The sequence below is a fragment of the Rhinolophus sinicus genome, chromosome 1 (genome assembly GCF_057876585.1).
Source record: "Rhinolophus sinicus isolate RSI-liver-muscle chromosome 1, RSI-T2T, whole genome shotgun sequence".
NCBI classification, from domain to species: domain Eukaryota; kingdom Metazoa; phylum Chordata; class Mammalia; order Chiroptera; family Rhinolophidae; genus Rhinolophus; species Rhinolophus sinicus.
Window position 1 is genome coordinate 88,472,588 of NC_142501.1, and position 248,275 is coordinate 88,720,862.

A 248,275-nucleotide genomic window follows, 5' to 3' on the forward strand; every position below is an offset into this window, starting at 1 on the left:
GGAAGGAGAACTGACTCTCGGTGGTGAACACAATGGGATTTATAAATGATGTAACACAGAATTGTACACCTGAAATCTATGTAATTTTACTAACAATTGTCACCCCAATAAGTTCAAAAAGAAAAGAAAAAGACAATGGAAAAATTTTGAAAACACTGAGAGGGAAAAAATAGCTCACCTGTAGGGGAGAAAAAAGCTATTTGAATGACAGCAGCTTTCTGATCAGAAATAACAGAAACTAGAAGGAAGTACCACAACGTTTTCAAGCGCTGAAAGAAAAGAGTGGTCAATCCAGAATCATATATTCGACAAAAATATCCCTCAGGAATGAAGGAAATCAAGCCATTCTCAGAAAATTAAGAGAATTTGCAAATCTACTCTAAAATAAAGCCCACAGAAAATTTTCAAAATGAACAAATGAGAAAAGAAGGCATCTTGGAACACCCAGAAGAAAGAAAGAACAACAGAAAAAGTAAACATCTTACTAAATACAGACTTCCCTTCTCCTTTTGAGTTTCTAAATTGTTTGACAATTGTCACAAAAAGTATAGCCTTGTCTGACGTGGTTCTCAAAGTATGTAAAAGAGATATTTAAAGATAATTGCATTATAATAGGAGAGGATAACGGGAGTTAAAAGCAGATGAGGTTTCTACCTTCCCCTGAACGAGTGAGATGACGACACAGGAGACTGTAACACGTTGCATAGTATAATGGTGATGGAGTCGCGCGCAGGGATTTTGACTGTAGCCGTGGCTACACGAATCCGCATGTGTGACAAAATGGCACAGAACTATGCACACACAGTATCGATGGCAAATTTCTGGCTTTGCTATTGCGCTCTAGCTGTATAAAATGCATCCACTGGGGGAAGTGGATAAAGGCACACAGACGTGCTCTGTACTAGTTTTGCAAAATTAAATGTTTAAAAAAAGAGCTATCCCTACCCTAAACAAACTTACTGCTGACGTAGGTTACATTCTGAAATTATAAACCTTTTATTAAAAACACACGAAAGTTAACTGTGGGGATGATGAGGGCTGGGAAACAGAGAGATAGAGGTAGGAAGTAGACTGACTTTCAACTGTACAATTTATATGTATTTTAAATTTATATCATATTACATGGATTGTCTATTTAAAATAAATAGAATAATTTAATAACAATTTGCATCACAATCTCAGAAGTTCAGTCAGCTAGAGAGAGCAACTATTTCTTTCCCTGTAGTCTTCCTTGCTCCAAAGGGGCCATGTGAATGTTTATGGGACTACTAGGTTCCCTCAGGTATCCAATCACTGCTCAGAACACTGGGACAGTGGTCCTCAAATGTTCAAGTTCATAAAAATCACCTGGGTAGCTTGATCAAAATGCAGATGTCCAGGTCCCAAGCCTATGGATTCTAATTCTATAGGTCTCATGGGACCTGGGCATCTGCATTTTAACAAATGTTTCATATGAATAACCTTACATCGCTGCCCCAGCAAGCTCATAAATCCATGGAAGAGATGGACTGATTTGCAATTAGAGTGACTGTGATTAGAACCCTGTAGGAGGCACCAACATGGGCCAAGGGCCACAATAGGGCAAGTGGCTGTTCAGCCTGGGTATGTGGCATCTTGAAAAGGATGTAAGTTTCAGTCCCTCCAACAGATGGGGTAAGTGTAAGGAATGGAATAGCACAAATACTTGAATTGGGACAAATAGTTCAGGGTGGTCAGAATGTAGAGGTGAAAACTGGCATGCAAATACTACAATCTGTTGACTTCATTTTTGTTTATAATAGTAAAAAATAATCATAATAAGTAGATCTAAGTGTCCAACCACAGGGGAATAATTTATGATATGGTAATGGCTAAGCAAATTATGGTACCTCCACTCCATAGAATATTAGAGTATTATGGACAGCAAGGAAAAGCTGTTGGAGAAAGTACGGATGTTATAGTAAGACAGTGATTCTGTTACACACTAGCCAGGTAAACTCAGGAAAGTTATTTCACCTCTCTCAACCTAATTTCCCTTATCTGCAAAGGAATCTGTAACACTCCTTTGCAGAGTTGTTGTGAAGTTTAAATGAGGTATGCTTTGTAAGGGGCCTGGCATATTCAATAAACATTATATATTATCATTGCTGTTGTTTTTGGTAAAAAGGTATTGAAAGCCATATCACAACATGAAAAACTGCTTATAACAAAATGCTAAGTGAAAAAAAAAAAAAAAACAGGCTAGAAAATTGTTTGGGTGGCCCAAGCTTCCTATATGGGTCTTATAAGAGTCCTAAATAGTGACACAGTGCCACTGACAGCCCAAATTTATTTGCCCCTTACCATGTCTGCTGTTACAAGATTCCAGCTCTCTTCAAAGACTCCTTGCATATTTCTGAAAGGCCCCTGTGGAGTCTCAGCAGCAGTACAGCAAGCCTCCATGTAGCATCTTATACTTTTCCTCCCTAACCCCATCAGCAGGTGGTCTCTCCACCAAACACAGCAAACTCTTACAGCCCACCCTGCTCCTTCTGTAGAATACCCAGGCCCTTACTGCTTCAGAAGTTGTACTCACAGTCCCCTTAGAGGTGCCCCAAACTAGGAGACACCCTGTGCTGGAAGGAAAGAGTTGGGGGTAGGGAGCCTCAAAGCCAATCTATCTTATATACCATTGCCTTATGAAGTTTGTAGTGAAAATAAAATTCTTTCCATTTTTACCCATAGACAGCACTTTTTTCTACCTAGGGTACAGCTATGATAAGGATTGGGAGGGACGCTGAGTCAGAGATAATCCAAATGTCACCTACCACACCTAACCAGAATCACTTCTCACTGATTCTGATGAGGAGGACTTTACATCTGTCCACATTTGTCTGCCTGACTCCTTTCCTCAGCGTGAGTTCTTCCCCAGGAGGTACCTGGTCCTTACAGACTCCTGGTTGCCTCCCCCACCACTTTGCGAGATGTGCCCAGCAATGGCTAAACCCAAGCAATGAGCATGCTTAGAATCCACATGGGAACTGCCCCGCTGCCCCAGCACATGACCATGACTACAGCAATATTGGAAAGAAGACCAATATGCAATGTCCAGATTCCCCATTACAAGGAACCAGTGTACCTTAGAGAAATAGTTGATTCTGGGGCAGGAAAAATGTAAGATGAACCTGAAGCATCTTGTAATACCAGAAGTAAGGAAGCTCAAAAAGAAGAAGAAGAAGAAGAAGAAGAAGAAGAAGAAGAAGAAGAAGAAGAAGAAGAAGAAGAAGAAGAAGAAGAGGAAGAGGAAGAGGAAGAGGAAGAGGAAGAGGAAGAGGAAGAGGAAGAGGAAGAGGAAGAGGAAGAAGAAGAAGAAGAAGAAGAAGAAGAAGAAGAAGAAGAAGAAGGAAACTGAAACAAGAAAACCAAACAGAAGCACAAGGAGAAAGACTAGAAGAAAATATGCTGAAACAATAAGAATGGTTGTATTAGTACCAGTATAGGCAATTAATTTACTTTTTCTATTTTTAATTATTCTGTGATTTAATTATTCTGTAATATATTGTCTTACCAGCTTCATACTGGGAAACATTTATAAATTAATGATATTCTAAAATAAAATTACTGGCTACCAGATGGTAGCCCTCTGAAAACAGAAGATAAGGGGAGAGAAGTCATAAAGAGGACTCTGAAGTTTATAGCTTTAGCAAATGAGTGCTTGGTAGTGCCCATAATCCAGGGAGAGAATAAAGAGGAAATAATTAGGTTAACTAAGGATATGTTTCATTTGAAAGGTCTCTGCAAGATCACATATGAGGTCTGACAATTATGTTCGCAAACTCATCCTAGGAAAAGTGCTACATACCTCATTACTGAATATCACTAGGGTCACCTTTGAAGTACTCCCCTTTGGAAGCTATACACCAACACCAGTGCCTAGTCCACACTTCAAAGCAATTTTGGAACTCTTTTTCTGAAATGGCCATCAGAGCTGTCATCGTATTACCCTTGATGTCCTGAATATCATCAAAATGTCTTCCTTTCAATATTTCCTTTATCTTTGGTAAGTAGGGAGGGTGTTCCAATACAGTTATTTGTTTACTGGCTAAAGACTCCCTCACAGACAGTGCCATGTGAGCTGGTGCATTGTCGTGATGCAAGAACCACGAATTGTTGGCGAAAAGTTCAGATAGTCTAACTTTTTCACGTAGTCTTGTCAGCATTTCCAAATAGTAAACTTGGTTAACTGTTTGTCCAGTTAGTACAAATTCATAATGAATAATCCCTCTGATATCAAAAAAGGTTAGAAACATGATTGAAACAAGTTCGTAAACTTAATTGTCAGACCTTGGTGTGTCCAGTAAGAAAAGTGGAAATTTGGCTCCGAAGCTTTGGGGAGAGATCAAGGGCAGAAAATTTTCTTGGAGGAAACGAGTAAAGTTTTTGAGAGTAAAAGCGTGTTGTAATTAAACATAGCAATGTAATATTCAAGTATGGACAATTTCCGTTTATAATGTCTTAAATCATATCGGTGGAAAATGGTGATTCAATCATTCACAATGTCTGTCTTTCCTTTCCCTTAGTATAAAACCTCCAGCCAGACAGTAAATATTTCATAATGGATTTCTTTTATTTATCATAATGCGGACCCTTTTGGAGGAAAACTTCTGCCTTTATATTTTATCACTAAAATTTCTGCTCATTCTATGCTCACTTGGAGGTAAAATATTCTCAAGAGATTAAACTAGCCTTACTAAATCAGTTATAAATATATGTGTAATTGCAAAAGATTCATTCATTTGACCAGAAATAGGGTTGATAGTAATGACTGAGAAAACATATTTGTAGATTATGAGCACGAGTTGGAGGGAAAAATGGAAATAAATATTTTGTAAGCACCTTCTATGAACCAGCCAGTGTTAGGCATTGTATATATGTGATTTCTTTGGTCTTCATAACCACCCTGTGATGCTTTTATCATCACCCCATTTCACAGATAAGGAAACTGAGGGTCAGAAGGTTAAGTGGTATTTACTCTGAATCAGGATGTAGTCTTTTCTTTTCAGTGTTTTAATCACAGTTCTTTATGCTATAGTTTTAGAGGTTAGTACAGATAACCTATAAATAGTTTTCTTATTGCATATATATATATATATATATATATATATATATCACCTAGTGTCCTTTTTGATCTCCTGGATTGGTTGCCTCTATATTTATCATTGTTCTGAAGTTTATACATGACAAAGATACAAGTGTTCCAAGGCAGTAATGTTTCACTCTTGGTGCTCAGCCAGGAATGGGAATATAAAATGGGATGACCCAGAAAGAAATCATAACGTAAGATTGCTGAGTAAGAAAACTTTCAGGTATAACTCACTTTAAAGATTATTAGTCTTTCACATCAATAATCAAGAGACTTAAACCTCTCCCACCATAGGAACAGAAGAGAAAGAATCATACTGCAGAATTAGAAAGCATCATAAAACCTCATGCATAATTAAGAGTATAAATTAGGAAGAGCCAATGGTGTAGTCAATACAACAGATAAAGAGTTAACTTTGGGAAACACCAGAGTAATAAAATTATTTGCAATTTATCCATCAGCCCTAAGTACCTATAAAAGAAAGGAATTGGAAAATAGATGAATATAGATTGCAGAACAGGGCAACAAAAGAAGAGGAGAGCTGAGACCAGAACCAAAACACTGTTTGCTTGTTTTTTAACCACATCTGGTTATGAGTTTCATCAGTGACCTAGCAAGGAAGTCTTGGCCATTATCATCAGAACTAGAATAGACACAATTTTTATACAGCCCACACTTATCCATGTAACTGAATTTTATAAGACTTTAAACTCAATTCTTCAAGTATTATCTGACAGATGATGATTTAAAGCACTACCTTATTTACCATCTGTCACCTGCCAGCCAACAGGTCAGTTTCCATTTCATTTAAGCATTCCAGTGAGACTTTAAATAATTCAACGTGGAACTATCAGTTTGAAGGAAAATTGTAAAAAGCACTTAGGAAAAGATACTCTTCACTTGCAGGCAACTAAAGGTTAGTTTAATAGCTTTGAGAGAAGGATACTTGTCTTATATAAAATTTGTTGAAAAAAATCAGTTTATAACAGATGAAAAAGCACCACAATATTTTTAAATTTTTCTGGAATCAACTTCTGCTTCCAGCTATGATAGAACCAGGATTGGATTTGCTTTCCTACCAAAAACAGCTGTAAAACTGAAAAAAAATATGTGAGACAACTATTTTCAGGCAATGGGAAGCAAAAGACTGTGATCCCTGAGAGAAGAGAAACATAAAGTGAGTGCTACATGTATGCCATCACTTTACTGGGGGACAATTTCACAATCATGGCATAAGATGGTGAACCCCAAGCAGAGCATGATAGTCCCACTGTGCTGGGGAGTCAGAGAGCAGAGTTTGGGAGTTATTAAAGCACCTGGAAATTTCAGTGCAGGGCATCAAAGTTGAAGGAGCTTCATAGAAAGAAGGATCACAGAAGTTTTTCTGGGGATTCACTCCAGATTCTCAGACAAGGGATAGGATGAAAGGGCTCAGGGAGAAACTCCACGAAGTCTAGCTTAGAGCTACTGTTACAGGTTTGAGGACATAACAGAGACATTAGAGGTCACACAGTCTTGGGGGACACAGGAGTGCCAGTTGAATCATAATTCAGAAATTTACACTGAGCATTCAGAAATTTATTCTGCTAAGACACCAGGAAGATTACTACTTAAGAGTAACAAACATGCCCTAGGATAAGGGCCCCTTTAAAACTACTCTAGTGAAACCTCAAAGCAACTTTCAATAGCACCAAAATGAGTTGCCAGTATATTAACATCCAGAGCAAAACTCAGCACTCTTTAAAGACAACATAAGCCAGCTGTTTTACAAGGATTCATTCACAGTGTTAAGGATATAACCACAAATTACTGGACATGTGAAGAGGCAGAAAAATGTGACCCATAAACAAGAAAATTGGTCAATAGAAACTGACCAGAAAATGACCCACATGTGGTAATTAAAAAACAACAACCTTAAAGTGGCTGTTATAAAAATGTCCAAGCAGAAGGTCCAGTCAAGATGGTAAGGCAGGTAATTGCTGTGCTCATCTCCTCCCATGATCACATCAAAATTAAAGCTACATTACAGAGAAATCAACCTGGAGAACCATCTGAAGACTAGCTGAACAGAACTTCTATAACTAAGGATATAAAGAAGAAGCCATACCAAAACTGGCAGGAGGGGTGGAGACGCAAATAGACTACTGTCGCTCCCATGTATGATGGTTAAAAATCAAGAGGGAATATCTCAGTTGCAGAGGTCCCCACTGTGGAACAAGGAGCCCCAGACTCACACAGGGCTCTTGAGCCCAGGGATCCAGTACCAAGAAGAGTAGTTCCCACAACAGCTGGCTGTGAAAACCAGAGGCAATTCTATCCCTTCCGTATGAGACGGAGGGCTGCTGGAAATACAGACATCCTCTTAAAGGGCTTGTACACAGATTCACTCATTCACAGGCACTCACACTGAGTTTCAGCAAAGGGACAGAAGCTCAAAAGACACCAGAGACACACAGGGAAAAAACTGAATTGTGTGGCTCCAGGGTGAGGGCCGCCATTGTCCCTGTGTTGAACCCTCCCCCGCCAAGCTGGCAGAGGAAGGCGAGCACCAGAACTGAATATGCATTCACCTGGTGACTCCCAGAGAGCCCTCTTCACCCAACTCTTACAATGCCCTTGTGTCTTTCAGTGGTTATGCTTCACAGGCAGACTCAGCCCACACTGCAAGATTTTCTAAAACCCCTCCAAGGTCCGCAGGCCCCAGACAAGTGATGACTGGCCTCAGTGTGCCCTGTTCCTTCCACCAGGCCCAGTGCAGGTGGAAGCCAGGCTCAAGTGGCAATGTGGCCTCTACCAATGAGCCTCTGGGCCCAGCACAGACAGCTGCCAACTGCAGATTGCATAGCTCCTACCAGGTGACTCCAGGCTAGAGACAGACAGCAGTTGAACTGGGCCTGTACCTGAACCCCTTCCAAGAGACTTCAGAACCAACACACCAGTTGGCCAGTGCCAGACCACTACAGAGCCACACCCAACTAGCTCCATGAACTGCACACCCAAAGGATGGTCTTGGGAGATACCAGAGCCAACAGAGGCAAATACTGCTCCATGGGGTCAGCTCCCACTGTGGTTGTGGGCAATCCTCACAGCCAGTCAGCCTGAGGATCAACCCCAACAACTGACAAGCAAACAGCAATCAAGGCTTAACTACAACAGGAAGGTACACACAGTCCACACAAGGGACACTCCTGGAGCACCTGGCTCAGGTGACCATGGAGACTGTGCCACTGGGCTCCACAGAACACCAACTACTTAAGTCCACCCTGCCAAGACTAGGCGATGTAGCAGATCTATCTAATATGTAAAACAAACACAGAGAGGTAGCCAAAATGAGGAGACAAAGAAACATGTCCCAAATGAAAGAACAGGAGAAAACTCCAGAAAAAGAACTAAATGAAATGGAAGCAATCTACGAGATACAGAGTTCAAAACACTGGTTGTTAATATGCTCAATGAATTTAGCGGAAGAATAGATTAACTCAATAAGAACTTAAACAAAGAAATTGTAAACATTTTTAAAAGGACATAAAAACCATACCAAAAAAAGTCAGAAATTAAGAATACAATAGCTGAAATGAAGAATACATCAAATGAAATCACCAGCAGATTAAATGAAGCAGAGGATTGAATTAGTGATTTGGAAGAAAAAATAGCAGAAAACACCCAATTGGAACAGCAAAAACATCCAAAAAATGAGGATAGTTTAAGAGACCTCTGGGACAACATCAAGTATAACAACATTTGCATTGTAGGGGTACCAAAAGAGAAAAGAGAGAGCAAGGGATGGAAAATGTACCAGATGAAATAATGACTGAGAAGATTCTTAACTTGGTGAAAGAAATAGACACACGAGTTGAGAAAGCACAGAGAGTTCCAAACAAGAGGAACCCAAAGAGGCCCACACCAAGACATGTCATAATGAAAATGCCAAAGGTTAAAGACAAAGAGAGAATCTTAAAAGCAGCAAGAGAAAAGCAATTAGTTACCTACAAGGGAGCTCCCATAAGACTGTCAGCTGATTTCTCAACAGAAACTGTACAGGCCAAAAGGTATTAGCAGAAAACATTCAAAGTGATGAAAAGCAAGGACCTACAACCAAGACTACTCTACCCAGCAAGGCTATCCTTTAAAATTGAAGGCAAGATCAAGAGCTTCCCAGACAAGAAAGAGGTAAAGGAGTTCATCACCACCAAACCAACATTATAAGAAATGTTAAAGGGACTTCTTTAAGAAGAAGGGGGGAAAACAAGAATATAAATGTTTATAATAAAATGGCAGTAACTACAAACCTACTAATAATCACTTTAAATGTAAATGGGTTAAATGCTCCAATCAAAACATATAGGGTGGCTGAATGGATAAGAAAACAATAAAACAAGACCCACGCACATTGTGTCTACACAAGAATTATTTCAAATTGAAATACACATGCAGACTGAAAGTAAAGAGATAGAAAAAGATATTTCATGCAAAGGAAAATTAAAAAAAAAAAAAAAAACTGGGGTAGTGACACTTATACCAGACCACATAGACTTTAAAATAAAGGCTATAACAAGAGACAAAGAAGGATACTATATAATGATAAAGGGATCAATACAGCAAGAGATTATAACCCTTGTAAACATTTACACTCTCAATGTAAGAGCATCTAAATTCATAGAGCAAATGTTGATGGACATAAAGGGAGAGATCGACAGTAATACAGTTACAGTAGGGGACTCTAACACCCCATTGACATCAATGGATAGATCATCCAGACAAAAATCAACAAGGAAACAGCATACTTAAATGACACATTAGACCAGATGGACTTAATTGATATTTTTAGAGCATTTCACCCCAAAGCAGCAGAATATATATATATTCTTCCCAAACAGACACAGAACATTTTCCAGGATAGAACACATGTTAGGTCACAAAATAAGTCTCCATAAATTTAAGATTGAAATCATATCAAGCATTTTTTTCCAATCACAATAGTGTGAAACTAGAAATCAATTCCAAGAAGAAAAGGAAAACACTCAAATACATGGAGGCTAAGTAACATGCTACTAAACAATGAATGGGTTAACAACAGATCAAGAAAGAAATCAAAAGATACCTTAAGACACATGAAAATGAAAACACTACTCAAAATCCATGGGACACAGCGAAGGCAGTTCTGAGAAGGAAATTCATAGCAATGCAGGCCTACCTCAAGAAGCAACAAAAATCTCTAAGACCAAGGTCAATAAGTTTAGTACCTCTGTTTTCTTCTGTGTATTTTATTGTTTTAAGTCTTGCATTTAGGTCTTTGATCCATTTTGAGTCAGTTTCTGTGTATGATGACAAATAGCAGTCTAGTTTCATTCCTTCATGTGGCTTTCCAATTTTCCCAGCACCATTTATCAAAGAGGCTTTCTTTTCTCCATTGTATGTTTTTGGTTCCTTTGTGGAAAATTATTTGGCCATGGCTATATGGGTTTATTTCTGGGCTCTCAATCCTTGTACAATTGGTCTGTGTGTCTGTTTTTTCTGCCAACACAATGCTGTGTTAATTATTGTTGCTTTGTAGCATAATTTGAAGTCAGGAAGTGTGATACCTCTGACTTTGTTCTTTTTTTCTCAGGATTTCTCAGGATCTGGGGTCTTTTGTTGTTCCATACAAATCTGATAATTTTGTTGTTGTTCTATTTGTTTTAAAAAATGCCATTGGGATTTTGATGGGGATTGCCTTAAATCTGCATATTTCTTTGAGTAATATGGCTATTTTTAATAATATTGATTCTTCCAGTCCATGAATATAGAATATCCATTTCTTTTTGTCTTCTTTAAATTCTTTTAATAATGTTTTGTAGTTTTCAGTATAAAGGTCCTTAGAGAGGATTTTATAAATTTGACCTCAAAGGCAAGATAGATAAAAGCAAATATAAATGAGTGGACTGTATCAAACTAAGAAGCTTTTGCACAGAAAAAAACAAAACAAAACAAAACAAAATATCAGCAAAATGGCAAACAATTGACTGGGAAAAGATATTTGCAAACAAAATGTCTTGTAAGGAGTTAATATCTAAAATATATAAAGTACTCATGCAACTCATCTAGGTAAATAAATAAATAAATAAATAAATAAATAAATAAATAAACAAACAATCCAGTTTAAGTGTTGGAGAGTTTGTGGAGAAAAAGGAACCCTCATACACTGCTGATGGGAATGTATGTTGGTACAGCACTATGGAAAACAGTACAGAGGTCTCTCAAAAAATTAAGAATAGAAGTACTATATGACCAAGCAATCCTTCTTTTGGGTATCTACCCCAAAATTTTGAAGATATGTATTCATAAGATATATATAAACCCATATGTTCATTGCAGTATTATTCATGATGGCTGAGAAATGGAAACAACCTGAATCCTTCAACAGATGATTGGATAAAGAAAAGGTGGTACATATATACAGTGGAATGCTACTCAGCTCTAAGAAAAGATGGAATACTGTCCCTTGTGATAACATGGATAGATCTTGAGAATTTCATGCTAAGCAAAAAAAATTAGATAGAAAATTTCAAGAACCATATGGTTTCACTCATATGTGGGATATAAAACTGAAAGCAACAAATGAACAAACAAGACAAACAAACAAACAAAAACTCATAGACACAGACAACAGTATGGTGCTTACCAGAGGGAAAGAGGGATGGGGGAGGAAGAAATGGGTAAAGAAGGTCAAATATATGGAAACAGAAGTTAGATTTGATGTTGGGTGGTAAACACACAATGCAGTGTACAGATGGTGTATTATAGAATTGTACACATGTAGCCCATATAATTTTATTAACCAATGTTACACCACACCAATAAATTTAATAAAATTATTTTAAAAAAACAGAATAGTTTTATATAAACAATCTAACCTTACACCTAAAAGAACTAGAAAGACAACAAAATAAGCCCAAAGAGAGTAAAAAGATAATAAAGATCCAAGAGAAAATAAACAAAATAGAATCTTAAAAAAAATACAAAAATTATAGAAACCAAGAGCTGCTTATTTGAAAAGATACAGAAAATTGACAAACCTTTAACCAAACACATCGAGGAAAAAAGAGAGAGGACCCAAATAAATAAAATCAGAAATGGAAGAGAAGTGAAAACTAACACCATGGAAATACAAAGGATTTTAAGAAAATACTATGAACAAATATCATTAAAATGTCCATTCTACCCAAAACAGTCTATAGATTTAATGCAATTCCTATCAAAACACCAATGGCATTTTTTACAAAACTAGAAAAAATAACCCTAACATCTATATGGAACCACAAATGATCATGAGTAGCCAAAACAATCTTGAGAAAGAAGAACAAAGTTGGAGGTTTCACACTTCCTGATATCAAACTATGCTACAAAGCTATAATATTTAAAACAGCGTGGTGCTAGCATCAAAACAGACACCTAGATCAATGGAACAGGATAGAGACCAGAAATAAACCCATGCCTATGTGGGCAATTAATCTATCACAAATGAGGCAAGAATAATGGGGTACAGAGAGTCCATTCAATGAATAGTGTTGGGAAAACTGAACAGATACATAAAAAAAAAAATAAAACTAGACCACCTTTTTGCACCATATACAAGAATAAACTCAAAATGTATTAAAGACTTTAATGTAAGACCCGAAACCATAAAACTCCTAGAAGAAAACATAGGCAATAAATTGTCTGACATTACCCTTAGTAATACTTTTGTTGATACACCTTTTCAGACAAGGGAAAATAACAAAGAAAATATAAACAAATGGGACTACATCAAGGTAAAAAGTTTTTGTACCACAAAGGAAACCATCAACAAAACAAAAAGACAACTGACCAGTTGGGAGAAGATATTTGCCAATGATATATCCAATTAAGGGTTAATATCCAAAAATTTATAGAGAAATCATACAACCCAACAAAAACAACAACAACAAAAACAAAATCCAATTAAAAAATGGGCAGAGGACCTGAATAGACATTTCTCCAAAGAGGACATGCAGATGGCCAATAGACACATGAAAAGATGGTCAACATCACTAGTCATCAGAGAAATGTAAATTAAAACCAAAATGACATATCACCTCACTCCTGTCAAAATGGCTATCATCAATAAATTAACAAACAAGTGTTGGCAAGAATGTGGAGAAACGGAAACTTTGATACATAGTTGGCTGGATTGCAAATTAGAATAGGCACCATGGAGAGCATTCCTCAAAAAATTAAAGATAGAACTACCTATAACTCAGTAATTCCACTCTGGGTATTTATGCAAAGAAATACAAAATACTAATTTGAAAAGATATATGCACCCCAATGTTCATCACATCAATATTTACAATAGCCAAGATATGGAAGCAACCTAAGTGCCCATCAATAAATGATTGGATAAAGAAGTGGTATATATATATATATATATATATATATATATATATATATATATATGCCCACCAGTGGTATATAGTCTAATGCCCACCAGGTATTATATATGCCCACCAGGTATATATATGTCCACCAGTGGTATATATAGTCTAGTGCCTGGTGGGCATTAGACTTACTGGGGATCACTTTGTAAACTGTATAATTGTCTAACCACTATGCTGTACACCTGAAACATATAATAATCTTGAATGTCAAAAAATAAAAATGAAAAAATAAATAAATAAAATACAAAAATTAAGGTTTGCTATCCAAAAAAAAAGTCCAAGAATGGACATAATGAGTGCAGAGAGTGAGAAATCTCAAGGAAAAAGTAGAAACTCTAAAATTAAAGAACAAAATGGGAATTCTGGAACTGAAATTTACAGTGAAAGTAAAGATTCATTGGATAGACTTAGCAGTAGATTGGCAACTTTAGACAAAAAGGTCATAAATTTAAAGATATATCAATAGAAATTATTTAATATGAAGGAAAAAGAGGAGAAAAATGATATTTAGAAATAGGTTCATGAGGGAAGGAAATCCAAGATGGTTGAACAGATACTCGTAAACACTGTGCCTGCTTCCTTCTGTGAATAAATTAAAATTATAACTAAATTATAGAACAATCAGGCTGGAGAACCATCTGAAGTCTGGCTGAAGAGAAGTTGTATAAGGATATAAAGAAGAAATTATATTGAGGGAGACCCGGTGGCTCAGGTGGTTGGAGCACCATGCTCCTAATGCTGAAGGCTGCCGATTGGATTCCCACATGGGCCAGTGAGCTGTGCCCTCTACAGCTAAGATTGTGAACGACAGCTCTCCCTGGAGCTGGGCTGCCATGAGCAGCCAGAGGTCGGTGTGAGCTGCAATAGGCTGCCATGGACTGCTGTGAGCTGCCATGGCTGCTGTGTGCTACCATGAGAGGCTGGTGGCTGTGCTGGCCAGCAGCCAGCATGAGTGGCTGGCAGCCATCATGAGCAGTCGGCAGCCGATGAGAGCTGTCATGAGCTGCTGTGAGGGGCCGACCAACAAGTGGCGACCAACTACCTCAGCCAGATGGAGTACAAGGCTCATAATACCAGCATAGGCCAGGGAGCTGCACCCTACAACTAGACTGAGAAACAATGGCTTAAAAACCAGGGTAGGGGGGCAAAAGGAAAAAAAAAGAAAGAAACCATATTAAGACAGGTAGGAAGGGCAGAGACACAGAACTGGCTAATCCCAAACATTCATGTGGTGGTTGAGAACCAGGAGGGATATCTCAGCTGTGGATGTTGCCCCCAGAGGAGTGAGGGGCCCAGCTCCACACTGTCCTCCCCATCCCAGAGTACTGGTGCCAGGAAGAGGAGCCCCCACAACATCTGGCGGTGAAAAACGGTGGGGATTCTGACTATCTGAGTGGGATGGAAGGCCGTGGGAAACCTAGGCATCCTCTTACAGGACCCACGCACAGACTCTCTCACTCCCGGTCACTCACCTTGTACTCGAGCAGAGGGACAGTAATTTGGGGGGTGTTGAAGACATACAGGGGGCAGACTGAATCATGTGACTTCCAAACCAAGGCTGGAGAACAGTCGGCATTTTTCCTATGAGGGGTTCTGCTCCCGTGCAGCCAGCAGTTGGGCTTCATCTATCCTCTGTTGAGCGTGCCCCCTACACTTATGGCCAAATCTAAATCTGATTGGTCTGGTGAGCTCCACAGCTTTGACCTGCTGTCTCACTGGTACCCCACCCCACCCAACTCCCCCAATGCCAAAGGCACTTTCTCCGAGAGCAGCCATCCCCACCCACATTGCACTCTTTCTTGGAAAGCTATCAGAGTCCTACAGACCCCAGGTGGGCAGTGACTGACCATGGTGTGCTCTGAGACTTGTGCTGAGTAGTTTCAGGCTCAGCACTGGCACCAAACCAGAATTTACATTAACCTGGTGACTACAACTCTTCCCACTTTAGTGACTCCCTGAGACTCTTTCTCACTCAACTTGCACAAGAGGCTTTATAAGTGGCTGATCCGTAAGGAAGCTGTCAGGTGGCAGCAGGCCTCTGGGTGTCCTGGCTCTTTGCAGAGCTACCCCAGACCCAGTACTGGTGGCAGACATTCTCAATTTGCAGCCTCTCCCATGTGCCTCCAGGGTTAGCACAGGCAGCAAAAAACCATGAATCACTTTGTAGCTCTTACCAGGTAGTCCCTGGCAGGTCACAGGCAGTGAGGGGCCTGCAGCAGAGCCCCTCACAATGGGCGCCAGAATTAAAATACTTGGAGGTCGGTTCCAGACCACAGCAGAGCACAGTCCAATTAACCCCATAAGTGGCACACCCAAAGAGTGGTTTCAACAAGCACCAGAGCCTGCTGGGGCAAATCCCACTCAGTGGAGTAAGCCCCCCAACCCTGCCCTGCACAGCAGCCTGCAAACTGTAGGCATGCATGGCCAAACCCCACTTCCTAAGGGTCAATCCCACCCACTAATGTGTCAACAGCAGCCAAGGCTCAACTGTAACAGGAGGGCACACACAAGCCACACAAAGGACACTCTTGGAGCACCCGGTGCAGGTAACCAGGGAAAATGTGCCCCTGGGCCCCCTAGGACACCTACCTCATAAGGCCATCTGGTCAAGACTGGGGATGTAGCAGGTCTACCTAAAATACAGAAACAAATAGTGAGGCAGCCAAAATGAGGAAAGAAAGAAATACATCCCAAATGAAAGAACAGGAGAAAACCCCAGAAAAAGAACTAAGCAAAGTGGATACAAGCAACCTACCAGAGACAGAGTTCAAAACATGGTTATAAGTATGCTCAAGGAACTTAGTGAGAACTTCAACAGAGAGATACCAAGCATGAAAAAGGACATAGACACCATAAAAAATAATAATAACCAGACAAAAATGAAGAATACAATAGCTGAAATGAAGAATGCACAAGAAGGAATCACCAGCAGTCTACATAAAGCAGATGATTGAATCAACAATTTGGAAGACAAGATAGCATAAAACACCCAATCGGAACAGCGAAAAGAAAAAAGAATCCAAAAAAAATGAAGATAGTTTAAGAGACCTCTGGGACAACATCAAGCATAACAACAGTTGCATCATAGTGGGTACCAGAAGAAGATGAGAGAAAACAAGGGATTGAGAACATATTTGAATAAATAATGACTGAAAACCTTCCTAAACTGGTGAAGGAAAAAGACATACAAGTCCAGGAAGCCCAGAGAGTCCCAAACAAGATGAACCCAAACAGGCCCACACCAGCAACAAGTTATAATTAGAATGACAAAGGTTAAAGACAAAGAGAGAATCCTAAAAGCAGCAAGAGAAAGGCAACTAGTAACTTATAATGGAACTCCCAGAAGATTGTCAGCTAATTTCTCAACAAAAGCTTTGCAGGCCAGAAGGGATTGGCACAAAATTTTCAATGTGATGAAAAGCAGGGACCGGCAACCAAGATTATTCTACCCAGCAAAGCTATCGTTTAGAATCAAAGGACAGATAAAGAGCTTTCCAGACAAGAAAAAACCTAAAGGAATTCATCATCATCAAACCAGTATTACAAGGAATGTTAGAGGGACTTCTTTAAGATGGGAGGGAGGAGGGGGGAAAGGAGGAATCAAAATTATGAATAATAAAAAGGCAATAGCTACATATCTATCAATAATTACTTTCAATGTAAATGGATTAAATGTTCCACTCAAAACACATAGGAGGGCTGAATGGATAAGAAAAGACCCTTACATATGCTGCCTATAAGAGACTCACTTCAGATTCCAAGACACACAGAGACTGAAAGTAAAAGGATGGAAAAAAATATTTCATGAAAATGGAAATTTAAAAAAAAAGAAAAGAAATCTGAGATAGCAATACTTATACCAGACAAAATAGACTTTAAAACAAAGGCTATAACAAGAGGTAATGAAGGACCCAGTAATCTCACTTTAGACTATTTATCTGAAGAAATCCAAACATTACTTCGAAGAGACATGGGCATCCATATGTTCATTGCAACATTGTTTACAATGGCCAAGATGTGGAGGCAGCCTGGGTGTCTGTTGATGGAAGAATGGATAAAGAAGAGGTGGTACGTCTATACAATGGAATATTGATCTATGTGTAATTTAGAACTGTGTTGTCTAATCTCTGTGTATTTTGAGATATTCTAGCTAGCTTTCTATTTTAACTCCATATGATACAAGAGCATATGTTATATGATTTCTAGTCTATTAAATTTGTGAAGGTGAATTTTATGGCCCAAAATGTGGTCTACCTGGTGAATGTTCCACGTGAGCTTGAAAAGAATATGTATTCTGCTGTTGTTGGATGAAGTATTGTGTAGATGTCAATTATATCCAGTTGATTGATGGTGCTGTTGAGTTCAACTATGTTTTGACTGATTGTCTCCTGTATCTGTTCAGTATACATAATGGAGAGCTGAAGTTTCCAAGTATAATAGTGGATTCATTTATTTCTACTTGCAGTTCTATCAGTATTTGCCTCATATGGTTCGACACTCTGTTTCAGGTATATACACCTTAAGCGTTGTTATGTCTCCTTGGAGTATTGACCCTTTTATCATTTTGTAAAGCCTGTCATTATCCCTGATAATTTTTCTTGCTCTTAAGTCTGCTCTGTCTGAAATTAATATAGCTACTCCAGCTTTCTTTTCTTTAGTATTAGCATGGTATATTTTTCTCCAACCCTGTACTTTTAACCTATGTGTTTTTATAATTAAAGTGGATTCCTTGTAGACAACAAATGGTTGGGTCTAGTTTTTTATCCACACTGATATGTGTCTTTCCACTGGTATATTTAGACCACTGATTTTTAAGGTGATTATTTATATAGTTGGATTAATATCTCCCATATTTGCTAATATTTTCTGTTTCCCTTGTTCTTTGTTTTTGTTTTGTATTCCACTCTTTTTATGCCTTTTATGGCTTTAATTGAACATTTTCCATGCTTCCATTTTCTTTCTTTTCTTAACATATCAGTTGTACTGCTTTTTTTTCCTTCTTATTTCAGTGTTTGCAATCTACATTTGCAGTCCTAGAGTTTGCAATCTACATTTACAACTAATTGAAGTCCACTTTCAAATAATGCTTCACAGATCCTGCAAATACTTTATAATAACAAATTCCTGCCTCTTATCCTTTGTCATTCATTTAACGTGTACATCAAATGCCATTATATTTTACGAACTTTTATCTATTAGATGATTAACAATAAGAAAAATAAGTTTTTATTTTACCTTCACTTATGCTTTCTCTAATGCTCTTCCATTTTCATGTCAATCTCAGTTTCTAACCTCTATCATTTTCCTTCTCTCTGAAGAACCTCTTGTAAGGCAGATCTACTTGTTTCTTGTAAGGCAGATCTACTAGCAACAAATTCCTCAATTTTCATTTGTCTGAGAATGTCTGTATTTTCCCATTACTTTTGAAGGGTTGTTTTGCAAGATACTGAATTCTAGGTTGGCAGGGGATTTTTCTCAGCATTTAAAATATTTCACTCCCTTCTCTTCTTGCTTGCATGGTTTCTGAGGAAAAATTAGATGTAATCTTTGTTTTCTTCTATAGGTAAGGTGTTTCTTTTCTCTTGCTTCTTTGAATAATTTTTCTTTATGTTTGATTTTCTAAAGTTTAACTATAAGATACCTAAATGTAGTTTTGGATTTGTTGTTTGTTTGTTTTGGTTTGGTTTGTTTTTTTTTGTTTGTTTTTGCATTTATTCTTCTTGTGTTCTGAATCAGTGGTTTGATGTTTAACATTAATTTGAGAAAGTTCTAAGTCATTGTTGTTTCAAATATTACATCTGTTCTTTTCTCTCTTCTTCTGGTATTCTCACTATGCATATATTACACCTTTTGTAGTGTCCGTTTTTTTAATATTCTTCTCCATTTTTTTTTTTTTTTGCCTTTTTTCTTTTTGCTTTAGTTCTAAAAGTTTCTATTGACATATCTCAAGCTCAGAGCTTCTTTCCTTAGCTGAGTCCAGTCTACTAATTAACCCATCAAAGGCATTTTTCATTTATGTTATAGTGGTTTGATCTCTAGCATTTATTTTTTATTGTTTCTTAGAATGTCCATCTTTCTGCTAATACTACACAATCTGTTCTTGGTTTTGTGTGTGTGTGTGTGTGTGTGTGTGTGTGTGTGTGTGTGTGTGTGTGTGTATTTTGTCTATTTTGTCCATTATTGAACTTACCATATTACTCATAGTTATTCTAAATTCCTGGCTTAATGATTCCAACATCACTGACATATCTGAGTCTAGGTATCGTGTTTGCTCTGTCTCTTCAAACTGTATTTTTACCTTTTAGTATGCCTCGTAATTTTCTATTGAAAATTGCACATAATGTGTAAAAGGAAGCATGGTAAATAGGCCTTCAATGAAGTGGTGGTTAGGTGGTATGTGGAGAGTGAAAGTGTTACATGGTCCTAGGATTAGGTCTCAGTCTTTTGGTGAACCTGTAACCCTGGGTTCTGAACTTCACAATTGTTTCTCAGTTTCTTCCTCCTACTCAGGTGGGACAAGATGACCAGAGGGGGCTGGAGTTGGACATTTCTCTCTTCCCCCAGGTAAGTTAGGCTCTGATAAAGCCCCAGCAGGTTAGGCTGTAGTAAAATAGTTTCTCTTGAGGGCAGGTCTTGTTAAAAAGAACAGATGGCCCTTGCATATTTCATAATTATTACTTTTATCTCCCCCTGTCAAAAGCACAAAAATATTTTGCTCCAATGTTCACTATGAGAATTCGGTCAAGATCTGGAGATAAAACTCACAGAAGTGCGGACGCCCTCCTAAAACTAGACCCCTCCAGGAATTTTTAATCTCAGACTTGTTCACACTGAGCCTCCAGTAATTCATATATTACAGCTTAGGTTTTCCTACCCCAGTACTAGTTTTTAAGGCAGTTCCTGCCCCCTCAGTTTCTGCTCCAGTAAGTAGTGATTCTCTGTATCTGCCAGTCTGTTTCTTCAACTTGGGGGGCAGTGATTTGCTTTGTAACCTCAGTTCTCAGAAGGATCTAAGAAGAGCTGTTCATTCTCAGTTTATTTAGCTTTTTACTTGTTCTTAGGACAAAGTGACAACTTCCAAGTTCTTTACATGTTTGACAGGAAACCGGGAATCCCACCTATTTTTGTAAATAAAATTTTGGTGGAACACATAAATGGACTGTCAGTGTCTGTTTTTGTGTTACAACAGAACAATGAGTAGTGTGACAGAGACCATATGGCCTGCCAAGTCTAAAATTCTTACCACCTGGTCCCATACAGGAAAGTTTGCTGACCCCTGGACTATACTAGATAAAAAGGCAAGACTCGACTATATTCTGTCTCCAAGAGACACATTTTAAATATAAAGACACAAATGATTGACAGTAAAAGATTGGAAAAAGAAATGCCATGCAGCAAGAAGTATAAGAAAATTGGTGTGGCTATACTAACATCAGACAAGAAAGACTTTCAAACAAGTAGTATTACCAAAAATATAGAAGACATTTTTATAATAATAAAAGGGTCAATTTTATCTTAAATATATATGAATCTTATAACGGAGCATCAAAACATGCAGCAAAACTGACAGAAATAAAGATAAATAGGCAAATGTACAATCCTGGAGAGAATAAGTGATAAAACAATTAGAACAAAAAGTTAGTAAGTGTACTAGTTTTCTCTTGCTACATAACAAATTGTCACAAAGTTTGTGGCTTAAAACACCACAGTTTTGTAGGTCAGAATCCAGGGCGATCTTAAATGGGCCCAAATTAGAATATCAGCTAATCTGGGGTCTGGGGAAGAATTCACTTCTAGAGTCATTCAGGTTGTTGGCAGAATTGAGTTCCTTGCTGGTGTAGGCCTTAGGTCGTTTCCTTGCTGGCTGTTAGGCAGGGCCACTCAGCTCCCAGAAGCTACCTGCCTTCCTTGCCACCTGGTCCCCTCCATCTTCAAAGCCAGCAATAGTGCATCCATCTTCCTCATGTTTGAAACCTCTCTGACTTCCTCTTCTGCTACCAGCCAGAGAAAACTCTCTGCTTTTAAAGAATTTATATCAATGAAGAAAGTCTACTAGAATAACCTTCCTATCTTCATGTCAACTGACTCATAATTTTAATTGAGTAGGGAAGGAAAAAATATCTCCCCTCTACTCTTCTAAGTTCTGGAATTCCTATAATAAAATACAGATTAACAAAAGAAAACCAAACAGAAGTTTATTAACACCTACAGAGCTTGGGAAGATACTCAGGGAAATGAATAACACTCTAAGAGACGGCTTAAAATTCAGGCTTAAATATCATCTTCAGCTGAAAACAAAGAAAGAAGGGTATGGAAAGGCCAATTATTAGAGGGATCAGGAAAAGTATGATAAATAAAAGCAAGATTTGCTCTGTAGATTTAAGTTGGTGCTTTCTCCATTGATGAGTCTCTTGTGATATAGTCATCTTCTCTTCCAGAGAGGGAGATACCCTTAGAAATGCAGCTTTCCTTTATAAATGTAAATTTCACTTATAAAAGAAAGGGTAACTTCTACTCTATTTTCAGAGCTTCTTCCTGTGTCTGCTGTTTCTCAAAATAATCTTTACACCAAAGAGGCATATTTTTGGGTGAAGTATTCTGGTCTCCTGCAATTGCATCTGTAAACCCTCTTTTGCCATGTAACATAATTTAACGACAGCAGTAACATCAGGAAGTGGAGATCATAGGGCCCATCTTAGAATTCTCCTAATCATAACAATGACGCAGAAGATTTGAACAACACAATCAAAGTGGCCTAATTGGCATTTACAGAACTCTCACTGACAAACTTAAACATAGACCTATACTATGATCCAGCTATTCCATTTCTAGGAACTGAGCCAAGTGAAAACTTATGTCCATGAAAAGACTTTTATATGAATATTCATCATCTTGTATAATTACCAAAATAGAAGATTTTAATAATACAATTAAAGCATATGCCTCCTTGTAATTAAGAAAAAAAGCCATTAGAAACTCCAGGAAATTTGTCTTTTTCTGAAATCACTGAAGAAATGTGAGAGGCCAGAGAGGTTGTTAAATAAACATTTGAAATGATGTCCCAGTATTTTCTTTCTTTTCTTTCTTCCTTGGGAGCTCTTAGCTACAGACTGGTGTGGCAGGAGCCAGGCAGGTCTCCTGTTTCCTCCAAAGTTGGGATGGTGCACAACGTCCTCCAAGCAGGAAAGAGATGGTGCGAGAAGCATCCACAGGTGATGGAGGGACTCCACACATGAGTGGCGGTGGGGGCGGGGGCGTGTGTTTCTGTGTGATGGGGTGGGTGGGAATTGCTATATCCATAAGGGTTAGAGGCAGGCTGAATTATGGAATGCTTCTGGGACAGGTATTACGACTGCTGTGACTTCTCTTAGCCATTTTTAATGTCGCCACAGTGCGACCATTTAGGGAGTTGAGGGGTAAAGGGAGGGTGGAAAACATTCGCAAAAACTTAATTAGGGATTTTGTCATATTTCTAGCTCTCTGGGAACAGACTTCTTCTCCATCCCTCTAGAACAAAAACATATGTATTTTCTCACACCTCTTTAAGGGGGCAGTGTGAACCAAAGCAGGAGACAGCCTATTATGTGTATGGTGTGTGTGTGTGTGTGTGTGTGTGCGTGCGCGCGCGCGCTTGGTGTCTCAGCTTGATTCTAAATCTAGCTGGTTGATTCAGGCAAGTAATGGCATAACTTTCAAACTGGTCCAGTGGCTCTGCTAAAGGCTTCAGGGCTGTGGTGCATCCTGGAAAAGAACCCAGCGTTCCTTCACTGTGTTCCTGCTCACACTCCCGCTGCTGGACAGGAAGCCTTTCTGGCCCATTCCTCCCTAGCCTGGTCTGTTTGCCATCAGAACACTCTCCTTTATAAATGATACTAAGGTTAAGCATCTTTCCAAGGAGCTGAGCTTTTCACCCCTACTGCTCTAAGCCAGGGGTTTTTCCAGCTGTCCTCTGAGAAGCTTAGGAACTCCAGACAGACACAGGTGGGCTGATATAAAGACAGAAGGTAGACAACAGGCTAGCAGAGCCCCAGACCTTCTGTCCTCTTCACTGCTTCCTGCTTCCACAGAGGACCTTGCTTCCATCTGTATCATATGCAAATTACCAGAGAAGGATGTTTTCAACTGAAGTATTAGGTTGCTCAAAAAAAAAAAAAAAAAAAATGATAACAGTATTCTTCTAATGTTTGAAGATGGTCTACCTAGAAGCCTTGTGAAGAGAACTGTATTTCCAGAAGCTTCTGCACCACAGCTTATCGCTGAAACTATAGGTGTTTCTTTCCTTATTTAAATAATCTTCACCTACTCTTCGATAAAAATACTCAATTCTTATCTGAGTAGAGGTTTGTCACAGAAAATACATAAGTGCATATGCATGCATGTAAAACTGTTTATAGTGTCAGTGGATTGATGGACCCCTGTCCTTATATTTGAGGCTCGTCCTTCCTTCTCAACTTACCAGGCCCACACTGGCAATGGTGTTTTAACACCATCATACTCTGGCAACAATCTCTAAAAATCACTATTACTGTTCTGTAAATTTTAATTTATTTGTTATTATTTATTAGTTTTATTATTATAAAAGTAAAACATGTTCATTATAGAAAGTTTATAAAATAGAGAAACAAAACCAAACATTTAAAACAGCTAGGAAGAACCTGAGATGACATTTTGATTCTGTCCTTCCAGTCACCTCTTAAAACATTTTTTTTTTACAATAAAAATGGGATCATGTGAAGTTTTAACTTGCTTTTTAAAATTTAGTGATATATTTAAATATCTTTCCATGTCATTGAGTATTCTTCAAAAATGTTATTTTACCACAATCATTCATCCAAGCCTTAATTGTTGGCAGCTATTTCCAATCTATTACCAGTATGAGCAATGCAACAATAAATACCTTTGAATAAAAATTTAATTATTCACCTAAATTCAGATGATTTCCCTAAGGTAAATTCCTTGAAGTGTTATTTTTATACATATTCCCAAGTTGCTCTTCATTTCATTTTATATCCCACCATCCCTCTCTCCCAGCAGTATAGAGGATTACCCATATCACCAATCTTTGCAAACTCTGTATGATTATGATTATTATTATTATTATTCACTAGTATGATAGATGGGAAATATCTTATTGTCATTTACATTTGCATTTCTTTGGTTAATAATTGTATTGACCTTTTTTCATAGGTATATTAGTCAAAATCATTCTGCTTCTTGGACATTTCCACTTAGGTGTTCCACAGGCACTTCCGATTAGATATATACAAAAATTAACTCATCTTCTTCCCCTTGTAAACCTGCTCCTCTTCCAATGCTCCAGGCCTTGGCCAATGGTGCCACCCACCACTAGCTTCCCCAGCCAAAAAGCTTGGACGCATCCTTGATTCTTCACCTTCATCTTCCACACCCAGTTCATCACCAAGAGGTGCCGATTGAACTTCCTAAATATCTTTCAAACTGGTCGACTTCTGTTTCTCCAGGCTTTCCAGCTCTCATCATGTCTTGCTTAGATGACTTCCCCAGAGCCAGCTGATCTCCCTGCTTCCAGTTCTGTCCCCATCTGATCCCCTCTACACGGTATAGTCAGAGGGATCTTTCCAAAACAAAACCTGGTATTGCTGTTTTGCTTCAAGCCCTTCGGTGGCTCCTGTTTCTAGTCAGATGAGGTCCAAATGTCTGAACCTGCTGTGCAAGGTCTGCATGATGAGCTTTGCTGCTGGTCCAGCCCAGTTTCTTTGTAGCACTGTGTGTTTGTCTGCTTCCTCTGCCTGGCATGTCCTCTCCCGTTTCTCTCACTTCAGGTGTGGCAAACTTCTACTCATCCTGGGAAGTCCACCTGAAACACCCTCTTCCATGAGGATGTTTTTCCTAACTCCATTCAGCCACTGACGTGCTCCCGTGTTCCCATGGTGCTTTGCTTGTATCTCTGAAACAGCAATACCTGGTTGTATTTTAACTGGTCTGTTTATGTGTGTCTCTTCCCAACAAGACTTTAGTTCCCTAGAGACAGAAAACATCTCCTTTGTGTCTGATTTACATAGCCTAGCATAGAGTGGGGTCATAGCAGGGTCTCAATAACTGTCAAATAAGATAATTAATAAATAAATGAAACAATACAGTGAACTGATGAGTCTCCAAAATATTTTCTTAAAGAAAATGTGTTCTTCCTTCTTTTTTTCTTTCAACAAAGATTTATTGAGCTCTAATGCACCAAATAGAGGTGCCGGGCATACAATAAAAAATAAGACAAGTCCCTGCCTTTGAGGGGTTTAATTATGGACATTATTTTTCCTTCAAAAAAAAAATCAAAGTGCAGAAAATGTGTCTATTTTTGACAGCAACAACAGAACTTCCCATTGTCGGCTCATGGAAAAAAACAAAAACCCAATTCACAGATTCTCATATTTGGACACCTGTGGCCATGTAAATAACATTTTACTGTCGATTTTACTACCACATAAAACAATATGGTTATTATAATGAAAACAAGAGAAGTTATTCTAATTATCTAATTTTCTTTTCAACTCTCAATTTTTAAGGCCCGAGAAGAGAGTGAAAGAGAAGAACATGAGGACTGAACTAGGAAGCGTATAATCTGGTCTAGGACCTTATCCTCTCCAGGACTTTCAGAAAGTGATGCACTCCCACGACTTCACTTTTACACACTCACAAATGGGGGACATGTACCACATCTGCATCAATAGCTTCAGACTCAGAAGACGACAATCAGTTTTATTCTTATTCAGCACCCATGTCCAATATGTTGTACAAATCACAAGAAAACATCATTTTCTCCCTAAGAGTTTACGTATAGTCTATGAAGATAAGAAATAATATAAGAAATCAGTACTCTTCATTTCTTTTAAACCTAGGTAGCTTAGAGAACAGTCATAGCTCATTTATGCTCAAGTTTGTGATGGGCTTCTCACACATTGGGAACCTATCTAAGAGAAAAAAACGGAATTTTGATAATAATTTATTACATCCCCATCACTCCACTAGTTCTTTGTTAGGTACCACCCCAATGTCCTCTGCTATTGATTGCCTTCTCTTTCCTGGTCTTTCAAATCCTTTGACCTTGCCCTGCGCAATGCCAAAACTGAAATTTAAAAGAAGTCAACAACCAGCTTTTTTAATGTAGTAATCACTTATCTTGTCAATTTGGGGTAAGCTCTCTCAAGGCAGATACTTAATCATGAAATATTTGTTGTGGCACTACTAGTTATAGCTGAAGATAGACCAATTGAGAAAATGAGTGCCTGCTCTAAATCTAAGAAGATACATAGTCAAAACTTCTAAAAACTGTTTTGCAATGAGATAATTTTCTAAGCATTTTCCCTCAGATATTGATTTTATCATATTTGTAGCACCCAGGATACCTGCTTCAGAAACACTAACTTATCTAGCAAATTATCCACATTTTATCCCCACAATAAATATTTATTGAATACTTATAGTATATGAAACATTGTCCAAAGATACTAAAAAGTTTGCTCAGTGGACCTAAATGACAAACCTAAATCAGGGAAGTAATCTCAGATGGAAAGAGATCATTGTGGTCCCCTCATTTTATTATGTTTTCTATCTGGGTTTTAATGGTTTTTCTAACTTAGATTTAAATCCCCACAATGAATATTTTGTTCTTTGCTAGTACCCAGTGTGTACTTAGTAATAAAAGTTATTAAAATTAACACCTGTATATTGAGCTTGTCATTTTCAATGTCCATTAACCAACCACAATCCAAAGTAAAAGCAAAAGGCATAAAGTAGGTACATTCCTTGATGTAATCTTCACAGGAACACCATTAAATCCTACGAGTCACAGTTTCTTCTTTGTTTAGGAGTGTTTTTACATAAAACGCAAGATTTTCTTAAAAGGTCCAAATTTTGGCTTTGCCATCTAACCTATCGAAAGCTGCATGCCTGTCCTGTATCCCTATATGCCTGCTGGATTTACGTTAATGATGACGTGGCTCTGCTCTCCTAACTGGTCAAAGGACGTAAATACTTACTGGCTCATCAATCACCTTTGGGACTGAATCCTGAGTCTTCCGGTTCTGTATGTCACCTATCCTAACAGTCACCACACAATGTCGTCGCTGACATTGACACTCCGTGGGGTTTTTAGTTGTGAATCTCTAAGAGTTCATCTGCTTCAAGGTCAGTCTCACAGCTCTAGCCTATTCTACCAGGAAGTATAGATCTGTGATTAGGATGAGTTAGGTGTAAGAGCAGCAGGTGGATTTATCCTTAAAGTCGTCAGTTACTTTCATAAGCAAAATGCTTCCCAACAACTATTAGGGCTTTACAACAGGTCTCCAAAGCCATCAATATGAGAAGTGAGTCCACGGTACCAGGCAGGGTGCAGGAGGATTGTCTTTACAGCAGATCTACTTCTCAGGAGCTGGGCAGAGGGAGGGACATTTGACCAGGGCCAATTCTTTGCCCAAGGGAATCGGTGTCCTCTCTGAGTTCTTAAGTTAATGTTAACCTAGCCCGAGAAGTTTCTTTGGCCAAGACACATATACAAGCCACTCTCCACATAGTTTTCTATTTGCCTCTAGTGTAACGATGACAATCACCGAAAACTAAGCACAAATATTATTCAGGATCTTCACGCAGTCTCAGTTTGGGAAGCACAGTGAGGCCGTGAATCAGGGTGTCAAGGGCCTTTCTCCCCCAATCTCCCTGTGGCGGGAAGCGGTGTCAAGTTCCCAGGTCCTCATTGGTCTCTCATAGGAACCCCCTGGTCGGCCCTGAGTCAGCTCTGCTGGGCTCCTTTTGCACCCCCTGCCCTGGGGAAAGCCGTTCCAGGCCCGCACCATGGGGGACTGAGGTCTAGGCCTACTCACGTCTCCTGGCAGTCCCATCTCTTTTTGAGTAGCAAGAACCCTGGACATGCATTTGAGATTGCCCCGAGAGCACCTGCTATGGCTTCAAAAGAGCTATGTCCTTTCTTTCTGAACTCAGTTCTGTTGCTTCTCATTTCATCCAAGGTCCTGGTCCACCGGATACCAAGGTGGATTTTAGGTGGACTTCATTGGATATTAAAAGTGCATTAAAAAGAAAGTCCATTCAGCTACAATAATTAAAACAGAATCCAATTTGGCACGAAATATGATATATCACCAAAACAGTAGAGCTCCAAAACAGACCCTTAATAGTGACAGAATTTGGTATATAAGAGCCAACATCTACATAGTATTTAATCATGTGTCAGGCACTCTTCTAATGGCTCTACATACGTTAGTTCATTTAATTCTCACAATCATCATATGAGTAGACATTATTATAACTATTTTTACAGATAAGCAAACTGAGACACAGAGGAGTTAAGAAATGTGCCTAAGATCACCAAGCTAGCAATTACTGCAGTTGGGATTTGAAAGTAGACTGGATGGTTCCAGAATCCATGCATTTAACTTCTAACCTATGACAAAGATGGTATCACAAATTATTGGCTAAGGAAAACATTATTTAGTAAACAGTAAAAAAGGGAAAGGAAATTATAGCTCTACTATATACTGGGCCCTGAAATAAATTCAGCTGTTTTAGAGTTAAACATTAAGCAAATAGAGTGAAATATTGACTTGATATTGGAAAAGGAAAGAACAATGGAAGAATCCACACATGAAAACATGCAATAGATTTGACCAAATAAAAATGTAGCTTTTGTATATTAAAAGTCAAGTAATCAGCTGGAAAAATATTTGCAACATATAATATATAGTTAACAGCTTTACTATATAAAATGTTGGTACATGTTGGCAAGAAAAAGAGATGTTTATCTCAATGACAAAAATATGTAAATTGCATTCGCAAAATGACCAACAAACGTATGGAAAATGATTGAAGAAATGCATATGAATACACGGTAAGATATCCTTGGTACCCTATCAAATATACAAAGGTTTTAAAAAAAAGGAACATGAGTATTCAGCATTAGCAATATATAAACCATTGGTGGGTTATATAAATTCTCTAGTCTTTTTTGAGGCCAATTTCTCAGTGGTTATCAAGAATCTTAAAAATGTTCACTCCCTTTAGCTCAGTAATTCCATTTCCTGAGGAAATCATCAGAAGTGTGGACAACGTGTATAAGAATGTTCTTTGCAGAATTACTTGTGTTGAGGCTATTTACGAGATAACATCTTTTGTGACACCATGCTGGACTTTCACCTCCAAACTGGGCACATGTAATTTGAAGATTTATATTATGATAAACTTCCTGCATTTGTAGAACAAATTTCCTAGAAGCAGGATAACTTACACCTCAACTTGTGTTCTGGAATTTGAATCCTGGGAAACTGATTATAATACATTTTCATCAAGAGCAAAGGAACCAAGTGGCTTCATGCAGAAAAGACTTGAAGTGGCCATGCCGAGACCTCAGTGCTCTGAAAATTTCTCTGTGGAGTAGTCTCCTTACCACATCTCCTCATTCTATCCTGTTTCAAGGGCTCTTGTCTCTCCCTTGGCTTTCCCTAGGCACTGATGTCTCCCAAATCTATACCTTCTAGTACTGACTTTAGCCAAAATGCCAGCAATGAGCTTTGAAAACCCTCCTGTCTGATAATCCGTAATCACAGCAGAGTCTACATACCGTACCTAAAAAGAATATCATTATCATTATCAAACTAGATTCCCTTTCTGACTCTCTCATCCTGGTCCAGGTCTTGCTCAGTTTTGTCTTTATTATGGGGCAACCATTTAGCATTTTTAAGCAAGGGAATAAAAATTAAAACTTCTATTTAAGGGGAAAACTCTGACAATGGTGAAATTTGGAATGAATAGAGAGGTAAAAAGACCAATAAGGTAAAAATTTAAATAAATAAAAAAGGTAAAAGACCAATCAGGAGATGTTCTTTAGTGTAGTGACAATTTCTTTCTTTTTTCTTTTTTCTTAATTAAAGTTTATTGGGGTGACAACTGCTAATAAAGTTACATAGATTTCAGGTGTACAATTCTGTAATACATCATTTATGTATCACATTGTGTATTTACTACCCAGAGTCAGTTCTCCTTTCATCACCATATATTTGATCCCATTTACCCTCATCTACTACACCCCGCCCCTCCTTACCCTTTGGTCACCACTAAACTATTGTCTGTGTCTATGAGTCTTTGTTTATTTGTTTGTCTTATTCCTTTGTTGCTTTCATTTATGCCACATATCACCGAAATCACATGGTTCTTGACTTTTTCTGCCTGACTTATTTCGCTCAGCATAATAATCTTAAGATCCATCCATGTTGTCACAGATCACACTATTTCATCTTTTCTTATGGCTGAATAGTATTCCATTGTGTATATATACCCCAACTTCTTTATCTAATCATCTATTGAAGGACACTTTGGTTGTTTCCATGTCTTGGCCACTGCAAATAAAGCTGCAATGAACATCGAGGTACATATATATTTACGGATAAATGTTTTCAGATTTTTTTGAGTATATACCCAGGAGAGGGATTGCTGGGTCATATGGTAATTCTATTCGTAATTTTTTGAGGAACCTCCACACTGCCAACCATAGCAGCTGCACCAATCTGCATTCCCACCAACAGTGTATGAGGGTTCCTTTTTCTCCACAGCCTCTCCAACACTTGTTATTATTTGTCTTGTGGATGATAGCCATTCTAACTGGTAATAAACCCACATAAATATGGACAGATAATTTTTGACAAAGGAGCTGAAAACATACAAAGGAGAAAAGACATCCTCTTCAATAAATGGTGCTGGAAGAATTGGAAAGCCACATGCAAAAGAATGAAACTAGACTCCTATCTGTCACCATGTACCAAAATTAACTCAAAATGGATCAAAGACAAAAGCATAAAACCTAAAACAATGAACTGCATAGAAGAAAACATAGGTACTAAACTTATGGACCTTGGGTTCAGAGAGGATTTTATGATTATGACCTCAAAGGCAACGGAAGTAAAAGCGAAAATAAATGAATGAGACTATATTAAACTAAAAGTCTTCTGCACAGCAAAAGAAACCATCGACAAAATAAACAGGCAACCAATCAAATGGGAGAAGATTTTTGCAAACAATGCCTGTGATAAGGGGCTAATGTCCAAAATATATAAGGAACTCATACAAGTCAACAACTAAAAAACAAACAATCCAATTTAAAAATGGGCAGAGGACCTGAATAGACATTTCTCCAAAGTGGACATACAAATGGCTAATAGACATATGAAAATATGCTCAATGTCACTAATCATCAGGGAAATGCAAACAATTTCTTATCTTTGAATCCCCAGTACCTAACAAAATGTCTAAACTATCATGAGAGTCCATGAATAGAAAATTTTGCAATATTCAATGAAGGCAATTGAAACAGGGTCATGGAAAGGTTTGTTATAATCAGTGATTAGCAGTTAATAGATTCTTTTTAATTCTTTTTCAAAGTACCTGATTATAAGCCCCACAAAGCTGATGTAATCCAATACTCGAGCTCCGGACTTAGAATAAGATGTTTTGCCACTTACCAGCTGTGCAATTTTGGGTAAATCTACCTTCTTTCTCCTTATCTGTAAAATGGAGATATTTTCCCTCTCAGGGTTGTTTGAGCCTAAGTTAGTGTCTTGCTTGTCACATTTACATATGAATGAAATGAATAAGGACAGAGACAGCTTCATGTAATTGATATGCCAAGTAGACTCTGGTACAGTGACAGGCATATTGGTAGGAGGTCAGTAATTTTTTGAATGAATGAATGAATGTTTTATGTACTCTGGTTATAAAACTTATTAAAGCCACTCAAAAATGCAGAGGCTTTTTTTCTTTACCCTGTGATCTTTCTAGTTTTCCTAGTAACTCATCCATGGTTTTGCTTCCATTTTGATTTGCAATCATTAGATTGGGTGTGTCTTTGAGAAAAAGCTAAGTAGTGGGCTTAAAGAGTCTAGGAATATATCTTTAGTTGCCACTGGGGAGGAAAACAATCATTTGGAGAAGGTAGTGGGTTATGAAAGCTTCTTTGAAAATCCCCCCATCTCGTTCTGTTAAAAGAGCTCCCAGCTGATTTCTTGTGAACCTGATGATCTCCCATGACTTGCCCTGGCCCCAAGCAAACCTGTAAAGCCTGACCACCTTTCCTTACCTCCTCCAACTCCCAGTGTTCCCGGTTATAGGGAAAACAGCACTGGGCAGAAAAGCTGGGTCTGGTCCTGCTGCTGCCATGACTTTCTGACACCTGGCTTCTTTGCGGCCATCTCGTAAAATGGAGCGATGTCCAATTGACAGGTTTGTGGTGAGGATGAGAAAACAGGTCAGCATCTGGTCCTCTTGGATCCAGGTTTCCCCGCTTTCCTGACTGACAACATGACTGACCGATGGGCTGGATCAGTCCACCAATGAGTTTTCTTGAGCACACACAAATTTTGTTTGCTTTTTAAAAAATTTAGTTGTCAATAATTAAAAATAAAAGGTTTTCACACATTTGTGAAAATTAGACTTTCAGCTTCCCTTGAAACATGGGGGACCTGGCAACACTGACCAACATCCCTCAGTGGAAATAAATCATCTGGAGGGAGCAGGCGCAGATGCCCCAGTCCACCACTCTCCCTTGTGTTAAAGGATTATCTTGAAACAAAGGTAACAGTCCTAACTCTCATACAGGTATAAAACGAATATGTGTGAAAGATTGTATTTAACTCATTAATGCGGAAAGTGATGAGGCGTCACAATCAGTCAAGAGAGAATCCAAAGAGCCAGTGACTCCAGTGAAATAAATGTGTCACTGGAGGCAAAACTTGGGGAGGAAGCTCAGCTGAACCTCCACGGACAGAACGGACATGTCTATGGACAAGAAATATTCTGCATTGCTGTCAGTTATCTCCAGCTTCCGTACGAGGTTGTAAAATAACTTCCATAGAATCAAATCAGAGAGCCCAAAAGGTTTGCTCTCATTTAGAGTCTAGACTCCAGACAATGCGTCATTTCCCCTGAAGTACAAATTTTCCCCTACACTTCTATTTCCGACCGTCCCACTTATGGACTGCCTGGCCCCAGAAGCGTGTGTCCACCCAGATCTTACAGAGCTGTCATTTCTCGTTTTTATTCGTTTCTTCAATGATGAAATGTGGCGACTGGACCAGATAATCTCTAAATTCCCTTCCAACTCCTTAATTCGAATTTCTTAGTACTGCTTTCACCCACCATCCCCACCCCACCCCCAACACACACATCGCCTTCATAAATCATTTATCATTATTCAGCATCCAGGTCCTTATCAGTGAAGTGTAGCTACTTTAATTTGTGCTGAGGTGTGAATGGGTGATGTTTTATTAATATGATACTTTATCCTCTGCAACATCTCCTTCTACAGCTTCAATTACTGTCATCACTTTCATGAAAGCACCCCATAGGATTCTGCTTTAAGCATCCAATGCCAAGAAGGCCCAGACATCTACCTGTCATGGAAAAACCCTCCCTCTCCTCGTAAGACAGTTTTTTTCCCAAGTCCCTCCTCACACTTGGCCGAGTTCAGCAGACAGGACAACCTCTGTTGGTAAACTGGGGATAAAGCTAAGTGAAGGCTGAGGAAAGCAGCCCATCATTCGGTCTTCCTTGACCTCAGCTGGGGGACAAAGAAGAGGATTGTGATTATTACATGAGACTGGCATTCTAATAACCAAATTGAGCCGAATATAACTTGAGATTTTATTACAGAATGGAAACTGTTATTACCTGAACGAGACCAAAACGATTTGAAGTCAGATGGAGTTTTCACCTAAGAGTAAGGAAAAAAATCTCCCTATCTCATACATTCATTCATTCAGCAAATAGTTATCAAGTGCTAAGTAGGTTCCTAGCACTGTTTTAGGTGTTTGGGGATATAACAGTGACTATGACAAATAAAAAGTCCTCCCTTCATGGGCTTACATTCTAGTGTAGAGATTTTAAAGAAAAGTTGAGAGACAGAAATTGAAGTTGCGCTTTAAATACATAGTGAATAAGTGTTGTTTAATATATTAATATATAGTTTTATTAATTAATACAAACTATGATATATTACTATCAACCTACACTATCCTGGTGCTTGAGACTAATCCCCCATCTGTGCTCTGATTTCTGTCCCTTCCACTTCCCCCGGGACCAGGCACCACCGATTATGGCAGCATCACCCCAGCGCACACCAAGGTACTTAAATCTTTGCATCCCTGACCACGCGGGCCTTCCTGTTCCCTCAGCCTGACTGAACTTTAGAGGCTTCTTCCCGACTCTAGGACACTGACATCCCTAAGAGCATTTTCTTTAGAAAACTTATAATTGTTAAGTCTTTCTCTGCCCCTTGGAAATGTATATAAATCTTTTTAAAAGTCTCTTGCCAATTTTACAACCCAAGAGTGTCTTTCTCCAGGACCTGAAAGCCATCCCTTTGAAGTGTAATCTTCGGGGAAATAGCACCCCATCTCCCTCCGTCTGTGGGAAGGCAGGAGGCTAACTGCAGTGGGTGGTGGGGTCCTGCTCCAAACTGTAGAACTATCTCCCGTCATACACACACGAGCAGTTTGTTTTTCCTTTGAATAAAGCCACTTCACAAACACACATGGCCTCTGACCTCCCTTCATCCTCTTACCGAATCCAGATGGCCTCACGTCCTCCAGTGCTTTTCCACCAGCTCCCTCCAGCCCTGAGCACCCCTCACCCTCTGCCTCCGCAGAGCTGAGCTCAGACTTTGTTCTGTTTCTCTCTTTGGTTGTAATAGTCCCTTTCCCTCCCTTGCAATAATCTTCTCAAATAAAAGCCTCTCCTTACTGAGTCTGAATGCTTTTTATTTGACACTCCTGCTCTGGTTTCAGTCCTGCTCTGGCTCTCATTCGCTCAGGTCTTTCCTTCACTGGAAAGGTTTCTTCAAATGAGTCTTCACTCCCTGCACCTCCCGTTCACTCCATAGCCTTCTGGAATGTAAATCTGATGTCTTTCTCCTGAGCATCCTTAGATCGCTTCTGGAACAAGGCGTCAGTTTTGTAGCCAGATAGACCCAGGTCAGAAAAGCAGCTCAGCTGCTTATTAATGGGGCCATTTACTTTCTTTAAGCCCGTTTCCATCATTTAGAAAATAGGAACCACCCCCTCCTTCAAGAAAGGCAGCTATTACTTCAGTCAGGAAGCAAACGCATGGACTCAGGCAGTGATGGTTTTCCCTAAAAGGTAACAGCTAACATCTGCTTACTAGGTGCCGGGCTCAGCACTTTGGATGCATTAGCTCACTTAATTCCTCACTGCAATCCTACGATATAAGTATTTGTGCATTTTATCATCATCAGCCTCTCCATTTTACAGACAAGGAAATCGATGCTGAGAAAGAGATGAGGTGATTTGTCCAAATCTCACAGCTAAGATGTGGTAGTGTTTATTATACTTGAACCCAAGTCTGTACAGAGCTTACCTGCTAAACCACTCTCCATCACCTCCAAGTTAAAGGTTAAACTTCTCGCTCCTCTCCCTCTCCCGAGACAGTGACTCTGTCTCCTACAGATCAACAGCTACTCTCTCATGCCCCAGTGCCTTTGTTCATGCTGTTCTCTTCACACTGCTTCCTCCTCTCTCACCTCTCTCTCTCCCTTTCCCCACCCCCTACACACACACACACACACACACACACACACACACACACACACACTCATGCGCAGTCACACATTTCACCTGGTTATCCTCCAGACAGCTTTATAAACCCATTTTCCTACGGAGGTGTCCCAAAGCTTTTCAGAGCTGGCCTCTTCTTCATACTCTCAGAGCTCTTTGCATATATGTTCCGTATCGAGGGCCTTGCGTCCAAGCTGGACCCCGAGGAGAAGAAACGGCAGATGCGCGAAGATGTGATCTCCTCCTTATCTACGTGGGCCTGCTGCGAGTCACTCCTTTTAGCTTAAAGAAATTGGACAGCATATAAACATTGGACATCACATGTGAATGCGTGATATGAAGAACCTGGTTTCAGCTTCTAGTTTGCACATGAACCTGCAGGTGAATAGGCCCAGAAAGATGTAAGAGACTCTTTGACTGAATGGACATAAAACTTCTACTTGTTAAGAACAAGTTTGGCTCTGGTAACTGACCTTCGTAGCTAAAATATAAACTATTTGGGAAGTATGAAAGATGTTTTATGGCCGTAGTATGCCCTTAATACCTGTGATATTCAGCCTCCATGAATGTTGGTGTAATTGTAAATAATGCCAAACTCCATTTTCTAGCAAATATTAATTATCCACGGGAATTATGTCGGCAAAAAAAAAGAGTAGGATCAGAAGGTAAATAGATGTGTTGAATTATAGAGGGGTAATGATAAATGTAGGTAAATTATAAGTGACACTGCAATGATAAATGGGGTGGAGTTACAGTCTTGCAGGCCGAAGTCCGCTCTGTTGAACAGCTAAAGAGCAACTGGAATCCTGAGGACAGGGCGACAAGCACACCTCCCGCAGGGCATGATTTGACATCCCTCCCGGAAAAGCTGCTGTACATGGATGCTCAGCTCGTCCGTCTGTCATGAAAAGAATCAGCCTGGACGTGGGTGCCCAGATCTTGCACCCGGGCCACAGTCCCTGGTCACATGCAATCTCCACATACTCAGAAGAGAATTCCAAAATGCTTGGGATGGTACAATTGTTTCCTTAGTTGGTAAAGACAATATGCGGGTGCTAGAGACATGGATGGAAACCTCTAAAAGACAAAATTAAATATGTGGAATGAAGCAATTCAAACCTTGAAAATTTTTATGCTAAATTTGGGAATAATGTGCATATTTGGTATTAAAAATACTTGTAATATTGAAGAATTTAGCATTTTGGAGTCAATAGATTCATCTTATGATTCCAATTTCAAATGTGTACTTTACTGGTTCAGACTTGATTTTTAAGTTGACAATTTTGCTTAGTTTGTAAATAGAATCATGATTACCAGACAGGTTTAAAGAATAATATCTATATAATGATTAACTTTACTAGAATTGTTCAAGTATGTGGGAAGAGTTTGTGTATTAGACAGTTGCAAAACTTAGAAAAAAGAACTTATTACATTTAAAAATGTGTTTAATTATCTAAGGAAATTTAAGTAACTAAATTGTAAAAACCCCTTAAAACCAATCGCTACATTCACTAGATTTATAAATAATTAGAATTGTTGGTTGAATTTAAAAGCTTAAAAATTAGCTTTGTTACTTCAACAAATAATTTGAAAATTTCTGTACTAATAAACCGCCTTCTGGGAAACATAAAGATCCACATTGAGGCACAATAATCACTGTTTATGTGTCTGTTTCCCGCCACTAAACTAGGAATTTATTTAGGAAGTGTCTTTTCTTCCTTATATCCCCATCACCTAGCACAATGGCCAGAAGAGGCCATTCATAGTAAGAATACCAGCAGCTAATATTTATTACTTACCATATGCCAGGACTGTGTGTGATATGTGCTTTATCCATATAATAGATAGGAATCCTCACCACAACCTATTGACGTGGTTGATGGAGGGAACAGCAACAACCCAGAAAACTTAGATAACTCTCAAGTTCCACAGTGAGAGAAAGTTGGAACCCAGGTGAAATCCAGGCTCTCTGACTTCAGGGGCTGCATTTCCCTTAACTTTTATGTTAGTAGTTGAATGGATGAAATTCTTTAATGGTGAGACTTTCAAAAGTATTATTTGAGCTGAGGAGACAATGTGCATGTGCTAGAGACATGAATGTGAATTGTCCTACATGGACAAGTAAGCAGGACAGAGATATAGGATCCAAGTGGTGCTTTCTGGGAACAATTTGAGAAAAGTGAAAAGGCTGTATTCCTTAAAAGACAGAAAACATGAAGATTCTGAAGGGAAGGACGTAAGTGACGGTGAAGAAAGCCATTTGGCTTCATTTAGAAGGATCAGGGCAAGTGCTGGCTGGTTCATGATTCATTTGGTGGAGGCCCAGGGAACATTTCCTTCATGGTCGGGTTAGCTGTTGTGGCATTTTGATATGGAGCAGAGGTAACTGCTGGTAACTCAGATTAAGCAAAACAGGTTTCCTCAGGAGCCAAGAAAAATGAAAGAGAAACCTTTGGCATTGGTCTAAGGAAGAAGTATGAAACGACAAGAGGAATAGTATTACGGGGTTAACTAAACCACCCACTAATTTGTGGCAAACAATGAGTCTATACTTTTAATTTACAAACTAAAGTTAGCACCCAGAGATATACGTATTTTATAGTACCTTTTTGCATTTTCGTACTCAAATGTGTACTCTCCTAGAGAATATACTGTGGGGGAAGAGAATCAGAAGTAGGAAGGCTGGACCAGGGATGCCTTGGGCCTACTCAAAGGTGAAAATCTAAAGGCCTTTACTCAAGGATGCCTAGTCTCCCCACTTTTAATCAACATAGTATTGGAAGTCCAAGACACAGCAATTAGGTAAGAAAATGAAATAAAAGTCATCCAAATCAGAAAGGAAGAAGTAAAACTATCACTATTTGCAGATGACATGATACTATGTGTAAAAAAAAAAACCCTAAAGACTCAAAAAAACCCAAAACAACAACAACAAAGAAAACAAAGCAAAACAGAATAAATGAATTCAGTAAAGTTGTAGGATACAAAAATGGTCAGGCATGTAATTTCCCATAGTTGGTAGCATTCACGTGCTAGTACCTGTGAATATCCCCGTTCTACTCTGTATAGTTCTTTGGTGCATCCCAAGTGGTATAGGGATCCATTTGTCTTGCAGCTGCCCAAGACATGCCTCCTATGTAAGCTTCCCTTAATAAACTCTATTAATTACCAAAAAAAAAAAAAAAAAATCTGTTGTTTCTTTACACTAATAACAAACTATCAGAAAGAGAAGTCAAGAAAATAATCCCATTTACAATTGCATCAAAAAGAATAAAATACCTAGGAATAAATGTAACCAAGGAGGTGAAAGACCTATACACTGAAAACTATAAGCCACTGATGAAAGAAATTGAAGACACAAATAAATGGAAAGATATCCCATGCTCATGGATTGAAAGAATTTTGTTAAAATGTATATACTACTCAAAGCAAACTACAGATTCAATGCAATCCCTATCGAAATTCCAACGGCATTTTTCACAGAAAACAACTCTAAAATTTCTATGAAACAACAAAGGACCCCGAATAGCCAAAGCAATCTTGAGAAAGAAGAACAAAGCAGAGGTATCATGCTCCCTGATTTCAAACTATGCTGCATATGTAATCAAACCTGTATGATATTGGCGCACACACACACACACACACACACACACACAGAGAGAGATCAATGGAACAGAATAGAGAGCCCAGAAATAAACCCATGCTTATGCTGTCAATTAACTTACAACAGAGGAGGCAAGAATATACAGTAGGGTAAAGACACTCTTCAATAAAGTGTTGGGAAACTGGACAGCTGCATGCAAAAGAATGAAACTGGACAACCACATACAAAAATTAACTCAAAATGGATTAAAGATTTGAATGTAAGTCCTGAAACTATAAATCTCCTAACAGAAAACATAGGCAGTAAGCTCCCAGCAATGTTTTTGTCCTGATCTGACTCCAATGGCAAGGCAAATAAAAGCAAAAAATAAAATGGGATTACATCAAACTAAAAACTTCTACACAAAAAAAGAAACCATCAACAAAACAAAAAGGCAACCTACTGAATGGGAGATATTAGTTGTAAATTGTTTATCCAATAAGGAATTACTATCTAAAATATATAAAGAACTCATATAATTTAATAACAATGATCTGATTGAAAAGTAGGCAGAGGACCTGAATAAGCATTTGTCCAAAGAGGACATACAGATGGCCAATAGACAGATGAAAATATGCTCAACATCACTAATCATCAGGGAAATGCAAATCAAACATCACTAATCATCAGGGAAATGCAAATCACACCTGTCAGAATGGCTATTATAAAAAAAAAACAATAAATAATAAGCAAGGACGTGGAGAAAAGGGAACCCTTGTGCTTTGTTGATGGAAATGTAAATTGAGGCAGCTACTGTGGAAAACAATATGGAAGTTCCCCAAAAAATTTAAAAAGAAACCAACATACTCGTAGGATCCAGCAATTGCACTTGCTGGTTATCCATTCAAAGAAAATGAAAACACTAATCAGAAAAGATATACGAGCATGTACCCTTATGTTCAAAGCATTATTTACAATAACCAAGATATAGAAATAACCTAAGTGTCTATCGATGGATGAATGGATAAAGGAACTGTGGGATATATAAGCAACAGAAGACTACTCAGCCATAAAAAAGAATGAAATCTTCCCGTTTGCAACTTGGGTGGACCTTGAATGTATTATGCTAAGTAAAATAAGTCAGACAAAGACAAATACCATATGATTTCACTTAAACGTGGGATCTAAAAAACAAAACAAACAAAACAAAACACAACCCAGACTCATACAGAAAACAGATTGGTGATTACCAGAGGGAAGGGGTGGGTAGAGGTATGGAAATGGCAAAGAGGATCAAGAGGTCTAAACTTCCAATTATAAAAGAACTCGTGAGGATGTAATGTACAGCGTGGGGAATACGGTCAACAATATTGTACTAACTTTATATACGACAGATGGTACCTGAACTTATTGCAGTGATCACTTCGCAACACATACAACCTTGAATCAGTATGTCTTACACAGGAAACTGAGTAATTATACTTCAATTATACTTCAATAGATAGAAGAGCTGTTTGCTAATTCAGAAGCTAGCATCTTGAATAGCAATGGCGCTCAGAGTATTTGCATGACCAGTAAAAGCCCTCCCTCCCTTATCAGGCCCATTTAAGTCGGTGTCCTTTGTGACTGTCAATATGGTTGCAGGCAGTTGGCGCCTTCCTTATGGCTTGTGTGGTTGTGCTCACACATCAATATACTGGAGTGTGTGCTATTTTATTATGTATTACTTTCCTTAATTTCTTGTTTTATAACGTTAGATAAGTTATATAGCAGCTACAACTTTCATTTCTGGATAATAAATGAGGTATTACTAAAAGGGTGTGTGACAAGGAAGAGAAACTATCCTGGTTGAATTATGGTTTCAGAGGAAGCAAGTATGCAGCGTCATGAGTTATGACGAGATGAGAAACCACATTGCCAGAACATACCGACACTGTAAGATGCTGCACATTATAGAATTATTATTTCAAGTCAAATCCACTCATCTGTGTGCCTACTGGCTGGCTTAGGACCAGCAGGAGTTATTATCTGAAATAACGAGAGATAACTGAAGAAAAAAAATGCAGCTTAAGTTGGGCTCCTTTCTCTAGAACACTGCATCTCACATTAGTGTGCACGAGAAGAAACTAGCATGTTTAACAAAAATAAAAGTCCTCGGCCCTTTCTCTAGAGACTGGGATTCAGTAGTTCAGGGACTCGGCCACCTGAATTAGCAACAGAAATTGCTCTCCTCTGACAGACACTTGTGTACATCGGTGCTTTTCACACCACAGTGCATACAAGTCTCTAGGGACCTATTTAAAATGCAGATCCTGGTTCCACAGGCCTGGGGCGGGGCCTGGTTTTCTGCATTCCCGACAAGCTCCCAGGTGCTGCTGCGGCTGGCCCCCACTTTTAATAGCACACTTTCATCCGTTTGGGGACCAAAGACTCCGGAGCACGCAGAAAAAGGAAGGTAGAGAACTCACCTCCTACGTCCGTGTTCCTTACTTACTCTGTCACAACAAGACGGGCATTACTGAATCTGAGCAGGGTTCTCACTGACATTCCCATCCTACAGATCAAGGGGCTGAATCACGGTGGAATGCAGTGACCAACCTTGGGTCACTAGGATGGTGCTGTGTTGGCCTTGCCTCAAATTATGGGAGTTTTTCCTCATACTATACTGAGGAATTTGCTGACATGAAACCAACTGTTCACCTGGATCTTGGCAACAATATTAACAACTTACACAGAAGTCCTAATTTCTAAGTACCGGCCATTACTGCAGAGAAGCTGGGGCACGTCCTCTGCATGGGAGAGAATCTTTCTACACTAGGTGTTGTCCTAACAGCGCATAGAGGCCTCAGGTAGTCCAGATCCAAGCAGAGGACCATGGAATTAATGCAAGTAGGCTGAGAATGCATGTCCATAGACCATGTCTTAGACGGATGTACTATTTCTTCTTTGTATGTAGATGTCATTAAGATACATTAAAAAAAATAAATTCATATTAGTTATGGAACATTGTATATTTTCTCAATTAACAGATAGTATAAAACAATGTATCTCTCTTGTGGTCATCACAATATTCTGACATTAAAAAGGGGTCCCTGTCTTCCAGAACATTAGCTACAAGTGGCTTGACAGAGGAAGTTCAAATGCTGCAGTATTTCAGAGGATCAATGATCTATATGTCACTATTAAACATACATATTTAAAGAAAATTATGCTCAAATTCTAAATGGCTGAATTTCTCATTTTATAAATTGAGAAGGAAAACACTGCTGCAGAATATAACCTCAGATGCTTTAATACAGAGATCTTATTTACTCTTTATAGGATACTCTGGTGAAAGTGGGCTGGTCGCTAGCCAGGTGACCCAAATGACACCCAAACCAGCAGCAGCTCAGGGTCCACTAAACATTAACAGTCTTGGCTGGCTTCACGTCTTCAATTTCGGAGGCCAGCCAGCGGTAAGTGCGATGACGCCGTAGCACCTCGATGGCCTTCAGCTCCAGGGGTACAGCCTGAATGCCAAGGTCTTCCAAGCCAGGCAGGTGAGGCAAGGTCATGTCTGTGATGTGAACCTTTGAATAAACAAAGAACCACAGAAAGTGCTGAAAACTGGCCGAGAACACCAAGTAAGCCCTTCACCACTCAAGCTGGCCTGAGTCCCATGAGTGAGACTACACTGCTTTCAAAGGATATATGTATGTGGCAGCATTTGATTCCTGGAACTCACTCGAAGTAGAGCACAGGAAAAGGGTTTTGGAAAAAAAAAGGCAGGTCTACAAAATATCAGCTCCAAGGTCCCCAGCACTACCCAGGAACACGGGACACTGGCTCTAAGTGAGTCGTCCTACAGATTTAAAGGGAAACAAACATAGAGTGGAGAAGCACAAGTCATCACATTTGTCAGCCGTGGCTTGGTAGGAGGGATGAAGAACAAAGTCGGGGCTACAGCAGAGCTACCCCATTCCTCAATTCCTGCCTCAGTTTTACTGTTGAATTAAGGGGATAATTAGCATTTGTCCTTGCTCATTAAAAGATAATCCATTAACCTGTGTGCCTCAGCTATACAAACCTACCCTGTTTTTAGGGAAGGAGAATGAACTGTAAGACTTCCACAGATCCCACGTCGAAAAGCACATGGAGATAATCGTTTGCACACAGAGCAGCGTCACTCCTTTAACCTCCCATCCTGCAAAGTCTGCAGTTTTATCACCAGAGTGCGGCAAAGCAGCCCCCAAATCAAATCTAAAACCCATTCAGCCTACTGTACCAACACTTTTCCAATTATAAATGTAAGAGGTCTCCCAACATTTAGAGATCGGGAAGAGGGTGAACCAGGAAGCAGACCGAAAGCAGGGTCTATAGGAGGAGGAAAAGCAAGGCAATGGCCATAAAGAGATTCAGGGTTGTAAAGCAGAGAGCACCTCATAGATGGAGGGAGATGAGGTCAGAGAACTGACTATTGGAATTGGCAGAATGGAGATCACAGGTGACCCTGAAAAGAGCAGTTTTAGGGGAGAAATGGAAATAAAAGCCAGAATGGAGTGAGTTAAAGAAAGAATGACATAAGAAACTGTCAAGAGCTCTTTTGAGGAGTTGTGATACAAAGGGACACAAACAGGGTGGGACCAGAGGACTTTGCCTTTAAAAAAAAGTGGAGCTCTGAAGGCACATTTGTCCACGATAAGAAATCTCTAACAGCTAAAGAAACATTGATAATGCCAGATAGAAGGTAATGGGGCTACCACACCCTGGGTAAGTTCACAAGGGGAGGGGCTGACCTGATGTAGATGAGAACAGACAAGCGCATGAAACTAACCAAGGAAGCAAGCAAACAAAAACGAAGTCTAACTTATCCGTCTCTACACTCTGGTTTCTCTTCAGACCGTACACATCTCTCGCCTTTCACTAACTCAACCGTCTCTGCAGCATCGGCCCGGCAGGGGTTCACCACACTCATACTCACCCGCTCCACTTTATCCCTCGTGGTCCAGGGCTCAAACGGACTTGTTTCAAAGAGTCGTGCTATCAATCTGGACAAAGGAAGAAACATGGCACATGTGGTAAGTGTCTCTATGCCCAATATGCAAGCTGGCCTATGAGAATCACAGGAAGAGAGGCTGCCGCAGAGGCGGGAATTCACTGAATTTGTTTTTAAAGGCAATAACCAACATCCTGGGACCGCAAAGTGTGGTTACCTTCCTTTCAAGCTAACCCAGCCTGACCACTGTTAACTACTGGCACTCCTTGACAACCCATCTTAAAAACTAAAATAAAGTAAAGCTACCGCCAGCAACAAAACAAACATAAAAGATCCAACATTCAATGAAGTCTGAAATTCAATCTAATTTAAGCTTCCGACATTCAAATACCCTCCTGGTAAGGATGCAGGGCAAGCCGAGTAGTGTGCAAGATACAAATTATAATCCTTAAAAGCAGGAGCCCCAAGGGAACCAAGACATCGAAAAGTAAGGAGAAGCCTAAGATCTACGATTCAAATCAGGAAGCCAATACAAAAACCAGGACAGGAGGGGCTACCACCGTGGCTGACGCCATCTTGACTCTAATAAAAACTGAGGGCTTTGCTTGTCTGTCATCGGTTCCGTCTGTAGTACCCTCGGGGCAGCGGGTGTTAAGCTAGCCTACAAGGTACCCTAGGAATTCCTTATGGTCCCCAAAGAGGACTGTGACAAGGGTTTAAGGGTATATGCTCTGAGTATCACTCATCACTACAGCCAGACCAGCTCTGCTTTTATCTGATTACCTAGTGGGCCTTTATGTAAAAAGTCATTGAACACAAGATTCCACAGCTTTTTAAAAACTTAAAAAATATCATTCCAACATGTGGCAGAAAAAAAATAAAAAAGGAGGGGCCAGCCCGGTGGCTCAGGCGGTTAGAGCTCCATGCTCCTAACTCTGAAGGCTGCCGGTTCAATTCCCACATGGGCCAGTGGGCTCTCAACCACAAGGTTGCTGGTTCAGTCCCACAAGGGATGATGGGCAGTACCCCCTGCAACTAAGATTGTACATGGCACCACGTGGCACCTTGAGCTGAGCTGCCTCCCGAATGGCTCAGTTGGTTGGAGCACGGGCTCTCAACCACAAGGTTGCCAGTTCAATTCCTCAAGTCCCACAAGGGATGGTGGGCTGTGCCCCCTGCAACTAAGATTAAACATAGCACCTTGAGCTGAGCTGCCGCTGAGCTCCCAGATGGCTCAGTTGGTTGGACAGCACATCCTCTCAACCACAAGGTTGCCGGTTCGACTCCTGCAAGGGATGGTGGGCTGCACCCCCTACAACTAGTAACGGCGACTGGACCTGGAGCTGAGCTGCGCCCTCCACAACTAAGATTGAAAGGACAACAACTTGACTTGGACAAAAGGCCTGGAAGTACACACTGTTCCCCAATAAAGTCCTGTTCCCCTTCCCCAATTAAAAAAAAAAAAAGAAAGAAAAGAAAAAAGAAAAAGGAAGCTGAAGATTGGTCAGAATTTCTCCAGGAACACAGAAAGCCTCACATTCCAGACAAGCTGCTCCCATGGCAGGAAAAGCATGTGATTTGGGCTAACAGAGCTAAGTGAAAACACTCCTTACAAACCTTTAACTCTCTGTGCTCTGGTTCTACGCTAACAGGTCACCGGTGGTGTCTTTTTTTTAATGTCCACACTGGGCCCTGCCACGTGCACATGCCAACTCCATGAGAACCCTGTTTTATGCACAACCGAGAAAGTGGGTCCCAGCAATCCGGCTTTCACCCCCGTCCCCTGCAGTGAAGACAAACGACCTCACTACTAACTCCAGTGGACACTTTTCAGTCCTTTACCTTACTTGACTTTTCCGCAGCTTTTCATTCCACAAATATTAAGAGTGCCTACTGCGTGCCCAGTATTGCTCTAGGTCTTGGAGACACAGATGTGAACAACTAGCAATGCTCCCCTTCTTAAAACAGCCCCTTTCCTTTGGTGTCTAGGCTTCCAAACTTGCTTCATTTTTTCACTCAAACATTTGATTACTCATTTTCAGCCTCCCTGGTAAATTTCTTACTCTGCTGGTCCTTCAAATGGAGGGATTCCTTACTCTGACTTCAGCCTTCGTCTTTCACTCACACTATACCCTTTCCTACCTCCTTTAAAGTCACCATGAGTATAAATGAGGAGGCAGACAGCCTGAAAATAGAACACTCTCCGTAAACATCATCACCCTGCATTCTAATGGTCTGTTTTTATGATACCTGTTAGAGGGTTTACTGAAACATCTTGACTCCCTAGTGCACTGACACAGTAGGCATTCGAGAAATGTTTATTGAACGAATAAATGAACAAATGAATGAGGAGTGAACTGCCATGCTGGTTTACAAATTAATCTCTGGCAAACTGGACATGAAAGTATCCCTCATGAGACCACTAGCGTGTGACATAATTCTGAGACTGTCAACCTACACGGGGAGACGTGGACCAAGAAGCAGGAAAAGAAGGTAAGGCAACCACAGGCCACGTCGGAATCAACCTGGCTCCTTCCTCAGCCACATGACCAGACGAGTTACATAAAGAAGGGTCCCTTTGCCACTTCTAGGTGAGGGGTATAAAACAGAGGGAAACCTCATTGTTCCTTTGCCCAACCTGCCAAGCAAGATACTTCTCCAAATTAAAACTCACTAGTTTTGAACTGGAGAATTTGAAGAACTACAGATTTAACCTCTCAACACACAGTTTTCGCATCCACAACAATCTACATTTCCTTTCCTTAGATACCCTCTGCTTCCTTCCTAATGTCAAATCTCAGGAGCACATCCTAGAGACTCGGAGGCTTCACCAGCTGAGACATACTCTCTATCACCCAAGTGAGAGCATTACGAACAAATGTATTGAGTTAGCTCTATTGCAGGACGCACAGAAAGAAGCACTTCACTTACCTATAAGCAAAATGCGGCAAAGGGTACGGAAGGAAGGGTCTGTGAGCCACGGCAAAGACATACTGAACCAGGTCAAAGAGGAGGTATCGGCTGGGCCTGCAGAAGGAAGAGGCACCACCTGCAAATGAAGGATGCACTCCTACAAGGTTTTCTTTTACCTTAACAAAATAACACTCTTCTAATGAAAAAGGAACACATATGCACTGGAGTAAATACAGATGAGCACAAAGAAAAATCATCCTAATCTCACAAAAGATGAAGATAATATAATTAACACATACCCTTCTCATCCCCTTTCATAGACATTTTTGCTTTTATAAATGTAAGACTACACAGTTCATCCTATTCTGTGATGTCTTTTTCATATAACACTAAATCACAATCATCTCTCAACATCATCAGATATTCTAGTGTAGGTTTAATGGTTGCATACACTGCATTGCATGTGATCGTAACTATTTTACCAATTCCAAGTTTTTGGATATTTAAGCTACATAAATATTTTTCTTTTAAAAAATACTGCAATAATAAACAGTCTTGTAGCAAAAAACATGTTTCCCCCAAAATAAGACCTAACCGGAAAACAAGCCATAGCATGATTTTTCAGGATGACATCCCCTGAACATAAGCCCTAATGCGTCTTTTGGAGCAAAAATTAATATAAGACCCGGTCTTATTTTCGGGGAAACATGATATTTGTACTTATCCATAATTATGTATTTAAAACACATTCTATAAGTGGAACTGGCTCAAAGTATATTTTGCAATTTTAAGGCTTTTATTGAACCTTATTCCCTTTTATTGAACCTTGCTTTCCAAAATGCTAGTAGCCCCCTCACCAAAAATGAGTTTAGTCATACAAAATAAACAAACAAAATTTTGCCAATCTGCCAGGTAATAAGGTACCTCAATGTTTTACTGAGCATTACTTTAATACTAAAGATTAATCTTTTTCTTCATACATTTTTGGTCATTTGCGCTTCTTTCTTTCCTCGCTTTCCTCCTGGAATCCCTGTCTGTGAGAATGATTTGTAAGTGTTCTTTATATTTTAATGATATGTTGGAAACATCTTTTATTGTTTGTATTTCACCTTTTAATGTTTAGGTGTTTTGTGGCATACAAAAGTTTAAACATTTCACTTAATCAAAACCACTAATTTCTTTTACTTTATGGTTTGGTTTTATATTTAGAAAATCCCTCTACAGTCACCAATGACAAAACTTTCCACATATTTTTACTAATGCTTTTAAGCTGCTTTTTTTAATCCATAAGTTCCTGCTACAATATATCTTTGTATTGTTTTAAGATAAGGATGTAACACTGTTTACTGAATAATCTACCTTTTCCCCCTATTTTGAAATGTCACCCTTAATCATATACTATATTCTTACATATATATTTGAGACTGTTTCTGGACTTTCCATTCTATGCCATTGATCTGAATAATTTTGTACCTGAATAGCCTAGCTTTAATAATTATTACTGCTTATAATACATTTTAATATCTCTTCACCCACTTTCCTAATCCCTTTTGCCTCAGAAAGCCTGTAATAGCTGAGAACTAAACGAAAATAATTTAGTGAGAACCTCATCAGGCTAACATTTTTGCAAAAAAAAATAGAAAGAAAGAAAGAAAGAAAGATGAAAATATCAGCTAGGGGAAATATCAGACAAAGCCCTCAAATAGCTTCCTTCAAGTTTCAGAAGGATGTGTAAAGGTCACTGCAGGGCATGTAATACATGCTCTGCCAAAGGACAACCTGCAATCTGTATGGTGACAAGTAATACTAGTAGCACGGGTAATCTCTGTAATTATATGTAGTACACTTGCTCTTCAGCTGTTCTAAAGCACTTTGTTTCATTAAGTGTGACTCAAAGACTGGTTTTAGGGCCCCTGCTCACCGAAGCCTGTGTCCTTCCCTGCTTAGATTTCATGGTCATTCCTTTGCAAGTATCCTCAGCAAAACCTCATCCCCCAGCTTTCTCTCCGCTATCCTAGCACAAAACCCCTTCTGTGGTTAATCCAAGTATCTACCTGAACCCCTAGCATGACAAAGTTGTAGAGAAAGTACAATTGGGCTAATTGGCTTCACCTTTTATTTCTGATCACTACCTTCAAATGGAGAATTCAGTCTTGCCTTGCAATCCTACTGTTCTCCCCGAGGAGGGCTCTTTTCCTGTTCTCTCAGAGAGTATTTCCTATCTTCTTCTTTGTCCTCGGATTTTCCATATACCTCTCTGATCCACCCTACCCTGCCTTTTAGCTGATGATCTCCTTACTTGTCTTTTTATCGTTTTCTTAAGGGCGTCTTTTGAAGCATAGAAGTCTTTACTTTTGATGAAGCCTAATTAATCCATTTTTTTTCTTTTATGGAGTATGTTTTTGTCATAGCTGAAAAATCTTTGCCTAACCCAAGGTCTAGAAGGTTTTTTATTTTTCTTTCAAAAGTTTTAGAGTTCTAACACTTACATTTAGGCCTCTGATTTATTTTGGGCTGATTATTTTTTTTCATGTATTGTATAAAGTAAGAATCAACGTTCATCTTTTTACACGTGGATATTCCAGTAGCATTTGTTGAAAAGACTGTATTTTCCCCTTTGAAGTGTTACGGCACCTTTGTCAAAAACCAACTGTCCATAAACATAAAGGTTTATTTCTGGATTATCAAGTCTCTTTCACTGATCTACATGTGTATTCTAGGACAGTACCACATTTGATCACTGTAGCTTTAGGGTAAGTTTTGAAGCTCTAAAGCTTAATTGCTACAACTTTATTCTTCTTTGTCAAAATGGTTTCAGTTATTGTGGGTCTTTTGCATATCTCTATAAGTTAAGAACCAATTTGTCAATTTCTGCAAAAAACCCTATTTATTGGATTAAGTTGAATAGATAGATCAATTTGTGGAAATTTGCCATTTTAACAATATTGACTCCATGAATGTGAGATGTCTTTACACTTATTTTGATCTTCCTTAATGTCCTTTGGCAATGTTTTATAATTTTCAGCGTACAGGTCTTGTACTCCTCTTGTTAAATTTATACCAAGTAATTTATTCTTTTTCAGCTTTGAATAAAATTATTTTCTTAAATTTATTTTCAGATTGTTCATTTGCTAACCTATAGAAATTGAGTTATACATGTTGGTCTTATACCTTGTGACCTTGCTGAACTTGTTTATTACTAGTTTTCATTTTGTGTGTGCATGAGTGTGTAAGAGTGTGTGTGTGTGCGTGAGTGTAAGTGTGACTGTGTGTGTGTGCGTGCGTGTCCAAGTGTGTGTGTGTGCATGAGTGTGTGAGAGTGTATGTGTGTGCTTGTGTGTGTGTATCAATAGGTATTTAATGAATGAGTGATAAACAGAATGGACCAACACCATATAATTAAACAACTACGAAAAAACTAGAAGGAAAATTAAGGTCTTATGCCTCTGCCTTAGCCTCCAAGTGTTGGGGAAACAAGCAAAGTTTTCCCCTGGAGCTGAAGAGACAAAAAGAGAAGTGTAGATGCATTTTTATAATTTCACTGGGAAAAATGCCTACACTGCCATGTCTGGCATTACTTGTCCCATCACCGTGCCAAACAAGTATGAGTCAGAGGAGCCTAGCAAAGAGACTGGAGTGGCTGGGCAAAATGAAAGAAGAAAATGGCTAACTCATCCCAGAGCCATTCCCATGGAGTACTAAGCAAACAACGTTCGTAAAGCCATTTCTGTTCATTTATTCCTTGGAATCCTGGTCTAACAACCTCTTGACTAAAGTCTGATGTCTTCTGAGTCTAGTGTTTTATGGAACTTGTGCTAAACACATTTTTTGGTGAATAAAATAGATTGCATGCTAATGTACCGAACTGGGAACTCAAAGAGAGACATACATCTTGTAGCAGCTAGTTGACATGGAAACACAATACAGTTATTTGCACCAAAAAATTGTTTGTTTGTTTGTTTTTTTACTAAACTAAATTTATAATAGTGAAATATAACAATGTATGGATTCATAATCCTGGAAATAAATTCTGTCCATCTGGCTTAGAGATAAAAATGTCTTTTCTCTAGAAGCAAATTATTTCCAGGAATTAGGCTATCCCTTAATTGTTGAATCAGATCCCCTCATCAGGTTTCACTTGTTTCCTTCATAGAATGACAGGGTTCTGGGCCAATTATTAGGCAGATTTGGTACTTCCGAATTTGGTAGGCTGAGTCTTAGTTCTTTAGTTTTAGTTACTTCAGTCAAAAGATCTTAAACCTAGATGCAACATAATATGACAATTTCAGGTAAGACACAGAGCTGAACTGTGTCCCATTTTTCTGGAAAGCATATTTCAATGAAGAGAGCATAAGACAAAAGATCAGTCTTGCATAACATAAGTAACTGTACCCTAAACTAGTCGTTTCCAAACTTTTGGGGCATTAAGATACTCTACCAAAATTAATTTGATTTTGCAACACTACTCACTCCCTAAAACTGTTTTGTGTTTTAGAATTTATAATAATATTCTTTTACATATTAAAAACATCACTGAAGTAGTACAAAATTATCGTTGGGGTCACTGGACTAAGTATACGTAATAGTCTAGGGTGGAGGCTCTCAGACTTTGGTGACAGAAAAACCATTTATTAGAGCAGATTCCTAGGTTCCCTCAAATTCTGATTTAAGATAAGCATTCAGTAGATTCTGATAATGGTGGTGGCCTTTGGACAGCTCTTTGAGACACACTGGCCTAAGGGCTAAGGGAGTACGGTTTCTGGAATGAATACAGTGGAAGAAAGACACCATAAAAATGCAATGAATAAATCTGTTAGTGATACGTTTAGAAATCACTATTATTGTAAAGCATCATGATTCCTTCATTTTAACAGGTAGCACAATTTTAAAGTCAAACTCTAGCCACCTACCCAACAAAGGCAAAAGTTTTCCCTGTGGCATCTGGCTCCTTAATTGCATTAACAATTCCTTTGGATACATCCACAACCTACAAGAAATTATAACACATGTTTAAGTAATTGTTGAGAGAGACAGAAACAAAGTCAGAGAAAGAAAGAAAGAAAGGGAAGGAGGGACAGAAGAAGGGAGGGAAGAAGGGAGGAAAGGAGGAAAAGATGGAAGGAGAGAGAGAAGAAAGGAAACCACACACACACACCATGATAAAACTGAAGGAACGGCATTGTCTGTTTTCAGAAAGCTTCGTAAAGAACCCACTTCTCAAGAGCTCAAAGAATCTCCACATTAGAAGGTTCACCTAAATACTTCCTCTAGTCAGGACGCACATCTGTTCAGACGGCTGTCAGGGCCTTTCTGATTCGCCTTTGCCCATCGCATCCCTCACCACTCCGAACTCTGTCACTATGCTATCACAACTATTAATATTAGGCTGAACCACATGGAGTTGCCGATATTCTACCACGTTGACTTTCAAAAATAATAATTTTATATGGTTGCAGACCCGATGGTTTTAAACTGGGGGTAATTTTGGCCCCCAGGGGACATTTGGCAAATGCCTCCAGACAGTTTTAATTGTCACAACTGGGGGGGTGCCACTGCCATCTAGTGGAAGAGGCCAAGAACAAAGCTAACCATTCTCCAAAAGCCCCCACAACAAGAATTATCTGGCCCAAAGTGTCAACAGTGCCACAGCTGAGAAACCCTAGTTCAACATAATATGGAATCCAACATGTTCTCTCACCTCTGGGCCCCTGTGCACACTGTTCCCTCTGCATGGACTACGTTTCCTAACCCCCTTCATCAGTTACTGTCAGTCATTTCTAAGCTGTCACCTTAGATGTCATCTCCTCTGAGAGGCCCTCCCTGACCCTCCTATATAGATTAGGTGTCCCTCCGATATAATTACCTAAACTCCTCTCCCCTTCAACTGCACTTATCACATTGCATGATAATTGCTTTGCTGACCTGCCTCTGAGTGAGACCAACTTGAGAACAGCAATTTGTGTCTGTCTAGTTAATCTTTCTATATCCCCAGTGACATGTAGTGTGCCTAGCACATTAAGGGTTCCACACATCACATTTTTCTTAAATGAATGAACAAGTAAAGACCCAGAGAACACGTGTACTTCTTAGTAAACTGAGAGGCAATCAGCTGAAGCAAACAAAGAAGAAAATGACAAAATTACAGTATTAGGATAAAAATTAGAACACTGATCATCTCAATCTGAATTCAGCTAACGCCCCTTCATCCAGGGTACTTACATATACTGGTTGTTTCACTGTCTTCTTGCCCAAGGAAACAAGAGGTACACCACCAAACCAGCGCATATCTGGCAGAAGAAAGAGAACTCTTCTTAGAAGGCCTGTGCTGCTATAAGACCCACCACCCTCCAGGTACTCCGGGTTAGCAGAATCTTTTGCGTAACAGAAATAATGAATTCAATGTAACGGACTCTCAGGAAGCTAATGAGCAGCCCTTGTTTTAAGACAACAAACATGGAAAGTAAAAAGGCCAAATATTTAAGGACGCACAGAGAAAGGCAAAGAGGTCAGATGGCTCGGCTACTTATCTTCTACTCTATAAGGCTAAATGTAAGGCCACTCCCAAGGCTGCAGTCTAATTGTACCTCATTTTTTTATTTTTCAGTTACAGTTCACATTCAATATTATTTCATAAAAGTTTCATGTGTACAGCATAGTGGTTAGACATTTACACAATTTACGAAGTGATCCCCCCGACTAGCCTAGTACCCACTTGGCATTGTACATAGTTATTACAAGGTTATTGACCATATTCCCTATGTTGTATTTTACATCCCTATGACTATTTTGTAACTACAATTTGTACTTCTTAATCCCTTTACCTTTTTCACCCAGCCTCCCAACACCACTCCCATCAGTTTGTTCTCTGTATCTATAAGTCTGTTTCTGTTTTGTTTAGTTTGTTCTTTAGATTCCACATATAAGTGAGATCATATGGTATTTGTCTTTCTCTGACTTATTTCACTTAGCATAATATCCTTTAGGTCCATCCATGCTGTCGCAAAGGGTAAGATTTCATTTTTTTTATGGCTGAGAAATACGCCATTGTATAAATGTACCACATCTTCTTTATCCAGTCATCGATCGATGGGCACCTAGGTTGCTTCCATATCATGGCTATTATAAATAGTGCAGCAGTGAACATAGGGGTAATTGCACCCCATTTTAAGGAGGAACATAGGAATCAACAGATCAGCGATAAAACATAGGTAACCCAGAAAAAGATGCTGGTAAAATGGGCATTTAGTATATGATAAATGCAGTATGACAAATATGTGGAAAATGGAAATATTATTTAAAATATGGTACTGAGACAACTGTTCTACTACTTGGGAAAAACAGAAAAATGGCTCAGATCTCACCATAAACTAAAACAAATCAAATCGCAAGTGGATTAAATGCAAAGGTAAAAAAACTTTTCAAAAAAATTTGTTCTAAAGTAGAAACTGTAAGAGCATCAAAAAGAATAAAATACTTAAGAATAAACTTAACCAAGTTGGCTAAAGATCTGCACACTGAAAACTATAAAACATTGCCAAAAGAAATTTTAAAAGACACAAATAAATGGAAAGACATCCTGTGTTCATAAACTGGAAGATGATACTGTTAAAATGTCAATGTCACCCAAAGCAATCTACAGATTTAATGCAATCCCTATCAAAACTCCATCCTAAAATTCATAAGGAATCTTAAAGAACCCTGAATAGCCAAAACAATCTTGAAAAAGAAAAACAAAGTTGGAGGTTTTGCACTTCCTGATTTCAAAACTTATTATAAAGCTACAGTAATCAAAACAGTGTACAGTGATTGAAACAGTGGTATAAAGACAGACATACAGATTAATGGAATAGAATAGAGAAAAATAATCCTTGCATATACGGCCAAATAATTTTTGACAAGGTGTCAAGACCAATTAATGGGGAAATGACAGTCTTTTCAACAAATAGTGCTGGGAAAACTGGATATTCACATATAAAAGAATGAAGTTGGACCCTTAGCTTACATCATATACAAATATTAACTCAAAATGGATCAAAGACCTAAACATAAGAGCTAAAACTATAAAATCCTTACAAAGAAACATAAGGGAAAAGTCTCATTACATTGGATTTAGCAATGATTTCTGAGATATGACAACAAAAGCACAGGCAACCAGAGTAAAACTAGGTAAATTGGATTACAAAATTAAAAGCTCTGTGCATCAAAGGACGCAATTAACGGAGTGAAAAGACAACCTATGTAATGAAAGAAAGTATCTGCAAATCCTGTATCTAATAGGGGGTTACTATCCAGAATATAGAGAGAGCTCCTACAATTCAACAATAATAATAAACCCAATTAAAAAATAACTAAAGGACATGAATAGGCATTTTGGCAAATAAGACATACAAATGGCTAGCAAGCTCATGAAAAGACACTCAACATCACTAGTCAACAAGGAAATGCAAATCAAAACCATGACAGATTACCTCACATTACTATAAAAGAAAATAACAAGTGCTGACGAGGACGTAGAAATAAATGGAAACCTGTGCACTTAATAGAAATGTGACCTGGTATAGACACTAGGGAAAACAGTATGGTAGGTCCTCAAAAAAATTAAAAGTAGAACTGTCATATAATCCAGCAACCCCACTCTGGACATAATACTCCAAAGAACTGAAAGCAGGATCTCAAAGAGAGATTTGCACACCCACGTTCATAAAAGCATTATTCACAACAGCCAAAAGGTGGAAGGAACCCAAGTGTCCACTGACAGATGAAGATAAACAAAGTGAAGTGTACACATACAGAGGATTATTATTCAGCCTTAAAAAGGAAGGAAATCCGGTCACATGCTACAACATGGATGAACTTTGAGGATATTATGCTCAGTGAACTAAGGCAGTCACAAAACAACAAATACTGTGTGATTCCACTTATATGAGGTAGCTAGAGTAGTCAAATTCAGAGACGAAAAGTAAAATGGTGATTGCCAGGGAGTGGAGGGAGAGGGAGTGGAAAGTTGCTTAATGCACATAGTTCCAGTTTGGCAAGATGAACAGAGTTCTGGAGCCTGGTCGCATTACGATGTGAATATACATAATAGTACTGAACTGCACTTAGAAACGGTTCAGATGGTGTCTCAGTCTGCCATAACAAACTGACTGAAAGGCTAATTTAAACCAGAGAAATTAATTTTCTCACAGATCTGGAGACTGGCAAGTCCAAGATCAAGGTGTCAGCTGTTTTGGTTCCTGGTGAGAGCTCTTCCTAGCTTGCAGGCAGCCAATACGTTCTCACAGGGCCTTCCCTCAGTACTTCCGCACAGGGAAAGTGAGAGATCTCGTCCTCTTCTTATAAGGCCACCAATTCCACTGGGTTAGGGTCCCACCCTATGAGCTCACTTAACTTTAATTACCCCCTAAAAGCCCTGTCTCCAAACTCAGTCATATTAGGGGTTAGGCCTTCAAGGAATGAATTTGTGGGGGGACACAATTCAGTCCATACACAGATGATAAATTTGATATTGCATATTATATTTTCACCACAGTTTTTAAAAATGAAATATAGAATATGAAAGGACATAAGCAATGGGGGGGGAAACACATGATAAAAACATGTAACTTGGATACATGAACTGTGGTACATCCATACAATGGAATATTATCCAGTACTAAAAAGAAATGGAAGAAATTTAAGTGCCATGGCTCAGTTAAAGAAGGCAATCTAAAAAGGCTACAAAGTGTATGATTCCTACTATATGATATTCTGGAAAACGCAAAACTGTGGAGACAGTAGAAAGATCCATGTTTGCCAGGTATTAGGGTGGGGATGGGAGGCAGGTGGGCAAACAGGGAGGGATGAATGGGTAGAGTACAGGGGAATTTAGGAGAGTGAAACTATTCTGTATGCTATTCTAATGGTAAGCATACATCATAACATATTAGTCAAAATACACAGAATGAACAATGAATCCTAATGTAAACTCTGGACTTGAGTTAAAAATGTATCAACTTCGGCTCATCAATTATAACAAATGAACACTAATGCAAGATGGTAATAACAAAGGAAACTTGTGGGAGGAGGATGAGGGTTAAAGGACATTAATTTTTCTATAAACCTAAAACTGCTCTAAAAAATACCACTCTTGAGGTAGACATTATTACCTCCATTTCAACAGATGAGGAAGCTGCCGATCAGAGACTTGCTAAAGTCACTGAGCTAGTTAGTCCCAGGGCTAAACTTGAACTCAGGTCTCTGACTTGCAAGGACATGCTCTTTCCATGAATCTACATTGCTTCTTTTGATATACGGTAATGAAGATCCTGAGAAGGACCAGATTGACTAGGCAAATATAACGACCTTGGGGAGAAAAAGGCAACTGGGGGAAAAGGTATAACCTCTGTCTTAGAGAATATTGTCAGCTTGTGCTTAGCTTCGGCCTGGTTAGCCATTGTCCTGTTTTGTACCATTAAAAAAGAACACGCACTTGCAAAGTAATTGAGGAATCTATCCTCTCGTCCAAAGATGTCCGATGGCTTTATGATAATGGCTTCTGGAAATGCATTTCTCACTTCTTTCTCTCCAACAGCCTAAACAAACAACCAAACAAAACAGGTGTGAGATGAGTGAAGAAATCGTCCACTCTTTTTACTGTTAGGACATTACTTGTATTTTAAAGGTCATATGTTCCTCCAGATTAAGGTAATCATACTCTTCTTAAAACTCAGTTACACAGAATTTCTTTTTTTTTCAAATCACACATAAAAATGCCCAAGCTCTTGTTCAGTTGGTTCTCATATTTATTCTAGGGAAGCTTACATAAAAGGAGGAAAATCAGGGTAGAATTTTCCTAGCCTCCATTTTTCCTTCTAATTACAGACTGTGTGGTTTGTGTCAACAACCTAGCAGCCTGCCTGAGAAAGGAAGCCTAGCATGATGGAAGTTGCAGCAGGACATACCTACCCACAGGAGGCTGGGGGTAGAGCCCTTCACGTTCCTCCCCTCACTCGTTATCATCTACTCAGCGCCTAGGCAGCCCTCTGGTGGAACGCAGGTGTCGGCGCCTAGCTCAGCCTTCCTTTCCTCCTGCATCGCCCCTGGGGTGACATCTCGTCCAAGTGGCCTTGAACCTGCTTCCTGAGCTCCTCAACTCCAGGGACGCCCTCTTCACTCCACTCGGTGCTCTCAACTCGGTCAGGCCACAGACCATACTGACAACTGAAAGTGCCCTTCTTCTGAAACACTAAACGAGGACGGCCTACTCTCAAGCATCTCCTGTACTTCCGGCCTGCTTGTTCTTTGTTTCTGTTCCTGAGACATCTGCTCCTGAACCTTCTCAGGAACTCTAGTCCACTCCTTCTGCCTCCTCTACACCAGCTCCTCCTAACTTCCCTTGTTTCAGGTTAGATTTAGTGGTGGGAACTTGGTCCCACTTTTCAATCACTCTCTTACCAATAACGTAAACTACCTTGTCCCTTTGTCCCTTCCTCCACCCACCAGGCAAAAATCCCAACCCTGGAAGAACGTCATTACCCTCCTTCTTTGAGCCATGCCCCCTGCTGCCTTCAGAGATGAAGGAAATGAAATACATAAAAATCATTAATCAGTGCCTCCATACAGCCATGCTCCACATAATGTTTCGGTCAACGACAGACGCATATATCATGCTGGGCCCATGAGCTTATAGTGGAGCTGAGAAATTCCTGTCACCTGGTGACATCATAGCCATCCTAACGTCACAGCACAACGCATTCCTCACGTGTCTGTGGTGACGCTGGTGTAAACACACCCACTGTGCTGCCAGGTGTACAAAAGTACAGCACACAGCTATGCGCAGTCTATACTTGCTAATGATAATAAACAACTGTAACTGATTTATGCACTTACTATACCATACTTTTTATTGTTATATTAGAATGTACTCTTTCTACTTATAAAAAAGTTTGCTATAAAACAGTACGCCGCGTTATACTGGCAGCAGCCTTGTACAGCTCATGTTTAATGTGCCTCTTTCACCACTTCTCTTGTGCTCCGTTTAATCTCGCGTTGTTTTGTACGGAACGTGCTGTACAGGTGTGTAGCACACAGCCTACGTATGAGCAGGCTACACCATCTGGGCGTGTGTACATGCCTCTGTGATGTCCACACAACGCTGACACCGCCTAAGGATGCATTTCTCACAACGTAACCCCTAAGTGGCCCAGAGCTGTAAATTCACGTCACCTGTTTTAGCTGGGCCCTCAACATTTCACCAAAATAGTGTTTTCTTATAATCACTTTACTCTCCCAAATGAAAATTTCAAACATTTTCTATCCTATTTAAATTTCTCCCTGATTTTCCTCTTCCTTCCAGTAAATGGCATTGCCTTCTAATTCAAAGATTTAGCAACAGAAAAAACCACCTCAAGTTCCCACCACTAAGTCCACAGACTCAGGTGCATGACCCAACGCTTCCTCCTCCCTTCTTACCACACAACAGGCGCAGTGCCGCCTCCAACGCTTCAGAGCTCACGTCCTTGAACTTTCTCAGGAACCTGCCCAATTGACTCTCTATCTTCAGTCTCACCCTCTTTACCAGCACATCCCTACCACTAGTTAAACATGCTTTTAAATAAAGATCTTCCACCTTAAGAGGAAAAGAATTTTCCAACTTCACACGACCCTCCAGCTGCCTGTCCATCTGTCCCCCCTCCATCTTTCCAAACCACTTTAAAAGGCTGTCTGCCCTACTGTCCCCACTGCCTCAGCTCCTGCTCACTCTTCACTCACCTGTAACTCTGGATTCTGCCCGGACACTTGCATTCAAACAATTCTAGATAAGATCACCGATGCCCTCCATGTCCTCGTCCAAGGGGACTTCAGAGCTCTCACTTGCTTCTCAGTGGCATTCTTAAGTCTACTCCCTCCTCCCAGCACCGTCTTCCCTTGGCTTCCATACCTCACACTCTCCTGGTTTCCCTCCTACCGCATCATGTCCACTCCCTCCCAGTCTTTGGGTTTGTGTTTTGCAGGTGCCTCCTGGCCTACCAGACCATACTAACCACTGGGATTCCGCTGGGCCCAGTACAAGGTTCTCTTCTCAGTCTACACGTCCTCACTAGGCCGTCTTACCCCCTCCCATTGCTTCAATTAACAACAAACACTGGTGACTCCCTGATTCACACCTCCAACCCAGACCTCTCTTCTAAACCGCAGGATCATGAAGTCCATTTACCACCAATACCTGCATGATTGACATGTATCTGAAATGCAACCCAAGTCCAAACCTGGATCACCCTCTTCCATTGTTCATAAATAAGTCTTTTTCAATCTTTGCTGCACACTGGAATGACCCAGGGAGCGTAAAATACCGATGCCCACGTTCTATCCCAGGAGATTCTTTTTTAATCGGTCTGGGTGCAGCCTGAGCTTCAGGATATTTCAAAGTTCCCTTGGTGATTCTAACATGCAGCTAAGGCTCAGAGCCACTGCCCTAAAGCCTAGTCCTTCCAAGTGTTTCTCACCTTACTCAACAGTACACCATCCAGCCAGTGGTGTAAGCCAAAGGGGTAGACATCACTGCCTCTTCCCTTTCTCACCACTGACTCCCCCACCCCGTCCCTTCCAAACAGTCATGACTCCAGACGCCTCTATGAATGCTAGGGCAGAGGCAGGCACAGCGTGCACCCTCTCTGTCCCCAGTGTAGTATGAAAATGTGAAGCCTGGATGTGCTGTCAGGCAGTTTTGTGAGCATGAAAAACCAGGCTTACACAAAAAGCTGAAAGAATCACAGGACCAAAGCTGATGCCTGAACCTTAACATCAACGTGGCTACGTTTCCCTATTGCTGGGTTTTTCAGAGACGTGGGCTTATGAATTCCCTTTTGTGTAGGCCAGTTTACACCGGATTTTTTGATGTCAGTAACACAGTAACAAAATGCTCTTAATGGACAGACGTCCTCTGTCCCCCATTACAGGTTCCTATGGCACAGTTTGCTATTTTGCAACATCTGGTGCATCTGGAATTGTTTCTTCAATGGACTGGAAACCAGATACGGGCTAAGACCATGTGTGCTTTATTCACTACTGTATCCCCTGTGCCTAATACAATACGCAGTACATAGTAGACACTTAATACATTTGCTCAATAAAAGAACACAGGGGCCCAAAAGCAGGAGCCACCGTCAAGGAACTCTGGTCGTTCTTGGCCATCACGTCACCGCTTCAGAAGTGGCTTAAGCCCGTGACTGTGCAGGGGTTTACAAAAAAAGATGGTCCTTTAGCTTTGGTAGGTGACACAGGTGTGACTCCTTTGGGCAGGAATCATACTCTACGTCCCATGATTTTACTGTGTAATTATTACGCCCCGAGAAGCTGTGCATTTGAGGGCAGGTAATAATATGGTCAATCCACCTTTGAAGCCCCTCAGCATAGTTCCCTGCAAACAGAAGGCACTGAACCAAACTGTCAGAACACAACACACACACACACACACACACACACCTCCTTGCAAGTGAAAATCTCATTCTGGCACGGAGAATTAGAAACCCCTTTTAATCCTGGATACAGCAATGAGAAACCCTTCTCACTTAACTCAGGTTTCAAAGGGGCCAGGAAACTCCAGCTCTGTGAACCACTTCCCAAATCAGCTTGTTACTCACCTTGCTTCTCAGATATCTAGAAGAGCTTTTAATATCAGCATTCAGATGTGAGATGTGAATAAATTTTTCAACTCCAGCTTCCCTGGACACCTGAGCAATTGCTTGGGGAATACTCACAAAAACATCCTCAAAATCAAAGTTTCTGGAAGAAAAAAAAAAAGGGAGGGCTCAGCTAAGAACACCTAATTACCAATATCAAAGCTTTCTGTGATAAGCTGTTTTTCACACTATTGCTGGAATTCATAATACCTAAACTTTTAAACAGCAATGACTTAACCCAAAAATCAAAATTAAGCTTTTTAGGTTAATGCGCACTGTTATTACTGTACGTAACTCAAGGCTTACAATAAGTTACAAATCAGCACACGTCATGTTCTGTGTCCTCAAGGAATCTCAAGGCTGAGGCCCTTGAAACGCATTTGGCTACACTGGCTGCACTGATGGGTAGGGATGAGGGAAGTGATGGGACTGGATGGGAAGTCACTTCCTATCCTGGCGGGGAATTGGAGAGTCAATCACCAGTTTAATCCAACAATATGAACTAAATGCTCACTTTGTTTAAGGCGCTGTTAGTCAATTCGGTGACTATAACGTTGATGAAGACCCTCCAATTCCTCACAGAACTTAAGACCATTTGATGAGGCAGACACATGTAAATAAATCTAAGTCAAACTTTCCTACATGCGACTAAAAAGGTGTGAACAAAGTGCTGTGAAACTACAGGACTCAAACATTTGTTGATAAACAGCTCACACAGAGGCTAAAAAGGACTATTCGAACCAGCACTCCTGCCACCTTACATTAACACCGCGAAGAACAGATCGAGAACACTGTCCATCGAGAAAAAACAATGTTCATCTAGCTGCACAGAGAACAGGCAGAATTCTCCCGCCTAACCCCATCCCAGCTGGACAGATGCAAGCACTGGGCCAATCCCGCTCATCCCGTCAGGGTGATAACCCCGACCACACAGACACAATCCATATGGGCTTTTTACGGGAAGCACATCACACTGCTTTACTTATATGTACCGAACTTATGCAACTAAATCCCCTAAGGGGAGGTCACTGGGTATGTAAATGGTTGGTATGTAAACGGTAGTTCAACTGATGCTTACTGATGGACTAGTTAACAATGTCACCACTACAATGCTTAACAAGTAGACGTTGCCCAGGAAATGTCTACTAACCCCGAAGATGGCTTATGCAAAGAAGAAATGAGTCGAACACTTACTTGGTTTCCCATTCTCGGCCCACGAGATTGATGACCACATTGCTATGCTCCACCGCTCTTCGGATAGAATCTTTGTTTCTCCCATTCCATTCCTGTAACAGCAACAGCCAATCAGATGAAATCCCAAGGGTGCACCCTAGCAGTAAACAATTCTGTTGGGCCCCACCCCGCCACTCCTGGGCAAATTTCAAAATGGGCCATCTGTCATCGTCACAATGTGGTGCCATTTCATTTAGGCTCCATTTATTACAACAGAAATGATTCCGAGGGTAACAATAAATTGGGAGCGTTCATAACTATTTTCTTATTCCTTTTTAACTCTTCCTCTTTATAATCCCAGATGTAGTCATTTCTACTCTAAAGACATGAAAACAACACTCAGATGTGACCTGCCTAAAACTTCAGGGTGAGCCAACGCAGACCGTGGTGTAGAAATATACTTCTGAGTACCATTTAGGACTTAGGTCAGATTGATGATTCATATACAAAATAGGGGCTGGGGATTAAACAACCCGTCATACAGCTTCCTATGTTAAAACAAAATTGAATGTTTAAAGCATTTCAATGGGAGATAATAAGAATTTCATAGGGTCAAATACTAAGTGTGTACGTATGAGTGACAGGAGTGAGAGGGAGAGGGAGAGAGGAAGGGGGGAAGGGAGAAGAGCAAGGGGGGAAGAAAAGAGGGAGGAAGGGAGGCGAGAGAGGGAGGGGAGAGCACACATAAGCAAGCATGAGTGAGCCCACTGAACTCCCTGTGTAATTTAGAAAAGAGTGAAAGGGCTAGAGGAATCAGATTCAAAAGGATGAAGCCCTCAGCGGGAAACAGTTACAACTGATGGAGAGTAGGGTGCAAGGGACAGTACAGAATACCAGTCAGACAGGAATGCAAATTCCAGTTCGTTGCTTACTGTGCACGAGTGATCTCTCCAACCTCCATGTAAAATTTGAAAATACAGCTCACCTCATGGGGTTGCTATGAAGATGACATAAAACACACAAAATCGGCAGCACCGTGACCGACATACTCATCAAAGAAAGCAGCTCTACACATAAAGCGCTGAAAGAGGCTTTTTCAGCAAAGATGGCCAAAGAATCCAAAAACACTCAGGAGTGGAAGAGTTTGAGTACGAACTGTATAAATGGCCCAAGAGCGAGGCCTGGCGAGAAGGAATCAAAAGGATACCAAATTCCCAGGGATAAGGCCCAAGAGCCCCAGTCAGACCAAGTGGCCGACCACTCAGCCGTTTCAGAGACTGAAGCAGAGAAATCAGCACCGCACACCCAACATGGTCCATCCTTCTCAAAAGTGAACAATAGTAACGTGGCGTACTGCCCCTGGACTTGCCCCTCCATAAACATCATTATACTCAAAGGTATGTGTGTGGTGTCTGTACTGCCTGTTAAGACTGTGAGCGCCTGTGGACTTGTTCATCCAGACATGCTCGGAGCTTAGCCCAGTGCCAGGAGCAGTGGACACTCCATGAATACTATGGAAAGAATGGAATACATGTCATGTGACTTGATTTAGTGATTCCACATTTTCAAGCCTATAACAGCTGTCACCTGTCATTTGCGAAATATTTTAATTCTGAGGACTGGCAAGGTGACCAATAATCTTAAATTACAATGAACTAGGAAAAAGCTAAGCTCCTTGTGGTAATTGATATACCACAAGGATATTTGAGAATAAGATTTTGGAAAAGAAAACTCTTTAGAAACAAGAAATTACCAGTATAAATATACTTAACTTGTGAACATTCAATAAAGAACAAAAATTACATTAAAATAAGTCAAAATTTAAAGAGATCATAAATAATCTGTATGAAAATAATATCAGAGATATTAAGGATGTTTACCAATTATTTTTTAAAGGGGAAAGTGTGCAAACGGAAGAGCTCACTTCCATACAGGATGATGAGCGTAAGAAAAGTCAGCTGAAAGAACAGCAGACCCAAGCCTCAAGGCGTAGGCCGTTTCTCGGTACGAACAATGCAGGCATTCTGGCAGCATCATTCTCTGTAGAAAGGGACTGTCCTGTGCACTGCAGGACATTTAGCATCTCTGCCCCCTACCTAATAAACCAGTAAGGTCTCCAGTCACTGTGACAACCAACCAAAGAGCCCACACATTTTTAATCTATCCCTTGAAGGGTTTCCCCAACCCCATCTCCCGTCTCACCCCATTGGTAACCGTTGGTGTAAAGATAGAACCTGCAGATTAAAAAATAACAGGGAATGCTCAAGAAGAACTATTCTAGTCTATGCCAAGCAAACCAAGTTATAAAATGCCCTACTTATGATTTTCTCTGTCTACAGAGGCACTGTTCAATGGAACTACAACATGAGGTGCATATGTAATTCTGAATTAGCCACATTCATTTTTATTATTTTTTTTTTAAACTTTTATGTATTTATTTTAAGTGTGTTTCTCCGGGACCCATCAGTTCCAAGTCAAGTAGTTGTTTCAATCTAGTTGCGGAGGGTGCAGCTCAGTGGCCCATGTGGGGATTGAACCAGCAACCTTGTTGTTAAGAGCACCACGCTCTAACCAACTGAGCTAACTGGCCACCCCCTATTGGCCACATTTAAATGAATAAAAACAAACAGGTGAAATTCATTTTAATAATATACTTTATTTAATCCAATATGCCCCAAATATTATTTCAGTATGTAATAAATATAAAAAATTATTAACGATACATTGAATATTATTTACGATATTGAATATTATTGTCTTCGTACTAAGTCTTTGAAATCTGGTGTGTATTTTACACTTGAAAGCACACCTCAATTCAGACAAGCCACATTTCAAGTACACAGTAGCCACACATGTGACCAGTGGCTACCATATTGCACAGCATAAGTCTAGAGCAGAGGCCGGCAAACTATGACCCACAGGCAAATCGAGCCTACAGTCTAGCTTTGTAAATAAAGTTCTATCGGAACACAGCCACTCCGATTCTTTTACACATTGTCTATGGCTGCTCTGGGGCTACAAGGGCAGAGCTGAGTAATCATGGCAAAGGCCCTATGACCCACCAAGCCCAACATTTACTATCTGGCCCTTCACAGAAACTCTGCCAACTGCTGGACTAGAGTTTGCAAGAATGCCCTACGAACGGAGGACACCCTTGGCCCACTCTGTGATGAAACTGCTGCTTTATTATACTGCCCCTCTTTCTCAAAAATAACCTTAGTAATTCATGTTTTTTAGTCCAATAATCAGTAATATAGGCTGTTACCAGAAAGATAATCTGGCCCAGGTCACCCATGGGACGAAGGTGCATGACGTCATATGGCTCACACCGATAGGGCACGATCACCTGTGACCCCATACGTCCTAGAAAAGAAGGGATGGAGACAAGGATCGATGCTGACATACTATGGACACATTATAGGACGGTGATTTGCTAAATAGTTAAATTCCAATATGTATGTGAATTGCTATTATCTTTAACGGAGCATATTTTGCCATGTTAGAGATGCCGTAACTTCTCAGAGACTCCCCTTCACACTTTAATGTCCTATATAGAAAGTATGAGGAGGTATGTGAGTGCTCAAAATGCTCCACAGACCAAAACTACCCAAATCCAAGATAGGAGTTATTATACTTGGAACGATTAAAATGAAAAGAAACATAGCTCATGGCTTCTCGTTCGGTCACCCAAGTAAATGGCACTGGGGTTATGTTAAACTGAAGGAACTTTACTTACCAAGGTGGTTGACAACATAGCGGCCCAGGAAACCTGTTGCTCCAAACACAGTGGCCACGACCCCGCTGACCGAGGAACGCCCACTTCTCCCATGAGGTATGACCGCGTGATGAAGCTGGCGCTGGACTGGGCGGTGAAACACAGAGGCAGCCACTGCAGTAACAGAAGAACCTTAAAAGCCCAGAATGGACAACAAAGGAAAATGTTCACATGAAAGTCACTATGGATACAAACAGCTTCTTTTCCTAGAAACGCGTTAACATTATTTTGCTATCAGTATTTTTCATTTACTTAGGTTAAAGTTTAAATTTAACTTTTAAATTAAAAGTTGTAATGTTAAGTGCCAACGGCAATAATAAACACAGACTATCGCAACAAAGACTCTGTAGGACATAAGGAAATATATAATAAAAAGTATAAACTCACTGTCTTATAGGACATAATTTGTCTAGGAAGATAAATCATTAAAAAAAAAAATTAAACAGTTACTAATTAAGAGAGTATAAACCTCTACAGTGAAAGGAACTGAGAGAAAGCAAAGCAAAAGAGCAATGAGTTAGATAATCACGAGGAAAGATTCTTGGTTTGTTTTTCTTTTAATTGAAGTTTATTGGGGTGACAATTGTTAAAGTTAAATAGGTTTCAAGTGTACGATTCTGTAATACATCATCTATGTATCATAGTCTGTGTTCACCACCCAGAATCAGTTCTCCTTCCATCACGATATACTTGATCCCTTTTACCATCATCTACCACCCCCCTTCCCCTCTGGTAACCACTAAATTATTGTGTATTGTGTGTCTATGAGTTTTTGTTTCTTCATTTGTTTGTCTTGTTCCTTTGTTGTTTTCAGTTTTATATCCCACCTATCAGTGAAGTCATATGGTTCTCGACTTGTACTGTCTGACTTATTTTGCTTAGCATAATCATCTCAACATCCATGGAAACAACCAAAGTGTCCTTCGATCGATGACTGGGTAAAGAAGATGTGGCATATATACACAATGGAATACTATTCTGCCCTAAGAAAAGATGAAATAGTGCCATTTGCAACAACATGGATAAAGTGTTTTGAGAAAGGTTTTAAAGAGTAATAACAGAAAGATCAGATTTCCACGTGAAACACTTAACACATATAACAATGAAGAGGTGGGAATGAACACACCGAATGCCGGGAACAGCAAGACTCACCTCGAACAGACTTTGAAACTGATGATGAATGAAAAATAAAGTTGACGATATGGATGCATATTAAGGGAGGCAGAGGGCTGTTAGTAGAGGACATTGTTTTTCTGTTCTTTTTAATTAAATTTATTGGGGTGACATTCATTAAGATTATATAAATTTCAAGAGTACAATTCTATATACATCATCTGAATATCACATTGTGTGCTCACCACCCAGAGTCTAGTCTCCTTCTGTCACCATCTTGGACCCTTTACCCTCTTCAACCTCCCCTGACTTCCCTTCCCCTCTGGTAATCATCATACTGCTGTGTCTATACGGTTTTTGTTTGTTTGTTGCTTTTTGTTTTATATCCTACATGAGTGAAAAATCACAGGGCTTTTGTCCTTTTCTGTCTAACTTACTTCACTTAGCATGATACTCTCAAGATTCCTCCACGTTGTCGCAAATGGCAGTATTTCATTTCTTCTTTTGGCTGAGTAGTATTTCATTGTCTATATATACCACATCTTCTTTATCTATAAAAGTGTCCATCGAAGGATACTTAGGTTGTTTACATGCCTCAACATCGTGAATAATGTTGCAATGAACATAGGGGTACATCTATCTTTACAAATAAATGTTTTAAAATTTGGCGGGTAGATACCCAGAAGAGGGATTGCTGGGTCATACGGTAATTCTAGTCTTAATTTTTAGAGGAATCTCCACTCTGTTTTCCATAGTGGCTGTACCAATTTATATTCCCACCAGAACTGTATAAGGCTTCCTTTTACTCTACATTCTCTCCAACACTTGTTATTACTTGTCTTGTTAATAAAAGTTCTTCTAACAGTGTGAGGTGGTATCTCATCGTGGCTTTGATTTGCATTTCCCTAATACCTAGTGAAGTTGGCCATTTCTATGTCTTCTTGGGAGAAGTATCTGTCCAGGTCCCCTGCCCATTGTTTAATTGGATTGTTTATTTTTTGCTGTTGTTGAGTTTTATGAGTTCTTTAAATATTTTGGATACTAGCCCTTTATTGGAGGTACTGTTTGCAAATATCTTCTGCCATTCGGTTGGTTGCCTTTTTTGTCTTGTTGATGGTTTCTTTTTCTGTGAAGAAGCTTTTTAGTGTGATGCAGTCCATTTATTTATTTTTTGCTTTTACTTCCCTTGCCTTTGGGGTCAACTTCATAAAATCCTCTCTGAGACCTGGTCCAGAAGGTAAGTACCTATGTTTTCTTTTATGTGGTTTTTTTTAAAAAAAAGAGTACAATTCAGACTTAATATAAAAGTACTGAAAATAATCAAAAGTAGGTAGGTAAATAAGTCTGTGTCTGTTTTCTAGGGATGACTTTCCAGTGACATTCTTCCCAGAAACCATTGTTTATCCCTATCCAGAAGTGTGGAATTGGAGAAACAGCCTAGCTTACTGATCAGTTACTGAAACCCCAGAGATTAAAAAACAAACATTGCACTTTACATGTATTAGGTTGGAGCAAGAGTAATTTCGGTTTAAAAGGTTATAAATAATTGTAAAAACCGCGATTACTTTTGCACCAACCTAATAGTAACTAGGTGCAGTGTCAGATGGGTTTATCAGGGTGATCACTTCATCAGTTATATAAAGGTCTAATCACTATGTTGTACACCTGAAACTAATATTATACACCAGCTGTAATTTTAAAACTTGCAGATCAGATACATAACAACGAAACAGTAACATCATAATAACAGCTAAACTTAACCAAGCTCTTACCGGGTGCCTGGCATTGTTCTAAGTGCTTAATAGGTGTTATCTTACTTAATGTTATCTTCATTGCCACTTTAGAGATGAGGAAACTAAGGCTCAGACTGGTTAAGTGACTAATCCAAAAAGCCAGCAAAGACTGAAAAGCAGCCCAATTAAAAAAGACAAGAAAAGAAAAAAAAAGAAAATGGCATCCAGAAACCAAATGAAAAAAGTGGCTGATGGAGAATACAGCAGCCCCCACCTCATGCTCAGGGGATACATTCCAAGACCCCCAGTGGATGCCTGAAAGCATGGACAGTACCAAATCCTATGTATACTACTATGTTTTGTCCTATATGAACTTCCATACTTTTTCACTTAGAAGAGGCACTTTCTGGCTTCTCTTTGACATATCTGAATTGCCAGCACCACTACTCTTGCTTGTTGGGGCCATTATTAAGTAAAAGAAGGGTGACTTGAACATAAGCACTGCGATACGATGACAGTCGATCTGATACTAACTGAGACAGCTGCTAAGTGACTAACCAGTGCGTAGTGTATACAGCATGGATCCAGTGGACAAAAGAAAGATTAACATCCCAGGCAGGATAGAGCAGGAAGGCATGAGATTTCATCACACTACTCAGAATGGCATACAAATGTGCATTTAAAACTTATAAATTGTTTATTTCTGGAATTTTCCATTTAATATTTTTGGACTGCAGTTGACCACAGGTAACTGAAATCACAGAAAGCAAAACCACAGTTAAGGTGGGGACTAGGAGTGAACTCTGTCAAATGCTGCTGAAAGGTGAAGTAGGATGAGGACAGAGGACCATAGGATCTAGAAAATGTTGGTTGTAGACGGTCTTAACAAGAGCAATTTTATTGGAATAGTGGGAATGAAAGCTTTACTGGAGCAGGCAAAAGAGACAATGTAAGGCAAGAATGCGGTAAGAGGAATACTGACAATCTTTTGAGGAGATGGGACATAAAGGGACAAAGAAAAATGGGACCAGAGTAACAGGAAGACAAGGAGGGGATTTTTTAAATATGAGATATTATATTAATATGCTGATGGAACTGACCCAATAGAGGCAAAAATTAATGAGTTGGGAGAGGGAATGAATAGGTAAGAAAGGATGAGATCGAACGCTAAGTGAAGAAACTGGTCTTAGATCAGAAGGAGCTCATCCACTGTAACAGGAGGGAAGGAAGAGACTTATCACACATCAGCTATGAGATTTTTATGGTGGGAAAAAGAGATCATTCTCATCTGATTCCTTTGAATTCTCTGTGTAGCTGAGAATGAGACAGAAGCACATTAAAAGTGTTAGGAGATTGTGATGTCAAATAATCGTTATGGAGAAAGGGAAATTTCCTAGGAAAATGTAGGGCTGAAAATCTATTTTGTATTCTATAGAAAATCTACTTTGAGATTTGTATTCAGGAATTTAAAATAAGGCCAGTCAGATGGCGTTTTCCCTAGCTCAGTTCTTCACTGCTCAGGGGCAGGTAGGAAATACATGGAAAGTTTGTTTTAATCAGTACTTTTGTTTTGTTTTGTTTTGTTTTGTTTTGTTTTGTTTTGTTTATGACAAAAGGAGATGGGCTGGGGAGTTGAGAATGTATGAAAGGGAATGATTAAAATGATGAGTAAGGATGGTAGTGAGGGCATATGATAAAGGACAGAGTCAATAAAATGGGAACAATTATTGGAGTCAAAGAATTAATACCTCAAAGGATTGTTATGACGATTAGGGTAAATGTACATGAAGCGTTTAGCACATTACCTTGTACACATTAAGCACTCCAGGAATAATGATTGCTTTCCTTTAATACTACTGTAAAATTCCTCAGAAGGTAATGTTCTAGTAACCTCACAGTTACTTGTTTTTCCAACAACTATGGGCCAAACACTATTCTAGGTACTGTGACTAGCATAGTAAAAAAGACAAAGTCCCTGGTTTCATGGAGCTAACGCTTTAGAGGGTCGATACGAGAATTAGTAATATATAGGTAAGTACCTGTCACAGTGCCTTGCTCATAGTAGGTGCTCAATAAATATATTACCCTCTTTAACTCCAGCCTCTTACTTTCTTCCATTTATTATGAACATCATTAGGAAAATAACATTACTTATTCCTTATACTCCTCTGCTCAAAAACTTACACTGGTTTCCTACTATAATACCTTAACCAATAGTGTCCAAATATATTTGCTTGTACACTGACTTTTTTAGATATTTATTCATAAATTACATGTTCTATGTAGTACCAACATGTTATACACATTAGAAAACATAAAGCACTTAGAACAGTGTACACAGTTTGAATGATGTGTTAGCTATTGATGTTATTACAGAAAATCTTTAAGTTCTAATACTGTGTTTGTATCCCATTATTTTCTCTTGCAAAACCCACTTTGGAGATCACTCTAAACTCTGCTCGACTTTCAAAGTGCTCTGTTATTTGATCCCATGTAACGTATTCGACCTCCTTTCCAACTATTCCAGATCTACAGGTTGTCACTCACTGAGCATGTCATGATTCCATTTTCACCCCGTCCTTGCCAGTGACAGGAAACTGTGCACTCTCTGACTTTCCAGAGCATAACAAGCCTAAAAAAACATCAGTGGAAGAACTGCAATTCTTCAGTGGTCTTCCAATCTTCCCTTACTACTCCAAATAATACTAATCCTTCCCTTTTCTGGTTTCCCATGGTACTTAATAGTTTCTCCATATTTCACTATATGTAATTGTTTTACATAGTACTGTTCTACAGTGTTTTGGTTATGTTACGCACTAGACTTGCCTCTCCAAAGTTTACTCAAAAGCTCACTTTACCAGAGACAATAAAGTGTCAGTTAAAAAAAAAAAAAGTTAAAGAAAAATATTTATAAAAATGTCTAGAACTGTGGTTAGCAGATAGCAGGTACTGAATAAACAGCAATGATTACCATTCACAATCAACATTATGTCAAACCAATGTAATAGTTTAACAAGAACCAGCAGCCTTTGCAAAGACGTCATGGCTACAAAACCATCCACTATAAATGATGTGCACCAAGAACCTTCCCAGGGGCATGCAGGACCCAGCTCTACCAAAGATGATAAATAAAAAAGATCCTCCAAACACTTTTGAGTCTCACCTCAAGCTGAACCTTAGAACTACCTGTGGAGCATTTTAAAATTTATGGTGCTAGGAGCCAATCTCAAAAATTCTGATTCAATAGCTCTGCAATGAATCCCCATTTCTACTTTTTATAATGCTCCAAGAATGAGTCTGACGTTCAGCTAATTTTGAGAACAAATGATATTCTGTAACGACTAAAACACACTGGAAAATACAATTTTTGGAAGTTGATTGGGGTGTGTTCGTGAAAGGATAGTGGGTGACAGTATGATGATGAAGTGTAACTATATTAAATTTTCTTGCTTTTCTAGCCTTAGTGATTGGAAGAGCAAATGTATGTTTTCAATTTGAAGACCATGATAGCAAATCAAGTAATGGGTTAAATCAACAACGCTTAGACGAATCCCAAGATATCCTTTACTCTTCTCCCTTTTCCTTCCCACCAAGCTCCTGATTCTTCTCTCCGACCAGTCTTCGCTCCCCAAGGCCCCAGCGCCTCGACCTGACACACTCCACAGCTGCAAAAATGCTTTTGATTTAGAAAGTGCTTCTATATTACTTCATTTAATCGTTTCAGAAACCCCCTGACATTGTGTATTATCATTTCCATTGTGACACGAAAGATCGTAAGTTGAGGCCGATTAAGGGTTTGCACAAGGTCGTCAAGTCAATGCATGAAGAGCCTTTACTCCACTATCGTTGTTTTCCATCCCTTTCACGGGCCCCTGCCCCATCCCCCAAATTCTTTTCATAACCCCAAACCTTTGCAACCCTGTAAGAAATGTGATTCTCTCGATCCCTTACACGTCCCCCATTTTCTCCTCTTCCCTTGTCGTTGCTCACACTCTCTCAGCGCAGACCCCTTCCGAATAGCGTATTTTAATATGTGAGCGAGGGAAGGGGGAAAGGAAAAGAGAAACTGTACAGGAGCAGCTCCGGACCTAGAAAAACCAAGGTTTCCCTGGAGTCAGCATGACGCTGCAGCACAGCGCCACTCCTCAAACTTTCGATCCCCGGCTCAGAATCCCAATCTAGGACCGGTGTTCCCGGTGACACTTACGTGACATTGGCAGGGCCCGGACAACCCGGGGGTGAACGGCGGCCGCCATCTTCTCCCAGAATCCCCCACGGCTGACGCGCCGCCTGACTACGGCTACGAAGCTGGGTCAAAAGCGAACTTCCACGCCTGTCTGCGCAGGCGCTGCCCGGGAAGGAAAGGGGCGGGTCAGAGATGCGTTGGAGTTTGACAGAGATGAGAACTGGGGAGAGAGAGGCAGACTGAAGGAAGGGAACGTGAGGAGACAGGGAAGAAGGGCAATAAAAAGAAAAGAATCCTGAGGTCGGAACCTCAGATTACAGCATGGACCGTAAAGATAATCTCATTGCCTTGAATCCCGAAATTCAGTCAACCAGTGACTGACTCAAGGGCATACAAACTGGCAGAACCCACACTCAGCTGTCCTGACTCTCGGTTCGCTGTTCCCTGAACATGTCACATAGCGATGCCCCGGTGAGACTGGGGGAAGGTGGAGGCGTGGCCTCTCGACTCCGGGAGTTCTTTAAGGAGAAAGCCAGGGTCCGGGGGGAGAGGTGGTACGAGAGAGGAGAAGGGCGGGGAGGCAGAGAGGAGAAATGAGACATAGAAATGGCGGTATGCACGTCGAACTCGCTAAAGCACATTGTCTCCAAGCCTTTGCCCTTGCTGTGCCCTTTGTCCTGGCATGCTCACTCCTGCAGGTCTGCACGGGCTCAAATCCCTGCTGGCAGGTGACCTGTTCAGAGACTTCTCTGACATCTTATCCAAGGTGGTCATTCTAGCTATCTTTTATTTTATTACTTATTTATCAAAGCAGTAGTCGCCACCTGACATGAATCTTAACCTGGAGTGTGATTCATAAAGTAGACTTTAGGAAGTCAATGGACCTCCTAAAATATGTAAAATTCAGTGGACATGTGTACCCTCTGCACATTTTTCTGGGAAGAAACTCAAGATGGCTCTCTCTAGAGCGATAGTTTGTAATTTGTTGTTGTTTTTATTGCAGACTCCTTTGAGAATCTGCATTGTTTCAGACAGAGGTATCTACAGCCTCAGGAGATTCCAGAAAGATTAGACTAAACATTTTTAAGTAGCTTATTCTGGTCAACCTCTCAAGATCCCTGAGTCGGAGACAGCAACCTGTCCTGAGACATCTACCTTGGGCTTATTAGAAAACCAACTAGGGGATCTTTCTAGACTTGGTAATTCTTTCATGCTTGGTTTTTTCAGGAAGAAAGGAATGCGAATTGCTGGGATGGAAGACAGACCTGTAAGGAGTAGAGGTTGCCTATTATTAGCAACCTCTTGTAAGATTGGTTGTTTCCACGCCACCCCAACTCCACTATTCACTGAATGTCGCCAACCAAACTGAACTAGAAGAGGAAAGAGACTCTTGATTTTATCAGAAAAATTTACTAATGCTATTTACTAATGTCTTGTATTTCTTGGCCTCATCCTATGTTCCGTCAGCACTTAAAATATGGTAATATTTGATTCTGGGGTCAATATGAATATAAACATACTTTCCGGGTTCTAATAAATTGATAGACCCCTATTACCAGCAACCTCCTAACACCTGTATAACATTGCCAATTATGTTATTTTATATTTCCAAGTCAAACACTGCCCCATGTTCTAAATACTAGTTTCAAGGTGACATGATATAATTGAAACAGCACTGACTTAAAATTCAGAATATTAGATCCTAGTTTGTTTCTATCAGTTATTAGTTGTGACCTGGGCAAGCTTCTACACTTGTCTCACAGGGAAAATAATACCTGCCCTCAAAAGGTTATTGTGAGGATCAGATTACATAATGGATGTGTAAGTGCTTTGTGAATGCAAAGTGCTATATGTGTGTACATGTGGTTTTATTCAAATACCTCTGAAGTATCAAAATCATAGAATGTTAGAGCCAGAAGGGATTATAGGAAATCAGCAAGCCCAATTTCTTTATTTTAAAAATGAAGAAACTAAGACCTAATATAAAAGATCATCAATACATAAATAACATTGGTGAAGGAAGCCTGTAATAAACCAGTCACTTGAATTTGTTAACTATTTTAATCCTTACCTTGTGGCCTTGATCAAAGATGTTTTTTTGTTTCATTGAGACTATGTATTAGTCTTATATTTAGTCATTGAAGTAAGAGTACCTAAGGTAACATTTCCAAAGAGAATGTACTACTAATGAAGTCCTCAAGCCTAGAAATTGCCAACCAAATGCCTTTTGGTCGGACTTATCCCACTACAATTCCTCAGGTGGAGGCCTTGTAGAGGACGGATTAGTGCTACAGTGTCGCTAACCATCTGAGTTTTAACCCAGAGATAGTCACTTTAGGCAAAATATCCCCGAATTTATTTTTTTACAAATGTATAATGAAAAAGAGTCCAGGCTGGATCCCACAAAATGAAGTGATTCCATGGGCTTTGCATAAAAAATGTACTAGACACCCCAATTCTTTTAATTCTTACTCTCTGCATCCATCTGGATTTGTTAATACATAATACTCTGTTGTTTTTAAGTGGAATCCATTGGCAAAATTTCCCCCTCCCGTATTCCCTACCTACGTTAGACACTTACTGGAGAAAATTAATCAAGAGAAAAGTAAACCCAGTCCCTCCAAACTAAGTATCAGATCTTTGGAGTGTATCTTCACCCCCCCACCCCCACCCCCGTCCTTTCAGGGATCAATTTCTGGTAGCCTCACCACTGTTGCTATAGAGACAGTGATATCACTAGTTGTGATTCTGATGTCACTCACCAGTCCCAACAAGGTGGAGGTACATGGAAGGCTGGGGGAGGAAACAAGATCTTGAGCTGAGCAAGAACATCCCAGCATCTTTGTTGACTTTGAAAGTATATTCTGGAGTCTTCTGTGGTCACTACTCCAGTACTACAGAGGTAGGAAATCCCACTGGACTGATAAAGCAGCGTATTTTCTGATCCTCTGTGGTTAAAAGGGAGAATTCAGTGACAAGTGATGGGTCTCTGCCCAGTCAATTTTAATTTTACATCAGAGCCTTCTGAAAATATATGGGCCCCTCCTTCGCAGCGTTACAGCTAAACCTACTATGTTTGCTGTTGAAGTTTTCATTTTGTTGCAGACCGACCAGATCTCTGACCGTCCTTTTGGGCGGCTGAAGGAGGTCTTAGTCTCAGCTTCTCAATTTGACAATGAGACTGGAAGCTTGACTTCCTCCTGACTTTTCCTCTTTATTGTATGGCTATTCCAAAAGTTCTTTTCTTTCCAGTGCTCTAATAGCAGAATCAGACTGATATAGCTCTGGGTCTTGATTCTTATCCGTTCTCATCCTCTCGCTATTATTTCTGAAGGCTTGGCTAGACAACAGAGAACTGGGAAAAGGCAGAATGTGTAGATAACTATGCTAAGAAAGGGTCTGTACTAATGGAGCACTCGAGGAAGAAAATACTACTAGCGGGAAAGTGAACATAGAGGAGTCCACAGGAAAGCTTAACAGTGAAGAGAAAGACACATTCACACACACACACACACACACACACACACACACACACACACTTCCAATCCCTATTTAAACAAAATCAGTAGAAACTGATTTCATCAACAGCCAAATTTATTGGGTGCCTACAATGTGCCAAACACTTAGAGAAAGGGAGTAAGAAAAAGAGAATGGATGTAATAAAATGCATTCTTTTTTAAAAGTAGTAATGAAACCTGGTTCACTAAACTTTAAAACTTGATCAGATATGTATCAACCATGCAAAAGCTTAATGTATGCCACCTGTAATTTGAGCTTCTCTAGGAGTTTAAGAACCTTGAATTAACAGGAACCTCTGGCTTCTGATGAATACAGGAGAAACCGTCTTGAGATGGAGTACAGCAACTATAAACAAACTTCTGTGTCGTGTATGCCCTTCCTGACTGACAGTCATGATTTGCACCCCTCCTAAACTATCGCTAAAGTAATAACCACACTGGCATTTTTAAGGAACATTGTAAATCAATCCTTCTATTTGGAGGATCCCTGTATCGGCTACAGAAAAAGTTCACAACTTCCAGGATGTTAACCTGCAGAGCTGTAATATTTAAAGGAACAAATTCACTGGTTTTGCTATTCCTTCTCTGGGCCTCAATTTCCTAATCTGTAAAATGAGGGTGTTAGAATAAATTATTTCTAAAGTCGATTTATCTTTACACTATATATAGCTTTCCTTCCTCATCAAATTTGATAACACAAAACATTCTTTTTCTCTACTTCCACCTTAACTCAAGGATATTATTCACCAACTTTGGAGTTAAGAAATTTATCAAGCCACTCATTGGCTCCATTGCACTCTCTAGATTTTCCTTCCCTCTTTTCTATTTCCTTATGAGAAATGCATACAGATTTTGGATATCATTATCATCAAAAGATATTTAAGTACCTCTTTTTATATACTATTATCCAGGACAACTTAGGGAGCTTAAAGTATAAAACAAGCTTCATGGATGCAGATAAACATGCAGAGGACAGAAAATAGAATAAAAACATTAGGACATATGTAAGTGGAAGTGTTTGCTACATATATATGACTAGTAAGTATACTTTCTGTTTATTAAACGATACAAGAACACTTCTGAGATGATGATTTATTGGTATTATTGAGATAGGAAGGTCTGTTAATAAATCATTGGGTAAGTATTTATACATTGGATAAGTCTCTCGGGTGAATTTATCCCCCAAAGGAGTCAAGCTTCAAGAAAGCCTGAATGTATGGCCTACCACTGTAGAAAACTTGAGCAAATCATTTCTTTTTGTTCTCAGATTCTTCCGTTTAACAAAGAAAGAAAAATTGAGCTATCTGGAATTAGAAATAGGCAGTATTCGTATATTCATTCTTTCAGCAGACAGTTATTAAGCACCAAGTTTAAGATACTTGCTACTATGAGAAATTCCAAAATGGGTAAGCAAATGTATCTGCCTGCATAAAATCATCTAATAAAGGAGATGAAGTGTATGTGAGCAATTAACATGCTAGAGAGGACATAAAGTTTGAAACAAAATATGATGGAAACTTTGATAATGGATCATTCAATTAGGTATTTGGAAAACATTCCATGGATGGGGTAAGGTGGCCCGGGCTATGAAGCAAGGTGGGATTTAGAGGACGTTGCTAGGGGGCTAGGTGGACATGCCAAGATGAGAGTGCAATGCCCTCATGTCTCCTATGGAAACGTCTTAGCAGTAGAGGTTAGTGTAGTATGAGGAAGAGAATTGACCTGAAAGCTGCTTCTGACATTAACCACCAGATCCCTTTTATAACATGAGGATGTATATTGCTCTCAAGTTATCACAGGAATACTTACAAAATGTTTTGAGAGCCAAGAATTCAGGGCACTTAGTCTCCATTCTAACTACTAATCTTCTGACTTCCTTTTCAAGCAAGTTTAAATTAAGCTAAAACTGTTCCTTTTCTTCATTGTTAAATAAGCATACATATCAGTGATTTGAAAGTGGAGAATGTCATTTCAGAAATTATTGGCCAGAAGATGAAACCCTTTTTGTCGCCTGGAAACCCTCAGATCGTACCAAGAATGGGACCTGGACTTGAACTTTGAATGTGATTCTGTGCTCATCTCTTGGGTACTACATGTGAAAAATAAGAAATAAATCAAAATCATTATTTGGAAATAAGAGCAAGAGGGTTCATATGTAAAATCAGTCACTTGTATTTGTGTCTTTCTATTGCAGATTCCTTATATTACATGGCAGGAGGGTTCGGTAAATTTAGGGATAGTGAAGACAATAACAGATTAATCGAGAACTTTCCTCAGATTTCAGAACCCATCCTCAGTAAGTGATCACATAATTTCCTTACTTTTGTACTTAATTTTCATCCTTGCTTTTTAATTGTTATATAGCGTAAATCAGTCAGTGGATCCTATTGATTTTGCCATTTTATATTAGAAGTAATGCAGATAAATGGCAGTTAAGAAACTTGCACGGTCAACAGTCCAGGACAGCCCATTTCCAAGTCTTCTCATTCTTTGGCCAAGTAATAGTACCATCCATTCCTTTCTTCATGGTAATGATTCAAGCAAAAGAATACTTATATTTAATAGTGAGCTACTAAGAAACAATACAGGGTTTAACTTCACAGACAGTAACAGCTTCCTTCTCAGGGTTTTAAAAATCACGTTAAAATGAGATACGAAAGAAGGTTATGAAATCTCCGCGAAAATTTTTAAAGAAAAGAATAAATTATCTTTCTGGAGCTGGCCCGACTTTCTCAGGGAGGCTCTCGCCAGATAAGTCCAGGCCCGAGGATTCTCAATTCTAGATGTATGTTAGAATCCCCCATGGAGCTTTTTAGAAATCCAATGTCTAAGTTTCCCCACACTCAAAAAAACTGAAATGATTCTCCGGAGGATAGTATCTCTGATTTAGTATTTTTAAACAGTTTTCTGCATGATTCTAATCAGGGTGGTGAACCCATTGCTGACTCAAGGAATCAGTTATTACAGTGTCAAGAAGAGTAGAAGAAACTTGTTTCACTGACTCAGGTTACTGAGTCAGTGATTGGGGTGTTAAAATGGGTACAAATCCTGTGTCAGGAAGAGTAAAAGAAACTTGTTTTGTTGACTCAGTAATCTGAGTCAGTGATTGGGGTACAAATCCTGTAGGAGCAAAGAGCAAGTAGATCTTATAAGATCTTGTATTTTATTTTTAATAATTATCTAAAATATTCTGTATAACAAGATTAATGAATCCACTTAAATCTGTAAAATCTGTTTGATTTGTGTTGGTTTTATTTTGAAGGACGATGCCTACCCCCAGCACAGCCTAAAGTCATTTAAAACAAATATTTACAATTAACCAGATATTCAACCCCTATTAATGCTTCACTTATTTCAAGTAATTCTTTGTAAAACATGTCACTATACAAAAAATAGGATAAACTTTTGGACTTTACTATAACGGAATTTTAAACATTGGGGAGGAAAAGTTGACCATCTTATTCTACCCTGTTCATTTAGAAGTATAGATCGAAGCAACATTTATAATGAAGGAAGGGAAACTGTTATAAAGTGTGGACGCCTGGTGATGGAAGTCTGGGTGGGAAAACAGGACAAAGAGAAGCGTCTCATACTTGTAGGTCATCAGTGGGCAAACATCATGATAATTAGCCATGTCCCCAAGGACTGTCACATAAGATGTTGTGGAAAGTGGATGAGACTAAGGCCAAAGGCCAAAGGCCAAGGGGTGCATGGAATAAGGGCTATGGTGCTTGTGTGTGAGGCGAGGCAATGAAAGCAGCAAGTATACACGATTCTTTCAAGAAAAAATGGCTACAAGTAAGGAGGAGTAGTAGCATCTAAAGAGACGCTTGGGGTGGAAGGAGACAACTGAAAGGAATATCCGCTTTCTGGCTTAGAAGAGTGGGTTGATGGCGGTACCATTACAGAGATTGGGGAATAGAGAAAAGTGTTGGGAGGGTTATGAAAGAATCAACGTCAGCAAGGGTGTTACTGCCTCCGTAAATATGACATCCGTCTTCTGGCATTCAGTGTGGCTGAATCATGGAGACTGAGAATTCCCCTGGGATTCTTGGCTAATTAGAAGAGGTATTGGTCTTAAAAGAAAAGCTACTAGAATAACTGCTAATATAAGTAAGTTAGTGCTCCAGAAATAATTTTAAAATAAACCATATATTACTTTAAAAAATAAGTTGGTGGGGTAAGAACAGGCAAGGGAGAAGTCAATAATTCTATTTTAATCACATTGAGTTTTGAGTGTCTACTGAAAGTCCAAGATGTGGGAGGGCTGTCAAGCAATGACACAAAGAGAAAGACGTAGCTGCTTAGGTACTTTGATAAATAAATCTGTATTAAGCACCTCTAGCATATAGCAGGCACTGGCCTTAGCACAAGAGATACATATGTCTAAGACATCTTCCTGCAGTTGAGAGCTGAGGATGAAGATATCCAGAGTTGAGTTGGTTTGAAGTAGCTCTTGGGACAGGTCTCTATGAAAGCATTGCTCCTATTTTCCACACGTAAGCCATGTACCTTATTTCTCCTTACTTTCATATAACTTGCCCTTTTGATGACCATTTCTTTCTTTCTTTCTTTTTTTTCCTACTTCCAGATGTCAGAAAGGGTTGACTGGCTACAAAGCCAAAATGGGGTATGCAAAGTTGATGTCTATTCACCCGGAGACACCCAACCCCAGGTCTGGAAAATGGTAAATGTCAACCTCCTTACAAAAACTGGGTTAGGAATATGTGCAGTGCCATTAAGAGTAGCCTAATTCTCTCCACCACCACCCACCTCTTATTTTTGAAGATTTAATTCCTGGGGGGGAAATGAACTCCTCTAGAACAACAAATCCCCATCTTTAATTTTTGGGAAAGTTCTTATAATAGAACTTAGAACAATACACTATCTAGTAGGAGAAATATGCTATAATTAATGAAAAAACTGTGTATTAGAGCTATAAAATTTTGTTTAATTTTCAAACGGAAGGGGATTGGATTTCAAACAGAAGAAATGTCTCCAAAGTTCATACAAAAATATTTTCTGAAATGTAAGCTGCCTCAAAATTCTCAGAATTATAAACTCTCATTCTGCCTTCATTGTTCAACGAATAATTTTTAAATGCTTGCTTAGTATCTGGCAGTGTAAGTCAGGGTCCAGTCAGAAGATGGAAAGCACACCAGTAATTTAATATTAAAATACTGTTTATTAAAGGTAGTTAACTAAGTTAACTACTAAAAGCTATAAAACAGAACTGTAAGAGTTCCAGAATTAGCAAACACAAAAAGCAGCTGCTACCCTTAGGCTGAGAGAGAGTGAACAAGGAAGAAACTAAGAAACTAAGCTCTCTCTTCCCCAACCAAGGCTGCTTCAGCTCTCTTTGGAGAAGTGTGGCTGCCACCGATAACACGCAGCCTGTTGGTGCCAGAGACACTTTCCAGAGGGTGCAGGTGGTCCAGAAGGGAAACCCTTTCCCTTCAGTGCTTCTATTAACAAAGCCAGCTGCCAAAAGAGAAATGTTCAACGGATCCAGTTCCAGTGTCATAAAGCAAGATAAAGGAGGCTGGATTGACGATTGAGAGACAATGATGGATAACTGATACAGACACTGTGCTGAGTCTCAGAATTCTCTCCCTTTAAGGATCTCAAGCACTATTGTAATCCTCATCCTTAGTATTAACATTTATCAAACACTTACTTGCATGTAATGTTACATGACCCATCTTCTGTTTGTCTAAATCGATCTGGTCTATCTAGCCTAAGAGATAAAACATTAATGAATCTATGTAAGACATTAAGACACATAATAATAAATATCCAATTACTGTAGAGTAAATGCCAACCAAAACAGCTTCTACTAGACCTTTTATGTACCTCTGCCCTTTCATTTAGAAAAACAAAAGACAGATGAGTTTCAATATTAAAGTACCAAAAATTTCTTCATTTTTCACTAAGTAAGAAGCACTCTGGGAAATTGAAAAAATAAAAATCTCTGCCCTCGTAGACCTTACCATTCATTTGGCAAAATAAAAACTATACCTGTGAAAATATAATTCAAAAGCTCTGAATAACTGATGGACACGAATTGTAAGAAATCTGTGATCATTTGTCAAATGGCTTTTCTGGATAATAATTGCTATAGGTGTTTAAAGAACAGATCATTTCGAAGTGGGAGGGGGTCAGGGAAATTTTTATAAAGTATGTTTAATTGAGCTAGAGAGAGGTGAAGAAGAATAGGATGGGAGGTATATGTGTTGACTTAAAACTAAGCTACTGAAGGGGAAGATGACTGAGAAGAGAAAATTAAGCCCCTTAACACTTTTCATATTCTCTGTCGTGACATGAAAACTTTCTCTGGCCTTAATTAAGATAGGCTCAGAAATAATTTGACATCCACCTTCCCCAACCGCTCAGGATCTTACTGTATAAGAAGAGAAAGAGTTAAAGTTTGCAAAGGGGTTTGGAAGAGATGGATGTTTGATTGTAGACTGCACTGATAGAAAAAAAAATGTGGTTAATCTTTCAGTCAGTCACTATGGCTCCACCATCCACTTTATTTTTACTTTTTGCAAAATTCTTCTGGATCGAATGGAATAAACCCGGCAAGCTAACACAACTCTTTAGACTCCATCACAAAGCTCTATGTTATGCTGTAGGTTTGTTGGGGTTTTTTAATGTTCTGTGAAAAGAATTGAAAATGATATAAGAATAAACCCCACATCTGCATGATACTAAGAAGACTTACCTGTACATGTTAGCCCAATTATGGAAACGCACCTATATGTAGACAGTGTGCTTATCTGTAAATAAGTAGGTACGATTAAGGGATAATGTTCAAAAAGGATCAAATAAAGATTCCCAATCAAATGCAAAATGAATACATGTTAGGGGATGCCCGGTGGCTCAGTTGGTTAGAGCACGAGCTCTGAACAATAGGGTTACCGGTTCGATTCCCACATGGGCCAGTGAGCTGGGCCCTCTACAACTAGATTGAAGACAACGAGCTGCCGCTGAGCATCCGGAGGAGGGGCGGCTGGATGGCTCAGTTGGTTACAGCGCGAGCTCTCAACAATAAGGTTGCCGGAACCCTCATGGGATGGTGGGCTGAGCCTCCTGCAACTAAAGATTGAAAATAGCAACTGGACTTGGAGCTGAGCTGCGCCCTCCACAACTTGATTGAAGGACAATGACCTGAAGCTGATGGGCCCTGGAGAGACACACTGTTCCCCAATATTCCCCAATAAAATTTATTTTTAAAAAATTATATACCCGTAGATTGAAAAAGCAATTATCAGGGTGGCTGTTAGCTCAGTTGGTTAGAACGCGGTGCTAATAACACCAAGGTTGCCGGTTCGATCCCCACATGGGCCACTGTGAGCTGCGCCCTCCTTAAAAAAAAAATAATAATAATAATAATAATAATAATAATAAATAAATGAAAATAAATGCATACATGTTAAAGATTTTAGTTAATTCATTAATGAGGGAATTGTTGAAATGTTACAACTAGTTCAAAGGAGAATTAAAAAAAAGAAGATATAGATCAGCAATATGGAAATGAATGTGCAAATAGAGGCAAAACTGCCCTCTTCCACATTAGAGAAGGGATGTCAGCTGACTCTCTACTGAACAAAATTTACATGTCTATAGACGTAGAATGATTTTGCATTGCTATCAACTATCTAAGCTCACAGAGAGGTAAAATAGCTCCCCTTGATCAGAAACAGTTTATGGGGAAGGCTATAGACAATGCTTTGTCTATAGATAATGCATAGTTTTCTATTGAAGCACTGATTTTCCTCTACAGTTGCCTTCATTTTGATTTAAAAAAAAAAAAAAAAGATAACTTTTGACACAAAGTAAGACTAGTGTATCATCAGACTTGGTCTGATTATTTACATAGGTGCAGCAACCAGATAGGACTTTAAGTTTACTTTACTGGAAGCTTTTATAAGGAATCTCAGGTTGGACTTGTAAAGACCCCCATTATTTGCTATCCTGAGACTAGGAAACTGTCTCCACCAGGTTTTACCTGCAGTCCCTAGAAAAACAATCAGGATTTCTCTGATGCTATTGTTCCTAAATATAGTCTCAACCACTTATAGTAATCATAACTTTTTTCAAAATATTTTCTATTCTTTATATTTCACAAAGAACACTGGGGAGGGAGAGGTATGTAATTGTTAACAAGTTAGCTAAAGTACAGACTAGCAGAGTTCATGAATACACATAAGACAACTTCTACAGCCACATCCCTCATACAACCTCAGTGACAAAAATGAACACATTCATTAACAGACCCAAAGATATAACATTTCTACAGTATAAAAAATGAGAAGCAAAATCATATAAACTGTACTTAGTTATCAATATTTCAGTATTCTGTTTTACTTAGAAATTATCTAAGTATCCCGTGAGTATCCATTAATTTAATACCAGTCCACTATTTTAAGTTACATAAAGATGTTGGAAATTTATCATAAATCTGGCATACTATAAAACGTAACTTGAAATAGTCTGTCAGAATAACTATTCAATTTGAGTACACACAAATTTATATTTTTCATGATATCAAACATTAAGTAGAAGTAATACTACCTTATCGGATCTATATAACCTGTATAAGTTTGTGAAGAACATATCAAAGTAAAACAAAAATCCACACTTGTATCATACTTAACACTGATAAATCAGAATAGACATAGCTGTTTTTATTAAACTAAAATTATTAAACTAATCTTGTTTACCCAACTTAGACTTATCTAACTAATCTAACTTTACCTAACTTATGTGAATTTAAGTTCCTAAAATATTTCTGAGTTAGGTTCTATAGGAATACTATTATTCGAATATTATTCATCTATAAAACAGGAGAAAATCTTGCCATTTACAACATGGGTGGACTTTGAGGGCATTATGCTAGGTGAGATAAGTCAGACAGAGAAAAACAAATACCATATGATTTCACTTATATGTCAAATCTAAAGAGAAAAAAGAACTCATAGATACAGAAAACAGATTGGTGTTTGCCAGTAGTGGGGGATGGGTGGAATGGGTGATGGTGGTCAAAAGGTGCAAATTTCCATTTGTAAAATAACTAAGTCATGGGGATGTAATGCACAGCATAGTGACTATAGTTAATAATACTATATTGTATATCTGAAAGTTGCTAAGAGAATAGATCTTGAAAGTTCTCATCAAAAGAAAAAATAATTTGAACTATGTGTGGTGATGGATGTTAACTAGACTTATTTTGGTGATAATTTCACAATATATACAAATATTGAATCATTATATTCTACACCTGAAACTAATACACTGTTATATGTCAATTATATCTCAATTAAAAATAATAATAATAATAAACTTTAAGCCATGTAAAAGTTAAAACAGAAACACAAAACTTATCTGTCCAGAGATCAAAGGCTCTTCTCCTTCCAAGTGGGCACAAAATTATTGATTTGAGCTTATAATGGGCAAAAAATACTAGCCGAACAGATTTTCTGTTTTGTCTCACCCAACACAGAATAGAGTTCCATAAACCAAAATTCACTAAAGAATCATGAAACAGTCAGACAGTAAAATGAAGTTCTCAATCATTGCTGTCACCAATGATTATTGACCATAAAAAACCAAAGTGAAAACCAAAAGCAAATTTAGTAGAAAGGAAAAGTAAAACTAGAAACACAGAACACCTGCATAATTCTAATGCACTTTGGATTCACCTGTGGGGGCCAACATGCACCTGGTACCCTGCTCTCATGGTGACATTTACCTCTGTTAGGTGAATCTGTTGGACATCTTAGCAAAGACTTCCAAAACTGTTAAAAGACCATTTTCAGAGAAGAATGAAATAATGACTGTCTTACTTATATATGTAAAAATAAACTCACATTAAAGATTATATTTAACTCATTAACAAGGAACTGGTGTGGTTCAAAGGAGAATTAAAGAAAAAAAAAGACACATCTAGATCAGGAATATTGAAGTGAATATGCAAATGGAAGCACCTTTTCCACGGTGTGAGAGGAAGTCAGTCAAACCTTCTGTGGTCAGAATTAATGTGTGAAAAGACAAGTATTATATTGCATTGCTATCAGAGTTGTCAAATAGCTCCAAGAGAATGAGAATCAGAAAGTGTGGAAGGGTGTACTACAAATTATGCACAGTTTTCCACTGAAGCACAAAATTTCCCTATAGTGGCTATTGTTCAAATTAGAACCATTAAGAGGACTTTGAACCAAGCACGATGGCCAACAAGCAGTTGAAACCAGCCCTATAGAAGACTGGTACAGGACTGGTACAGCTGCTCTTCTCTTCTCTCCAAGTCATCAAGAGAGGCAGTGGTAGAGAGGACCAGATTGACAGTAGGAACTGGATTTGAATACTAACCCCCATCAAGTAGTAGCTGTGAGATGCTAGTGGATTTATTTACCTTCTCTAAGCCTCAGTTTTCCCACCTGTGAAACTGGAAGAGTAATACCTAGCTTACAGGGTGTGTATGAGGATTAAATGAAATAATGTGTGTAAACCACTTAGCATAGTACCTGGCTAACATAAGTATTTAACAAATAGTAGCTAGTAACTCTATGATGCTTGGTAATTAGAATACCAAATTATTCTTTAAAGATGGGCAATACTTCTGGTCATTTCCAGAAGACGTAGCTCCAATAAATACAATGATCCTTTACATTTGATGGTAAATTGGATAATTTCACACACATTCTTATTTTGGCCTATGTTCAAGTGAAAATTACGGATTACAAATGTAAATATGTACGTATGTGCAAGGGCTTATCACAGCTAGTGTCCGTTAAAGAATCTGTATTCACTTAAAAAGACTAATAAAGTATTCAGATAGTAACTCCTCAGTTATAAATCAGATTGTTAGCTCAAGTGATGTTAAATAGTGCATTGGAAGCCATTTAGCATATGCAATTGCGCTTGTGCAGCCTGGCAAAGTAATTAATTATGCACAATTTTCCTTGACTTTTCTAATTTTTTCAAAACTTTTGTAATAAGAGACCTAACTAAAAACAGATAAACCATAGAAAATAACAGTTAATACATAAAAAGATTGATTCAGTTCAATGCTAACTCTTCTGTGTAGCTGATGACTGTCAGATCTCCAGGATACATGTTGTTAGAAGCAGTCTAGTGAAGTGGCGGAGAGCATGGGCTCTGGAGTCAGACTGCCTGGGGTGGAATTCCAGCTTCCTTAACGATTAGCTGTATAACTTCAGATAAGTAACTAAATCTCTCAGTTCTTCAATTTCCTCTTCTGTAAAATGTGGATAATAAGAGAGCTAACATTTAAGTTTACTGTGAGAGTAATATAAAATGAGATAATAGTCTTAAAATACTTGGAACAGTGCCTGATCCATAGTAAGCAAGTAAATGTTTCTGATTTTTATTGTGATGGTTTGAGCAAGTTCAGGCTTGAGCAGGATGATCGTTTTTGTAAGTGATCTTTGAGTTGTCCTGAATATCCCATATGTTTATCTTGCTATAGTCGGATGAATCCTTGCCTATTTTTAAGGAAGCCTCAACTGATCCTGTCAGAGTGCTCAGCTGGCTCTGCAAAGACCTGGAAAGAAGTACAGCAGGGTTCCAAGATGTTAGGTTCAAGCCCGAAGAATCATCATTTGGTGGGGAAATGACCAACACAGGAGACCCATGCAAGGGTTTCTTGGTGGACTATTACAATACCACCAACAAGGACAGTCCAGGGAGATTGCATTTTGAGGCAACTCACAGAGAGAACCCTCTCCAGGGCCCCAGGGCCCAACTTGGCAATAGGAGTTCAGTAGATGAAATTTCCTTCTATGCTAACTGCCTCACAAATCTAGTCATAGCCATGGCCCGCAAAGAGATCAACGAGAGGATCAATGGCTCTGACAACAAATGTATCCATCAGTCATTGTACATAGGAGATGAACCCACGCCCAAGAAAAGCCTGAGTAAGGTGGCATCAGAGCTGGTGAACAAGACTGTCTCTGCATATTCCAAAGCCACTACCTTGGATAAGATTCCTGACTCTGGTGACAGACCCTTGGGATTGTTCCAGGCTCCCCCAAATTTGAGATACAAGACCACTTTGGACATCAAGGAGAACAGCAAGGAGAGCAAGGGTCCAGGTGACAAGCCTGCTTCTAAGAAATCTTTCTTCTATAAGGAAGAGTTTGAATCTCATAATGCAGTTGATGCCAAAGAGGGTGGAACGTTCCTACCTGGGGAGAGAAAGATATTCAGAGGGCAAGAAAGGCCTGATGACTTTACAGCTTCTGTTAGTCAAGCAATCATGACCTATGCCAACAATGTGGTATCTGATATGATGGTCTCCATCATGAACACACTAAGGATCCAAGTGAAGGATACAACCATTGCCACCATCCTGCTGAAGAAGGTGCTGATCAAGCATGCGAAAGACGTGGTCTCAGATCTCATTGACTCCTTCATGAAGAACCTTCACAATGTCACAGGGAGCCTCATGACTGATACAGACTTTGTCTCGGCTGTGAAAAGAAGTTTATTTTGTCATGGAAGCCAGAAGGCCACAGATATCATGGATGCCATGCTGAATAAGCTACACACTGTGATGTTTGCCAAGAAACCTTCTGAGAGTATCAGGAAAACCAAGGACAAGTCTGAGAGTTATTCCCTTTTGTCCATGAAAGGAATGGGTAACCCTAAAAACCAAAATGTAAACTTTGCAACAATGAAATCTGAAGGTAAATTGAGGGAAAAAGTATACTGTCCTCCGTGCAAACCAGAGAAGACTTGTGCCGAAACTTTGGGTGAACACATTATCAAAGAGGGACTGAGCTTGTGGCATAAAAATCAGAATAAAGAAGGAAAATCTCCAGATTTCCAACATGCAGCATTTGCAGATTCCAACAAACAGCATAATCCTGCACCAGACATTCCCCTGGGATTTCCTTTGGATCCTTGCAACTTCAGCCTCCCTATGCCTCACCCAGAGAATCCTGAGAATTTTATGTGTGATTCCTGGGCCAAGGACCTGATTGTATCTGCCTTACTTTTGATTCAGTACCACCTGGCCCAGGGAGGAAGCATAGATGCACAGAGCTTCCTTGAAGCTGCGAGTGACACCAACTTTCCTGCCAAAAAGTTCCCTGTAGTTCCTGATGAGACCAGCCATAAGTCTACTCATATGGGAGATAACCAAGAAGAAGAAGAAAAGAAGGATCTAAAGAGCATTTTCTTCAACTTTATCCGGTATTTACTTGGTGAGACCATTTTCAAGAGTGACCGTAGCTCTGAATGCAAGGTGCCAGAACAGCCAGTTAAGGAAGAAGATGGCCACCTGTATGAAAGACCTGTTACCCCCACCCCCAACAAACTAAGTGATGGCGATGAGGCTGGTGGTGCCTTTGTTGGGCTGACCAAGATGGTTGCTAACCAGTTAGATGGCCACATGAATAAGGAGATGATAGAACATCTGACGGACTCAGTGATGAAGTTGTGTGTCATTATTGCCAAGTCCTGCGACTCTCCCTTGACAGAGCTGGGAGATGATAAGTCTGGGGAGTCCACCAGGACAACTTTCACCTTCCCGGAGCATTTATATGAGTGTTTACCAGTTAAGGGCACAGGGACAGCAGAGGCTCTTTTGCAGAGTGCCTATCAAGCTGTCCATAATGAATTGAGAGGTGTATCAGAACAGTTGCCTGAAGAGTGTACATCACCCCCAGTGATTGTCAGCAATCACAACCTAAGTGGTGTGGTTCAGGACAAGCAACTCCAGGCCGTACTGCAATGGGTAGCCGCCTCTGAGCTCAATGTCCCGATTTTGTACTTTGCTGGTGATGATGAAGGAATCCAGGAGAAGGTAAGGAAGCAGAGTCAGAGGAGTGTATTAACGGTTAATTAGGGTTTTAAGTTCTGTTTTCTTTGTGAATGGGAAGACAGCCACAAGAAGGGTAGAATTTGAAGATGGAGAGATATACTTTAAACAAATCTGATCTTTTTTAATGCATATATTGGTGGGATTGCACACATGAGGAACCTCCAAGAGACCTGGTGAAAGAACCAGATTAAGGCCTGGGCTTCAGGCTAAATTTTGGATAGGACAGCATTGTCCAAAGGATGAGTAGGGGCTTCTGGGAAGCATCCAGGGATAGGTTGAGGAGGGCAGGGGGGCGAAGGATCTACATGAATGACCTTTTCAAACCTGCCATTATTCTCTTAGCTGGTTGTCTAGGAGGTGTTGGGGATTTGAAGGGATTTCATAAATAGCACCCCTCTTCCCTCACCCTAAGATCTGAATCAATTGAAAAGTAAGACTAAAGAATAAGGCAGATGAGAATCCCTGTTATTACTGATAAAGGTAAGTGTGCCTTCTAAATCCTTGCTTCCCTCAGTGTAGGCCTTGGAACTGCTCACTGAAGGGATATTTTGAGTCTGGAAAGCGTGAACACTTATGCAAATTGCTGCTTCATACTATGGTAGAGGAATTAAGAAAGAGACTATACACACCACACACACACACACACACACACACACACACACACACACACACACACCCCTGCTTAGGATTTTGGATTATTTTGTCTTAATTGAGAAAAGTGGAACAATCGTGGTTACCAACTCAGGAGTAAGGGGTGGCACAAGAGGCTGGGATTATTTATAAAAATAATTCATAGTTATAGAAATGAGAGGGTGGAAGAAGGGGCTTTCTGTGTTTAAAGAGTGGCATTAGTACCTGGCATTAGTACCCCTTGCAACTGGTTTACTTGGCTTGTGTGAGAACCGGGAAGACACAGGACTGTATAGCATCCAGATTAGACTAAGCCTAGACTTGCTACTCAAAATGTGGTCTATGAACTGAAAGCATTGGCATCAGCTGGGAGCTCGTTAGAAGCACAGACTCTCAGGCTCCATTCTGGCCTACTGAATCACAATCTTCATTTCAGCAAAATCCCCAGGTGATTTGTATGCACATTCAAGTTTGGGACAGAGGACAGACGTGGACTTCCATTCCTACATACATCCCTAAGACTCCTTGGCAAGTTCTGTCTCGTTACAGTTTTTCCAGTCTGCAAAACAGACAACTATTTTGGTACATAGCAATTAGCACAGGGGGCTGTATTCACAAAAGCTTTAGACTGATGGAAAAAATCTAAAAGGAAGCATAGCTTTGGTACAATGTGTAAAACAGGCTTTTGTTCCATAGCTATCTTTTAAGTCAAAGCCACTGTATATAAAATCTGTAATACATTCTGGTTTAAGATTATTTTGAATTAGAATTCTGATAATATACTTATCTAAAATGGGCCCAGTAGACTTGCAGTCCTCCTCCTATACACACACAAATAAACACACACAGGCCCATACATCTTCGCCCACTGTAAACATAAAGAGAGTCATCTATTTTATTAAAGGAAAAGAGTGGAAAGAAGGGGCAGCAGCAATCCAAACTTCAACTAATGAGTAGATTTGCATTGAACATCAGTGTATTTTTAAGAACAGTTAGTTGGATGAAGTGTACCTCATAGCAACTACCTAACACTGATTTGAGACTTTTTTGGAAAGGGATGTAATAAATGCATACAAATATTCTCATACTGATACATACAGGTGATTGAAGCCAGTAACACCGGGATGCCCATGAGCCCAATTCCTTTAAATAAATTTGCATCCATTTTTGAATAGGTAATGTGTGCATAGTTCAAAATCCAAGAGCACAAAAGTGAAAATTAAGGTTTTTTTCTCATCTTTATCTCCCATCCTGTTGCTCTGTCTAGAGAAAATAATTCTGATCAAGTACTTGCTTATCCTTCTAGAAATACATATACATGCACTTATGTGTACGTATCTTATTTTTTAAGTCTCAAATGGTAGTAAACTATATAAATTCTCGCCTGCAACATATAGAGCTGCCACATCTTTTTAATGGCTGCATATTACTTTATTGTATGAAGGTGCTGTATTTACTCTCCAATGTATGGACATTTCAGTTGGCAATATTTTGCTACTACAAGCAATGCTGTATGCACAGAATCAATGTATCTGTATATGCTAAATACTTAGGAAAGCAATTTCAAGATCACCACTAATGTGTGTTGTGTATTTAGTATAAATTCCCAAATTGCCTTTCATAGAACTTGCACCAATTTGCACATCTACAACAACGATTTCCCATACTTTTTGATCAACGGTGAATTGCCAAACTTGCGATCTTTTCAAATGTTGCTTTACTTTGCACTTGTCTTATTAGGTATGAGGGTGACTATCTTTTCATATGTTTAAGAGCTATTTGAATTTTCTTTCTCGTGGATGAATTGTTTGTTCATAATCTCTGCACATTTTTCTATTAGGTTTTTCTCTCTTTCTTATTGATCTGTAGGAGTTTTATGTACAAGATGTACACAATATACACAAGCCTTTGTGATGTTAAGTACATTTTTAAATCATTTGTCTCTTGGTGATTTTTGTTTTGTTTTTGCCATGTAGAATTTTTTAAATGTTTATATAGTCAAATCTAAGACATTTTTTTCTTTTTCTTTTTTCATATTTTGGAAGACATTCTTCACTCTAAGATATTAACAAAAGTTTCCTGTGTTTTCTTCTAATACTTTTTAAAAACTTATTCAAACTTTGATCCATTTTTAATTCATTTTTATATAAAATATGAGGTAGGTAAGAACGTAATCTCTTATTATTTCCAGACGGCTATCTATCTTTGGTTCTTTTTCTGAACGTTCGGTTCTGTTTCATTGAATTTTTAGACTATTCTTACATTTTCATACTGTTTGAATAGCACACAGTTTAATTACTGTCATTCTCTAATATATTTTAATATCTGATTGGGCTAGAGGCTCGTATTTCTCTATCTCAGAATTTTCTAGACTATCTTACCCAATTTCCACCTCCAGCCTCAGGCAACCATAAACCTGATTTCTATCATAGATTTATCTTTTGGACATTTTATACAATGGAGCAATAAAATATATAGTCTTTTACATCTGGCTGTTCACACTAGCATGTTTTTGAAGTTTATCCATGCTGTAGTATGCGTGAGTAGTTCATTCCCTGTTATTGCTGAGTAGCGTGTCATTATGTGGATGGGCTATGCTTTGTTTATGCATTCACCAGTTAAAGAACGTTTGGATTGTTTTCACTTTTTCGCTCTCATGAATAATACTATGAACATTCACATGCAAGGCTTTGTGTGCACATACGTTTTTATTTCTCTTGGGTAACAAGGAGTGGAATTGCTGCACTTATGGTAAGAATATTTTTTAAAATTGCCAAACTGTTTACCAAAATATTTGTACCATTTTATATTTCCATCAACAATTTATGTAGGTTTCAGTTCCTCCACATCCTCATCAGCATTGTTTTTTGTTTTGTTTTGTTTTTCTTTTTTTTTTTTTAATAGCTGTTATTGTGGTATCTGATTGTGGATTTAATTTGACATGTATACATTAGAATGACTAAAGATGTTAAACATCTTTTTATGTGTTAATTAGCTATTCACATATATTCTTTGTTGAATCTATGCAAAACTTTTGCTCATACTTTGGTTTGTTTTGTTGTTATAAAGTGGCAAGAATTCTGTATATGTTCTGGATACAAGTCCTTCATCAAATATGTGATTTGCAAATATTTTCTCTTTGTCTGTGGCTTGTCTTTTATTTAATGGAGTCTTTCGAAGAGCAAAATTTTTAATGATGAAATCTAATTTATTGTTTTTTTCTTTTATTGTTTGTGCTTGATGTTATGTCTAATCTGTGCATAAATAACCCAGTGGTTCTCAACTGGAGGCAGTTTTGCCCCCAAGGGCCGTTTGTAATGTCTGCAGACGTTTACTGTTGTCACAACTGGGAGAAGGGTTGCTACTGGCGTGTAATGGGTAGAGCACAAGGAGGCTGCTAAACATCCTACAATACACAGGACAGTCCCACAACAAAGAACGATCTGGCCATAAGGTCAGTACCGCCGGAATGAGAAACACTGACCTAACCCAAGGTTAGGAAGATTTTCTTCTTTGTTTTCTTCAAAATGTTTGATAATTTCAGCTCTTACAGTTAGGTCTGTGATCCATTTTGAGTTCATTTTTGTGTGTGAGATGAGGTAGGGGTCTAATTCATTCTTTTGCATGTGGATGTGCAGTTGTCTCAACACCAATTGTTGAAAAGATAAATGGATATCTGGCCCTTTTAAGTTGTTTTTCCCTGTATAAAGCCCCTTTATAAAAAAATCAATTGACCATAAATGTTGAGTTTTAAGCTTTCTTTTGATTGGTGTTTTCATGGTACATTTTTTTCCATAATTTTACTTTTAACCTACCTATATTATTTGAAGTGGTTTTTTGAAGGCAGCATGTAGTTGGATCATGTTTTCTTTTTTGGTGTTATTTTTATATCCATTCTGACAGTTGGTGTTTTTAGACCATTTACATTTGGTCTAATTATTGATATGTTGGGATTTAGGTCTACTATTTTAATATTAGTGCTGTGTTTTCTATTTTTCCTTCCTGTTTTTCTCTTGCCATCTTTTGGATTAAATATTTTTTAGTATTCCATTTTAATTTATCTGTCGTGTTTTTTACTATATCTCTTCGCATAGTTTATTTTAGTGATTTCTCTAGGGATTACAATATGCATACTTAACTTTGAAGAGAGTCTATGTAGAATAAATAGTTGCCATTTAAACTAGAACATAGAAATCTTATTACCATGTAGGCCCCTTTACACCTCCCTCTTATGTTGTCGTTATTTCATATATTTAATCTACATACGTTGAAAAAAATTCTTAGACAATGTTATTTTTGGTTTCAATAATAAAACATTTTAAAGAACTGAGAAGAACAGTTTATTCCTTATAATGAGGTTTTTTAGTGTTTTTGTGGGTTTTCATTTATTCCTAATGTTCCCAGTTTCCTTCTGATATTATTTTCCTTTTGTCTGAACAACTAGAACACATTTTCCAGCAATAAATTCCTAGTTTTTTTTTAATCTGAAATTTTCTTTATCTGATCTTTATTCCTGAAGTGTATTTTTGCTGGATATAGAATTCTGGTTTGACAATTATTTTCTTTTTGTGCTTGCAAAATATTGTGCCATTTCTTTCTGGCCTCTATGTTTTCTGATGAGAAATCTCTTGTCATTCAAATTGTTGTTCCCCTAAAAATAATAATTTTTCTCTGGCTGGCTTTGATATTTTTTTATTTTTCTTTAGTTTTAAGCAGTTTGATTATGCCATGTCTTAAAGTAAATTTCTTTGGGTTTTTCTTATTTTATGTTCACTGAGCTTCTTAAATTTGTCAGTTATATCTTTTGGGAAATTGGAGAAGCTTTCTTCCATTATTTCTTCAAGTATTTTTTTTCTGCACAACCCTTTTTTCCTCTCCTTCTAGGATTCTAATGACATAAATGTAAAACCTTTTAGTATTGTCCCACAGGCCCTGAACTCTGTTTATTTTTTCAATCTTTTTTGAAAGAAGTTTAATCAAACCTATATTGTACAGAGTGCCTAATTTCTATTGATCTATCTTCAAGTTTACTGGCTTACTTTTATATCTCCGTTCTGTCCCTTCAGTAAGTTTTCATTTTGGGTTTGTTTGTTTTTTTTCAGTTCTAAAATTTCCAATTGGTTTTTCTTTATAGCTTCTTTTTGCCAAGGCTTTCAGTCTTTCCATTTGTTTCAACAGTATTTGTATGTACTTCAGTTTCTCACATGAAAATTTCCCCTTCTGAAAAAGCTCCTGATATTTGGCCTGTTTATTTGCCCTTTGACTTTTTATCATAGAGTTAGGAGCAGGATGCACAAAATAAAAATTGGGTTATTTCAGTCTGTTGCTGCTAGGATTCCAGATGAATGGCAATGTACTGTGTTCATATTATTACTGACAAGTCTCTTTACCTCTCTGGGAAACATTTTCATGAGTGTTGAATGAATCTTTGAACTGCATTCCCGTTTTAACATTCTAGGGGTTTCTGGTCTATGGGGCATGGGACAGCATCCACATTTGTTCTTTGACACAATGATGGGGGACTGTTCTGTGATATTACAGTGAACTTAAGAACATTAGCATTCTTAGAGAGCAAGAACACCATTGACCAAACACCTACTAGAAACAGGAAGAATTTCAGTCTTAGTGGGAAATTATATTTTCCATGTCATGGACAGATGGGTCTTAACATGTCTTCTTTAAACTAAGGGTGATATAATCAACTTTCTTCTGTCAAACAGGCCAGCAAACTTTACAATAAGGAAGTCTTCTTAACATCTAATTTGAGTCCCTTCTGCAAAAGTTTCTCAAAGTCTAACTGTGCTCTTTGTTCTAGCCTGGGCAGCTGTGGGTGCTATGGGATGTTCTGCCCCTCTACTACTGCTTTCTTTCCTTTCCACAGCTACTCCAGCTCTCAGCTGCTGCCGTGGACAAAGGATGCAGCGTAGGTGAGGTTCTCCAGTCAGTGCTGCGCTATGAGAAGGAGCGACAGCTGGATGAGGCGGTGGGAAATGTTACACGGCTGCAGCTGCTGGACTGGCTGATGGAGAACCTGTGATCCGCGCCCCCCCCCCCCCCCCCCCGCTGCTTTCCCGGTTCCAGCAGTGGACCCAGCCCTGGTGCCCCTCCCTGTTTTCTCACTTCCACAGCCGCCCTCTCCATACCGTCACAGAGCCCTAACTTTATCTTCATCCCACTCACATCAAAAACGTCATCTTATGCTAGTCACTGGATTTTTCAGATTTTCTTCTCCATGCGAGCAAGGACATAAAATAAAATAAAACATGCTATTAAAGGGCTCCAGGTGTGTGGTTTCCTTGAGTTCTAATAGGGTAATAAGGGAAAGAAATCTCAGGAATGAAAAAATTAATCAGATAGCAGAAGAAAAATAATGCTAGGCTAAGGGGTCCTGCAAAAGTCACTCGGCCTGTTCACTGTGTATCCCTCATCTGTGCCATGACTTGCAGCTCCTCTGCTTTAAAGTGTTCCCTAAATATAAGAAGCCATAATTTATCAACTCATGTTAGCCTCTCATATCCATGTGAATTGGGAAATATTTTCGAACATCCAACCCAAGTCATTCTGATTATGATATTAAGGATTTGGCTTCGAGGACAAAACTGTTCGCCTCAACTTTATCCAGGGTTGAAGAGAGCTGGTATAAAAAAAGGTCCAGAAGACCTGAGTTCTATTGCCATTTCTGTACCTCTCTGGCTATAGGACCTGGGACAAATTAGCTGTGATGACACTTCTCCGACTTAATATGTCCATTTCACCCCATTTAAGAAGGATTTTCTGTTCTTTTCCTGACCTTTCTATGGAATTGTATGTTCTTGATCCTTCTTTCTAGAAAGTTTCTCCTCCTCTGGTTTCTAATTTTCCTATTTTCCTATGGGGACTCAACTTTGTCAATCCCTTACATCTATGTATTTTTCCTAGAACTTTCTCTTGACCCTCTGCTATTCTTACTCTGTATCATCTTCCCTGGGTGATCTCATCTAAACCCATAGCTTCAATTACCTGGTGTCTCTTTCCATAGAATATTACACAGTGATTAAAATGAAAACTATGAAGCCAGGTATATTTTCCACGTTGTTTATGATGTTATGATCTAAAGATTTTTGTAACATCTTATCTGTACTATAATTACAACCACAGAGGTTATGTACGTATTAGATAAGGACTAGAAAGGCAACAAAGTAAATGGACTTGATTAGACTTTGGGACTGGTGGATGAATGAACACGTCCTGTTGTGGGGTCCTAGAGAAGCATGAGTCATGGTGCTACCACCACCATCTCAGAATAGGCATGTGACCCAGGCTAGCCAATCAGAGGATCCGAATATTTCAGATATAATGATTGGCTTAAGTCCAGTCATTTCTGAGACTTTCCTGCCAGCAAGGAAGACTACATGTTTTGACTGAATGAGGGTGGTCATCTTAACTTCTGGGCACAGCCTGTCTTCAGAATGAAGTTAACCATAAAAAGAAGCAAGGCTGAGGTGGAGAGGAAGTTTGAGTCCTAAGACCTTGTTTGAATTCCTCGATCCTGCTGTACCCAAAACTACACTTATCCTTCCCGATCCCCAATTATATAAACCAACAAATGTCCTCTGTTGTTTAAACTAGTTTGAATTCAGCTTCTGTCATTTTCAAACAATAATCCTGATGAATCTAGGTTAGCTGTTTGGGCAAAAAGAAAAATGTATTTAGTGTTCTATTAGTGATGATATAACAAAGAGTATTTAATACCCCCATACACACACCCACCTCCATTGTTATATCTGGTTGAGGGCATCGGAGGGAATGTGGATGTAAGAACATCCTCTCCTATCCCTCAAGTTGGAAATCATGCCAACTGGCCATGTATATAGAGTTATTGTTTTTTTAAACAAACCCTTTATGCATTGAAAACAACAATAGGAAGAAGTATTGTACAATATAAGTGCAGTCTCTAATACAAATCGTTGGTGAAAAGGAACAGGACACACCCTCAGCTGAGGTCACACAATAGGTGGTAAAAGGCTTGGGTTCTTGGGGGAAGAGTTTTTGCTTTGTTGTCCTGTGGAGGTCTTGGACTCCTCTTGCCCAACAACAGTCTCTGGTGTTCCGGAAGCTTCTGCTAGATGAGGCAGCTGGACTACTTCAGCTACTTGCTGGAGGGAGCCTTGCTGATCATCTGAATTCTGACCCTGCTTCGTGGAGCCATCTTTTATTTTGTCTATAGTCTCTTCTTTGATGACTACATCTGCTGAAGGAGATAGAAGACAAAGGAACAAGTGTTCAAATGTGAATTACATTCTAACTGTCCATTACCTGTCCATTACTTGTCCATTAGCAGGGAAATCCTGGTCATACTGATATAAAAACAACTCATTGGTAAAGTACATTCTACGTGCCCGGCATTATTCTAAGTACTTTCCATATACTAATTCATTTGGTCCTTTCTCTGCAACCATAGAGAATAGGCATTATTCTCATTTTCATAAACGGAGAAACTGAGACACACAGAGGTAACTAAATTGCCCAAGGGCCCGCGCCTGGTAAACAATAGGGCCTGAATTTAATTCCAGGCGACCTGACACCTGTGACCATGTACATAATCACGAGGCTATTTTCATATAAAATATATTACATAATTCCATTGTCTAATAAAAGTTCAAAAGGTAATTACGGGGCTGCAGAAAAGGACACAACGAAAGAAAAAGAAGAGAAAGGGAATTGATAAGATTAAAAAATGGGAAAATCCCAATGATAAGGGGCAAAAAAAAGAGGAGAAACCAGCTATAAACAATTTTCCTGAAAAACGAAAATCCCAAAAGTGAGAAATGGCACGCCAGTAATGGTGTACCCACAATTATGATCCACGGTTGAGTTCAGAGAAACGGATGTGCAATCTTCCAGGGATGTCCCCACCCCCACCCCCACCCCGAACTATGAGAAAAGGACTGGCTATTGGAAGGGCTGTACCTTTTTTACCCACAAGATGATACCCTTGAACCTTGTCCTTCCTCGTCTCAGAGGGGAAACACAAATTGGGTTTTCTCAGGATCTGGGGCCTGAGCTGTGGTTTGAGATTCCGTGCCTCGTGAATCCACGCATGCTTGAGGGCCTGGTCAGGGGTCATGCGCAGAGAAGGTTCCCACCTACATACCAACAAAGCCCAGCACGTTAGTGTTTTACTTTTTAACTCAGAAACGTTTTCAAAAACTCCAATAAAGAACCTAAATAAGTCATTATAAAAGTGGTTAATTTTTAAAGAGACCATTTAAGCTATGCTATAAATCAAAGATATCATAGAACAAAGATTATGACATATAATTTTAAAGTACTTGGAAATAACTATTGGAAATAATCTTTTTAGTAAATTTGTATGACATGCCAAGGGATACATTAGAGCCCGAGTCTTCTAGAGTTCCTCAAAATTCCCTTACAAGAAATATTATAGAAAATCTTAACCAATGGGGTTTGGAATTCAGTAAACTAAGATCAAAATGAACAGATGCTTAATTTCAATTCCCAAACTACAGAATTTGGGCTTCCCAATATGTGACAAAGAATATTATAGAATGCTAGGATATTAAGATCATAAGGGGATTTGGCTATAATCCAGCCAAACTTCTAATGCAGTGGCAAAATACATCTGACCAAACCCCCAACATGGAATCCTCCTGCCATTCTTGAGCAATTTTAGTGACAAGGCACTGACTCACAGAACCACTTATTCCAATTTTTAAAAACTCCAGTTCTTTAAAAGTTCTTCATTTTTATTAAGCCAAAATTCACTTTCCAGGAACTTTTACCCTAGTAACTTTGACCCAGGTCCTAATTCTACCCAGTAGCATCATACAGATTGAGATAACCAACCCGTCTTTTATGTCTTAATCCTGCAACTATCTGAAAACATTTACGTTATTACTAACTATTGATCATGTGACACGGTTGCCACCTTCCTAGATAGGAAATTTCAGCTGTGGTCTTACTGGTGCCATCATGTTGGGAGTAGGGTCTAACTGAAGGTAGGTGGCATTAGTATTTTAGACTCATCAAGGTCGTAAACAACTCAAGCTCCCTGCTCTTTGTCAAATGAACTGCTGTTAAGCCCCATCTGCCCTCTCTTGAACTTCTAGGGTTAGTCTATAAAACCTAGACTAGGACTTGACATTTACCCCTGTTAAATTTGACTTAAAACTTTAGTCTCTCATTCCCAGATTTGCTAATTAGCAGAATACGGAGTGATGAAGTAACAGGCCCCATTAGCTGGACTGCTGCTTGCAAGTTGTGGGCAATCAGCCCTTTGCACTAAATAAGAAAATAATTTCTTTCTTGGTTCTGAGCTGTGTTCTCGATGGTTGGGGTTTCTGGATAAATCACTTTTGTCTCAGTAGTTAGTTTCGATTACTTGTTAATGCACATTCATTCTGTAGCCTCAGCAAGAGGTTGGGTGGGGGTCATGGGGCTACAGGATCCTTCTCTAATTCTGTTTCTCAGATGAGTAGCATGACCCCCAAGATGAGAAAACTTCCAGCAGCACCTGATGGCTTATCCTCTGGGTTAGTACCTAAATTCCAGAGTGCACAATTGCCAGAAGAGTGTTTTGCTAAAACGACTCCAACACTCTGGGGGATGACAGTACATAAAGATATGGTGTTCTAAAATACTGAACAATTATGGGACGGATATCACTGGAAGGGACCTTAGGAATACCCCCATTTATAGAAAGAAAACTGCGGCCGAGAGAGACAATGACTTGCCAAATATCACGCAGCTAATCCATTTACCACTTGGTGGAGAGAGACTGGCAAAACCTCTTTCAAAAGTGACAATAGATTACATTTTCCAAACACCTTCTAAATTAGGGACTGTTCCTGGTGTGTTATGTGCTGTCCCATTGTTTTTACTATGACTTGACTGAAGTACAGAACCTAATTTCTAAGATTTAAAATATGCATGTAGATTCTAAAAAGTTGTACATAATACATGGTTTATAGGTCACCCTTTCCCTTCCCTAATACAACAGGATTTAGGCTCTAAACCACAGAGGAATTGGAGGGGCCCTAAACCATGCACTGGGTGTGTGTGCAAACAGTTACAACTGGCATGTGGCAGAGGTTGGCTTCAGTTTATGAAGCAGAAGACATTAAAGACTTGCCTACAACCTCACTGCCAGGCAGCTGGAGGCCACGGAGAAGGCACTCTACCCACACACTGTAATCCAGGGCAAGTCACTCAATCTCTTTGAGCCTCAGCCTTCATATCTCAAAATAGATCAAATCATCTGCCCTGATAATCACACAGGAAGGGAGAGAGCGGACTGATCAGGCAACAGATGGGGAAGCGTTTTGTAGACTCTAAAGCTCTATGGTCAGGATTTATTATTGTTTTTATAACTGTCTCCCGGCCCCAGACTTTCACCAGCAAACGTGTGGGAAAGTACAGTATGTACAGGAAAATCAGAGACAAAGACACCCCGACAAACTCACACCAAACACCTTCTGAGAAAGTCCAGGAAGCTAGAGTCGTAGGTTTTCAGCACCATCGTGAGATCCTTGGAATCCGGGTATCTTTCTTTCCCCCTGTTGCTGGTTATATTTTTAGGAAAACCTTTGGAATCTTTAGAGATACAACATTCTGTGTTTAGTTCCAGGTGTAATATTCACTGGGCCTATCACAGCTGTCATTCAACCATGCTGCATCTTGAAGCGGTCACTGCTCTCTCACTCACAGCACTGCACTGCCCCCTCCATACAAACACACCCCACAGTCTCAGGCAGTTTGCAATAAGCACACGTAGGTTATCCAATAAGTGCAACTAACTTTTACAAGCAATTTTCCCTGCTGTTCAGTGTGTTTTGAGACTCCTCCCCACTGCCTCCACCCCGAATCAGTCAAATGGCTTAAATGGTGTAACACCAAGGTAAAATAATAATGATAACGATTAATACTACTACTACTACTACTAATAATAATAATAATAAATAGGAAGTGACGAAAACATTCAGCTCTGAACAAAACGGATATTGTCCATTCTTGGATTACCTATGCCCTTGCTCCCTCCCCACTAACCCAATAAGTGAGAATTTGGGCCATCCTAAAATTCATTTTAGGAGAATGATTAGTTTTCAGAGACCATTTACAAGCCACATAAGCTAATTAATCTCATTACTTCTTTAGAATCATGTCAAAATTTTGTCCAAAATTGGAAATTAAACTTGATTGGTTCCTTAAGACACAGCTTAAAGTGACTTTCTTCAGCCACTTCCACAATTAAAGCCCTCACCAAAGGTTGATTTGTTATGCCTGAAAAGAAGCCCTGAAGACAGCTCCAAAGGCTTTCCAAGGATGCTTCCTGTAATGCTGTGAAGGTGAGACCACACATTTGGACACCGAGATCCTGGTGTTGTGTTCAGAAAAGTTGGCCACTCATGCTCACACCTTGTAAATCTGCATGTAAATTGGGTGGCTATGTACACACACACACACACACACACACACACACACACACACACACACAATTTACACATCCAACTGAATTCTCACAAAAACTCAGTGGGGTTCATGGAACAGACCTTCTGGAAGGTGCATAAGGAAGTGCTTCCTTTACTTTTGTAATTAATGCAATTTGCAGGGCCTCCGAAAGAACATCTGCTCTTAGTGAATCCCCAGAAGAGACCAGTAATGTGCATATGTGTACGTGTGTATATACACACATGTGTATCTATGTATTTATATGGATAAGGGTTAGAGGCATGACATAAGGTATAGGTCCTGTGAACTCATGCAAATCTCCATTTGGATGCCCCCACCTTATCCTATATGTTGCTCTTTTTACAAATGACCAAAGAAGAATCCAGCTCACAGGCTTATACATAACATGGCTCCTAAAGTCATCATTATATAATTAATTTTCTGACACAAGTTTTTCTCACCCCTCTGATGCTCCCCAACTATTGTCCCCACCTCCCTCTTGCTGCATGGTGCACCTAAGTATCTCACTACTACCTTTGAGGCAACATCGTTTTGCTGCTGATTAGGGGTATTTTTGAGGAGTGGCTGAGAGTTGAGGAGTTGTTGGCAACTCAAACCTGGGGAAGGGAGGGCCCAGAACTGAAATGAACACAGTGTTTCCCAAACTCACTTTATCATAAGAATCACAAGGAGCTATTGTTACAAACAGAGATTCCTGAGTCCCACCTCAAACCTACTATGTCATAGGTTATACAGGAGGAGCATGAGAATTATCATGATTGCCAAGTAGCCAAGTGCTCCTTAGAGTCGGATAAAGGTAGGGAAACACTGAAGAGGCTGCAGCTCCCAATATGGTCCTTTCTTATGCAGGAAGTGACGACATGTCAATGTTGCTACCAAAACTACATCACCATTCTAAAGCCTAGTGCTGATGGTGAAAATTGGATGCTCTATAAAATGGACATGTGTATGTCTTTCACGTGCATATGTCTTTGGGACCCTTTCACCAAGATGCCCTCTAGTCCCTTCCTTTCAGTCTCCACCCACCAACCTTAGTGTCCACTCCACTGAGTTCAATGTCATAGGCTTATGATGTGGCTCCTCCCACAATGTCTTTGACGAGCAGGAGGGAACACCAGTATCGCTACTCTCTTTCCCTAATCCTTCGAAATCCAAAAGACCAATTTGGGTCAAAAGACGAATTCCATTGCTCCATGGATAAGCAATAGAGCGAGTCAGCCAGGTCTTTTGCCTGCCATCCGACAGCTCTGGAAGAAGGGCTAGCTAATGTGTGGGCACCATTCTAAGGCTACCAGGACACTGACAGTCCTCAGAGGCAAGGTCTTCGAAGCTTCAGCCATGACTACAAGGTGACGTTTAAAAGATTTTACCATTGGAATGGCATGGGATTGACCTATTAGAACGGATGACAACCTTGGCAATAAAGTAGGATCATGGAGGTATTCTACTTGCCAGACCTCAAACTTTTAGTTTCTGGATGGTGGGGAGTCCATGGAGTCCTGGGAGAGGGGCCAGGGAGCTGTGGCTGTGGCAAGGGCTTAGGGCTTTGGCATTTTACCAAATGGTACAGAAATAGTCTACATTTTAACCCCCACAGGGCTGAGCCAGTACATACTGACTGAGCACCAATATGCCCGAAACCCTTTTGACCAGGATGCCACCCCACGAGGGTGGTTTTGATTCTCCTATTGATGGGGCAACTTGTAGAGAGAAATTACATGATTTGCCTTCCCATTTTGAGGCCATTCTCAGGTGAAAATAAGAGGTGGGAGGGTTAGGAATGACTGAGATTCCACAGCCTGTATGACTGTATGAATTAATCTGATGACAATGGCTGGTCAGAAATGTCGTTCCAGGTGTCATGGAGCTCCTGTCTGTGGAGTCCCCTTTCCCTCATGTCTGGCTTCACTCCACTTGACTGACCTTTGAGCCACTATGGCTTTTTTCTACATGGGAATCCCTTAGTTTCTTGTGGTTTTCAAGGGGATTTTAGATTTGGGAAGGACTTCATCTTTTTGGTGCATAGTGCCCTTAGAAGCTTATCCTTTGGGATGGGGCCAGGGAAGAGCACTAAGTGGGGCTGGGGTACGGGAGATGTCTTCAAGGCCTATGACAGCTCATCAGCCACAACGGGAAAAAGAGAATTAGCCTTGGGAACTTACCAAAGAATGTCTGTCTCCTGGAGGACGTCTGAATGAACTGGGTCGGTGGCAGACCCAGCACCTGCAACAAGTAAAATGCAGTTGGTTCCCTCTTGTGGAGTCACACATTCAAAGAGCATTAGAGCTGAGTGGGACTTTGGCTAAACTTTGCCTTATACAAATAAAGACCAAGGGATATTCAGAGATGACATCAAGTCAGTGGCAGAGCAGGCCCAGAGCCCAGGTCTTCCAACTCCTAATCCGAGGCTGTCAACACCAGTCATGTAACTCTCACTAAGCATCAGCACCCATGAGAGACAGGTACTCTTGAGGGCAGCCAGATCTCACTGCCAGCATGAATAAACTAGTGTCCATGCTGACGACCCCTGAATTAAGGAATGTGATATCCTGGCTCAGAGCATGGGGAAAGGAGGAAAGTACAAGATGGAAATCACCATATGGGTATCAGACCACCTGTATGATGACAAAATACCTACTTGAAAAGTGTAGCACCTACTCGTTTACCCTTCCCCATTGTGATCTATAGGGTGCACAGAGATAGAGAAATTACAGGTGTCACCCTTAGCCCTGGATCACCTAAACTATCAGCTGGGTTCCCAGCCGTATCTGGATCATGGGGAGTCCAAGGAATCCTGGGAGAGCCAGCCCCCAGGGAGACTGCAGCCGTGGTGAGGGCTTAGGGCTGTGGCATGAAAAACTCTGCCCTCTGGCTCCTCAGCCCCAGTGACACTGAGGTCAGGAGGAAGCTGAATCTGGGGCAGTAGGCACCTCAATCCAGATCCCATTCTCCTCATTCTCATTCTTGGTATTGGAAGCAGGAATAACTCAGGGTTGCTTTATTAAATCATCCATCATCAACCTAGGAGCCATCTATGCTGATCCACTCAATTCATAGAAGTCCAGAGCAGGAAGTTACCAACGAGAAAGAGCCAAGACTAGACTCCAAGTTCACTGATTCTCAGGCTAGTGTTCATTCCACTATAGCTATCACTTATAGTTACTATTACCTAACTTATTTTAACAGTTTATTATTAGTTTCAACCTATAATAATGAAATGAAACTATCTATATTTAATAAGTCTCAAGGGTGTGTGTGTCTCTCTGACCATGTGTAACTTTGAGACATCTAGAAAATAGAGATTTGCTATAGAGGTAGATAGACAGATAATGGATGGATGGATGGATGGATGGATGGATGGATGGATGGATGGATAGAGTACATCTTTGTTCACAGTCAAATATCTTTGTTCACTGGAAAATTCCTTAAATGTGAAATTTCCAATTTTTTTAGGGTTATTTTCTCCTGTTTTGTCTAATTTAGCTCTGTAACAAGATCACTTCAAGGTAAAAGAATAATAGGTAAAACACTCACTCAACTCAACTCCAAAAAAACAAACAATCCAATTAAAAAATGGGCAGAGGACATGAAGAGATATTTTTCTAAAAAGGACATACAGGTGGAGAACAGACATAGGAAAAAATGTTCAACCTCACTAACCATCAGAGAAATGCAAATAAAAACCACAGTGAGATACCATCTCACCCCAGTCAAAACGGCTATCATCAATAAATCAACAAACAACAAGGGCTGGCAAGGATGTGGAGAAAAGGGAACCCTTGTGCACTGTTGGTGGGATTGCAGATTGGTGCAGCCACTATGGAAAACAGTATGGAGGTATCTCAAAAATCTGAAAATGGAACTACCTTATGATCCAGCACTTCCACTCCTAGGTATATATCTGGAAAAATCCAAAACTCTAATTCAAAAAAATTTATGCACTCCTACGTTTATTGCAGCACTATACACAATAGCCAAGACATGGAAACAACCAAAATGCCCATCGGTAGACGACTGGATTAAGAAACTGTGGTACATTTATACAATGGAGTATTATGCAGCCATAAAGAAGAAAGAAATCCTACCATTTGCAAAAACATGGATGGACCTAGAGAACATTATGTTAAGTGAAATAAGTCAGACAGAGAAAGACAAATACCATATGATCTCACTTATATGTGGAATCTAAAGAAAAGAATAAGTGAATGAACTAATCAGAAACAGTTTTCGAGACATAGAGGAAAAACTGAGGGTTGCTAGATGGGAGGGGGGGTGGGGATAAGGGGGAAGGTGAGGGGATTAGAAAACAGTCAGTAACCACAAGATTGCCACAGGGTTACGAAAGTTAATTTGGGGAATGTAATCACTAATGTTGTAAAGATTTTGTAGGGTATCTGATGGATACTTGTCTTGTTAGGGAGACCACCTCAAGGAAGATGTAGATGCCTGATCACTGCACTGTACACCTGAAGCTGAAGCTGAACAATAATGAATGCCAACTACAAAAAAAAAATATATATATATATATATATATATATATATATATATATATATACATATATAGTTACAAGAAGCGGAGTACAGCATTAGGAATAGAGACAGTGGAAATGTATTGGCTCTATGCGATGTCAGAGGGGTAGTGGATGGGGAGAGGGGAGTTGTCACTGTGTGAGGGATATAAATGATAAATGTCTATTACTTTGTTTTGTGCACCTGAAACTAATAAAAATTAAAAAAAGACAAAAAAAATATTGTCTACCCTTTTGTAGCACTGACAATTTGAATTAGATTTAAAATAAAATCTGAACAGAAAACAAAAACAAACAAACAAAAAGAATAATAGGTATAATAAATGACCATATGATGAGTCTTAGTAAATCCTTTTTATTGGGAGACACTCTTCCCAGAAAGCTAAGATAAAGAATGACTAATGACAACAATATGTAGGTTTTGATGGGTGTCATGTCACTCTGGTTTTAGATTATTTTGAATATATTTTTAAAACTGGTATAATCGTTTTATTTAAAAATGTGACTATTCACAACATGCTGATAATTACATTTTTTGCAGTTATTTATGATAAAAATGTTAGACGTCAACTTAAAAGTGTACAAAGGGATCCATAACTTCAAAAACACTCTTAGGGAACATCCACGCCCAAACAAAAAGTACGCAGCCCCCTGCGGAGCAGTGTCTGACACACGCTGCTTTGGAGAGTGAAAGCTGGTTGCCCTGCAGCGTGCGGGCCTGCGGAGTGCGGCCAGGCCCGCGCTCACCTCCATGATGCAGGCCAGCTGCTCCGCTTCGTTCTCCCCGGGGAACAGCGGGGAGCCCGTGTACAGCTCCGCCATGATGCAGCCCAGGCTCCACATGTCGATGGCCATGCTGTAAGGGCGGCCCAGAATCACCTCTGGGGATCGGTAGAAACGGCTTTGGATGTAGCTGTACACTGAGAGGAAAAGGAAGAGAAACCTCACGTGGCAAAACCTTCTCTCCAGAGCATCCTTCTTCAGGGTACCGTCATCTCGGATGAGGTTGAATAATAATGACGACTCCCCACACCTCCTCACGCGGAGCCAGAAGTCCAGCTGAGCAGCACCTGGGAGTCACGTCACTACCTAATCTCATCAGATCCTCACAGCACCCCGATTAGCATGGTGGTGTTATTATCCTCACTTTTATGCCAAAGAGCTCATAGATACCGAGAACATTTTGATGGTTGCCAGCTGGGAGGGGTGTTGTGTGGGAGTGGGTGAAAAAGGTGAAGGGATTAAGCTGGTAGTTACAACATAGTCACGGGGATGTAAAGTACAGCACAGGGAACACAGTCAATAATGTGGTAATAACTATGTATGGTGTCAGGTGGGTACTAGACTTACTGGGGTGATCACTTGGTAAGTTATATAAATGCCTAATCACTATGTTGTACACCTGAAACTAATATAATATTGTATGTCAACTGTAATTGAACAATAAAACAATTATTTAAAAAAGAACTCTAAAGTAGTCATTGTTCTATGGAAATACATTTTAGTCAGCTAAGCTTTAAAGGGGGGAGACATAAGACTAAAATAAAGCTAAGTTTCCAAACTGTCAGGTTAATTTTAGGTAGGCATCTTCTGCAAGTATTGTGATTTGGCAGAGAGGAAGCATATCAGGACTGGAAAAGAAGCATACAAAGTGCGTAGCTTAAAAACGTATGTTCTATATATTATGTGCTTGTGTTGTATAACGTAAAGTATAAAAAGAAAAGCTCAATGAAATCTCAGCAGATGAGGCTGTATAGAAGATAGTATCGTAAGGAGCCTAGATTTTATAGCTGAGGAGACAGGTCAGGGAAAGGGGACAGTTTAATTGTCTCCCTGGATGGGGTGAGACAGGATTCTGTAATTCCTTCTCTGCTGTTTGACTTGGTTATAGTAAGGATGTAATAATTTTGTGATTAAAGACAAAATGAAGATTTAATAAAAGTGACTTTTATATCTTGCCTGCTTCCCAAATGGATTTGTGATCAAAGCACATACGTACAGGGTAGTTCCAACAACTGGACTTAACAAATACTTACATAATACTTCACATGTACCAGGCACTATTCCAAGTGCTTAACCCAGAAGAACTCTTCCAATTCTTACAACAACCTTATGAAGTAGCCACCATTATTGTCTCCATTTTTAAATGAGGAAACTGAGGCATACAGATTGTAAAAGTCACTTATCCATAAGTGGCAAAGCTGGGGTTTGAAAACCCAGGCAGTTTGAATCTAGTATTCATACGCTATACGATCTCACAGTTAAAGATAAAGAGGAGTCAGAAAAACAATATGTAAAGGGGGAAATGGCTATCAGAAACCAAGGATAAAATAATTACAAATTCAGTTTTGAGCATCCTGCCAGCCACGATAAAAGGTAACTAACAGGTTACACAGCTTTCCTATCTGAGAAGAGTAAGCACACGGGTTCTTTGTGAGAGGCATACTGCTTTCCAGCCGGCATTTCTTATGGGATCCATACACAAATGACAAAGGACATACGCCTTCAAAAGTGCTGCTGCAGAATATTCAAACACATCCACCTAGTAGTCATTTCTTCAACCTCAGGAGGCTTCCTCTGACACCCCTGCCACCATGAAGCCACCCAAAGCCCCTCCTTTGTATGCCCTTAACACAATCTGTATATGTCTCTGATGACTGCACCTGTCGTGCTACCTTTTTATCTTTACGTCTCTGGCATTGGACTGTAAGCAACCTGAGGACAGGCAATGTTCTTTTTTTTTTTCTTGTTCCTGTACCCAGGAGAGTGACTGACACACAGCAGATACTCAATAAATGTTTGTTGAGTGGTACATACTCTTAATTAACATCAAATTTGATAAAAGCCAAAAGAAGAGACTAATAAATCAAATACAGAAAAAGTTGTACAAATGTACTCTAGGTCTGCTTTATGGATTCTAGCTGGAAGAAAGTAAAAACGTAGAGAAACCCAAACTTTAGAATACCTATATTTTCTAAACTGCAGACTCCTGGGTACTCCCCCAGAAATTTAGATTTGATCTATTTGGGGTGAGGCCCTGGAAGCTATAATTTTTCAGAGGCCACAAGTGATTCTGATCTAGGTAGTTTTATTAGATTTGGGACCCAATGCTCTGGGGTAGCTCCAAATCCACAGAAATGAGAACTGCAAAGGATCCTTGCAGTATTTGAGTCCAACTGTCTCATTGACAGATGAGGAAAGTTAGGCCCACAGAAGTGAAGCACCTTGTTCAAAATCTATACGAGCAATTATTGTGGCTGAGCCCAGCCTAGAATCCAGGTGACCTCATGCGTGAAGAATTTGTTTCAGCAAGGGAAAGAAATCACAATAGGGAAACTCAGACAAAGAGACAGGAATGGGGCCTACCTTTCTGATGTTCATAACAGCTTGATCCGAAGTCAATAACTTTAACAGAGACCTGGCCCTTCTGGTATAACACGATATTCTCCTAGAGAGAAGAAGGAGGACATACGATCCGTTTTAATAAGGCTGTGCTAGGCTCTCTATTGACCTAAATGTCTGCCATCCTCCATGACCCAGTCCAAAATTCAACTACCTCATGGAGGACTCCACCTACATCTTCTCCAGATCCCACTCTTCTTCCCCTCCTCTGACTTCCCATTTGACTTGTGGTCTGTGCTTCTTATTTGGATCCAGTATTTGCTGATTTGCAGTATATATATATATTTTTTTTTGCATATATTTTGTCTCTTTTCCCATATAGATTGTGGGTTTACTTTGTCTCCTTGGCATCTTGTCTTATGCCTTCCTTACATACGGCCTTAAACATATCACTGACAGTGATATGTGATAAGCGCCCACCAACATACTGCTATGACAGTAGAGAACAAAAAAAAGGGCCACGATTTGATTGGAATTTGTGGTTTTCACACTGAATTTGGGGAACTATGAAAACAGAAGTTCCAGTAGTCATGGAGAAGGAGGCAGAGGTCCTGGGCTCTCCTCCCAAGATGAGAGTATATTACTGTGTTTCCCTGAAAATAAGACCTAGCTGGACCATCAGCTCTAATGCATCTTTTGGAGCAAAAATTAATATAAGACCCAGTCTTATTTTAATATAATAGAAGACCAGGTCTTTATAATATAATTATGATATGATATGATATGATATAATTAATATAATATAATTAATATAATGTAATATAATACCGGGTCTTATATTAATTTTTGCTCCAAAAGACGTATTAGAGCTGATGGTCCAGCTAGGTCTTATTTTCGGGCAAATGTGGTACCTGGGTCTGGAACATTAGTCCTAATCGTGTTTTCAAGGATCTGAATATAAGATGAACTGATTATCGTGAATATCAGGTGAATTGATTGCTTTACGAATTCCCTTAACATTCTAGATATGGCATAGCAGGCCTGGTCCAAAACCTCTGACACCAAAACTAAAAAAGTACAAATTTAGTCCACAGTACCTTTTCTAAAGAGTATTTGCGTTAACTGAAACAGTACGATCAGCAAGTCTTTCTTAAAAGACAAGACTTTCTAGTGTGTCTCTAGCCCAGTGGAAAGGCTCCTTAACTAGGTGAGACTGGCCTTCCCATCTATTGGTAGAACTCAATCTATAGAGGTGACGGATGTACCAGGCCATCACAGCTCATTGATACTAACCATTAAGTCCATAAGAATAAGTCCAATTCTTGACTCCACACTCATTAAACATTCTCCTGGTTATAGGGAAGTGTAGACGTCCCTGTTGGGCACATATATTCCAATCTACCTGAGCTATTTCTCAAGGAATCTATTATCTGATATATTGGCTACTAAGTGTCTTGTGAGTTTCCTGGGTAACAGTGAGTCTCCTAAGCCCAAAGACACTAGTCACTGTGACCTTTTGGAGCTGCAAAGCTGATTAGGAAGTTGGATGTGGCGGAGAATAAATCAATGCCACCATCCTGACAAGGCTCCACCAGGCAGCCCTGAGGAAACGTCTCTATCTTAACAATCTTTAATTGTAAAAACATCACAAATTTACCCAATGAGTGACAGTTTTTTCGTTTTGTTTTGTTTTAATAGCCATTTTGGGTGTGAGGAGAAAGGAACGAGGAAAAGGGATATTTACGTATCTGTGAGAGTCAGGTTGTTTTGGGAAGCAGCCCCTGATCCTGTATCTTCACATTTACATACCTCTTCTCTAGCTCCCTCTCTGTATTCCTCACACTTGCATCTAACAAGCATTTACGCACCGGTGGCCTACCATTACTGTTGTGCAGTATGATATTGGGTCCTGGGAATCAAATGGTGAGAAGGCACAGTTGCAGATCTTTGGGGTGCTTGCAGTTCAGGGGTGTTACAAATAAAGAAACAATTCCTACAGAAAGCAATCGGTGCCAAGATAGAGCTGACCGTAGACTAGCAGGAGGACGTGAGGAAAGGGCACTCCATTTGGAGTAGAAGTAGTCCGAGATTTGTTGCCCCCTAGGACCAACGCAGAGTAGAGTGGACACAGTGAGGACGTAGTACAGCAGTGATCCAGCTCCCTGCAGGGCACCGGGCTCTGCACACCCTAAACTACACCTTCCATAGGAAAGCCGCACACCTTCCTGTCCCTGTGTGCCTCGGTGACACCACATCGCTCTCCCTTGTCTCAATACCCCTTCCTGGGTCTTCATGGCATCTCACTTCCTTTACACAGCCTCCGGCTGACTGGCTCCTACCCTGGAGCCCTGGCTGCCATGCTGCTTAGTTACCACTGGGCAGTGGAATGGGACACACAGCTTCTGGGGGTGGGAACCAGCGCCCCTGGCAGGACACAGGTTGTACTCACAGGCTTGAGATCGCAGTGAATGATCTTCTCTACATAGAGCATTTGCAAACATTTCAACACAGACAGGGTGAAGCGCCGAATGATTGACAGACTGAAGCCTTGAAACCTATTATTTTTCATTAACTCATACAAGTTGATTCTGGGGAAGAGAGAAAGGGACATGTATCAGTGCGAAAAGTATAATGCTGAGTTTGAACCTGCAAACAATCCCACACCAGCTGGTCTCCCTCTGGTAGCAGGCGAGCGTCAGACCAGCAGGCAGGCTTTCTTGTCCTATAAACTCAACTTTCCCAGGATCCATGGTGGCTCCAGGATGACACTCAACTGTGCTGGCCTCTTAGATGTCCCCTCATTTCTTAAGTGATAAGGTCATTTAACCACTTGGTTACACTCTGGGTGTTAAGAGGTTAGAACAAACTTCTAAAACATTCATAGTTCTTCAGGCCCGTGGGAGGGATCCAGAAAGCCCACCAGTCACTCAACCCAGCAGCCACTCTGGCCCAAGCCTCATAAGGCTGTCTAAAGATGACAGGTTCCTGACAGGTAAGGGAACAAGAGAGTGGGCACATGGGGGCTGAGGCAAACCAGAGACATCCTGCCCTATCTATAGCAAGCCTGACTGCTTGTTCCCGATCTGTCGCTTTGCAGGAAGAGGGCACACTTTTGCCAGGTTATTCTAAATTTTCTAGACAAGCAGAAGCCTGCAATATTGTATAAAAACCTGCCACGTTACATGAAACCCGCTGACTTACAAATGTTGGAAACTAATGCCAAAGCATTTTAACAAGAAAAACTTATTTGTGGGCTGCCAGCTTATAACCTCTGTACAAACGGTAAGATGAGGAGAGGAGGGAGAGGACACAGACCCAGAAACTACTCTGCATCAGCATCTTCCTTATTTCTCCCAATCTTCTATCTCTAAGCTTTACCTAACGCTGCCTTATTTAGAAGCCATTCATTCTTGAGGGGCACAGTGGAGATATGAGACTTGGCACTGGCCTCATCCTGACCAGCTGTGTGTCTCTGGGAAACTGCCCAACCTCTCTGGGCTTTGGCTTCTCCCTCCACACACCTGCTCCTCTTGACCTCTCAGAGCTCTGTTAGGTACAGCGACATGCCAGCTGTTCACTTGATTAATGGCCAATAATGGCAACCTGGGGTCCATTTTGCCACAAGGAAGATAATTCACCTCTGCATATTGGGAAGTAGACATTTTGTAATCATCAGAGATGGTGACGACAGTGCCAACTTTACTCCTTATTCAAATGCAGCCAGGTCTGTGCTCACTTCAGCAGCACATATACAAATGTAGCCAGTTCCTAGAATTTCACCATCAGTGATGGTGTCCTGGGAACACCAAGCCACCCGCTCAGTGCAGCCAGTAACACTGGGCCTCTGAGAGCTCACCTCTAATTATTCTCCCTTGCTAAATGCATTCTGGGTTTCTGGTTTTATTTAAATTGCATCAAGTGGTCTTCTCAGAGAGAAGAGTAATCAAATTAGCATTTCTTCCCAATTAGCACACTCTTTCATCTCCAATCTTCAATCAGGCGATTGAATCAGGTGCCAATCTATTTCAGTCACTGTTCTGTTTTCTTACTAAAAAATCTGTTCCTGTCCTTATTTGCACAAAATTAAACCTCGTTCCCCACTCTGAGCAGTCAGCTGCCTGCTCCCCTGGGTTCCAACCTCGGCCACAGGAGGTAAAGCCAGTGAGTATGACCGTGGTAGTAAATTTTTCAAAATATTTTAGTTTTGTTCTTGAGGGCAGAGAGCTTGTTTGGGTTATGTCACCCAGTCTAGCACCCAGAACCTGGGCATGCTGTGTATGCTGGCAGGTGACAGGCATGACTGAGGGATAGGGTGAGATGGGCAGCTTTTGGCCCAGCTTCCTCACTCCTGGGCTTTCTAGAGAACTGAGTGGACATTCTAATCATTAAGTGTTCACATCCAGAGAAATATCTAGTGTTCTGACCTCAAAGTATTTTTCTGTTACCTTAACCAACTTTTAAAAAGAAAATGAATTAAAAAGAAAGAGCAACTGACCCCAGGAGTTCAAAGGTGATGCAGAGGTGATTGCGGAAGTAGAAAAAGTCCTTCATGTGGACCACATTGTAGGTGTTGTCTTTGTCCTTCCTTCTGAGAGCGTCCAGGATCTTCAGCTCCACCAGGGCCTGGAGGTGAAATCTGAATGATTGGAGGGTGAGGAAGGGACAGAAGACATGGTGTCATATCATGCTGCGGCAGCAGCCCATTTTATCAGCCCCTCCCCTTGACCTCAACAAGGCAGAGAGCACTAAACACTCCATAGTCTTGCTTCCTCTTCACTCCCCCCCCCCCATGGAGTCAGATAGGTAGAGAAGGAGGAAAGACAGAGGCAGAGGCAGAGTCAGGAAGGGTTGGCATTACGAAGGGGCCAGGGTTGTCAGTCCCTCCTGTACAGCCGATGCCATCCACCACACCTCTTCTTGTTCCTGATGATTTTCAAGGCCACCAACTCATTGTTTTTGTGATCCAAGCACTTGGCCACCTGTCCAAAGGACCCTTTCCCGATCATCTCCAGAACCTCGTAGCGGTAGGCAATGTGGTCATGCAGGACCTGCAGAAGCCAGGCAAAGGGTGAGGAGCAGGCCATGGCCCTGCGGCTTCCCTGACACCGGGGCCCCTGGATACTCATCCTCAGTTCATGGCTCGTTCTTGGGGAGAACTTTCACTAGGTGCTGGTGCAACTCCCAACCTCCTCTCATTGCTACTACAATGGTCATGGTGTTGCCCGGATCCCAGGCCTGCCATGTGGTGCCAGGAAAGTCCCACTGGCTCTGTCCATGTCGGGCCGTGCAAACCACATGGCAGACTCTTCGGGAAGAGCAGCAGCTTCAGTTTGGAGAAAGTTCTGTTTCTGACCCCTCAAGTGTCTCTATCAATCAGAGAAGGCTTTAAGTCTGTTCTTCCTCTTCCTGGCCAGATCTGGTTCTCCTTTTGACTTTTCCAGATTTAGTTCTATCTTGGAGTTAGAAGTACACAACTTGGACCTTTCTTCAACTAAGAAAAGAAGTGTTTTCCAAGAGCCAGAATCATCCATGTGTCTCCATGTGCTGAAAACTAGGGAGGAGGTGTTTAGCCCAAGCAACAGGAAATTACCAATAAAAAAAGACTTTTCTGGGTGGCTTCAGACAAGCCACTTACCCACTCTGAACTGTAGTGCTCTCGTCTGTAACTGACGGTTCTAGATAGGATTATCTCTAAGGTCCTCGAGCTCAGAATATCTGTGATTCCTAGCGTTACACTCCTGAATTCGGGAGAGGTGTTTGTGTTCAGGTCCTCACGACGTGTTTGTGGTTGTGTGGTGGGGATCTGTTCATATAGCAGGAATCAAGACCATGAATATGAACATGTGCAACTTGACTGATATGTGGAAGTAGAGGACTCTGCTTGTGAGGTCTGTCATGAGAATGTATGCGGAACGAATGTTGGTGTAAAGGCACATGTGTTTCCCTGATATTTGTGCATATCGTCTACATGCCACCAGTTTGGGGGTGTCAGAATTACTCACTCACATGTCAACTTGAATGCTGGTTGTGGTTACTTGAGCCCAAGGACCAGGTCCTACTCATTTTTGATAGTTCCCTTTATATTTCAGAGTCTAGCAGATGCCCAAGCATATGATAGGTTCTCAACAAATAGGTATTCAATGAACATTTGCTGACAGGATAAATGTGAGAATGTAGTTGTGTTTCTTGTTTAGGAATTTGCTATATACATTGTGTATCTGTGTGTGCACTGGATGTAGTGAGGCTAGAGATTCCAAGCATACAGGAAGCACACATATCCTTTCCCCCCAACCAAAACATAGCTTTCTAAGATTTGAGACTGAAGAACTGAGTTCCAGTGAATTAGCTTAAAGGTAGTGTGACATCCCTGGGAAATTTCCCAGAGACCCTAGGCCCAGGTTGGGGGTGGGGGATTTGAGGATGGCTGGCTGAATTGGAGGTAAGGTTTATATTAATGATTCTTAACCAAGGACCCATTAACAACCCCCCCTTCCCTGCCCACCTGCTGAAATTTTGAGTATGGGTGTCTTTTCTGGGGTGAGAATTTATAGCTTTTATCAGATTCCCAAAGGGATCCTTGACCTAAAAAATGTTGAGAACTAGGGCTCTAGATAGAGGGTGTGTGCCAGAAACTCTAAATCCTTTCTTCTCAAAGTGGGTCCAAGGACCAGCAGCATGGGTACCACCTGGCAGCTTTTTAGAAAGGCAAAAAGTCAGGCTCCACCTTAGACCGCTGGATAAGAATCTACATTTTTAACAAGACCCCCAGGTGATTTCTGCACACAGTAGCTTCAGAAACACAGCCCTCAATGCTGTTGAAATAATCTGCCTCTTCTGTGAAGCCATCAAAGACCAATACTATCTCCTAAGCCTAACCAAATTAGGAAAAAATATGTCCAGAGGAGGAAATGCCCACCAGCCCCACCAGCCTGGGGGCCAAGCATCACTCATCTGGACTTTCTCAGAAGTGGAAATTGCTTCCTGAAGTGAAAGGGGCACCTTCCACTGTCCAGATTTCATCTTCAGGCTGGGAAGAGACCCTGTCCTGGGAAGCCCCAGAGATACAGTCAGAAGAAGGAAAGAAGAGGCCACTGGGATCCATTTTTGGAAAAATGAAGGAAGTCAAACACCAGAGACTATAGTGGCAAAAGCTTTTTTCCCCCGCCTGTGGGGTAAATGATATTCATTATAAAATAGAAAAAAGGTCTGTTCATGGGCTTGTACGGAGGAAACAGAAACAGGGAATGCTGGGGAGATTGCATCTTATTCCATAGTCTGGCTTTTTCCAAGAGGTCCAAGCTGTGAAGCCTCTGAGAGTTCACCCAGGATACCTGTTACCCCAAATGCTCTTGGAGAAAATCAGTGTTCTGTTATCAGAATAGTTTGTACATTAACTACATGTGTTCCTGTTTTTAAACATGGCATTTCTTTGGGTTACCACCTACTAGGATCCTTCAGTATGCCTGGTCCCAGACATATCAGCACCAAATGCTATAAAATACCCCATACGTTTTTCCTTTCCAGACTATCTCTTGTCCCCAAGCCCCACACCCAGCATTTTCACGACCTATTCTCCCATCACCTTCATATAGGAGCCGTGTTCATCATCAAAACTTGTCTTGCTGAATTTCTCAGGAGCCATGTGGAGCTTCTCAGCTTCGAGCCCCAGGAACCACAGCTCTGCATAGCCCAGGATTTCATTTTGCTCATAAGAAGACAGCTGGTTCTTAAAAAACCTTAAGGCCTCTGTGTGAAAAACACTGTAGTTGTCAGTTAACTTGAGGCAACTTGGGGATCTGCCCAGGGTGCAGGTGACGGCAGCCCTTCAAGTTCGTGAGCCAGTCAGCCCTTTCCTCAACTAGATGGCTCACTAAGTAAGGACGATGTATCGTGAGTCTCACAGGGTGGAACTGTCGCACAGATAAATGTCAAGGTGTTGTATGATCCCAGTACAGGTGTTGCACTGATTCCAAAGGAAGGGAAAGGGAGAAGTCAGTATCCAAAGAGCTGTGGGTTGCAGTAGCATGGGTAAGAAATCCAGGAGTAAACTTAGTGTCAACAATTGTACCGTGTTTCCCCAAAAGTAAGACCTAGCCGGACCATCAGCTTTAATGCGTCTTTTGGAGCAAAAATTATTGTAAGACCCAATCTTATATTATATTACATTATGTATGACCGGGTCTTATATTAAAATAAAACCAGGTCTTATATTATATTATATAAGACCCGGTCTTATATTAAAATAAAACCGGGTCTTATATTAATTTTTGCTACAAAACACGCATTAGAGCTGATGGTCCAGCTAGGTCTTATTTTCGGGGAAACACGGTATGTAGAAAAGGAAGCAATTGCCCAAGTTAATATGGTCTCGGGCTACACAAACAGTCTATCCTGAGAGGGTCTACAAACTACAATGCCTTCAGGGGCCAAGCAGATGGCAAACGTGACTCTCAAGGACCAGGCGGTTTTCCCAGCTGCGCCAGCGCATCCCTCCAACTCCAAGGAAGGAAGTGTGTTCACTCTTTTCTACTCTACACTGGACCGGTCACATCAGGGGTCTGGGGTTTGCTCTCGGGATGGGTGGGGTGGGATTCAAACTTTAAGAGAGAGCTAGATAAACTGCAGAGTGCTGGGAGGAAGGAAACCAAGATTGGGGAGTAGAACGGACACCATGTTATTTGACAAAATGCTGAAGAGTTGGAGAAGGAACTGCCAGGAGGAAAGAAAGACTTATGGGGGACAAGACCTGTGTGTGTGACTTCATCTATATGACGGGCAGTCATGTGTCATATATGTGAAGGGCGGTCATGTGTCATATATGTGAAGGGCGGTCATGTGTCATATATGTGAAGGGCGGTCATGTGTCATATATATGACGGGCAGTCATGTGTCATATATGTGAAGGGCGGTCATGTGTCATATATATGAAGGGCAGTCATGTGTCATATATATGAAGGGCGGTCATGTGTCATATATATGAAGGGCAGTCATGTGTCATATATATGAAGGGTGGTCATGTGTCATATATGTGAAGGGCGGTCATGTGTCATATATATGACGGGCAGTCATGTGTCATATATGTGAAGGGCGGTCATGTGTCATATATATGAAGGGCGGTCATGTGTCATATATATGAAGGGCGGTCATGTGTCATATATATGACGGGCAGTCATGTGTCATATATGTGAAGGGCAGTCATGTGTCATATATATGACGGGCAGTCATGTGTCATATATGTGACGGGCAGTCATGTGTCATATATATATGAAGGGCGGTCATGTGTCATATATATGAAGGGCAGTCGTGTCATATATATGAAGGGCAGTCATGTGTCATATATATGAAGGGTGGTCATGTGTCATATATGTGAAGGGCGGTCATGTGTCATATATATGAAGGGCAGTCGTGTCATACATATGAAGGGCGGTCATGTGTCATATATATGAAGGGCGGTCATGTGTCATATATGTGAAGGGCAGTCATGTGTCATATATATGAAGGGTGGTCATGTGTCATATATATGAAGGGCGGTTATGTGTCATATATATGAAGAGTGATTGTGTGTCATATATATGAAGGAGAGTCATATATATGAAGGGCAGTCACGTGTCATATATGTGAAGGGCTGTTATGTGTGAGCTGAATAAGGCTGGTTCTTTGCCCAGAAGACAGAACCAAGGCCTGAGAGCAAGGAGGCAGACAACAGCTCTGTAAAGGCAGAACTAGCTCAGAACTGAAATGATCTCCTAGTGGGCAGTTCCTAAGATTAAGGACAACCAATTTCAAAGCTATGAGAGAAGAGCTCTAAGCATCAGATAGTGTTGGAACCTGGTACATGCTCAGTGGATTTTGTTTTTTTTCCCTTTGAACCCTAGTAGGTTATGAATCTCTGAGCCTTGTGAGGAGTTGGGCTCCTGGCCAAAACCTATGTGTGATCTTCCAGGCCTGACCATAGGCAGTTACGAAGGTTTTACCTTGGCAGGCCTCACGGAGGAAGCTGCCCTCCCCACAGCAGCCTGGGCATGGCCAGGGCACTGACGTCTTGGAAGAGCTGCAGTCAAGGACTCAGGTTCCCCTGGCTGGCCATGCGCTCTTACACACCTAACCCAGGAGCCTCCATTCAGAGTTCTCCTCTGGTACTTCTGCTAAGATCTCTTTATCAAGAGGAAAGAAACTTCAAGACTTTTTCCCCAACTCTGATTCAGTATTCAGTACTGTTTCGCTCCTAGCCCTTCCCCCTCCCTTTCTCCCCTTCTCCCTAAAAGACAACAGGGGCTCCCAGATGGCGAGATAGTCTGAGTGCTGATACATCTGACCCTGGTCTAGTGCCAGTCCACGGCAGGAAATGGAACAGTGGGGAGTCAGTGCTTTCCCCTAGTTAGTTTCCTGTTTATACTATCATAGGAAGTGATGAAAGGCTGGACTGGTGCTTTCACTTTGGCTTGTTGCCTTAATTGACTCCTCCAGCCTCTGGCACCTTAGCCCTCTTCAGCTCAGCTCAGCTCTTGACACCTGACCATCTCTAACCACCCCCACCACACCTTGCTGGGGCTCTGAAGGCATACCTTTTGCTGTCAGAGGCATCTTGTGCTTCCTCGGTGCTTTCTCCTTGGGCTTGGAATCTTGGGTATTAGTGTTTGAAAGGAAAGGCATCTCTGAAGTCTTGAGCTCAGAGGTCGACATCTGATTGTGAACTTGATTCTCCTGTCCAGGGAAAGAGACTTGCGATAAAGGACTCCTTAGCCTTCACCTGGGTGTCCTAAACCATTTATCTGACCAAGAACACCCACACCCAGCCAGACTCTACTCCTTCCTCTCCAGGGAGAAATGGTAATTATGAGACAGTGGGTTTTCTCATATTTATCTCAAAGAAAGTATCTGTCTGATTCTCATTATTCTCTGTAAGACCCATGTACCTTACAGGATGCATTTGACAATTCTAGTGACATCTTATTACAGGAGAAGATGGGAACAGTATTTTCCTGTTTCTCTTGAGAAGGCTAATTCCTAACTGGATCATGACTTGCCCAAGGACACAAATACTTAAACTTATGTGTGTACAATGTCTCTTTAATTTGGCACTTTCTCACATTATCTCATTTGGTCTTTACACCAAAAAAATAAGGGGGCATTGGAGGCAAAAAAAAAAAAAAAAAAGAAAAGAAAAAAGTCCTCCAATGGGGTGGCAAAAACCTCCAAAGCAACGTTGTATGCTTTTACCATTTACACAACAGATACTTCATTTTTCCTTTCCTCAATGAATCCTCATGACAACCCTATAGAGAGCCTGTTTTGTAGATAAAAGAAAGTCAATGACATTTGCTGAAGTTTACATTCATTGTAAAGAGTGAGAACAGGACTAGAGCCCAACTCTTCAGCTCACTTTGTGCTTTTCCCACCTTCCTGGGACTTTCTAAACTTGACTCTATACTGAAATCAGGTCTTTCACCTGCCTGCCGAAGGCCATGTCCACTGCCCTGCACTCACCTGATACAGCAGGGATGGCATTAGTAGGATTTTGTGGCTGATCTGTGGGAAGCTAACCATGTTTTTCTTCCCCGTGGTATCCACAAAAGAGAGTGAAGTAATGTCAGTGTTTGTACTCTATGGAAGGAGAAAGTGGAAAAGTTACAGAAGCCTCAGGCAAGAAAATGTCTTGGAGAGTCATTTCTTCCAGCACCTTCCCCGCAGCAAGGATGCCAGACCTAAATCTGTATTTAAAGTTCTTGCAGAGAAAAGCAGAGTGGTCAGACAGATGGCCTCTGGGCTTGAATTCCTACTCCACTTATCAGCTGTAGACCTTACACAGATCATACCCTTTGTCTAAGCTTCAATCTTCTCATCAGTATCATGGGAACAACAATGGCACCTACCTCACACTTTCTGTGAGGTAAATGAGGCAATCTATGTAGAATATTCCACAAGTGTTAGCCATTATTATCATCATTCCAATATCATACCACCCTAACATGGGGAAGTTCTTCCTGCAAAATTTCCTTAGTGCAATATAAGTTCCCATTTTCTCTACATTATTGACATGACCTACTCACTTGGATGCCTCCCACCACCCTGCATTGATTAATTGATTGATTGATCAATTGATCGATTGATTAGGGAAGAGGTAATTTGACTATCAATAAATAGCAACATTGAGCATCGTGTGGAGAGGAGGCATGGTGATGTGGATAAAATGTGCTTATCTTGTCATGCTGAATTGACCAAAAATTCCTGTTCAAAACTACCCTGGCCACCTATGTGCCCTCATCCTCTCCTCGGGAAAAGATACTAAGCATCACTTCCTACCTTATGTAATAAGCGGGTCATTCTGATGTTCTTGACAGTGGAAGATGGCTTCTCGGCTTGAACCAAAGGTTTACTCTCAACCTGGATCAAGTGGAAGAGAATTGGAAATTAGTGCTTGGCATGGTTTCACCCCAAGCCACCCACACATGTATTAATATATTGCTTCATTACAATAAACAAGATACACTTGAAGCCACCTCTGCTCACCCCTTAAAGCTAGGAAGAGCCAAGAGAGACTCAAGGCACTGGGTGAATGACTGCTTGAATAAATACCCAAACAAATGATCTTTCTAGCAGTGTCTATCCTGGACTGACTTGTTCTGTGGTTTTCACACATTTAAAAAATATATATCCACTGAACCCTTCCCTCCAATAAAATCTTAACTAGAGCCCTGGACATGAGAAGAGATCAAAGCTGAGCTGCTCTTGCTGAAGAGAAGAAAATGCCCGTTGTCTAGCCCAGGAATGCTTTCACCCTCAGAGGAGCTCCAAAGGTGCCTGAGGAGAACCTACTAGAATATAGGTGCCCAGCCTGAACACCATTGACCTGATCAGAAGAGACTTAACATCTGGAAAGAGGTGGAGGGAGGAAACCAAAGCAGCAGCACAGTGTGTCCTAGAGTAGCATGCACGCAATGAAGGCATGTGACATAATTGTGCATAGTACACAGATAATAGTTATTGAATGGTTAGGCATTTATTTTTATATCCATTTGAGAAACTATAACTAGTATGTTAAACCTACAATTCTGTTGTTGTTGTTGTTGTTGTTGTTATTTGTCATGAGGCTAAAATTTAAGTAAAAACAATGTGAGTACACAAAAGTCATGATGGTGGCACTGAAATGACTAAAGTTCAGCAAAAACAGGCTACCGCTTGAATCTCGGTTCTACTCTTTGAAGCACAACCCAGGGGTCTCCTTCTTCCAGCCGTCTCTGAGGGAAGCAAATGACATTTGTCCAAAGCTGAGACACAGCTGGGGCCAGACTCACCTCTGTGAAACTTGGTATACCGGCTGCATTGAACTAGGAATGGGGTACAGTGCTTCAACTTATTATCACCTAGCACGGCTAAGCCCTCCACAGAACTGTACTGATGTGGACTATTTAGAAGAGTCCATCCTGACCTTCTAGAATCAGGACTTGATCTGAGGGAGAGGGGACTGCCTAGAGCATGGGCCAGAGCCTCAGACCAAACTAATTTGATTAGCTAACGTGTACTGCGTACAGGATTTGGTTGTTTATTGGATAGACGATGATGCTACCTGAGCAAATACGGTAATGGTGAATCTCATTAAGTGCCAACTTCTCATCAAATAAATCTGTGGGGATTAAAACTTACAACCACCAACAATGACAAGTCGGCACTGAGGATGAGTTGGGAGACTGGACAGATAAATGAAAAGTACATTAACAAAACTCACCCCAGACTAAATACCAAACACAGCGCGTGGACAATGAGAGTCAACAAAGAAGGAAGAGATCACTGTGAATGCATCTGCCCCAGAGAATATGGACAGGCTTTTTGGAACGGGTGTGGCCTGCTCTGGGCTATATTTGGGAGGAAGAGTAGAGAGTGTGTTCACTAGGTGAAACAAAAACAACAGCACCTGGGCATATTCCAGGCGTCTTCACAGCTCATGCTGGTTAACCTGGGGCATAGGTATGCTGAGGTTCTCAGTGCGAAGGTTCTCAGTGCTGAGGTTCTCAGTGCTAAGCTAAGGTACTTGGTCTTTATCTTATGGGCAATAGTAAAGCACTGACACTTTGCAAGGCTGGGAGTTACATATACAAATATTTCAGAAAGATCCCTCCAGCAGCAATGTGGCATAAAATAATGCTCACAAATATGGACTCTGAAGCAGACTCTGGTTTTGAATCCCAGCTCCACTACTCATTAGTTGCTTGACCTTTGGCAAGTTATTAACCTCTCCTCCTGTAACACGGGGATAATAACAGTACCACCTCACGGGGTTGTTGTGAGGATGAGTTGAATCCATACATGAAAAGCACGTAAACCGGTGCCTTGTATATGCTAAGGGTACGTGTTTGAGAGAGCTCATTTTCCTCATTTGTAAGATGGAAAGAGAGATCTTTGCTCATTTCTCATGAGACAGGAAAACCATGGACTCAGAAATGATGGAGAATATGCAAAATGATGTGGAGCCTAAAATGATTACAGGAACTGAGGATGTTTAAGCTGAGAGAAGATGAAACAACACTTCTGAGAGGGTAACAATTCTGATACTGCCATACATGTATACTGGAATCAAACAATTAAATAAGTGGGTGAGACGGTAGGAACCAGGTTTTTCACTGTCAGAGTGGAAACTTATAGATAATCAAGGTCAACATTAACATTTCCACCATGTGATAATGGATTAGAGTTGGAGACATTAGTAAGAACTTAAGCTTAACTTAATATAGATACAGATGACTACATATAGAAATATTTATAGATATGTGTATACATAAGGGTTAGCGTGCACACACACACACAGACTTCTTTGCTTTGTCATCTGAGAGGTCCTACAAGAAATAACATCCCAGTAGAAATAAACACACTTAGCACTCAGATCGTGGTTTCTAATTCCATTCTCCAATAGGAGGAACCAAGGCTCCTAGGAAAAATAATTGACTCTAGGACTGGAGCAGGAAATGTGCAAGATGAGCCTGGAGCATCTTGTAGTGACAGAAAGTAAAGCACTGATGAAAAGAACAAAAAACAAACAACAACAAAAACATTGATAAGAATATGTCAAAAGGGCGAAAGAGCCACACTGGCTAAAGCTGGAACAATTTCAGCAACAAAATACTGTAGCATTGGATTATAACTCTAAGCATAAAATTAATATCCATGAGCCCATGCTCATGTAGCTAAAATATTTAATGAAGAAATAAATAAGGGAGAAGAGACAAATCTCCCATGCAGAAGAATCCCTAATAAATTATAGATACTTCCACCCTCAAAGAGGAGCAGCACAACTCCACTCCCTCAGCATGGGCTGTGCATAGTGACTCGTTTCCACAAAGCACCGCATGGAAAGAGAAAGAACCACTTCACCGTGGCAGAACCAGGGAGACACTACCTCCGACGCGATCCAGGTCAGCATCAACAGTCGTAAACCGTGCTGATAGCAGGCACCTTTGACAGAGTTTGATGAAAATGGCACTTCCCTTCCGTGGCCTTTGTCCCCAAATCTATAGCCCTAACCTCATCATGAGAAAAACGGCAAATTCCAATAAAAAGCATCCTACAAGATATCTGACCAGTACTCCTCAAAACTGTCAAGATCATCCCAAAAAAAGGAAAGTCTAAGAAACTGTTAGAACCAAAAGGAAGGAGCTTAAGGAGACATGAAAACTAGGTGTAATGTGGTGTCTTGGATGTAACCCTGGGACACAGAGGACATTAGGTTAAAATTAAGGAAATCTGCCTAAAGTATGGAGTCTCCTTAATAATAATGTATCAATATGTGTTCGTTAATTGTAACTAATGCCCCATACGAATGTAAGATAGAAACAGGGGAAACTGGTGCGGGGTATGGAGAGGTATGTGGGAATTCTGTACTATCTGCTCCATTTTTCTGTAAATCTAAAACTGTTCTAAAAAACATTAAGGTTATTAATAAAACAAACTCCTGAGAAGAGGGGCAATATCAGAAGGGCTGTTGCTTGACACAGTACAAACTTGTTCTACGGGGTCCAAAGAACAGAATCAGGTCAAAGTGTAGAATTTTTAGGGAGGTAGCTTCTGGTTCAGTAAAAAGAAGGCTTTTCTTAAGTTTAGAGCCTTCGTGAGGTCTTGCGAGGCAGTGAGCTCTCCACCACTGGAAGTGCCGATTCCACCCCATGAGCACCTGTGAGAAATGTGCATGGAACTGTGGGCTGGGCAAGATGTAATCTCCAAAGTCCCATCTGTCTGTAAGATTCATTCAGGGGACTCCTGACAGTGTTCAACCTTCATCCTCTTACGGAACCAAGACTGAAAACCATTGCATGTAGAACAGTGCTTCCCAACCTTTGTCACATCATGCCACACATAAAAAATTAAGTTTGGATGACAACCTGGAGTAAAGAGAGGCAGCTCACGACCAAGTGCTACCAGCCCAGGGTTCCCGGTGCCCCAGGCTTGGCCAGGCCACCGTGAGGGCTGGCAGCCTCCACAGCTCTGCACCCATAGCCCGTGCACTGGTACCGATGTATGGCCCACGCTGATGAACCTGCTGGCTGTTTTTTGTCTCCAGCAGCTTCCTCAGAGACACACAGGACCCATAACAACACTGCATTCTACCATAGCAACCCCGGGAGGCAGGAAGAAGGTGTGAGCCCGCATTCATGGTGGCCAAACAGAACGTTTCCTGTAAGACACTGGGCTTCATGACATTGTTCTGTGGTCCCTCACTGACCTCTGACCCAAGAGAACAGGAATCTCCTTAATGGTCTTGAGCTCTGTGTCCAAATGTCGAATCCTCAGCATAGAAAAGATTCTATCCACAGGGGCACCAGCATAGGTGGTGAGTCCTGTGCTGTCCGAGGCCTGGGCACTGGACGGGCTGGAGGAAGCCTGTGGAGCGGCGAGGGGCTAAGGGGCGAGGGGCTAAGGGCGGGGCTAAGGGGCGGGGCTAAGGGCGGGGCATCGGAGGAAGTGACCAGGCGGCTGCAGAACCCCTTTCTGTGCCCATCACAGCGCTCAGAGAGGCCTCTTCAAGCCAGAACCCGACTGTGACGCTCCTTTATTTTCCAGACTTTTTATATGAACATGTAGTGCTTATCATTTGAAAATACCGTTATTTAAAAACAAAAAACATTACAACAGAGAAAGCTACATGGTTCCATGCAATGCTGGGGAGGGAGGGAACAGTAACAATGGCAGGGAACTCAGTCCCCGAGAGCCTGATGGAGGGGGTTAGACTTCAGGAGACGCTGTGGAGGGAGCTGGGCTCAGAGCCTCAGAGCACGGGCACAGCAACGACACCGCAATGCGCGGATATGAAGAGAGGGAGACGTGAGTTTACAAGCAGGCGCAGGTTGCTAAGATTCTCCCATACTGAGGCCCGCGTCCAAACCAGGGGATGGCCCTGGGGTCTCCAACTAGGCTTACATCGGGTGACAGACCCAGAGGGCCTGGGCCCTGCACGACTGCACTTGGCTGCCTGATGAGACGCCTCCAGCCTGGAGCCCTGACCCTGGGTCCCTCCTCCACCTCTCTTGTGCCTGTGTCTACTGAGCTGGAGACCCCTGGGTTCCCACACTTCTTTTGTTTTCTCAGGGGGAAAAAAAGGCAAATTCCATCTCACTGCTTTGCAAAAGCCAGCTCACCTTTCTCAAACAGAAACTGAGCTCAGTGTGAAAGCTGATTCCAGGGAAAGTGAGAAAGCAGAACCCCAGATGCTCCGCCCTCACCCACATCTCTAGCCCTCATGCAAAATAGTTCAAAGTTGCCAAATTATTACAGTTACTGATTCCTGGGACTCAAGGATTCTTCCAGGAACACGTCCTTCCTGCCTCCCCCTCCAGGAGGATACATGGGATGGGCCCTGAGGATGCAGTCTTTCCTGAGCACATCTGTGTGTCAGCACAGAGCATATGCTCCAGTGGCTTTCACATTTGTCTGAAGGGCTTTCAACATACAGAATCTCAGATCTGACCTGATTCCCTAGCAGTGGCCCAGAAACCTGTATTTTTTCAAAAGCTCCCCAGGTGAGTTGTGTGCAGCCGGATTTGGGAGTCACGATATAATGCAATCCCCTCTTTGGAATCTGTCTCTCCCAACTCTGAACTTGGGTTTCCTTTATGCCATTGATGTTGACGTGTCCACCCTAATTTTTTATGAATTCTCATCTCCCCACAACGAGACTCTGTGGCAGCAAAAGTTAGGCCCTCTGTGACATGCCAGCCCTCGACAGCAGTCCCTCTGGCTGGTTCATCTCGGGGTCCCCACAGTGCCCAGCCTGTGTGTGTCAGTGTCCATGCCACAAGAGTCTACACTGACGGGGGCCACCTGCAGAGCCAGCCTTGGATTTGCTGAGTGTCTCGGGATGGGATGGATCTTCATTAAGTATCACCTTCCTTGCTGGGATGGCAGGATAAGCTATAGGCTGCTTTTAAACAAGGCTGCTTCCTTTGTACGATGTTACAGGGAAATGCCTTTACTGCAAATCTAGATTAATCAACATAAGCTGACTGCAGTAAGCATGACCTTCTCACTTGCAGGAGTGAGAGTGAGAATGTTTTTACAAATTGGCCAATTGTCACTTATGATTTCTTACCATGAGTAGCACAAATGTGTGAGAAGGAAGCTAGCCCTGCACGCCTCTGCCCACACATGCCTGGTTCAGGCACCTATTGCAATGGTCTCCTGAGCGGTTTCCCCGCCCCTCCCCCAACCCATCCTCTTCTGCCCCAGTGACCTCCGAAATTAACATGAACATCTGATCTTGTTGCTTAAATCTCCTCAGTGATGCCCTCCCAGTGCGTAGAAGTCCTGGCCTACAAAGCCCTCCCAGCCTCATGCCTCGCCATGACCCTGGCCCTGCCCTTTTAGCTCCAGCAATTAGGAATGACTTGCAGTTTTCAAACACCACACTATTTCACATCTCAACACTTTTACTACTGCTGGTCCTGGGAATCTTCTCCTGTCACCCACCCTATCATCACTTCCTCCTCTCCACACCCCTGTCATTCACCTGGTGAATTCGCCCACGTTCAAGCCTCAGCCAAGGTACCACTTCCCTCCATGAAGCCTTTGTAACCATCCCTCTTGCGTTTGGAACCCTCCTGCTACCCCACGCTTTGTACTTGTCCTGATCACAGCACCTGCGAAGGTTTGCTGCACAGCATCTGTCTTCCTCCCAGACTGTAAGACGCTTTAACAAAAGATCTGGGTCTCATCTCAGAATCCCGAAGCCCAATGTGGCATCTCACCCGTAGTAGGTACCTAAATATTTGCAAAAGGAAGGAGGGAAAGGAAGGAGGGAAAAAAGGAAAGGAGGGAGAGAGAGACTGAGAGAACAGGAAGCCCTATTAGCTGTCCTCAAAGATTTGAGACGACTCTAAGCCACCCTGGGAGACCGTTGAGCTGTGACTCCAGCATCCCTATTCGGTTGGTAGTCCACACTTTCGACAGTGTAGCCACATTCCCACTCCACGTGGCTTCCACTCCCACCAGGTGCGAGTGCTCTCTTGCTGCCTGGCGCTTCCTTTTGGAAGGAAAGCCTTCTAATCAGCAACTTCACACTAGAGAAAACCCTTCTCCCTCTCAAAGAAATTGCATTTTCAAAGAATTCTCAGAAAAGGAAGTGCTTTGTCTCAAATAAATATCTGCTCAAAGAAGACTTTCCAGTACTGGGGAACTAGATGAAAGAAATGGTTCATTTTAGGAAAGAAGTGCTTTGCAAACCTTATCAGGCAGGAGCCCATCCCATGGGTCACACTGACACGTGACTTCTGTCAGAACAGAGGAAGAAGGCACATAGAAAGGTGAAATCTCCAGTCCTACATCCTGCATCAGTATCTTCTCCCAGTGCCACTCCACCTTCCCCTTCCCTATTTTGCGTTCTCATCATGCCAAGCCCCCACCCTTAACATTCAAAGTTAACCCACGAGTCACAGGAGAGTACATTTCCTGCCCCTTCACTCTGATCCCTATGTAGGGCTAGTTAGAGCAGAACCCCAAGACGCATGGCCTCATCTTATTACCTTGGACAGAAGCTTGGATGTTCTCATCTGTAAAGTTTAGGGAAGAAAGCAAGTGGGCTCTCAGCAGGCATCAGGGCCACCTGGCCCCCTGCCCCTAAGCCATCTAGCTTTTTCAGAAAGGCACACCTCCATAAAACAACAACCCTCACAGGGTTGTTATTGTTTTTTTATTTTCTCAGTTGGCTCCGCCTTGGGTCTTCCTCCTCTCCCGTTAAAAAAAAAAATCCCCAAGTGCCTGATCAGTGGCAAGTAAAGCTCAAGTTCTGTGATATCAAATCACAGCTTCCTCCTTACAGGCTCCATAATTCTTTCCCAGAGGCTAGAACAACTGAGAGTTCAAAACAAATGCGTTAAAGCAGGGAGAGGGGATAATGAGAGAGAAGAGAAACCTGAGGGGATTCTCTAAAGAATACAAGTTCAATAATTAAGCCCAGCAGAGCACCTCAGAGATCTGGGACAAACAGGGATGTACCCAGGTTCCTCACATCCGCAGCCGAGCATTAAGCTCCTATCGCTCCACAGACCTTCGGCAAATTACGGCATTTCTCCCGCTGCCTCTTATAGCTAAGACTCTGCCCCTAAAGCCCCTTGACTGTGTGTGAGGAAGCCCGTGATGCCTTGCCAGGCGGGAGCAGCCTCCCGATGACACCCACAGCTAAGGCTGGACTCTGGAGGCCAACCCCTTGGGGGGACCAGGTTTTCATCTCACCGATGCATGCCCTCCCTGGGGTCCTGCCCACCGGGTTACGCCCCTGGTGAAGGTGGAGGAGAGAGACCCTGGTGGTCCTTCGGACCTGAGGGAAGGGCAAAGCATAAGCCTGTACACCCAGATGCTTGGAGCCGCTTTCTAATGCACTCAGTGACTGGCCTTGGGGGAGATACTCCCCCTTCTGGACCTCTGGACATGGAGCTTGGAAAATCGTGGTGCTAGAAGCCACCTCAGGGAACCTGTAGTTAAAAGCTCTCATTTTACACATGGAGAAAGAGAAGCTAAGAAGGGATCCAAGTGACTTGTTGAAGATAACAACACAACAGCAGCAAGCCGGGGTCTCGAATCTATGCTCCCTGGTGCCCTCTACGGTATCGCGTTGACGTGAGGTGATATCCTCTGACCTCTTGTGTTCTCCCATGAAACTGGGTGTGAAGGGCTTATAAAGCACTTCCCCTCCAAAGGTCTCTAATTAGATGTAAGATCATGCTTCTATTATGATGACACGTGGATACAGTTGACAATAGATAGAAACACTCAGAAAGCAAGTGTTTATTCTAAAGTAATTAAATAAATTAGACACTAATTTCCTTATAATAAAAAGTGGATTTATGCATCATGTAGAAGGACTAGAGGAGATGATTTGTAAGCCTCTGTTCCCACTGATTTAGATTTATTCTATGCGTTTGCGTATGTTATTCCTTCTGCCTGAAATGCCCTTCCTTTAGTTCACCCTGCAGTATCCCTGTTTAAATCCAGGGGGCATCATTCCCTTTGAGAGAATGTGAATCATGAGCCCTGTAACTATGTCACTTGATGGACTGTAGCTGACTGGCACATCAGTGAAGCGTGGCATTGTGCCTCGGCATTAGCCAATGGCTTAGGAAATTTTCTCTAGGCTCCCAGAGAACTTTGTTTCTACCTTAGTGAGTGTCCTTACCATGCCTTATTGTCCCTTGTCTATTTACATGTTTATGTCCCCCACTAGGCTATGCATACTAAGCAAGGAGCTGTATATTGTTTATTTTTGTATCCCAGCACCAAGGACAATGCTCGGCTCAAAGCAGGCTCTCAGTAAACACTTGTGGAATGATTTATGAAAGAATTCATCAGTCAAGGGTCTTTAAAACTTCATAGGCTAGAAAAAAAGTACATGGAGTTTGGAGTTAGACAAACAGCGAGAATTCTGGCTCTGCTACTTGCTAGTTGTGTGACTTTGGCAAACCATTTACCCTTTCTCAGGCTTAGTTTCCTTTTCTGAAAACAAGATTAGTAACCTCACAGTAGTTAAAAAAAAAAAAAAAAAAAAAGATTTACAAAATACACAAGGAAACAAGGTACTATGAGTAAGAACTAGCACAAACTATAGACACCAGAATAAATAACCCCCTCAAAAAATCCAAGTATTGGAATTATCAGGTAAAAATTACAAAGTAGTGATGCATAATATGCTTAAAGAAATAAAAGAGACTAAAAAATAAGTGTAAGACACTATGCAAATGACCAGATTTTAAAATGAACAAGTTAGAACTTTGAAAAATAAAAAATACATAAAAATTGAAACTTTAAAGTCAATGAATAGGCTTAATGAAAAATTATACATAGCCAAAGAAAGAATTAGTGAACTGGAGGAGAAAAGTTTGAAGAAATTATCCAGCCAGCAGCACAGAGAGGTAAAGAGATGAAAAATACGTTCAGAGATTACAAACATGGAGGCAAAGTGGGCTCTAACATACATCTTATTAGAGTTTCAGAAGGAGAGCAAGAATATGGCAGACATAAAGACAAAATGGCTGAGAATTTTTCAGGACTGATGAAAGACAGAATTACAAAACTTTTAGCAGACATATCTGTAGAGTTAAGAACCACTTAATGACAGGGCTATGCTCTGAGAAATGTGTGGTTAGGTGATTTCACTGTTGTGTGAACATTGTAGAGTGCACTTCCCCAAACCTAGATGGTGTAGCCTACCACACACCTGAGCTATATGGGATGGCCTATTGCTGCTCCTAGGCTACAAGCCTGTACAGGATGTTACTGTCAAAATAACACTAGATTAAATCAAGCATTAAAAAAAAAAGATGCAATCAAGAGATTTGGGAAACAGAAGATGTATGAGGTTGCTGCTGGCATAACATGGCATACTCAAACTTTTTTTATAATTAGAAACAGTACACTCTAAAATAATTATAAAAAGCATAGTAAATACATAAACCTATAGCATAGTCATTTATTATCCTTATCAATATTATGTAATATACATAATTGCATTGCTATATTTTTATACGACTGTCAGCACAGCAGGTTTGTTTATACCAGAATCACCACAAACACGTGAGTAATGTGTTATGCTGTGACATTCCAATAGCTATGATGTCACTAGGCAATAGGAATTTTTCAGCTTCATTACAATCTTATGGGACCACCAATATACCTGTATATACAGTCTGTGGTTGACTGAAATATTGTTATGTGGCATATGACTGTATCTTTATGATTTTAGAGGAGAGAATGATTTCTTAAACAAGACAAAAAGTACATATCATAAATTTATCTACTTTTAATTAAGTACTTCTGTTTATCTAACGACAATATACAGCCACAATTATAGGAAGATTATAAGATACAAAATTGCTATACAAAGCCAATTGCTTTCCTACATATCAGCAATGAACAACTAGAATTTGAAATTAAAAATGCACTGCTTACATCAGCATCCCCCACCAATCAGAATACTTAGGTGTAAGTCTAAGAAAATATGTACAAAATATATATAAGAAAAATTAGGACACTTTAATGAAAGAAATCAAAGAAGATCGAAATAAATAAAGAGATTTTCCACGTTCATGGATAGGAAGACTAACTATCATTAAGACGTTAGTTCTCACTGAAAACTCTTAAGACATTGATGAAAGAAATTGAAGAAAACAAAAAACAAATGGAAGGATATTCTATACTCATGGATTAGAAGAATTAATATTGTTTAAATGTCCATTCTGGAGCATTTGAGATCTTGCTCCCCAGCCTATGTCATCAGTTTGGCTCAAATAAACTCTTATAAAAATTCTCTAAAACAAAAAAAAAATATAAGTCCATACTACCTAAAGCAATCTACAGATTCAGTGCAGCCCCTATCACAACCCCAATGGCATTTTTCACATAAATAAAACAATCCTAAAATTTGTATGGAATCACAAAAGACTCTGAATAACCAAAGCACTCTTGAGAAAGAACAAAGCTGGAGCTCAGAAAGTTAGGGACACAGGAGACTTTTCTTGTACTGTGTGTTGGATACACACAGGGTGTTCATTGTGTTATTATTCCTTATGCTTTACACATAAACTTAAATATTCTTTTATATATTCTCAACATTTAATAATAAAAACAATTTTTTAAAAAGCATTAATAAATTAGAGAATAAAATCAGAATCCTGATTTCAGCTTTTATTAGCAGAATTAGCTAATTTGCTTACTCTCCTAGAGTCTCAATTTCCTCCTCTAAAATGGGGCTGATGACTACCTTAATATTGTTGAAAGGAGCAAATGTAAAAAGCTAAACACATATGGGGTGGGGGTTGTATGTCTAACATCTCCTCCTCTCCACTTCCAATGTCAAACAGATTCCATTTGTCATGGCCTGAGGAAGCTTTCGAGAGAAGTTATCTATTCTCTGGTTAATTCTGGGACGCAGAGATGCTCCCCCATGCTTCTTGCTTCACATCCTGGTCATAGCAATTGAAGGTAAACTCAACTCTTTGTTCTCCTCTCTCTCCAAATTGAGAGCACCAGTGGGAATACAGAACAAAGGAAATGGCACTTCCTATGTAGGTCTCAGAAGGAAGAGTGGGGCCCTAGGAGAGAATGGGAAAAAGTATGTAAGCGGTCTCCCTCAAACCCCGAAAGTACCCTAATGTAGATATATTGTATTATACGCCCATTTTTTCATTGAGCCACCAACTCTAGAATGGCTGCTTGTGATTATAGTTTAAATGTTTAGTTAGGTGACCATTTAAGTTCTTCTAGTCTGAGCCTGCAATTTGCATTTAAAAGGTGAATTCATTACCATAAATAATAGCGTACCACACTAAAAACCTAGGCAAAATGGCAATTGGAATCTCTGTTCTTTGTTCTCTCTTCAGTTATAATTGGCTATGAATTCGATTCCTTTGCAATACCAAATGGTCGGATTGTTTGTTTGTTTTTCTGATGGAGTAACGATGAGATCCAAAATGCGACAGAATGAATGGCTCTCAGATACCCTCTTCTACTCTGGGAGACATAAATAAGCCTGTCACCTACAGGAATCCCCTTTCTGTTAAATGGACAGAAGGGGGGAAGGTAAAAGCAGTCAATATTTACTGGGCTTCCAACAGCTGCCAGGCAGTATCTCATTTAATCCCACTGGATTCTGGGAATGTAGGAATAACTTTTCAAGTTTCACAACCAGCCAACAGTTAGAGAGATTTAGTCATCTAACCAGGGTCTCAGACTGGTGTTTAAATGGACATCTGTCCCCGCATGATAGGATGGAACTCTTTTTGGAATTTTTATAAGAGTTTATTTGAGCCAAACTGACAACATATGCCACAGAGCAAGATCTCAAATGCTCCGGAGAATAACAGGCTTTTTTTTAGCTTCTTTTATGCATTTGAAATTAAGGAGGGAATGTAGGAACTTTACATGGAGGTGGGAGAAAGCATGGCAGAGACCAGATTACAAAATAGGTAATAAGAAATAAACTTTTAAAAATATGTCCGTGACCCTCAGAAATTCTGATTTCAGTGGTCTTTAAAACCTCCCCCAGGTGATTGTAAATATCCAACAACCAAGGCTGAGAACCACTAGTCTAGTTCAATCTGAACTCTTGACAGCTGAGGAAAATGGGAGCTGTCATTACCCTTTTCAGCATGTAACTGCTCTATCCGGTCTTTTGACAAATAATCCCAATTTTAAGCGTCATGAGTTTTGTTTTGTTTTCCTTTCTTTTCTTTTGGTCTTGGTCTGTTCTGCTCTCCACTATATCCCCAGCACCTAGAACAATACTTGAATGAAATGAGTAGGCACTCAATAAATATTTGTAGGGGGAACAAATGAATATACACTTTCCTGATTTTTATTCCACAAATAAGCATCAAGTGCTAATCTGTGCTGGGTACTGTCCTGGGTTCTGGGGATTCAGCACTGAAGCAGACCAAAAATATCTTTGCTGTTATGCAGCTTCCATTCGAGAGCAGCACTCTCCTGTAGAAATATAAAGTGAGCCACATGTGTAATTTAAATGTTTCTGGTAGATACATTAAAAAAAGTAAAAAGAAACAGATGAAATTAATTTTAACAATATATTTAACGCAATATAGTCAAAATACTATATTAACATGTAATCAATATAAAACGATTTTTATGTTATTGAGGTATTAATTAACATACTACAAAGTTGACCAAATTATAAAAAATTAACAAGGTACTTTTTTGTTTTGTTTTTTTTGCACCGAGTATTTGAAATCTGGTGTGTATTTTTCACTTACAGCACACCTCCGTTTGGACTAGCCCCATGTAGGGGGTTCATAGCCTCATGTCGCCAGTGGCTGCCATATTGGACATTGCAGTTCTAGACGGGGAGGCAGACAGCAAACAAGCAAACAAGCAAACAAGCACAGATATAGTATAGTTAGAAAGGGTGGCGAGGGAAGGCCTGTCTAAAGGGGGCGATATTCAGCAACTGAATGACTTAAAGGACAGAAGAGAAATAACAGAACAAGTACTTAATCTTCCAGTATCCCGAAAATAGAAAATGTGTCTTAAGCAAGCTTTTGGATATACTTTGTAGTACCTGCTCATCAACTGCCAGGGAAATTGTAAAGTAACATCCTAAGTTAACAGAGCCCCCTCCCCAGGCCTCTTCCAGATTGTCCTCCGGGAGGGCTGAACCTGAGACCCTGCAGTGAGCTCCTCCAGTCCCAGAAGCGGGCTGCGAGGCAACACTGTTTTCTTTCAATAGACTTGCAGAAGAGCCAGACATCCTCCAACTTACTAGCGGACATAGTTAGGTCCAGAAGACAGTATGTTCCTTCTGACAGCAGTTAGGATAAACTATAACACGAAAGCATTTTCCTGAAGGGCAGAGAGATCCAGTGTAATTGAGAGCCACTATAAGAGTTCTACCACCCTTGCCAGCTAAGCTGAAAGGCTGAGGACTCTCCATAGATGCCAAAGATAAAGGTCTCTCTATGGTACATGGATCTCTAATATTTTACCATGTTTTAGTCAAACAAATGTGGGCATTTTAATAAGAATCATATATTACTATATACTATATATTATTATATTAATATAACCATGCATTACTGTTACAAATACTACTAATCATATATTACTTAATACTATATTAAGACCTGTTTTTTATTTAAATTGAAGTTTATTGGGGTGACAATGGTTAGTAAAATTACATAGGTTTCAGGTGTACAATTCTGTAATAATACATCATCTATATATCACATTGTGTGTTCACCACCCTTGCCAGCTAAGCTGAAAGGCTGAGGACTCTCCATAGATGCCAAAGATAAAGGTCTCTCTATGGTACATGGATCTCTAATATTTTACCATGTTTTAGTCAAACAAATGTGGGCATTTTAATAAGAATCATATATTACTATATACTATATATTATTATATTAATATAACCATGCATTACTGTTACAAATACTACTAATCATATATTACTTAATACTATATTAAGACCTGTTTTTTATTTAAATTGAAGTTTATTGGGGTGACAATGGTTAGTAAAATTACATAGGTTTCAGGTGTACAATTCTGTAATAATACATCATCTATATATCACATTGTGTGTTCACCACCCAGAATCAGTTCTCCTTCCATATATTAGACCCCGTTTACCCTCTTCTACCACCCCCCTACCCCTTTACCCTCTGGTAACTACTAAACTATTAGCTATAAGACCTGTTGTCTTAAAGCCAGGTGAAATGGATTATTAAAAATGACATTTTAAACCCCCCCCAGCTGAAATACTACCAAGATCCATATAGAAAATATTTACTTATCATTATAAACACTATATAACATATTAAATATCCTGAAATAATATACATTTTTATTAATTTATTTAAATATCTAAAATAATTTTTTCAACACCTGCTTGGGGAAGTTGGTATGCTGAGATCCATAGCTTTCTCATCTTCAATGGTTTTTTATGTGAAGGGATTATAATTCATTCTTTTCATCCTCCAATTAATACAACTATCAACTGAAACCCAAGGTTTCATGTACTGAGGACAGTTACTGATTTGTTTGCCTCTCCTTAGTTAAGCCTATTCAATTCAATTAAATGGGAAGTTCATTGGGAGAAAATATTAATAAACAGGTGGTGAAAAGACATTTATTTAGGGCCCATCAGAATAACTACCAGTGTAAAGACAATAGTTATAAGTTTAAGTAATATTTTAAAATGATATTGTCAATTTGCCAGCAGTTAACATCAAATAAAACATAAATGAATTTATCTTCAGTGTGCTTTTTAATTTTATTTTTGATCATTCCTGTCACTGTAATTGCAGCAGAATTTGCTTCTTAAGATTAATATAATTAAGGAATTGTATATGACAACAGAGTTGACATTGCTCAGCAAAGAGACATGGAATAGAGTGGTTAACAATATGGGTTTGCCTCATACACAGTTAGTGGGAATGTTAATTAGTGCAGCCACTATGGAAAACAGTATGGAGGTTCCTCAAAAAGTTAAGAATAGAACTACCATATGATCTAGCAATACCTCTTCTGAACATTTACCTGAAAAATATGAAAACACTTATTTGTGTAAAAAAAATATATATATATACATATATTTGTTTATATATATATATAATATAAATATATAAATATAAATATATAAAAATACAAATATATAAATATATTTATTTATATATAAAACAGATATATCTCTCTCTCTCTCTTTATATATATATATATATATATATATATATATATATATATATATATCCCTATGTTTATTGCTGCATTATTTATATCTAATCGCCAAGGCATGGAAACAACCTAAGTGTTCATTGATGGATGACTGGATATAGAAGATGTGGTAAATATATACAGTGGAATACTACTCTGGCATAAAAAGATAAAATATTGCCATTTGTGACAATATGGATGGATCTTGAAATTATTATGCTAAGTGAAATAGCCAGACAGAAAAGGACAAGAACCATATGATTTCACTTATGTGCACTATAAAACAAAAAGTAACAAACAAGTGAAACAAACAAGAACAAATTCATAGCTATAGACAACAGAATGGTGGTTACTAGAAGGAATTAAAGGACAGAGGGAGTGCAAAGCAGGTAAAGGGGGTCAAACACGTGGAAACGAAAGGAAACTAGATTTCAGGTGGTCAGTATGCAATAGAGTACATATATGTCAAATTATAGTCTTGTGCACCTGAAAATTATATAATGTTTGTCATGCGGGAGACCCTGCTCGCTGCGCCATTTGTCATGCGGGGGACCCTGTTCGCTGCGCCATTTGTCGTGCGGGGTGGCCTGCAGGGTCTCTGCTCCCGCTCCCCACCTAACGCAGGATATGGTGAGGTGTGGGGACAGAGCCCCAGAAAGTAGTTTACAGGCTCTCGGCCTCACATGGAGGAGTGCTGGCTCGGGTAGTAGATGGCCGTCAGCTGTGGCTGATTGGCCGTCAGCTGTAGCCAGTTAGCCAATTAGCCGCTAATATAACTGCTGCGGCTACAAAGGAGAGCGGAGGAGAGTGGAGGAGAGTGAAAGAGAGTCGTCGGTGGGTTGCAGACAAAACGGACAGCAGGTCGCACGTCCAGTGAACCCAGCCTCCAGTGAGACCGTAGTGGTATGACTCCCCTACCTAAGGCCCCGTGGGTGTTCCTTTTTGGCCTCACCATATCCTGCGTTATGTGGGGAGCGGGACCAGAGACCCTGCAGGCCTCCCCGCACGACAAATGGCGCAGCGAGCAGGGTATGGCGCCAGCCAAGGCTCTCCGAGGGATGGTAGAGCAGTTTGTGCGTGTGAAAACGCAGTCTCAGGAAGCCCATGAGGAGCCGCGCCAGAGAGGGGGAGCACAGTCTGCCTGGGAGAGATGTGACCCCTCGGTGAATTGGTGGTCCTCTCGAGCCTCCGGATGGCATGCCGCCCTGTTGGCCATAGCAGGCATTACCGGCTTTTGGTGGGCTGCTGCTGTAGGCTCCGAGGGCTGTGGACATCTTACATCGAGGCCTCCACCCACTCACACACCTGGCACGGTGAGCAAGATTCCGACCAGGTAGGAATGGCGTCTGACTCTGGGCAGGAGGATGTATGGCCCCCACACAGTGTGTGGTGTCCAGTGGCCACTGTTCTCAAGGGTTGGACCCCCAAGGAGGGGTGGGAGGACATGGACGGCTCTCCGGCCAGCGTGGGGAGGGCCCTGCAGGCTCTGGCTGAGCAGTTGCTGGAGGAGGAGAAGGCTACAGCCGGCCGCGTGGGCTGGATGTTCCTCAAGGCCTTGAGTCTCAACACGGAAAATGGGCTTAATGAAGTGGCCCGGGTGCCTGACCAGGTGTCCCGGTTGGAAGCGCTGGAAGCCTGGGTCCGCCTGTTAGAACAGGGGCCCCACAGTGGAGACTCTGAGGCAGAGGCGGAGGAAGCAAGTGGAGCCAATGTAGCTCCCAACCCCCAAGCCCGGCCAATCTTGAAGCAAAGGGTAAAACGTGAGCAACCTCTGGGCCCCGGGGGCGTTGCTGCCGGCAACCCAGCTGTGACTGAGTTCACAACCTACACCCCATACACTCCCACTGAGTTGCAGGAGCTGGGGAGGTGGTACAGACAACGCCCTGGAGAGCCAGTCTTGGCTTGGCTGTTACGTTTATGGGATGAGGGAGCAGACAGCATTCTCTGCTCCCCAGGCGAGATGGAAAAGCTAGCCTTCGTGACAGTGCATCCGTCCCTGCGACAAAGGTTACAAAACTGCCATAGGTTGGCCAACAACCAGGGCAACCATTCTCTAATGGTGTGGCTCACGGCTGCGGTACGCACCGTATGGGAACAGCCTGGCGAGCTGCCAGACACTGTGAGTCAATGGCAGTCATATACAGAACTTACGCAAATAATCCGTGAAATGGGTATGAGACATGCTATTTTTAACCTCAACATGCAGGGCTCAGATGACGAGCTTTTTACTGCCAGCATGAGAGATCTGGTTTTGGACACTGCACCTGCGAGTGCTTTTGGATCCTTGGTTGCTATTCTTACACCGTATGTAGGGCGACGGATCCATGAAGTTACAACTGCCATGGCCACCCTAGGGGATGTTGAAAGCCGGAGGCGAAGGAAGTTAAGACAGGAGGTCCGCACAGTTGAGACCTGGAAGCCCAAACCAAAGGTAAAGGGGCGAGGTCGCGGGCCTCAGAGAGTAACACGCGCACAGATGTGGCGTGATCTCGTGGCAGCAGGGGTCGATAGGAAGAAAATAGACCAGCAACCCAACGCACTCCTGCTTGAACTTTGGAAACAGTTGCATCCGGAACAACAATTCCGGAGAAGCATAAAGGAGGAGTCTGGCAAAGCGCGACCCGTGTCCCTCCAGGACTTCATGCAGCCGCTTGAGGCCGACTCCTTTCAGCTTGATTAGGGGTGGGGCCAAGGTACCCGGTCAGAGGGGACGAGCAGGGACCGGAGGCCCCACGTGGAACTGTCCATACATTGGTCCCCTTCGAATGTACAGAGGGTTTTGGCTCTAGTTGACACTGGTGCTGACTGCAGTCTCGTTTATGGGAACCCAGAACTGTTCCCCGGACCAGCAGTCTGCATTGATGGCTACGGGGGGAAAACTGTGACTGTGAAAGCTGTTTCCTTACCACTGGGTATAGGAAGGCTCCCTCCTCGTACCTACAAGGTTTATGTCTCCCCCGTTCCGGAGTATATTCTAGGGGTGGACGTGCTACATGGCCTCAGCTTACAGACGTCGGTAGGAGAGTTCCATCTCCGGATCCGGGTGGTGAAAGCGGTGACACGCGGGCATGCTCACCACCCTCCTCAAGCGTTGCCATAGCCCTGGCTCGTGGTCACAGTTCGACAGTATCACCTGCCAGGAGGACAGGAGGAGATCGGTCGTACAATATTGGAATTGGAGAAGGCACATATTGTGAGGCCAACGCACAGTCCCTTTAACTCCCCAGTATGGCCTGTCAAGAAGCCAGATGGGACCTGGCGAATGACTGTGGACTATAGGGAGTTAAATAAGGTGACGCCACCCTTGCACGCTGCAGTGCCTTCAATTCATGATTTAATGGATCGTCTGACTGTCCGCCTAGGGACATATCACTATGTAGTGGACTTGGCCAATGCTTTTTTCTCCATTGACATTGCACCCGAGTGTCAAGAGCAGTTTGCTTTTACGTGGGATGGGCGTCAGTGGACTTTTCAAGTCCTTCCGCAAGGATACTTGCACAGCCCCACTATCTGCCACGGGCTTGTGGCCCAGGATTTGGCACAGTGGGATCACCCATCCTCTGTGGCCTTGTTTCATTATGTTGATGACATTCTGTTAACCTCAGATTCTCTTTCTGATTTAGAGCAAGCAGCTCCCTCTCTTCTCCACCACCTGAAGTCACGCGGCTGGGCGGTGAATGAGGAAAAGGTCCAAGGCCCTGGCTTATCCGTCAAGTTTTTGGGTGTTGTGTGGTCGGGTAAGACAAAGGTTATACCTGAGGCAATCATTGACAAAATACAAGCCTTTCCCCGGCCGACCAAGGTCTCCCAACTGCAGACGTATTTGGGTCTGCTAGGATATTGGCGGGCATTTGTACCCCATTTAGCACAAATGGCAAGGCCCTTGTACAAGATGATAAAAAAGGGGGCCTCATGGGATTGGACTGAGGCTATAGAGCAAGCCTTCGTTGACACGAAACGGGCAGTGCAGCAGGCACAGGCTCTGCAAGTAGTGGACCCAGGCCACCCATTTGAACTTGATGTTCACGTAACCCAAGAGGGGTATGGATGGGGCCTCTGGCAACGGCAGGAGCGTCTCCGGTTGCCAGTGGGATTTTGGTCCCAATTATGGAAAGGAGCGGAGGTCCGCTACTCTCTAATAGAGAAACAGCTGGCTGCTGTGTATGCAGCCCTAGTGGCCACAGAAGCCATCACAGGAACGGCATGTGTGTTGGTTAGAACAACATATCCTGTCCAGGGGTGGGTCCGTACGTGGACCCAGGGACCCAAAACGGGGGTGGCACAGACCACCACCCTCGCCAAGTGGGGTGCCTACTTGGAGCAACGTAGCACCCTTAGTTCAAGCCCTTTGAGCACAGAGCTACAACAGGTCCTGGGGCCTGTGGAGCTTGTAGCCCAGGCTGAGCCAAGTGCTCTGCCTAGAGGGGAGGACTTGGAGCCCTCGCCCTACAAAGAAGGACAGTCCCCAGTACCTGAGGATGCCTGGTTTACCGATGGTTCTAGCCGAGGGGCTGCAGCTGTTTGGACGGCTATTGGTGTGCAGCCCAAAACAGACACCATTTGGTTTGATACTGGGATGGGCCAGAGTAGCCAGTGGGCTGAATTACGGGCTGTGTGGATGGTGATCAGCCATGAGCCTGGGCCCCTAGTTATTTGCACTGACAGCTGGGCGGTGTTCCGGGGCCTAACGTTGTGGCTCCCTACATGGAAACACCAAAACTGGTTGGTGGGACACCGTCCACTGTGGGGTCAAGCCATGTGGCAGGACCTCTGGGACCTAGGGCAGAGAAAGGAGGTGACCTTAATGCATGTCACAGGTCACTCCCCCTTAGTGTCCCCAGGTAATGATGAAGCAGACGCCCTAGCACGGGTACGATGGTTACAGCGGGCTCCTGCCACTAATGTGGCCCACTGGCTGCATAGGAAATTACAGCACGCTGGAAGCCGAACCATGTGGCAGGTGAGCAGACGCTGGGGCCTGCCTTTGAAATGGCAGGAGATAGCAGATGCCTGCTATGACTGTGCCGTCTGTGCCCAGGACAGCCCCCAAAGGCGGAGGCTCCCCTGGGAGACACAGCAGATTACGCGAGGGAGGGTGCCCCTCACTCGCTGGCAAGTGGATTACATTGGACCCCTGCCTAAGGCCTGCAATGCGATATATGCATTTACAGCAGTGGACACTGCTACGGGGTTGATGTTTGCTTGGCCCTGTCGGGCTGCGGATCAGCAGCATACAGTGGTCGCCCTTACACGGCTGTGCGCCCTCTATGGGCGCCCCCAAGTCATTGAAAGTGACAGGGGTACCCATTTTACGGGGCAAGAAGTGCAGCGCTGGGCTGCCAGGATGGACGTGCAATGGTTGTTTCACACCCCGTACAATCCGCAAGCAGCTGGCATGATTGAACGTTATAATGGTCTTTTGAAGCAAGGTCTCCGGGTGTCAAAACACCCTCCCACGATGCGTGACTGGGCCTCGCGTCTATGGGACGTCCTGAGAGTCCTGAATGAGAGACCACGGAAGGGAGGGCCCGCGCCAATAGAAGCTCTGCTACATCGAACGGCCGCTCCCATTCAATTACAAGTTACCACCAGTGAGACTCTGTTAAAGCCAGGCTACGGCAGAAATGGGAACATTTTGCTGCCAGCACCCACATGCTTGGAAGCAGGGGAACGGCAGCAATGGACTTGGCCCTGGCAGGTCAAAAGCCCCCACTGTCGGTGGTTGGGTCTGATAGCCCCATGGGGGGCCGGTTTGACTCACGATTTGCAAGTGACGCCAGGGGTGGTGGCTGAGTGGCCACCTCAAGTGACTGTAGTATACAGAGGTCCCGATACCGGGATGATTTTGCGAGGAAACTATGTGCTCTCACTATGGCCTATTATGGGGTCCCCTGTTCTGTTACATGTTGAAACTATGCAAGGGACCCCAAGCACTGCCATAAAGGTCTGGTACCACAAACCGGGAAAGGTGCCAGTGGCAGCGACCCTCCTTTCCCAGGACAAGAAGCTGGCATGTATCCTCCCAGATGGAAGGGATTTGCCATTGTTGGTTCCTAAGTCTACCGTTTCTTTTCGTCCGTAGGTGTCAGTAGACTAATATGGCACAGGGACCCTCGCAGAAGACGCTTGTCACCTAGATTGTGAGGCAAGAACCTGTAGGGGTGGAGTGTGGGGACAGAGCCCCAGAGAGTAGTTTACAGGCTCTCGGCCTTACGTAGAGGGGTGCTGGCTCGGGTAGTAGATGGCCGTCAGCTGTGGCTGATTGGCCGTCAGCTGTAGCCATTGAGCCATTAGCCGCTAATATAACTGCTGCGGCTACGAAGGAGAGCAGAGGAGAGTGGAGGAGAGTGAAAGAGAGTCGTCGGTGGGTTGCAGACAAAACGGACAGCAGGTCGCACGTCCAGTGAACCCAGCCTCCAGTGAGACCGTAGTGGTATGACTCCCCTACCTATGGCTCCGTGGGTGTTCCTTTTTGGCCTCACCATATCCTGCGTTCTTGTGTGGAGAGCGGGACCAGAGACCCTGCAGGCCTCCCCGCACGACATGAGGCCAAAAAGGAACACCCACGGAGCCATAGGTGGGGGAGTCATACCACTATATTCTCTCTGGCGGCACTATACTCTCAATGGAGGCTGGATCCACACTGTCCGCAAACCGCCATCCACACTTGCCAGCCCAGCCGCCATCTTCTTGCCAGCCCCCATTCTCTCCCTCTCTTCTCCTTCGTAGCCGCAGCAGTTATATTAGCGGCTAATGGCTCAATGGCTACAGCTGACGGCCAATCAGCCACAGCTGACGGCCATCTACTACCCGAGCCAGCACTCCTCCACGTGAGGCCGAGAGCCTGTAAACTACTTTCTGGGGCTCTGCCCCCACACAAGTACACCTGATTTAGAAGTTGATCTTATAGATGGTGATCACAAAGTTACCACATCAGAATATTATCTTTAGTGCTGTGGTAATTCAGTAGTTTTTATGACAGAGTAAAAAGAAAGACACCGAATGATGGAGGAGACTTCCGGAAAAATGGTGGCGTGAGGTGAGCCTCTGTAAAGCTCCCCTGGAATTTACAAAGAATCGAACAACAAAAACTCCACAAAGGACTCCCTGCACAGCAGACAGGCAAGACGAAGAGGCCCACTACCGACTGAAATCACCTACAGGTGGGAGACTCGCGTGAGTGGAGGGAGGAGGAAAGGGAGAAGCGCGCGGAGACAGAGACGCGTGGGCGCAGGACGCAGACCCAGCTCAGTGCGCCGAGCTCGCTGCTTCCCGGAACCACCGCAGCTGCGGGAGAGGGAAGAACTCGGACTGCTAGGGCTCCGCTTATGGCCCACAGGGCAGAGGGGACAGCATATAACATGGCTGAACCCAACGCTCACGGCAGAGACCTCGGAGAAAAGACTGAGGGAAAAAGGCTGAAAACGGTGGTTTGAGCCCGCACTGCCGAGCAGAGAACGGAGCCTTAGGCACTGAGACCAGCCGCCCCCTCCCACCCCTCCCAGAGCTCGCCCCGCCCCCACCTGCCCGGTGCTAGAAGCGAAACAGTAGCAGTGTCAGATCAAAACAACAGAAAATTTGCTATCTTGAGAACTGTGACCACAGACACAAATTCACAGCCCAACTAATTCCGGCAAAGGGGAGAGAGCTGTGGAAGCAGGACCAGCTGTGGTGGTGGTCGCAGCCATTGCTCTGGGCCACCTCTCACAACTCACCCCGCCCCTGACCCCACCTATCTGGGCGGATCCCTGCAGGAGTAAATAGAACTGCTGAAACATACGGGCTCTGAATCAGGAGCCGGAAGAGCTTTGGAACATCAAAAGCTCTCCGCATACCCACCGGGACACTGCGCCCTGTGACCTAGACGAACTATTAACAGAGGAGAAGCCCGTCTCTCAGGGAATCCCCCCATTGTGTGAGAAATTGGAATAGTGCAGAGAAAACATAGCACTACCGTGTGGGAGAAGACAAATAAGTTGCAGTTGGAGAAATAATAAAACATTCTACCAACAAGTACTGGCAAACAAAAGAAAGACCGCTTTCTATCAACCTGTTGCAGAAGCCACTCCTGTAGATGTCTAGGAAGAGAAATAGTAAACCAGTAATCGCCATGAATAACCAAGGCAACAAGATAGCTCAGAAAGAAAGTGAAAAATCTCCAGAGAAGGCACTTAAAGATATAGAAATATGTGACTTAAATGACAGAGAATTCAAGATTGCAGTTCTGAAAAAACTCAACGAGATACAAGAAAACACAGATAGGCAGTTAAATGAACTCAGAAACTCAATCAAAGAACAGCATGAGCATTTTACGAAAGAGATTGAAATCTTAAAAAAGAACCAAATAGAATTTCTGGAGATTAAGAACTCAATAGAAGAAATTAAGAATGAAATAACCAGCTTAGGTAGTAGAGTTGACCAGATGGAGCAAAGAATCAGTGACATCGAAGATAGAAACCTGGAAATGACACAAATTGAAGAAGAAAGAGACTTGAGACTTAAAAGAAATGAAAGAACTCTACAAGAACTTTCTGACTCCATCAGAAAGAGCAATATAAGAATAATGGGCATACCAGAAGGAGAAGAAAGAGAGAAGGGAACAGAGAATATATTCAAACAAATTGTCGATGAGAACTTCCCAAATTTGGGGACAGAACTGGACCTTCGAATCCAAGAAGCAAATAGAACACCTAGTTACCTCAATCCCAACAGACCTTCTCCAATGCACATTGCATTGAAGCTGTCTAAAATCAACGACAAAGAAAGAATCCTCAAGGCAGCCAGGGAAAAGAAGACGGTAACTTACAAAGGAAAACCCATTAGATTATCATCAGATTTTTCAGCAGAAACTCTACAAGCCAGGAGGGAGTGGAACCAAATATTCAAACTATTGAAAGAGAGAAACCATGAGCCAAGAATAATATATCCAGCAAACATATCCTTTAGATATGAAGGAGGAATAAAGACCTTTCCAGACATACAGAAGGAGAGGGAATTTTCTAATACACGACCTGCACTACAAGAAATACTAAAGGAGGCTATTCGACCACCATCAACAGGGACAATTTGTGGCAACCACAACTCAAAAAGGGGGAGAGTAAAGGCCTGAACCGGAATATGGGAATGGAGAAAGTAAGCGTGCTGAAGAAAATGGAATACTCTAAATATCAAACTTTCTTTTACATAAACTTAAAGGTAACCACTCAAAAAAAATCCAGAACTGAAATATATACTGTAATAAAAGAAGAAACAGAGGGAAACATCATAGAATACCACCACACAGAAATAATAGACAACAACAGAAAGGCAAAGAAACAATGGAGACACAGCCTTACCAGAAAACTAAAGATAGAATGACAGGAAATCCTCACAAGCAATGATTTCTGAGATATGAGAACAAAAGCACAGGCAACCAGAGTAAAACTAGATAAATTGGACTACAAAATTAAAAGCTCTGTGCATCAAAGGACGCAATTAACGGAGTGAAAAGACAACCTATGTAACGAAAGAAAATATCTGCAAATCCTGTATCTAATAGGGGGTTACTATCCAGAATATAGAGAGAGCTCCTACAATTCAACAATAATAAAAAACCCAATTAAAAAATAACTAAAGGACATGAATAGGCATTTCGGCAAATAAGACATACAAATGGCTAGCAAGCTCATGAAAAGACACTCAACATCACTAATCAACAGGGAAATGCAAATCAAAACCATGACAGATTACCTCACATTACTATAAAAGAAAATAACAAGTGCTGACGAGGACGTAGAAGTAAATGGAAACCTGTACACTTAATAGAAATGTGACCTGGTATAGACACTAGGGAAAACAGTATGGTAGGTCCTCAAAAAAATTAAAAGTAGAACTGTAATATAATCCAGCAACCCCACTCTGGACATAATACTCCAAAGAACTGAAAGCAGGATCTCAAAGAGAGATTTGCACACCCACGTTCATAAAAGCATTATTCACAACAGCCAAAAGGTGGAAGGAACCCAAGTGTCCACTGACAGATGAAGATAAACAAAGTGAAGTGTACACATACAGAGAATTATTATTCAGCCTTAAAAAGGAAGGAAATCCGGTCACATGCTACAACATGGATGAACTTTGAGGATATTATGCTCAGTGAACTAAGGCAGTCACAAAACAACAAATACTGTGTGATTCCACTTATATGAGGTAGCTAGAGTAGTCAAATTCAGAGACGAAAAGTAAAATGGTGATTGCCAGGGAGTGGAGGGAGAGGGAGTGGAAAGTTGCTTAATGCACATAGTTCCAGTTTGGCAAGATGAACAGAGTTCTGGAGCCTGGTCGCATTACGATGTGAATATACATAATAGTACTGAACTGCACTTAGAAACGGTTCAGATGGTGTCTCAGTCTGCCATAACAAACTGACTGAAAGGCTAATTTAAACCAGAGAAATTAATTTTCTCACAGATCTGGAGACTGGCAAGTCCAAGATCAAGGTGTCAGCTGTTTTGGTTCCTGGTGAGAGCTCTTCCTAGCTTGCAGGCAGCCAATACGTTCTCACAGGGCCTTCCCTCAGTACTTCCGCACAGGGAAAGTGAGAGATCTCGTCCTCTTCTTATAAGGCCACCAATTCCACTGGGTTAGGGTCCCACCCTATGAGCTCACTTAACTTTAATTACCCCCTAAAAGCCCTGTCTCCAGACTCAGTCATATTAGGGGTTAGGCCTTCAAGGAATGAATTTGTGGGGGGACACAATTCAGTCCATACACAGATGATAAATTTGATATTATGTATTATATTTTCAGCACAGTTTTTAAAAATGAAATAGAGAATGTGAAAGGATACAAGCAATGGGGGGGAAAACACATGATAAAAACATGTAACTTGGATACATGAACTGTGGTACATCCATACAATGGAATATTATCCAGTACTAAAAAGAAATGGAAGAAATTTAAGTGCCATGGCTCAGTTAAAGAAGGCAATCTAAAAAGGCTACAAAGTGTATGATTCCTACTATATGATATTCTGGAAAACGCAAAACTGTGGAGACAGTAGAAAGATCCATGTTTGCCAGGTATTAGGGTGGGGATGGGAGGCAGGTGGGCAAAGAGGGAGGGATGAATGGGTAGAGTACAGGGGAATTTAGGAGAGTGAAACTATTCTGTATGCTATTCTAATGGTAAGCATACATCATAACATATTAGTCAAAATACACAGAATGAACAATGAATCCTAATGTAAACTCTGAACTTGAGTTAAAAATGTATCAACTTCGGCTCATCAATTATAACAAATGAACACTAATGCAAGATGGTAATAACAAAGGAAACTTGTGGGAGGAGGATGAGGGTTAAAGGACATTAATTTTTCTATAAACCTAAAACTGCTCTAAAAAATACCACTCTTGAGGTAGACATTATTACCTCCATTTCAACAGATGAGGAAGCTGCCGATCAGAGACTTGCTAAAGTCACTGAGCTAGTTAGTCCCAGGGCTAAACTTGAACTCAGGTCTCTGACTTGCAAGGACATGCTCTTTCCATGAATCTACATTGCTTCTTTTGATATACGGTAATGAAGATCCTGAGAAGGACCAGATTGACTAGGCAAATATAACGACCTTGGGGAGAAAAAGGCAACTGGGGGAAAAGGTATAACCTCTGTCTTAGAGAATATTGTCAGCTTGTGCTTAGCTTCGGCCTGGTTAGCCATTGTCCTGTTTTGTACCATTAAAAAAGAACACGCACTTGCAAAGTAATTGAGGAATCTATCCTCTCGTCCAAAGATGTCCGATGGCTTTATGATAATGGCTTCTGGAAATGCATTTCTCACTTCTTTCTCTCCAACAGCCTAAACAAACAACCAAACAAAAGAGGTGTGAGATGAGTGAAGAAATCGTCCACTCTTTTTACTGTTAGGATATTACTTGTATTTTAAAGGTCATATGTTCCTCCAGATTAAGGTAATCATACTCTTCTTAAAACTCAGTTACACAGAATTTCTTTTTTTTTCAAATCACACATAAAAATGCCCAAGCTCTTGTTCAGTTGGTTCTCATATTTATTCTAGGGAAGCTTACATAAAAGGAGAAAAATCAGGGTAGAATTTTCCTAGCCTCCATTTTTCCTTCTAATTACAGACTGTGTGGTTTGTGTCAACTACCTAGCAGCCTGCCTGAGAAAGGAAGCCTAGCATGATGGAAGTTGCAGCAGGACATACCTACCCACAGGAGGCTGGGGGTAGAGCCCTTCACGTTCCTCCCCTCACTCGTTATCATCTACTCAGCGCCTAGGCAGCCCTCTGGTGGAACGCAGGTGTCGGCGCCTAGCTCAGCCTTCCTTTCCTCCTGCATCGCCCCTGGGGTGACATCTCGTCCAAGTGGCCTTGAACCTGCTTCCTGAGCTCCTCAACTCCAGGGACGCCCTCTTCACTCCACTCGGTGCTCTCAACTCGGTCAGGCCACAGACCATACTGACAACTGAAAGTGCCCTTCTTCTGAAACACTAAACGAGGACGGCCTACTCTCAAGCATCTCCTGTACTTCCGGCCTGCTTGTTCTTTGTTTCTGTTCCTGAGACATCTGCTCCTGAACCTTCTCAGGAACTCTAGTCCACTCCTTCTGCCTCCTCTACACCAGCTCCTCCTAACTTCCCTTGTTTCAGGTTAGATTTAGTGGTGGGAACTTGGTCCCACTTTTCAATCACTCTCTTACCAATACCGTAAACTACCTTGTCCCTTTGTCCCTTCCTCCACCCACCAGGCAAAAATCCCAATCCTGGAAGAACGTCATTACCCTCCTTCTTTGAGCCATGCCCCCTGCTGCCTTCAGAGATGAAGGAAATGAAATACATAAAAATCATTAATCAGTGCCTCCATACAGCCATGCTCCACATAATGTTTCGGTCAACGACAGACGCATATATCATGCTGGGCCCATGAGCTTATAGTGGAGCTGAGAAATTCCTGTCACCTGGTGACATCATAGCCATCCTAACGTCACAGCACAACGCATTCCTCACGTGTCTGTGGTGACGCTGGTGTAAACACACCCACTGTGCTGCCAGGTGTACAAAAGTACAGCACACAGCTATGCGCAGTCTATACTTGCTAATGATAATAAACAACTGTAACTGATTTATGCACTTACTATACCATACTTTTTATTGTTATATTAGAATGTACTCTTTCTACTTATAAAAAAGTTTGCTATAAAACAGTACGCCGCGTTATACTGGCAGCAGCCTTGTACAGCTCATGTTTAATGTGCCTCTTTCACCACTTCTCTTGTGCTCCGTTTAATCTCGCGTTGTTTTGTACGGAACGTGCTGTACAGGTGTGTAGCACACAGCCTACGTATGAGCAGGCTACACCATCTGGGCGTGTGTACATGCCTCTGTGATGTCCACACAACGCTGACACCGCCTAAGGATGCATTTCTCACAACGTAACCCCTAAGTGGCCCAGAGCTGTAAATTCACGTCACCTGTTTTAGCTGGGCCCTCAACATTTCACCAAAATAGTGTTTTCTTATAATCACTTTACTCTCCCAAATGAAAATTTCAAACATTTTCTATCCTATTTAAATTTCTCCCTGATTTTCCTCTTCCTTCCAGTAAATGGCATTGCCTTCTAATTCAAAGATTTAGCAACAGAAAAAACCACCTCAAGTTCCCACCACTAAGTCCACAGACTCAGGTGCATGACCCAACGCTTCCTCCTCCCTTCTTACCACACAACAGGCGCAGTGCCGCCTCCAACGCTTCAGAGCTCACGTCCTTGAACTTTCTCAGGAACCTGCCCAATTGACTCTCTATCTTCAGTCTCACCCTCTTTACCAGCACATCCCTACCACTAGTTAAACATGCTTTTAAATAAAGATCTTCCACCTTAAGAGGAAAAGAATTTTCCAACTTCACACGACCCTCCAGCTGCCTGTCCATCTGTCCCCCCTCCATCTTTCCAAACCACTTTAAAAGGCTGTCTGCCCTACTGTCCCCACTGCCTCAGCTCCTGCTCACTCTTCACTCACCTGTAACTCTGGATTCTGCCCGGACACTTGCATTCAAACAATTCTAGATAAGATCACCGATGCCCTCCATGTCCTCGTCCAAGGGGACTTCAGAGCTCTCACTTGCTTCTCAGTGGTATTCTTAAGTCTACTCCCTCCTCCCAGCACCGTCTTCCCTTGGCTTCCATACCTCACACTCTCCTGGTTTCCCTCCTACCGCATCATGTCCACTCCCTCCCAGTCTTTGGGTTTGTGTTTTGCAGGTGCCTCCTGGCCTACCAGACCACACTAACCACTGGGATTCCACTGGGCCCAGTACAAGGTTCTCTTCTCAGTCTACACGTCCTCACTAGGCCGTCTTACCCCCTCCCATTGCTTCAATTAACAACAAACACTGGTGACTCCCTGATTCACACCTCCAACCCAGACCTCTCTTCTAAACCGCAGGATCATGAAGTCCATTTACCACCAATACCTGCATGATTGACATGTATCTGAAATGCAACCCAAGTCCAAACCTGGATCACCCTCTTCCATTGTTCATAAATAAGTCTTTTTCAATCTTTGCTGCACACTGGAATGACCCAGGGAGCGTAAAATACCGATGCCCACGTTCTATCCCAGGAGATTCTTTTTTAATCGGTCTGGGTGCAGCCTGAGCTTCAGGATATTTCAAAGTTCCCTTGGTGATTCTAACATGCAGCTAAGGCTCAGAGCCACTGCCCTAAAGCCTAGTCCTTCCAAGTGTTTCTCACCTTACTCAACAGTACACCATCCAGCCAGTGGTGTAAGCCAAAGGGGTAGACATCACTGCCTCTTCCCTTTCTCACCACTGACTCCCCCACCCCGTCCCTTCCAAACAGTCATGACTCCAGACGCCTCTATGAATGCTAGGGCAGAGGCAGGCACAGCGTGCACCCTCTCTGTCCCCAGTGTAGTATGAAAATGTGAAGCCTGGATGTGCTGTCAGGCAGTTTTGTGAGCATGAAAAACCAGGCTTACACAAAAAGCTGAAAGAATCACAGGACCAAAGCTGATGCCTGAACCTTAACATCAACGTGGCTACGTTTCCCTATTGCTGGGTTTTTCAGAGACGTGGGCTTATGAATTCCCTTTTGTGTAGGCCAGTTTACACCGGATTTTTTGATGTCAGTAACACAGTAACAAAATGCTCTTAATGGACAGACGTCCTCTGTCCCCCATTACAGGTTCCTATGGCACAGTTTGCTATTTTGCAACATCTGGTGCATCTGGAATTGTTTCTTCAATGGACTGGAAAGCAGATACGGGCTAAGACCATGTCTGCTGTATTCACTACTGTATCCCCTGTGCCTAATACAATACGCAGTACATAGTAGACACTTAATACATTTGCTCAATAAAAGAACACAGGGGCCCAAAAGCAGGAGCCACCGTCAAGGAACTCTGGTCGTTCTTGGCCATCACGTCACCGCTTCAGAAGTGGCTTAAGCCCGTGACTGTGCAAGGGGTTTACAAAAAAAGATGGTCCTTTAGCTTTGGTAGGTGACACAGGTGTGACTCCTTTGGGCAGGAATCATACTCTACGTCCCATGATTTTACTGTGTAATTATTACGCCCCAAGAAGCTGTGCATTTGAGGGCAGGTAATAATATGGTCAATCCACCTTTGAAGCCCCTCAGCATAGTTCCCTGCAAACAGAAGGCACTGAACCAAACTGTCAGAACACAACACACACACACACACACACACACACCTCCTTGCAAGTGAAAATCTCATTCGGGCACGGAGAATTAGAAACCCCTTTTAATCCTGGATACAGCAATGAGAAACCCTTCTCACTTAACTCAGGTTTCAAAGGGGCCAGGAAACTCCAGCTCTGTGAACCACTTCCCAAATCAGCTTGTTACTCACCTTGCTTCTCAGATATCTAGAAGAGCTTTTAATATCAGCATTCAGATGTGAGATGTGAATAAATTTTTCAACTCCAGCTTCCCTGGACACCTGAGCAATTGCTTGGGGAATACTCACAAAAACATCCTCAAAATCAAAGTTTCTGGAAGAAAAAAAAAAAGGGAGGGATCAGCTAAGAACACCTAATTAACAATATCAAAGCTTTCTGTGATAAGCTGTTTTTCACACTATTGCTGGAATTCATAATACCTAAACTTTTAAACAGCAATGACTTAACCCAAAAATCAAAATTAAGCTTTTTAGGTTAATGCGCACTGTTATTACTGTACGTAACTCAAGGCTTACAATAAATTACAAATCAGCACACGTCATGTTCTGTGTCCTCAAGGAATCTCAAGGCTGAGGCCCTTGAAATGCATTTGGCTACACTGGCTGCACTGATGGGTAGGGATGAGGGAAGTGATGGGACTGGATGGGAAGTCACTTCCTATCCTGGGCGGGGAATTGGAGAGTCAATCACCAGTTTAATCCAACAATATGAACTAAATGCTCACTTTGTTTAAGGCGCTGTTAGTCAATTCGGTGACTATAACGTTGCTGAAGACCCTCCAATTCCTCACAGAACTTAAGACCATTTGATGAGGCAGATACATGTAAACAAATCTAAGTCAAACTTTCCTACATGCGACTAAAAAGGTGTGAACAAAGTGCTGTGAAACTACAGGATTCAAACATTTGTTGATAAACAGCTCACACAGAGGCTAAAAAGGACTATTCGAACCAGCACTCCTGCCACCCTACATTAACACCGCGAAGAACAGATCGAGAACACTGTCCATCGAGAAAAAACAATGTTCATCTAGCTGCACAGAGAACAGGCAGAATTCTCCCGCCTAACCCCATCCCAGCTGGACAGATGCAAGCACTGGGCCAATCCCGCTCATCCCGTCAGGGTGATAACCCCGACCACACAGACACAATCCATATGGGCTTTTTACGGGAAGCACATCACACTGCTTTACTTATATGTACCGAACTTATGCAACTAAATCCCCTAAGGGGAGGTCACTGGGTATGTAAATGGTTGGTATGTAAACGGTAGTTCAACTGATGCTTACTGATGGACTAGTTAACAATGTCACCACTACAATGCTTAACAAGTAGACGTTGCCCAGGAAATGTCTACTAACCCCGAAGATGGCTTATGCAAAGAAGAAATGAGTCGAACACTTACTTGGTTTCCCATTCTCGGCCCACGAGATTGATGACCACATTGCTATGCTCCACCGCTCTTCGGATAGAATCTTTGTTTCTCCCATTCCATTCCTGTAACAGCAACAGCCAATCAGATGAAAACCCAAGGGTGCACCCTAGCAGTAAACAATTCTGTTGGGCCCCACCCCGCCACTCCTGGGCAAATTTCAAAATGGGCCATCTGTCGTCGTCACAATGTGGTGCCATTTCATTTAGGCTCCATTTATTACAACAGAAATGATTCCGAGGGTAACAATAAATTGGGAGCGTTCATAACTATTTTCTTATTCCTTTTCAACTCTTCCTCTTTATAATCCCAGATGTAGTCATTTCTACTCTAAAGACATGAAAACAACACTCAGATGTGACCTGCCTAAAACTTCAGGGTGAGCCAACGCAGACCGTGGTGTAGAAATATACTTCTGAGTACCATTTAGGACTTAGGTCAGATTGATGATTCATATACAAAATAGGGGCTGGGGATTAAACAACCCGTCATACAGCTTCCTATGTTAAAACAAAATTGAATGTTTAAAGCATTTCAATGGGAGATAATAAGAATTTCATAGGGTCAAATACTAAGTGTGTACGTATGAGTGACAGGAGTGAGAGGGAGAGGGAGAGAGGAAGGGGGGAAGGGAGAAGAGCAAGGGGGGAAGAAAAGAGGGAGGAAGGGAGGCGAGAGAGGGAGGGGAGAGCACACATAAGCAAGCATGAGTGAGCCCACTGAACTCCCTGTGTAATTTAGAAAAGAGTGAAAGGGCTAGAGGAATCAGATTCAAAAGGATGAAGCCCTCAGCGGGAAACAGTTACAACTGATGGAGAGTAGGGTGCAAGGGACAGTACAGAATACCAGTCAGACAGGAATGCAAATTCCAGTTCGTTGCTTACTGTGCACGAGTAATCTCTCCAACCTCCATGTAAAATTTGAAAATACAGCTCACCTCATGGGGTTGCTATGAAGATGACATAAAACACACAAAATCGGCAGCACCGTGACCGACATACTCATCAAAGAAAGCAGCTCTACACATAAAGCGCTGAAAGAGGCTTTTTCAGCAAAGATGGCCAAAGAATCCAAAAACACTCAGGAGTGGAAGAGTTTGAGTACGAACTGTATAAATGGCCCAAGAGCGAGGCCTGGCGAGAAGGAATCAAAAGGATACCAAATTCCCAGGGATAAGGCCCAAGAGCCCCAGTCAGACCAAGTGGCCGACCACTCAGCCGTTTCAGAGACTGAAGCAGAGAAATCAGCACCGCACACCCAACATGGTCCATCCTTCTCAAAAGTGAACAATAGTAACGTGGCGTACTGCCCCTGGACTTGCCCCTCCATAAACATCATTATACTCAAAGGTATGTGTGTGGTGTCTGTACTGCCTGTTAAGACTGTGAGCGCCTGTGGACTTGTTCATCCAGACATGCTCGGAGCTTAGCCCAGTGCCAGGAGCAGTGGACACTCCATGAATACTATGGAAAGAATGGAATACATGTCATGTGACTTGATTTAGTGATTCCACATTTTCAAGCCTGTAACAGCTGTCACCTGTCATTTGCGAAATATTTTAATTCTGAGGACTGGCAAGGTGACCAATAATCTTAAATTACAATGAACTAGGAAAAAGCTAAGCTCCTTGTGGTAATTGATATACCACAAGGATATTTGAGAATAAGATTTTGGAAAAGAAAACTCTTTAGAAACAAGAAATTACCAGTATAAATATACTTAACTTGTGAACATTCAATAAAGAACAAAAATTACATTAAAATAAGTCAAAATTTAAAGAGATCATAAATAATCTGTATGAAAATAATATCAGAGATATTAAGGATGTTTACCAATTATTTTTTAAAGGGGAAAGTGTGCAAACGGAAGAGCTCAGTTCCATACAGGATGATGAGCGTAAGAAAAGTCAGCTGAAAGAACAGCAGACCCAAGCCTCAAGGCGTAGGCCGTTTCTCGGTACGAACAATGCAGGCATTCTGGCAGCATCATTCTCTGTAGAAAGGGACTGTCCTGTGCACTGCAGGACATTTAGCATCTCTGCCCCCTACCTAATAAACCAGTAAGGTCTCCAGTCACTGTGACAACCAACCAAAGAGCCCACACATTTTTAATCTATCCCTTGAAGGGTTTCCCCAACCCCATCTCCCGTCTCACCCCACTGGTAACCGTTGGTGTAAAGATAGAACCTGCAGATTAAAAAATAACAGGGAATGCTCAAGAAGAACTATTCTAGTCTATGCCAAGCAAACCAAGTTATAAAATGCCCTACTTATGATTTTCTCTGTCTACAGAGGCACTGTTCAATGGAACTACAACATGAGGTGCATATGTAATTCTGAATTAGCGACATTCATTTTTATTATTTTTTTTTTAAACTTTTATGTATTTATTTTAAGTGTGTTTCTCCGGGACCCATCAGTTCCAAGTCAAGTAGTTGTTTCAATCTAGTTGTGGAGGGTGCAGCTCAGTGGCCCATGTGGGGATTGAACCAGCAACCTTGTTGTTAAGAGCACCACGCTGTAACCAACTGAGCTAACTGGCCGCCCCCTATTGGCCACATTTAAATGAATAAAAACAAACAGGTGAAATTCATTTTAATAATATACTTTATTTAATCCAATATGCCCCAAATATTATTTCAGTATGTAATAAATATAAAAAATTATTAACGATACATTGAATATTATTTACGATATTGAATATTATTGTCTTCGTACTAAGTCTTTGAAATCTGGTGTGTATTTTACACTTGAAAGCACACCTCAATTCAGACTAGCCACATTTCAAGTACACAGTAGCCACACATGTGACCAGTGGCTACCATATTGGACAGCATAAGTCTAGAGCAGAGGCCGGCAAACTATGACCCACAGGCAAATCGAGCCTACAGTCTAGCTTTGTAAATAAAGTTTTATCGGAACACAGCCACTCCGATTCTTTTACACATTGTCTATGGCTGGTCTGGGGCTACAAGGGCAGAGCTGAGTAATCGTGGCAAAGGCCCTATGACCCACCAAGCCCAACATTTACTATCTGGCCCTTCACAGAAACTCTGCCAACTGCTGGACTAGAGTTTGCAAGAATGCCCTACGAACGGAGGACACCCTTGGCCCACTCTGTGATGAAACTGCTGCTTTATTATACTGCCCCTCTTTCTCAAAAATAACCTTAGTAATTCATGTTTTTTAGTCCAATAATCAGTAATATAGGCTGTTACCAGAAAGATAATCTGGCCCAGGTCACCCATGGGACGAAGGTGCATGACGTCATATGGCTCACACCGATAGGGCACGATCACCTGTGACCCCCATACGTCCTAGAAAAGAAGGGATGGAGACAAGGATCAATGCTGACATACTATGGACACATTATAGGACGGTGATTTGCTAAATAGTTAAATTCTAATATGTATGTGAATTGCTATTATCTTTAACGGAGCATATTTTGCCATGTTAGAGATGCCGTAACTTCTCAGAGACTCCCCTTCACACTTTAATGTCCTATATAGAAAGTATGAGGAGGTATGTGAGTGCTCAAAATGTTCCAGAGACCAAAACTACCCAAATCCAAGATAGGAGTTATTATACTTGGAACGATTAAAATGAAAAGAAACATAGCTCATGGCTTCTCGTTCGGTCACCCAAGTAAATGGCACTGGGGTTATGTTAAACTGAAGGAACTTTACTTACCAAGGTGGTTGACAACATAGCGGCCCAGGAATCCTGTCGCTCCAAACACAGTGGCCACGACCCCGCTGACCGAGGAACGCCCACTTCTCCCATGAGGTATGACCGCGTGATGAAGCTGGCGCTGGACTGGGCGGTGAAACACAGAGGCAGCCACTGCAGTAACAGAAGAACCTTAAAAGCCCAGAATGGACAACAAAGGAAAATGTTCACATGAAAGTCACTATGGATACAAACAGCTTCTTCTCCTAGAAACGCGTAACATTATTTTGCTATCAGTATTTTTCATTTACTTAGGCTAAAGTTTAAATTTAACTTTTAAATTAAAAGTTATAATGTTAAGTGCCAACGGCAATAATAAACAGACTATCGCAACAAAGACTCTGTAGGACATAAGGAAATATATAATAAAAAGTATAAACTCACTGTCCTATAGGACATAATTTGTCTAGGAAGATAAATCATTAAAAAAAAAATTAAACAGTTACTAATTAAGTGAGTATAAACCTCTACAGTGAAAGGAACTGAGAGAAAGCAAAGCAAAAGAGCAATGAGTTAGATAATCACGAGGAAAGATTCTTGGTTTGTTTTTCTTTTAATTGAAGTTTATTGGGGTGACAATTGTTAAAGTTAAATAGGTTTCAAGTGTACGATTCTGTAATACATCATCTATGTATCATAGTCTGTGTTCACCACCCAGAATCAGTTCTCCTTCCATCACGATATACTTGATCCCTTTTACCATCATCTACCACCCCCCTTCCCCTCTGGTAACCACTAAATTATTGTGTATTGTGTGTCTATGAGTTTTTGTTTCTTCATTTGTTTGTCTTGTTCCTTTGTTGTTTTCAGTTTTATATCCCACCTATCAGTGAAGTCATATGGTTCTCGACTTGTACTGTCTGACTTATTTTGCTTAGGATAATAATCTCAACATCCATGGAAACAACCAAAGTGTCCTTCGATCGATGACTGGGTAAAGAAGATGTGGCATATATACACAATGGAATACTATTCTGCCCTAAGAAAAGATGAAATAGTGCCATTTGCAACAACATGGATAAAGTGTTTTGAGAAAGGTTTTAAAGAGTAACAACAGAAAGATCAGATTTCCACGTGAAACACTTAACACATATAACAATGAAGAGGTGGGAATGAACACACCGAATGCCGGGAACAGCAAGACTCACCTCGAATAGACTTTGAAACTGATGATGAATGAAAAATAAAGTTGACGATATGGATGTATATTAAGGGAGGCAGAGGGCTGTTAGTAGAGGACATTGTTTTTCTGTTCTTTTTAATTAAATTTATTGGGGTGACATTCATTAAGATTATATAAATTTCAAGAGTACAATTCTATATACATCATCTGAATATCACATTGTGTGCTCACCACCCAGAGTCTAGTCTCCTTCTGTCACCATCTTGGACCCTTTACCCTCTTCAACCTCCCCTGACTTCCCTTCCCCTCTGGTAATCATCATACTGCTGTGTCTATACGGTTTTTGTTTGTTTGTTGCTTTTTGTTTTATAGCCTACATGAGTGAAAAATCATAGGGTTTTTGTCCTTTTCTGTCTGACTTACTTCACTTAGCATGATACTCTCAAGATTCATCCATGTTGTCGCAAATGGCAGTATTTCATTTCTTCTTTTGGCTGAGTAGTATTTCATTGTCTATATATACCACATCTTCTTTACCTATAAAAGTGTCCATCGAAGGATACTTAGGTTGTTTACATGCCTCAACATCGTGAATAATGTTGCAATGAACATAGGGGTACATCTATCTTTACAAATAAATGTTTTAAAATTTGGCGGGTAGATACCCAGAAGAGGGATTGCTGGGTCATACGGTAATTCTAGTCTTAATTTTTAGAGGAATCTCCACTCTGTTTTCCATAGTGGCTGTACCAATTTATATTCCCACCAGAACTGTATAAGCGTTCCTTTTACTCTACATTCTCTCCAACACCTGTTATTACTTGTCTTGTTAATAAAAGTTCTTCTAACAGTGTGAGGTGGTATCTCATTGTGGCTTTGATTTGCATTTCCCTAATACCTAGTGAAGTTGGCCATTTCTATGTCTTCTTGGGAGAAGTATCTGTCCAGGTCCCCTGCCCATTGTTTAATTGGATTGTTTATTTTTTGCTGTTGTTGAGTTTTATGAGTTCTTTAAATATTTTGGATACTAGCCCTTTATTGGAGGTACTGTTTGCAAATATCTTCTGCCATTCGGTTGGTTGCCTTTTTTGTCTTGTTGATGGTTTCTTTTTCTGTGAAGAAGCTTTTTAGTGTGATGCAGTCCATTTATTTATTTTTTGCTTTTACTTCCCTTGCCTTTGGGGTCAACTTCATAAAATCCTCTCTGAGACCTGGTCCAGAAGGTAAGTACCTATGTTTTCTTTTATGTGGTTTTTTTTTTTTTTTAAAAGAGTACAATTCAGACTTAATATAAAAGTACTGAAAATAATCAAAAGTAGGTAGGTAAGTAAGTCTGTGTCTGTTTTCTAGGGATGACTTTCCAGTGACATTCTTCCCAGAAACCATTGTTTATCCCTATCCAGAAGTGTGGAATTGGAGAAACAGCCTAGCTTACTGATCAGTTACTGAAACCCCAGAGATTAAAAAACAAACATTGCACTTTACATGTTTTAGGTTGGAGCAAGAGTAATTTCGGTTTAAAAGGTTATAAATAATTGTAAAAACCGCGATTACTTTTGCACCAACCTAATAGTAACTAGGTGCAGTGTCAGATGGGTTTATCAGGGTGATCACTTCATCAGTTATATAAAGGTCTAATCACTATGTTGTACACCTGAAACTAATATTATACACCAGCTGTAATTTTAAAACTTGCAGATCAGATACATAACAACGAAACAGTAACATCATAATAACAGCTAAACTTAACCAAGCTCTTACCGGGTGCCTGGCATTGTTCTAAGTGCTTAATAGGTGTTATCTTACTTAATGTTATCTTCATTGCCACTTTAGAGATGAGGAAACTAAGGCTCAGACTGGTTAAGTGACTAATCCAAAAAGCCAGCAAAGACTGAAAAGCAGCCCAATTAAAAAAGACAAGAAAAGAAAAAAAAAGAAAATGGCATCCAGAAACCAAATGAAAAAAGTGACTGATGGAGAATACAGCAGCCCCCACCTCATGCTCAGGGGATACATTCCAAGACCCCCAATGGATGCCTGAAAGCATGGACAGTACCAAACCCTATGTATACTACTATGTTTTGTCCTATATGAACTTCCATACTTTTTCACTTAGAAGAGGCACTTTCTGGCTTCTCTTTGACATATCTGAATTGCCAGCACCACTACTCTTGCTTGTTGGGGCCATTATTAAGTAAAAGAAGGGTGACTTGAACATAAGCACTGCGATACGATGACAGTCGATCTGATACTAACTGAGACAGCTGCTAAGTGACTAACCAGTGCGTAGTGTATACAGCATGGATCCAGTGGACAAAAGAAAGATTAACATCCCAGGCAGGATAGAGCAGGAAGGCATGAGATTTCATCACACTACTCAGAATGGCATACAAATGTGCATTTAAAACTTATAAATTGTTTATTTCTGGAATTTTCCATTTAATATTTTTGGACTGCAGTTGACCACAGGTATCTGAAATCACAGAAAGCAAAACCACAGTTAAGGTGGGGACTAGGCGTTAACTCTGTCAAATGCTGCTGAAAGGTGAAGTAGGATGAGGACAGAGGACCATAGGATCTAGAAAATGTTGGTTGTAGACGGTCTTAACAAGAGCAATTTTATTGGAATAGTGGGAATGAAAGCTTTACTGGAGCAGGCAAAAGAGACAATGTAAGGCAAGAATGCGGTAAGAGGAATACTGACAATCTTTTGAGGAGATGGGACATAAAGGGACAAAGAAAAATGGGACCAGAGTAACAGGAAGACAAGGAGGGGATTTTTTAAATATGAGATATTATATTAATATGCTGATGGAACTGACCCAATAGAGGCAAAAATTAATGAGTTGGGAGAGGGAATGAATAGGTAAGAAAGGATGAGATCGAACGCTAAGTGAAGAAACTGGTCTTAGATCAGAAGGAGCTCATCCACTGTAACAGGAGGGAAGGAAGAGACTTATCACACATCAGCTATGAGATTTTTATGGTGGGAAAAAGAGATCATTCTCATCTGATTCCTTTGAATTCTCTGTGTAGCTGAGAATGAGACAGAAGCACATTAAAAGTGTTAGGAGATTGTGATGTCAAATAATCGTTATGGAGAAAGGGAAATTTCCTAGGAAAATGTAGGGCTGAAAATCTATTTTGTATTCTATAGAAAATCTACTTTGAGATTTGTATTCAGGAATTTAAAATAAGGCCAGTCAGATGGCGTTTTCCCTAGCTCAGTTCTTCACTGCTCAGGGGCAGGTAGGAAATACATGGAAAGTTTGTTTTAATCAGTACTTTTGTTTTGTTTTGTTTTGTTTTGTTTTTTTTATGACAAAAGGAGATGGGCTGGGGAGTTGAGAATGTATGAAAGGGAATGATTAAAATGATGAGTAAGGATGGAAGTGAGGGCATATGATAAAGGACAGAGTCAATAAAATGGGAACAATTATTGGAGTCAAAGAATTAATACCTCAAAGGATTGTTATGACGATTAGGGTAAATGTACATGAAGCGTTTAGCACATTACCTTGTACACATTAAGCACTCCAGGAATAATGATTGCTTTCCTTTAATACTACTGTAAAATTCCTCAGAAGGTAATGTTCTAGTAACTTCACAGTTACTTGTTTTTCCAACAACTATGGGCCAAACACTATTCTAGGTACTGTGACTAGCATAGTAAAAAAGACAAAGTCCCTGGTTTCATGGAGCTAACGCTTTAGAGGGTCGATACGAGAATTAGTAATATATAGGTAAGTACCTGTCACAGTGCCTTGCTCATAGTAGGTGCTCAATAAATATATTACCCTCTTTAACTCCAGCCTCTTACTTTCTTCCATTTATTATGAACATCATTACGAAAGTAACATTACTTATTCCTTATACTCCTCTGCTCAAAAACTTACACTGGTTTCCTACTATAATACCTAAACCAATAGTGTCCAAATATATTTGCTTGTACACTGACTTTTTTAGATATTTATTCATAAATTACATGTTCTATGTAGTACCAACATGTTATACACATTAGAAAACATAAAGCACTTAGAACAGTGTACACAGTTTGAATGATGTGTTAGCTATTGATGTTATTACAGAGAATCTTTAAGTTCTAATACTGTGTTTGTATCCCATTATTTTCTCTTGCAAAACCCACTTTGGAGATCACTCTAAACTCTGCTCGACTTTCAAAGGGCTCTGTTATTTGATCCCATGTAACGTATTCGACCTCCTTTCCAACTATTCCAGATCTACAGGTTGTCATTTCACTGAGCATGTCATGATTCCATTTTCACCCCGTCCTTGCCAGTGACAGGAAACTGTGCACTCTCTGACTTTCCAGAGCATAACAAGCCTAAAAAAACATCAGTGGAAGAACTGCAATTCTTCAGTGGTCTTCCAATCTTCCCTTACTACTCCAAATAATACTAATCCTTCCCTTTTCTGGTTTCCCATGGTACTTAATAGTTTCTCCATATTTCACTATATATAATTGTTTTACATAGTACTGTTCTACAGTGTTTTGGTTATGTTACGCACTAGACTTGCCTCTCCAAAGTTTACTCAAAAGCTCACTTTACCAGAGACAATAAAGTGTCAGTTAAAAAAAAAAAAAGTTAAAGAAAAATATTTATAAAAATGTCTAGAACTGTGGTTAGCAGATAGCAGGTACTGAATAAACAGCAATGATTACCATTCACAATCAACATTATGTCAAACCAATGTAATAGTTTAACAAGAACCAGCAGCCTTTGCAAAGACGTCATGGCTACAAAACCATCCACTATAAATGATGTGCACCAAGAACCTTCCCAGGGGCATGCAGGACCCAGCTCTACCAAAGATGATAAATAAAAAAGATCCTCCAAACACTTTTGAGTCTCACCTCAAGCTGAACCTTAGAACTACCTGTGGAGCATTTTAAAATTTATGGTGCTAGGAGCCAATCTCAAAAATTCTGATTCAATAGCTCTGCAATGAATCCCCATTTCTACTTTTTATAATGCTCCAAGAATGAGTCTGACGTTCAGCTAATTTTGAGAACAAATGATATTCTGTAACGACTAAAACACACTGGAAAATACAATTTTTGGAAGTTGATTGGGGTGTGTTCGTGAAAGGATAGTGGGTGACAGTATGATGATGAAGTGTAACTATATTAAATTTTCTTGCTTTTCTAGCCTTAGTGATTGGAAGAGCAAATGTATGTTTTCAATTTGAAGACCATGATAGCAAATCAAGTAATGGGTTAAATCAACAACGCTTAGACGAATCCCAAGATATCCTTTACTCTTCTCCCTTTTCCTTCCCACCAAGCTCCTGATTCTTCTCTCTCCGAGCAGTCTTCGCTCCCCAAGGCCCCAGCGCCTCGACCTGACACACTCCACAGCTGCAAAAATGCTTTTGATTTAGAAAGTGCTTCTATATTACTTCATTTAATCGTTTCAGAAACCCCCTGACATTGTGTATTATCATTTCCATTGTGACACGAAAGATCGTAAGTTGAGGCCGATTAAGGGATTGCACAAGGTCGTCAAGTCAATGCATGAAGAGCCTTGACTCCACTATCGTTGTTTTCCATCCCTTTCACGGGCCCCTGCCCCATCCCCCAAATTCTTTTCATAACCCCAAACCCTTGCAACCCTGTAAGAAATGTGATTCTCTCGATCCCTTCCTTACACGTCCCCCATTTTCTCCTCTTCCCTTGTCGTTGCTCACACTCTCTCAGCGCAGACCCCTTCCGAATAGCGTATTTTAATATGTGAGCGAGGGAAGGGGGAAAGGAAAAGAGAAACTGTACAGGAGCAGCTCCGGACCTAGAAAAACCAAGGTTTCCCTGGAGTCAGCATGACGCTGCAGCACAGCGCCACTCCTCAAACTTTCGATCCCCGGCTCAGAATCCCAATCTAGGACCGGTGTTCCCGGTGACACTTACGTGACATTGGCAGGGCCCGGACAACCCGGGGGTGAACGGCGGCCGCCATCTTCTCCCAGAATCCCCCACGGCTGACGCGCCGCCTGACTACGGCTACGAAGCTGGGTCAAAAGCGAACTTCCACGCCTGTCTGCGCAGGCGCTGCCCGGGAAGGAAAGGGGCGGGTCAGAGATGCGTTGGAGTTTGACAGAGATGAGAACTGGGGAGAGAGAGGCAGACTGAAGGAAGGGAACGTGAGGAGACAGGGAAGAAGGGCAATAAAAAGAAAAGAATCCTGAGGTCGGAACCTCAGATTACAGCATGGACCGTAAAGATAATCTCATTGCCTTGAATCCCGAAATTCAGTCAACCAGTGACTGACTCAAGGGCATACAAACTGGCAGAACCCACACTCAGCTGTCCTGACTCTCGGTTCGCTGTTCCCTGAACATGTCACATAGCGATGCCCCGGTGAGACTGGGGGAAGGTGGAGGCGTGGCCTCTCGACTCCGGGAGTTCTTTAAGGAGAAAGCCAGGGTCCGGGGGGAGAGGTGGTACGAGAGAGGAGTAGGGCGGGGAGGCAGAGAGAAGAAATAAGAGAAATGGCGGTATGCACGTCGAACTCGCTAAAGCACATTGTCTCCAAGCCTTTGCCCTTGCTGTGCCCTTTGTCCTGCAGGTCTGCACGGGCTCAAATCCCTGCTGGCAGGTGACCTGTTCAGAGACTTCTCTGACATCTTATCCAAGGTGGTCATTCTAGCTATCTTTTATTTTATTACTTATTTATCAAAGCAGTAGTCGCCACCTGACATGAATCTTAACCTGGAGTGTGATTCATAAAGTAGACTTTAGGAAGTCAATGGACCTACTAAAATATGTAAAATTCAGTGGACATGTGTACCCTCTGCACATTTTTCTGGGAAGAAACTCAAGACGGCTCTCTCTAGAGCGATAGTTTGTAATTTGTTGTTGTTTTTATTGCAGACTCCTTTGAGAATCTGCATTGTTTCAGACAGAGGTATCTACAGCCTCAGGAGATTCCAGAAAGATTAGACTAAACATTTTTAAGTAGCTTATTCTGGTCAACCTCTCAAGATCCCTGAGTCGGAGACAGCAACCTGTCCTGAGACATCTACCTTGGGCTTATTAGAAAACCAACTAGGGGATCTTTCTAGACTTGGTAATTCTTTCATGCTTGGTTTTTTCAGGAAGAAAGGAATGCGAATTGCTGGGATGGAAGACAGACCTGTAAGGAGTAGAGGTTGCCTATTATTAGCAACCTCTTGTAAGATTGGTTGTTTCCACGCCACCCCAACTCCACTATTCACTGAATGTCGCCAACCAAACTGAACTAGAAGAGGAAAGAGACTCTTGATTTTATCAGAAAAATTTACTAATGCTATTTACTAATGTCTTGTATTTCTTGGCCTCATCCTATGTTCCGTCAGCACTTAAAATATGGTAATATTTGATTCTGGGGTCAATATGAATATAAACATACTTTCCGGGTTCTAATAAATTGATAGACCCCTATTACCAGCAACCTCCTAACACCTGTATAACATTGCCAATTATGTTATTTTATATTTCCAAGTCAAACACTGCCCCATGTTCTAAATACTAGTTTCAAGGTGACATGATATAATTGAAACAGCACTGACTTAAAATTCAGAATATTAGATCCTAGTTTGTTTCTATCAGTTATTAGTTGTGACCTGGGCAAGCTTCTACACTTGTCTCACAGGGAAAATAATACCTGCCCTCAAAAGGTTATTGTGAGGATCAGATTACATAATGGATGTGTAAGTGCTTTGTCAACGCAAAGTGCTATATGTGTGTACATGTGGTTTTATTCAAATACCTCTGAAGTATCAAAATCATAGAATGTTAGAGCCAGAAGGGATTATAGGAAATCAGCAAGCCCAATTTCTTTATTTTAAAAATGAAGAAACTAAGACCTAATATAAAAGATCATCAATACATAAATAACATTGGTGAAGGAAGCCTGTAATAAACCAGTCACTTGAATTTGTTAACTATTTTAATCCTTACCTTGTGGCCTTGATCAAAGATGTTTTTTTGTTTCATTGAGACTATGTATTAGTCTTATATTTAGTCATTGAAGTAAGAGTACGTAAGGTAACATTTCCAAAGAGAATGTACTACTAATGAAGTCCTCAAGCCTAGAAATTGCCAACCAAATGCCTTTTGGTCGGACTTATCCCACTACAATTCCTCAGGTGGAGGCCTTGTAGAGGACGGATTAGTGCTACAGTGTCGCTAACCATCTGAGTTTTAACCCAGAGATAGTCACTTTAGGCAAAATATCCCCGAATTTATTTTTTTACAAATGTATAATGAAAAAGAGTCCAGGCTGGATCCCACAAAATGAAGTGATTCCATGGGCTTTGCATAAAAAATGTACTAGACACCCCAATTCTTTTAATTCTTACTCTCTGCATCCATCTGGATTTGTTAATACATAATACTCTGTTGTTTTTAAGTGGAATCCATTGGCAAAATTTCCCCCTCCCGTATTCCCTACCTACGTTAGACACTTACTGGAGAAAATTAATCAAGAGAAAAGTAAACCCAGTCCCTCCAAACTAAGTATCAGATCTTTGGAGTGTATCTTCACCCCTCCCCCTGTCCTTTCAGGGATCAATTTCTGGTAGCCTCACCACTGTTGCTATAGAGACAGTGATATCACCAGTTGTGATTCTGATGTCACTCACCAGTCCCAACAAGGTGGAGGTACATGGAAGGCTGGGGGAGGAAACAAGATCTTGAGCTGAGCAAGAACATCCCAGCATCTTTGTTGACTTTGAAAGTATATTCTGGAGTCTTCTGTGGTCACTACTCCAGTACTACAGAGGTAGGAAATCCCACTGGACTGATAAAACAGCGTATGTTCTGATCCTCTGTGGTTAAAAGGGAGAATTCAGTGACAAGTGATGGGTCTCTGCCCAGTCAATTTTAATTTTACATCAGAGCCTTCTGAAAATATATGGGCCCCTCCTTCGGCAGCGTTACAGCTAAAGCTACTATGTTTGCTGTTGAAGTTTTCATTTTGTTGCAGACCGACCAGATCTCTGACCGTCCTTTTGGGCGGCTGAAGGAGGTCTTAGTCTCAGCTTCTCAATTTGACAATGAGACTGGAAGCTTGACTTCCTCCTGACTTTTCCTCTTTATTGTATGGCTATTCCAAAAGTTCTTTTCTTTCCAGTGCTCTAATAGCAGAATCAGACTGATATAGCTCTGGGTCTTGATTCTTATCCGTTCTCATCCTCTCGCTATTATTTCTGAAGGCTTGGCTAGACAACAGAGAACTGGGAAAAGGCAGAATGTGTAGATAACTATGCTAAGAAAGGGTCTGTACTAATGGAGCACTCGAGGAAGAAAATACTACTAGCGGGAAAGTGAACATAGAGGAGTCCACAGGAAAGCTTAACAGTGAAGAGAAAGACACATTCACACACACACACACACACACACACACACACACACACACACACACACACTTCCAATCCCTATTTAAACAAAATCAGTAGAAACTGGTTTCATCAACAGCCAAATTTATTGGGTGCCTACAATGTGCCAAACACTTAGAGAAAGGGAGTAAGAAAAAGAGAATGGATGTAATAAAATGCATTCTTTTTTAAAAGTAGTAATGAAACCTGGTTCACTAAACTTTAAAACTTGATCAGATATGTATCAACCCTGCAAAAGCTTAATGTATGCCACCTGTAATTTGAGCTTCTCTAGGAGTTTAAGAACCTTGAATTAACAGGAACCTCTGGCTTCTGATGAATACAGGAGAAACCGTCTTGAGATGGAGTACAGCAACTATAAGCAAACTTCTGTGTCGTGTATGCCCTTCCTGACTGACAGTCATGATTTGCACCCCTCCTAAACTATCGCTAAAGTAATAACCACACTGGCATTTTTAAGGAACATTGTAAATCAATCCTTCTATTTGGAGGATCCCTGTATCGGCTACAGAAAAAGTTCACAGCTTCCAGGATGTTAACCTGCAGAGCTGTAATATTTAAAGGAACAAATTCACTGGTTTTGCTATTCCTTCTCTGGGCCTCAATTTCCTAATCTGTAAAATGAGGGTGTTAGAATAAATTATTTCTAAAGTCGATTTATCTTTACACTATATATAGCTTTCCTTCCTCATCAAATTTGATAACACAAAACATTCTTTTTCTCTACTTCCACCCTAACTCAAGGATATTATTCACCAACTTTGGAGTTAAGAAATTTATCAAGCCACTCATTGGCTCCATTGCACTCTCTAGATTTTCCTTCCCTCTTTTCTATTTCCTTATGAGAAATGCATACAGATTTTGGATATCATTATCATCAAAAGATATTTAAGTACCTCTTTTTATATACTATTATCCAGGACAACTTAGGGAGCTTAAAGTATAAAACAAGCTTCATGGATGCAGATAAACATGCAGAGGACAGAAAATAGAATAAAAACATTAGGACATATGTAAGTGGAAGTGTTTGCTACATATATATGACTAGTAAGTATACTTTCTGTTTATTAAACGATACAAGAACACTTCTGAGATGATGATTTATTGGTATGATTGAGATAGGAAGGTCTGTTAATAAATCATTGGGTAAGTATTTATACATTGGATAAGTCTCTCGGGTGAATTTATCCCCCAAAGAAGTCAAGCTTCAAGAAAGCCTGAATGTATGGCCTACCACTGTAGAAAACTTGAGCAAATCATTTCTTTTTGTTCTCAGATTCTTCAGTTTAACAAAGAAAGAAAAATTGAGCTATCTGGAATTAGAAATAGGCAGTATTCGTATATTCATTCTTTCAGCAGACAGTTATTAAGCACCAAGTTTAAGATACTTGCTACTATGAGAAATTCCAAAATGGGTAAGCAAATGTATCTGCCTGCATAAAATCATCTAATAAAGGAGATGAAGTGTATGTGAGCAATTAAAATGCTAGAGAGGACATAAAGTTTAAAACAAAATATGATGGAAACTTTGATAATGGATCATTCAATTAGGTATTTAGAAAACATCCCATGGATGGGGTAAGGTGACCTGGGCTATGAAGCAAGGTGGGATTTAGAGGACGTTGCTAGGGGGCTAGGTGGACGTGCCAAGATGAGAGTGCAATGCCCTCATGTCTCCTATGGAAACGTCTTAGCAGTAGAGGTTAGTGTAGAATGAGGAAGAGAATTGACCTGAAAGCTGCTTCTGACATTAACCACCAGATCCCTTTTATAACATGAGGATGTATATTGCTCTCAAGTTATCACAGGAATACTTACAAAATGTTTTGAGAGCCAAGAATTCAGGGCACTTAGTCTCCATTCTAACTACTAATCTTCTGACTTCCTTTTCAAGCAAGTTTGAAATTAAGCTAAAACTGTTCCTTTTCTTCATTGTTAAATAAGCATATATATCAGTGATTTGAAAGTGGAGAATGTCGTTTCAGAAATTATTGGCCAGAAGATGAAACCCTTTTTGGCACCTGGAAACCCTCAGATTGCACCAAGAATGAGACCTGGACTTGAACTTTGAATGTGATTCTGTGCTCATCTCTTGTGTAGTACATGCGAAAAATAAGAAATAAATCAAAATCATTATTTGGAAATAAGAGCAAGAGGGTTCATATGTAAAATCAGTCACTTGTATTTGTGTCTTTCTATTGCAGATTCCTTATATTACATGGCAGGAGGGTTCGGTAAATTTAGGGATAGTGAAGACAATAACAGATTAATCGAGAACTTTCCTCAGATTTCAGAACCCATCCTCAGTAAGTGATCACATAATTTCCTTACTTTTGTACTTAATTTTCATCCTTGCTTTTTAATTGTTATATAGCGTAAATCAGTCAGTGGATCCTATTGATTTTGCCATTTTATATTAGAAGTAATGCAGATAAATGACAGTTAAGAAACTTGCACGGTCAACAGTCCAGGACAGCCCATTTCCAACTCTTCTCATTCTTTGGCCAAGTAATAGTACCATCCATTCCTTTCTTCATGGTAATGATTCAAGCATAAGAATACTTATATTTAATAGTGAGCTACTAAGAAACAATACAGGGTTTAACTTCACAGACAGTAACAGCTTCCTTCTCAGGGTTTTAAAAATCACGTTAAAATGAGATACGAAAGAAGGTTATGAAATCTCCGCGAAAATTTTTAAAGAAAAGAATAAATTATCTTTCTGGAGCTGGCCCGACTTTCTCAGGGAGGCTCTCGCCAGATAAGTCCCGGCCCGAGGATTCTCAATTCTAGATGTATGTTAGAATCCCCCATGGAGCTTTTTAGAAATCCAATGTCTAAGTTTCCCCACACTCAAAACAACTGAAATGATTCTCCGGGGGATAGTATCTCTGATTTAGTATTTTTAAACAGTTTTCTGCATGATTCTAATCAGGGTGGTGAACCCATTGCTGACTCAAGGAATCAGTTATTACAGTGTCAAGAAGACTAGAAGAAACTTGTTTTGTTGACTCAGTAATCTGAGTCAGTGATTGGGGTACAAATCCTGGAGGAGCAAAGAGCAAGTAGATCTTATAAGATCTTGTATTTTATTTTTAATAATTACCTAAAATATTCTGTATAACAAGATTAATGAATCCACTTAAATCTGTAAAATCTGTTTGATTTGTGTTGGTTTTATTTTGAAGGACGATGCCTACCCCCAGCACAGCCTAAAGTCATTTAAAACAAATATTTACAATTAACCAGATATTCAACCCCTATTAATGCTTCACTTATTTCAAGTAATTCTTTGTAAAACATGTCACTATAAAAAAAAAATAGGATAAGCTTTTGGACTTTACTATAACGGAATTTTAAACATTGGGGAGGAAAAGTTGACCATCTTATTCTACCTTGTTCATTTAGAAGTATAGATCGAAGCAACATTTATAATGAAGGAAGGGAAACTGTTATAAAGTGTGGACGCCTGGTGATGGAAGTCTGACCTGGGAAAACAGGACAAAGAGAAGCGTCTCATACTTGTAGGTCATCAGTGGGCAAACATCATGATAATTAGCCATGTCCCCAAGGACTGTCACATAAGATGTTGTGGAAAGTGGATGAGACTAAGGCCAAAGGCCAAAGGCCAAGGGGTGCATGGAATAAGGGCTATGGTGCTTGTGTGTGAGGCGAGGCAATGAAAGCAGCAAGTATACACAATTCTTTCAAGAAAAAATGGCTACAAGTAAGGAGGAGTAGTAGCATCTAAAGAGACGCTTGGGGTGGAAGGAGACAACTGCAAGGAATATCCGCCTTCTGGCTTAGAAGAGTGGGTTGATGGCGGTACCATTACAGAGATTGGGGAATAGAGAAAAGTGTTGGGAGGGTTATGAAAGAATCAACGTCAGCAAGGGTGTTACTGCCTCCGTAAATATGACATCCGTCTTCTGGCATTCAGTGTGGCTGAATCATGGAGACTGAGAATTCCCCTGGGATTCTTGGCTAATTAGAAGAGGTATTGGTCTTAAAAGAAAAGCTACTAGAATTACTGCTAATATAAGTAAGTTAGTGCTCCAGAAATAATTTTAAAATAAACCATATATTACTTTAAAAAATAAGTTGGTGGGGTAAGAACAGGCAAGGGAGAAGTCAATAATTCTATTTTAATCACATTGAGTTTTGAGTGTCTACTGAAAGTCCAAGATGTGGGAGGGCTGTCAAGCAATGACACAAAGAGAAAGACGTAGCTGCTTAGGTACTTTGATAAATAAATCTGTATTAAGCACCTCTAGCATATAGCAGGCACTGGCCTTAGCACAAGAGATACATATGTCTAAGACATCTTCCTGCAGTTGAGAGCTGAGGATGAAGATATCCAGAGTTGAGTTGGTTTGAAGTAGCTCTTGGGACAGGTCTCTATGAAAGCATTGCTCCTATTTTCCACACGTAAGCCATGTACCTTATTTCTCCTTACTTTCATATAACTTGCCCTTTTGATGACCATTTCTTTCTTTCTTTCTTTTTTTTCCTACTTCCAGATGTCAGAAAGGGTTGACTGGCTACAAAGCCAAAATGGGGTATGCAAAGTTGATGTCTATTCACCCGGAGACACCCAACCCCAGGTCTGGAAAATGGTAAATGTCAACCTCCTTACAAAAACTGGGTTAGGAATATGTGCAGTGCCATTAAGAGTAGCCTAATTCTCTCCACCACCACCCACCTCTTATTTTTGAAGATTTAATTCCTGGGGGGGAAATGAACTCCTCTAGAACAACAAATCCCCATCTTTAATTTTTGGGAAAGTTCTTATAATAGAACTTAGAACAATACACTATCTAGTAGGAGAAATATGCTATAATTAATGAAAAAACTGTGTATTAGAGCTATAAAATTTTGTTTAATTTTCAAACGGAAGGGGATTGGATTTCAAACAGAAGAAATGTCTCCAAAGTTCATACAAAAATATTTTCTGAAATGTAAGCTGCCTCAAAATTCTCAGAATTATAAACTCTCATTCTGCCTTCATTGTTCAACGAATAATTTTTAAATGCTTGCTTAGTATCTGGCAGTGTAAGTCAGGGTCCAGTCAGAAGATGGAAAGCACACCAGTAATTTAATATTAAAATACTGTTTATTAAAGGTAGTTAACTAAGTTAACTACTAAAAGCTATAAAACAGAACTGTAAGAGTTCCAGAATTAGCAAACACAAAAAGCAGCTGCTACCCTTAGGCTGAGAGAGAGTGAACAAGGAAGAAACTAAGAAACTAAGCTCTCTCTTCCCCAACCAAGGCTGCTTCAGCTCTCTTTGGAGAAGTGTGGCTGCCACCGATAACACGCAGCCTGTTGGTGCCAGAGACACTTTCCAGAGGGTGCAGGTGGTCCAGAAGGGAAACCCTTTCCCTTCAGTGCTTCTATTAACAAAGCCAGCTGCCAAAAGAGAAATGTTCAACGGATCCAGTTCCAGTGTCATAAAGCAAGATAAAGGAGGCTGGATTGACGATTGAGAGACAATGATGGATAACTGATACAGACACTGTGCTGAGTCTCAGAATTCTCTCCCTTTAAGGATCTCAAGCACTATTGTAATCCTCATCCTTAGTATTAACATTTATCAAACACTTACTTGCATGTAATGTTACATGACCCATCTTCTGTTTGTCTAAATCGATCTGGTCTATCTAGCCTAAGAGATAAAACATTAATGAATCTATGTAAGACATTAAGACACATAATAATAAATATCCAATTACTGTAGAGTAAATGCCAACCAAAACAGCTTCTACTAGACCTTTTATGTACCTCTGCCCTTTCATTTAGAAAAACAAAAGACAGATGAGTTTCAATATTAAAGTACCAAAAATTTCTTCATTTTTCACTAAGTAAGAAGCACTCTGGGAAATTGAAAAAATAAAAATCTCTGCCCTCGTAGACCTTACCATTCGTTTGGCAAAATAAAAACTATACCTGTGAAAATATAATTTAAAAGCTCTGAATAACTGATGGACACGAATTGTAAGAAATCTGTGATCATTTGTCAAATGGCTTTTCTGGATAATAATTGCTATAGGTGTTTAAAGAACAGATCATTTCGAAGTGGGAGGGGGTCAGGGAAATTTTTATAAAGTATGTTTAATTGAGCTAGAGAGAGGTGAAGAAGAATAGGATGGGAGGTATATGTGTTGACTTAAAACTAAGCTACTGAAGGGGAAGATGACTGAGAAGAGAAAATTAAGCCCCTTAACCCTTTTCATATTCTCTGTCGTGACATGAAAATTTTCTCTGGCCTTAATTAAGATAGGCTCAGAAATAATTTGACATCCAGCTTCCCCAACCGCTCAGGATCTTACTGTATAAGAAGAGAAAGAGTTAAAGTTTGCAAAGGGGTTTGGAAGAGATGGATGTTTGATTGTAGACTGCACTGATAGAAAAAAAAATGTGGTAAATCTTTCAGTCAGTCACTATGGCTCCACCATCCACTTCATTTTTACTTTTTGCAAAATTCTTCTGGATCGAATGGAATAAACCCGGCAAGCTAACACAACTCTTTAGACTCCATCACAAAGCTCTATGTTATGCTGTAGGTTTGTTGGGGTTTTTTAATGTTCTGTGAAAAGAATTGAAAATGATATAAGAATAAACCCCACATCTGCATGATACTAAGAAGACTTACCTGTACATGTTAGCCCAATTATGGAAACGCACCTATATGTAGACAGTGTGCTTATCTGTAAATAAGTAGGTACGATTAAGGGATAATGTTCAAAAAGGATCAAATAAAGATTCCCAATCAAATGCAAAATGAATACATGTTAGGGGATGCCCGGTGGCTCAGTTGGTTAGAGCACGAGCTCTGAACAATAGGGTTACCGGTTCGATTCCCACATGGGCCAGTGAGCTGGGCCCTCCACAACTAGATTGAAGACAAGGAGCTGCCGCTGAGCATCCGGAGGAGGGGCGGCTGGATGGCTCAGTTGGTTACAGCGCGAGCTCTCAACAATAAGGTTGCCGGAACCCTCATGGGATGGTGGGCTGAGCCTCCTGCAACTAAAGATTGAAAATAGCAACTGGACTTGGAGCTGAGCTGCGCCCTCCACAACTTGATTGAAGGACAATGACCTGAAGCTGATGGGCCCTGGAGAGACACACTGTTCCCCAATATTCCCCAATAAAATTTATTTTAAAAAAATTATATACCCGTAGATTGAAAAAGCAATTATCAGGGTGGCCGTTAGCTCAGTTGGTTAGAACGCGGTGCTAATAACACCAAGGTTGCCGGTTCGATCCCCACATGGGCCACTGTGAGCTGCGCCCTCCTTAAAAAAAAATAATAATAATAATAATAAATAAATGAAAATAAATGCATACATGTTAAAGATTTTACTTAATTCATTAATGAGGAAATTGTTGAAATGTTACAACTAGTTCAAAGGAGAATTAAAAAAAAGAAGATATAGATCAGCAATATGGAAATGATTGTGCAAATAGAGGCAAAACTGCCCTCTTCCACATTAGAGAAGGGATGTCAGCTGACTCTCTACTGAACAAAATTTACATGTCTATAGACGTAGAATGATTTTGCATTGCTATCAACTATCTAAGCTCACAGAGAGGTAAAATAGCTCCCCTTGATCAGAAACAGTTTATGGGGAAGGCTATAGACAATGCTTTGTCTATAGACAATGCATAGTTTTCTATTGAAGCACTAATTTTCCTCTACAGTTGCCTTCATTTTGATTTAAAAAAAAAAAAAAAAAGATAACTTTTGACACAAAGTAAGACTAGTGTATCATCAGACTTGGTCTGATTATTTACATAGGTGCAGCAACCAGATAGGACTTTAAGTTTACTTTACTGGAAGCTTTTATAAGGAATCTCAGGTTGGACTTGTAAAGACCCCCATTATTTGCTATCCTGAGACTAGGAAACTGTCTCCACCAGGTTTTACCTGCAGTCCCTAGAAAAACAATCAGGATTTCTCTGATGCTATTGTTCCTAAATATAGTCTCAACCACTTATAGTAATCATAACTTTTTTCAAAATATTTTCTATTCTTTATATTTCACAAAGAACACTGGGGAGGGAGAGGTATGTAATTGTTAACAAGTTAGCTAAAGTACAGACTAGCAGAGTTCATGAATACACATAAGACAACTTCTACAGCCACATCCCTCATACAACCTCAGTGACAAAAATGAACACATTCATTAACAGACCCAAAGATATAACATTTCTATAGTATAAAAAATGAGAAGCAAAATGTTTTTTACTTAGAAATTATCTAAGTATCCCGTGAGTATCCATTAATTTAATACCAGTCCACTATTTTAAGTTACATAAAGATGTTGGAAATTTATCATAAATCTGGCATACTATAAAACGTAACTTGAAATAGTCTGTCAGAATAACTATTCAATTTGATTACACACAAATTTATATTTTTCATGATATCAAACATTAAGTAGAAGTAATACTACCTTATCGGATCTATATAACCTGTATAAGTTTGTGAAGAACATATCAAAGTAAAACAAAAATCCACACTTGTATCATACTTAACACTGATAAATCAGAATAGACATAGCTGTTTTTATTAAACTAAAATTATTAAACTAATCTTGTTTACCCAACTTAGACTTATCTAACTAATCTAACTTTACCTAACTTATGTGAATTTAAGTTCCTAAAATATTTCTGAGTTAGGTTCTATAAGAATACTATTATTCGAATGTTACTCATCCATAAAACAGGAGGAAATCTTGCCATTTACAACATGGGTGGACTTTGAGGGCATTATGCTAGGTGAGATAAGTCAGACAGAGAAAAACAAATACCATATGATTTCACTTATATGTCAAATCTAAAGAGAAAAAAGAACTCATAGATACAGAAAACAGATTGGTGTTTGCCAGTAGTGGGGGATGGGTGGAATGGGTGATGGTGGTCAAAAGGTGCAAATTTCCATTCGTAAAATAAGTAAGTCATGGGGATGGAATGCACAGCATAGTGACTATAGTTAATAATACTATATTGTATATCTGAAAGTTGCTAAGAGAATAGATCTTGAAAGTTCTCATCAAAAGAAAAAATAATTTGAACTATGTGTGGTGATGGATGTTAACTAGACTTATTTTGGTGATAATTTCACAATATATACAAATATTGAATCATTATATTCTACACCTGAAACTAATACAATGTCATATGTCAATTATATCTCAATTAAAAATAATAATAATAATAAACTTTAAGCCATGTCAAAAGTTAAAACAGAAACACAAAACTTATCTGTCCAGAGATCAAAGGCTCTTCTCCTTCCAAGTGGGCACAAAATTATTGATTTGAGCTTATAATGGGCAAAAAATACTAGCCGAACAGATTTTCTGTTTTGTCTCACCCAACGGAGAATAGAGTTCTATAAACCAAAATTCACCAAAGAATCACAAAACGGTCAGACAGTAAAACAAAGTTCTCAATCATTGCTGTCACCAATGATTATCGACCATAAAAAACCAAAGTGAAAACCAAAAGCAAGTTTAGTAGAAAGGAAAAGGAAAACTAGAAACACAGAACACCTGCATAATTCTAGTGCCACTTTGGATTCACCTGTGGGGGCCAACATGCACCTGGTACCCTGCTCTCATGGTGACATTTACCTCTGTTAGGTGAATCTGTTGGACATCTTAGCAAAGACTTCCAAAACTGTTAAAAGACATTTTCAGAGAAGAATGAAATAATGACTGTCATACTTATATATGTAAAAATAAACTCACATTAAAGATTATATTTAACTCATTAACAAGGAAGTGTGGTTCAAAGGAGAATTAAAGAAAAAAAAACACGTATAGATCAGGAATATTGAAGTGAATATGCATATGGAAGCACCTTTTCCACAGTGTGAGAGGAAGTCAGTCAAACCTTCCGTGGTCAGAATTAATGTGTGAAAAGACAAGTATTATATTGCATTGCTATCAGAGTTGTCAAATAGCTCCAAGAGAATGAGAATCAGAAAGTGTGGAAGGGTGTACTACAAATCATGCACAGTTTTCCACTGAAGCACAAAATTTCCGTATAGTGGCTATTGTTCAAATTAGAACCATTAAGAGGACTTCGAACCAAGCACGATGGCCAACAAGCAGTTGAAACCAGCCCTATAGAAGACTGGTACAGGACTGGTACAGCTGCTCTTGTCTTCTCTCCAAGTCATCAAGAGAGGCAGTGGTAGAGAGGACCAGATTGACAGTAGGAACTGGATTTGAATACTAACCCCCATCAAGTAGTAGCTGTGAGATGCTAGTGGATTTATTTAACTTCTCTAAGCCTCAGTTTTCCCACCTGTGAAACTGGAAGAGTAATACCTAGCTTACAGGGTGTGTATGAGGATTAAATGAAATAATGTGTGTAAACCACTTAGCATAGTACCTGGCTAACATAAGTATTTAACAAATAGTAGCTAGTAACTCTATGATGCTTGGTAATTAGAATACCAAATTATTCTTTAAAGATGCGTAATACTTCTGGTCATTTCCAGAAGACGTAGCTCCAATAAATACAATGATCCTTTACATTTGATGGTAAATTGGATAATTTCACACACATTCTTATTTTGGCCTATGTTCAAGTGAAAATTACGGATTACAAATGTAAATATGTACGTGTGTGCAAGTGCTTATCACAGCTAGTGTCCGTTAAAGAATCTGTAGTCACTTAAAAAGACTAATAAAGTACCCAGATAGTAACTCCTCAGTCATAAATCAGATTGTTAGCTCAAGTGATGTTAAATAGTGCATTGGAAGCCATTTAGCATATGCAATTGCGCTTGTGCAGCCTGGCAAAGTAATTAATTATGCACAATTTTCCTTGACTTTTCTAATTTTTTCAAAACTTTTGTAATAAGAGACCTAACTAAAAACAGATAAACCATAGAAAATAGCAGTTAATACATAAAAAAATTGATTCAGTTCAAATGCTAACTCTTCTGTGTAGCTGATGACTGTCAGATCTCCAGGATACATGTTGTTAGAAGCAGTCTAGTGAAGTGGCCGAGAGCATGGGCTCTGGAGTCAGACTGCCTGGGGTGGAATTCCAGCTTCCTTAACGATTAGCTGTATAACTTCAGATAAGTAACTAAATCTCTCAGTTCTTCAATTTCCTCTCCTGTAAAATGTGGATAATAAGAGAGCTAACATTTAAGTTTACTGTGAGAGTAATATAAAATGAGATAATAGTCTTAAAATACTTGGAACAGTGCCTGATCCATAGTAAGCAAGTAAATGTTTCTGATTTTTATTGTGATGGTTTGAGCAAGTTCAGGCTTGAGCAGGGTGATCGTTTTTGTAAGTGATCTTTGAGTTGTCCTGAATATCCCATATGTTTATCTTGTTATAGTCGGATGAATCCTTGCCTATTTTTAAGGAAGCCTCAACTGATCCTGTCAGAGTGCTCAGCTGGCTCTGCAAAGACCTGGAAAGAAGTACAGCAGGGTTCCAAGATGTTAGGTTCAAGCCCGAAGAATCATCATTTGGTGGGGAAATGACCAACACAGGAGACCCATGCAAGGGTTTCTTTGTGGACTATTACAATACCACCAACAAGGACAGTCCAGGGAGATTGCATTTTGAGGCAACTCACAGAGAGAACCCTCTCCAGGGCCCCAGGGCCCAACTTGGCAATAGGAGTTCAGTAGATGAAATTTCCTTCTATGCTAACCGCCTCACAAATCTAGTCATAGCCATGGCCCGCAAAGAGATCAACGAGAGGATCAATGGCTCTGACAACAAATGTATCCATCAGTCATTGTACATAGGAGATGAACCCACGCCCAAGAAAAGCCTGAGTAAGGTGGCATCAGAGCTGGTGAACAAGACTGTCTCTGCATATTCCAAAGCCACTACCTTGGATAAGATTCCTGACTCTGGTGACAGACCCTTGGGATTGTTCCAGGCTCCCCCAAATTTGAGATACAAGACCACTTTGGACATCAAGGAGAACAGCAAGGAGAGCAAGGGTCCAGGTGACAAGCCTGCTTCTAAGAAATCTTTCTTCTATAAGGAAGAGTTTGAATCTCATAATGCAGTTGATGCCAAAGAGGGTGGAACGTTCCTACCTGGGGAGAGAAAGATATTCAGAGGGCAAGAAAGGCCTGATGACTTTACAGCTTCTGTTAGTCAAGGAATCATGACCTATGCCAACAATGTGGTATCTGATATGATGGTCTCCATCATGAACACACTAAGGATCCAAGTGAAGGATACAACCATTGCCACCATCCTGCTGAAGAAGGTGCTGATCAAGCATGCGAAAGACGTGGTCTCAGATCTCATTGACTCCTTCATGAAGAACCTTCACAATGTCACAGGGAGCCTCATGACTGATACAGACTTTGTCTCGGCTGTGAAAAGAAGTTTATTTTGTCATGGAAGCCAGAAGGCCACAGATATCATGGATGCCATGCTGAATAAGCTACACACTGTGATGTTTGCCAAGAAACCTTCTGAGAGTATCAGGAAAACCAAGGACAAGTCTGAGAGTTATTCCCTTTTGTCCATGAAAGGAATGGGTAACCCTAAAAACCAAAATGTAAACTTTGCAACAATGAAATCTGAAGGTAAATTGAGGGAAAAAGTATACTGTCCTCCGTGCAAACCAGAGAAGACTTGTGCCGAAACTTTGGGTGAACACATTATCAAAGAGGGACTGAGCTTGTGGCATAAAAATCAGAATAAAGAAGGAAAATCTCCAGATTTCCAACATGCAGCATTTGCAGATTCCAACAAACAGCATAATCCTGCACCAGACATTCCCCTGGGATTTCCTTTGGATCCTTGCAACTTCAGCCTCCCTATGCCTCACCCAGAGAATCCTGAGAATTTTATGTGTGATTCCTGGGCCAAGGACCTGATTGTATCTGCCTTACTTTTGATTCAGTACCACCTGGCCCAGGGAGGAAGCATAGATGCACAGAGCTTCCTTGAAGCTGCGAGTGACACCAACTTTCCTGCCGAAAAGTTCCCTGTAGTTCCTGATGAGACCAGCCATAAGTCTACTCATATGGGAGATAACCAAGAAGAAGAAGAAAAGAAGGATCTAAAGAGCATTTTCTTCAACTTTATCCGGAATTTACTTGGTGAGACCATTTTCAAGAGTGACCGTAGCTCTGAATGCAAGGTGCCAGAACAGCCAGTTAAGGAAGAAGATGGCCACCTGTATGAAAGACCTGTTACCCCCACCCCCAACAAACTAAGTGATGGCGATGAGGCTGGTGGTGCCTTTGTTGGGCTGACCAAGATGGTTGCCAACCAGTTAGATGGCCACATGAATAAGGAGATGATAGAACATCTGACGGACTCAGTTATGAAGTTGTGTGTCATTATTGCCAAGTCCTGCGACTCTCCCTTGACAGAGCTGGGAGATGATAAGTCTGGGGAGTCCACCAGGACAACTTTCACCTTCCCGGAGCATTTATATGAGTGTTTACCAGTTAAGGGCACAGGGACAGCAGAGGCTCTTTTGCAGAGTGCCTATCAAGCTGTCCATAATGAATTGAGAGGTGTATCAGAACAGTTGCCTGAAGAGTGTACATCACCCCCAGTGATTGTCAGCAATCACAATCTAAGTGGTGTGGTTCAGGACAAGCAACTCCAGGCCGTACTGCAATGGGTAGCCGCCTCTGAGCTCAATGTCCCGATTTTGTACTTTGCTGGTGATGATGAAGGAATCCAGGAGAAGGTAAGGAAGCAGAGTCAGAGGAGTGTATTAACGGTTAATTAGGGTTTTAAGTTCTGTTTTCTTTCTGAATGGGAAGACAGCCACAAGAAGGGTAGAATTTGAAGATGGAGAGATATACTTTAAACAAATCTGATCTTTTTTAATGCATATATTGGTGGGATTGCACACATGAGGAACCTCCAAGAGACCTGGTGAAAGAACCAGATTAATGCCTGGGCTTCAGGCTAAATTTTGGATAGGACAGCATTGTCCAAAGGATGAGTAGGGGCTTCTGGGAAGCATCCAGGGATAGGTTGAGGAGGGCAGGAGGGCGAAGGATCTACATGAATGACCTTTCCAAACCTGCCATTATTCTCTTAGCTGGTTGTCTAGGAGGTGTTGGGGATTTGAAGGGATTTCATAAATAGCACCCCTCTTCCCTCACCCTAAGATCTGAATCAATTGAAAAGTAAGACTAAAGAATAAGGCAGATGAGAATCCCTGTTATTACTGATAAAGGTAAGTGTGCCTTCTAAATCCTTGCTTCCCTCAGTGTAGGCCTTAGAACTGCTCACTGAAGGGATATTTTGAGTCTGGAAAGCGTGAACACTTATGCAAATTGCTGCTTCATGCTATGGTAGAGGAATTAAGAAAGAGACTATACACACCACACACACACACACACACACACACACACACACACACACACCCCTGCTTAGGACTTTGGATTATTTTGTCTTAATTGAGAAAAGTGGAACAATCGTGGTTACCAACTCAGGAGTAAGGGGTGGCACAAGAGGCTGGGATTATTTATAAAAATAATTCATAGTTATAGAAATGAGAGGGTGGAAGAAGGGGCTTTCTGTGTTTAAAGAGTGGCATTAGTACCTGGCATTAGTACCCCTTGCAACTGGTTTACTTGGCTTGTGTGAGAACCGGGAAGACACAGGACTGTATAGCATCCAGATTAGACTAAGCCTAGACTTGCTACTCAAAATGTGGTCTATGAACTGAAAGCATTGGCATCAGCTGGGAGCTCGTTAGAAGCACAGACTCTCAGGCTCCATTCTGGCCTACTGAATCACAATCTTCATTTCAGCAAAATCCCCAGGTGATTTGTATGCACATTCAAGTTTGGGACAGAGGACAGACGTGGACTTCCATTCCTACATACATCCCTAAGACTCCTTGGCAAGTTCTGTCTCGTTACAGTTTTTCCAGTCTGCAAAACAGACAACTATTTTGGTACATAGCAATTAGCACAGGGGGCTGTATTCACAAAAGCTTTAGACTGATGGAAAAAATCTAAAAGGAAGCATAGCTTTGGTACAATGTGTAAAACAGGCTTTTGTTCCATAGCTATCTTTTAAGTCAAAGCCACTGTATATAAAATCTGTAATACATTCTGGTTTAAGATTATTTTGAATTAGAATTCTGATAATATACTTATCTAAAATGGGCCCAGTAGACTTGCAGTCCTCCTCCTATACACACACAAATGAACACACACAGGCCCATACATCTTCGCCCACTGTAAACATAAAGAGAGTCATCTATTTTATTAAAGGAAAAGAGTGGAAAGAAGGGGCAGCAGCAATCCAAACTTCAACTAATGAGTAGATTTGCGTTGAACATCAGTGTATTTTTAAGAACAGTTAGTTGGATGAAGTGTACCTCATAGCAACTACCTAACACTGATTTGAGACTTTTTTGGAAAGGGATGTAATAAATGCATACAAATATTCTCATACTGATACATACAGGTGATTGAAGCCAGTAACACCGGGATGCCCATGAGCCCAATTCCTTTAAATAAATTTGCATCCATTTTTGAATAGGTAATGTGTGCATAGTTCAAAATCCAAGAGCACAAAAGTGAAAATTAAGGTTTTTTTCTCATCTTTATCTCTCATCCTGTTGCTCTGTCTAGAGAAAATAATTCTGATCAAGTACTTGCTTATCCTTCTAGAAATACATATACATGCACTTATGTGTACGTATCTTATTTTTTAAGTCTCAAATGGTAGTAAACTATATAAATTCTCGCCTGCAACATATAGAGCTGCCACATCTTTTTAATGGCTGCATATTACTTTATTGTATGAAGGTGCTGTATTTACTCTCCAATGTATGGACATTTCAGTTGGCAATATTTTGCTACTACAAGCAATGCTGTATGCACAGAATCAATGTATCTGTAAATGCTAAATACTTAGGAAAGCAATTTCAAGATCACCACTAATGTGTGTTGTGTATTTAATATAAATTCCCAAATTGCCTTTCATAGAACTTGCACCAATTTGCACATCTACAAAAACGATTTCCCATACTTTTTGATCAACGGTGAATTGCCAAACTTGCGATCTTTTCAAATGTTGCTTTACTTTGCACTTGTCTTATTAGGTATGAGGGTGACTATCTTTTCATATGTTTAAGAGCTATTTGAATTTTCTTTCTCGTGGATGAATTGTTTGTTTATAATCTCTGCACATTTTTCTATTAGGTTTTTCTCTCTTTCTTATTGATCTGTAGGAGTTTTATGTACAAGATGTACACAATATACACAAGCCTTTGTGATATTAAGTACATTTTTAAATCATTTGTCTCTTGGTGTTTTTTGTTTTGTTTTTGCCATGTAGAATTTTTTTAATGTTTATATAGTCAAATCTAAGACATTTTTTTCTTTTTTTTTTTCATATTTTGGAAGACATTCTTCACTCTAAGATATTAACAAAAGTTTCCTGTGTTTTCTTCTAATACTTTTTAAAAAATTATTCAAACTTTGATCCATTTTTAATTCATTTTTATATAAAATATGAGGTAGGTAAGAACGTAATCTCTTATTATTTCCAGACGGCTATCTATCTTTGGTTCTTTTTCTGAACTTTCGGTTCTGTTTCATTGAATTGTTAGACTATTCTTACATTTTCATACTGTTTGAATAGCACACAGTTTAATTACTGTCATTCTCTAATATATTTTAATATCTGATTGGGCTAGAGGCTCGTATTTCTCTATCTCAGAATTTTCTAGACTATCTTACCCAATTTCCACCTCCAGCCTCAGGCAACCATAAACCTGATTTCTATCATAGATTTATCTTTTGGACATTTTATACAATGGAGCAATAAAATATATAGTCTTTTACATCTGGCTGTTCACACTAGCATGTTTTTGAAGTTTATCCATGCTGTAGTATGCGTGAGTAGTTCATTCCCTGTTATTGCTGAGCAGCGTGTCATTATGTGGATGGGCTATGCTTTGTTTATGCATTCACCAGTTAAAGAACGTTTGGATTGTTTTCACTTTTTCGCTCTCATGAATAATACTACTATGAACATTCACATGCAAGGCTTTGTGTGCACATACGTTTTTATTTCTCTTGGGTAACAAGGAGTGGAATTGCTGCACTTATGGTAAGAATATTTTTAAAAATTGCCAAACTGTTTACCAAAATATTTGTACCATTTTATATTTCCATCAACAATTTATGTAGGTTTCAGTTTCTCCACATCCTCATCAGCATTGGTTTTTGTTTTGTTTTGTTTTTCTTTTTTTTTTTAATAGCTGTTATTGTGGTATCTGATTGTGGATTTAATTTGACATGTATACATTAGAATGACTAAAGATGTTAAACATCTTTTTATGTGTTAATTAGCTATTCACATATATTCTTTGTTGAATCTATGCAAAACTTTTGCTCATACTTTGGTTTGTTTTGTTGTTATAAAGTGGCAAGAATTCTGTATATGTTCTGGATACAAGTCCTTCATCAAATATGTGATTTGCAAATATTTTCTCTTTGTCTGTGGCTTGTCTTTTATTTAATGGAGTCTTTTGAAGAGCAAAATTTTTAATGATGAAATCTAATTTATTGTTTTTCTCTTTTATTGTTTGAGCTTGATGTTATGTCTAATCTGTGTATAAATAACCCAGTGGTTCTCAACTGGAGGCAGTTTTGCCCCCAAGGGCCGTTTGTAATGTCTGCAGACGTTTACTGTTGTCACAACTGGGAGAAGGGTTGCTACTGGCGTGTAATGGGTAGAGCACAAGGAGGCTGCTAAACATCCTACAATACACAGGACAGTCCCACAACAAAGAACGATCTGGCCATAAGGTCAGTACCGCCAGAATGAGAAACACTGACCTAACCCAAGGTTAGGAAGATTTTCTTCTTTGTTTTCTTCAAAATGTTTGATAATTTCAGCTCTTACAGTTAGGTCTGTGATCCATTTTGAGTTCATTTTTGTGTGTGAGATGAGGTAGGGGTCTAATTCATTCTTTTGCATGTGGATGTGCAGTTGTCTCAACACCATTTGTTGAAAAGATAAATGGACATCTGGCCCTTTTAAGTTGTTTTTCCCTGTATAAAGCCCCTTTATAAAAAAATCAATTGACCATAAATGTTGAGGTTCAAGCTTTCTTTTGATTGGTGTTTTCATGGTACATTTTTTTCCATAATTTTACTTTTAACCTACCTATATTATTTGAAGTGGTTTTTTGAAGGCAGCATGTAGTTGGATCATGTTTTGTTTTTTGGTGTTATTTTTATATCCATTCTGACAGTTGGTATTTTTAGACCATTTACATTTGGTCTAATTATTGATATGTTGGGATTTAGGTCTACTATTTTAATATTAGTGCTGTGTTTTCTATTTTTCCTTCCTGTTTTTCTCTTGCCATCTTTTGGATTAAATACTTTTTAGTATTCCATTTTAATTTATCTGTCGTGTTTTTTACTATATCTCTTCGCATAGTTTATTTTAGTGATTTCTCTAGGGATTACAATATGCATACTTAACTTTGAAGAGAGTCTATGTAGAATAAATAGTTGCCATTTAAACTAGAACATAGAAATCTTATTACCATGTAGGCCCCTTTACACCTCCCTCTTATGTTGTCGTTATTTCATATATTTAATCTACATACGTTGAAAAAAATTCTTAGACAATGTTCTTTTTGGTTTCAATAATAAAACATTTTAAAGAACTGAGAAGAACAGTTTATTCCTTATAATGAGGTTTTTTACTGTTTTTGTGGGTTTTCATTTATTCCTAATGTTCCCAGTTTCCTTCTGATATTATTTTCCTTTTGTCTGAACAACTAGAACACATTTTCCAGCAATAAATTCCTAGTTTTTTTTTAATCTGAAATTTTCTTTATCTGATCTTTATTCCTGAAGTGTATTTTTGCTGGATATAGAATTCTGGTTTGACAATTATTTTCTTTTTGTGCTTGCAAAATATTGTGCCATTTCTTTCTGGCCTCTATGTTTTCTGATGAGAAATCTCTTGTCATTCAAATTATTGTTCCCCTAAAAATAATAATTTTTCTCTGGCTGCTTTGATATTTTTTTATTTTTCTTTAGTTTTAAGCAGTTTGATTATGCCATGTCTTAAAGTAAATTTCTTTGGGTTTTTCTTATTTTATGTTCACTGAGCTTCTTAAATTTGTCAGTTATATCTTTTAGGAAATTGGAGAAGCTTTCTTCCATTATTTCTTCAAGTATTTTTTTTCTGCACAACCCTTTTTTCCTCTCCTTCTAGGATTCTAATGACATAAATGTAAAACCTTTTAGTATTGTCCCACAGGCCCTGAACTCTGTTTATTTTTTCAATCTTTTTTGAAAGAAGTTTAATCAAACCTATATTGTACAGAGTGCCTAATTTCTATTGATCTATCTTCAAGTTTACTGGCTTACTTTTATATCTCCGTTCTGTCCCTTCAGTAAGTTTTCATTTTGGGTTTGTTTGTTTTTTTTCAGTTCTAAAATTTCCAATTGGTTTTTCTTTATAGCTTCTTTTTGCCAAGGCTTTCAGTCTTTCCATTTGTTTCAACAGTATTTGTATGTACTTCAGTTTCTCACATGAAAATTTCCCCTTCTGAAAAAGCTCCTGATATTTGGCCTGTTTATTTGCCCTTTGACTTTTTATCATAGAGTTAGGAGCAGGATGCACAAAATAAAAATTGGGTTATTTCAGTCTGTTGCTGCTAGGATTCCAGATGAATGGCAATGTACTGTGTTCATATTATTACTGACAAGTCTCTTTACCTCTCTGGGAAACATTTTCATGAGTGTTGAATGAATCTTTGAACTGCATTCCCGTTTTAACATTCTAGGGGTTTCTGGTCTATGGGGCATGGGACAGCATCCACATTTGTTCTTTGACACAATGATGGGGGACTGTTCTGTGATATTACAGTGAACTTAAGAACATTAGCATTCTTAGAGAGCAAGAACACCATTGACCAAACACCTACTAGAAACAGGAAGAATTTTAGTCTTAGTGGGAAATTATATTTTCCATGTCATGGACAGATGGGTCTTAACATGTCTTCTTTAAACTAAGGGTGATATAATCAACTTTCTTCTGTCAAACAGGCCAGCAAACTTTACAATAAGGAAGTCTTCTTAACATCTAATTTGAGTCCCTTCTGCAAAAGTTTCTCAAAGTCTAACTGTGCTCTTTGTTCTAGCCTGGGCAGCTGTGGGTGCTATGGGATGTTCCGCCCCTCTACTACTGTTTTCTTTCCTTTCCACAGCTACTCCAGCTCTCAGCTGCTGCCGTGGACAAAGGATGCAGCGTAGGTGAGGTTCTCCAGTCAGTGCTGCGCTATGAGAAGGAGCGACAGCTGGATGAGGCGGTGGGAAATGTTACACGGCTGCAGCTGCTGGACTGGCTGATGGAGAACCTGTGATCCACGCCCCCCCCCCCCCCCCCGCTGCTTTCCCGGTTCCAGCAGTGGGCCCAGCCCTGGTGCCCCTCCCTGTTTTCTCACTTCCACAGCCGCCCTCTCCATACCGTCACAGAGCCCTAACTTTATCTTCATCCCACTCACATCAAAAACGTCATCTTATACTAGTCACTGGATTTTGCAGATTTTCTTCTCCATGCGAGCAAGGACATAAAATAAAAAAAAACATGCTATTAAAGGGCTCCAGGTGTGTGGTTTCCTTGAGCTCTAATAGGGTAATAAGGGAAAGAAATCTCAGGAGTGAAAAAATTAATCAGATAGCAGAAGAAAAATAATGCTAGGCTAAGGGGTCCTGCAAAAGTCACTCGGCCTGTTCACTGTGTATCCCTCATCTGTGCCATGACTTGCAGCTCCTCTGCTTTAAAGTGTTCCCTAAATATAAGAAGCCATAATTTATCAACTCATGTTAGCCTCTCATATCCATGTGAATTGGGAAATATTTTCTAACATCCAACCCAAGTCATTCTGATTATGATATTAAGGATTTGGCTTCGAGGACAAAACTGTTCGCCTCAACTTTATCCAGGGTTGAAGAGAGCTGGTATAAAAAAAGGTCCAGAAGACCTGAGTTCTATTGCCATTTCTGTACCTCTCTGGCTATAGGACCTGGGACAAATTAGCTGTGATGACACTTCTCCGACTTAATATGTCCATTTCACCCCATTTAAGAAGGATTTTCTGTTCTTTTCCTGACCTTTCTATGGAATTGTATGTTCTTGATCCTTCTTTCTAGAAAGTTTCTCCTCCTCTGGTTTCTAATTTTCCTATTTTCCTATGGGGACTCAACTTTGTCAATCCCTTACATCTATGTATTTTTCCTAGAACTTTCTCTTGACCCTCTGCTATTCTTACTCTGTATCATCTTCCCTGGGTGATCTCATCTAAACCCATAGCTTCAATTACCTGGTGTCTCTTTCCATAGAATATTACACAGTGATTAAAATGAAAACTATGAAGCCAGGTATATTTTCCACGTTGTTTATGATGTTATGATCTAAAGATTTTTGTAACATCTTATCTGTACTATAATTACAACCACAGAGGTTATGTACGTATTAGATAAGGACTAGAAAGGCAACAAAGTAAATGGACTTGATTAGACTTTGGGACTGGTGGATGAATGAACACGTCCTGTTGTGGGGTCCTAGAGAAGCATGAGTCATGGTGCTACCACCACCATCTCAGAATAGGCATGTGACCCAGGCTAGCCAATCAGAGGATCCGAATATTTCAGACATAGTGATTGGCTTAAGTCCAGTCATTTCTGAGACTTTCCTGCCAGCAAGGAAGACTACATGTTTTGACTGAATGAGGGTGGTCATCTTAACTTCTGGGCACAGCCTGTCTTCAGAATGAAGTTAACCATAAAAAGAAGCAAGGCTGAGGTGGAGAGGAAGTTTGAGTCCTAAGACCTTGTTTGAATTCCTCGATCCTGCTGTACCCGAAACTACACTTATCCTTCCCGATCCCCAATTATATAAACCAACAAACGTCCTCTGTTGTTTAAACTAGTTTGAATACAGCTTCTGTCATTTTCAAACAATAATCCTGACGAATCTAGGTTAGCTGTTTGGGCAAAAAGAAAAATGTATTTAGTGTTCTATTAGTGATGATATAACAAAGAGTATTTAATACCCCCATACACACACCCACCTCCATTGTTATATCTGGTTGAGGGCATCGGAGGGAATGTGGATGTAAGAACATCCTCTCCTATCCCTCAAGTTGGAAATCATGCCAACTGGCCATGTATATAGAGTTATTGTTTTTTTAAACAAACCCTTTATGCATTGAAAACAACAATAGGAAGAAGTATTGTACAATATAAGTGCAGTCTCTAATACAAATCGTTGGTGAAAAGGAACAGGACACACCCTCAGCTGAGGTCACACAATAGGTGGTAAAAGGCTTGGGTTCTTGGGGGAAGAGTTTTTGCTTTGTTGTCCTGTGGAGGTCTTGGACTCCTCTTGCCCAACAACAGTCTCTGGTGTTCCGGAAGCTTCTGCTAGATGAGGCAGCTGGACTACTTCAGCTACTTGCTGGAGGGAGCCTTGCTGATCATCTGAATTCTGACCCTGCTTCGTGGAGCCATCTTTTATTCTGTCTATAGTCTCTTCTTTGATGACTACATCTGCTGAAGGAGATAGAAGACAAAGGAACAAGTGTTCAAATGTGAATTACATTCTAACTGTCCATTACCTGTCCATTACTTGTCCATTAGCAGGGAAATCCTGGTCATACTGATATAAAAACAACTCATTGGTAAAGTACATTCTATGTGCCCGGCATTATTCTAAGTACTTTCCATATACTAATTCATTTGGTCCTTTCTCTGCAACCATAGAGAATAGGCATTATTCTCATTTTCATAAACGGAGAAACTGAGACACACAGAGGTAAGTAAATTGCCCAAGGGCCCGCGCCTGGTAAACAATAGGGCCTGAATTTAATTCCAGGCGACCTGACACCTGTGACCATGTACATAATCACGAGGCTATTTTCATATAAAATATATTACATAATTCCATTGTCTAATAAAAGTTCAAAAGGTAATTACGGGGCTGCAGAAAAGGACACAACGAAAGAAAAAGAAGAGAAAGGGAATTGAAGATAAGATTAAAAAATGGGAAAATCCCAATGATAAGGGGCAAAAAAAAGAGGAGAAACCAGCTATAAACAATTTTCCTGAAAAAACAAAAATCCCAAAAATGAGAAATGGCACGCCAGTAATGGTGTACCCACAATTATGATCCACGGTTGAGTTCAGAGAAACGGATGTGCAATCTTCCAGGATGTCCCCCCCCCCACCCCGAACTATGAGAAAAGGACTGGCTATTGGAAGGGCTGTACCTTTTTTACCCACAAGATGATACCCTTGAACCTTGTCCTTCCTCGTCTCAGAGGGGAAACACAAATTGGGTTTTCTCAGGATCTGGGGCCTGAGCTGTGGTTTGAGATTCCGTGCCTCGTGAATCCACGCATGCTTGAGGGCCTGGTCAGGGGTCATGCGCAGAGAAGGTTCCCACCTACATACCAACAAAGCCCAGCACGTTAGTGTTTTACTTTTTAATGCAGAAACGTTTTCAAAAACTCCAATAAAGAACCTAAATAAGTCATTATAAAAGTGGTTAATTTTTAAAGAGACCATTTAAGCTATGCTATAAATCAAAGATATCATAGAACAAAGATTATGACATATAATTTTAAAGTACTTGGAAATAACTATTGGAAATAATCTTTTTAGTAAATTTGTATGACATGCCAAGAGATACATTAGAGCCCGAGTCTTCTAGAGTTCCTCAAAATTCCCTTACAAGAAATATTATAGAAAATCTTAACCAATGGGGTTTGGAATTCAGTAAACTAAGATCAAAATGAACAGATGCTTAATTTCAATTCCCAAACTACAGAATTTGGGCTACCCAATATGTGACAAAGAATATTATAGAATGCTAGGATATTAAGATTATAAGGGGATTTGGCTATAATCCAGCCAAACTTCTAATGCAGTGGCAAAATACATCTGACCAAACCCCCAACATGGAATCCTCCTGCCATTCTTGAGCAATTTTAGTGACAAGGCACTGACTCACAGAACCACTTATTCCAATTTTTAAAAACTCCAGTTCTTTAAAAGTTCTTCATTTTTATTAAGCCAAAATTCACTTTCCAGGAACTTTTACCCCAGTAACTTTGACCCAGGTCCTAATTCTACCCAGTAGCATCATACAGATTGAGATAACCAACCCGTCTTTTATGTCTTAATCCTGCAACTATCTGAAAACATTTACGTTATTACTAACTATTGATCATGTGACACGGTTGCCACCTTCCTAGATAGGAAATTTCAGCTGTGGTCTTACTGGTGCCATCATGTTGGGAGTAGGGTCTAACTGAAGGTAGGTGGCATTAGTATTTTAGACTCATCAAGGTCGTAAACAACTCAAGCTCCCTGCTCTTTGTCAAATGAACTGCTGTTAAGCCCCATCTGCCCTCTCTTGAACTTCTAGGGTTAGTCTATAAAACCTAGACTAGGACTTGACATTTACCCCTGTTAAATTTGACTTAAAACTTTAGTCTCTCATTCCCAGATTTGCTAATTAGCAGAATACGGAGTGATGAAGTAACAGGCCCCATTAGCTGGACTGCTGCTTGCAAGTTGTGGGCAATCAGCCCTTTGCACTAAATAAGAAAATAATTTCTTTCTTGGTTCTGAGCTGTGTTCTGGATGGTTGGGGTTTCTGGATAAATCACTTTTGTCTCAGTAGTTAGTTTCGATTACTTGTTAATGCACATTCATTCTGTAGCCTCAGCAAGAGGTTGGGTGGGGGTCATGGGGCTACAGGATCCTTCTCTAATTCTGTTTCTCAGATGAGTAGCATGACCCCCAAGATGAGAAAACTTCCAGCAGCACCTGATGGCTTATCCTCTGGGTTAGTACCTAAATTCCAGAGTGCACAATTGCCAGAAGAGTGTTTTGCTAAAACGACTCCAACACTCTGGGGGATGACAGAACATAAAGATATGGTGTTCTAAAATACTGAACCATTATGGGACGGATATCACTGGAAGGGACCTTAGGAATACCCCCATTTATAGAAAGAAAACTGCGGCCGAGAGAGACAATGACTTGCCAAATATCACGCAGCTAATCCATTTACCACTTGGTGGAGAGAGACTGGCAAAACCTCTTTCAAAAGTGACAATAGATTACATTTTCCAAACACCTTCTAAATTAGGGACTGTTCCTGGTGTGTTATGTGCTGTCCCATTGTTTTTACTATGACTTGACTGAAGTACAGAACCTAATTTCTAAGATTTAAAATATGCATGTAGATTCTAAAAAGTTGTACATAATACATGGTTTATAGGTCACCCTTTCCCTTCCCTAATACAACAGGATTTAGGCTCTAAACCACAGAGGAATTGGAGGGGCCCTAAACCATGCACTGGGTGTGTGTGCAAACAGTTACAACTGGCATGTGGCAGAGGTTGGCTTCAGTTTATGAAGCAGAAGACATTAAAGACTTGCCTACAACCTCACTGCCAGGCAGCTGGAGGCCACGGAGAAGGCACTCTACCCACACACTGTAATCCAGGGCAAGTCACTCAATCTCTTTGAGCCTCAGCCTTCATATCTCAAAATAGATCAAATCATCTGCCCTGATAATCACACAGGAAGGGAGAGAGCGGACTGATCAGGCAACAGATGGGGAAGCGTTTTGTAGACTCTAAAGCTCTATGGTCAGGATTTATTATTGTTTTTATAACTGTCTCCCGGCCCCAGACTTTCACCAGCAAACGTGTGGGAAAGTACAGTATGTACAGGAAAATCAGAGACAAAGACACCCCGACAAACTCACACCAAACACCTTCGGAGAAAGTCCAGGAAGTTAGAGTCGTAGGTTTTCAGCACCATCGTGAGATCCTTGGAATCCGGGTATCTTTCTTTCCCCCTGTTGCTGGTTATATTTTTAGGAAAACCTTTGGAATCTTTAGAGATACAACATTCTGTGTTTAGTTCCAGGTGTAATATTCACTGGGCCTATCACAGCTGTCATTCAACCATGCTGCATCTTGAAGCGGTCACTGCTCTCTCACTCACAGCACTGCACTGCCCCCTCCATACAAACACACCCCACAGTCTCAGGCAGTTTGCAATAAGCACACGTAGGTTATCCAATAAGTGCAACTAACTTTTACAAGCAATTTTCCCTGCTGTTCAGTGTGTTTTGAGACTCCTCCCCACTGCCTCCACCCCGAATCAGTCAAATGGCTTAAATGGTGTAACACCAAGGTAAAATAATAATGATAACGATTAATACTACTACTACTACTACTAATAATAATAATAATAAATAGGAAGTGACGAAAACATTCAGCTCTGAACAAAACGGATATTGTCCATTCTTGGATTACCTATGCCCTTGCTCCTTCCCCACTAACCCAATAAGTGAGAATTTGGGCCATCCTAAAATTCATTTTAGGAGAATGATTAGTTTTCAGAGACCATTTACAAGCCACATAAGCTAATTAATCTCATTACTTCTTTAGAATCATGTCAAAATTTTGTCCAAAATTGGAAATTAAACTTGATTGGTTCCTTAAGACACAGCTTAAAGTGACTTTCTTCAGCCACTTCCACAATTAAAGCCCTCACCAAAGGTTGATTTGTTATGCCTGAAAAGAAGCCCTGAAGACAGCTCCAAAGGCTTTCCAAGGATGCTTCCTGTAATGCTGTGAAGGTGAGACCACACATTTGGACACCGAGATCCTGGTGTTGTGTTCAGAAAAGTTGGCCACTCATGCTCACACCTTGTAAATCTGCATGTAAATTGGGTGGCTATGTACACACACACACACACACACACACACACACACACACAATTTACACATCCAACTGAATTCTCACAAAAACTCAGTGGGGTTCATGGAACAGACCTTCTGGAAGGTGCATAAGGAAGTGCTTCCTTTACTTTTGTAATTAATGCAATTTGCAGGGCCTCCGAAAGAACATCTGCTCTTAGTGAATCCCCAGAAGAGACCAGTAATGTGCATATGTGTACGTGTGTATATACACACATGTGTATCTATGTATTTATATGGATAAGGGTTAGAGGCATGACATAAGGTATAGGTCCTGTGAACTCATGCAAATCTCCATTTGGATGCCCCCACCTTATCCTATATGTTGCTCTTTTTACAAATGACCAAAGAAGAATCCAGCTCACAGGCTTATACATAACATGGCTCCTAAAGTCATCATTATATAATTAATTTTCTGACACAAGTTTTTCTCACCCCTCTGATGCTCCCCAGCTATTGTCCCCACCTCCCTCTTGCTGCATGGTGCACCTAAGTATCTCACTACTACCTTTGAGGCAACATCGTTTTGCTGCTAATTAGGGGTATTTTGAGGAGTGGCTGAGAGTTGAGGAGTTGTTGGCAACTCAAACCTGGGGAAGGGAGAGCCCAGAACTGAAATGAACACAGTGTTTCCCAAACTCACTTTATCATAAGAATCACAAAGAGCTATTGTTACAAACAGAGATTCCTGAGTCCCACCTCAAGCCTACTATGTCATAGGTTATACAGGAGGAGCATGAGAATTATCATGATTGCCAAGTAGCCAAGTGCTCCTTAGAGTCGGATAAAGGTAGGGAAACACTGAAGAGGCTGCAGCTCCCAATATGGTCCTTTCTTATACAGGAAGTGACGACATGTTGATGTTGCTACCAAAACTACATCACCATTCTAAAGCCTAGTGCTGATGGTGAAAATTGGATGCTCTATAAAATGGACATGTGTATGTCTTTCACGTGCATATGTCTTTGGGACCCTTTCACCAAGATGCCCTCTAGTCCCTTCCTTTCAGTCTCCACCCACCAACCTTAGTGTCCACTCCACTGAGTTCAATGTCATAGGCTTAAGATGTGGCACCTCCCACAATGTCTTTGATGAGCAGGAGGGAACACCAGTATCGCTACTCTCTTTCCCTAATCCTTCGAAATCCAAAAGATCAATTTGGGTCAAAAGACCAATTCCATTGCTCCATGGATAAGTAATAGAGCGAGTCAGCCAGGTCTTTTGCCTGCCATCCGACAGCTCTGGAAGAAGGGCTAGCTAATGTGTGGGCACCATTCTAAGGCTACCAGGACACTGACAGTCCTCAGAGGCAAGGTCTTCGAAGCTTCAGCCATGACTACAAGGTGACGTTTAAAAGATTTTGCCATTGGAATGGCACGGGACTGACCTATTAGAACGGATGACAATCTTGGCAATAAAGTAGGGTCATGGAGGTATTCTACTTGCCAGACCTCAAACTTTTAGTTTCTGGATGGTGGGGAGTCCATGGAGTCCTGAGAGAGGGGCCAGGGAGCTGTGGCTGTGGCAAGGGCTTAGGGCTGTGGCATTTTACCAAATGGTACAGAAATAGTCTACATTTTAACCCCCACAGGGCTGAGCCAGTACATACTGACTGAGCCCAATATGCCCGAAACCCTTTTGACCAGGATGCCACCCCACGAGGGTGGTTTTGATTCTCCTATTGATGGGGCAAGTTGTAGAGAGAAATTACATGATTTGTCTTCCCATTTTGAGGCCATTCTCAGGTGAAAATAAGAGGTGGGAGGGTTAGGAATGACTGGGATTCCACAGCCTGTATGACTGTATAAACTAATCTGATGACAATGGCTGGTCAGAAATGTCGTTCCAGGTGTCATGGAGCTCCTGTCTGTGGAGTCCCCTTTCCCTCATGTCTGGCTTCACTCCACTTGACTGACCTTTGAGCCACTATGGCTTTTTTCTACATGGGAATCCCTTAGTTTCTTGTGGTTTTCAAGGGGATTTTAGATTTGGGACTGACTTCATCTTTTTGGTGCATAGTGCCCTTAGAAGCTTACCCTTTGGGATGGGGCCGGGGAAGAGCACTAAGTGGGGCTGGGGTACGGGAGATGTCTTCAAGGCCTATGACAGCTCATCAGCCACAACGGAAAAAAGAGAACTAGCCTTGGGAACTTACCAAAGAATGTCTGTCTCCTGGAGGACGTCTGAATGAACTGGGTCGGTGGCAGACCCAGCACCTGCAACAAGTAAAATGCAGTTGGTTCCCTCTTGTGGAGTCACACATTCAAAGACCATTAGAGCTGAGTGGGACTTTGGCTAAACTCTGCCTTATACAAATAAAGACCAAGGGATATTCAGAGATGACATCAAGTCAGTGGCAGAGCAGGCCCAGAGCCCAGGTCTTCCAACTCCTAATCCGAGGCTGTCAACACCAGTCATGTAACTCTCACTAAGCATCAGCACCCATGAGAGACAGGTACTCTTGAGGGCAGCCAGATCTCACTGCCAGCATGAATAAACCAGTGTCCATGCTGACGACCCCTGAATTAAGGAATGTGATATCCTGGCTCAGAGCATGGGGAAAGGAGGAAAGTACAAGATGGAAATCACCATATGGGTATCAGACCACCTGTATGATGACAAAATACCTACTTGAAAAGTGTAGCACCTACTCGTTTACCCTTCCCCATTGTGATCTATAGGGTGCACAGAGATAGAGAAATTACAGGTGTCACCCTTAGCCCTGGATCACCTAAACTATCAGCTGGGTTCCCAGCCGTATCTGGATCATGGGGAGTCCAAGGAATCCTGGGAGAGCCAGCCCCCAGGGAGACTGCGGCTGTGGCGAGGGCTTAGGGCTGTGGCATGAAAAACTCTGCCCTCTGGCTCCTCAGCCCCAGTGACACTGAGGTCAGGAGGAAGCTGAATCTGGGGCAGTAGGCACCTCAATCCAGATCCCATTCTCCTCATTCTCATTCTTGGTATTGGAAGCAGGAATAACTCAGGGTTGCTTTATTAAATCATCCATCATCAACCTAGGAGCCATCTATGCTGATCCACTCAATTCATAGAAGTCCAGAGCAGGAAGTTGCCAACGAGAAAGAGCCAAGACTAGACTCCAAGTTCACTGATTCTCAGGCCAGTGTTCATTCCACTATAGCTATCACTTATAGTTACTATTACCTAACTTATTTTAACAGTTTATTATTAGTTTCAACCTATAATAATGAAATGAAACGATCTATATTTAATAAGTCTCAAGGGTGTGTGTGTCTCTCTGACCATGTGTAACTTTGAGACATCTAGAAAATAGAGATTTGCTATGCAGGTAGATAGACAGATAATGGATGGATGGATGGATGGATGGATGGATGGATGGATGGATGGATGGAGTACATCTTTGTTCACAGTCAAATATCTTTGTTCACTGGAAAATTCCTTAAATGTGAAATTTCCAATTTTTTTAGGGTTATTTTCTCCTGTTTTGTCTAATTTAGCTCTGTAACAAGATCGCTTCAAGGTAAAAGAATAATAGGTAAAACTCAACTCCACTCCAAAAAAACAAACAATCCGATTAAAAAATGGGCAAGGACATGAAGAGATATTTTTCTAAAAAGGACATACAGATGGTGAACAGACATATGAAAAAATGCTCAACCTCATTAACCATCAGAGAAATGCAAATAAAAACCACAATGAGATATCACCTCACTGTAGTCAAAACGGCTATCATCAATAAATCAACAAACAACAAATGCTGGCAAGGATGTGGAGAAAAGGGACCCCTTGTGCACTGTTGGTAGGATTGCAGATTGGTGCAGCCACTATGGAAAACAGTATGGAGGTATCTCAAAAATCTGAAAATGGAACTACCTTATGATCCAGCAATGCCACTCCTAGGTATCTATCTGGAGAAATCCAAAACTCTAATTCAAAAAAATTTATGCAGTCCTACGTTTATTACAGCACTATATACAATAGCCAAGACATGGAAACAACAAAAATGCCCATCGGTAGATGACTGGATTAAGAAACTGGTACATGTATACAATGGAGTATTATGCAGCCATAAAGAAGAAAGAAATCCTACCATTTGCAAAAACATGGATAGACCTAGAGAACATTATGTTAAGTGAAATAAGTCAGACAGAGAAAGACAAATACCATATGATCTCACTTATATGCGGAATCTAAAGAAAAGAACAAGTGAATGAACTAATCAGAGACAGTTTTCGAGACATAGAGGAAAAACTGAGGGTTGCTAGATGGGAGGGGGGTGGGGATAAGGGGGAAGGTGAGGGGATTAGAAAACAGTCAGTAACCACAAGATTGCCACGGGGTTATGAAAGTTAATTTGGGGAATATAATCACTAATGTTGTAAAGATTTTGTAGGGTATCCGATGATGGACACTTGTCTCATTAGGGAGACCACCTCAAGGAAGATGTAGATGCCTGATCACTGCACTGTACACCTGAAGCTGAAGCTGAACAATAATGAATGTCAACTACAAGTTTATATATATATATATATATATATATATATATATATATATATATACACATATATATGTATATACTTACAAGAAGCGGAGTACAGCATTAGGAATAGAGACAGTGGAAATGTATTGGCTCTATGCGATGTCAGAGGGGTAGTGGATGGGGAGAGGGGAGTTGTCACTGTGTGAGGGATATAAATGATAAATGTCTAACTATGACTTTGTTTTGTGCACCTGAAACTAATAAAAATTTTAAAAAGACCAAAAAAAATATTGTCTACCCTTTTGTAGCACTGACAATTTAAATTAGATTTAAAATAAAATCTGACCAGAAAACAAAAACAAACAAACAAAAAGAATAATAGGTATAATAAATAACCATATGATGAGTCTTAGTAAATCCTTTTTATTGGGAGACACTCTTCCCAGAAAGCTAAGATAAAGAATGACTAATGACAACAATATGTAGGTTTTGATGGGTGTCATGTCACTCTGGTTTTTGATTATTTTGAATATATTTTTAAAACTGGTATAATCGTTTTATTTAAAAATGTGACTATTCACAACATGCTGATAATTACATTTTTTGCAGTTATTTATGATAAAAATGTTAGACGTCAACTTAAAAGTGTACAAAGGGATCCATAACTTCAAAAACACTCTTAGGGAACATCCACGCCCAAACAAAAAGTACGCAGCCCCCTGCGGAGCAGTGTCTGACACACGCTGCTTTGGAGAGTGAAAGCTGGTTGCCCTGCAGCGTGCGGGCCTGCGGAGTGCGGCCAGGCCCGCGCTCACCTCCATGATGCAGGCCAGCTGCTCCGCTTCGTTCTCCCCGGGGAACAGCGGGGAGCCCGTGTACAGCTCCGCCATGATGCAGCCCAGGCTCCACATGTCGATGGCCATGCTGTAAGGGCGGCCCAGAATCACCTCTGGGGATCGGTAGAAACGGCTTTGGATGTAGCTGTACACTGAGAGGAAAAGGAAGAGAAACCTCACGTGGCAAAACCTTCTCTCCAGAGCATCCTTCTTCAGGGTACCGTCATCTCGGATGAGGTTGAATAATAATGACGACTCCCCACACCTCCTCACGCGGAGCCAGAAGTCCAGCCGAGCAGCACCTGGGAGTCACGTCACTACCTAATCTCATCAGATCCTCACAGCACCCCGATTAGCATGGTGGTGTTATTATCCTCACTTTTATGCCAAAGAGCTCATAGATACCGAGAACATTTTGATGGTTGCCAGCTGGGAGGGGTGTTGTGTGGGAGTGGGTGAAAAAGGTGAAGGGATTAAGCTGGTAGTTACAACATAGTCACGGGGATGTAAAGTACAGCACAGGGAACACAGTCAATAATGTGGTAATAACTATGTATGGTGTCAGGTGGGTACTAGACTTACTGGGGTGATCACCTGGTAAGCTATATAAATACCTAATCACTGTGTTGTACACCTGAAACTAATATAATATTGTATGTCAACTGTAATTGAACAATAAAACAATTATTTAAAAAAGAACTCTAAAGTAGTCATTGTTCTAGGGAAATACATTTTAGTCAGCTAAGCTTTAAGAGGGAAGAGACATAAGACTAAAATAAAGCTAAGTTTCCAAACTGTCAGATTAATTTTAGGTAGGCATCTTCTGCAAGTATTGTGATTTGGCAGGAGAGGAAGCATATCAGGACTGGAAAAGAAGCATACAAAGTGCGTAGCTTAAAAACGTATGTTCTATATATTATGTGCTTGTGTTGCATAACGTAAAGTATAGAAAGAAAAGCTCAATGAAATCTCAGCAGATGAGGCTGTATAGAAGATAGTATTGTAAGGAGCCTAGATTTTATAGCTGAGGAGACAGGTCAGGGAAAGGGGACATTTTAATTGTCTCCCTATGCTATTATTGGTGGCTCCCTGGATGGGGTGAGACAGGATTCTGTAATTCCTTCTCTGCTGTTTGACTTGGTTATAGTAAGGATGTAATAATTTTGTGATTAAAGACAAAATGAAGATTTAATAAAGGTGACTTTTATATCTTGCCTGCTTCCAAAATGGATTTGAGGCACTTTGCGATCAAAGTCATACGTACAGGGTAGTTCTAACAACTGGACTTAACAAATACTTACATAATACTTCACATGTACCAGGCACTATTCCAAGTGCTTAACACAGAATAACTCTTCCAATTCTTACAACAACTTTATGAAGTAGCCACCATTATTGTCTCCATTTTTAAATGAGGAAACTGAGGCATACAGATTGTAAAAGTCACTTATCTATAAGTGGCAAAGCTGGGATTTGAAAACCGAGGCAGTTTGAATCTAGTATTCATACGCTATACGATCTCACAGTTAAAGATAAAGAGGAGTCAGAAAAACAATATGTAAAGGGGGAAATGGCTATCAGAAACCAAGGATAAAATAATTACAAATTCAGTTTTGAGCATCCTGCCAGCCACGATAAAAGGTAACTAACAGGTTACACAGCTTTCCTATCTGAGAAGAGTAAGCACACGGGTTCTTTGTGAGAGGCATACTGCTTTCCAGCCGGCATTTCTTATGGGATCCATACACAAACGACAAAGGACATACGCCTTCAAAAGTGCTGCTGCAGAATATTCAAACACATCCACCTAGTAGTCATTTCTTCAACCTCAGGAGGCTTCCTCTGACACCCCTGCCACCATGAAGCCACCCAAAGCCCCTCCTTTGTATGCCCTTAACACAATCTGTATATGTCTCTGATGACTGCACCTGTCGTGCTACCTTTTTATCTTTACGTCTCTGCCATTGGACTGTAAGCAACCTGAGGACAGGCAATGTTCTTTTTTTGTTCCTGTACCCAGGAGAGTGACTGACACACAGCAGATACTCAATAAATGTTTGTTGAGTGGTACATACTCTTAATTAACATCAAATTTGATAAAAGCCAAAAGAAGAGACTATTAAATCAAATACAGAAAAAGTTGTACAAATGTACTCTAGGTCTGCTTTATGGATTCTAGCTGGAAGAAAGTAAAAACGTAGAGAAACCCAAACTTTAGAATGCCTATATTTTCTAAAGTGCAGACTCCTGGGTACTCCCCCAGAAATTTAGATTTGATCTATTTGGGGTGAGGCCCTGGAAGCTATAATTTTTCAGAGGCCACAAGTGATTCTGATCTAGGTAGTTTTATTAGATTTGGGACCCAATGCTCTGGGGTAGCTCCAAATCCACAGAAATGAGAACTGCAAAGGATCCTTGCAGTATTTGAGTCCAACTGTCTCATTGACAGATGAGGAAAGTTAGGCCCACAGAAGTGAAGCACCTTGTTCAAAATCTATACGAGCAATTATTATGGCTGAGCCCAGCCTAGAACCCAGGTGACCTCATGTGTGAAGGATTTGTTTCAGCAAGGGAAAGAAATCACAATAGGGAAACTCAGACAAAGAGACAGGAATGGGGCCTACCTTTCTGATGTTCATAACAGCTTGATCCGAAGTCAATAACTTTAACAGAGACCTGGCCCTTCTGGTATAACACGATATTCTCCTAGAGAGAAGAAGGAGGACATACGATCCGTTTTAATAAGGCTGTGCTAGGCTCTCTATTGACCTAAATGTCTGCCATCCTCCATGACCCAGTCCAAAATTCAACTACCTCATGGAGGACTCCACCTACATCTTCTCTAGATCCCACTCTTCTTCCCCTCCTCTGACTTCCCATTTGACTTGTGGTCTGTACTTCTTATTTTGATCCGGTATTTGCTGATTTGCAGTATTTTTTTTGCATATATTTTGTCTCTTTTCCCATATAGATTGTGGGTTTATTTTATCTCCTTGGCATCTGGTCTTATGCCTTCCTTACATAAGGCCTTAAACATATCACTAACAGTGATATGTGATAAGCGCCCACCAACATACTGCTATGACAGTAGAGAACAAAAAAAAGGGCCATGATTTGATTGGAATTTGTGGTTTTCACACTGAATTTGGGGAAATATGAAAACAGAAGTTCCAGTAGTTATGGAGAAGGAGGCAGAGGTCCTGGGCTCTCCTCCCAAGATGAGAGTATACTACTGTGTTTCCCTGAAAATAAGACCTAGCTGGACCATCAGCTCTAATGCATCTTTTGGAGCAAAAATTAATATAAGACCCAGTCTTATTTTAATATAAGACCGGGTCTTTATAATATAAATATAATATGATATGATATGATATGATTAATATAATGTAATATAATACCAGGTCTTATATTAATTTTTGCTCCAAAAGATGTATTAGAGCTGATGGTCCGGCTAGGTCTTATTTTCGGGGAAATATGGTACCTAGGTCTGGAAGATTAGTCCTAATCGTGTTTTCAAGGATCTGAATATAAGATGAACTGATTATCATGAATATCAGATGAGTTGATTGCTTGCCGAATTCCCTTAACATTCTAGATATGGCATAGCAGGCCTGGTCCGAAACCTCTGACACCAAAACTAAAAAAGTACAAATTTAGTCCACAGTACCTTTTCTAAAGAGTATTTGCGTTAACTGAAACAGTACGATCAGCAAGTCTTTCTTTAAAGGACAAGACTTTCTAGTGTGTCTCTAGCCCAGTGAAAGGCTCCTTAACTAGGTGAGACTGGCCTTCCCATCTATTGGTAGAACTCACTCTATAGAGGTGACGGATGTACCAGGCCATCACAGCTCATTAATACTAACCATTAAGTCCATAAGAATAAGTCCAATTCTTGACTCCACACTCATTAAACATTCTCCTGGTTATAGGGAAGTGTAGACGTCCCTGTTGGGCACATATATTCCAATCTACCTGAGCTATTTCTCAAGGAATCTATTATCTGATATGTTGGCTACTAAGTGTCTTGTGAGTTTCCTGGGTGACAGTGAGTCCCCTAAGCCCAAAGACGCTAGCCACTGTGACCTTTTGGAGCTGCAAAGCTGATTAGGAAGTTGGATGTGGCGGAGAATAAATCAATGCCACCATCCTGGTGAGGCTCCACCAGGCAGCCCTGAGGAAACGTCTCTATCTTAACAATCTTTAATTGTAAAATCATCACAAATTTACCCAATGAGTGACAGTTTTTTTGTTTCGTTTTGTTTTAATAGCCATTTTGGGTGTGAGGAGAAAGGAACGAGGAAAAGGGATATTTACGTATCTGTGAGAGTCAGGTTGTTTTGGGAAGCAGCCCCTGATCCTGTATCTTCACATTTACATACCTCTTCTCTAGCTCCCTCTCTGTATTCCTCACATTTGCATCTAACAAGCATTTACGCACCGGTGGCCTACCATTACTGTTGTGCAGTATGATATTGGGTCCTGGGAATCAAATGGTGAGAAGGCACGGTTGCAGATCTTTGGGGTGCTTGCAGTTCAGGGGTGTTACCAATAAAGAAACAATTCCTACAGAAAGCAATCGGTGCCAAGATAGAGCTGACCGTAGACTAGCAGGAGGACGTGAGGAAAGGGCACTCCATTTGGAGTAGAAGTAGTCCGAGATTTGTTGCCCCCTAGGACCAACGCAGAGTAGAGTGGACACAGTGAGGACGTAGTACAGCAGTGATCCAGCTCCCTGCAGGGCACCGGGCTCTGCACACCCTAAACTACACCTTCCATAGGAAAGCCGCACACCTTCCTGTCCCTGTGTGCCTCGGTGACACCACATCGCTCTCCCTTGTCTCAATACCCCTTCCTGGGTCTTCATGGCATCTCACTTCCTTTACACAGCCTCCGGCTGACTGGCTCCTACCCTGGAGCCCTGGCTGCCATGCTGCTTAGTTACCACTGGGCAGTGGAATGGGACACACAGCTTCTGGGGGTGGGAACCAGCGCCCCTGGCAGGACACAGGTTGTACTCACAGGCTTGAGATCGCAGTGAATGATCTTCTCTACATAGAGCATTTGCAAACATTTCAACACAGACAGGGTGAAGCGCCGAATGATTGACAGACTGAAGCCTTGAAACCTATTATTTTTCATTAACTCATACAAGTTGATTCTGGGGAAGAGAGAAAGGGACATGTATCAGTGCGAAAAGTATAATGCTGAGTTTGAACCTGCAAACAATCCCACACCAGCTGGTCTCCCTCTGGTAGCAGGCGAGCGTCAGACCAGCAGGCAGGCTTTCTTGTCCTATAAACTCAACTTTCCCAGGATCCATGGTGGCTCCAGGATGACACTCAACTGTGCTGGCCTCTTAGATGTCCCCTCATTTCTTAACATGTTGTGTACGGATCACGAGAATCTTCATGAGGGATTTAAACCCCGCCGTATGCAACGTGTTAAGTGATAAGGTCATTTAACCACTTTGTTACACTCTGGGTGTTAAGAGGTTGGAACAAACTTCTAAAACATTCATAGTTCTTCAGGCCCGTGGGAGGGATCCAGAAAGCCCACCAGTCACTCAACCCAGCAGCCACTCTGGCCCAGGCCTGATAAGGCTATCTAAAGACGACAGGTTCCTGACAGGTAAGGGAACAAGAGAGTGGGCACATGGGGGCTGAGGCAAACCAGAGACATCCTGCCCTATCTATAGCAAGCCTGACTGCTTGTTCCCGATCTGTCGCTTTGCAGGAAGAGGGCACACTTTTGCCAGGTTATTCTAAATTTTCTAGACAAGCAGAAGCCTGCAATATTGTATAAAAACCTGCCACGTTACATGAAACCCGCTGACTTACAAATGTTGGAAACTAATGCCAAAGCATTTTAACAAGAAAAACTTATTTGTGGGCTGCCAGCTTATAACCTCTGTACAAACGGTAAGATGAGGAGAGGAGGGAGAGGACACAGACCCAGAAACTACTCTGCATCAGCATCTTCCTTATTTCTCCCAATCTTCTATCTCGAAGCTTTACCTAACGCTGCCTTATTTAGAAGCCATTCATTCTTGAGGGGCACAGTGGAGATATGAGACTTGGCACTGGCCTCATCCTGACCAGCTGTGTGTCTCTGGGCAACTGCCCAACCTCTCTGGGCTTTGGCTTCTCCCTCCACACACCTGCTCCTCTTGACCTCTCAGAGCTCTGTTAGGTACAGCGACATGCCAGCTGTTCACTTGATTAATGGCCAATAATGGCAGCCTGGGGTCCATTTTGCCACAAGGAAGATAATTCACCTCTGCATATTGGGAAGTAGACATTTTGTAATCATCAGAGATGGTGACGACAGTGCCAACTTTACTCCTTATTCAAATGCAGCCAGGTCTGTGCTCACTTCAGCAGCACATATACAAATGTAGCCAGTTCCTAGAATTTCACCATCAGTGATGGTGTCCTGGGAACACCAAGCCACCCGCTCAGTGCAGCCAGTAACACTGGGCCTCTGAGAGCTCACCTCTAATTATTCTCCCTTGCTAAATGCATTCTGGGTTTCTGGTTTTATTTAAATTGCATCAAGTGGTCTTCTCAGAGAGAAGAGTAATCAAATTAGCATTTCTTCCCAATTAGCACACTCTTTCATCTCCAATCTTCAATCAGGCGATTGAATCAGGTGCCAATCTATTTCAGTCACTGTTCTGTTTTCTTACTAAAAAACCTGTTCCTGTCCTTATTTGCACAAAATTAAACCTCGTTCCCCACTCTGAGCAGTCAGCTGCCTGCTACCCTGGGTTCCAACCTCGGCCACAGGAGGTAAAGCCAGTGAGTATGACCGTGGTAGTAAATTTTTCAAAATATTTCAGTTTTATTCTTGAGGGCAGAGGGCTTGTTTGGGTTATGTCACCCAGTCTAGCACCTAGAACCTGGACATGCTGTGTATGCTGGCAGGTGACAGGCATGACTGAGGGATGGGGTGAGATGGGCAGCTTTTGGCCCAGCTTCCTCACTCCTGGGCTTTCTAGAGAACTGAGCGGACATTCTAATCATTAAGTGTTCACATCCAGAGAAAAATCTAGTGTTCTGACCTCAAAGTATTTTTCTGTTACCTTAACCAACTTTTAAAAAGAAAATGAATTAAAAAGAAAGAGCAACTGACCCCAGGAGTTCAAAGGTGATGCAGAGGTGATTGCGGAAGTAGAAAAAGTCCTTCATGTGGACCACATTGTAGGTGTTGTCTTTGTCCTTCCTTCTGAGAGCGTCCAGGATCTTCAACTCCACCAAGGCCTGGAGGTGAAATCTGAATGATTGGAGGGTGAGGAAGGGACAGAAGACATGGTGTCATATCATGCTGCGGCAGCAGCCCATTTTCTCAGCTCCTCCCCTTGACCTCAACAAGGCAGAGAGCACTAAACACTCCATAGTCTTGCTTCCTCTTCACTCCCCCCCCCCCATGGAGTCAGATAGGTAGAGAAGGAGGAAAGACAGAGGCAGAGGCAGAGTCAGGAAGGGTTGGCATTACGAAGGGGCCAGGGTTGTCAGTCCCTCCTGTACAGCCGATGCCATCCACCACACCTCTTCTTGTTCCTGATGATTTTCAAGGCCACCAACTCATTGTTTTTGTGATCCAAGCACTTGGCCACCTGTCCAAAGGACCCTTTCCCGATCATCTCCAGAACCTCGTAGCGGTAGGCAATGTGGTCATGCAGGACCTGCAGAAGCCAGGCAAAGGGTGAGGAGCAGGCCATGGCCCTGCGGCTTCCCTGACACTGGGGCCCCTGGATACTCATCCTCAGTTCATGGCTCGTTCTTGGGGAGAACTTTCACTAGGTGCTGGTGCAACTCCCAACCTCCTCTCATTGCTACTACAATGGTCATGGTGTTGCCCGGATCCCAGGCCTGCCATGTGGTGCCAGGAAAGTCCCACTGGCTCTGTCCATGTCGGGCCGTGCAAACCACATGGCAGACTCTTCGGGAAGAGCAGCAGCTTCAGTTTGGAGAAAGTTCTGTTTCTGACCCCTCAAGTGTCTCTATCAATCAGAGAAGGCTTTAAGTCTGTTCTTCCTCTTCCTGGCCAGATCTGGTTCTCCTTTTGACTTTTCCAGATTTAATTCTATCTTGGAGTTAGAAGTACACAACTTGGACTTTTCTCAACTAAGAAAAGAAGTGTTTTCCAAGAGCCAGAATCATCCATGTCTCTCCATGTGCTGAAAACTAGGGAGGAGGTGTTTAGCCCAAGCAACAGGAAATTACCAATAAAAAAAGACTTTTCTGGGTGGCTTCAGACAAGCCACTTACCCACTCTGAACTGTAGTGCTCTCGTCTGTAACTGACGGTTCTAGATAGGATTATCTCTAAGGTCCTCGAGCTCAGAGTATCTGTGATTCCTAGCGTTACACTCCTGAATTCGGGAGAGGTGTTTGTGTTCAGGTCCTCACGACGTGTTTGTGGTTGTGTGGTGGGGATCTGTTCATATAGCAGGAATCAAGACCATGAATATGAACATGTGCAACTTGACTGATATGTGGAAGTAGAGGACTCTGCTTGTGAGGTCTGTCATGAGAATGTATGCGGAACGAATGTTGGTGTAAAGGCACATGTGTTTCCCTGATATTTGTGCATATCGTCTACATGCCACCAGTTTGGGGGTGTCAGAATTACTCACTCACATGTCAACTTGAATGCTGGTTGTGGTTACTTGAGCCCAAGGACCAGGTCCTACTCATTTTTGATAGTTCCCTTTATATTTCAGAGTCTAGCAGATGCCCAAGCATATGATAGGTTCTCAACAAATAGGTATTCAATGAACATTTGCTGACAGGATAAATGTGAGAATGTAGTTGTGTTTCTTGTTTAGGAATTTGCTATATACATTGTGTATCTGTGTGTGCACTGGATGTAGTGAGGCTAGAGATTCCAAGCATACAGGAAGCACACATATCCTTTCCCCCCAACCAAAACATAGCTTTCTAAGATTTGAGACTGAAGAACTGAGTTCCAGTGAATTAGCTTAAAGGTAGTGTGACATCCCTGGGAAATTTCCCAGAGACCCTAGGCCCAGGTTGGGGGTGGGGGATTTGAGGATGGCTGGCTGAATTGGAGGTAAGGTTTATATTAATGATTCTTAACCAAGGACCCATTAACAACCCCCCCTTCCCTGCCCACCTGCTGAAATTTTGAGTATGGGTGTCTTTTCTGGGGTGAGAATTTATAGCTTTTATCAGATTCCCAAAGGGATCCTTGACCTAAAAAATGTTGAGAACTAGGGCTCTAGATAGAGGGTGTGTGCCAGAAACTCTAAATCCTTTCTTCTCAAAGTGGGTCCAAGGACCAGCAGCATGGGTACCACCTGGCAGCTTTTTAGAAAGGCAAAAAGTCAGGCTCCACCTTAGACCGCTGGATAAGAATCTACATTTTTAACAAGACCCCCAGGTGATTTCTGCACACAGTAGCTTCAGAAACACAGCCCTCAATGCTGTTGAAATAATCTGCCTCTTCTGTGAAGCCATCAAAGACCAATACTATCTCCTAAGCCTAACCAAATTAGGAAAAAATATGTCCAGAGGAGGAAATGCCCACCAGCCCCACCAGCCTGGGGGCCAAGCATCACTCATCTGGACTTTCTCAGAAGTGGAAATTGCTTCCTGAAGTGAAAGGGGCACCTTCCACTGTCCAGATTTCATCTTCAGGCTGGGAAGAGACCCTGTCCTGGGAAGCCCCAGAGATACAGTCAGAAGAAGGAAAGAAGAGGCCACTGGGATCCATTTTTGGAAAAATGAAGGAAGTCAAACACCAGAGACTATAGTGGCAAAAGCTTTTTTCCCCCGCCTGTGGGGTAAATGATATTCATTATAAAATAGAAAAAAGGTCTGTTCATGGGCTTGTACGGAGGAAACAGAAACAGGGAATGCTGGGGAGATTGCATCTTATTCCATAGTCTGGCTTTTTCCAAGAGGTCCAAGCTGTGAAGCCTCTGAGAGTTCACCCAGGATACCTGTTACCCCAAATGCTCTTGGAGAAAATCAGTGTTCTGTTATCAGAATAGTTTGTACATTAACTACATGTGTTCCTGTTTTTAAACATGGCATTTCTTTGGGTTACCACCTACTAGGATCCTTCAGTATGCCTGGTCCCAGACATATCAGCACCAAATGCTATAAAATACCCCATACGTTTTTCCTTTCCAGACTATCTCTTGTCCCCAAGCCCCACACCCAGCATTTTCACGACCTATTCTCCCATCACCTTCATATAGGAGCCGTGTTCATCATCAAAACTTGTCTTGCTGAATTTCTCAGGAGCCATGTGGAGCTTCTCAGCTTCGAGCCCCAGGAACCACAGCTCTGCATAGCCCAGGATTTCATTTTGCTCATAAGAAGACAGCTGGTTCTTAAAAAACCTTAAGGCCTCTGTGTGAAAAACACTGTAGTTGTCAGTTAACTTGAGGCAACTTGGGGATCTGCCCAGGGTGCAGGTGACGGCAGCCCTTCAAGTTCGTGAGCCAGTCAGCCCTTTCCTCAACTAGATGGCTCACTAAGTAAGGACGATGTATCGTGAGTCTCACAGGGTGGAACTGTCGCACAGATAAATGTCAAGGTGTTGTATGATCCCAGTACAGGTGTTGCACTGATTCCAAAGGAAGGGAAAGGGAGAAGTCAGTATCCAAAGAGCTGTGGGTTGCAGTAGCATGGGTAAGAAATCCAGGAGTAAACTTAGTGTCAACAATTGTACCGTGTTTCCCCAAAAGTAAGACCTAGCCGGACCATCAGCTTTAATGCGTCTTTTGGAGCAAAAATTATTGTAAGACCCAATCTTATATTATATTACATTATGTATGACCGGGTCTTATATTAAAATAAAACCAGGTCTTATATTATATTATATAAGACCCGGTCTTATATTAAAATAAAACCGGGTCTTATATTAATTTTTGCTACAAAACACGCATTAGAGCTGATGGTCCAGCTAGGTCTTATTTTCGGGGAAACACGGTATGTAGAAAAGGAAGCAATTGCCCAAGTTAATATGGTCTCGGGCTACACAAACAGTCTATCCTGAGAGGGTCTACAAACTACAATGCCTTCAGGGGCCAAGCAGATGGCAAACGTGACTCTCAAGGACCAGGCGGTTTTCCCAGCTGCGCCAGTGCATCCCTCCAACTCCAAGGAAGGAAGTGTGTTCACTCTTTTCTACTCTACACTGGACCGGTCACATCAGGGGTCTGGGGTTTGCTCTCGGGATGGGTGGGGTGGGATTCAAACTTTAAGAGAGAGCTAGATAAACTGCAGAGTGCTGGGAGGAAGGAAACCAAGATTGGGGAGTAGAACGGACACCATGTTATTTGACAAAATGCTGAAGAGTTGGAGAAGGAACTGCCAGGAGGAAAGAAAGACTTATGGGGGACAAGACCTGTGTGTGTGACTTCATCTATATGACGGGCAGTCATGTGTCATATATGTGAAGGGCGGTCATGTGTCATATATGTGAAGGGCGGTCATGTGTCATATATGTGAAGGGCGGTCATGTGTCATATATATGACGGGCAGTCATGTGTCATATATGTGAAGGGCGGTCATGTGTCATATATATGAAGGGCGGTCATGTGTCATATATATGAAGGGCGGTCATGTGTCATATATATGAAGGGCAGTCATGTGTCATATATATGACGGGCGGTCATGTGTCATATATGTGAAGGGCAGTCATGTGTCATATATATGAAGGGTGGTCATGTGTCATATATGTGAAGGGCGGTCATGTGTCATATATATGACGGGCATTCATGTGTCATATATGTGAAGGGCGGTCATGTGTCATATATATGAAGGGCGGTCATGTGTCATATATATGAAGGGCGGTCATGTGTCATATATATGAAGGGCGGTCATGTGTCATATATATGAAGGGCGGTCATGTGTCATATATATGACGGGCAGTCATGTGTCATATATGTGAAGGGCGGTCATGTGTCATATATATGACGGGCAGTCATGTGTCATATATATGAAGGGCGGTCATGTGTCATATATATGAAGGGCGGTCATGTGTCATATATATGAAGGGTGGTCATGTGTCATATATATGAAGGGCGGTCATGTGTCATATATATGAAGGGCGGTTATGTGTCATATATATGAAGAGTGATTATGTGTCATATATATGAAGGAGAGTCATATATATGAAGGGCAGTCATGTGTCATATATATGAAGGGCGGTTATGTGTCATATATATGAAGAGTGATTATGTGTCATATATATGAAGGAGAGTCATATATATGAAGGGCGGTCATGTGTCATATATATGAAGGGCGGTCATGTGTCATATATGTGAAGGGCGGTCATGTGTCATATATGTGAAGGGCGGTCATGTGTCATATATATGAAGGGCGGTCATGTGTCATATATGTGAAGGGCGGTCATGTGTCATATATGTGAAGGGTGGTCATGTGTCATATATATGAAGGGCGGTCATGTGTCATATATGTGAAGGGCGGTCATGTGTCATATGTGAAGGGCGGTCATGTGTCATATATATGAAGAGTGATTATGTGTCATATATATGAAGGAGAGTCATATATATGAAGGGCAGTCATGTGTCATATATATGAAGGGCGGTTATGTGTCATATATATGAAGAGTGATTATGTGTCATATATATGAAGGAGAGTCATATATATGAAGGGCGGTCATGTGTCATATATATGAAGGGCGGTCATGTGTCATATATGTGAAGGGCGGTCATGTGTCATATATGTGAAGGGCGGTCATGTGTCATATATGTGAAGGGCGGTCATGTGTCATATATGTGAAGGGCGGTCATGTGTCATATATATGAAGGGCGGTCATGTGTCATATATGTGAAGGGCGGTCATGTGTCATATATGTGAAGGGCGGTCATGTGTCATATATGTGAAGGGCGGTCATGTGTCATATGTGAAGGGCGGTCATGTGTCATATATATGAAGGGCGGTCATGTGTCATATATATGAAGGGCGGTCATGTGTCATATATGTGAAGGGCGGTCATGTGTCATATATGTGAAGGGCGGTCATGTGTCATATATGTGAAGGGCGGTCATGTGTCATATATGTGAAGGGCGGTCATGTGTCATATGTGAAGGGCGGTCATGTGTCATATATGTGAAGGGCGGTCGTGTGTCATATATGTGAAGGGCGGTCGTGTGTCATATATGTGAAGGGCGGTCGTGTGTCATATATGTGAAGGGCGGTCGTGTGTCATATATGTGAAGGGCGGTCGTGTGTCATATATGTGAAGGGCGGTCGTGTGTCATATATGTGAAGGGCGGTCGTGTGTCATATATGTGAAGGGCGGTCGTGTGTCATATATGTGAAGGGCGGTCATGTGTCATATATGTGAAGGGCGGTCATGTGTCATATATATGAAGGGCGGTCATGTGTCATATATATGAAGGGCGGTCATGTGTCATATATATGAAGGGCGGTCATGTGTCATATATATGAAGGGTGGTCATGTGTCATATATATGAAGAGTGATTATGTGTCATATATATGAAGGACAGTCATATATATGAAGGGCAGTCATGTGTCATATATATGAAGGGCTGTTGTGTGTCATATATATGAAGAGTGATTATGTGTCATATATATGAAGGACAGTCATATATATGAAGGGCAGTCATGTGTCATATATATGAAGGGCTGTTACGTGTGAGCTGAATAAGGCTGGTTCTTTGCCCAGAAGACAGAACCAAGGCCTGAGAGCAAGGAGGCAGACATCAGCTCTGTAAAGGCAGAACTAGCTCAGAACTGAAATGATCTCCTAGTGGGCAGTTCCTAAGATTAAGGACAACCAATTTCAAAGCTATGAGAGAAGAGCTCCAAGCATCAGATAGTGTTGGAACCTGGTACATGCTCAGTGGATTTTGTTTTTTTTCCCTTTGAACCCTGTAGGTTATGAATCTCTGTGCTTTATGAGGAGTCGGGCTCCTGGCCAAAACCTATGTGTGATCTTCCAGGCCTGACCATAGGCAGTTACGAAGGTTTTACCTTGGCAGGCCTCACGGAGGAAGCTGCCCTCCTCACAGCAGCCTGGGCACGGCCAGGGCACTGACGTCTTGGAAGAGCTGCAGTCAAGGACTCAGGTTCCCCTGGCTGGCCATGCGCTCTTACACACCTAACCCAGGAGCCTCCATTCAGAGTTCTCCTCTGGTACTTCTGCTAAGATCTCTTTATCAAGAGGAAAGAAACTTCAAGACTTTTTCCCCAACTCTGATTCAGTATTCAGTACTGTTTCGCTCCTAGCCCTTCCCCCTCCCTTTCTCCCCTTCTCCCTAAAAGACAACAGGGGCTCCCAGATGGCGAGACAGTCTGAGTGCTGATACATCTGACCCTGGTCTAGTGCCAGTCCACAGCGGGAAATGGAACAGTGGGGAGTCAGTGCTTTCCCCTAGTTAGTTTCCTGTTTATACTATCATAGGAAGTGATGAAAGGCTGGACTGGTGCTTTCACTTTGGCTTGTTGCCTTAATTGACTCCTCCAGCCTCTGGCACCTTAGCCCTCTTCAGCTCAGCTCAGCTCTTGACACCTGACCATCTCTAACCACCCTCACCACACCTTGCTGGGGCTCTGAAGGCATACCTTTTGCTGTCAGAGGCATCTTGTGCTTCCTCGGTGCTTTCTCCTTGGGCTTGGAATCTTGGGTATTAGTGTTTGAAAGGAAAGGCATCTCTGAAGTCTTGAGCTCAGAGGTCGACATCTGATTGTGAACTTGATTCTCCTGTCCAGGGAAAGAGACTTGCGATAAAGGACTCCTTAGCCTTCTCCTGGGTGTCCTAAACCATTTATCTGACCAAGAACACCCACACCCAGCCAGACTCTACTCCTTCCTCTCCAGGGAGAAATGGTAATTATGAGACAGTGGGTTTTCTCATATTTATCTCAAAGAAAGTATCTGTCTGATTCTCATTATTCTCTGTAAGACCCATGTACCTTACAGGATGCATTTGACAATTCTAGTGACATCTTATTACAGGAGAAGATGGGAACAGTATTTTCCTGTTTCTCTTGAGAAGGCTAATTCCTAACTGGATCATGACTTGCCCAAGGACACAAATACTTAAACTTATGTGTGTACAATGTCTCTTTAATTTGGCACTTTCTCACATTATCTCATTTGGTCTTTACACCAAAAAAATGAGGAGGCATTGGAGGCAAAAAAAAAAAAAAAAAAAAAAAAAAAAGTCCTCCAATGGCGTGGCAAAAACCTCCAAAGCAATGTTGTATGCTTTTACCATTTACACAAGAGATACTTCATTTTTCCTTTCCTCAATGAAAACTCATGACGACCCTATAGAGAGCCTGTTTTGTAGATAAAAGAAAGTCAATGACATTTGCTGAAGTTTACATTCATTGTAAAGAGTGAGAACAGGACTAGAGCCCAACTCTTCAGCTCACTTTGTGCTTTTCCCACCTTCCTGGGACTTTCTAAACTTGACTCTATACTGAAATCAGGTCTTTCACCTGCCTGCCGAAGGCCATGTCCACTGCCCTGCACTCACCTGATACAGCAGGGATGGCTTTAGTAGGATTTTGTGGCTGATCTGTGGGAAGCTAACCATGTTTTTCTTCCCCGTGGTATCCACAAAAGAGAGTGAAGTAATGTCAGTGTTTGTACTCTATGGAAGGAGAAAGTGGAAAAGTTACAGAAGCCTCAGGCAAGAAAATGTCTTGGAGAGTCATTTCTTCCAGCACCTTCCCCGCAGCAAGGATGCCAGACCTAAATCTGTATTTAAAGTTCTTGCAGAGAAAAGCAGAGTGGTCAGACAGATGGCCTCTGGGCTTGAATTCCTACTCCACTTATCAGCTGTAGACCTTACACAGATCATACCCTTTGTCTAAGCTTCAATCTTCTCATCAGTATCATGGGAACAACAATGGCACCTACCTCACACTTTCTGTGAGGTAAATGAGGCAATCTATGTAGAATATTCCACAAGTGTTAGCCATTATTATCATCATTCCAATATCATACCACCCTAACATGGGGAAGTTCTTCCTGCAAAATTTCCTTAGTGCAATATAAGTTCCCATTTTCTCTACATTATTGACATGACCTACTCACTTGGATGCCTCCCACCACCCTGCATTGATTAATTGATTGATTGATCAATTGATCGATTGATTAGGGAAGAGGTAATTTGACTATCAATAAATAGCAACATTGAGCATTGTGTGGAGAGGAGGCATGGTGATGTGGATAAAATGTGCTTATCTTGTCATGCTGAATTGACCAAAAATTCCTGTTCAAAACTACCCTGGCCACCTATGTGCCCTCATCCTCTCCTCGGGAAAAGATACTAAGCATCACTTCCTACCTTATGTAATAAGCGGGTCATTCTGATGTTCTTGACAGTGGAAGATGGCTTCTCGGCTTGAACCAAAGGTTTACTCTCAACCTGGATCAAGTGGAAGAGAATTGGAAATTAGTGCTTGGCATGGTTTCACCCCAAGCCACCCACACATGTATTAATATATTGCTTCATTACAATAAACAAGATACACTTGAAGCCACCTCTGCTCACCCCCTAAAGCTAGGAAGAGCCAAGAGAGACTCAAGGCACTGGGTGAATGACTGCTTGAATAAATACCCAAACAAATGATCTTTCTAGCAGTGTCTATCCTGGACTGACTTGTTCTGTGGTTTTCACACATTTAAAAAAAATATATCCACTGAACCCTTCCCTCCAATAAAATCTTAACTAGAGCCCTGGACATGAGAAGAGATCAAAGCTGAGCTGCTCTTGCTGAAGAGAAGAAAATGCCCGTTGTCTAGCCCAGGAATGCTTTCACCCTCAGAGGAGCTCCAAAGGTGCCTGAGGAGAACCTACTAGAATATAGGTGCCCAGCCTGAACACCATTGACCTGATCAGAAGAGACTTAACATCTGGAAAGAGGTGGAGGGAGGAAACCAAAGCAGCAGCACAGTGTGTCCTAGAGTAGCATGCACGCAATGAAGGCATGTGACATAATTGTGCATAGTACACAGATAATAGTTATTGAATGGTTAGGCATTTATTTTTATATCCAATTGAGAAACTATAACTAGTATGTTAAACCTACAATTCTGTTGTTGTTGTTGTTGTTGTTATTTGTCATGAGGCTAAAATTTAAGTAAAAACAATGTGAGTACACAAAAGTCATGATGGTGGCACTGAAATGACTAAAGTTCAGCAAAAACAGGCTACCGCTTGAATCTCGGTTCTACTCTTTGAAGCACAACCCAGGGGTCTCCTTCTTCCAGCCGTCTCTGAGGGAAGCAAATGACATTTGTCCAAAGCTGAGACACAGCTGGGGCCAGACTCACCTCTGTGAAACTTGGTATACCGGCTGCATTGAACTAGGAATGGGGTACAATGCTTCAACTTATTATCACCTAGCACGGCTAAGCCCTCCACAGAACTGTACTGATGTGGACTATTTAGAAGAGTCCATCCTGACCTTCTAGAATCAGGACTTGATCTGAGGGAGAGGGGACTGCCTAGAGCATGGGCCAGAGCCTCAGACCAAACTAATTTGATTAGCTAACGTGTACTGCGTACAGGATTTGGTTGTTTATTGGATAGACGACGATGATACCTGAGCAAATACTGTAATGGTGAATCTCATTAAGTGCCAACTTCTCATCAAATAAATCTGTGGGGATTAAAACTTACAACCACCAACAATGACAAGTCGGCACTGAGGATGAGTTGGGAGACTGGACAGATAAATGAAAAGTACATTAACAAAACTCACCCCAGACTAAATACCAAACACAGCGCGTGGACAATGAGAGTCAACAAAGAAGGAAGAGATCACTGTGAATGCATCTGCCCCAGAGAATATGGACAGGCTTTTTGGAATGGGTGTGGCCTGCTCTGGGCTATATTTGGGAGGAAGAGTAGAGAGTGTGTTCACTAGGTGAAACAAAAACAACAGCACCTGGGCATATTCCAGGCGTCTTCACAGCTCATGCTGGTTAACCTGGGGCATAGGTATGCTGAGGTTCTCAGTGCGAAGGTTCTCAGTGCTGAGGTTCTCAGTGCTAAGCTAAGGTACTTGGTCTTTATCTTATGGGCAATAGTAAAGCACTGACACTTTGCAAGGCTGGGAGTTACATATACAAATATTTCAGAAAGATCCCTCCAGCAGCAATGTGGCATAAAATAATGCTCACAAATATGGACTCTGAAGCAGACTCTGGTTTTGAATCCCAGCTCCACTACTCATTAGTTGCTTGACCTTTGGCAAGTTATTAACCTCTCCTCCTGTAACACGGGGATAATAACAGTACCACCTCACGGGGTTGTTGTGAGGATGAGTTGAATCCATACATGAAAAGCACGTAAACCGGTGCCTTGTATATGCTAAGGGTACGTGTTTGAGAGAGCTCATTTTCCTCATTTGTAAGATGGAAAGAGAGATCTTTGCTCATTTCTCATGAGACAGGAAAACCATGGACTCAGAAATGATGGAGAATGTGCAAAATGATGTGGAGCCTAAAATGATTACAGGAACTGAGGATGTTTAAGCTGAGAGAAGATGAAACAACACTTCTGAGAGGGTAACAATTCTGATACTGCCATACATGTACACTGGGATCAAACAATTAAATAAGTGGGTGAGACGGTAGGAACCAGGTTTTCAACTGTCAGAGTGGAAACTTACAGATAATCAAGGTCAACATTAACATTTCCACCATGTGATAATGGATTAGAGTTGGAGACATTAGTAAGAACTTAAGCTTAACTTAATATAGATACAGATGACTACATATAGAAATATTTATAGATATGTGTATACATAAGGGTTAGCGTGCACACACACACACACACACACACACACACACAGACTTCTTTGCTTTGTCAGCTGAGAGGTCCTACAAGAAATAACATCCCAGTAGAAATAAACACACTTAGCACTCAGATCGTGGTTTCTAATTCCATTCTCCAATAGGAGGAACCAAGGCTCCTAGGAAAAATAATTGACTCTAGGACTGGAGCAGGAAATGTGCAAGATGAGCCTGGAGCATCTTGTAGTGACAGAAAGTAAAGCACTGATGAAAAGAACAAAAAACAAACAACAACAAAAACATTGATAAGAATATGTCAAAAGGGCGAAAGAGCCACACTGGCTAAAGCTGGAACAATTTCAGCAACAAAATACTGTAGCATTGGATTATAACTCTAAGCATAAAATTAATATCCATGAGCCCATGCTCATGTAGCTAAAATATTTAATGAAGAAATAAATAAGGGAGAAGAGACAAATCTCCCATGCAGAAGAATCCCTAATAAATTATAGATACTTCCACCCTCAAAGAGGAGCAGCACAACTCCACTCCCTCAGCATGGGCTGTGCATAGTGACTCGTTTCCACAAAGCACCGCATGGAAAGAGAAAGAACCACTTCACCGTGGCAGAACCAGGGAGACACTACCTCCGACGCGATCCAGGTCAGCATCAACAGTCGTAAACCGTGCTGATAGCAGGCACCTTTGACAGAGTTTGATGAAAATGGCACTTCCCTTCCGTGGCCTTTGTCCCCAAATCTATAGCCCTAACCTCATCATGAGAAAAACGGCAAATTCCAATAAAAAGCATCCTACAAGATATCTGACCAGTACTCCTCAAAACTGTCAAGATCATCCCAAAAAAAGGAAAGTCTAAGAAACTGTTAGAACCAAAAGGAAGGAGCTTAAGGAGACATGAAAACTAGGTGTAATGTGGTGTCTTGGATGTAACCCTGGGACACAGAGGACATTAGGTTAAAATTAAGGAAATCTGCCTAAAGTATGGAGTCTCCTTAATAATAATGTATCAATATGTGTTCGTTAATTGTAACTAATGCCCCATACGAATGTAAGATAGAAACAGGGGAAACTGGTGCGGGGTATGGAGAGGTATGTGGGAATTCTGTACTATCTGCTCCATTTTTCTGTAAATCTAAAACTGTTCTAAAAAACATTAAGGTTATTAATAAAACAAACTCCTGAGAAGAGGGGCAATATCAGAAGGGCTGTTGCTTGACACAGTACAAACTTGTTCTACGGGGTCCAAAGAACAGAATCAGGTCAAAGTGTAGAATTTTTAGGGAGGTAGCTTCTGGTTCAGTAAAAAGAAGGCTTTTCTTAAGTTTAGAGCCTTCGTGAGGTCTTGCGAGGCAGTGAGCTCTCCACCACTGGAAGTGCCGATTCCACCCCATGAGCACCTGTGAGAAATGTGCATGGAACTGTGGGCTGGGCAAGATGTAATCTCCAAAGTCCCATCTGTCTGTAAGATTCATTCAGGGGACTCCTGACAGTGTTCAACCTTCATCCTCTTACGGAACCAAGACTGAAAACCATTGCATGTAGAACAGTGCTTCCCAACCTTTGTCACATCATGCCACACATAAAAAATTAAGTTTGGATGACAACCTGGAGTAAAGAGAGGCAGCTCACGACCAAGTGCTACCAGCCCAGGGTTCCCGGTGCCCCAGGCTTGGCCAGGCCACCGTGAGGGCTGGCAGCCTCCACAGCTCTGCACCCATAGCCCGTGCACTGGTACCGATGTATGGCCCACGCTGATGAACCTGCTGGCTGTTTTTTGTCTCCAGCAGCTTCCTCAGAGACACACAGGACCCATAACAACACTGCATTCTACCATAGCAACCCCGGGAGGCAGGAAGAAGGTGTGAGCCCGCATTCATGGTGGCCAAACAGAACGTTTCCTGTAAGACACTGGGCTTCATGACATTGTTCTGTGGTCCCTCACTGACCTCTGACCCAAGAGAACAGGAATCTCCTTAATGGTCTTGAGCTCTGTGTCCAAATGTCGAATCCTCAGCATAGAAAAGATTCTATCCACAGGGGCACCAGCATAGGTGGTGAGTCCTGTGCTGTCCGAGGCCTGGGCACTGGACGGGCTGGAGGAAGCCTGTGGAGCGGCGAGGGGCTAAGGGGCGAGGGGCTAAGGGCGGGGCTAAGGGGCGGGGCTAAGGGCGGGGCATCGGAGGAAGTGACCAGGCGGCTGCAGAACCCCTTTCTGTGCCCATCACAGCGCTCAGAGAGGCCTCTTCAAGCCAGAACCCGACTGTGACGCTCCTTTATTTTCCAGACTTTTTATATGAACATGTAGTGCTTATCATTTGAAAATACCGTTATTTAAAAACAAAAAACATTACAACAGAGAAAGCTACATGGTTCCATGCAATGCTGGGGAGGGAGGGAACAGTAACAATGGCAGGGAACTCAGTCCCCGAGAGCCTGATGGAGGGGGTTAGACTTCAGGAGACGCTGTGGAGGGAGCTGGGCTCAGAGCCTCAGAGCACGGGCACAGCAACGACACCGCAATGCGCGGATATGAAGAGAGGGAGACGTGAGTTTACAAGCAGGCGCAGGTTGCTAAGATTCTCCCATACTGAGGCCCGCGTCCAAACCAGGGGATGGCCCTGGGGTCTCCAACTAGGCTTACATCGGGTGACAGACCCAGAGGGCCTGGGCCCTGCACGACTGCACTTGGCTGCCTGATGAGACGCCTCCAGCCTGGAGCCCTGACCCTGGGTCCCTCCTCCACCTCTCTTGTGCCTGTGTCTACTGAGCTGGAGACCCCTGGGTTCCCACACTTCTTTTGTTTTCTCAGGGGGAAAAAAAGGCAAATTCCATCTCACTGCTTTGCAAAAGCCAGCTCACCTTTCTCAAACAGAAACTGAGCTCAGTGTGAAAGCTGATTCCAGGGAAAGTGAGAAAGCAGAACCCCAGATGCTCCGCCCTCACCCACATCTCTAGCCCTCATGCAAAATAGTTCAAAGTTGCCAAATTATTACAGTTACTGATTCCTGGGACTCAAGGATTCTTCCAGGAACACGTCCTTCCTGCCTCCCCCTCCAGGAGGATACATGGGATGGGCCCTGAGGATGCAGTCTTTCCTGAGCACATCTGTGTGTCAGCACAGAGCATATGCTCCAGTGGCTTTCACATTTGTCTGAAGGGCTTTCAACATACAGAATCTCAGATCTGACCTGATTCCCTAGCAGTGGCCCAGAAACCTGTATTTTTTCAAAAGCTCCCCAGGTGAGTTGTGTGCAGCCGGATTTGGGAGTCACGATATAATGCAATCCCCTCTTTGGAATCTGTCTCTCCCAACTCTGAACTTGGGTTTCCTTTATGCCATTGATGTTGACGTGTCCACCCTAATTTTTTATGAATTCTCATCTCCCCACAACGAGACTCTGTGGCAGCAAAAGTTAGGCCCTCTGTGACATGCCAGCCCTCGACAGCAGTCCCTCTGGCTGGTTCATCTCGGGGTCCCCACAGTGCCCAGCCTGTGTGTGTCAGTGTCCATGCCACAAGAGTCTACACTGACGGGGGCCACCTGCAGAGCCAGCCTTGGATTTGCTGAGTGTCTCGGGATGGGATGGATCTTCATTAAGTATCACCTTCCTTGCTGGGATGGCAGGATAAGCTATAGGCTGCTTTTAAACAAGGCTGCTTCCTTTGTATGATGTTACAGGGAAATGCCTTTACTGCAAATCTAGATTAATCAACATAAGCTGACTGCAGTAAGCATGACCTTCTCACTTGCAGGAGTGAGAGTGAGAATGTTTTTACAAATTGGCCAATTGTCACTTATGATTTCTTACCATGAGTAGCACAAATGTGTGAGAAGGAAGCTAGCCCTGCACGCCTCTGCCCACACATGCCTGGTTCAGGCACCTATTGCAATGGTCTCCTGAGCGGTTTCCCCGCCCCTCCCCCAATCCATCCTCTTCTGCCCCAGTGACCTCCGAAATTAACATGAACATCTGATCTTGTTGCTTAAATCTCCTCAGTGATGCCCTCCCAGTGCATAGAAGTCCTGGCCTACAAAGCCCTCCCAGCCTCATGCCTCGCCATGACCCTGGCCCTGCCCTTTTAGCTCCAGCAATTAGGAATGACTTGCAGTTTTCAAACACCACACTATTTCACACCTCAACACGTTTACTCCTGCTGATCCTGGGAATCTTCTCCTGTCACCCACCCTATCATCACTTCCTCCTCTCCACACCCCTGTCATTCACCTGGTGAATTCGCCCACGTTCAAGCCTCAGCCAAGGTACCACTTCCCTCCATGAAGCCTTTGTAACCATCCCTCTTGCATTTGGAACCCTCCTGCTACCCCACGCTTTGTACTTGTCCTGATCACAGCACCTGCGAAGATTTGCTGCACAGCATCTGTCTTCCTCCCAGACTGTAAGACGCTTTAATAAAAGATCTGGGTCTCATCTCAGAATCCCGAAGCCCAATGTGGTATCTCACCCATAGTAGGTACCTAAATATTTGCAAAAGGAAGGAGGGAAAAAAGGAAAGGAGGGAGAGACTGAGAGAACAGGAAGCCCTATTAGCTGTCCTCAAAGATTTGAGACGACTCTAAGCCACCCTAGGAGACCGTTGAGCTGTGACTCCAGCATCCCCATTCGGTTGGTAGTCCACACTTTCGACAGTGTAGCCACATTCCCACTCCACGTGGCTTCCACTCCCACCAGGTGCGAGTGCTCTCTTGCTGCCTGGCGCTTCCTTTTGGAAGGAAAGCCTTCTAATCAACTCCTTCACCCTAGAGAAAACCCTTCTCCCTCTCAAAGAAATTGCGTTTTCAAAGAATTCTCAGAAAAGGAAGTGCTTTGTCTCAAATAAATATCTGCTCAAAGAAGACTTTCCAGTACTGGGGAACTAGATGAAAGAAATGGTTCATTTTAGGAAAGAAGTGCTTTGCAAACCCTATCAGGCAGGAGCCCATCCCATGGGTCACACTGACACGTGACTTCTGTCAGAACAGAGGAAGAAGGCACATAGAAAGGTGAAATCTCCAGTCCTACATCCTGCATCAGTATCTTCTCCCAGTGCCACTCCACCTTCCCCTTCTCTATTTTGCGTTCTCATCATGCCAAGCCCCCACCCTTAACATTCAAAGTTAACCCACGAGTCACAGGAGAGTACATGTCCTGCCCCTTCACTCTGATCCCTATGTAGGGCTAGTTAGAGCAGAACCCCAAGACGCATGGCCTCATCTTATTACCTTGGACAGAAGCTTGGATGTTCTCATCTGTAAAGTTTAGGGAAGAAAGCAAGTGGGCTCTCAGCAGGCATCAGGGCCACCTGGCCCCCTGCCCCTAAGCCATCTAGCCTTTTCAGAAAGGCACACCTCCATAAAACAACAACCCTCACAGGGTTGTTGGTTTTTTTTCCCTCAGTTGGCTCCGCCTTGTCTCTTCCTCCTCTTCGTTAAAAAAAAAAAAAAAAAAAAAAAAAATCCCCAAGTGCCTGATCAGTGGCAAGTAAAGCTCAAGTTCTGTGATATCAAATCACAGCTTCCTCCTTACAGGCTCCATAATTCTTTCCCAGAGGCTAGAACAACTGAGAGTTCAAAACAAATGCATTAAAGCAGGGAGAGGGGATAATGAGAGAGAAGAGAAACCTGAGGGGATTCTCTAAAGAATACAAGTTCAATAATTAAGCCCAGCAGAGCACCTCAGAGATCTGGGACAAACAGGGATGTACCCAGGTTCCTCACATCCGCAGCCGAGCATTAAGCTCCTATCGCTCCACAGACCTTCGGCAAATTACGGCATTTCTCCCGCTGCCTCTTATAGCTAAGATTCTGCCCCTATAGCCCCTTGACTGTGTGTGAGGAAGCCCGTGATGCCTTGCCAGGTGGGAGCAGCCTCCCGATGACACCCACAGCTAAGGCTGGACTCTGGAGGCCAACCCCTTGGGGGGACCAGGTTTTCATCTCACCGATGCATGCCCTCCCTGGGGTCCTGCCCACCGGGTTACGCCCCTGGTGAAGGTGGAGGAGAGAGACCCTGGTGGTCCTTCGGACCTGAGGGAAGGGCAAAGCATAAGCCTGTACACCCAGATGCTTGGAGCCGCTTTCTAATGCACTCAGTGACTGGCCTTGGGGGAGATACTCCCCCTTCTGGACCTCTGGACATGGAGCTTGGAAAATCGTGGTGCTAGAAGCCACCTCAGGGAACCTGTAGTTAAAAGCTCTCATTTTACACATGGAGAAAGAGAAGCTAAGAAGGGATCCAAGTGACTTGTTGAAGATAACAACACAACAGCAGCAAGCCGGGGTCTCGAATCTATGCTCCCTGGTGCCCTCTACGGTATCGCGTTGACGTGAGGTGCTATCCTCTGACCTCTTGTGTTCTCCCATGAAACTGGGTGTGAAGGGCTTATAAAGCACTTCCCCTCCAAAGGTCTCTAATTAGATGTAAGATCATGCTTCTATTATGATGACACGTGGATACAGTTGACAATAGATAGAAACACTCAGAAAGCAAGTGTTTATTCTAAAGTAATTAAATAAATTAGACACTAATTTCCTTATAATAAAAAGTGGATTTATGCATCATGTAGAAGGACTAGAGGAGATGATTTGTAAGCCTCTGTTCCCACTGATTTAGATTTATTCTATGCGTTTGCGTATGTTATTCCTTCTGCCTGAAATGCCCTTCCTTTAGTTCACCCTGCAGTATCCCTGTTTAAATCCAGGGGGCATCATTCCCTTTGAGAGAATGTGAATCATGAGCCCTGTAACTATGTCACTTGATGGACTGTAGCTGACTGGCACATCAGTGAAGCGTGGCATTGTGCCTCGGCATTAGCCAATGGCTTAGGAAATTTTCTCTAGGCTCCCAGAGAACTTTGTTTCTACCTTAGTGAGTGTCCTTACCATGCCTTATTGTCCCTTGTCTATTTACATGTTTATGTCCCCCACTAGGCTATGCATACTAAGCAAGGAGCTGTATATTGTTTATTTTTGTATCCCAGCACCAAGGACAATGCTCGACTCAAAGCAGGCTCTCAGTAAACACTTGTGGAATGATTTATGAAAGAATTCATCAGTCAAGGGTCTTTAAAACTTCATAGGCTAGAAAAAAAGTACATGGAGTTTGGAGTTAGACAAACAGCTAGAATTCTGGCTCTGCTACTTGCTAGTTGTGTGACTTTGGCAAACCATTTACCCTTTCTCAGGCTTAGTTTCCTTTTCTGAAAACAAGATTAGTAACCTCACAGTAGTTAAAAAAAAAAAAAAAAAGATTTACAAAATACACAAGGAAACAAGGTACTATGAGTAAGAACTAGCACAAACTATAGACACCAGAATAAATAACCCCCTCAAAAAATCCAAGTATTGGAATTAGCAGGTAAAAATTACAAAGTAGTGATGCATAATATGCTTAAAGAAATAAAAGAGACTAAAAAATAAGTGTAAGACACTATGCAAATGACCAGATTTTAAAATGAACAAGTTAGAACTTTGAAAAATAAAAAATACATAAAAATTGAAACTTTAAAGTCAATGAATAGGCTTAATGAAAAATTATACATAGCCAAAGAAAGAATTAGTGAACTGGAGGAGAAAAGTTTGAAGAAATTATCCAGCCAGCAGCACAGAGAGGTAAAGAGATGAAAAATACGTTCAGAGATTACAAACATGGAGGCAAAGTGGGCTCTAACATACATCTTATTAGAGCTTCAGAAGGAGAGCAAGAATATGGCAGACATAAAGACAAAATGGCTGAGACTTTTTCAGGACTGATGAAAGACAGAATTACAAAACTTTTAGCAGACATATCTATAGAGTTAAGAACCACTTAATGACAGGGCTATGCTCTGAGAAATGTGTGGCTAGGTGATTTCACTGTTGTGTGAACATTGTAGAGTGCACTTCCCCAAACCTAGATGGTGTAGCCTACCACACACCTGAGCTATATGGGATGGCCTATTGCTGCTCCTAGGCTACAAGCCTGTACAGGATGTTACTGTCAAAATAACACTAGATTAAATCAAGCATTAAAAAAAAAAGATGCAATCAAGAGATTTGGGAAACAGAAGATGTATGAGGTTGCTGCTGGCATAACATGGCATACTCAAACTTTTTTTATAATTAGAAACAGTATACTCTAAAATAATTATAAAAAGCATAGTAAATACATAAACCTATAGCATAGTCATTTATTATCCTTATCAATATTATGTAATATACATTATTGCATTGCTATATTTTTATACGACTGTCAGCACAGCAGGTTTGTTTATACCAGAATCACCACAAACACGTGAGTAATGTGTTATGCTGTGACATTCCAATAGCTATGATGTCACTAGGCAATAGGAATTTTTCAGCTTCATTACAATCTTATGGGACCACCAATATACCTGTATATACAGTCTGTGGTTGACTGAAATACTGTTATATGGCATATGACTGTATATTTATGATTTTAGAGGAGAGAATGATTTCTTAAACAAGACAAAAAGTACATATCATAAATTTATCTACTTTTAATTAAGTACTTCTGTTTATCTAACGACAATATACAGCCACAATTATAGGAAGATTATAAGATACAAAATTGCTATACAAAGCCAATTGCTTTCCTACATATCAGCAATGAACAACTAGAATTTGAAATTAAAAATGCACTGCTTACATCAGCATCCCCCACCAATCAGAATACTTAGGTGTAAGTCTAAGAAAATATGTACAAAATATATATAAGAAAAATTAGGACACTTTAATGAAAGAAATCAAAGAAGATCGAAATAAATAAAGAGATTTTCCACGTTCATGGATAGGAAGACTAACTATCATTAAGACGTTAGTTCTCACTGAAAACTCTTAAGACATTGATGAAAGAAATTGAAGAAAACAAAAAACAAATGGAAGGATATTCTATACTCATGGATTAGAAGAATTAATATTGTTTAAATGTCCATTCTGGAGCATTTGAGATCTTGCTCCCCAGCATATGTCGTCAGTTTGGCTCAAATAAACTCTTATAAAAATTCTCTAAAACAAAAAAAAATATAAGTCCATACTACCTAAAGCAATCTACAGATTCAGTGCAGCCCCTATCACAACCCCAATGGCATTTTTCACATAAATAAAACAATCCTAAAATTTGTATGGAATCACAAAAGACTCTGAATAACCAAAGCACTCTTGAGAAAGAACAAAGCTGGAGCTCAGAAAGTTAGGGACACAGGAGACTTTTCTTGTACTGTGTGTTGGATACACACAGGGTGTTCATTGTGTTATTATTCCTTATGCTTTACACATAAACTTAAATATTCTTTTATATATTCTCAACATTTAATAATAAAAACAATTTTTTAAAAAGCATTAATAAATTAGAGAATAAAATCAGAATCCTGATTTCAGCTTTTATTAGCAGAATTAGCTAATTTGCTTACTCTCCTAGAGTCTCAATTTCCTCCTCTAAAATGGGGCTGATGACTACCTTAATATTGTTGAAAGGAGCAAATGTAAAAAGCTAAACACATATGGGGTGGGGGTTGTATGTCTAACATCTCCTCCTCTCCACTTCCAATGTCAAACAGATTCCATTTGTCATGGCCTGAGGAAGCTTTCGAGAGAAGTTATCTATTCTCTGGTTAATTCTGGGACGCAGAGATGCTCCCCCATGCTTCTTGCTTCACATCCTGGTCATAGCAATTGAAGGTAAACTCAACTCTTTGTTCTCCTCTCTCTCCAAATTGAGAGCACCAGTGGGAATACAGAACAAAGGAAATGGCACTTCCTATGTAGGTCTCAGAAGGAAGAGTGGGGCCCTAGGAGAGAATGGGAAAAAGTATGTAAGCGGTCTCCCTCAAACCCCGAAAGTACCCTAATGTAGATATATTGTATTATACGCCCATTTTTTCATTGAGCCACCAACTCTAGAATGGCTGCTTGTGATTATAGTTTAAATGTTTAGTTAGGTGACCATTTAAGTTCTTCTAGTCTGAGCCTGCAATTTGCATTTAAAAGGTGAATTCATTACCATAAATAATAGCGTACCACACTAAAAACCTAGGCAAAATGGCAATTGGAATCTCTGTTCTTTGTTCTCTCTTCAGTTATAATTGGCTATGAATTCGATTCCTTTGCAATACCAAATGGTCGGATTGTTTGTTTGTTTTTCTGATGGAGTAACGATGAGATCCAAAATGCGACAGAATGAATGGCTCTCAGATACCCTCTTCTACTCTGGGAGACATAAATAAGCCTGTCACCTACAGGAATCCCCTTTCTGTTAAATGGACAGAAGGGGGGAAGGTAAAAGCAGTCAATATTTACTGGGCTTCCAACAGCTGCCAGGCAGTATCTCATTTAATCCCACTGGATTCTGGGAATGTAGGAATAACTTTTCAAGTTTCACAACCAGCCAACAGTTAGAGAGATTTAGTCATCTAACCAGGGTCTCAGACTGGTGTTTAAATGGACATCTGTCCCCGCATGATAGGATGGAACTCTTTTTGGAATTTTTATAAGAGTTTATTTGAGCCAAACTGACAACATATGCCACAGAGCAAGATCTCAAATGCTCCGGAGAATAACAGGCTTTTTTTTAGCTTCTTTTATGCATTTGAAATTAAGGAGGGAATGTAGGAACTTTACATGGAGGTGGGAGAAAGCATGGCAGAGACCAGATTACAAAATAGGTAATAAGAAATAAACTTTTAAAAATATGTCCGTGACCCTCAGAAATTCTGATTTCAGTGGTCTTTAAAACCTCCCCCAGGTGATTGTAAATATCCAACAACCAAGGCTGAGAACCACTAGTCTAGTTCAATCTGAACTCTTGACAGCTGAGGAAAATGGGAGCTGGTCATTACCCTTTTCAGCATGTAACTGCTCTATCCGGTCTTTTGACAAATAATCCCAATTTTAAGCGTCATGAGTTTTGTTTTGTTTTCCTTTCTTTTCTTTTGGTCTTGGTCTGTTCTGCTCTCCACTATATCCCCAGCACCTAGAACAATACTTGAATGAAATGAGTAGGCACTCAATAAATATTTGTAGGGGGAACAAATGAATATACACTTTCCTGATTTTTATTCCACAAATAAGCATCAAGTGCTAATCTGTGCTGGGTACTGTCCTGGGTTCTGGGGAATTCAGCACTGAAGCAGACCAAAAATATCTTTGCTGTTATGCAGCTTCCATTCGAGAGCAGCACTCTCCTGTAGAAATATAAAGTGAGCCACACGTGTAATTTAAATGTTTCTGGTAGATACATTAAAAAAAGTAAAAAGAAACAGATGAAATTAATTTTAACAATATATTTAACGCAATATAGTCAAAATACTATATTAACATGTAATCAATATAAAACGATTTTTATGTTATTGAGGTATTAATTAACATACTACAAAGTTGACCAAATTACAAAAAATTAACAAGGTACTTTTTTTTTTTTTTTTTTTTGCACCGAGTATTTGAAATCTGGTGTGTATTTTTCACTTACAGCACACCTCCGTTTGGACTAGCCCCATGTAGGGGGTTCGTAGCCTCATGTCGCCAGTGGCTGCCATATTGGACATTGCAGTTCTAGAGGGGGAGGCAGACAGCAAACAAGCAAACAAGCAAACAAGCAAACAAGCACAGATATAGTACAGTTAGAAAGGGTGGCGAGGGAAGGCCTGTCTAAAGGGGGCGATATTCAGCAAGTGAATGACTTAAAGGACAGAAGAGAAATAACAGAACAAGTACTTAATCTTCCAGTATCCCGAAAATAGAAAATGAGTCTTAAGCAAGCTTTTGGATATACTTTGTAGTACCTGCTCATCAACTGCCAGGGAAATTGTAAAGTAACATCCTAAGTTAACAGAGCCCCCTCCCCAGGCCTCTTCCAGATTGCCCTCCGGGAGGGCTGAACCTGAGACCCTGCAGTGAGCTCCTCCAGTCCCAGAAGCGGGCTGCGAGGCAACACTGTTTTCTTTCAATAGACTTGCAGAAGAGCCAGACATCCTCCAACTTACTAGCGGACATAGGTCCAGAAGACAGTATGTTCCTTCTGACAGCAGTTAGGATAAACTATAACACGAAAGCATTTTCCTGAAGGGCAGAGAGATCCAGTGTAATTGAGAGCCACTATAAGAGTTCTACCACCCTTGCCAGCTAAGCTGAAAGGCTGAGGACTCTCCATAGATGCCAAAGATAAAGGTCTCTCTATAGTACATGGATCTCTAATATTTTACCATGTTTTAGTCAAACAAATGTGGGCATTTTAAAAGGAATCATATATTACTATATACTATATATTATTATATTAATATAACCATGCATTACTGTTACAAATACTACTAATCATATATTACTTAATACTATATTAAGACCTGTTTTTTATTTAAATTGAAGTTTATTGGGGTGACAATGGTTAGTAAAATTACATAGGTTTCAGGTGTACAATTCTGTAATAATACATCATCTATATATCACATTGTGTGTTCACCACCCAGAATCAGTTCTCCTTCCATATATTAGACCCGGTTTACCCTCTTCTACCACCCCCCTACCCCTTTACCCTCTGGTAACTACTAAACTATTAGCTATAAGACCTGTTGTCTTAAAGCCAGGTGAAATGGATTATTAAAAATGACATTTTAACCCCCCCCAGCTGAAATACTACCAAGATCCATATAGAAAATATTTACTTATCATTATAAACACTATATAACATATTAAATATCCTGAAATAAATATACATTTTTATTAATTTATTTAAATATCTAAAATAATTTTTTCAACACCTGCTTGGGGAAGTTGGTATGCTGAGATCCATAGCTTTCTCATCTTCAATTGTTTTTTAGGTGAAGGGATTATAATTCATTCTTTTCATCCTCCAATTAATACAACTATCAACTGAAACCCAAGGTTTCATGTACTGAGGACAGTTACTGACTTGTTTGCCTCTCCTTAGTTAAGCCTATTCAATTCAATTAAATGAGAAGTTCATTGGGAGAAAATATTAATAAACAGATGGTGAAAAGACATTTATTTAGGGCCCATCAGAATACCAGTGTAAAGACAATAGTTATAAGTTTAAGTAATATTTTAAAATGATATTGTCAATTTGCCAGCAGTTAACATCAAATAAAACATAAATGAATTTATCTTCAGTGTGCTTTTTAATTTTATTTTTGATCATTCCTGTCACTGTAATTGCAGCAGAATTTGCTTCTTAAGATTAATATAATTAAGGAATTGTATATGACAACAAAGTTGACATTGCTCAGCAAAGAGACATGGAATAGAGTGGTTAACAATATGGGTTTGCCTCATACACAGTTAGTGGGAATGTTAATTAGTGCAGCCACTATGGAAAACAGTATGGAGGTTCCTCAAAAAGTTAAGAATAGAACTACCATATGATCTAGCAATACCTCTTCTGAACATTTACCTGAAAAATATGAAAACACTTATTTGTGTAAAAAAATATATATATATATACATATAATATTTGTTTATATATATATAATATAAATATATAAATATATAAATATATAAAAATACAAATATATAAATATATTTATTTATATATAAAACAGATCTCTCCCCCTCTCTCTCTGTCTCTCTCTCTGTCTCTCTCTCTGTCTCTCTCTCTGTCTCTCTCTCTCTCTCTCTCTCTCTCTCTCTCTATATATATATATATATATATATATATATATCCCTATGTTTATTGCTGCATTATTTATATCTAATCGCCAAGGCATGGAAACAACCTAAGTGTTCATTGATGGATGACTGGATATAGAAGATGTGGTAAATATATACAGTGGAATACTACTCTGGCATAAAAAGATAAAATATTGCCATTTGTGACAATATGGATGGATCTTGAAATTATTATGCTAAGTGAAATAGCCAGACAGAAAAGGACAAGAACCATATGATTTCACTTATGTGCACTATAAAACAAAAAGTAACAAACAAGTGAAACAAACAAGAACAAATTCATAGATATAGACAACAGAATGGTGGTTACTAGAAGGAATTAAAGGACAGAGGGAGTGCAAAGCAGGTAAAGGGGGTCAAACACGTGGAAACGAAAGGAAACTAGATTTCAGGTGGTCAGTATGCAATAGAGTACATATATGTCAAATTATAGTCTTGTGCACCTGAAAATTATATAATGTTATTAACCGATGTTACCCTAATAAACTTAATATTAACTAAAGAAAAAAAGAATATGGGTTTGAATTCTGTCCTTCACTCACTGGTTTATGGCCATGAATAATTAACTTCACTTGAATCTCAGTTTCCTCATCTGTAAAATGGTGGTAATGATAGTACTTGCCTCTAAGGTTTATCTAAGCACTCAATAAATATGAGCTCAAGCAGCTAAAAAAAAAAATGAAAGTTGCAAAACTTGTGATGATTTTGCTAAGTAAAATCATGACCAAGACCACTCTGTAGCCACAGTATTTAAAAATTTGAATGAACAGAATATTGTCTTTATTATATTATCATGTTTTGCTGTAGGATTTCCTATTACAAATATTTTATATTAATTTTGTTTTATTGAAATAAATATTTTAGGTATTAGTAAATTTTTGTACCTATGAGTTGCAAAATAAATGTTTTTGTTGTATATGGCAATGGCAGAAGTAGGGGTGGGGAACAATGGACTTTGCATTAGGGTCCATTTTAAGAGTTATAACCCCGAGGGGAAGAATGCTAGAGTTAAATCAGGAAGACCGCTTGGAGGAGGTGACCCAAGAGTTATAATTTTAAGAAGGTGGTATGTGATCCACAGTAAGGAGAATTTTCACCAGGCCTTTGGTAGGCGGCTAACCTCTGGCTCTCCCAATCAATGATGCACGCAGAATTCAGAAAGCCCCACCTGAATTCTCTGGCTAAAGTTTGCTGCAAAATTTTCACAACAAATCGCTCAAAAACTATGATCTTTTGAGTAAGTTGTGTATTTCAAACTTAGGGCATTAGATTAACAAGTACACCTGATTTAGAAGTTGGTCTTATAGATGGTGATCACAAAGTTACCACATCACAATATTATCTTTAGTGCTGTGGTAATTCAGTAGTTTTTATGACAGAGTAAAAAGAAAGACACCATGCCTGTGTTAGAAATAAAACAGACCTTTTCGGGAAATGTTTTGCATACTTGTTCAGAACCATTCCAGGACACCTCTGGTACCAGGAATACATAGTGGAATAAAAGATACTGTGGAACAGATACTAGCCCAGGGTCCCCGAAAATACAAGTCACCTATTTAAGGCCTGGCAGTTCTGAAGTTCATAAAACTACACTCTGGCCCTCCAGTCGATTTCCCCTCCAAGCTCTCCCAGCCCTGGCTCTGCCAATTAGCCTGGTCCTCTCACACCTTCCTTGCTCTCATCCTGTTGTCGAAGGTACCTGGGGCACAATAATCGCCACTGGGTCCCCAAGTCTTCAAGATGACACCATTCTCTTCCACAAATGAAATTCTAGGATCCTTACCTTCAAAAAGGTGAGATTTTGTTTCTCTTCTGTTTTCAAATTTGGAAAGGATGTCAAACTGCATTTCCTTGGCTTTTTAGCATCCATTTTAGTCCTGCAGGAGAGAGAGTAAAAACTAAATTGGCAGGAGGAGAAAAATATAAGTAATGACCCCACACTCAGGGATGCAAACAACATAGGGCAGGCTTGGAGGAGAAAATGTGGCAGGCTTCAAAACAGTGGCTGAATCGCTGCTGTTCCTTTTTTCCTTTCTGGTGGCCAATGAAGTGAGGAGAGGGGCTATCTTGGTATTAGGCCTCATGTGCTGAGGGCAGAGTGAGACAGGAGGCAAAGAAGAAAGATGGGCTAATGTGGTGGTGAGCAGTTTAGGATACCAAGTGAAAAGACCCATTTCCCCAAGCTGACTGCAAAGATAAACCATTCTCTTGCCACAAACACCTTTGGCCCTAAAATATAGATCTATTAGTGGTTACTCAGTAGCTTAATGCCTATAGAAAAAGAAAAGGGGGACAACTGATAGAAATGCTGCCGTGCATCTCATTTGGCCATTTTTGTACCTTCTTCATTCAGAGTACAGTTCTACAAATAATTAACTCATTGCAAGATGAAAAGATAACTCACGTATGTGTATGGAATCTAGCTAAAGTGGTGATTTATGCAAGTGGAAGGTAGAGTCTTGTGGGGCTCTCATGCCACCGGTATACTCCTGTTGCAGTAGCAGACCACTACTGAAACTCCACTTTGAGTCTCTTGGAAGTCCCTTTTCAGCCCCTATCACTAGAAAGAACCAAGGAAATTAAGAATACACGAAAAAGGGACAGAATAGGAACCAATGCAAATGTTATCATGACTTTTAATAATCACTCCATTGGTAGGTTCTTGCAGACACTATAATAAATAGTGACAGCATCCTCACAATTTTGAAGTTATTCATAGGATTGGAGACAAGTCACACCAATAATTATTGCAGCATGATGTTGAAACATCAGACATTACTATATATAATGACAAGTTTAAAAATATTACACATATATTTCTCATCAAGATGGTGGAGTAGGTAAATGCTGTGCTCGCCTCCTCTCAGGACCACATCAAAATTACAACTAAACTGCAGAACAACCATCACTGAGAACAACCAACCTGGTCTAACTGAACAGAAATCCTACAACTAAAGACATACAGAAGAAGACATCTCTAGACTGGTAGGAGGGGCAGAGATGTGGAACAGGCTGGTCTCACACCCCTGTATGACGATAAAAATCAGGAGGGATATCTTAACTGCACAAGTCCCTTCCCGAAAGAGCGAGAGATCCCAGACCCACAACAGGCTCCCGAGCCTAGGGTTCCAGTGCTGAGAAGAGAAGTCCCCATAACATCTGGCTGTGAAAGCCAGTGTGGATTGTGGCTGGGTGAGATAGAAGGCAGCTAGAGTCCCAGGTGATCCTCTTAAGGGGCCCGCACACAGACTTACTCGCTGATGGACTCTCTTGCTCTGAGCTCCAGCACAGGGGAAGCAGGTCAAAAGGTGCCAGGGATGTACATGAAGAAACTGAATTGTCTGGCTTCAAGGGTGAGGGGCAGAGGCACATGTTTCTCCCAGGGAAAAGTGCTGGCAGAATCTATCATTTCATTGTTGAGCCCTCCCCACTCCGGGCCTGCAGACGTAGGCAGCCACCGTTTCTGAGTCTCCATCAGCCTGACTAACACCATTCATCCTGCCCTGGTAATTCACTGAGACACTGCCCCACCCAATTTTTGGACCCACCCAAGCTGATTCCAGTGTCTTTTCCATACAAATGGCCTTTCTTGTTCATGCTACAAACTTTCCTAAAATCTCTCCTAGGTTCACAAAACCCAAACAAGCAGCATCTGGCTTTGGTGTGTACTGTACCTCTTGCTGAGCAGCCCCAAGTGGGGCACTAGTGGAAATGGGCATTGGTTCATGGCTTGACCTCTTTGTGGCTCATGACAGATGGCCCTGGGCAGGGCATAGGCCACAGCGTAACTTGGCCTGTGGAAGCGCCCCTCCCAAAGGGGCTCTAGGGCTGGTACACCTGATTTCCAGATTCAAACTTTGCTGGAGCATCACCTGGCCACCTCAAAGGACAACACACTCAAAGAGCACACTGGGCAGGAACCAGAGCCCTGCTAAAGCACATCTTGCTCCATAGGGTCAACCTTTGCACAACTGTTCCTCCACTGTAGTCACAGCCAATCAGCCCAAAGGTCAATCCCTCCTACTAATATGCAAAGAGCAACCAAGCCTCAAATACAACAGGAGGGCACACATAACCCACACAAGGGACACACCTGGAGCTCCTGGCTCAGGTAACCAAGGAGACTGCACCACTGGGCCCCACAGCACACCTACTACAATAGGGCATTTTACTAAGAATGGGAAACATAGCAGCCCTACTTAATACACAGAAGTAAAAATAGGGAGGCAGTCAAAATGGGGACACAAAGAAACATGTCCCAAATAAAAAAACAGAACAAAGCTCCAGAAAAAGAATTAAACAAAATGAAGACAAGAAATCTACCAGACACAGACGTTCAAACACTGGTTATAATGATGCTCAGTGATCTCAGGGAGAACTTCAACAAAGAGATAGGAAACATAAAAATGGAGATAGAAAACATAGAAAAGAATCACTCAGAAATGAAGGCTACAATAACTGAAATGATAAATACATTAGAGTGAATAAACAGTAGATTAGATGAAGCAGAGGATCTAATCAGTGATTTAGAAGATAAGGTAGTATAACACACCCAATCAGAACAACAAAAAGAAGAAAGAATCCAAAAAATTGAGGAGAGTTTAAGAAGCCTCCGGGACAACATCAAGCGTACCAATATTCCCATCACAGAGGTATCAGAAGGAAAAGAGAGAGAGCAGGGAATTGAAAGCCTATTTGAAGAAATTATGATGAAAAACTTCCCTAACCTGGTAAAGGAAATCGACATACAAGCCCAGGAAGCAAAGAGAGTTCCAAACAAGATGAACCCAAACAGGCCTCCATCAAAAAACATTATAATTAAAATGGCAAAGGTTAACCTGAAACTAATTAATTAAAAATAAATAAATAAATAAATAAATTAAAAAAAAATGGCAAAGGTTAAAGACAAAGAGGGAATCCAAAAAGCAGCAAGAGAAAAGCAGTTAGTTATCTACAAGGGAGCTCCCATCAGACTATCAGCTGATTTCTCAACAGAAACTTTACAGGCCAGAAGGGATTGGCAGGAAATATTCAAAGTGATGAAAAGCAAGGACCTAAAACCAAGATTACTCTACCCAGCAAAGCTATCATTTAGAATCAAAGAACAGACAAAGAGCTTCCCAAACAAGAAAAAGTGAAAGGAGTTTATCACCACTAAACCAGTATTAAAAGGAATGTTAGAGGGAATTCTAAGAAGGAAGAGAAAGAGAAGGAGGAGGAGGAAAGATAAAACATATTAATAATAAAATGGCAATAGCTACATATCTATCAACAATTACTTTAAATGTAAATGGATTAATGCTCCAATCAAAAGACATAGGGGGCTGAATGGGTAAGAAAATAAGACCCTCACATATGCTGCTTAAAAGAGACTCATGTGAGATCAAAAGACACACAGACTGAAAGGAAAGGGATGTAAAAAGATATTTTATGAAAATGGAAATTTAAAAAAAGCTGGGATAGCAATATTTATACCAGACAAAATAGACTTTAAAACAAAGGCAATAACAAAAGACAAAGAAAGACCCAGTAATCCCACTTCAGGGTTTTTATCTGAAGAAACCCAAAATACTACTGCGAGGGGACGTGTGCATCCATATGTCCATTTCAGCATTGTTTACAATGGCCAAGATATGGAGGCAGCCTGGGTGTCTGTTAATGGATGAATGGATAAAGAAGAGGTGGTACTTATGTGCAATGGAATATTGCTTGGCCAGGGAAGGGAATAGGTTCTTGCCATCTGTGGTGGCGTGGATGGACCTGAAGGGTCGTGTGATGAGTGGAGTATTTCAGATAAAGATAGACGCAATGTGATTTCACTTACATGTGGGATCTAAAGAACAAAATAAACAAACAAAACAAAAACAAACTCATAGATACAGAAAACATTTTGGTGGTTGCCAGGTGGGAGAGGGGTTGGGGGTTCGGTGAAAAAAGAAAAGGGATGAAGAAGTACAAATTGGTTGTTACAAAGTCATGGGGATGTAGGGTAGAGCATAAGGAATATAGCCAATAATATTGTAATAATTATGTATGGTTTCAGATGGGTACTAGGTTTATCAGTGTGATAGTTGGGAGAGGGACTTGGAGGCAGGGTGAAAAAGTTGAAGGGATTAAGAAGTACAAATTGGTAGTCATAAAATATTCATGGAAATGTAAATTAAAGCATAGGGAATATCGTCAATAATATGGTAATAAATATGTCTAGTGCCAAGTGGGTACTAGTCAAGGTGAATCACTTCTTAAATTATACCAAGGGTGCCCAAAAAATATATACGAGTGGACACTGGTCAACGTTGCTCAAGCAGTAGTTCACTATAATCAGAAGTGTCTGGGCACTGATGGTAACCACTTTGAGCACCTCTTGTAATTGCATAAGCCAAACGTGACTTGTATTCATCTTTTGTTATCAGTATATATTGAGCGTTACAATTTTGATAGTTTTCCTTTCTTAAAATGTGTATACATCTTTTTGACACCCTCTGTATAAATGTCTAACCACTATGCTGTACACCTGAAATTAACATAAAATACTATTGAATGTCAACTGTAATTAAAAATTTGAAAAAGGGGAGAAAAAAAGGTGAAGGGGAATTAGAGGTCCAAATTTCCAGGTATAAAACAACAAATAAGTCATGAGGATGTAACATTCAGCATAGGGAATGTAGTCAGTAATATTGTGATAGCATAGTACTGTGTCAGATGGTTGCTGGACTTATCATGGGGATCACTTTAGGTATATAGACGTTGAATAACTATGGTGTACATCTGAAACTAACATAATATTATATGTTAGCTATATTTTAATAAAAATATTTTTAAAATAAAAATATGGCACATATGTATTATGGAATGTGATACACTCATTTTTTAAAATGAGGCAAATCTTTATGTATGTCCGGAGTACATTAAGTAAAAACAGAAAAATATGTATAATTCGTATTTATTTAAGAAAACACATAATGTTTACATGATCTTTATCAGGCATATTGAAGGCTCTAGAAAAAATAAACTGTAAAAAGTTTATTGAGAAGTGGGGCTGGGGGAGGTGAGTGGGAACATTAATTTTAACACACACGCACAATAAAGTGAAAAAATCCTATGCAAAGGCAAACAAAAATAGTTCTCTGCAAATGATCCTGGTTTTACTTCTTCTTTCCTTTCCTTCCTTTCTACAGACATTTGCCGAGACAATTCCTACAATGAAGCAGACCTGGCCTCTGCCCTGAAGCAGGGCTCATTGTCTAAGAGAGGAGACTCCTGGGCGCAGGTCCTCAGTGTGCGCATGATCAGGGGTAACACAGGCCTGTGCGAAGAGCTAACGGAAAGCACTTCAAGACGGTGACTAAGTCTGTTGGAAGAGCTGAGGAAGCCTTCACACCTGAGCAGAGTAGAACCGTCCTTGAAGAATAAAAAGGATAGGAACAGAGTCAAAGGTAGATGAAGGAGATTGTGCAAGACACAAAAGTATGAAAGAGCATTGCCTTTTCCAGAAATTTTGAGTATAATCATGGGACGTTTCTAGTGGAGGGCGATGTAGGGCATTGGGGCCTATGTGGCTATTCTAAGGGTAATAAGACTCGATTTGTATTTGGGGACCACTCTCTGACAATACCATGGAGCTCGGGTAGGAAGCCATCTTGAGCATCTAGGCAAGACATGATGAAGGCCTCCACCAAGGCAATGACAATGTGAGTAGAGTAGAAGGATGAACTTGGGGATACTTTGGGAGACAGAACTGGTAGAAATTTGGCCATCAACTCAATGTGGCCAAAATCCAAATACTGGGAAAGAATGAGTACAATTTTTCCTGCCCAAGCTCTGTATCAAATGCTCCCTCCATCTACTTTACAGGAAAGTAGGAGACAATAAAAGTCAATTTACATCTTTCCAACCAAGTGGAGCTCTTTCTTCTGTTTGGTTTTGATAGCACTGTACGTAAAGAGAACCTGGAACCCAAAGAAAATGCTGAGGAATCTTGGAGTCTCGTCTCAGTGTTGCTATACATAGATTTTGAGCAAATCACTTATCTTCTCTATACTCAGTGCCCCCATTTGTAAAATGATGAAACAACTACATGACCTCTAATTTTCCTTCCAGTTCTAAGCTTCTTTGATTCTATAACTCTGTAAAATACTGCCAGATTGGGAAACAAAGTTCTGTTTTGACTGATTCCATGTGTTTCGTCCTTTGGAAAATTCTGTGGTTACCACAGACTGTATTGTGCCTTTCTTTCTTAAGGTACATCTGGCTTCCACCTAATCCATTACACTTAACCTACACTCAAAACTTCACAAATCTACTTTTTGTCCTCAAAACCTGTGGTGAGCTACGTAGGAAGGAATTAAAATGTTTTATATATTGTTTGTACTTGTTATGGAAAGGATTAAAGACAATGAATAAACTCTGCTTAGAGCTAGAGTGAATATGGCTTTGAGAACTGAAACCAAAATTTAAAAATTCCTCCTATTGTTTTACATGAAGATCAGAGTTTCCCTACCAATCTATACAAGCCTATACCAATTTCCTCCCTCTGGATTTCAACACTTTTGTCTGTGGGGACCATTTTGTCACTTGGTCAACAGCTTTAGCATTAATTACCTTAGGCGTATACCAGGGGTGCCAAAAAAATGTACACATTTTAAGAGATATTATCTATGTGTTACTTTTCGAAGTTGAATTGAATTACATAACAATGTGTAGTATGATGTTCGCTCAAAAGATGGAGTTAAGCAAATGAATGCTAGCATCATTCATTGTATTACAATTTTAATACAGTTTTTTCCTTTTTTAAAATGGGTATACTTTTTTTTGGCACCCTCTGTATATTTTCATCTCATCTTGATTGTGAGTCTTTTGGGAATGGGGATGATGAGCTTGTATTTTATTTTATTTTTTTCTATTCAGCATAGGGTTGAGGACAATGGCTTGCCTATTGAAAGCACTTGGTACAAATTTGCTGAAGAAAGAGAAATCTAAGATAGTTTAGATCAATTCATCAAAAAATTTTAGAACACCAACTACAAGCCAGATACTGTGCTAAGCATGAAGTATTCAAAAATAAATAAAACAGAATCATTGTTTTCACAAGTTCAAAGTCTGGGGGGCAAGACAGCCCCATAAACAGTGGTGCCAGTGTTACCGCATGATCAGTATTTTATGCATAATGCATTATCCATGTATACTGAACTGCCCAAAAAGGAAAGATCTGTTCTGAGATGGTCCTGTTATGATTTCAGTATTCCCACTGCACTTGTCAGTAGCTTGATCTTTATGCCCTTGTGGGGCTGACGACCTTTGGGGCAGAAATTATGGCCAAGTAGGATGTGCAGGGATTCCCTTTGCATTTGTGATGAGGAGATGATGTACGTAATGTACTTAAGTTACTCTCACTTGTGCCAAAGAGAACTCCTCGGCCTCTGCAGTTCTCCCTGAAACTCTTAATGGTCCACAGAATCACAGACTCTTCAGAGCTGGAAGAGGTTCTTGCCCATTTTTTCCCACCTCCTGGTAGGAATCCTCTTCAGATTAGAGTATCCACAGTGATCAGTCTATCTTTGCTTAAATACGAGGTGTGACAATTAAGTCTGAGAACTTGCCACTGTGCACTTACATGGCCAGCATTGTACAAACAGCTCAGTAAGGTTTCATAACCTTGGTATATCGGTGTCTCACAGCTGTGTTTGTGTTGATGTGTGGCGGTCTCTTGCTGACTGGCATTCATTATTGTTGTGTGTTTTTGTGTGCCGTTGCGAGAACGTCTGAGCTTAAATTAGAGCAACAGACAAACATTAAATTTCTTGTTAAACTTGGCAAGAATGGAAGTGAAATCAGGGACATGGTTAGTCCAAGTTTATGGGGTTAATGCCATGAAGAAAACAGCAGTGTACAAATGGATTAGTTTTTCTGAGTGGAGAGAACACATCACTGATGAAGAGAGGTCAGGGTGGCTGGTAACGAGCAGAACTGACGGAAACGTTGCAAAAATTCGTCAAACTGTGCTTCAAAATCATGGGCTGACTGCGAGAAACATAGCAGACCAAGTAAACGTTGATAGAGAAACAGTTAGGGAAATCTTAAATGAAAATTTTGGCATGAGAAAGGTGTGTGCAAAAACGGTCCTGAAGGAGCTCACTGATGAACAAAAGCAAAGGAGAGGCAAAGTTTGCCAAGACCTTTTGGAGCAGCAAGACGATGCTTTGGGCCGTGTTATCACTGGTCATGAAACATGATTGTACTGATATGACCCTGAAACAAAGCGTCAAAGTGCACAGTGAAAGTCAGCCAATTCTCCATGACCAAAAAAGTTACATCAGTCCAAATCAAGAGTCAAAACGATGTTGCTATCCTTTTTTGAGATCAAAGGGATTATTCATTATGAATTTGTACCAACTGGACAAACAGTTAACCAAGTTTACTATTTGGAAGTGCTGAAAAGGCTGCGTGAAAAAGTTAAATGACCTCAACTTTTTGCCAGCAACTCATGACTCTTGCATCACAATGCACCAGCTCACACGGCACTGTCTGTGAGGGAGCTTTTAGCCAGTAAACAAATAATAGTATTGGAACACCCTCCCTACTCACCTGATCTGGCCCCAAATGACTTCTTTCTTTGCCCAAAGATAAAGGAAATATTGAAAGGAAGACATTTTGATGACATTCCGGTCAAGGGTAATATGACAGATCTGATGGCCATTCCAGGAAAAGAGTTCCAAAATTGCTTTGAAGGGTAGACTACGTGCTGGCGTTGGTGCACAGCTTCCCAAGGGGAGTACTTCGAAAGTGACCATAGTGACATTCAGCAATGAGGTATGTAGCACTTTTTCTAGGATGAGTTCACGAACATATTTCTGTGACAGAGCTCACTGTTTATCCAGGCACCCTATTTCACACCCAGCTGTTAATTTATATATGGCTGGTGCTTGGTAAATGTTGGTTGGAAGAGATAATATTGAGCAACATATCCTCCACTGACATGTGCAATCCTCTGCAAAGCAACAAAGAAAACACCTACCCTCTCTAC

The 248,275-nt window shown here is 40.9% G+C and overlaps 6 protein-coding genes, 2 long non-coding RNA genes and 1 pseudogene across 18 annotated transcripts; 5 read left to right on the forward strand and 4 right to left on the reverse strand.

Annotated features, from left to right (window-relative positions):
- Positions 1–36,301: 36,301 nt before the first annotated feature.
- LOC141570060 (mitochondrial import receptor subunit TOM5 homolog pseudogene) lies at positions 36,302–36,444 on the forward strand (annotated as a pseudogene).
- Positions 36,445–42,987: 6,543 nt separating this feature from the next.
- Positions 42,988–74,427, reverse strand: LOC109439568 (NADH dehydrogenase [ubiquinone] 1 alpha subcomplex subunit 9, mitochondrial). 2 transcript variants are annotated; one of them, XM_074325259.2, is made up of 11 exons: positions 74,273–74,427; positions 67,181–67,351; positions 66,710–66,807; positions 63,466–63,557; positions 62,233–62,374; positions 58,080–58,182; positions 53,828–53,895; positions 52,519–52,595; positions 47,627–47,722; positions 44,681–44,747; positions 42,988–43,289 (listed from the first exon to the last, which is right to left on the reverse strand). In XM_074325259.2, the coding sequence occupies exons 1-11, from the start codon at positions 74,319–74,321 to the stop codon at positions 43,119–43,121; spliced, it is 1,134 nt and encodes a 377-aa protein (XP_074181360.2). In that variant the 5' UTR covers positions 74,322–74,427; the 3' UTR covers positions 42,988–43,118. The 2 variants fall into 2 exon arrangements, with proteins under 2 accessions (XP_074181360.2, XP_074181361.2); XM_074325260.2 differs by having other exon boundaries at positions 67,181–67,333; positions 74,273–74,426.
- Positions 74,428–74,433: 6 nt separating this feature from the next.
- On the forward strand, positions 74,434–76,315 carry LOC148759112 (uncharacterized). Its single transcript, XR_016022614.1, has 2 exons — positions 74,434–74,722; positions 75,479–76,315. It is a non-coding gene; the product is annotated as an uncharacterized LOC148759112 (long non-coding RNA).
- Positions 76,316–82,360: 6,045 nt separating this feature from the next.
- Positions 82,361–98,285, forward strand: LOC148759113 (A-kinase anchor protein 3-like). The gene is made up of 3 exons (XM_088801288.1): positions 82,361–82,456; positions 89,261–91,600; positions 98,130–98,285. Exons 1-3 carry the CDS (start codon positions 82,361–82,363, stop codon positions 98,283–98,285), a joined length of 2,592 nt encoding a protein of 863 aa, XP_088657414.1.
- Positions 98,286–99,308: 1,023 nt separating this feature from the next.
- On the reverse strand, positions 99,309–153,114 carry LOC141570059 (dual specificity tyrosine-phosphorylation-regulated kinase 4). Of its 6 annotated transcripts, none has more exons than XM_088801306.1 (14): positions 153,012–153,114; positions 124,891–124,971; positions 124,075–124,191; positions 123,153–123,291; positions 120,170–120,333; positions 117,499–117,635; positions 117,083–117,223; positions 115,037–115,175; positions 112,612–112,693; positions 109,993–110,165; positions 106,879–106,939; positions 103,720–103,840; positions 101,198–101,373; positions 99,309–100,478 (listed from the first exon to the last, which is right to left on the reverse strand). In XM_088801306.1, exons 2-14 carry the CDS (start codon positions 124,909–124,911, stop codon positions 100,231–100,233), a joined length of 1,719 nt encoding a protein of 572 aa, XP_088657432.1. In that variant the 5' UTR covers positions 124,912–124,971; positions 153,012–153,114; the 3' UTR covers positions 99,309–100,230. The 6 variants fall into 6 exon arrangements, with proteins under 6 accessions (XP_088657432.1, XP_088657430.1, XP_088657418.1 ...); XM_088801304.1 differs by having other exon boundaries at positions 99,309–100,475; positions 103,711–103,840; XM_088801292.1 differs by having other exon boundaries at positions 103,711–103,840.
- On the reverse strand, positions 152,038–169,359 carry LOC148759114 (NADH dehydrogenase [ubiquinone] 1 alpha subcomplex subunit 9, mitochondrial-like). Of its 2 annotated transcripts, none has more exons than XM_088801315.1 (6): positions 169,204–169,359; positions 162,116–162,286; positions 161,644–161,742; positions 158,400–158,491; positions 157,166–157,307; positions 152,038–153,114 (listed from the first exon to the last, which is right to left on the reverse strand). In XM_088801315.1, the coding sequence occupies exons 2-6, from the start codon at positions 162,206–162,208 to the stop codon at positions 152,812–152,814; spliced, it is 729 nt and encodes a 242-aa protein (XP_088657441.1). In that variant the 5' UTR covers positions 162,209–162,286; positions 169,204–169,359; the 3' UTR covers positions 152,038–152,811. The 2 variants fall into 2 exon arrangements, with proteins under 2 accessions (XP_088657441.1, XP_088657446.1); XM_088801320.1 differs by having other exon boundaries at positions 162,116–162,268; positions 169,204–169,345.
- A 5-nt stretch (positions 169,360–169,364) lies between these two features.
- On the forward strand, positions 169,365–171,227 carry LOC148759115 (uncharacterized). Its single transcript, XR_012493826.2, has 2 exons — positions 169,365–169,653; positions 170,391–171,227. It is a non-coding gene; the product is annotated as an uncharacterized LOC148759115 (long non-coding RNA).
- Positions 171,228–177,193: 5,966 nt separating this feature from the next.
- Positions 177,194–193,276, forward strand: AKAP3 (A-kinase anchoring protein 3). Its single transcript, XM_088801343.1, has 3 exons — positions 177,194–177,289; positions 184,042–186,381; positions 192,904–193,276. Exons 1-3 carry the CDS (start codon positions 177,194–177,196, stop codon positions 193,057–193,059), a joined length of 2,592 nt encoding a protein of 863 aa, XP_088657469.1. The 3' UTR covers positions 193,060–193,276.
- Positions 193,277–194,080: 804 nt separating this feature from the next.
- Positions 194,081–239,122, reverse strand: LOC148759116 (dual specificity tyrosine-phosphorylation-regulated kinase 4-like). Of its 4 annotated transcripts, none has more exons than XM_088801329.1 (14): positions 239,036–239,122; positions 221,104–221,184; positions 220,288–220,404; positions 219,368–219,506; positions 214,995–215,158; positions 212,325–212,461; positions 211,909–212,049; positions 209,797–209,935; positions 207,402–207,483; positions 204,757–204,929; positions 201,638–201,698; positions 198,480–198,609; positions 195,967–196,142; positions 194,081–195,250 (listed from the first exon to the last, which is right to left on the reverse strand). In XM_088801329.1, exons 1-14 carry the CDS (start codon positions 239,120–239,122, stop codon positions 195,003–195,005), a joined length of 1,875 nt encoding a protein of 624 aa, XP_088657455.1. In that variant the 3' UTR covers positions 194,081–195,002. The 4 variants fall into 4 exon arrangements, with proteins under 4 accessions (XP_088657455.1, XP_088657462.1, XP_088657461.1 ...); XM_088801336.1 differs by lacking the exon at positions 239,036–239,122 and adding an exon at positions 225,527–225,689 and having other exon boundaries at positions 198,489–198,609; XM_088801335.1 differs by lacking the exon at positions 239,036–239,122 and adding an exon at positions 225,527–225,687 and having other exon boundaries at positions 194,081–195,247.
- Between the last annotated feature and the right edge of the window lie 9,153 nt (positions 239,123–248,275).

What these genes read in the sequence shown, in the direction of transcription:
- LOC109439568 (XM_074325259.2), bottom strand. Translation starts at nt 74,321, where the DNA reads ATGGCGGCCGCCGTTCACCCCCGGGTTGTCCGGGCCCTGCCAATGTCA. An exon ending in ATTCCTCAATTACTTTGCAA is followed by an intron (nt 53,896 to 58,079) that starts GTGCGTGTTCTT and finishes TTCTTCTGCCAG; the next exon opens with ATATGCGCTGGTTTGGTGGT. An exon ending in CAGTGAAACAACCAGTATAT is followed by an intron (nt 52,596 to 53,827) that starts GTAAGTACCCTG and finishes AATTTCTTGTAG; the next exon opens with GTTGTGGATGTATCCAAAGG.
- LOC148759114 (XM_088801315.1), bottom strand. Translation starts at nt 162,208, where the DNA reads ATGGGAGAAGTGGGCGTTCCTCGGTCAGCGGGGTCGTGGCCACTGTGT. An exon ending in TGGGCCAGATTATCTTTCTG is followed by an intron (nt 158,492 to 161,643) that starts GTAACAGCCTAT and finishes TTGCTGTTACAG; the next exon opens with GAATGGAATGGGAGAAACAA. An exon ending in CTAGATATCTGAGAAGCAAG is followed by an intron (nt 153,115 to 157,165) that starts GTGAGTAACAAG and finishes TTGTTTGTTTAG; the next exon opens with GCTGTTGGAGAGAAAGAAGT.
- LOC148759113 (XM_088801288.1), top strand. Translation starts at nt 82,361, where the DNA reads ATGTCAGAAAGGGTTGACTGGCTACAAAGCCAAAATGGGGTATGCAAA. An exon ending in AACCCCAGGTCTGGAAAATG is followed by an intron (nt 82,457 to 89,260) that starts GTAAATGTCAAC and finishes ATCTTGCTATAG; the next exon opens with TCGGATGAATCCTTGCCTAT. An exon ending in ATGAAGGAATCCAGGAGAAG is followed by an intron (nt 91,601 to 98,129) that starts GTAAGGAAGCAG and finishes TCCTTTCCACAG; the next exon opens with CTACTCCAGCTCTCAGCTGC.
- LOC148759116 (XM_088801329.1), bottom strand. Translation starts at nt 239,122, where the DNA reads ATGGATGCTAAAAAGCCAAGGAAATGCAGTTTGACATCCTTTCCAAAT. An exon ending in TTCACTGCGATCTCAAGCCT is followed by an intron (nt 207,484 to 209,796) that starts GTGAGTACAACC and finishes TCTTCTCTCTAG; the next exon opens with GAGAATATCGTGTTATACCA. An exon ending in TTTCTCCGAAGGTGTTTGGT is followed by an intron (nt 196,143 to 198,479) that starts GTGAGTTTGTCG and finishes GTTGGTATGTAG; the next exon opens with GTGGGAACCTTCTCTGCGCA.
- LOC141570059 (XM_088801292.1), bottom strand. Translation starts at nt 124,911, where the DNA reads ATGACCCGCTTATTACATAAG. An exon ending in AGCTGGCCTGCATCATGGAG is followed by an intron (nt 106,940 to 109,992) that starts GTGAGCGCGGGC and finishes TACTTGTTGCAG; the next exon opens with GTGCTGGGTCTGCCACCGAC. An exon ending in TTTCTCAGAAGGTGTTTGGT is followed by an intron (nt 101,374 to 103,710) that starts GTGAGTTTGTCG and finishes GTTGGTATGTAG; the next exon opens with GTGGGAACCTTCTCTGCGCA.
- AKAP3 (XM_088801343.1), top strand. Translation starts at nt 177,194, where the DNA reads ATGTCAGAAAGGGTTGACTGGCTACAAAGCCAAAATGGGGTATGCAAA. An exon ending in AACCCCAGGTCTGGAAAATG is followed by an intron (nt 177,290 to 184,041) that starts GTAAATGTCAAC and finishes ATCTTGTTATAG; the next exon opens with TCGGATGAATCCTTGCCTAT. An exon ending in ATGAAGGAATCCAGGAGAAG is followed by an intron (nt 186,382 to 192,903) that starts GTAAGGAAGCAG and finishes TCCTTTCCACAG; the next exon opens with CTACTCCAGCTCTCAGCTGC.